This window comes from Carcharodon carcharias, chromosome 13, assembly GCF_017639515.1.
Source record: "Carcharodon carcharias isolate sCarCar2 chromosome 13, sCarCar2.pri, whole genome shotgun sequence".
Taxonomy (NCBI): Eukaryota; Metazoa; Chordata; class Chondrichthyes; order Lamniformes; family Lamnidae; genus Carcharodon; species Carcharodon carcharias.
The window spans coordinates 50,314,100-50,595,827 of NC_054479.1; the positions used below are offsets into that span (position 1 = coordinate 50,314,100).

The window sequence follows — 281,728 nt, forward strand, 5'->3', positions numbered from 1 at the left end:
GTCAAAACTTAATTAACATATTAACGTAAAATACATGGAAGCTTATTAATTGTAGTGATCTAAGAAGAACAGATTCTTCTGAAATATTTTCAATAATTAGGCACGGTAAGGCAGTTGGAAACCTATACTTTGTAGATAGTTTGACCAGAGTTAATGTGATTAACCCTGTCAGCAGCATGAAGTCATATGTTAGTTGTAAAAATGGAGGCTCCTCAACTATCATTCACCTTTCCTGCCGCCTGCAGCTGGCAGCTTCTTAAACCCAAGCAGTGGATTTTATTTCTAGAGGGATCGAATTGAAAAGCAGGGAAGAGCCTCGGTTGGTCCACACTTAAAGGAATGTGTACAGTTCTGGTGGCCATATTATAAAAGGCATATAGAGGAACAGAAGAGGGTGCAGAGAAGATTTACAAGGGTGATAACAGAAACGTGTGAGTATACATGTTGGGAAAGGATCAACAGGCTGGGTCTCTTTTCCCTTGAAAAAATGAAGGCTGAGGGGCTGACCTAAAGTCTTTTAAAAATATTTAAAGATTTGCTAGACTGGATACAGAGACAATGTTTCTTCTTGTGAGGAAAAGCATAACCAGAGGTCATCAATATAAGATAGTCACCAAGAAATCCAGTAGGGAATTTAGAAGAAATATCTTTACCCAGAGAGTGGTGAGGATGTGGAACTCACTACCACAGGGAATGTTGAAATGAATAGTATAGTTGCATTTCAGAGGAAACTAGGCAAGATTATGAGAGAGAAGTGAGTAGATGGTTATGATGGTAGGTTGAGGTGAGAAAAAATGGGAGGAGGCTTGAGTTGAGCATTAACATCAGCATGGACCAGTTGGGCTGAATGGCCTGATTCAGTTCTTTATAATACCAAGTCCTCCTATATGTAAAGCATAGGCCGGGATTTTCCCTGCCTGCCAGCGTCGTGTGTGGTGGTGTGAGCAGACATCATGGCGCGACCAGTTTGCAATCATCTGCTCAGCCCGCCAACAGCAGGCTGCATTTCCGCCATCGGATGTTGGGAACCTCATTGTAATACATCTGCATAACATTATTAGGCCTGCCTGCCAAACGCGCCCCCCCCAATCCTCCCCAACCACCCCCTCCCCCCACCGTCCACACCCCTGTCACTGGATTGTCCATCTACGTTGGCAGGAAAGCACGCCGACGTGTTTCACAACAGCATATAAAAGGCATGCACTTGGCGGGCTGCACTTTGAGGGGAGCTCAGAAGTGAGTGCACAGTAACCTTGTGCAGCGCTCACCAGGGTCGCCTGTTGGACTTCAAGCTTGAGGTACATGAGGGGGATAAGAGCAGCCTTGCGATTGAATACAGTGCACAAGCATTTCGTGGGGTGGGGGGGGAGGTGGTGGTGGTGGTAGGGTGGGTGAGGGGAGCAGCCACGTATTAGGGAAACTTTATATAAAAAGTGACCATTCTTCTGCAACTAAGGGAGTTCCGACACAGCCACATTGATATGATTGGAGTCGGGCCTCTAGCTTATCTGCCTACTCAAGCAATGCAGAGGCATCAAAGTGCTACCAAGTTCTCCAAACTTTTTCACCCAATCCGGGCACAGATTGCAAAGTAATGAGTTTTTTAGTGGACTACAGAATAGTTGTATGACTGTACACATTGTAAATCTCCATGCTAACGCTGGCCATGGAGCAGTCACTGTTGCAGGCTCTCACAGCCCCTTGCGAGTGTCTTCTGGAGGGTGGAGACCTGAAGGGCTCCGGTCTGCTTTCGGGGTCCTGCAGTGTGGCAGTGGCACCCTCCTTGGCCTGTGAGCTGGAGTTGCTAGGGTCACAGGGAGAGGGGATTCGGATGGGCTGGACACTCCCGGAGTCACCTGGGTGGATGGCCCCAGAGTGCGCACCTGCTGATCCTCCTCCCTATGGGTGCCCGAGGGCACCTGGCTGACCCTTGAGGAGAAGGGGTAGCTGGAGTGAGATCGATCTGCCCGGCACCGCTCTCGTGTACACACTGTTGGAGACCAACTATGGCATCAGCGATGGAGTTGAGACCGTGCAGTAATGCAGGAGCGATGTCCTGGACCAAGGTCTCCATGGTGGCTGCCAGCCTACCTGTGTTGACCTCAGTGCGTTGGCATGCCGGTGCTATCACCTCAGACTGAAGGTGGACAGACTCCTCCATCGTGCCTTGCAATATGAGGAGTGCAGCGGACATCCCTTCCTGATTTTCCTGAGTGTGCCTTTGCAGCTCCAGCAACTGAGATATGACCGAATCCAGAGACTTGTCATCTGACTCAGGCTCAGCAAATTTCTGGTTTCCAGCAGTCCTCCAAGTGCCGGACATGAGGGAAGTCTCTGCTGCTGTCTGCTGTGGATCAAACACAGCGACGTGCTCATTAGATTGTGATCCTGAAGCTATTCTCAAGCTAGGAACCACTGAGGTGCATGTCTCTGTGCTGGTGGAAGTTGTGGGTGCGTGCTGTGCCAGGACTTCAAGGAGGGTGCCTTCAGATTCCCCTTCAGATGTTTCTGCGGGACTTGATTGGAGGCCCTAAGTTATGGACTCCGTCAGCTGTTTCCCAGATGTGCCAGTGGAAGGCAAGAGGAGATAATTAGTGATGGCAGTAGCCTGTGAAACAGGGCACATCACTCCCTGCCGGATCCTCACTTGGTAGAGCAGCATTGACCTCACCGTCAGCACAGGACCGATCCAGATCCTCGCCAGCCAGCTGTCAAAGTCCATGAGAATCTTGATTTCAGGCATTCCTCCACCAGTCTGTGACCTCTCCCTGTTGTTATTTGCCAGCTTGTCCTGCATGGATAGAGATGGAGAAAGTGTAAGCAGGATGCCTGCCAAGCCAGATGATAAGTATACCGGGCCTGTGCGGGTGGTGAGTGGTCCCATGGACAGGATGAGGAAAATGAAGGTGTGTGTGAGAGAGTGAATGGTGCTGTCCCTTGAACCGGCAGTGAGTGAGATCCCTGTGAATGTGTGATTGGTTTGTGAGTGTGTGAGTTGAGAGTGATGAGAAGAGTGACTTACCCTGGTGGAATGGAGATCATTCATCCTCTTGCGGCACTGGGTGGCTGTCCTCTTTTAAAGGGTGCTGGTATTGACCACCGCTGCCACCACCTTTCAAGCCTGGTTGGTCACGCTGCTGCCCATCCTGCGGCCACAGCGGGGTTAGAGGACATTGCAGCAGGCCTCCATGGCATCAAAAATGCATTCCAGTGATGCCTCGCTAAACCAGAGGCTGCAGTCTTTTTGCCTTTTGTGGACATCTTCCCTGCACCAGTCATGGGCTGGAAGCACTGAGAGGTGTGTGCGCGTCTGGACTTTAAACATGGCGCCTGGCGTGATGAAGCTGCGAGATGATGGCGTGGCAGATGGATGAGAGCCCGTCTGCCATGGAAACAGGGTGCTTCCCGGGAATGCATAAATAATGTGGCGGGTTTGGGACGATATGGCGTGAAAACCCGCCATTGTGGCCGGTGGGTAAAATGTTGTTTTACCCGCCCTCTACCGCATTTAGTGCAAATCCGGGATGAATTTGCCCATAGACTCACTGAGTCAGCACTTTTTGACTTGCTTTTCTCTCCCAGTCTTTCCAATTTTCTTGTTGCAATGCACTACGGGACTTGGAACTTCACCTAAGGTTTTTCAATAACAACTGGCATTTATATAGCGCCTTTAACAGAGTGAAACGTTCCAGGGTGCTTCACAGGAGCATTATCAAACAAAATCTGACACTGAATCACACAAGGAGGCCAAAAACTTCATCAAAAAGATAGGTTTTAAGGGGTGCCTTGAGGAGAGAGAGAAAGAAAGAGACGCAGCGAGGTTTAAGAGAGGATATTCCAGAATTTAGAGTTGAACTATTTGATGGCACGACCACCAATGGAAGGAAATTTTCAGTGAAAGAAAACTTACAAAATTCCAACTATCGTGCAATTAATCATTAGAAACCAATAGTTTTCCCATCACAGCATCTGTCTGTTTCTTAAATGCCTCAATGTCCTTATCTGAAACCCTCAGATAGGGTTTAACAAGAATAAAGTAATTTTTGATCAGCTTCATCTCAATAAATCCAAATGCTTGAAAGATTTGAAAATACAAGGTCACAGAAAAATGGTTTTAAAAAGAACAAAGTGATCTCCTCTCCACCAGTTTTGCATAATCACACAGAATTAGAGCAGAAATTTCACGCAGTACAAGATAGCAGCACTTTCTATCAGTCCCATCGCAAGACTGGTTGTTTAGATCTTTTGAATTAAGGTTGAATATTGTGCGATATTTTCCCGTTTTCTAATGTTATGCTCACGCTGACTATTAATCAACATAAGAAAATAAAGCCCTTTGTAATCAAAATGAAGGATTACGTTCAGAACAACAGAATGCTTTTTCTGGGTATCTAAACACCTCAGGCATATCCTGGATTTGGTGCAGAATAAAGCTCACAATGTATATGTTTCAGATGAAATGTTAAACCAAGGTCCCATCTGACATCCAAGTTGAAGATTATAAATCCCAAAGCACTACTTCAAAGAAAAGCAGGACAGTCGCCCCCCCAGTGTCTTGATCAATATTTAATCATCAATCAATATCACTGAAAAAGATCATCCCGTCATTATCTTACTACTGTCTGTGGGATCTTGCTGTGTGCAAAATGGCTGCTGCCTTTCCTACATCGTGACAATGACTGCACTTCAAAAGTACTGTAAAGCACTTTGAAGCATCCTGAGGTTGTGAACGGTGCAAGTCTTTCATTTTTCCAAATCTTTCTGAATGATTACGATGCCTGTGGCAAGGTTTAAACAGATTCAGAGGCTGATGTCCTAATAGGTGCAGCCTGGAACTTACCCTCGAATCCCTGGATGTCAGGCCAATGGATTTTCAAGTTAATTTCTCTTCATGAAAAGAAACATGTGCCTTAATCTCAAACTCAAAAGAGCAGCCTTGTGACAATACTGGGAGTTTCTTACACTAGTCATCCTCTTTGAACAAGATTGCCAATTTAATTCCAATTAGTCTCAATTAATCTTTAAACAGGGAAATCTGATTAAGCTACAAAATGAACCATAAACTGGAATACTTCTAAACTGACAAATTTAAACAGTTTTAACCACAGGATAGGGAGAGTAGGAATTAACTAGTGGAGTGCCTCAGGGATCAGCGCCCGGGCTTTAACTATTTATGATCTATATCAGTGACTTGGATGAAGGGACCGAATGTATGGTAGCTAAAATTTGCCAATGACACCAAGATAGGTAGGAAAGTAAGTTGTCAAGAGAAGGTAGTGTCTACAAAGGGATATGAATAGGCTAACTGAGGGGGCAAAAATTTGGCAGTTGGAGTATAATGTGGGAAAATGTGAACTTGTTCATTTCGGCAAGAAGAATAGAAAAGCAGAATATTATTTAAATGCTGAGAGATTGTAGAACTCAGTGGTACAGAAGGATCTGGGTGTCCTGTTCCATGAATCATAAAAAAGTTAGGAAGCAGATACAGCAAGTGATTAGGAAGGCAAATGGAATGTTGTTTATTGCAAGGAGAATGGAATATAAAAGTAGGGAGTTTTTACTGCAGCTTACGTGGGTTGGTGAGACCACAAATGGAGTACTATGTTCAGTTTTGGTCTCCCTATTTGAAAAAGGATATAATTGCATTAATTTTAGTGAAAGTTCACATGACTCATTCCTGGAATGAAGAGCGGAGCAGGTTGGGCATGTATCCATGGAGTTTAGAAGCACGAGAGGTGATCTTATTGAAACATATAAGATCCTGAGGAGACTTCATAGGGTGGATACCAGGAGGATGTTTCATCTTGTGGGGGAGAATAGAGCTGGGGGACACAGTTTAAGAATAAGGGATCTCCCTTTTAAGATGGATATGAGGAGAAATCTTTCTCTCAGAGGGTCATTAGTCTGTGGAGTTATCTTCCTCAGAAAACATAATATTGCAGAATTGTTACAGCGCAGGAAAGGCCATTCAGCCCATTGTGACTGCACTGGCTCTCTGAATGAGCAGCTCACCGAATGCCATCCCCCCGCTTTCTCCCCATAACCCTGCACATTCTTCCTTTTCAGATAACAGTCTAATTCCCTTCTGAACACTTCAGTTGAACCTGCCTCCAGCACAATCTCAGGCAGTGCATTCCAGACTCTAGCCACTCACAGTGTGAATAAAGTTTTTCCTCATATCACTTCTGCTTCTTTACTAATTACTTTAGATCTGTGCCCTCTCATCTTCGATCCTTTCATGAGTGGGAACAGTTTCACCCTAGCCACTCTGTCTAGACCCCTCGTGATTTTGAATACCTATCAAATCTCCTCCCAGCCTTCTTTTCTCTCAGGAAAACAGTCCTAACTTCTCCAATCTATCTTCATACTGAAGTTCCTCATCCTTGGAATCATTCTCATGAATCTTTTCTGCACCCTCTCTAATGTCTTCGCATCCTTCCTAAAGTGTAGCACCCAGAACTGAGTGTAATAGTCTAGCTGAGGCTGAACTAGTGACTGATACAACTAAGTGGAGGCTGAGTCACTGAATTTATTTAAGACTGAGTTAGATAGATTTTTGATAGACAAGGGAGTCAAAAGCTATGGGGAGGGGAGGGGGGTGCGGGGGATCAGATAGGAAATTGGAGTTGAGACCACCATCAGGTCAGCCATGATCTTATTGAATGGTGGAGCAGAACTCAAAGGGCCGAATAGCCTATTCTTGCTGTCACGTTCTACATTCCTACGAATAAACAAACATGTCTGAACATTGATCCACTTTTGAGCTGCAACACTATTGCAACTGGGGGCTTATATGAAGCAATTTAACTGCTGAAATTTCTCTTCTTTTCTTTAAAGCTGCTGACCAATACTGGTCCATGATTCCACAGACAACAGCAACAATCCCATACCTCATATTCAAGTGTGAGTCTAGACAATGAGTATAGGCAGCCTGCTCAATTGTGGGGGAGAAGGCATCACACTTTATTGATATCCACTCCCCACTCAATGTCCACAATTCACACACATGCCAGTGAGACTTGCTGGGCTGGGTTCATGAGGAAGGAATCAGGCTGATTTTTAACCCTCCTTAGCTTGGTGATACCCAGGCCAGATGTGGAGCTCTATTACCTCTCTGTTTGGGGTCAGCATGTGCAGCAGACTCCAAGGATTCAATATAGAACCTTCCTACTGACTCAGCATTACTGGTAACGGCCTTGCTAAATTTAACCATTGGGATGTGATGACTTAAGACTCTCTCTGCTTACTTCTAGTATCTGAAATATTCCACATCACTGAAGCTTTTCACGTCAGTTTATTAAAATAAACCAATTCTGCCACTGTTTCACCTTGTCTTATTTTAGCCTCTTTCCATTCAGAGTATTATTTCCACTTTGATCCCTCCAGGATTCTCAGCATCGATTTTATTTCTTTTGTTCCTCACTCGCTTTGGTTTCCCTCAATTGAAATTGTCCTCAACCTATGCACTTAGAACAGTCTTTCAGATTATGCTTGTAATCTGAATGTTGGGTTTTATTGTCTCAGCATCTTTTTACTAGGTCTCAGTTTTGTTTATATAGATTCACAGTGTGTTTAAAAGGGGGGTGCTTATACAGGGTCCCTGTGTTTAAATGGGGCCATTGGATTTATATGGGATCCTGGGCCGGAATTTAATTGATTCTGGTGGAGCGATTGTGATGGCTGAGGCGGGGGAAGGGCGTGAAGTACACACTTATTCCTGGTGTTGGGAAAACTGTCCCTAATTAAGTTGGGCCCAGGATCAGGCCTAACATGGCAATTGTCAATTAGGCTCATTAATGAGCCACTTGACATGATCTCTGAGCCCACCAGAATTTAGTGGTAGATCAGGGATTTATTGGGACTCGCACAGCTCTTCCATATCTTCCAAAGGCCACCCAGCAAACCCACTCAGTGCCTGATTGAGGGACATGGCATCAGATCAAGAAGGGGAGAGGCCACTGAAAGCCACCTCTCATCAGCGATCCCCATCCCATCCCACTCACCTGTGTCCGGGGATCCAGCAGGGTCCCCTGGCAGGAAAGTAGAGTTGAGACCACAATCGGATCAGCCATGATCCTATGCAGGCTCAAGGGGCTGAATAGCCTACTTCTGCTCCTAATTCATATGTTCGTTTGTATGCTCGTACGTACCTCCTAGAATGGTCAATCCTACTTTTGCATTGTCCCGTTTAGTTCTCAAATACGAACATTGAATGTTGAGATGTTTGGTTTGGCTGGTTCAGCAATTTTTCAGATGCGAAAAGCAGGATCTTAATTTGTCATTGCAAAACCACCCAAAAAGCACAGAGATTTAAATATTTATCTAATTGGGAATGAAGGTTTAGCTATTGTTTGGTAGTATGGACCAGCTTAAAGTTGTAGGTTACTAATTTATTATAATGTACTGGGTTTATCTTAACACAGGCACAGATAAGTTTATGAAGATGAGTGAGTTTATTAAATACATTAGTTGCTTGCTATATTTTCACTAAATAATCAACCATTAAGAACCCTGCCACAGGTTAACATAACCTTTTGATTCTACCACATAATTGTAAATAAAACTTGAGAATTTTAGGAATTTAAAACTACACAGAAGAAAAATATTGTTAAATGACAGATCAATTAATCCTCCCAAATGTTTACTGCAGCATGCCAGATTTCATCAAATCTTTGCTAACTTGTTAGTTATTTGGAAATAAACTTCAGTCTAATATAAAGTCAGTTGTTCAGGCTTAATGATACTGGAGATTTTGGTTCTTGTCCTGGGGAATCACTAAATAATGCCAATATTCTGGTGGTTTTTGGGTTGACGGTACTGCAGCGGTTCTAGAAGGCAGCTCACCACCACCTTCTCAAGGGCAATTAGGGATAGGCAATAAATTCTGGCCTAGCCAGCGATGCTTGCATCTTGTAAATGAATAAAAAACACGTTTTTATTCTATTGAGATGATGGGGCCATTTTTACGCATTTATACCAAAATCATATACCTACTCTCTTTAAATGGATTCATGGTGTTACATGAAGAACTGAGGGTGTCTTTCTTCCAGGTGAATTGTTTGAAAGATGATATCATTTACACTCAGCCTGTACAAAAGTGATGAATCAACTTTCTCAGAATCATAGAGAATAGAAGGAAGCCAGTGAGCCCATCATGTCTGTGCCAGCTCTTTGTTTAATTGTATAACTAATTCCAGGGCAGAAAACATAGTTGTTCGTGGATCCTCGAGACTTTTACAACATGGGACGGAGGCCCATGAGAATCCCTAATGTAGGAAACAAAGCAGCAGATTTGTTGAACAGCAAGTTCCCAAAAACAGCGATAATAACCAGATTACGTTTTATGACTTTGGTTGTGGGGATAAATGTTGGCCAGGACACCAGGGAGAGCTCCCTTGCTCTTTGCAAAGTAGGTGCAGATCCAGTGCTATAGATTGCCAACGTTTTTCCAATCATATTCATCCAATTCCTGTGAGCCCAATTAGGAAATATACCCTCTTATATCTTAGTCACCATTGAACACGTGGTCTGGAAATGTCTCTTGACTCATTGCATTGTAGTGGGCTCTGTATTAACTAATCTTCAGGCAGTTTAAGACAATCAAAGTCAGATGATAGAATTGAGCCACATTAAGTTAGACCTTGGTTCAGATAAATGTAGAAGACTGTCTCTCAATTCAGTGTGTCCTAGGACTGCCCAGCCAACTGTGTTCATCTCTGTTAACCGTTCACCATAGCCACGTACTTTCATTGTTCAAGCCTTGCAGGCAAAGTTCCTGTGTAGATCATGTTGAACTAACCATATACTTTATGCAACATAAATTTGCTGTTCATTCTTTAACATATAAATTAAATGGTCTGAGCAACTGTTAAAAATATTTGTTTTATTATTTCATTCAACGGTTAGCACATTTTCAATTATTGCTGCAGTAGCAGATTCTGGTAAGACATTAATATAATGTGCTTTCTGCAGCTAGCGAATACACAATGAGTGAATAGTGAAAAGTTCAATTGATAAAAAATGATACCAAAGAGGAGGAGAAAATGCGATTATATGATCCTCTATGCTGGACTGAATCAGCAGCAAACACCCGATCACATTTTATGAGGAGTAGGTCAATTTATATTTGCATTGTTGAAAGCAAAGATCAGACAGAATATCATTACGCTGTGTACAGCAAGAAAGTGCCTTAGTCATTGCAAGGAAGGTAGCCTCTGTGCACTGGATGTAGTGAACTCCTGGGTGTTTTTTTTTTAAATAAGTTTTTAAATCTAGTGGATAGAGGAAATCTTCTCCCTCCCTCTGGTTCCTTTTGCTCGGATATAATTTGTACTACAATGGCTGTCAGGGCTGCAGTATACGAGAGTAGCAGAGCAAAGTTCCTAGTTACATCAACTTACATAGTAGGGTTTGTTCTGTCTCCGGGTCTTTTCAATCTTTACAGTGAAAGTAATCAAGACATCAGGAAGCAGCTGACACTTGCAAAACCAACATTCACAAAAATGCCAGACTCTTTAGGAATAAGAACATCTCTATGGAAGCAAAATGAGATTTCTAATGTAGCATCTGGTCAATGTATATGGGTGCAAAAGTTGGAATATAAGCAAGAAAATGGAGGATAAATTAAAGGCAAGAGAAGTGTGGCTTCTGAGATGTATGATGAGGGTGAATTGAACAACACACAAGTGAGGAATTTTTGAGGAAAGCAGGCACACAAGAACACTTCTGTAGATGATCACCAGAAACAATTACAATTTTTTTGGTACGTTCTTAGGAGGAAGAAACTAGTACATTTGATAGTGGCCAATAAAATTGAGGGTAGTAGAGCAAGAGGGAGACAAAGGAAAAAATACACAGTTTATGAGGAACAGGTATAAGATTTGAGAGCAACACCAAGACCTTGGCTGCTATTAAGGACCAGAAAGCTGGTGAGCCATGATCACCGACGTTGTAAAACAGGGCACCTGAAGAAGAACAAGGCAAGGAAAATGGATTGCTGAGGACCATTATTATTATTATTGAGTATCTTCTGTGCTGGATTTAAGGCCTTTGATAATTTCAAATGATAAATCATTCATTGTCTTTCTGGTTTTAAATGTGATTGGTGCTTTGGACTTTTCTTCCGATGTTGTAACATATTAAGTCAGCTTGCTTCATATTCTGACAAATTTATATTCATTTTGCATAAACCTTTCCACATTTGAGGTATTAAAATTATATCACAGATTAACAGCATTGGATTGGCATTCCAGTTCCTGTTTATCAACACTCGTTGCATTAGGCAATTTCAGCATTACCAACCGATTGTTCCCAAAGACGCTCTTAACCTTTGTATCCTTTTAGCAGTTGATTGGCTATGACCAGTCTCTGGATTTCACTGGTTCCTTCGTAGATCTCAGTTATGCGGGCATCACGATAGTGTCTCTCTGCTGCCATGTCCGTTACATAACCCATACCTCCTAGAATCTGCATGGCCTAAACATACAAAGAGACAGAGGTCAGGCTCAAGTAACCAACTGGCAACACAGTATATAGGAACTGGTTAGCCTTGTGAAAAAATATAACATGCATTTTGTAGAGTTATATATAGTTTTGTTACAGGGTTCTCTCAGGAGAATAAAATGGCAGATTGAGGCTGTTGGTAAAGTTAGGCACACACTGGGAACCACATGCTTTAGAGGAGAATGTCTGGCTGACTATAATCATCACATAGATTACGCAAATGAGATCAGCAAAGGCAGCTTGGGGGATGAGTTCATCCAGTATATTTGGGACAATTTCTTAGAGCAGTACGTTTTAGAGCCAACCAGGAAGCAGGTGATTCTGCCGATGTGTAAAATGATGCGTGATGATATCGGGCGTGAGTCATTCTGATTTTCAGTTCGGCAGGCGTGCAGCCGATGCTGAACTGTCATAGGCCTATTAAGGCCATTTAAATATCAATTAAAATAATTAACAGAGCTGCTTGTCCAACCTTAAGGTTGGCGGGCAGGTGAAGAGCTCAGACGGCCTTTGCATTTATCGTGAAACTTCATCCATGGGCGGGATGAGGTTTCATGAAAGTTTTTAAACTTTAATAAAAATTTTTAATAAAAATCATATGCATGTCGCAGCTCGTGTGACACTGTCACATGACAGGACGTCTTAAAAATTTTTTTTTCTTTATTAAAATTTTTCAAAATCAAACTAATCTCCGAGGCAGCTCCATGCCTCAGGGAGATTTTTGTGCTCTTTCGCACACATTCTGAAAGATGAAAGAGCACAGGCCCTGACTCAGCTTCCTTCCCCCACCTGCACAGGGAGTGCTCAGTGCTTCCGGGTGCGCATCACGGTGGGCTGGTCTTAATTGGCGTGCAGCCGATTGCGGGCGGTGATCAGCTGCGCGCCCACTCCTGCTCAGCCACCCTAATGAGGAGAAAATTCTCCCCCTGGAAATGTGCAATGGGACAGGAAAAATGAACAATCTCAATGTACAGGAGCCTCTAGCGACAGCGGCCATAACATGATAGCGTGATAGAATTTCACGTTCAGATTGAAGGTGATAAGTCTGGGTCAAAAACTAGTGTTTTAATTTAAATATAGGTAATCATAAGGATATGAAGGCAGAGTTGGCTAGACTGAACTGGTAAACTAGATTAAGTGGTAGAATTGTAGAGGTGCAGTGGCAGACATTTAAAGAGATATTTAATAACTCTCAGCAAAGATTTATCCCAGTGAGAAAGAAAGGCCCTTTGAGAAGGATGTGTCATCCGTGGCTATAAAAGGAAGTTAAGGATAAAATCAAATTGAAAGAAACAGTGTACAATTCTGCCAAGGTTATTGGTAGATCAGAAGATTGGACAGATTTTAAGAAGAAAGAGTAAAAAAAAGTAATAAGGAGGGAGAAATTAAGTATGGGAGAAAGCTAGCTAGAAATATAAAAACAGATAGTAAGAGTTTCTACAAGTATTTAAAAATAAGAGTAACAAAAATCAGTGTTGGTCTTCTAGAGAATGCATCTGGGGAATTAATAATGGAAAACAAGGAAATGGCAGAAGTGTTGAACAGGTATTTTGTGTGTGTCTTCACTGTAAAAGACTTTTGAAACTTCCCAAATATACTTGAAAATCATGAGCTGTAAGGCAGGGAGGAACTTAAAGCAATCACCATTGCCTGGGAAAATATGCTGACCTAAAGGTTGATAAGTCCCCAGGACCAGGTGATCTGAATCCTAGGGTCTTGAAAGAAGTGGCTGCAGAGATAGTAGAGGTATTGGTTATAATCTTCCAAAGTTCCTTAGAAGACAGAAAGAAAGAAACTATAGGCCAGTGAGCCTAATGTCTGCCATTGGGAAATTGCTTGAATCCATTCTTGTGGAGGTTATAGCAAGATGCTTAGAAAATCATAATGGAATCAGCCAGAGTCGATATGGTTTTGTGAAAGGGCAATCGTGTTTAACTAACTTATTAACTTTCTTTGAGGAAGTAACAAGTAACGTGGATAAAGGGGAATAAAGATGTGGTTTGCTTGGATTTCCAAAAGGCATTTGATAAGATGCCACATCACAGGTTGCTACACAAAATAAGAGCTCATGGTCTAGGGGGTAACATATTAGGATGAATAAAAGATTATTTAGTTAACAGGAAGCAGAGAGTAGCTCATTCTTTAGTTGGTAAGGTGTAACTAGTGGAGTGCTACAGGGGTCAATGCTGCAGCCTCAATTATTTACAATCTATAATCAATGACTTGAATGAGGGAACCGAATGTATGGTAGCTAACTTTGCCAATAACACCAAGATAGGTAGGAAAGTATGTTGTCAAGAGAAGGTAAAGAATCTACAAAGGGATGCAGATAGGTTAAGTGAATGGGCAAATAACTGGCAGATCGACTATAGCATGGAAGTATAACTTTGGCAGGAAGAACAGAAAAGCAGTACACTGTTTAAATGGAGAGAGATTGCAGAACTCGGTGTACAAAGGGACACAGAAAGGGATACGGATGCATATACAGAGGGCGGATTTTTCCCAGATTTGCACTCAGTGCAGTAGTGGGCAGGTAAAATGATGTTCTACTCGCTGGCCATGATGGCAGTTTTCATGTCGTATTGTCCCAAACCTGCTTCGTTATTTATGCATTCCCAGGAAACATGGCATTTCCATAGCGGGCGGGCTCTCGTTCGCCCTCCGCCATTACCCCACCATTGCATCACACTGACCGCCATGTTTAAAAGGCAGTGGCCAGCACACCACTCATCGCTACCAGCTCACCACTGCTGCCCAGGAGACATGGCCAGCAAAGGAAAAAATACTGCAGCCCCTGGTTTAATGACAGGTCCCTCGTGCGACTGCTGGATGCTGTGGAGGTCCGCCGGGATGTGCTGAACACCGGCTCTGGCCGCAGGATGGACAGCAATGTGACCAATCCGGCTTGGGAAGCGGTGGCAGCAGTGGTCAGCGTCAACGCCCTTCAGAAGAAGACAGCCACCCAGGCCACAAGAGGACGAATGATCTCCTCCTTTCCACCAGGGTAAGTCACTCTTTTCATCACTCTCAACTTACATACTCACAAACCCAGCACACATGTGCAGGGCCCTCACTCGCTGCCAGTTCAAGGGACATCACCATTCACTCTCTCACGCTCACTGACATTGTTCTCAGCCCGAACAAGGGATCACTCACTACCCGCACAGGCCAGGCACATCTGTCATCTGGCCCAGCAGGCATCCTGCTTACACTATCGCCATTTCTATTCATGCAGGACAGGCTGGCATACAACAAGAGAGAGGTCTCAAATCGGTGGCGGAAAGCCCGAAATCAAGGTCTTCTCAGACTTTGAAAACAGAGCCATCCAGCTGGCTAGCGAGGACCTGGACCAGTCCTGTGCTGATGGTGAGGTTGGCATAGCTCTACCAAGTGAGGATCCAGCAGTACAACATCCATCAGACAACCATGCATGAGTGATGTGTCCTGATTCACAGGCCACTGCCATGCACTAATTATCTCCCCTTGCTTTCACAGATACATCTTCCAAACAGCCGACAGAGTCCAGGGCCTCCAATCAAGCCCCAAAGAAACCAATGAAGGGGAATCTGAAGGCACCCTCCTCGAAATTCCGTCACAACGCTCACCTACACCCTCCGCCAGCGCAGAGAGACACACCTTGGTGGGATTTAGCTCTAGGATAGACACGGGATCATACTGGTAAGCACCATGCATCCACAGCAAGCGGAAGCAGGGACTTCCCAGATCCCTGTCATTCGGAGCACTGCTGAAGGCCAGGAACCTGTTGAGTCCGAGTCAGATGACGAGCCTCTGGGTTCGGTCATGTCACAGTTGCTGGAGCTGCAAAGACAAGCTCGGGAACATCTGGAAGGGATGTTCGCTGTACTCCTCAGATTGCAAGACACGGTTGAGGAGTTCATCTGTCTTCAGGCTGAGGTGAAAGTGCATGCATTACAACTCACCAAGGTCAACACTGGCAGGATGGCGGCCGCCATGGAGACCTTGGTCCAGGACATCGCTCCTGCACTGCTGCACTTGAGGTTTCCAACAGTGTGTAAGCTAGAGGGTTGCTGGGCAGCTCGATCTCATTCAGCTACCCCTTCCGCTCATGGAGTCAGCCATGGCCCTTGGGCACCCATGGGGCATGTGCACACCCCAGGGCCATCCACCCAGATGATTCAGGGACTGTCTGACCCATCTGAATCGACTCTTCCTGCGACCTCTGCAGCTTCAGCTTCACAGGCCGAGGAGGGTGCCACTGCCACAGAGCAGGACCCTGAAAGCAGGCCGGGGCCCCCCAAGTCTGGCCCTCCAGAAGACGCCCACCCAAGTCATCACAGACAGGGTGACGCAGTCAGCAGGCTGCCTCCAACGCTGCTGTGGATGTCCAGGGAGCACCAAGATGTAGCGGCAGGGTTAGGACAGTTAAGGAAAAGTAGTTGCACAGACTGGGCATGGGTGTTGGTCACCTGTACATACTGTTCATTATTTTCAATAAACTCCCAAGAATGTCTCCCTGCCTGTGGCTCCTTGTTCTGATGAGCAGTGTTCTTGTGATTCGGATGTGAAACCTTTCTGCACAAGATAAAAGGCAGGTGTCTCAGTCCAGGGCCTCTTCCCTGTGTTACATGCAGCCTTCAGATCACAGTGATGGTCCAGCCTCACACTCTCTGGAAGCATCACTGATGCCTGCACCTCGGTAGTGCTGGTCATTGCTGCCAGATGTAGTAAGCAGGTGTCACATAGTTCTCACATTCTCTGTACACTCTCGGGACATTTAAGGTGGGGCTGGCCCCCATCGCACCATCGTCTGTGACCAATGATGCTGTGCACCAGCTACTGAAGGGCTCAGGTGGCTAAGGTGCACACAGCATCGGATGCATCTAAAGTTTCATGGCAGCATCTCTCTGAGTTGGCCCTGATCATGGAGCGCAAGCAAGCTGTCCTCGGCCAGACAGGAGTCAGACATTCACAGAGGCTATGTGAAGATTCATGGAGTGTCTTCACTGCATGTTGTCATCATGCTCCTGTGATCGAGCGACTATTAGGTCCTCCACTGCGTCTCTATGACAGGAGCATTCTCACAGAGGCTTTTGGCATTGCCATAAGCCAGACTGGAATCAAACATTCACAACTGCGACGTGAGGATCTATGGGATACCTCACTGCATGTCGTCATCATCCTCCACAAATCTGGCAGCTTCTTCCCCGTCTAGCCAGTGTGATAGCCTCATCTCCGACATTGCCACCACCGAGGACTCCCTCACCCTCATTCCCATTGCCACCCTCCTCATCCGAGGAGACCTCCAGCTCCTCCTCAGCCAGCTCCTCTCCCCGTTGCAGCACCAGGTTGTAAAGGGCGCAGCAGACGATGACGATGCATGACACCCTCTGTGGACTATATTCCAGGGCACTGCCAAAACGGCAGTGGAACCACATCTTCAGCATCTCGATGGTTTGCTCCACCAAGTTGTGAGCTGCAGCATAAGCTTCATTATAGTGTTACTCTGCTGCAGTCTGAGGCCACCGCAAGGGTGTCATCAGCCACGGCCCCTTGACCCTGAGGAGCCAGCTCTACAGCCTCTTCTGTGGACCCTGGAAGACTGTAGGGATCTGCGAGCGACTAAGGATCGTGCACACTCCATGGAAACTGTGCGCACACCTGCAGGATGTGTTTCTGGTGGTTGCATACCAGCTGCACATGCAATGAATGGAAGCCCTTGTGGTTGATGTAGTCCACCATGTGTAGCGATGGAGACCTGAGCACCACATGGGTGCAGTCAATCGCACTCTGCACCTGTGGGAATCCCGAGATCAGGGCGAATCCAATGGCCCTTGCATCCTGGCTGTCCCGGTCCCGGGTGAAATGCACAAAGGTGTGTGCCATGGAGAAGATGGCATCAATAACCTCATGGATGTATTTGTGAGTGGCGAACTGTGAGATCCCACAGAGGTCACCTGTGGAGCCCTGAAAGGAACCACTGGCATAGAAATTGAGCACTGCAGTCACTTTCACAACCACTGGCAGTGGATGACCTCCATGTCCCCTTGGCGCCAAGTATTGCAGTAAGTGGCAGATGTGAGCCACTAGGTCCTAGACATGCGCAGTCTTCGGCAACACTGGTTCCTGGTCATCTGCAGGATTGACAGGCGGAGTCTATAGACCCTGGATGTTGCTGATCGCTGACCAGCCATGGCTTGCTGTCACTCCTGAGCAGTGTGTGCGGGAGCCCCAGCAGCCCCTTCTTCCTGAGGTTGCTGCTCCTGTCTTTGCATGGCTAGGTGCCTCAGTCACTCTCTCCTCCGTCTTCTATAGTCTCTGTAGGTCTTCAGGCATACAGCTAGATCACCAGGATCCATGATCCTGACATGGTCTTCCTGCAGCATGAAAGAGAGAGAGAGAGAGAGAGAGAGAAACGTAGTTAGCATGGGTGTACTTAGCATCCTTTCCTGGCCCTGAGTGACTCCCCTTAACGCTTCCTGGAAAGTGCTGGCCACCCTTCGGATAGCCAGAGATGAGTGTGCTGTTTGGCTGCCCTGTCAACCTGTCACATGGGGGACACTGGTCCAAACTGGGATGCTGAGATTGCAAGGGGCTGTGAATGCCTCCATCAGTGCTGCTACATGGCCAGCGTTGGCAAGGAGATAGTACAACTTGTGCAGTCCAACTGCTGTGCGGTCTAGTAAAGTGATCACAAGTCTGTGCTGGGGTGATGAGGGATGAGGTCTGGAGGGCTTGGTGGCACACTGGTGCCTTTGCATTGCTTGCGTGGATAGGCAGGGTAGAAGTCCGATCATATCACTGTGGCTGCGCCTGAACTGTCTCAGTTGCAGAGCATTGGTTAGTTTATACAGGTAATTCGACTGCATGGCCACTTCCCTCGCCTACCCAGCCCCCCACCTTGATTGCTTGTGCGCGGGATCCAACATCAGGGCAGCAGTTGCCCCTGGACACCCCCCACCCCGAGTACGGTCATCTCCGGGGCCAGGCAGCAGTTGCCTGGGACACCACACCCCAACCCCAAAAACAGTCACCTCTGAGGCAGGGCGGCGCTTCACGCAGGCCCCCTGGCGCCTCTGAAGCCTGAAAAGCAACAGGCGACCCTGGCAAGCTGTGGAAAATGTGGATGTTCACTCACCTCAGTTCCCCCAAAGTGAAGGCCACCAAGTGCATGTTGCCTGTGTGCTGTTGTGAAGCCAGTTGATGTGCTTTCCCGACGACTTGGACGGACAATCTGGCGTGTGTCCAAGAGCCTTTTAATGAGATGCTGATGTATTACAATGAGCTTCCCGCTGACCGTTAGCGGGAAAGGTGGCCCGCAGTCGGCAGGCTGAGTGAATGATCGCAACCTGCCTTCCTGCCATCGTTAACCAGATCGCGCCATATTGTCTGCATCCGCTAACTATCACGCCCGCTGCCAACGGGCGACTAGGAAGGCAAATGGAATGTTGTCATTTATTGCAAGGGGAATGAGATATTAAAGTAGATAATGTTTTATTGTAATTGTTCAGGGCATTGGTGAGACCACATCTGGAGAACTGTGTACAGGTTTGGTCTCCTTGTTTGAAAAAGCACATAAATAGCAGTTCAGAGAAGGTTCACTCAACTCATTCCTGAGATGAAGGGCTTATATTATGAAGAGAGGTCAAACAGGTTGGGCCTATACCCATTGGAGTTTAGAAGAATGTGAGGTGATCTTATCGAAAATATAATATCCCAAGGGGACTTGATAGGGTGGATACCGGGAAGGTGTTTCCTCTTGTGGGAGAGACTAGAACTAGGGGACACAGTTTAAAAATAAGAGGTCTCCCTTTTAAGATGGAAAGAAATGAGGAGAAACTTTTTTCTGTCAGAGGGTCGTTCGTCTGTGGAATTCTCTTCCCCAGAAAACAGTGGAGGCTGGGTCATTGAATTTATTCAAGGCTGAGTGAAATAGATTTTTGACAGACACAGGAGTCAAGGGTTATGGGAGGGGGGGGGGGGGGGGGGGGGGGGGGGTGGGCAGACAGGAAAGTGGAGTTAAGACCACAATCAGATCAGTCAGATCTTATTGAATGGTGGAGCGGACTTGAAGGGCCGAATGGCCTACTCCTGCTCCCAAGTCCTATGTTCCTATGCAATTTAGTGACATCCTTCAGGTTCAGCTGCATCAGAGAAATTACAAGGGTCCTGCCTCCATAGGGGGTCTCATAGCAATGAGTGTTTGCTTTCAATCAAAGCTCTTTAACAGCCCAATCAACTAGATGTAAATGCTTGATAGCTTCCAAGGTGACCTATTCTACTTGCCATGTGGGCCAGTTTGTTGTTAGTGGGAGGCAGGGAAGGGTGAAGGGAGGTTTGGATTGATTAGGTTAGCAAGAAAGGACCCCAGGCTACATGGTGCTTTCAGAGCTCCAGCAGGAGTCTTTGCATTACTAGTTCCACATGTTGATCATGGAGAGGGCTGCACTTTGCCACTGCAGGTTGGGAGAGAGAATGCATTTTTTTGTGACTTATTAATGGCACAATATCTTGTGCAGCCAGGGACTGTCAGTCCTATAGGGCTGTGTGTGGCCTCCTGTACTACCATCTGGGACAGCTACATGGGAAGCTGGGGAAGGTGAGGTGAGAGTGACTGTCCTTGACATCAAGACTGCATTTGACCGAGTGTGGCATCAAGAAGCTGTAGCAAAACTGGAGTCAATGGGAATCGGGGGGAAACTCTCCACTGGTTGGAGTCATACCTAGCACAAAGAAAGATGGTTGTGGTTGTTGGAGATCAATCATCTCAGTTCCAGGACATTACTGCAGGAGTTCCTTAGGTAGTGTCCTAGGCCCAACCATCTTCAGCTGCTTCATCAATGACCTTCCTTCCTTCCGTCATAAAGTCAGAAGTGGGAATGTTTGCTGATGATTGTACATTCACCGACTGCTTCAGTATCTGAGGAGTCATGTCCAAATGCAGCAAGACCTGAACAATATCCAGGCTTGGGCTGACAAGTAACAAGTATCATTCACGTCACACAAGTGGCAGGCAATAACCATCTCCAACAAGAGAAGAACCTAACCATCGCCCCTTGGCATTCAATGGCATTACTAATGCAGAATCCCCCACTATCAACATCCTGGGGGATTTCCATTGACCAGAAACTGAACGGGACTAGCCATGTAAATACTGTGGCTACAAGAGCAGGTTAGAGGCTAGAAATCCTGTGGCAAGTAACGCACCTCCTGACTCCCCAAAGCCTGTCCACCATCTGCATGGCACAAGTCAGGAGTGTGATGGAATGCTCTCCACTTCCCTGGATGGGTGCAGCTCCAACAACGCTCAGGAAGCCTGACACCATTCAGGACAAAGCAGCCCACTTGATTGGCATCCCATCTACAATTGTTCACTCCCTCCACCACTGATGCACGGTGGCAGCAGTGTGTACCATTACAGGATGCACTGCAGGAACTCGCCAAGGCTCCTTAGACAGCACCTTCCAAACCCACAGCCACTACCATCTAGAAGGATAAGGGCAGCAGACACATGGAAACACCACCACCTGCAATTCCCCCTCCAAGCCAACTACCATCCTGACTTGGAAATATATTGCTGTTCTTTCACTGTGGCTGGGTCAAAATCCTGGAACTCCCTCCCTAACAGCATTGTAGGTGTACCTACACCACATGAACTGCAGCAGTTCAAGAAGGCAGTTCACCTCCACCCTCCTAAGGGCATTTAGGGATGGGCAATAAATGCTGGCCTAGCTAGCGATGCCCATGTCCCATGAATGAATTAAAAAAATACACCCAGAATATGCACATGCAGTGTATCCCCAGAGAGACTGACTCATCTGTTATAACACTTGCTGTGAGCTGGTACTGAAAGTCCATACCTTTCACATCTCCACTACATTTCGCAGATGCTGTCCAGAGTCTTAGCACAGCAATCCCAAGACCTTAACTGCAGCATCATTTCTAGGTTCTCAGGGGAAAGCAAGAAACTGCAAATATGTCTAAACTCCTCCAGTTCCACACACCTGAATGAGGCCTTAGTCACCCCAGTCTCAGGCTATTCGACCTAACAGGTCCAAATTTCACTGGCCTGTCACAAAATAATTCTCATGTCAAAAATATCTCCACTGTTACAAAAGCAGAATGGTGCAGATGCTGGAAATCTGATGAAAGGTCATGATGAAGTGTTAACTCTCCCTGCAGATGTTGCCTGATCTACTGAGTACATGCAGCATTTTCACATTTTTACTGTTACCTATTCCTATAATAGTATTATCTTATATCTATTATCTATATTATATATAGGTATTATCTTACATTTACTCATATTAAAAGGTGCAATTTCTCAGCTATCTATATAACTGGTACAAGAACAGAATAAGCCATCCAACTGAATGCATCTGAATTATTGCAATTAAATGATGAGAATTAGCTTTTACAAAAGAAATTTCGATACGAGATATCAGAAAGCAGGGATACATTCATTCCAAGTATCTATCTAGATAGAGAGCTCATCTTTCATGCATAATAAATTGGCTGTTCTGGCAATTGCATTTCATTTCAATTGTTAAATCTTTCTAAAGGTTTCCTTTTCATCTTTCAGATTTTATTAAGGTGAGCAGCCAGAATTTTCCTCACAATGAATGCTCCTGCTGTCACTTTTATACAATTCAAAATCCAGATTTTTTTATTACTCTGATATAAATAACTTTGCTTCAAACACATAATTTGTTCCAGAGCCAGAGATAGTTTAAATAAATTACAGGCACTAACAGATTCTATCCCCTTACATTAGGTGACTCCAGCTAGCCTGGTGCATCCATGGACTCAACATGATACTTCTAGTTTGCTTTTCTGTGCTTCAAAAAATGGACTGTCTCATGTCTTGGTAAAAAGCACATTTTTCATACTTCTATTCAATAGTATTGGCCCCAAGGTTAATACAAAGATGGCTCCTGAGTGGGGTGGGGGTAGAAATGTGTAGGGAAAATCTGAAAGTCAACTAAGTCAATCAGAATCTGCAACCTCAGCTCAATTGTACCAATTAATTTAGATTTCCAGGTTTCAAGTCTCCAGGGTGTGCAACAGGAAGATTTGGATCTGTGCAATATGATCTTAGTTCTATTTAAAGGGTCAGTCCACAGGTGGAAATTGGAGGTGTTCAGGATGGATGGTTGACAGAGAGCGAGTAAAGTACCCAGAGACAATGATAGTTCACTAGTATTACTATTAGGTAGAGTCAGGAGGAGGAAGAGTTTTCCCCAACAATGGGAGGAAAAAACTTGCTACTTTCACCAAGAAGGTGTGGTTAGAGGTAGCTCAGGGGCTGAGTAGCAGGAGCATTGTACTCAGGTCTTGGATACAATGTAGGGAGCAGTTTAATGACCTAACCAGGTCAGGAAAAGGGAGCACCTTGCCGATTCACCTATGTTCCATGCTTTAAGCACCCCATTCTCTTTCACTCTGTCTTGCTAATAGTTCTCCATCACATCACTCATCCCACTCTCTGAAATTTCAGCAGCATGCAGCCTTCACTTTCTAACCTCCTCATTTATCCATCCACACTCGACAATCACTCCAACCTTTATGCAATATGATGCATGTCTCACAGTAATCAAATGCACTGAATCCTTTGGGTGAATACCTCACTTTCACTCATTCACAAGACCTGTGAACACGGAGTTCTCTCACTCCTTGTAGGAGAGAACACTAAGCATACGGGAGACGGACGGGACTGGAAGTGGCCCAGTGCAAGTAGTCCAGCTTACTAATTCAGAGGAGGATGACCTGGAGATAAGTGACACATGTGAATCCCTCTCAGTCAGAGACAGAGACACACCTTATAGCTGGTGACAGAATTACCAATATCTGGGACACACATTTGCTGATTTCATCGATGACTGATGAAAAGATCAAGTATGTTGTTTATTAAGATTGTCAATATCGCTGTGACTAAATCATATCGCTTTCTTTTGTCCTCCAGACCATCACACTTACATGAAGTGTCGCAGGACATCAATGATTCCTCAGAGGACTTCATTCCTTCTGAGGGTTCACCATCATAGGATGTACAGCCCTGCAGATATTCGCAATATGGTGGGTACACTTCAACTATTAGTTAGGTTTTCATCTGGTGATTCATAACTCACATGTGACACAAGCAGGCACTGGTGGTAGACACTGTTGTAGAGAGTCTGTGTTGAGGGGACACAATCCTCTCCAATCTGTTCAGCTGGATACAGATGCTGAGCCTCAGGGCCTTTCATAGAGGAGAAGCTGGAGGTGCATCAGTAACTTAGCAAGGTACTGATAGGTGTGCCAGTGAGAGGATAGAGGGATCCATCTTAACCACTAGCAGATTTGTGACACAAGGCCTTATGGTAATGTCTGCCATGGAGCTTCAAGCATGGCTCTCAGTTGGATCCACATTGGCCATAACCATTGCTGTACCGGAGATGTCTGCTGCCCTAAACAGCGTGACTGATACCCTGTCCATGGTCTGCAGCAGAGTGGTAGGAATGGCCCTGGTGAGGGATAATGGTGAAAGGGGGCACAGAAATGAGAACTCCACTTCTGACCCATTCTTTCCCCATCAGCCAGTACCAGCATGCTGCCTCATCTCCCGATGGCTGAGTCCTGCTCCTGGACAGATGGAGGTGCAGCAGTCTTTGGCAGGGCCCTCAGTGCTCCTAACATCAGAGTGTAGACTAAAAACATCTCAGCAATTAGTGCATGGATCTGAGCAGCCTGCCTCTACCTCTGCTGAAATCACACAGAATAACACAGAGAAGGAGTAAGAGGCATAAATTAAAGAAATTGTAATTCACCTTAGGTATGCACATGGGTGTTTCACAAAATGTTATGTTATTACATTTTGTTGTTTTTTTATAATGGCACATAAAAATGATCAATTAGCACCACTTTCACATCTTGGCCTTTATTGCATTATTGAGACTGTCAACTCACCCTTTCATGTCTCATGATGAATGTCAATAGGAGTCCATTGGACAGATATAAAATGGATGTATGAGTGGTTGAAAGACCATTTAGTGCAAAGGATGAGCGTGGAGGGCGGTGCTTGTGGTGGAAGCAGATCTCAGGGTTGCTTATGTTTCATACGAGGTGAACCTTTGTGATATTAGGCCATCCCTGACAGCAGTGTAAGCAGCTGGTCTCACAACAGATGCTCCATCTTCCTCCTCTATGTTTTCTGCATCCAAAGTTGAGTGATATGCCCTTTTGTCTACTTCCACCTACAATCCTTTCAGTTGTGCAATGTTATACAAGGTGCAGAACACCACTATCATTCTGGACACCCTGGCTGGTGAGGACAGAATCACATTTCCAGACCTATCTTGGCACTTGAAGCACATGTTTAACATTCCAGTGGCTTGCTCAGTGAAACACCTAGTGGTCACATGGCTCTCATTGTAACACTCTGGCACATTATTGGTTAGGTTCCTCACAGGTGTCATGAGTCAAGTTTGAAGTGGCTCTTGCTTCCTACAAGCCAGCCATTAAATCTTTTCTGAAAGGAAAAGGTCTGGGATGTTGGGCTATTGCAGCATAAAGACATCATGACAGCTCCCAGAGAATCTGACACACACCTTCATGAATCTCTTCTTGTGTTTGGACAACAGCTGCACGTTGATGCATGGATATCCCTTGTGGTGTATAAACACTCCTGGTGCTCAGTTTGTCATGGGCGTGCAGGCAATGGCAGCCTGTGCCTAGGGGAATCCAGTCAGAGAGGCAAAGCTGTGCCCACTCATTCCAGCTTCTGTCATCACAGGAAATTTACATAATTGTTGGCCCTGGCAAATAAGGCATCCGTAATCAGGCGTATGTATTTACAATGCGGCTGACTGGGAGATCCTGCAAATGACTTGAGTTGTGCTCTGGAAGGATTCATAGGCAAAAAAGTTAACAGCAGTGAGCATTTTCACAGCCACTTGTAATGGCTGGTTCAGCAAGGAGCAGCTCTTCTTTAAGGAAGCTACAGGTGTCTATATCACCTGACGTGACAACCTCACCCTGCAGAAGCACAGCTCTTCTGAGGGGTCAAGGAAGCTGAGCCTCTGTCCATAAACCCTGAAACGTGTATAGTATCTCCTGCTACCTCATCACCTCTCCTATGCACCTCCCTCCTTTGTGCACATGTTAATCTAACCACAGCATGTTCTCGCTGCTGTGAGTAGAGATGGTCTTCCTATTCTGATGTGCAGTCAAACACATCCAAGAGACCTTCCACCTTGATCTTGTCAACCTGAAATCCCTTGAAGTTGAAAAAACTGTATGTGCTCCAGCAGTCACTGCTAAACATTTGCAAGAAGAAACCTGTAGTAATAATTGAGCTTTTATTCAGATGGGACACTGACAAATTTAAAAACCCATCTGAACTGCTTCTCAAGCTTGCTTCCATTTCCCTGGTCAGTTTACTGAGCCCCAGGAAATCTGTGCTGCACAAATTAAATTTGGAGCCAAGTTAAAAGTACCTCATTACTGTCTCCTAAGGACTTTATTTGCACCTGTGAGTACCTGCTCGCATCTTATTATTAAATCCCCAAGTTTCTCACCAGCATCCAAACACATCTCTGTTAAACCTGGTCATGGGCACGTTGGAGCGGGTTGCACTCCCATTCTGTAAATCAGAATTTTTAACCCACACCCACCTGTTTTGGGTTAAAAGATCCCCATTGTTTCTAAAGAGTGACTAGGAAAGCACAATAATATTCACAGTTACATCGGCCAGAATTTTTCCCTCGTTCGGTGGGCTCAGCGGGAGCAGGCAGGAAGCCGACAGCCACCCGCGATCGGTTCCGCTTTGCGATTTCAGGCAGGCGAGCCAATTAAGGCCCACCTTGTGTGAATCGTGAGCAGCACCGATGAGCACTACCTGTGCAGGCGGGGGGAGGAGGGAGAGCAAGCCGGGCGCGCAGTTCGCACATGCGCGTGAAAGAGCACTTCAATCTTCCTAAGGAGGGCTGAAGCGTTGTTTAAAAAAATCAGTGAAGACAGTAAAAAGTAAAAAAAAATGTCCCCTCATGTGACTCTGTCACATGAGCTGGGACATATTTTTAATTCAAAAGTAAAGTTTTCAGTTAATGTTTATTTGCTTTAAGAAACCTCATCCCGCTCGTGGATGTGGTTTCCTAAAAAATGTAAAGGCCGCTTGGCCTTTTCGCCTACCCGCCAACTGTAAGGTTGGATAGGCACAGTAAATTTGATTTTAATTAACTTGTTAATGGCCTTAATAGGCCTTTTAATTATCGACGGGCGCGCAGCCGACTCTGGCATATGCCTGCCAAACGAAATATCGCGCAAGTGTCGGGACGCACACCCAATGACATCGCGCGTCATATTACGCTCGGGCGTGTTGGGCGCATGACTGCATGCCGAATGTAAAATTCTGGCCATCATCATTTTTTTATCCCTTAAACCATTAGGTCCTGAAAAATTCATGTCTGTTCAGACCTCTCAGTTGTTCGTTTGCAACTCTCATACTAACACTAATCATTGGGTAAATTTACTCAAATGTCAAAAATGATTTTCTTACTGCAATATTTAAAGTAAGCTGTTAGCATTAAAAAAAGCACAATGTTAAATGCAAAACAGTTAACATTTAGTTGCGTTTATCCATCATTTGATCTGTTCTATTTTCTTACAATATAATTTTACTCTTTTCCTAACTAAAATATTTGCTTAAAACTATTCTAACCTTTTTGCCCTTGTTCAGTCTCAGTGACTGACAAACCTTATGCTGCAACACATCTGTTGGATGCCTGTTCTAAATGGAGACCCATACATTGCAGGTGTTCATAATGTTTGAAAGTGAGGGGCAACAATATGTCTTTTTAGTTCTGAAGAAGAGTTATAAGGACTCGAAACGTTAACTCTGTTTCTCTCTCCACAGATGCTGCCAGACCTGCTGAGTTTTTCCAGCAGTTTCCGTTTATATTTCAGGTTTCCAGCATACACAATATTTTGCTTTTATCTAAGATGTACAGGTTTCATAGAGGAGTCTCAGGACAATTGGTGAACTATTCTAGCATTTCCAGTGGCTTGCCATATCCTGCCCTTGAATAATATAGTTATGGAACCTAATACTATGGTCCACAAGAGCAGCAACACATACTAAATTATCTTCAAATTTAAAAATAAATGTACAATAGGGCTTTTATAAATAGGGCTGTTGTCCGATCTATTTCCCAGCCAAGAGAGTGGCAGATGATAATCTGTTGTCAGTGCTGCTCTATAGCCTGTCATTCAGAGATGTACAATAGCAGCCCACATCCCATTAGCTAAGTACCTTGACTGCAGGTCTGCTCCTGACCAAAATCAGGAAATCAATGCAAAGGGAATATCATCAGGAACCTGTGTCAGAAATCTGATCAGATTCATTGTGTGCGGATTTCCTGTCGCAAATTCGCACACCATGAACACATTAATGCTGGAACACTTTCAACGCAATGCCTAATGCACGTTTCAATCAAAGTTCGCTAATGAACAACTACAGCACTTACTTTATGAGCTATACTTGTTGCAGCCTCAGATGCTGCCAGTTTGGCCATTGCAGCTTCCTGTAAATCAGGAAAAAAAATCAAAATTCAATTACAGTGAACAAAGCTTTTCGTACTATACATATGATATGCATTGACTATGGTTTTTTACAAATTCCAAGAGTATGATGCATGATACTAATCTGAAATGAACTCTGAAGCCTTTTCAGGAATCCCTGTCCTATTTTACATGGCAGAATTACATCAACTGGGTTCTGAACTATGCCGGGTGCTCAGGAATCTGCCCGATTCCTGTTGTGTGGTGGATTTACAGCAATGGTAACAAAGAGCCAACTACACATTTGCCAAGGCTGCTCATGTGCTTTTATTCAAAAGCTTTTAATCATCATTTTCAATTTCTGGCCAGGGTTTGCCCCATGGGCCTGTACAGATAGGCTAGGGTGCTTAGTCTGCTTGTCATACTGTTGCCAGCTCTTTGCATTTGCTGCCAGTGATTCTTGTAGTGGCACCACCTCATTTATTTTACATCAAGTCGGGGCTGCCATCAACAACAATGCTGCAATTAAATAGATGTAAAATGAATTGCAGCCAAATCTGTCTATTTTGCCCATAATGCAAGATGTACTGCAACGGGCATACCTTTGGAATGTTCTGCGCTATAAGCAGATTACAAAAAAAATACAAAATCTCACAAGACTTAAAAAAATGTCAAAGTTTCATTAATGTGAAACAGACTACAATATCCCTTGGAACTGATGCTGGCAATGTACCAGAAAATCAACACACTTCAATAAATTAAAAATTTAAATCCTAAACTGGAATATAATGTGCAGCATTTCAAGATTGTCACCACGGGGGCACATAATAAACCACAGCCGACTGTAATGTTTCCAAGCCCTGATTAACAGCACATACTTTGTACCACTCTAGTCCTATTACTACCTATGTACCATTACAAAGCTTCAGTTTCTCATTCTAATTCAGCAGTGTGCACAGGCACTCTACATTATAGAGAGAGAAAAATAACTTTTCATGCAGATTTTTCTTCAGTTGGAATCTCTGAAGGCTTTGATCTGTCTTTCTTTTTTAGATGCTGACTAACATGTATTTCACACATGCCAACTATCAGCATTTCATGGTGAAAGTCAGCATACGGAGAGCCCAGCCAGCATGCAAGCATCTCTGACACAGCAATACACACCAGGCTAACCTCTGCCCTGCCTTCTGCAACTTAGTTTGGTGGTTAATAGGACACACAGACTCTACCTCTTATCTTTTTAAAATTTCCATTGCTAATGGCTTGGATTTCCATTTCTGTTGGTGGGATTTTTTTGTGAGAATGGGATCATCTTGTCGACTGCAGAGAGGGGCAGTAAGCACAGGAATGGTGTCGAAAGAAGCAGGACCAGTTTCCATTAGTACCAGATTCAGGTAAGAGTGAGTGGGGTTGGGGTGAGGCAGGAAGTGAGAGCTAAGAGACAGGGAGGGAGGCAGGAAATGAAAGCTAAAAGAAGGGGAAGGGAGAAAAAGTATCACAGATGGGGAAAATTACATGGAATGAGCTTAGGGAAGGCAGTAGGCATGGCAAGAATACAGGAAAGAACAGAACAGGAAAGGGGCCAAATGCATGGCAAGAGAATGCGTGTGGAGGAAGTGATTGGGGGCTGCGATGATGGAAAGTGGAAGGCAACAAAAGAGAAAGAGTAAATAAATACCAATGAAGCGGGAGGTAAATTCATGACAATATAGGGAAAAGGAGAAGAAATTATCTCATTTTTAATTTAAAAGTTAAAAATATTTCAGGGGGAGAACACCTCCCTGGAAATGACTACCAAACTTTTGCCAATAAAATTTTTGTTTTCTTTTAAGACTGTCATGTATGCCTTTTTTCTCTACATTACAAATGAAGGAGTACTCTGGAAATATACCATATAAGTTGCAAAAGCAGCATAACAACTTTACTTCCACATTAAGGCAGTTGTTAGTTTTTTGGGGACATTTTCTAGGATGATGGTTCCAGTTCTTATTTCTGATTTCCAGCAATCACACTTCCCAGGCTGACATTTCGCTTACAGATGCACAGAGAGGTGCCATCTCTTGGATGAGATGTTAAAATGAGGCCCCAACTGCCCTCTTGGGCCTCATGATATTATTAGAGAAAAAGAACGGGAGTTTTCCTGGTGTCTTGGCTAATATTTATCCATCAATCAATGTCAGATTATCTGGTCATTTACTTCATTGCCTTTCATGGGACCATGCTGTGCCCAAACCGGCTGTGGCCTTTCCCTATATTAAAACAGTGACTGCAATACCAGAGTACTAAATTAGCTATGAAACACTGTGGGACATCCTGAGGTCCTGAAAACTTCTTCAGAAAATGCGAATTCTTTCTTTTTCTCTACAAGAGATTGTCTTTTTTGTTGGATTTGTAGAGACCTATTACATTGGATAACTTATTTTTCTCCATTTGTAATACCATCCCAAAACACAACAATTAATGATGAAAATGACGTGGATCTAATCTACAGCTAATCCTCATCCGGATTTTGGCAGCATTTTTCTAATCCATGCTGAAAAGGTTATTGTAATTGGGGATTATATTTACCTACAATTTCTTTATCCATGAACGCAAGTCACACAGGGAAACAAGGTACTTTATATTCCATTAAAGACAATCAAGCCTTTGAATAGACAAGGTACACTTGCAGTGACTACTGAAAATGCTCTGAATACACCCTCAGGCAAAAATTACATCTGACAGCGCAGTGAAATACTGGTTCAGTTTGGCAAATTTCGCACAAACCTCTCAATTCTAATGCATGAAATCCAAATAATGGTGTTTTCTGATCTGATAAACAATACGAACCTGACAATCAGCCTCCCAGCCTCTCAAAGTTACAAATTTCGATGTTTCACCAATTAAATTCATTCTGGAGAGATAAGGCTTAGTTTGACCTTGAATCCTAATCACAGCTTTAAAAGGAATTGACTTACTAAGAGTGAGTTATTTTCCTTGATCACATATAATCCAAATACCAATCAGGGAAGCTGAACTGCTCTGCTGCCAAGAGATGCTATGGATAAGAAGTTGTTGCCCTCCTAACCCAAATGCAATATTTTGGGACGTAGGATCTAACGTTTAAGGAACAGCATGCTTTCTGGCTTGATGTTTTCATTTTTCTAATTCCAGGAAAATTTTGCATTATATTTTATAAAGATCATTTAGAAATAACAAGGGAAAAATGGACTCTTCAGTAAACCTCTGCCTATTTTCCTGCACCATCCCTCCAATCACAAAGGTAAAGGCTTATACTATTACATGCTAGCTATATCCCATAGTTATCATTGTAATTTATCCGTAGTCAGTGTCAGTGATGGCTCAGATGGCAGCACTCTTGCTGCTGAGTCAGAAGGATGTAGGTTTGAGTCCCACTCTATAGGCCTGAGCACAAAATCTAGGCCAACAGTCCAGTGCAGAACTGAGGGAAAGCTGCACTGTCAGAAGTGCCATCTTTAGAATGAGATGCTAAACTGGGGCCCATTTATTATTTCAGATGGTATAAAAGAAGCCATGACACTTTGAAGAAGAGCAGGGTATTCTCCTCAATGTCAATATTTAACATTCAACCAAACACACCTAAAACAGATTACCTAGTCATTATTAAATTGCTGTTTGTAGAGCCTTGCCATGTGCAAGTTGGTTGTTGCACTTCAAAAGAACTTCTGTTGGATGTAAAATGATTTAGATGTCCTGAGATTGGGAAAAATGCTATTTAAATGCAAATCTTTCTCTTCGTAATCATTCAAATTGAACCATAGTTTGGAGGTGTTAAGCCAACTTCTGGAGGCAGTCTTACACAGGCCGAAGTATAACTTCCAACTCAATTTTTAGATTTTTAAAGCTAGTGGAGTGATTCTTTACTAACAGTACAATAACATTTTCTCTGGCAGGCTGGGGACTTGGCCTCTGTAAATGCATGCTCACTGTTCCAGCATCCAGTGCAGACATGGTGCCACAATATAAATTTTGGTCGCTTGGCCATGTATTGCTCTCAGGAGATGTTGCTTGCAAACTGGTATGTATGGTGTAAACAACACCTTTAGTTTCGTGGCAGACCAAGAGAATCCAGCAGTTGTTAGGCAGAAAGAGCTAACTAATTAGTCTCACTCCCTTGCTCTTTCCCATAAGCCTTGCATTTTTCTTCTTTTTCAGGTATGCATCCAAATCCTTTTTTGAATCTGATTCCACAACCTTTTGCAGAGGTGTAAGAGTTATCCCTAATTACTGCAATCTACAGACTTGAATTTACACAGAAAAAGGCACCATCATCTTGATATTGGCAGGATGGAACAGAGAACAGAGCATTTACGTAACTGTCTTTGAATACTGAAAAAAACCAAGGTTTTTAGAATAGCTCCCATCCATTTTCAAGGGCCATATGCAAGTGAGGTATACTGGATGATTCATGACAATGGGTATAACCAACTGCTTAGTTTTGTTACAAACCCATATAATGACCTTACTGATTAGAAGTATAACCTTTCTACAGTGTTAATTCTAGTTCTGTAATGTGTTAATGTAGCAAAACTAAGTCACTTTAGTATGCAAATTCAACATTCAAACAGCTACATAGCAGTGCCTTCAAATGAGGAATTTTAAATGGTTGTGTTCAATGCTTTTGATTTTTCATTGTTGTCTAATTACAGAGGACCCAACAGGATTTCCGATTAGACAATGGACCAATGCTGCCTACTGAAAAGACATATGTTCTTATTAATATTTTAAAAGTTTATTGTGGGATTTACTCCGAATTGCATGGGAAAATAAAATGTTTAAAGAAAGAACTTGCATTTATATAACGCTTCTAAATCTTTTTTTCTCATTATTCATTCATGGGATATGCCAATGGCTGGCAAGGCCAGCATTTATGGCCCATCCCTAATTGTTGGGTTGGAGTTGTGAATTGGGAATGCTTTGTTAAGGCAGACTAAATTGTCTCTGCTTTTAAAGCGAGGCAGCAAGAAAGCAACCACTTGCCTGCTCCTGTGCCTCATTTTCAGTGGTGGCTAAGGAGGGTAATTGACTTAACTAACTCTTAAACCAAGCCCAAGACCGTCTAGTGAATTAATCCAGAGGATGCAGCTGTATGAACGTTGTGGATCTCGGGATTTGTTTTCTTGAAGTTATCCCTGAAATTCAAAGTTGACTTGAAGACTATTTTCATGAATTAAATGTGAAAACGGGACTAAAATATAGTTGTTGCTTCTTGAATCTAACCACAGAATGAGTATTGCATTTAATTTGAGTTTTGTAAATTTTTAAGTGGCACAATAAAATTATGAAGATGACCAATCTGAAAAGGTTGAAAATAAAGAACACATAGGACAGGTATAACTTGGAACTGCATCAGAATCAATTGGAAGCATAACGTTTCTGCAGTATTAAGGCTAGTTTTGTAATGTGTTAATGTAGCAAAACTAAGTCACTTTGGTATGTAAATTCAACATTCAAACAGCTATATAGCAGTGATTTCAGATGAGGGAATTTTAAAAGGTTTTGTTCAATGCTTTTGGTTTTTTGTTGTTGTTGAATTACAGAGGACTGAAGACCCAAATGGACTTCCAATTAGACAAAGGACCAATACTGCATACTGTAAAGATGACATATTCTTAATAATCCTTTAAAACTTTATTGTGGGATTTACACTGAATTGTATGAGAAAATATAATGTTTAGAGAAAGAACTTGCATTTATATAACGCCTTTAAGATTTTTTTCTATTATTCATTCATGGTGTATGAGCAATGGCTGGCAAGGCCAGCATTTATGGCCCATCTCTAATTGCCCTTCAGAAGGTGGCGGTGAGCTGTCATCTTGGATATAACTGAATGGTTTGGTAGGCCATTTCAGAAGGTAAAACCAATGCCATTGTTGTGGGTCTAGAGTCACATATAGGCCAGGCAGGGCGAGATCATTAATGAACCAGATGGGTTTTTACAGCAATCCAGTAATGTCATGGCGGCTATTACGGATACAAGCTTTTTATTCCAGATTTATTGAATTAACTGAATTTACGTTTTCCAGCTATTGTGGTGCAATTAGAACTCATGTCTCTTTACATTAGTCCAGACTTCTGGATCACTAGCCCAGTAACATAACCGCTGTGCTACCATACCCTAAAGCTCTGCACAGCCAGTTAAGAACTTTTGAAGTATCTCCATAAACCTATAACTGCTGTAGAGCATCAGATTCTACCAATAGTCTGTGTACTGCATTTTGGCTTTAATATAATGTACTATTGGGCTCAGATGTGAAGCCAACACAGTTTAATATATGATCATTTGCAATGTTATGCTGCTATTCAGACCATTCCTGGTAAGGATGGGCATAGGCTGCAGTACAAAAGTTACCTAGGCATGACACTATCACAAGGGCCACATGTTTGAAGCTAGAAACAAACTCAGCCATCTAGCTGAGCAATCATTTACATTAAGCTTCTTCAATAGTGTTAAGACTAAAGGCCATGATCTTCATTATCCGGTATAAACCAGCTTTAATTTAAGTTTGCAGTATCTTTGGTCTTGCCTGATTGTTCAATGGCTAACACTAATCAATTTTCTATGCTAATCCCATTCTCATAACTATGCATGACTCCCACTGCAAACTCAGGTGTGACTAGGAATGACAGCACTGGTAGTAGAGGAAAATTACATGCAAGTCAAATTTGAAGGGAAAGGGACAATTAACCGTGAGTGTCACAAGAAGGGGGACAAATATTTACAAAGAATCTGAAGAACATTAAAAAAGCATCTTGAACCATCAGCATCCTTTGCTGAGACTTGAAAAACAAGTGACTAATATTAGATCATCTTCTGGGAAAGGGACTTTGAGGTAGTCTGCAGACAAGAAACAAGACAGTCCAGCACCTGTTTGCTGGCCGTTGAAATCAAGGTTTTACTACAAATGATGCTTGCAAGAGGAGTTTTCTTTGGTGCTATTCCAAAATACCATACCATAAGTCAACCGAGAAAGCACAGGCACATTTCAGGTCACAACTGACAATTTCTCTCCCAGCATACGTGAAATCCTGTGTTTCACTGTAGTCCTTACAGGAGATAGCACAGCTTGGAATCTGCTCCTCTGCTGATCCAGCCTGAGAAGACGTTCCGGTTCTCAACCTCAAGTAATTAGGAACATCTCGTTAGGTGTATCCAAACAGGCAACAGTGGCCGTTGATCACCCTGGCATACTTCCCTTGATGCAGTGTCATGCTCTGCTGATGCAGTTCCCTTTGAGAAGGGAAGGTTCCATCAACAGGGCCTGCCAATGTGAATATTGTACCTCCCTGCATACATTGGGGGGCAGGTGTCAACAGAATATCACAAAGCAAATCTTGGACAGTCTTAAATTAACATGACAGGTCAAAGGATAAAAGGATCCCTAGTGACAAACCCTCATGTCCTCTGTTATGGACAGAAGGGGGCTTAATTTAAACAGTTCTGATTTCTCCTCTCACTACTGGTCCGTGAACAGAAAAGTGTTTTGATTTTGATCTCCCCCCTTTATAAGCAACTCTTCACTTGGCTTTGACAAATGATGTATATTCCTTTGTCTGGATTCTTGAGATTGTTCATGTTTCAACCAGTAAGAAGTTAAAGGAGGTTGCAAGGTCCTTAGTCCTAGCAGACTAGTAGTGCAGATTTCTCCCTTTGGGGACTAAATCCCGTCGCGAGTTGGGGACAGAGGTCAACAGGAAATCCCACCATATCTTGTGGTCGTGGCATAATTAGTTATGCAGTCACAGGTTTCCTGGAGTTTTGTGCGGCAAGACGGGCTGGATGGCGCGCACCCTGGTGTCATATGCGGGTGCCACATTTAAAAGGCTGCCGGACATTCAACTTACTGACAAGGACCATAGCGATGGCAGTAAGGGTCAGGGACCTCCTGCACCTATGTTCAGTGACGCATCCCTGTGCATCCTCCTTGACCAGGTTCTTTACTCAGTTGATGGGAGGAGGAGGCTGAGTAGGGAAATCAACCCTACATGGGCGCAGATCGCTGATGCTGTCAGTGCCCAGACTGTCCAGTGCAAGATAGTCCTCCGATGCCAGAAGAGAACGAATTATCTCATTTGCTCTGCAAGAGCAAGCGATGCTTTAGCTGCTCACAGTAACCACAATGAAACCAATGAATGTCAGGGCACATGGGCCTCAATGGCAATGGCATAAGGTCTTGCCTCATAGACCCACTGCAGTCAGGTGGAGTGACCACTGTGCCTCCTTCATCCTTCCACAAAGAGAGGTCGATGCTATACAGAAGGGAGAAGGGGTGGTTGGGGGAAGGGGGGCGGGGGTGGTGGTGGTGGTGGTGGTGGTGGTGGGGGGTGGGGGGGTGGAGGCTGGTGGTGGTGCCACTAGCCCAGAGCCTTTCTGGACAACATGCAATGCATTAATACGATGCCACACAGTGGGGTTATCTCCAAGAGTGGAAGCTTCATAAATGAACGTGAAATTGGGATGTACAAGGAGCTGTGGGCTGACAAATTCCTGGGTCCTGATGGACTTCATCCTAAGGTTTTGAAAGAAGTGGCTAGTGAAATAGATGGATGTGTTGGTTTTAATTTTCCAAAAATCACCAGATTTGTGGAAGGTTCCACTGGATTGGAAAATAGCAAATGTAACTCCTTTATTCCAAAAGGGAGGGAGACCAAAAGTGGGAAAATACAGGCCAGTTAACTTAAAATCTAGGAGAATGTGAGAAGCTATTATTCAAGATGTTATAGCAGGGCACCCCTTCAAGGTAATCAGGCAGAGTCAACGTGGTTTTGTGAAAGGGAATTCATGTTTAACCAATTTATTGGAGTTCTTTGAAGAAGTCACATGTGCTGTGGGTAAAGGGGAACCGGTGGATGCACTGTACTTAAGATTTCCCGAAGGCATTTGACAAGATGCCACATCAAAGGTGATCGCAGAAAGTTAAAGCTCATGGTGTAGGAGGTAACACATTGGAAAGAAGATTGCCTAGCTAACAGGAAACAGAGAGTAGCCATAAATGCATCTTTTTCTGGTTGGAGGGATATAACGAGTGGTGTGCCACAGGGATCAGTGCTGGGCCTCAACTTTTTACAATTTATATAAATGACTTGGATGAAGGGACAGTGTATGGTTGTGAATTTTGCTGATAACACAAAGATAGGTAAGGAAGTAAGTTGTGAAGAGGACCTAAAGAGGCTGCAAAATGACATGAATAGGCTACGTGAACGGGCAAAGACCTGGGACATGGAGTATAATGTGGGCAAACATGAAATTGTCCATTTTGGCGGGAAGAATGAAAAAGAAGCATATTATCTAAATGACTGCAGAGCTCTGAGGTTCAGAGGAATCTGGGTGTCCTAGTACATGAATCACAAAAGGCTAGAATGCAGGTACACCAAGTAATTAGGAAAGCTAATAGAATGTTATTGTTTATTGTGAGGGGAATTGTATACAAAAGTGGGGAGATTATGCTTCAGTTGCACAGGCACTGGTGAGACCACATCTGGAGCACTATGTACAGTATTGGTCTCCTTATTTAAGGAAAGGTGTAAATGTGTTAGAAGCAGTTCAGTGAAGGTTTACTAGGCTAATACCAGGAATGGGCAGGCTGTCTTATGAGGAGAGGGTGGACAGTTTAGGCTTGTATCCACTGGAGTTTAGAAGAGTAAGAGGTGACTTGATCAAAACTTTAAGATTCAGAGGGGTCTTGAAAGAGTGGATATAGAGAGGATGTTTCCTCTTGAGGAAGAATCTAGAATTAGGGGTCATGGTTTAATAATAAGTAGTCGTTCATTTAAGACAGAGATGAAGAGAAATGTTTTCTCTCAAAGGGACGTGAGTTTTTGGAACTCTCTTCCCAAAAAGGCAGTGGAAGCAGGGTCTTTGAATATTTTTAAAGCAAAGCTAGATAAATTCCTGATTAACAAGGAAGTGAAAGGTTATCGAGGGTAGCTGGGAGATTACAGTCAGATTAGCCATGATCTAATTGAATGGTGGAGCAAGTTTGTAGGGTCAAGTGGCCTACTCCTGTTCCATGTTCGTATGTTCATATATACTTCCTTTCAACACAATCTTCTCTGTTATCTTTGAGCAGGATAAGTTAAACCACGACCGGCGAGAGCCAGTTGCCCACAACTGGACGTCCTGACAGAGTTCAAGGAGAGGGCAGCTCAGCTGGCAGGTGTGGAGTGGGAGCGGGCATTGGAAATGGATAGATTGGATTTGGGCCTCCTCCCAGTAAGGATTCATGCATGGAATAGAAACCTTAGGCCAAGAGTGCCTCCATGTCGGATGCAGCTCATGCTGTAACTTGTTCTCTCCTCTCTCACTTACAGGTGCCACCAGGAAGAGGCCAAGGCCTGAGCCCTGACAGGCTTCAGCATAAGCCCACGCCCAGAGAGGAGTGAGAAGAGAGCTCAAGAAGGGAGATGTGAAACTGTAGAGGCATCACAACAGACACCTGCACCCTCCACCAGCCCAGAGATACACACCTTGGTGGGTGTGAGCTCTAGTGTAGGAAGGGTCTCACTCTCTGGTGGTCACAGAGATTTGTTGGCAGCAGAGGGGGACAGAGTCAGCTGAGCTCACCGGCACTTGGAAGAGTGCTGGAGAAGAGGCATCTGCGAGGTCCGAGTCTGATGATGGGCCTCTGGAATCGGCCTTCCAAGTGATCCTGGAGAGTCAGAAAGAGGTGAAGGAACATCATGCAGAAATGTCAGACCCTCAACAGGGTGACATGCGAGGCAAAGGAGGCCATCCTTCTGCTGGCTGATGAAGTGGTGCCGACATGCATATGCATCAAAGTCTCCATGGGGAATATGGCAGACTCCATGGAGATCCCAGTCCAGCAGATTCTGCCAGAGATGTGTTCAGACCTGTACTTCACTGTGTTAGCCACGGGGGATTTTCTGCAGTGGCTATGCGAGAGGGGGGATGGAGCCAGGCAGGGCCCTCAGGCACCCAAGGGAGATGGAGCAGCAGCTGGCCACCCCTGGGACATCCACTCAGGAAGCTCAGAGGTTGTCATGCCCTTCCGAATCCCCTTTGCCTGTGAACCCTTCAACCACGTCCTCTGTGACCGCAGAGGGAACAGCTGCTCCACAGCAGGACAGCCAGAGTAAGCTGGGCCCTCCAGGCCTTGGTTCTCCAAAGGGCGCCCGCCAAAGTCATCCAAGACAACAGGGTCAACTGGTCAGCAGGCTGCCTCCAGCTTGTTGTGGATGTCGGGGGAGCACTTAGAAAAAGTCACAAAGAAAGGAAAATCAAGAATGATTAAATTGCAACTGGTTGCACAGGTGACCAATTGAAAATCACAATTAGAGAACTTTTGTAAGTATAACCACTTTCACTTCAATAAGTCTACTGTCTTGTTCCAGCGTTGTCCTTAAAACTTACTAATCACGCACCCATCCCGCACCCTTCATCTGCCTGCGGACACCCAATCCCACGGCATGAGGCATCTGCAGGGAGTCAAGGGTACATGCCAGGGCCCTTACGAGCCATGTGCAAGAACTGTCCCACACACGCTGAGCCTTTATCCTTCAGAGTCTCATATGTCCTAGGGCCCTAGCATTGTCAATGCTACATGCTGAGGTTCCCTTTCAGTTGTCCAGTTAAGATGAACTGCATCTCCACCCACCCACTGACCCAACTCCCATGCAGCATCTTTAGATCGGCACCACTAGGCTCTGCATAGTTTCAACCAGACCAGCAATGCTGGTAGACACATTCATCTTGAGCACCAACACCAATTCCCCTCCCCTAGTCACCCACACCCTATCCCCCATAACCATTGACCGCCCCCCCCAGCATAACTTCCATCCCTACTCCCCACCATCGTTACCCTTCAACCCTCTCCCTTCTCCTTCAACAATGTTCAAATCAATGTCCACGTACCTTTCCTCCCTGAGAATCCCACCCCCGTCGCCATCGACTTGCCAGTCCTCCTCCTGCCCAACCCCCCACCAATAACATGGTTGTGCCCTCACCCTCCCACCTACCAGCTCCCTCTACCCACTGTAACCTTCACTATTCCCTCCTACCACTCCTACACTCAGTTCACCCCCTAGGATTCCACAATAGACTCCACCAAACCCTCCCTGTGAATCTCTTCACACCCCGACAGTCCCTCATACCCCTTCACACCTCCATATGCCCCATGCCCCTTCACACCTCTATACAGCTCATGCCCCTTCACACCTCCACACACCCCATGCCCCTTCACACCTCCATATGCCCCATGCCCCTTCACACCTCCATACACCCCATGACCCTTCACACCTCCATACACCCCATGCCCCTTCACACCTCCATACGCCCCATGACCCTTCACGCCTTCATACGCCCCATGCCCCTTCACGCCTCCATACACCTCATGCCCCTTCACACCCCCATACACCCCATGCCCCTTCACACACCCCATGCCCCTTCACACCTCCATACACCCCATGCCCCTTCACACCTCTATACACCCCATGCCCCTTCACACCTCCATACACCCTATTACCCTTCACACACCCCATGCCCCTTCACACCTCCATACACCCCATGCCCCTTCTCACCTCCATATACCCCATACCCCATCACAGCTCCATACCATCCATGCCCCTTCACACCTCCATATACCCTATGCCCCTTCACACCTCCTTACAACCCATGCCCCTTCACACCTCCATGCACCCCATGCCTCTTTGCACCTCAACACCCCATGCCTCTTCACACCTCAAGCCCCTTCACACCTCAACACCACCCCCATGCCCCTTGACACCTTGACACCTCCCTCATGCCCCTTCACACACATTGGCAACTCCCATGTCTCTTCACATCTCAACACCCTCCATAGCCTTTGTTGCTTCAACACCCTCATGCCCCTTCAGACTTGCACATAAACTCCCAGCCCTTCCGGAACCCACCATGGCCCTTCCCACCCTCCCACTCCGTTCCAACTGCCGTTTTTCAAGACCCCTCCCATACCTTTTCCCCAGCACCCCAGCCAACCAAGCCGCGCCTCTAGGCTTGAAGCCCCGCATCACCTCTTCATTCCTATCCTATGTTTCTTTCAATCCCTGATCACCCCTCAACAGACCCTTGGCGCCCAACAGTTTCTCCTGCTGCATTTCACCTGCAGCCAGATGATACAATCCCATGGCAAGATCCCTGGAAGAAGGTCCCAACCCTGGGTGAAGTGGGTGCACCAGCAACAACCATTTCCTGGATGCTGCTTCAAACAGAAGATCCACGTGGTTGAAGCTCCGCCCGACCAGTGCTGCACATGGTGTTCCAGGGTCCGGTTGCTGGAGGCCTCCATCTTCTCCTCAGATCTCCATGAGCTGCCGAAGGCCTACTTAAGGTAAGTCCCAACTTTTACACACCACATTGGTCCAGATGTGTTCTGGACTGGCGCGATTTCCCGCTGGCGTGGCGATTCTGGTCGGGACTTCATCTGCATTCCATTAGCAGGATATAAATTAGTTTCAACCTCTGATGGGAATCACCACCCGCCATGGTGGGCAGAAGCAGAAGATCCTGCCATCATTTCACGCCAGCGTGAAACCGATTTTTGGACCTCCTGCCAAATTCTACCCCTCTCCCCCACCATTAAACCCGCCGATGGGGGGCCTGGCTTAGGGAATGTAGATGGCCTTTGTATAATTCCCTTTGAACTTGCTTTCTGCAACTCATAGGTCATTAGCATCTCTTCAGGGATAACGAGGTGTCAGCTTCTCTGAAATTGCCAAAAATTTCCTTTTGTTTGAAAGTCACAGCCAGATATGGCTTCAGTCATTTTAAAGTTTTTATCCAGTTTTTAAAATTTTATAAATTAGCCTTAGGTTCGATATATATCTTTTATAAAAATATATAGTGTGAGGTCTTAACTCCTTTACACCTCATTTCAAAGTAAATGAAAATTGTATGGTTTCCATATTGGGCGCCTGATCCATCTGAGCATAACATCAATTACATGGATGGATTGAAGAAGCATGGACTGCTTTCCCTAGAGAAGAGAAGATTGGGAAGAGATTTAATGGAGGTGCTCAAAATCATGAGGGGTCTGGATAGAGTAGGTGGACAGAAACTGTTCCTATTGGCTGAAGGGTTAAGAATCAGAGGGCACAGTTTAAGTGTTAAAGTAATTGGCAAAAGTGATTATGATTTGGAATGCAGTGTGTGTGGTGCAGGCAGATTCAATCATAGCTCTCAAAAGGGAATTGAACAGTTACCTGAAGTGAAAAAAATTTGCAGAGCTATTGGGAAAAAGCTAGGGAGTAGGACTAGCTGAGCAACTAAGCTGGCTCAGACATGACAAGCCAAATGGCCTCCTTCTGTTCTGTAACCATACTAGGATTCTATGAAATTCTATCCTATTGAGTCACTATTCCACAAAACTCCATACTAGCACAGGAAATATAAATTATTTTTCACTGTTCATATAGACATGGCTCAATTCGAAAATAGCTATAACTTTTAAAAAAATCCAAAATCCAGGATACTAAAGCCCAGAAATATGTTGACACCTCACTCGGGGTTTTGCAGGAATAAAATAGGGGCCTAAGTTTCCAATATGGAAGGCTGCATGTACGTGTACATTCCGCGTTGCCCATCATATGGCTAAAGGTTGAGCTAACAGTGCCCAGGATTGTCAATTCCATTGGATGTTTCACCTATGCAAATAGCGGGCTTAACATCTGTTTCAGGAACCCTTCCCAAAATTGGGCTGCCTGAGTGCCCGGAATTGGGCCAGCTGCATTCAGGATAGCCATGTTTACATGTGGCTTCCATGGTGCTGGGATTATTCTGTCAGTTGACTTTGCTATCTAATCTCAATCCCATAAAATTCTGGTCCAGGCTTGAAAAGGTTCCCAAGTGAGTATGCAGCAAAGAAATGTTGAGAAGTAACGGTTTATTTTTATGTCTATCTCCAATGCTACTGATCCCATATGTTCCACTATTTACTGAACGGGAACAGAATTTACCTTTAAACTTGATGAATACAGTTCTGATAGGTCTGCATAAAACCCTCTTGGAATTTTAGGACCTCCAAATATTCTGTCTGAGGAAGCTCATGCAGCAACTGTGAAAGTTCCTGCTGTTTGAATGTTTCAGCAATTCTATACAAAAAGCCTTCAGATGGATGCCTTGCTATTATCTACAGTACATGCTGGTATGCACTGAAAAGCTCTTTACACAAAGAGGCCTCTGTAAAATTCAATGGCATACTCATGGAAATACCAGAGACTATAGATATTACAATGAATTACAGTGGTGGCTCTGTTGAGTCAGAAGTATCTTGCAGAAGGAACTCCTATGAGTCAGAACAAGATGCAACGGTTGTGATAGGTTCTAAACAGAAAACAGGTAGGAGGTGGGCAATTAAAGGGACAATGTCTCTTTAACTGAAACAAGAGCAGGTGTTATTGAGTGATTTGTCGTGCAGCTGCCTCCTGAGCACACAGCTGGGTCTGACAGAGGAACAATTATACAGGAGTAACATGCATACAGCTGTGTGTTGAAACTGGGCACACAGCCAGAGCAGATGGTTGTTCAAAGTTACATTTTAAAAAAAAGCCGTGAACTGAATACAGTTACTTAGATCATTTTACATTTGCATGATGACTGACTTAATGAGTTACGGATCACTGTGTTTGCTCTGCAGCGTGCAAAATGTTTTGCCAGTGGCACAAGAAGAATTGTTGCCCCATGGTATCCAATTCTTTAATGGGCCCAGGAAGACTCTCCCACCCAACAGCTTGTACATCAAATTTTGACTATCCAAGTTTCAGTGCAGCCCAAATCTGAATTAATCCAAGTATTCAGCCTTCCCCTTAAACTTATTTTAGAATGTAGTAAAAGACCTTACTTTTCCACTGTAATGCACTGATAAACTATGATATTGGAGTTTACATTAGATATTCTCACTCTGAGCCTATTCACACAAAGCTGACAAATATCGGTATCTTTATTACTAGATTAAATCTGCTGAACAGAAAATTGGTGTTCTAACCATCAAAATGCAGTTAATATTTTGCTGATAGGTCTCAAATTTAGAAATTCCTCAACACCTATTGTATACACAAAGCCAAAGAAACTCCGTCTTCCTCCTGGCAATTTTTAGTTTATTCAGCTGATTTTGGAACTTGGGCTGAAAGTCTATTTGCATTGCTTTCCTCCCACTCAATGTAACCTCCTCCAGTCTGACAACGCCCTGAAATCTCTGCCCTCCCCCAATTATAGTCTTTTATGCATCCTAATTATTATTGCTCTACCATTGCCGGCCATGCCTTTAGATGCTCTGACATTACCTCCCTAAACATCTCTCTCTTTCCTTTAAGCTGCTCATTAAACCTAACTCTGTAACTCTCACTGTTCTGATATTGCTTTAAATCTTGTTTCATGATGCTCCTATTAAGCACCTTGAGATTTCACTATGTTAAAGATACTATTTAAACACAAGTAGTTATTGTTTTTGCTGTAAGATGGTGGCATAGTGATATTGTCAGGGTCATGACCCACAGTAATGCACTTGGGGCCCGGGTTAAAATCCCGTTAACAGCAGATGGTGAAATGTGAATTCAGTAAAAATATCTGGAATTAAAATTCTAATGATGACCATGAAATCATAATTGATTGTTGTTAAAAATCCATCTGGTTCACTAATGCCCTTTAGGGAAGGAAATCTGCCATCCTTACCTGGTCTGGCCTACAGCAATGTGGTTGACTCTTAAATACCTTCTGAAATGGCCTAGCAAGTCACTCAGTTATATCAAACTGTTAAAAGGTCTAAAAGGAATGAAATGGGACAGATCACCTGGCATCAACCTAGGCACCAGAAATGACAACAGCAAACTCAGCCCTGTCGACGCTGCAAAGTCCTCCTTACTAACATTACTAACTCGTGCCAAAATTGGGAGAGCTGCCTCACAGACTAGTCAAGCAATAGCCTGACATAGTCATACTCACGGAATCATACCTTACAGATAATGTCCCAGATACCACCATCACTATCCCTGGGTATGTCCTGTCTCACCGGCAGGAAAGGCCCAGCAGTGATATACAGATGGGAGGGAGTTGTCCTGGGAGTCCACAACATTGACTCCAGACCCCAGGGCATGAGATCAAACATGGGCAAGAAAACGTACTGTAATATCACATACTGCAATACCCCCACCCCCTGGTGAACCCCTCAGCTGGTGAACACCACTTCCATGTTGAACACCACTTGAAGGAATCACTGAGGGTGGCAAGGGCACAGAATGTTCTCTGGGTTGGGGGCTTCAATGTCCATCACCAAGAATGGCTCGGTAGCACCACTACTGACCCAGCAGGCCGAGTCCTAAAGGACATAGCTGCTGGATGCGTTTTTTTTATTCATTCATGGGCTGTGGGTATCGCTGCTAGGAACAGCATTTATTGCCCATCCCTAATTGCCCTTGAGAAGATGATAGTGAGCCATCATCTTGAACCGCTGATGACCATGTGGTGTAGGTTCAGGGCAGTTAAGAGTCAATCACATTGCTGTGGGTCTGGAGTCACATGTAGGCTAAACCAGGGAGGAGCAGCAGATTTCCTTCCCTAAAGAACATTAGTGAACCCGATGGGTTTTTACAACAGTTGACAATGGTTTCGTGATCATCATTAGACTCAAACCCAGGTCCCCAGATCATTACCCTGTGTCTTTGGATTACTAGACCAGTGACAATACCACTACACCACTGCCTCCCCTCTGTCTGCAGCAGATGGTGAGAGTTCCAACAAGAGGGAAAAACATACTTGACCTCATCCTCACCAATCTACCTATTGGAGATGCATCCGTCCAAGGCAGTATCAGCAGGAGTGACTATCGCACAGTCGTGAAGACAAAGTTCTGTCTCCACATTGAGGATACCCTCCATCATGGTGCGTGGCACTACCACTGTACTAAGTGGGATAGATTTTGAACAGATCTAACAACTCAAAACTGCACAATCATGAGGTGCTGTGCATAAGCAGCAGCAGAATTGTACTCAACCACAATCTGCAACCTCATGGCCCAGCATATTCTCCCAGTCTACCATTATCACCAAGCCAGGGGATCAACCCTGGTTCAATGAAGAGTGCAGGAGGGCATGCCAGGAGCAGCACCAGGAAAACCTAAAAATGAGGTGTCAACCTGGTGAAGCTACAACACAGGACTACTGGTGTGCCAAACAGCATAAGCAGCAAGTGATAAACAGAGCCAAGCGATTCCATAACCAATGGATCAAATTGAAGCTCTGTAGTCCTGCCACATCCAGTCGTGAATGGTGGTGGACAATTAAATACCTATTGGAGGAGGAGGCTCCACAAATATCTTCGTCCTCAATGATGGGGGAGCCCAGCACATCAATGCAAAAGATACAGCTGAAACATTTGCAACAATCTTCAGCCAGAAGTGTCTAGTGGATGATCCATCTCAACCTCCTCTGGAGGTCCCCAGCATCACAGATGCCAGTCTTCAGCCAATTCGATTCACTCCACGTGATATCGAGAAATGGCTGAAGGCACTAGATACTGCAAAGGTTATGGGCCCTGATAATATTCTGGCAACAGTACTGAAGACTCGTGCTCCAGAACTTGCCACGCCCCTAGCCAAGCTGTTCCAGTGCAGCCAAGTGGTTATGGTACTGGGTTTGTAACCCTAAGATCAAGAGTTCAAATCTCACAATGGGAAACTATGAAACAATGTAACTTCAGCTTGGCCTAAATAGCCAAATGGTTATGGTACTGGGTTTGTAACGCCAAGATCAAGAGTTCAAATCTCACAATGGCAAACTATGAAACAATGTAACTTCATCTGAATAGGAACAGATGGAAACGTGTTTGTACTCGAAAGAGTTACAACACTGGCATCTACCCAGCAATGTGGTATGTCCGCACACAAAAAGCAGGAAAAATCCAACCCAGCTAATTAGTGCCCCATCAGTCTACTCTTGATCATCAGTGAAGTGTTAGAAGGGGTCATCAACAGTGCTATCAAGCGGCACTTACTTGGCAATAACCCGCTCACTGATGCTCATTTTGAGTTTCACTAGGATCACTCAGCTCCTGACCTCATTACAGCCTTGGCTCAAGCATGGAAGAAAGAGCTGAACTCCCGAGGTGAGGTGAGAGTGACTGCCCTTGACATCAAGGCAGCATTTGACCAAGTGTGGCTTCAAGGAGCCCTAGCAAAACTGGAGTTGATGAGAATCAGGGGGAAAACTCTCCACTGGTTGGAGCCATACCTAGCACAAAGGAAGATGGTTGTGGTTTTTGGAGGTCAATCATCTCAGTTCCAGGACATCACTGCAGGAGTTCCTCAGGGTAGTGTCCTAGGCCCAACCATCTTCAGCTGCTTCATCAATGACCTTCCTTCCATCATAAGGTCAGAAGTGGGGATATTTATTGATGATTGCGCAATGTTCAACACCATTCATGATTCCTCAGAAACTGAAACAGTCCATGTCCAAATGCAGCAAGACCTGGACAATATCCAGGATTGGACTGAAAAGTGGCAAGTAACATGCTTGCCACACAAGTGTCAGGCAATGACATGTCCAACAAGACAGAATCTAACCATCGTCCCTGGACATTCAATGGCATTACAATTGCTGAATCCCCCACTGTCAATATCCTGGGGGTTGCCATAACCAGACACTGAACTGGATTAGCCATATAAATACAACAGTAGGTCAGAGGCTAGGAATCCTTCAGCGAGGAATTCACCTCCTGACTCCCCAAAGCCTGTCCACCATCTACAAGGAACAAATCAGGAGTGTGACGGAATACTCCCCACTTGCCTGGATGAGTGCAGCTCCCAAAACACTCAAGAAGCTTGACACCCTGCAGGACAAAGTAGCCTGCTTGATTGGCACCCCATCCACAAACATTCACTCCCTCCACCACCGAAGCACAGTGGCAGCACAAGATGCACTGCAGGAACTCACCAAGCCTCCTTAGACAGCACCTTCTAAATCCTCGACCGCTACCATCTAGATGGACAAGGAGAGCAGACACATGGGAACACCACCACCTGGAAGTTCCCCTCCAAGCCACTCACCATCCTGACTTGGAAATAAATCACCATTCCTTCATTGTCACTGGGTCAAAATCCTGAACTCCTTCCCTAACAACATTTTGGGTGTACCTACATCACATGGACTGCAGTGGTTCAAGGCAGCAGCTCACCACTACCTTCTCAAGGGCAATTAGGGATGGGCAATAAATGCTGGCCTAGCCAGTGACGCACTTCCTATGAAGGTATAAAAAAACAAGTAAAAATGATCTTGAAAATGCCTGCATTTGTTTAACTGAGATAACATGATATTGGCACCAAGTGCAATAGTTTATTTGGGATTGCATATATGGACAATGGTTGCAATATATGGGAAAGGGGACATAGGGCAGGTTTTACGTTCGTTGGGCAGATGCACACTCGATGTGATATGGCATAAAATAGTGCACGATGACATTGGGTGAGCATCCCAATGTCATCGCGCACTCGCGCGATATTTCAGTCAGCGGGCACACGCAAGAGTCAGCTGAGCCCATTAAACAATTAATTAAGTAGTGTTTTTCACCGCCCGTCCAACCTTACGGTTAGCAGATGGGTGAATCGGCGAAGCGGCCTTTGGATTTTTTAGGAAACCTCATCCATGGGCGGGATGAGGTTTCCAACAGTAATTAAAAAAAAAATAAACATTTTTAAACATAATTTTTAATACGTCCCTGTTCATGTGACTGAGTCATATGTGGGTCATGCTTCCACAATTTTTAAAATCTTTATTTCTCATTGTAAAATTCTTCAGCTCCCTGAGGCAGCTCTGTGCCCTCAGGGAGCTGTCAGCGCACGCTCCCCTGTGCATGCGCAGACTTCCACGATTGCTCTCCTCCTGCCCCCACCCAAGCAGTGCTGAGCCTTTCAGTGCTCCTTTCACACTTGCTGGTTGTTAATTGGCCAGCCAGTGTGAAATTGTGGTTGGGGCCCGATTGCGGGCAGTGGTCCATTTCGCGGCAGGTCCTGGGCCCACCTGCCACACCTGGCTGACGAAGGGGAAATCCTACCCATAAGCTTTCTGTTCCCCACATTCTTCACCTTGTCAAATTCAGAAAAAGCCCTAATTGGTCCTTGAGTGGAATATTTCACATATTGTCAAACCATACTTATCTCTCTAATATTGTGGTGCCCAAATTACAACTAAACACATACACTTCACCAATGCATCCAATTATTTGTCTTGAAATTACGACCTTTATACTGGAAAGACTAACCTATTTTCAAATGGAAATTTCTTATCTGAAGCATGTCAGCAGAAAGCAAAATAAACTGTCTCTGCCAGCAATATGTGAACAGTAATGGAATTTGCAAAAACAGCTTTCTTTCAATCTTGTGTTGCCACGTAACAACTTTCAAATAGATGGTTCATTTCCCTCTAGCGCTGATCGTTCTGTTATTATTTGTGAGCAGAGTAGATCCATAGCAATTCTATTCATGAAAAACACTATAACCATTCAGATTTTCCATTTTGTCACACTGCTATAAAAAAACTTTTTCTATGTACTATATAATTGCAGCTGTGATTCTGTAGATTGCAGCATTGCAGCTTTGAAGGTTGTTATGTCAGAAATTATAAATTACATTTTTGTTTCAAGATAGTCTCCCAGTTCTCAAAATGACAGTAATAACACTATTTTTGCAAAAGAGAATAAATGATGCTCCAGGCATTATTTATTAACTGTGACTGAGAACTTTGAGCTAAGAAAATACATCATGCCATACTACATTTGATTGATAGTCTTGTTTCATATTACAACTGCCCTCAACTCTCTCCTCTCCTCTCTTGCTGGAACAGACATCCTTCCAGTACCACAAGTAACCACATTTCATGTATAAACGACAGCTTGGTATTCCATTGCACTGGGGACCATGGTAAAGCACTACTTCTATCTTTATCCGAAGTCAAAATACATAAGTAACTTAAAACAGAGATCAGGAGCAGGACTCCAGTTTATTTAATCATAGAATCATAGAATGGTTAAAACACAGAAGGAAGCCATTCAGCCCATCATGTCACTGATTGGTTCACTGTGAGAAAAACTTAGCTAGTCCCACTTCTTCCCTGTAGCCCTGCAAATCTTTCAGATAATTAATCAATTTCCTTTTGAAAACTAGGATTGGACCTGCCTTCACCACACTCTCAGGCAGTGCATTCCTGATTCTATCCACTCACTGCATAAAAAAGATTTTCCTCATGTCAACTCCAGTTCTTTTGCCAATCACTTGAAATCAGTGAGCGACTCTACCACCAACATGAACAGGTTCTCCCTATCTACTCTGTCCAGACTCCTCACGTGGCCACTTGTACTGCCTAACCCGTAGAGTAAGTTCTGGAGGCTATTTGACAGGAGGGGAGTATCAGAGGAGATGTCTAATCCTGTGCTCACCCGCCAACCATATTGATGCACTTTCTAGCAAAGATTCTCCCACATAATGATTGAAACAACAACACTGGATGATGTTTTCTTCCTCTTTAATAGAATGAAAGAAAGACTTGTATTTTGTACAAGACTTTTCACAACTTCAGGATTTCTCAAACCACTTACAGCCAATATTTCTGAAATGTAGTCACAGTTTCACTGCAAGAAATGCAGCAGCTTATTTGCACACAAACTGCAATGATATGCTGTTTTATGTGTTGGTTGATGGAAAAAAGTGGCCAGGACAGCAGGAGGATTCCACTGCTCTTCTTCAAATAGTGCAAGGGATCTTTCATGCCCGCCCGAAAGGGTAGACAGGACCTTGATTTAACATCTCATTTGAAAACAGCCCCTCCAACAATGCAGCATTCCCTCGATATTGCACTGGGTGTGTCAGACTAGATTATGTGTTCAGTTCTCTAGAAGATATATGTACTGCTGCCCCAACTGAAACCAGACCAGGGATATAAGTTGAACTTTCCTGCACTGTACAACTCAATACCATATCAGTGCTGAATGTTCAATCATAGAATGTTACAGCACATATGAAGCCCATTCAGCCCTGCAATCTTGTGCAGGCTCTTTTATAGAGTTGAGTGATTTTGCCTATACCTCAGCTGTTTTCCAAAACCCTGCAAATTAGTTCTCTTTTAATACATATATAATTGTCTTTTGAAAGTTTCTACGGAATCTGATAACACCACCCCTTCTGGTAATGCATTCCAGATCAAAACAACTATGCGAAAAAATTTTATCATTTTCCCTCTGGTCCTTTTACCTATCATTTTAAATCTATTGAGTCAGGGGACAAGTGACAGAATGGATTGCTGGCTGGCTATAAGGCAGAAAAGACAGAGTGGGAGTCATGGAGTTATTCAAAGTGGGAGAAGATGGGAAGTGCTGTTCCACAGGGACCAGTGCTGGGACCACTGTTGTTCATAATTTATATTAATGATTTGGACTTTGGAATCAAAAACAGTTTCTAAATTTGTGGATGACACCAAATTGGCAGAGTATTGTGTGTGAGGGTGGGGTGGGGGGAATAGTCAATATCGAGGAGGACTACAACAAATTACAGGAGGACATTAATAAACTGTCAGAATGGGCAAATAAATGTGAGTTAGTACATATTGGTAGGAAGAATAAGGAGGTAACTTATTACTTAGAAGGTACAAGGTTAGGTGGGACAGAACAACAAAGGGATCTTGAAGTACAAATGCACCAACTATTAAAAATTCCACCACAGGTTTGCTAGGCCTTAAGAGGGATAGGAGTGAAAAGTAGGGAAGTTATGTTACATTGTTTTGAACCTTGGTTAGACCGCACTTAGAATAACGCAAGCAGTTTTGGTCACCATATTATAAAAAAGACAAAGGGGCACTAGGGACAGTGAGGAGAAAACTTATAAGGATGCTACCAGGAATGCATGAGTTTACATATCAGGAAAAATCTGAAAAATTACATATCAGGCAAACAGAGTGCAGCTGAGCTAACTGAGTGAAAACTTGGAGTTTGGTGAGAGGGGGAGTTTGGTGAAGGGGGGAAGGAAGCGTTTGTTTCCTTTTCCTATCTTTCTCACTCCATAGGAATTGGCTCTTGCCCTACTATAGGGAAGGGAGTTAGCTGTTTGGTGAGTATCTGGTAAGTGGGTAAGTTCTATTCTATCCCTCAGGTTTAAAATGGTACACAAATTGGTGGTAAAGTTAATAAAATTTCTAGCAAGTGATTACATAAGTAATTAATATAATTAAGTAATTATTTAAAACACATTAAGGACGGCAGGACAAGTGATGTGTCAAGGCTGCAGCATGTGGGATCTCCTGGATAACACTGCGATCTAGGCAAAAACATCTGTCGTAAGTGTTTGCGGCTTGAGGAACTTCAGCTTAGAGTCATCGAGCTGGAAGCTGAGCTGCAGACTCTGCGACACATCAGCGAAGGGGAAAGTTACCTGGATGCTTTATACCAGGAGGCAGTCACACCACTTCAGACAGGGTCTTCTGATTTGGTCAATGGTCAGGGACAGGAGAGTGTGACTGCGAGTGAGGCAGATAAGAGGACACAGAGGGCAAGAGTGCAGGAGTGTGAGCCTCTGCAATTGCCCAATAGGTTTGAGGTTCTCTCAGGTTGTTTGACTGAGAGAGGGGACTGCAGGGTGGATGAGCAAACTGACCAAGGTAATGTGGTACAGGAAGCCATGTGGGGCGGCCTAAAAGTAACGTAGTGGTAGTAAGGGACAGTATAGTGAGGGGGATTGTCACTGTTCTCTGCAGCAAAGAGCAAAAGTCCAGGTGGTTGTGTTGCCTGCCTGATACCAGGGTTCGGGACATCTGCTCAGGCCTGGAGAGGAATTTCCAGTGCGAGGGGTAGGATCCAGTGGCCTTGGTCCATGTAGGTACCAACAACATAGGAAGGATGAGGAAGGAGGCTCTGCATTGTCAGTTTGAGGAACTAGGCACCAAATTAAGAAGCAGAACATCAAAGGTAATAATTTCTGGATTATTACCTGAGCCACGTACAAGTTGGCATTGGACAAATAAGATTAGAGACATAAATGCATGGCTCAAAGGCTGGTATGGGAGAAGTGGTTTCTGGTTTGTGAGGCACTGGTTACAGTATTGGGGAAAGTGGGATCTGTACCTTTGGGATGGTCTACACCTGAACCATGCTGGGGCTGGTGTCTTCACGAGCCGCATAACTAGGAAAGTAGGGAGGGTTTTGAACAGAATAGTGAGGGAAAGGGATCAAATTTGAGGAGACGTGGTAAACCAAAGAGTAGAAACAAGGCAGGAGAGACAGGTATTAATATGGGAAATGATAAACAGACTGTGACAGGAAGGGACAAAGAGTACAGATCTAAGAGTAAATCAGCAGATAAGGCTAGAAGTTACAAAATAATAGAAGGACAAAACTAAAAGCTCTGTATCTAAATGCATGCAGCATTCAAAACAAAACAGATGAACTGATAGCGCAAATAAAAATAAATAAGTATGATCTGATGGCCATTACAGAGACATGGTTACGGAATGACATAGATTGGGACCTGTATATTGAAGGAAAGAACATTTAGGAAGGACAGGTTGTCAGGAAAAGGTGGAGGGTAGATCTGTTAATCAATGATGGTATTAGCACATTAGAGAGAGATGACCTAAGTTCAAGAAACCAGTGCCAGGAATTTCCCCTCGGTGATTTGGGGGCAAGACCCGTTCGCCAAGGGGAAAATAATGCGGGATGAAGTCGGGAGGAATCCCTGACGTCATCCTGGGCCATTTAAATTTTTAGGAAGGTGGGCAGACAGCGAAATCAGCTGTCCGCCTGCCAACCTGTCAATGGCCAATTGAGGCCATTGACAGACTAGTTAAAGTACTTGAAGACCTGCCCGTCCAAGCTGAAGGTTGGCGGGCAGGCCAGGAGCCCCAGCGGGCTTTTGATTATTCATGAAACTTCATCCACTAGTGGGATGAAGTTTCATGTCCGTTTTGAACAAAAATAATAAAGTTTATGTGTTTTTTTTTAACATGTCCCATCTCATGTGACAAGAGGGGGACATGTTAATAATTTTTTATTGTTCTTATTTTTAACGTTTTTTCCAATGTCACTATTCTCCCTGAGACAGGACTTTGCCTCAAGAAGAAGTGCGCTCTTTCATGCGCATGCACAAAAGAGCGCTCTTTGACAACTGGGGAATCCCTCCGCCCCAGAACAGGAAGTACATAGTGCTTCCCGTTGGGAATGCCACTGGCGGGCCTTAATTGGCCCGCCCACTCAAAATGGCGGTGGGCCCCGTTTCAGTGGTGGGGGCTGTCTGCCCACCGCCAAGCCAATGGGGCCTGCCCGCCATCCGAGGGCAAAATTCCGCCCCAGGATGTAGAAGCAGTTTGGGTTGAGATGAGAAATGATAAGGGCAAGAAGTCACTTGTGGGAGTGCTGTATAGGCCCCCTAATTGTAACTGCATAGTTGGACAGGGTATAAAAGAAGAGATAATGGGAGCTTGTCAGAAAGGTACAGCAATAATCATGGGGGATTTTAATCTATTTATAAACTGGAAAAATCAGATGGGCAAAGGTAGTGTAGATGAGGAATTCATAGAATGCTTTTGGGGTAGTTTCTTAGAACAGCATGTTCTGGAGCCAACCAGAGAGCCGGCTATAGCAGACCTGGTATTGAGCAATGAGATAGGATTAATTGATAATCTCATAGTCAAGACACCCCTAGGTAGCAGCGATCATAATATGATTGAATTTTGCATTCATTTTCAGGGAGAAACAAGTGCGTCCAAGATTTGTATTTTAAACCTTATTAGGGGCAATTATGAGGGCATGAAAGTAGAGCTAGCTAAAGTGAATTGGCAAATGAGTTTAAGGGATAGGTCAATAGAGGTTCATTGGCAGACATTTAAAGCGATTTTTCAGAATACACAGAACATATGCATTCCAATGAGAAAGAAAAATTCCAAGGGGAGGGCCCACCATTTGTGGTTAACCAAAAAAGTTTAAGACAGTATCAAACTTAAAGAAAAATCATATAATTGCACAAAGATGAGTGGCAAGTCAGAAGTTTGGAAAGAATATAAAGAACAGCAAAGAATGACAAAAAGATTAATAAGGAGGGAAAAATTAGAGTACCAGAGAAATAGCTAGTAATATAAAGGATAGTTAGAGTTTCCATAGATATTTAAATAATATCTATGGTCCTATAGAAAGTGTGACTGAGGAATTTATAATGAAAAGTAGGGAGATGGCGTATTTTGCTTCGGTCTTCACTATAGAGGACACAAGTAACTTCCAGAAATAGCTGTAAATCAGGAAATGGAAGGGAGGAATTCAGGAAAATTACAATCACCAGGGAAGTGGTATTGAGCAAATTGTTGGGTTTGTGGGCTGACAAATTCCTGGGTCCTGGTGGACTTCACTCTAAGGTCTTGAAAGAAGCGGCTAGTGAGATAGTTGATGCATTGGTTTTAACTTTCCAAAATTCCCTAGATTCAGGGAAGGTTCCACTAGATTGGAAAATAGCAAATGTAACTCCTTTATTCAAAAAGAGAGGGAGACAGAAAGCAGGAAACTATAGGCCAGTTAGACTAACATATGACATAGGGAAAATGTTACAAGCTTTTATTAAATATGTTATAGCAGGGCACTTCAAAAAATTCAAGGCAATCAGGCAGAATCAACATGGTTTTGTGAAAGGGAAATCATGTTTAACCAATTTATTGGAGTTCTTGGAAGAAGTCACATATGCTGTGGGTAAAGGGGAACCGGTGGATGCACTGTACTTAAGATTTCCCGAAGGCATTTGACAAGATGCCACATCAAAGGTGATCACGGAAAATTAAAGCTCATGGTGTAGGAGGTAACATATTGGCATGGATCGAAGATTGCCTAGCTAACAGGAAGCAGAGAGTAGGCAGGTTGGCAGGTTTTGACAAGTGGTGTGTCACAGGAATCAGTGCTGGGCCTCAACTTTGTACAATTTATATAATTGACTTGGATAAAGGGACCAAAGGAATGATCGCTAAATTTGCTGACGACACAAAGGTAGGTTGGAAAGTAAATTGTGAAGAAATGTAAGGAGGCTACAAAGGGACATAGATATGTTAAGTATGTGGGCAAAGATCTGGCAAATGGGGTATAATGTGGGCAAATGTGAAATTATTCATTTTGGCAGAAAGAATAAAAAGGAAGCTTATTATCTAATTGGTGAGAGATTGCAGAGCTCTGAGATTCAGAGGAATCTGGGTGTCCTCATGCAAGAATCAAAAAAGGCTAGCTTGCAGGTACAGTATGTAAGTAGGAAAACTAATAGAATGTTATCACTTATTATGAGAGGTATTGATTACAAAAGTAAGGAAGTTATGCTTCAGTTGTACAGGGCACTGGTGAGACCACATCTGGAGTGCTGTGTACAGTACTGGACTCCTTATTTAAGGAAAGATGTAAATGTATTAGCAGTTTGGAGAAGGTTTACTAGACTAATAGCAGGAACAGGCAGGTTGTCTTATGAGGGAAGGTTGGACAGGTTAGGCTTGTATCTCCATTGGAATTTAGAAGAGTAAGAGGCGACTTGATTGAAACCTTTAAATCCTGAGGGATCTTGACAGGGTGGATATGGACAGGATTTTTCCTCTTGTGGGAGAATCTAGAACTAGGGGTCACTGTTTAAAAATAAGGGGTCACTCATTTAAAACAGAGATGAGGAGAAATTTTTTCTCTCAGAGGAGAGTGTCCTTGGAACTCTCTTCATCAAAAGGTGGTGGAAGCAGAGTCTTTGAATATTTTTAAGGCAGAGCTAGATAGATTCTTCATTAACAAGGGGTGGGGGGGGTGGTGAAAGGTTATCGGGGTAGGCAGGAACGTGAGGTTAAGGTTACATTCAGATCAGCCATGATCTTACTGAATGGCACAGCAGACTCAAGGGGCTGAGTGGCCTACTCCTGTTCATAATTCGTATATAAATATGTAGAAATGGATTAACAGGCTGGGTCTTTAGCCTCTTGAAAAAAGGTGACTGATGGGTGATCAATGAAAGGTTTTGATAGAGTTTACCCTTATGGGGAAGAGCAAAACTAGAGGCCATCAATATAAGACAATCATCAAGAAATCCAACAGGGAACTCAGAGGAAACTTTTTTCACCAAAAATTTATACCACAAGGAGTGGCTGAAGCGAAAAGTGAAAATGGGGATTCTGGACAAGCATATGAGGGTGAAGGCAATAGAGGGTTACAATGATAGATTTAGATGAGGAAAGACGAGCGGAGGCTTGGATGAAGCATAATATTGGCATGGACAGATAGGGCCAAATGGCCTGTTTCTGTGCCATATGTCCTGTGTAATACTATGTAAATCTATGATCTCTGATTACCTAACCACCTACTGAGGAAGCAGTTTCTCCTACTTGCTCTATCCAACATCTCATAATTTTGAATATTTCTATTAGCTTTCCCCTTATCCTTTACTGCTCTAAGGAGAATAATCTCAGCTTCTCCAGTCTTCCTAATTAGCTGACACCCTCAGCTCTGGTATAATTGCACACAATACTTCAACTAGTGATTGTAAAGATTTGCACGCTTTCTTTGTTTTTGCATTCAAAGCCTCTATTTACAAAGCAAATTTATCTCATACGATTTCTTAAATGTCTTATTGACTTGCCCTGCCACCTTCAAAAATGTATGAATATTTACTCCAGGACCCTCTGCTCTGGCAACCCCTCAAATAGTATAATTCACATTATACTGCATCTTCATTTTATTTCTCCCAAACCGCGAAAACCTCCCACACTAAATTGCATCTGCCACTAAATTGCATCTGCCATGTGTTTGTCCATTTAACTAGTCTGTCCATGTCCTCCTGAAGTGTACTACTAAACTACTCGCTTCTTACTACGTTGCCAAGTTTTGTAACATCTATGAACTTCTAAATTATACTCGCTATATCCAAGTCCAGGTCATTTATATATAACAAGAAAAGGAAAGCCCCTTATACTGATTGTTGAGGGTTTCCACAACATACTTCTCTCTCACAAGAACATCCGTTAACACTACTCTATGGCTCTCATCCCTTAGCCTATTACTTACCAAGGTTACCACTGTCCCTTTAATACTGTGTGCTTCTATTTTCCGAATAAATCTGTTATCAGGTATTTATGAAATCCCTTTCAAAGTACATATATACAACATCTAATGCACTACCTTCACCAACCTTCTACATTACTTCATCAAAGAACTCAATCAGGTTGGTCAGACATGATTTGCCTTTAACAAGTCCATGCTTCTCCAGGAAAGAATTAATTTAGGCTTTGACAATAGTCTCTAGTACTTATCTCACCACTGACATTAGACTGATTGGCCTACAGCTACCAGGTTTGTTCCTCTCCCTTTTTTTCAACAGGGCTATAACATGTGCAATCCTCCAGTCCGTCCCCAGCCATTTCTCCCATATCCAAGGTGGACTGAAAGATTCTGGTCAAAGATTCTGTTATATTCTGTTCCCTCAACAATCTAGGATGCCATCCATCTGGACCAGGTGACTTGTTAACTTTGAATGATACCAACCAATTACCTCCTTTCTATCTATTTCCATCCTATTCAAAATCTCTAAGCCAACATTAACTACATCCTTTTCGTTTATGAAGAGGGATACAAAGCAGTCAATCAGTACCTCAGTTATACCCTCTGCCTTCACATGAAGATTTTTTGGTTCACCGTTCCTTCAGCCATTGGGAGAAACTGGAGAACCACATTTTACTTTCTCAGGATTGCTCAACAGTTATTTGAGTAAAATTTATAATCAGTAATTGTTATGTTAATGTAACCCAAAATCAACAAAGCCTAAGAAATGAACCTCACCCAACAGCTTTGATAATATAATTATTAATTTTAATATTATCAAACAATATTATAAGCGAATTAAATATACACTTTTATCTTTTGTTCATTATAGTAGCTTCTTTTGCTATGGCCTAATATTTTACCTCAGAGAACAGGTATATATGCACTGGATCCTGCAAGACCTTTGATACATAATCATATGAATTAAATGGTATCCATCCCCTTGCTTCACTGTCAGAATCAATTTAATGCTTATGAAGTTTCCTAAGGGACAACTGACTTGGGGTCAGGTCTGCAACAGTAGATCCAAGGAAATTAGCTATCAAAGGTATTTAACAATCTTTCTGTCCTAACATTTTACAAGTGTACAGTAGTGCAAATGGATGTACCTAAGAGAGAAACCAATTTCAAACATCAAAGCTGTATCTTGATATATATGAAAGACTCTGTACTCTTGTATTACCTTTGTGTATGATTTTCCATTATCCTTCAGCATGGCTGCTCTCCAGGTTAACAAGCGAGCGCTCTCCAGTGCTAGGCCCATATCAGCCAGTTTGAACTATAAACAAACAAAATTCATATCACTAGCACCAATTCTGTCACCAATTATTCTTTTGTTTAAACCAAAAGGTGTACATTGCAGTTTGGCTTGGTAACTTTAGCAGTAGAATGCTGGATTCCCACATTGGGAAAGGGCTCAAGGTTAGAATTCCAGTGGCAAACACCATTCAGATTAATTACAAGCTACAGCATGGTCAACAAATGTAATGGCTCAAAGATAGTTGGGGAAATTCTGAATGTAGTATTATAGTTGTATGATGTAGCATAGAAGAGGCCGTTTAGACCATTGTACATATTTCAACTCTTTGGTAGAGTATTCCAATTAGTCCTACTCACTGCTCTTTCCCCATAGCCTGTAATGTTTTTCCCCTTCAAGTGAAAGTTATTACTGAATCTGCTTCTACCAGCCCTTCAAGGCAGTGCATTCCAAATCACAACAACTCACTGTGTAAAAAAAAGTTTCCTCACATCACCTCTTGTTCTTTTGCCAATCACCTTAAGTCTGTGTCCTCTGTTACCAATCCTTCTGCCTTTGGAAACAGTTTCTTCTTAATGACTCCGTCAGAACCATTCATTACTTTGAACACCTCTATCAAATCACTTTGTAACCTTCTCTGCTCTAAGGAGAACAACCCCAGCTTCTCCAGTCTCTCCATACAATTGAAGTCTCATCCTGCAAGTGAACCTTTCCTGAATTCTCTCTAAGGCCCAGGTATCTTCCCAAAAATGTCGTGCCCAGAATTGAATATAGTACTTCAGCTGAGGCCTAACTAGAGGTTTAGCATAACCCCATTCCTTTTGTACTCATTGCCTATATTATTAAAGACATGAAGCCCAGATGCTTTTTTTAGCAGCCTTCTCAACTTGTCCTTCCACCTTCAAAGATTTGTATATGTACACCCCAGAGTTTTCTCTTCCTGCACCCCCTTTAAAATTGTAACATTGGGTACCATCTACAAGATGCACTGCAGGAATTCACCAAGGCTCCTTAGACAGCATCTTCCAAACCCATGACCACTGCAATCTAGAAGGAAAAGGGCAGCAGACAGATGGGAACACCATCACCTGGAAGTTCTCCTCCAAGTCACTCACTGTCCTTCACTGTTGCTGGGTCAAAATCCTGGAACTCCCTTCCTAACAGCACTGTGGGTGTACCTACACCACATGGACTGCAGAGGTTCAAGGAGGCAGCTCACCACCACCTTCTCAAGGGCAACTAGGGATGGGCAATAAATACTGGCCTAGCCAGTAACACCCACATCCCGTGAATGAATGAAAAAAAATGGTTTATATTGCCTCTCCTCATTCTTCCTACCAAAATGTATCACTTCACACTTCTTTGGGTTAAATTTAATTTGCCATTGATCTACCCATTTCACCAGTCTATGTCCTCCGGAAGTCTGTTACTACACTTTTCTTACAATTTTTCTGAGTTTGCTGTCATCTGCAAACTTTGAAATTGTAGAGCAAATTGGTAGTGCCTAGACAACAGTTCAATTTAAACCACTGCCATTATTCTGAAGGAGGAGACAGCTAATACAAAGAGTAACAGAAATGTAAAACTACTAAGGTCTGTACAATACTCCGTTTAGAGATTTGGAAATGAAATCTACGTATAAACCACTTGCAGGAAACAGTATCCAGAGACCCCAGTTTGAGAATTTTCCAAACAACTCACTGTGAGACTGTCATGTCTCCAATTCTCCAAATTGGTACTTTTTGTTTTACAGAACCTTGTGGCAATTTTGCTTCATGCGCGTGCAATCTAAGTCAATGTGATGGCAATATCTCACAGTAAACTGCTTTTTTGAACCAGAAATTATCCAAACCTTCAAAGATTAATTTCTAAGGACAGTCAATCCCTACATGTCCCTGTTATATCGTGGCCATGTTACGAGTGGTCCATTTTAAGTTCTGGGTATATGTAAACAACTTGTGGTTGCATATCTGCAGCGGTTCGCTCAATTTCTGCAGAATTCCTGGCGATATTGAGCAAACACTTTTTAAGCCGTTTCTCCAGGAATATCTGTGGAATCTCCCACTGATGGTATGGTTGTCAATTGGGACAGCCTTCATGGGAATAACTGGCACCTAGTTTTACCTGTATAGCCTGGAGTTTGGAGATCGGTGAGCCAAATGCCATCCTTTTCTCAGCATAGTCCACTGCACAGTCCAGGGCTGCCTGGGCAATTCCGAGAGCCTGGGAGGCAATACCAATCCGACCTGAATCCAGGGTTTGCTGAAAGAAAAGTCATGAAAACGTGTGTTTATCAACATGGTAAGTAATATTGTCAAACTGAGGTAACATTTCTGCACCAAGAACAAGAGTCGTCAGGCAAATTCCTAGTATAGTTAAAAAATATTATTGTGAAATAACTAAAGGTAAACAAGTTTTGCACACACTCAGCTGCTTTGAAGTTATGCTCATGGCATCTGAGCAAGTATGATTGGCCACTTACCCAGTTCTATTCTGCAGCTGAAATGAGACAGATTCACCTGCAAGGGAATTGGGGTTATACAATTAGGAGACTGATGTTGAAAGTGGCTCAGTAATATAGAAATGGGTCAGTGTGCACGAGCTACAAGCATATCAACTAGAGCTAACTTTGGAAGGGAACATTCAGGCATGGCAAGCTTAATAGAAATACACATCGCAGACAATATACACAAACTGGATATTTTAGAAAGTACTTTTGCTCTTTCTTATCCTTTTCTCTGCCAGATATTCCCTCTTCCACAACCAGAAAGGCTAGAACATGACTCTGTAGACACTGATCTTCTTCAGATAATGCATGCAGGCAGCCATTATTGAAGGGTGAGCACTAGCAGGTTGTTTGGGGCACAACATCTAATGTGCCAAATAGTCCAGTGGGATCACTTTTGAATCAGCACCTTCAGTCGCAGAGATACGCTCAACAGTTCATGAAGAGTTTAGAATTTGAAACTAAGAACTTAAAAATAGTCTTAGTTTATGTTCATCAGATCAAGCCATATAAGATTTTTTATTCATTCATGGGCGCCACTGGCTAGGCAAGCATTTATTGTCTTTCCCTAACTGCCCTTGAGAAGTGATGATGGTGTGCCACCTTTCTGAGCTATCTTCTTGAACCCCTACAGTCCGTGTGGTTTAGGTGCATCCACAGTGCTGTTAGGAAGGGCGTTTCAGAATGTTAACTGAGTGACAATGAAAGAGTGGTGACATAGTTCCAAGTCAGGATGGTGTGTGACTTGGAGAGAATGGTGTTCCCATGTGTCTGCTGCCCCTGTTCTTCTAATCTAGGTGGTGGAGGTCATGGGTTTGGAAGGTGTATTGAAGAAACCTTGGTGAGTTGCTGCAGTATATCTTGTAGATGGTACACTGCAGCCACAGTGCACCAATAGTAAAAGCAGTGAATATTTAAGGATGCCAATCAAGCAGGCTGCTTTGCCTTGGATGGTGGTGAGCTTCTTGAGTGATGTTGGAGCTGCACTAATCCAGGCAAATGGAGAGTATTCCATCATGCTCCTGACTTGTGCCTTGTCGGTGCCAGCAAATGCTTTGGGAGTCAGGAAGCAAGTTACTCCTTAAAATTCCCAGCCTCTGAACTGTTCTTTTAGAGACAGTGGCCTGAATTTTCCTGTCGGCGATTTGGGGGTGGGGACCACTTGCCAGTTGAGGCCATTGACAGAGTAATTAAGATAATTAAAGACCTGCCCACCCAACCTTAAGGCTGGCAGGCAGGCCAGGAGCCCCAGTGGGCTTCTGAAAATACATGAAACCTCATCCACCGGCGGGATGAGGTTTCATGTCTGTTTTTAAAAACTTTAATAGAATTTATGTGATACTTATTAACATGTCCCATCTCGTGTGACTTGTCACATGAGTGGGAAATGTTAATAATTTTTTAATTTTTCTACTTTTAAAGTTTTCTGGACTGTCAGTAATCTCCCTGAGACAGCACTTTGTCTCAGGGACCAGTGTGCTCTTTCGCGAAAGAGCGCACTTTGACAGCTAGGGATTCCCTCCCCCATCCCCCTCACAGGAAGTGCATAGCGCTTTCTGTCGGGCAGGCCGCTGGGCGGGCCTTAACTGGCCCACCCACTCAAAATGGCAGCGGGCCGCATTTCAGTAGAGGGGGCTGGCTATTCGCCCGCCGCTGAGCTGGTGGGGCCTGCATGCCCACCAAGGGCAAAACTCTGCCTAGTGTTTGTGTGGCTAGTCCAGTTAAGTTTCTGGTCAATGGTGACCTACAGAATGTTAATGATGGTAAATTCAGTGATCGTAATGCCATTAAAAATCAAGGAGAGTTGTTGGAGATGGTCATTCCTGGCACTTGTGCGGCATGAATGTTATTTGACATTCATCAGCCCAAGCTTGAATATTGTCCAGAAGTTGTGCCATGCAGGCATGGACTGCTTCAGCATCTGAGAAATTGTGAATGGAATTGAGCCTTGTGCAATCATCAGCAAACATCCCCACATCTGATTTTATTGAGAGGTCACTAATGAAACAGCAGAAGGTGGTTGGACATGGAACACTGCAGCGATGTCCTAGATTGAGATGATTGGTCTCCAACAACCAAAGCCATCTTCTTTCATGCTAGGTGTGACTCCAGCCAGTGGAGACTTTTCCCCTTGATTCTCATTGACTTCAATTTCTAGGACTCCATGATGTTACACTTGGTCAAACGCTGCCTTGATGTTGGGGGCAGTCATTCTCACCTCACCTCTGGAATTCAGCTCTTCTGTTCAGAATTTGACGTAAGTATATTGAGGTCTGGAGCTGAGTGGTCCTGGTGAAACCCAAACTAAGCATCAGCGAGCAGGTTATTGCTGAGGAAATACCACTTGATAGAACAGTTGACGACATCTTCCACCACTTTGCTCATGCTTGAGAGTGGGCAGATGGGGCAGTAATTGGTCAGATTGATTTCTCCTCTTTTTTGTAAACAAGATGTACCTGGACAATTTTCCATTTTGTCAGGTAAACACCAGTGTTGTTGCTGTACTGGAACAGCTTGGCTAGAAGTGCTGTGAGTCCTGGAGCACAAGTTTTCAGCACTGCAGTAGTGATGTTGTCAGGGCCCAGTGCACACAGCCTTTTCTTGTTATCACACAAGAGTGAATCATTTTGGCTGAAGGCTGGCATCTGTGATGGTAGAGACCTCAGCAGGAGGCCAAGATGGATCATCCACTCGGCACATCTGGCTGAAGACGACTACAAATGCTCCAGCTATGTCTCTTACACTCACATGTGGGGTTCCCCCATCATTGAGGACAAAGACGATTATGGACCCTCTTCCCCCGGTTAGTTATTTAATTGTCCATCTGTGGCAGGACTGTAGAGCTTAGATCTGATCCATTGGTTGTGGGATTCTTTTTTTAAATTCATTCCTGGGGCATGGGGCATCGCTGGCTGGGCCAGCATTTATTCCCCATTCCTAGTTGCCCTTGAGAAGGTGGAGGTGAGCTTTCTTGAACCACTGCAGTCCATGTGGTGTAGGTACACCCACACTGCTGTTCAGAAGGGAGTTCCAGGGTTTTGACCCAGTGACAGGGAGGGGATTGCTTAACTCTCTCTATCGCATGCTGCTTTTGCTGTTCAGCATGCATGTAACCCTGTCTTGTAGCTTCACTAAGTCAGCACCTCATTTTTAGGTACATCTGGCACTGCTCTTGGTGTGATTTCTTACACTCTCTCATTGAACTAGGGTTGATCCCCTGGCTTGATGGTAATGGTAGGGTAAAGGATATGCCAGGCCATGAGGTTACAGATTGGGGTTGAATACAATTCTGTTGCTGCTGATGGCCCACAATGAATCATGGATGACTAATTTTAAGTTGTTAGATCTGTTCTGAATACATCCTGTTTAGCACTGCAGTAGCGCCACACCGCATGATAGAGAGTGTCTTCAGTGTGAAGACAGGACTTAGTCTCCTCAAGGACTGTGCAGTGGTCACACCTACTAATGCAGTCAATGATAGATGCACCTTCAACAAGTAAGTCAGTGAGGATGAGGTCAAGTAGATTTTTTCATGTGTTGGTTCCCTTACTACCTGTTTCAAGCCCAGTCTGTCATTCAGGATTCAGCCAGCTCGGTCAGCAGCAGAACTACGAGCCACTCTAGGCTTTGGACATTTAAATTCCCCACCCAGAGTGCAATCTGTGTCCTTGCTACTCTTAATACTTCTTCCAAATTATATTCAACATGGAGGAGCACCGATTCATCAGCTGAGGGGGAGCTGTAGGTGGTAATCAGCTTCCTTGTCCGTGCTGCCAAAAACTTCATGGAGTCCGGAGTTAATGTTGAGGACTCATGGGTGCATTCTCTTTCAACTGGTAAACCAATGTGTTGCCACCTCTGGTGGATTTGTCCTGCCGGTGAGACAAAACAATACCCAGGGATGGTGATGGAGGTGTTTGGGACGTTGGTTGAAAGGTATGACTATGTCAGGCTGTTTCTTGACTTATCTGTGGGATAGCTCTCACAACATTGGCAGAAGTTCCCAGATATTAGTGAGGGGAAATCTGCAGGGTTGACTGGGCTCAGTGTTCCTCTATCAGTACATAGGTCAATGCTGAATAGTTGCTCTGTTTTTATTCTTATTATAACTTCTTATAGCAATTTTCATACAACAATGTGGTTTGGGCTGTTTCAAAGGGAAGCTAAGAGTCAACCACATTGCTGTGGGTATGGAGTCATGTATAGACCAGTCTGTGTAAGGGTGTTAAGGACATAAGTGAACCAGACAGGTTTTTACAACAATCCGTTAGTCTCTTGGTCACCATTACTGATATCAGTTTTTTAAAAAATTTCAGATTTATTTAATTAATTGAATTTAAATTGTCTAGCTGTCATGTTGGGATCATTTCTCTGGATCCTTAGTCCAGGCCTCTCTAGATTACTAGTCCAGTAACATAATCACTATCCGAACATGCCCTCAAAGATGTTGAAAGTGTCTGTCAATCTTCAAAGCATCAAAGATATAGAAAGTAGAAGACCCCAAAAGCAATAATTTCAAACTTTTTTTTTCTTGGCCAAATTCACAAGCATGTTCCAATTTGCAAACCTTCCTCCCTAAACGTAATTAAACTTCAGTTGACCTTAGACTGTTTTTACTTATAGAAATTAGGCTTTGTAGCCATAGGCCAGCTCCACCTTAGTAACAAAAAAACACATAGGTCAATAACACCTAAGTTAAATAAGATAATGGTCCTGTTGTTACACTAATCCAATTTAATATGAGCATTACAACATGAGATCCTTTAGTGTTCTATAAATCTACTTTGAGCCTCACCTTTGGAAATGCTTTAATGGAGCAATGTGATGCAGGTTTTTTTAAAAACAAAATAGGAAAGGGAAAATAGGGAATAGAGATTCGTCCAATACTAAAAGCTACATTATTCACCCACTATATGGGATGTATTTTTTCCAGATGTATCTGGCAAGAATTCAGAACTGGTTGGCAGGAAAACCTGAAAGCAGCCTGAAACTCAACTCCAGTAAAAATGACAGATAATTCTTGTAATGTATACTGCCCTATCTAGCACTTTCTGGGTACACTTGACTCTGCAATTTTTCTATTTTTATTAATATATTTTAGTAATAGTCATATTGAAATAAACACAGTTTGGGAGAAGACATTAAGTGGAATACAATACCAAATATTGCACTTGCATTAGTTTTTAAGCACCTTAGTCCTCAATAGCATGCATCATGCAATATTCTATTAAATTGCTTTACAGAAGGTTATCTTAGAAATAAAAATGTAAACAGTTTTAATCATATAACTGTAAACACTGACTCTTTCACTTTCAATTTGTAAGGTTATGGAGATGTTTGGAGTTCAACCACAGTACAGTCCCACTGAAAATTCTCTGCATCGTGTAAGATAGGAGGATTTGTGTCTGTACACAGACATAAAAATTTCCAAACATACCAATTAAGCTGTACCGCTTCACATAAAACTGGTAATCTTTAAAACATACAAGCTATTATTTGCTTATATTGCTTAGATAGTTATCCTTTTAAACAATGCTATTAATACCATGTTTCACTTTGCTTTAAAGTGCTGGTTCTCCTGTGTTTATACTGCATTTATGCTCTTATATCAAAACACATATGAGCAGATACAGGAATGTAAGCTGTGAGGAGGATATAAAGAAACTTCAAAGATGTATAGACAAATTAATTGAGTGGGCAACAAGATGGCAGATGGAGTACAATGTGGTTATTCACTTTCGTAGTAAGAATAGAAAGTAGAATATTTTTAACTCCTAAGTGTTGATATTCAGAGAGACGGGTGTGTTTTTAAATTCATTTATGGGATGTGGGCATCGCTGGCTAGGCCAGCATTTATTGCCCATCTGTAATTGCCCTTGAGAAGATGATAGTGAGCTAACTTCTTGAACCGCTGAAGTCCCTGTGGTGTAGGTAAACCCACAGTACTGTTAGGGAAGGGTTACAGGATTTTGACCCAGGGACAGTGAAAGAACAGCGATATATTTCCAAGTCAGGATGGTGAGTGGCTTGGAGGGGAACTTCCAGGTGGTGGTGTTCCCATCTAACTGCTGCTCTTGTCTTTCTAGATGGTAGCAGTCATGGGTTTGGAAGGTGCTGCCTAAAGAGCCTTGGTGAATTTCTGCTGTGCATCTTGTAGATGGTACACACTGCTGTCGTTGTTCATCGCTGGTGGAGTGAATGTTTGTGGAAGGGGTGTCAATCAAACGAGCTGCTTTGTCCTAAATGGTATAGAGTTTCCTGAGCTTTGTTGGAGCTGCACTCATCCAGGCATGTGATGGACAGTATTCCATCACACTCCTGACTTGTGCCTTGTAGATGGTGGACTAGTTTTGTGGAGTCAGGAGGTGAGCTACTCTCCACAGAATTCCCATCCTCTGACCTGCTCTTGTAGTCACAATATTTATATGGCTGGTCAGTTCAATTTCTGGTCAACGGTAACCCCCATATTTAAGGATATGCTTGCATTGAAGGCGATACAGCAACGTTCACTAGATTGGTTCCTGGGATGAGAGGATTGCCAGCTAAACAAAATAAGTGACAGCCATTCACTGACTCATTCCTCAGGGCAATGCCTTGACCAAGCAGGGTAAAGCTGCCTGGTTTAAATTCCAAACAATGGTTGGCAGTTAACAGCTGTTAGTTGCCATCATTAGTGCATTCTCCATGGCAATGCCTCTACCAATCAGAGTCCATATGCCAACCAATCTGCACTCTCTTCACATAGTGTAAATTGTTGTTTTACCCTTATATTGGTATTCTTGTGAAGTGTCCTGATGAGTGCAAGACAAAAAACTTCAATGTGTCTCTTTGTTGGGCAATACTCAACTTCTGTATTACCAAATGACTAATTGTAGATTTGCTAACTTTCCTGATGACACTAAGATAAGTAGGGGAGTAAGTTGTAAAGAGAACATAAGGAGTCTGCAAAGAGGCATAGATAGGTTGAATGGGCATAAATTTGACAGATGGAGCATAATGTGGGAAAATGTGAACTTGTCCACTATGGCAGGAAGAATAGAAAAACAGCATATTATTTAAGTGGAAAAAGATTTAGAACTCTGAGGTACAGAGGGGTCTAGGTGTCATGGTACATGAATCACAAAAAGCTAGCATGCAGGTACAGCAAGTAATTAGAAAGGCAAATGGAATGTTGCACTTTATGGCAAGAGGGATGGAGTATGAAATTAGAGAAGTCTTGCTACAACTGCACAGCACATTAGTGAGACCACACCTAGAGTACTGTGTATAGTTTTGGTCTCCTTACTTAAGGAGGGTAATACTTGTATTGGAAGCAGTTTGGAGGAAGTTCACAATGCTGAATCCTGGGATGAAGGGACTGTCTAATGAGGAAAGGTTGAGCAGGTTGGACCAATAAGCACTGGAGTTTAGAAGATTGAGAGAGGATCTTATTGAAACATTTAAGATTCTGAAGGACCTCGACAGGATAGATGCTGGGATCATGGGGAAATCTAGAACCAGGGGGCACAGTTTAAAAATAAGGGTTCTCCTGTTTAAGATGGAAATGAGGAGGAATTTCTTCTCTCACAGGGCCATTAGTCTTTGGAATTCTCCTCCACAGAGAGTAGCGAAGGCTGGGTTTTGAATATACTCAAGGCTGAGCCAGACAAATTTTTGATCTACAAGGGAATCAAGGGTTATGAGGGGCAAGCAGGAAAAAGGGGTTAAGGTCACAATCAGATCAACCATGATCTTATTGAATGGCGGAGTAGGCTCAAGGGGCTGAATGGCCTACACTGCTCCTTTTTTTACGTACTTATGATCCTTCAATGTAGTAGAACATTCCAAAATGTTTCACAGGAATGCTATCAAACAAAACCTGAGGTTGATAAGATGGCAGGTGGCAAAATGTTTGGTCAAAGAGGTAGGTTTTAAATGATAAATGCAGCCTTTCCAAAATGAGAAAAAAAAGACAGACTAATATAAATCTCAGGTTCTGGAAACCAAAAGTAGGATGATCTTTAATAAATAGGTACAAGAACTTTTGTATAATTTCAGTAAGCTGGAAGAAGGTCAGCAGTATTAAAAGGCAATTAAACAGAAGGAGTTTGGCTTGAATTGGAGTTTGGCACTTAAGTACAGTTGGCTCAGATTACTTTAAATTATTTGAGTGAGAGTCCTTTGAGTCAACCTAAGAGGGTTGTAAGGAAGAAAGTACTACATGGACCAATCAGGAATTCAGCCTCATAGACAAAGGAAAGAGTAAGAGTAAAAGGAGGCTTTTTGAATTGGAAAGATGTGGTGAGTAGTTTTATTTTTAAGTTAATCTTGAGGCATGAGCAACACTGGTAAGGCAGTAGTTATTTATTTATTTTATTCATTCAAGGATGTGGGCATTTCTGGCTAGGCCAGCATTTATTGCCCATCCCTAATTGCCCTTGTTCAGAGGGCATTTTTAAGAGTCAACCGCATTGCTGTGGATCTGGAGGTAGACCAGGTAAGGATGGCAGATTTTCTTCCCTAAAGGGCATTAGTGAACCGGTGGGTTTTCACAACAATCATGGTCACCATTAGACTTTTAATTCGAGGTTTTTATTGAATTCAAATTCCACCATCTGCCATGGTGGGATTCAAACCCGGATCCCCAGAGCATTATCCCAGGTCTCTGGAATATTAGTCCAGTGACAATATCACTACACCATTGCCTCACCTATGCTATTGCCCATCCATGTTGCCCTGTGGGCATTAAGGAGCAACTAAATAGTGTGGGACTGGAGTCTCATCAGGGTTGGCAGCTTCCCTTTCCTGAAGGATTGATTCCTGGGATGAGAGGGTTGACCTATGAGAAAAGATTGAGTAGAATGAGAAACAGACTGAGTACACTCTTTGGGTTTAGAAAAACAAGAGGTCATCTCATTGAAACACAAGATTCTGAGAGGACAAGGGAAGCAAATCAGCGGCGACATTAGTGGAGTAAAGAAAGTGCAGGGTGGAGCTTAAGAAAGCAATTAGGAGAGCGAAGAGGGGATATGAGAAAGCTCTGGCTGGTAAAAGTAGAGAAAATCTCAAGATATTTTGTAAGTATATCAATGGAAAGAGGATAACCAGGGAAAGAGTAGGGCTCATTAGGGACCAAGGGGGCAATCTAAGGGTGGAGCCAGAGGACATTGGTAGAGTGTTGAATGAAACGAATACTTCACATCCGTCTTCACCCAAGAGAATGATGAAGGTATCGAACTCAGGGAGAGAGACTGCGAGGTTCTTGAGCAAATTGATATAGGGAGTGACAAGGTATTGGAAGTGTTGGCAGACTTAAAAGTGGACAAATCTCCAGGTCCGGATGATTTGTGTTCCAGGCTGCTGAGGGAGGCAAGGGAGGAAATCGCAGGGGCTCTGACCCAAATTTTTAACTCCTCTCTGGCCACAGGGGAGGTGCCAGAGGACTAGAGAACAGCTAATGTGGTTCCGCTATTTAAGAAGGGTTGTAGGGATAAGCCAGGGAACTACAGGCCAGTGAGTCTCACGTCAGTGGTAGGGAAACTATTGGAGAAAGTTCTGAAGGAGAGAATCTATCTCCACTTGGAGAGGCAAGGTTTGATCAAGGATAGTCAACATGGCTTTGTCAGAGGGAGGTCATACCTAACAAATTTGAATTTTTTGAGGAGGTGACCAGGTGTGTAGATGAGGGTAGTGCAGTTGATGTAGTTTATATGGATTTCAGCAAAGCCTTCGACAAGGTCCCACATGGGAAACTTATAAAGAAGGCAAATGCACATGGATACAGGGTAATTTGATAAGGTGGATTCAAAATTGGCTTAGTTGTAGGAGACAGAGGGTGATGACAGAAGGCTGCTTTAGTGACTGGAAGCCAGTGTCCAGTGGCGTACCACAGGGATCTGTGCTGGGTCCCCTATTATTTGTCATTTATAAAAACGACATAGATGACTATGTGGGGGGTAGGATTAGTAAGTTTGCGGATGACACAAAGATTGGCCAGGTGGTTAACAGTGAGGTTGAGTGTCTTGGGCTACAGGAAGATATAGACAGGATAGTCAAATGGGCAGTTAAGTGGCAGATGGAATTTAACCCTGAAAAGTGTGAGGTAATACACTTTGGAAGGAGTAATTTTACAAGGAAGTATTCAATGGATGGCATGACACTAGGAAGTTCTGAGGAACAAAGGGACCTTGGTGTGTGTGTCCATAGATCATTGAAGGCGGAGGGGCATGTTAGTGGGGTGGTGAAAAAGGCATATGGGACATCTACCTTTATCAATCGAGGCACAGATTACAAAAGTAGGGAGATCATGGAGTTGTATAGAACCATGATGAGGCCACAGCTGGAGTATTGTGTGCAGTTCTGGTCGCCAAATTATAGGAAAGATGTGATTGCACTGGAGGGAGTGCAGGGGAGATTCACCAGAATGTTGCTTGGGATGAAACACTTAAGTTATGAAGAGAGCTTGGATAGGCTTGAGTTGTTTTCATTGGAGCAGAGAAGACTGAGGGGCGACCTGATCGAGGTGTACAAGATTATGAGGGGCATGGACAGGGTGGATAGGGAGCAGCTGTTCCCCTTAGTTGAAGGGTCAGTCACAAGGGGGCATAAGTTCAAGGTGAGGGGCAGGAGGTTTAGGGGGGATGTGAGGAAAAACTTTTTTACCCAGAGGGTGGTGACGGTCTGGAATGCACTGCCTGGGAGGGTGGTGGAGGCGGGTTGCCTCACATCCTTTAAAAAGTACCTGGATGAGCACTTGGCATGTCATAACATTCAAGGCTATGGGCCAAGTGCTGGTAAATGGGATTAGGTAGGTAGGTCAGGTGTTTCTCACGTGTCAGTGCAGACTCAATGGGCCGAAGGGCCTCTTCTGCACTGAGAGATTCTGTGATTCTGTGACTTGGGCTAAGAGGTTGTTTCCCCTGTCCCAGTCCTGCTCCTATTTCTTACATTGTTATGACATTAGTTAACCAATTTCACAACTTGCCACACTGGGATTTGAACTCACAACCTCTGATTTTTAGCCCACTAACATAATTATTAGGCTACCACGCTATTATTTACAATATACATAAATGATCTGGATTTAGCAATTGAAGGATCAATATTGAAATTTGCTAATGATACACAACTGGAAGATATGGAAAGTTGTGAAAGACTAAGTTAGCAAGCTGTGAAATTCGTTAACTAATGTCATAAGAATGTAAGAAGTAGGAGGAGTAGGCCAAAAGGCCCTTCAAGGCTGCTCTGGCATTCAATTAGATCATGGCTGATCTTTGACCTGAATTCCACTTTCTCGCCAAATCTCCATATCCTTAGATTCGATTCCCTGAGAGATCAAAAATCTATCAATTTTAGCCTTTAATAAATTCAATGATTGAGCATCCACAGCTCTCTGGGGTAGAGAATTCCCAAAATCCACAACCTAACGGGAGAAGAAATTTCTCCTCATCTTGGACCTATGCCCCCTAATTCTAGACTCTCCAGCCCTTTTAGAATGAGATTACGTATCATTCTTCTAAACTTCAGAGAGTATAAACCTATCTGCATAGGGCGACCCTCTCATCCTAGGAATCAACCTTCTGTCCTTCTAATGGTAAATGTAGCAAAATGGCAACTGAAAGATTTTAGAAATAACAATAAGGAAAGAGGAACAAAGGGACCTTGGTTTGTAATGTATAACAGGTCGATTATATAGGATGCTTTGGAACATGGCCATATTCCACAATCAACACTGTTCAAAAGTCAAACATGCACATAAGAAATGCATACCTGTCATTTAAAAAATTCCCTCAAGCAGAGGAGTACACTGAGGAATATTCTGCATTGCAGTTACCCAAAACCAAATAAATAAATCATGCAAATTTGACTCTGTAAATAGGAGAGAAATGTGGAATTTTAACATCCAGTTCATCAGTCAGTCTGCAGTGTGGAAGATGTATGTAACAAACTCCTCCGCCTCTGAGGAAACAGAAACTATGGGCAGGATTTTACACGTCGGAAGTGGGGGCGGGGCCCGCTCGCCAACGCATAAATGATGCATGGTGACATTGGGGGGAGCTCCTGACATCACCGCGCCTCATTTAAATTTTCAGGAAGGCGGGGGCGCAGCGAAATCAGCTGCACGCCTGCCGATCTGTCAACGGCCAATTGAGGCCATTGACAGAGTCAATTATGTAATTAAAGGACCTGCCCGTCTAACCTTAAGGTTGGCAGGCAGGCCAGGAGCCCCGGTGTGAACTAGAAAAAGCAGGACGAGGTTTCATGTAGTTTAAAGAATTTTAATAAAGTTTTTGTGACAATTATGGACATGTCCCAACTCATCTGAAGGGACATGAGGGGACATGTTAGGGGGCGCCGATTGGAAGTGCGCCTGTTCATGCCTACCCATCAACTTCCCCCCCAACGGCGGGGGGGGAAATTCTGCCCTATGGGGGGGACTTTCCTGCCCTGCCCACTGCTGGGATCATCCAGTCCCCCCAAAAGTCAAAGGATTTTTGGCTGGGCCGCTGAATCTCCCGCAGCAGCTCCCACCACAATGGGGCTGGAAAATCCCCACCTATATCTTCCTGAGTGTATCATGCATAGGCATAAAGGTTATAAATATCCACCTAAATTTGTCGAGCATAATGGTCTTTCCTATTCCTGAACCTCATCATCTTTATTGAAAAAGAAACAAGATGTTGATAATGTAATAAACTAATTTCATAATTTTTTCAACATGTAGCTTCAGAAGCAGCAACAAGGGTCAGGGGTACGGTGAATCTGAGAAAGCAGCATTATCGTGAGGCCATATCTTTGGTATTAGCCAAGCAATTTCTTCCTGGACAAAGACATTTGTGACTTTTTGTACATCAGTGGAGTTACTTTGTAAATGTAAGTTACTTTGAAAGGGTTACTTAGGTACATTGACCCTATCTGTGCTATGGCTCACTCTACCCACAACTTTTAATGCAATTCCACCAATCTTCAAACAAATCTATATAACAGCTAGCCTAATGTCGAGGGGTGCACTGGAAGTAGTAACCCTGGTGCCACAAAACACAATAGCTCTCACCACAAAATCATGAATTATATTTCATGAATCCACCTAATTGATCAGCTTCTCATTGAGATAAATGCTTCCTTTCAAAGATATAAAGTACTCTGTCACCAAAAAATAAGTTCAACCTAACCCAATGTCCAATCTATCCCGAAGTTCAGCAAATCACAACTCTCATCCCAAGCCAACTCATAACTTAAAATCACACTTAACTCAAGACCTAAATTTAACTCCAACCTAGGAAAATTTTATTTCAGAGCAGATTTATTGCAGTTTACAAGGGTAGCAGGAAAAGCAACAAGCAAGAGGGTTTTACAGCAAGGTCAATGGTACAATCGCAAATTGGATATAAGTGGAGGGTTAATTAAAGGAGTAAACATACCCTACACTAGGAACAGGAGACATGTTATTCATTTCTTTCCCTCTGTTATGGCATATATAAGGTTAAATGTCAGATTTACCCAGAAAACATAACCTATCTTGTTTTGATAAACAAAAATCCCAGAACTAACACTGTGGCCTAGAAATTTGGGTGCATCCAGCTTTGGTTGTGCCACAGGGTCAAGAGAACAAGCCCTGCGCTCGAATGGTGCATCCCATTTTTATATTGGGCTTCAGGCCTCATTACCAACGAGCTGGCAAGTTGTAGACTATAACAGGTAAATGGGATAGAAGATGGGGCCATTACAATAGTAGCAGCGCCCGTAAGGTTAAGGTGGTGGTGTGGGTGGGGGGTTGGGGGGGGTGCATGGTGGCCACTGGGAAAGGGGTAATCCGAAAGAAAGGCGACTGGTTAAGAGAGAGATTTGCATCAAGAAGGAAGCTATAGCCAGTGGGGCAATGCAGCACCTCTTCCATTACTTGAGGATTGACACTAGCCTCAATTTCTGGCTGTATTTCAGTTCCACACTCCTAACATTTGTCTATTAACTGCAGAGGGGAGCTGGCAGGCTGGCAAACCTCCTTATAAACTGCACCTGGTCCACACAGTGCACAGTCAAGGAGATTGCTTTGCCCAGCTGCCTCCCTCTCTCCCATGGCTATGTCCATGTTCGGGTAACCCTGGTGATGAAACATGCAGTATCCACCAGTACACTTGAGGCCTTCCATGGCTGATGGGTTCCAGACGGACTGGAGTTTATCATCAGCACTCAGAATTACATCTTAATTTAACTTTCCTTTACATGTTTGACAATTTAGTCTATTGTTTGTCCTCCTTTAGGAAAGGGACATTTATTAACTCTTATTTCCTGTCAGCCACTTTGGAGGCTTAGTAAGCCTGTTAGCATCTGAAAAATAGGAATTGAACAGCATAACTTCTAGTCCATTATGTCCATAATTGAAACCAGAAGGATGGAGCAAGTCATTTAATTAAAACGCGATTGGGTTTTGTTTGGGTTATGTTTGATAGTCAGTTATTTTCTAGTTTAACAAGTGCACGTTCAAGATATTGAAATGAATGCCCAGATTTTCCTGTTGGTATTATTTTAACACCAACATTAAAATATTCTTGATTAGAAAGTATAAGTCTATATCTGAGCTTAAGGTTCAGAGGAGCTTAAGTTCAATCCTGTTGATATAGAATCTTACTGCAGTTGATTTAATATTTATTTTCTTTAATTATTATTTTATTTATTTTCTATATTTTAAATGCTTGTAATTATTGTACCTATATATCTAGCCTTGGCTTCCTCGTTTTTCTCATCTGAAAAAACAATGTTAGATTCCACATGTACACTGATGAAGTCCAGCTTCACCTCACCACCGCTTCACTTGACTCTTCCACTGAATTTGATTTGTCATGCTGCTTGTCCGACATCCAGAAGATGAACAAAATTGAAGTCACTTTGGGCTAGATTTTTGCTTCTGAGGGGATAGTTCAAGTCAGGAAATTTCCCGACTCAGCAAAGCGCCTTCATTAAAATTGCCCCATTATGTGCAATTCTTGCTCTGAGGCGGTGGGGGCAGGATCAAGTCAGGCCCACTGATGCAAGGAGGAGATCAGAGGTAGCCATGGGGAAAGATGAGTGCCAAGGCAGGCTGCTTAGAAGGCTTGACTCATCCTCTAGGGCTTTGTCCTAGTTGTTTAAAAAGCTGTTACGCCCTCCAGCTCTCATCCTTCACACCCTCTGCCCCACTCCCCATTCCCCCTCTATTCCACCTCATACCCCCATGCCACCCCATATGCCATGCCACCTCACATAGGCTTGCCACCTTCACAGCCACTCACCCAGGATCCACCTCAAGAGCCAAAAAGCTTCTAACAATTTCATAGGGCTCGCACTCATACACACGATACAGGGAAAATATCCTAATTCATGAAATCCATTCAAACATTTTAAATCCCCCAAGTGGCCAATCTGTTTTATGAAGAAACTCCTACAAAGTAACCACATCAAAGACAACTAATCCTTTAATAGCCTCTTAAAATGGTCAATCATAATATGAGTCCAGCCCCGTGTTAATTGCTTCTGGAGCTTTTGAAACTCAGCCAAGCGTTCACAACAGTCTCAGCTGTAATAATAGCCCTTGGGAAATGTTGATAAAGAAGTCTATTGCAACAAATAGCTAATGTTTTCTTTCTAAACCACACTGGATGGCCTGCCAATCAAAGCAGACTAGGAACCTTTTTAATACTTTAACTGACAGCTGCAGCATGTTTTTTTTAATCATTAAAGGCCTGGGATTTAAATAGCTTCACATCATGACACTTAAAACAGGTCTTTCAAGAGCATTTACGTCTCCTCCATAAAGTTGTGACCTCCCCACACTAAGGGTTAAAACCCTTGGAACAATGAAAATGGGATCTGTTTGAACACAGCACTAATTTCAAATGACCTTGTTGAGTTCAGAATTCCCTCATGTGAGATTCATATCCCACCCCTTCCCCTTGCTGGCAACAATGGGGTCTGCCAGAAATGATGACGCCGCTTCTGCATCCAGGTTCCATCTCCATTTTAAAGGCCTCCAGATATGCCTGACTCTGCAAAAATCTGGCTCGTTGTCTTTGATCCTCATCACAAATTCCATTCCCCAGCAACTGACCTCACTGCTCTCTGTGGCTACTGCCTGAGGGTCAGCAAGATTATTTGTGACCTTGGCATTCTGTTAGACCCTGAGATGAGCCGTAGATGCTCGCCATTGTAAAATGGCTTATTTCCACCATCTGCTGCTGAGACCCTCATCCATGATTTTGTTAAGTCCAGACTCGGCTATTCCAATGTTCTCTTGGTTGGCCTCCCATCTTCCATGAACTTGAGCTCAACTGCTGCCTGTATCCTAACTCTCATTCATCATCACTCTTTTACTCATTGACCTACATTGTGTCCTTCCAGTCCAGCAATGCCCTGAATTCAAAATTACTGTCTGTGTTCAAATCTCTCTGTTGTATCACCCCTCCCTATCTTTGCAATCTCTTCCGGTTCTGCAACCCTCTGAGACCTCTGCACCCCTCCAAATCCGGCTTCTTACATGGGTTCAATTTCCTTCATTCCATTGTGCCTTCAGCAGCCTAGATTCTAAGCTCTGGCATTCCCTTCCCTTTCCACTTCACTGCCTTCTGCTTTAAGATCCTCCTTAAAACCTAGCTCTTCGACAAAGCATGGCCAAGTTTCCCTTGTGGATTTGGTCCGCTTGACACATATCACCTGCACATCAAAGCACTTGGAAGATGCTTCCCCTCACTGGGGAGTCTAGAACTAGGGATCACAAGTCTTAGACTAAGGGGTCAACCATTAAGGACTGAGATAAGGAGAAACTTCTTCACTCAAAGAGTTGTGAATCTTTAGAATTCTCTACCCTAGAGAGCTGTGGATACTTAGCTGTTGAGGATATTTAAGACAGAGATAGATAGATTTTTGTTTAATAAGGGCATTAAGGGATATATGGTGGTGCAGGAAGGTGAAGCTGAGGTAGAAGATCACCCATGTTCATGCTGAATGGTGGAGCAGGCTCGAAGGGTCAGATGTATTTCTGTTCCTATTCCTTACATTCTTACTCTATTATCTTGCAAAGTTGAAAAAAATCCACATGAGAACATTTGATATAATCAGCAAACTGAAGTGTAGTAATAATGGATTTCTATTTAATCCCTATGCTCACCAAATATTACCTAGACATTGGACAGATATAAGCAAGCATAATATGGGCCTTAGGGAATGAGAGCTTGCATAAGAGAGACACAAACTCAGTACATTATAAAAAAAATAGTTTTACCCAGCACCTTTAGAGAAACATCTCAATGTGTTTCACAAAGGCATTGGTCCAGATTTTGATTTCAGAATAACGCTTAGGCTAATTTCATTCACTGTTATAATGGAGTTAATCAGTCAGCAACTTACAGCCTACGCACATGCGTAGTTAAATGCAGGAATCCAGAAGATACAGTCCGAATTACCCTGCTCCTCCACGGGCTCTGCTATAATAGAACCTCAGTGATAAACTTGATCTTGAAAGCAATGTAAAGAAAATTAAGTTGCAATATTTACCCACCAGTTACTCACTAAACAGAGCAGAAAAGTAAGGGCTGGTGTATTCAGGTGTAAGTGAATTTTTAATACTGTGATCAGTCATGGTTACTAACAAACAACTTCTCTGGCCCTAAAAATTTAATCTTGTGTGTGGAATTTCATTCCTTTAGAATTTAATTAGCACTGAAGACATTTATTTTATCTTTTCTGTCTCTTAACTTTTGTTCTTATTCAAAATTTTTCTTTCCCACATTTTATTTCACTTTCTGTACATGATTTAAACCTAATTCACAATTCCTGGTTCATACTTTCCAGAAGAACAGGTTTTCTGAATGTCTTGCACTATTTAACCACAGGACACCTTTAAGTGGGGTTTTGCCTCACAGGCTACCTTGACAAGCTGGAGGCCGTCAAGGAGGAAGCCTGATTCACAGGGCAAAACCTACAGGAGTAGGCAGGTGTGTTAGGGCAGTGAGAGAAATTGTTTGGAGTGTAAAGGTTGAGTCCAGATCTCGCATGGGATTCACCTAGAGGGAACTGCAGATCTCTCAAGGATTCAAAGTAGGTCCAGATCACCCGTGCCAGGTTCTGATGCTTGGATGGACAGCAGAAAAATTGTGGTGGTGGGTATTACTAGATAACTTGTTGGGCTTGAAGGTGGCTACAAAAGGAACAACTATTAAAAAGATGTCCACATAGCCTTATTATAATATTTAAATATCCAATTCACTTCCCCATAAGCAGGTTAAGTCATCCTGCCCCTTACCCCACCTCTGTTAAAACTGGAATTGACTGGGTTCGGTTCTTGTTCCAGATTTTTTGCATTTTAGTCTCTGACACAAATCCAACCCACTCATTTTTGGGAGTTTGGATTCAGCCCTGCATGTCTCAGTGAATATTTTCAATCTGATTGGTTGAAGGGCCACACTGTTCTTTCCCCAGCTCACAGATGCCAGAGGGTGCTGCTGAATCTGACACCTGATGACAGCAGGTCTCCACACCAAAGCCTACAAAATCTCTGTGGGCAGTTGTCATCACAGTGATTGCAAAATCTGAGTCAATGTCAAATACAATAAATGTTACAACTTTCTGGACTATCCTAGTCCATTTTATTCCCTGTATGTGGGAAAAAAGTTACAGTGAATATAAAAATCTCAGCCAATAAACGTTTTGCACAATTATACTTAATGAAGCATACAGTGGGCTCACACATTGCAAAATAAAATATAAATCTTTTACATTAACTTTAGAAATCCTCCGTAGGAAAAAAACATGCGGGATCATAAAAATTCCTGAACACTGAATGGGTAATAACGGTGCAGGAAATTCAGTTTACTGTACTAAAGGTTACTATGGCATAATAGTACAAAAATGCAGAACGAGGGTAGACGCTGAAGCACTTTCTGAATAGATCTCTTTGATAAAACTGAATTAAAAATATAGTTTTTTTAAGCTCCTTGCTGGCAAAATCTATTTTTCGGCCTGTGGTCACATATATCATTGAACAGCACGAACAGGATATCAAAGTAAACTAGCACGACTTTGAACCTCAAACAATGAGCCCACTTTATGAGGGCTCAAAGCAGCTGATACATATCATTCATCATAAACACCTTCAAGATACAAATTCTGCTTTGTGTTTGCTTTCTTATTTTCCATCTCTGCCTTTCAAGATCAGGAATAATACTGCCTGGGAACAGAACACCTTCCATTTCAAGCGTCCATTGTTAGCGTCGAGATTCCCTGCATTAAGTGTAGCACAGCTAGACGCAGGGTAAAGCTCACTCACTTTTAAAATGTCCCAAGATGCTTCACAAGAGTATTATTTGACTAAAATCGACACCAAGCCACAGAGGAGACTTAAGGGCAGGTGAAAAGGGGAGATTTTGAGGAAAGAGAGGTGGAGAGGTTTAGGGAGGGAATTCCAGAACTTAGGAGATAATCCGCTGAAGGCACAGTCATTGATGATGCAGTGCTTCAAATTGGGATGCACCAGAGACCATAATTAGAGGAGCACAAAGATCTTAAAGGTTTGAAGGGATTGAAAAGGTTAGAGACATACAGCAATGCAAGGGCATGGAAGGATTTGAAAACAAGGATAATCATTTTAAAACTGAGGTGATGCTGAAACGGAAGCCAATGTGGGCAAGTGAGCACGTGAGTAACAGGTGAATGGGGCATGGTGCAAACAAGGATATGGGCAGCAGCGTTTTGGGCAAGCTCATATTTATTTCAGGTGGAAGATGGAAGCCAGTGATGAGCACATTAGAATTGTCAAGGCAGGAGGTAACAAATGCACAGATGAGAGTTTCAGAAGCAGATGAGCTGAGGCAGGAGTGGAGTTAGATGATGTTATGGAGATGGAAATAGTCAGTCTTGGTGATGAAGCAGATGTGTGTTCACAGGGTCATCTCTGTGTCAAATATAATAACAGGCTTGTGAATTATCTGATTTAGCCTCAGACAGTGGTCAAGGGGAGTTGGTAGATAGGGAACTGAGCTTATTGTGGGACCAAAGCCCATTGGCTGGATTTTACAGGCAGCTTCATGAACCCGAAGTCAGAATCTTTTCTGGGTCCCAGTCCCACTCAAGGGCATTGCGTAACACCAGTTGAGATTTTTGTGGTAGGCTTGCCCGAGCAATCACCATCCAGATGGTGGCGTGCATTTAGTAAGCTCTGCTTAAAGGGTGCCCATCATGCAGCAATGTGGTTGAAGTCAGCCTCTCTCATTACAGAGTGTTCAATAGCAGAGAGCATTAACAGGGCAGGCAATTTTGCAAGGGCAGCCTCATGATTCAGAAAGTCTCCCTGGAGGTTCTGATGGAGGTGGTGAGAGCCACCTTCTTGTTTCCTGATAGAGGCAGGAGGGGACCTGCCAGCCGGACTAAACAGGTTGAGCGAGAAGTCAGCAGCTGCGGTGTGGTGAGCGGCTCATGGGTCCAGTACAGGAAGCACTTCAACAACCTTCTGAGGTCTGCATGGCAAGGTGAGTAATGTGCAATGGCCAACAGGTAGCCATGAAGTAAATAAATGCCGAGCCCCTCTCTGAGGAGAAGGGATGCAAGCAGGCATCATCCAGGAACATTTGACATGTGTGCTCATGTCAACTCCTCACCTAAGGAAAGAGCTCCCTGCAATGTAGCTTTTGGAGGATGTACATTTAAACTGTGGATAGTAAATTGCCATGATCATTACATGGGAATGTGCCTTATGATGCTGTGAGAGAAAGGATCAGTCTCTTAACACTCTTGTTTTTCATCTTGCAAGAAAAGCAGAGGGAGGTTGAAAGCTTCTTGTCCTGTCCATGTAACTGCCTTAAGAGCAGCTTCCTCACTTGGGTAGGTACAAAAACAGAATTACCTGGAAAAACCCAGCAGGTCTGGCAGCATCGGCGGAGAAGCCGATGCTGCCAGACCTGCTGAGTTTTTCCAGGTAATTCTGTTTTTGTTTTGGATTTCCAGCATCCGCAGTTTTTTGTTTTTATCTTCATTTGGGTATTTGTTTCTAGTAGCTCAGAGTTGATGGTCAGTCAGATGTCTGATGAAGCAACTACTGAGCGATGGGAGGTAGAGTAACTGATATATTCTCTTTTTTGCAGGGCCAATGCTGGATGAGTAGCACCAGGTGATTTTGGAGGCCTCACTGATCTAAGAGGATGAATTGCACTCTTAGGATTCACTGTCACAGATGTCAAGTGCACCCTGTACCAGCACAGTGGGAAGTTGGCGTGGTCAAAACGGGGAGCACAAGGTGAGCCTCACTCCACATCTGAGCTGGAGCAGATGGTGGAGGTGTCAGCAGCCATGGGCAGAGCCAACAGAGGACAGCCTCAGTGATACTCAGCTGGCTGGAGATGCTGAGCCTCAGGGGTCACATAAGGAACATAAGACTTAGAAGCAGCGATAGGCCAGTCAGTCCTTTGAGCCTACTCTGCCATTCAATAAATTCATGGTTGATTTGGTTGTGGTCTCAACTCCACTTTCCTGTCTGTCTCTCATAACCCTTAACTCCCTTGCCTATCAAAAATCTATCTAACTCAGCCTTGAATAAATTCAATGACCCAGCTTTCCACAGACAAATGACGTTCTGAGAGAAAATATTTCTCTTCAGAGAAATGTCTTAAAAAGTAAATCTCTTATTCTTAAACTTTGTCCCATAGTTCTAGTCTCCCCAACACGAGGAAACATCCTCCCAGTATCAAACTTATCAAGTCTCTTCAAGATCTTATTTGTTTCAAAGATCATCTCTCATTTTTCTAAATTCCAATGGGTCCAGGCCCAATCTGTTCAACCTTTCTTCACACAAAGCAGGTGCATGTGCAACAGCAAAGGGAAATCTGTGGCCATCTGTCATCATTTATTGCGAGGGGACTTGAACATAAAAGTAGGGAGGTTATGCTTCAGCGGGACAGGGCACTGCTGAGATCACATCTGGAATACTGTCTACAGTACTGGTCTCCTTATTTAAGGATGTAAATGTGTTAACAGTTCAGAGAAGATTTACTAGACTAATACAAGGAATGTAAAGGTTGTCTTATCAGGAAAGGTTGGATGGCTTGTATCCACTGGAATTTAGAATTTGCCCGATGGTGTCAGTCTTTCCTACATTTAATTGGAGGAAATTTCTCATCCAGTACTGGATGTTGGACAAAGCAGTGTGGCAGATCAGAGGCCGGGGAGGGGTCAAAAGAGGTGGTATGAAGTACAGCTTGTTGTCATCAGCATGCACACAGAACCTGAATTTTGTTTGAGGATGAGGTTTCCACTTCACTTATTTCCATTTCAGCAGCATTCAAACAAGGGGTTAGTCAGCCACTCTGTCAATCACTTGCAGCTTTACTGGGCGGCACTTTCTACTTCTGAAGCTAAGTACGGTGGCGGGTTGGGTCTGCTGCGCATTTCCTTCTGGTTGGAATGGCAGGAAATCGTGCCTGATTCTGCGCTCGGAACCTCATTAATTATGCACAGGCAAATTCTTTCTGAATCACACGGTGGGTTGGGAACTGATTCATCCGCCCTGCCATTACCTAATGGGTGGATGGTTCAGGCACCATATTAAACGCCAGCTGAGCTCACACATTTCACTCTCTCCAGCCCAGCTGTCTCCAGGAGACCCACGGAGATGGCTTCACGCAGAGGACCGATGCTGCACCCCACTTCTGCCACAATGCCCTCCAGGCGTGATAAGAGGAGTACAGCAGCAAAGGGATGGCTCGAAGAAGCACCCCAGGCTCACCTCTCTGGCCTGGGAGGCCATAGCAGAGCAGGTCAGTGTGACTGGCACCCGCGCCCGGAACATCATTCAGTGCAGGAAGAGGATGAATGATGTAATCTGCTCTGCTAGGGTAAGTCAACACTTAACTCCCTCCAATGTCAAATTCTCATCATGGCATCTTGTGCTCAAAGGGCTACTCTCTTCAGGGATCTCGCACGTTAGAGGGGGTCACATATCACCACTGATTGTCTCACGGATACTTTCACATTACCACCATCCTATCTCTCATGCTGCGTGCACTCCATCCTCAGCCCCTTCTGGGGAGGGCTTACCACACACAGGGGGAATGCGTATTTCCAAACCATTGCTCCAACTCTTCTCATCACATTCCTTTCTTTTGTCTTCATCCAGTCCAAGCTGGACCACAACAGAAGGGAAACATCTCAGACCAGAGGAGGGACGGCAACATCACACCCCTGATCCAGCCAGTCACCTCCATAGTCTGGGTCTATCCTCCTGATCCTCATGTTGTTGATTGGGCTCCCTTAGATCCTGGACCCCAGGTGGGGCCTCCGCTCAAAGTTGTGCTCAACAACACCTGTCCCTTCTTCTCCTCATTCTATTAGAACCATCAAGAAGGCAGCATTGAGCCAAGGCTCCATTATTGTTTTGACCATCTCTCTGTGAAATGATAGATTCAAGACATTAATGAATAATAGGTAAAAACAGTGGAGCTCCCAATCTTGAACCAAAAGATACTGTGATGGCCTTGAGTGCCTTCTACCCAACTAGTCTTGTCACTTGTACAGCCTTGTATCTGAAGCACAATCAGGCACATTGAGGTGAATAATATGCCATCCCTGAGACTACACATTTCAATCCCACAGAGGCTAGAGAAGGATTGAAGAACAGGCGCTACCTGACTTAACTCATTGCTCCAATATCAGATGTGGCACTGAATAATAAGAACTTGCTCATGATTAACGACTGGATGCCCTTTGGCCTGTTATGCATGCCAATTGTGGAAATCACATGAAAGCCTTTTATTGGTGGGATGTCATATATGCAGCAGCTGAACCCCCTTAATGGCTGCCTGTATTTCCAAATTTCACATTCCTGTTGTTACTGTGGAAATGGAGCAACTGTGTGAAACCAGTGACTCCTGCATTTCCCTGTTACTATGGGTTCCAATGGCAATCTTCTCAAAGAAGTCTTCCTACTTTTTCTCAGCTCTGACTTAATTTCAATCTTTATGGCTGCAACAAGATAGAAAGAGCCCCTTAAGAAAAGATCCTTAGTCCAGCAGTGCACTCCTCCCATAGTGTCTCTGCCCCCTCAAATGCAGACTTGTTTCTAGTTTTGATTTCAAACTGCACCATTACTACATGTGTGCAAGATGGTGGTTCTTCACTATTATTTTGAGACTAACTTCAACACTTCCCGTCACTATTTGGGTCCACCAATTTACCTGGAACCTTACAATGTGAAGGTAAAGCTACCTCCCGTTATTCTCCAGCCTCCCCCAGTAATATTGGATCCCATTGCAGTTGTTGTCAAGATTCCAATCCTTCCCACTGAACCCATGGCTATTGATGTGCCCATACCCAATAAGGACCTTTTCCCTCCCCATCTGGAGGCTGTGTACACAATCATCTTTAGAGGAGACCTCCCCCAAGAAAGCTTCCAATAACACTCCCCTACCATTACGTATTTCCCAACTACAGGCCGCAGATGCCTCCTTCGACCATAACCATTCCATCTGCAGACTAGTATAGAATCAGACTCAAGGCAATGGACACCAAATGTGAAAAAGTCCTGCACACCATGCTGTGCATTATCCTATATGAGCACACAGCTCTTGCCCCTCCCCGGAGCAGGTATACAATGTGTGTACCATGCATAGCCCTGTAGCATGGCCCGGTGCATCCCAGGACTGTCCGTACTCCCTTATTTCTGACTGTCTCTACTCCCTTACTCATGACTGTGAGCCCTGGGACTGTCCCTATTCTCACTCCTGATTGAGCCCCTATGCTCTCACTCCCAGTTGTTGGTCCCAGACCTAGGACTGACTTTCAATGAGTTCCCCATTGGCATCATGACTGATCGCCACACTGTCTCCCTTCCCATCCCGCAACCTCACCATGAGTCCCTGTGCGACTCATTCCTCTTGCACCACACTAGCACACAAGCCCCCGCCACTTCCTATTTCGGAGTCTGCATGCATCCCCTCCCATTTATACATGTGGTATCCAATACATCTCCTTGGGTGTCAGGCAGGCTCCAGCTTCCTACCCCTCGGTCTCCGCTCTGCCTGCCATCATTCTCTCTACCTCCTACCCACTTGCAACTCCTTTCTGCCCCTTTGCCTCTGTGTGTGTCAAACCCCCTACCCTCTTGCAACTCCTTCCTGCCCCTTTGCCCCAGTGTGTCCATCAACTCCCCCACTCCCTTGCAGTCCCTTTGTCTTGTGTGTCCATCAAACCTCCCCCACCCCTTTGCAACTTCTTCCTGCCCCTTTGCCCCCGATGTGTTCATCAACCCGCCTACACCCTTGCAACTCCTTCCTGCCCCTTTTTCCCCTGTATGTCCATCAAACCCCCTCCGCCCCCTTGCAACTCCTTCCTGCCCATTTGCTCCCAGTGTGTCCATCATCCTTAATCCACAACCCCCATTGCAATGCTGGTCTCTGTTTGAGTGTAGAGCCCTGCCCAAGTGCCGCTGTACAGTGGTACCCTCCAGGACTACAGGGCCACCCACTGGGAACAGACCAACCCAACACCCCCAGCTGTGTGGAATTCCATTGGCATTGCAACGAGGCTGGCGCAGCACTGTGGCAAGTAGGGTATGAATGTTGCACTCACCTCGAAGTCGCGAGCGAAATGAGGTCTGATTGCTGTGTACCACCCTTTTTCAAACGTGTATCAGACTGGTGTGAAATCCCACTGGCATGACACAAGATTGGAAAGCGCCACATAATTGTGGCAAGAAGCATATTTAATGATGCGATGGCAATGAATGCAATTGGCATTCATGTCACTAGTCAGTGGGATACACAGCCCGCCATCAAAGAGTTGTTGGGAGAATTGCAAACTGTTTTCAGACTGGTGGGAATCCGATTTTTGGCCTCTCTCCAGATTTTCCACTCCCGCCGGCCACAAAACCTGCCGCGGGCATGATGGTAAAATTCCTCCCACTAAGTAGATCTTCACTTTGTGCTATTGTGTCAAATGAGTTATAGCAAACCAGCAGCCTATTTTATATCTCTCAATTTTTATTTCCATTGACCTCAAATCAAGAGAGATGCCACACAGGATGTTCCCTCGCTAACATACTTTACATGATCACATAAAGGCATGTTTCCACTACAAATGTGATGGTGGGAAGTGCTATGCAGTGCCACAAATGCAGAAAATTAGCGAAAGTCAGTTTCTGGTAATGCTTTAAGCCTAGAGATCTTCTACAAACTGAAACACACAACTTTTGGAGACATTTTATGCCTCAAGCACTTAATAGCATAGAAGTTTGAAGTATAGACTGAAAAAATCATTTTGGAGAAGAAATGGATTTCCACATTCCATTTCCCCTGTGCTACAAAGAGGAGGACAAGGGTATGGAAAAGGAAAGTGATTCAGCACTGAAGGTGATAACACCTTACTCATCAATGCCTGTTCCAATGCCAGCCTCAGAGGTCCTGATGTTTCAATGTAACAATGCATGAAAAGGTTGAGCTTCCCTCCAGCTATGCAAGTCACTGGTGCAGACTTGGAGCCCACTTAAATAAAGTACGTTTTTATTAACGGTTGCTAAAGTCACCATAGTGATGAATTTTTTTAGCAATGGATAATTCCGGGCCACCTCACTAACATCTGTTAATCCACTGTGCATTACTGTATTAAGGTGACATATGCTTTGTTTAAGTGGGCATATCAATTATTCCCTCTCCCTATGGAGCCTGACAAATGAACAGAATGATGAATGGTTTTTTTACAGAATGGTAAAATTCATCCAGGAAAGTGCAACAGGTTTTTGTCTGCATTCCTTGAAATTTTACCTACATGCAATCTTCAGCTCCCATTACACAAAGCTTTCTTGCACAGTCAAATCTGCACCTAGAACTGTGAATAATCATGCAAATAAACTGATCCACAAAAGATGAGTGCTGTTGGCACATCATCATTTAACAAGAATTACACCAGTTAGAACTGGTGTAGAATATGCTTGTTGAATGTTGTAATCTCAAACTCACTAGAAACATGCTTGAGATTGTTCAAACTTAGTTCATGTACAATCCAGAAAACAACATACATATTCAACCCATCAGTCTGAAATGGATTTGAAGTACCGTTCATTTCCAGTGTTTTCTTCCTCTCAGCCATGATCTGTGAAAGGGACAGGCTTGAATGGCTTATTCTTGTTCTAGCCTCAAAGCTGAAAGTATCAGCTTCCTTCTATTTCTTCTCAAAATTTCAAAAAGAAAAGTTACTCGACTCTTGTAAAGGCCCAAGTGTTACAAGTAGGGAAAGTCTGGTGATATCTTAAATAATACCAGAACAATCGGTATATGTAGCAGTAACAATTGCATTCTAGCATACACCGAAGGCAGGTTCAAAAGCGGCTACGCTGAGTTGATTTAATCCCCATGTTTGCAGGTAGCAAAACTAATCTAAATCATACTGAAATTGATGGACAATGCATGTGGTTTGCAAGTTCCCTCAAACAAACTTTCCCTTCTTTTTTATTCAATTTCTTTCATTTTTTGCAAAGTATCTATCTCCAACATCGAAGGGTACTCAGCTCAGCTTCAGAGTTGATCAGTAATTCAAACATTTCCACATGCACTGCAAGAATAGCATTTTTTTCTATTATAATTTTAAAATCTAAAATTATTTGGTTTCTGATTTGGTTAAAGTTGCAATTATGGTCATTTATAAATTCCTGAGATCAAAATTCACTTGGAAATTCTTTCCTTCTGGCTAATCAGCCATTCGTAACTCTATCAGGAAAAAAATTGAGCCGCTTTTCATATTAAAAAAACCCAAAATATCTTATTGATCCCCCCCTCAAGCAAAGTATAGTTTAGCAGAGTACTGCCACAACAGCTGAAAAGATCATGCACGTTTTGAATGTTCTGACAGCCTTTCAGAAGTAAATAACCAATTTTTAATTACCAACTAGAAAAACAAGCTAGAGGACACAGCACAGGGTATTTTGGAAAAAGCATGTCCTAAGGGAACACAGATTAATTATAGAGGCTTTAAAACCAAATCAGTCTTAATGAACGAGGCCTCCTGTTAATCATAAGTACAAATCACAAATTTGTACAAGACAGGTTACTTGATTAACAGCTATTGGGTTGTCAATCTCCCCTTGTTAATAAGTCACATTTCTTGACACCTTAGCAGCTTTACTTGGTTAAAAGTTATCCTTTGGAATATAGGAATATTACTGTGTTCTACATATCTTTCTAAGGAAGGATACACTTATCTTAGACTGAGTGCAATTAGGGTTCATTAGACTGATTCCTGGAACAAGAGGGTTATTCTGAGGAGAGACTGAGTAGACTAGGCCTATTTTCTCTCGCTGTAAGAAGAATGAGGTCATCTCATTGAAATATAAAATTCATCAGGGGCTTGACAGGACAGATGCTGGGAGGATGTTCCCATTGGCTGGGGAGTCTAGAACTAGGGAGCCACAGCCTCAAAATAAGGCATTGGCCTTTAAGGCCAATGAGGGGAAGTTCCTTCATGCAAAATGTTGAGAGTCTTTGGAATCTTTGGAGAGCTGTGAATGCTCGGTCACTGAGTATATTTACGAGAGAGATTAATAGATTTTTGGATACTACGGGAATCAAAGGATATGGGGATTGTGCGGGAAGATGTATCTGAGGTAGAAGATCAGCCATGGTCTTACTGATCGGCAGAGTGAGTTTAAAGGGCCAAACAGCCTACTCCTGTTCCTATTTCATATGTTCTAATGGAAATGTAATTTATCTTTTTCTTTGTGCTAACGAGGTGGTAAACAATATTGGACATGAGGATCAACTCTTGCCAAACTGATTCTAACTTTTGTGCCAACATTCCTTGCTTAACCAACATGACATTTCAGCCTGCCATTCATTTCGCCGACGTTTGAGGGACGTCACTAGTGCAGAATGGCAGCATATAAACCCTCCAAAATGAAATCAGTGTGTTAGGTGTTTTGTGATGTTTCATTGTGAGAGTAACATATAAATGCAACTGTCATGCTGATTCAATAAAGGTCACATCCATTAAACAGTCAGCTTACGCACATGCTGCCAAGGTAACCATTGCCAGCTTTTTTATTGTCTTCTTTCGGAAATTATTTTTTTCCATTCAAATTATCTATTTGTACCATATACCTTTCCTGGGAATTTAGCCAACTTCTAGAAAGCACATGATACTGCCATTCTGATTTTTTTTCCTGCCTTCACTCAGGAGAATTGGCTGGTGCTCCTGCTTTATTAATAGGGTTTCAAAATCTCAGGCCAAGTGAGGGTGTCAAATTGGTTCTGCTCATGTTTCTATTAAGCCCCATGGTTTTCACTGGAAGGAAGCTCTCTCCTTTCCTGGAGTGCATCTATTATGATTCTTCTGAATCTCCCTAGTTATTTAGTTTATGCTATATATCAGAGAAAAATACTGGAAAATGGGAAGGATGCACGTCTTCATTTTGTACAGAAATAAATTAATTGTCCATAAACAGAAAAAATGACATATCTTCTCTCCTCCAAACCATCTTTGCAAGTACTTACAGCTGATCCCACCACTCTAAGAGTTCAGAGAAATCTCCCAAGATTTACAAATATTAATTTAAAAATATCAAGGCAAATAAATGTGTATAGATTGAACTTAAAACTATACTCCTCCCTTTTCTGCGACTTTAGGAATACTGGCAGCATGGAAAATAAGCTCACAGCAAGCTTCGATCACAAGCCTTGAAGAATAGGTCACATAGTATTCATTTATTAGCTTGATATTTCCTCAAGTACAGAAGATCAAGGGTTGATCTAATTGAGGTGATAACATAATTAAAGGAGTTGATAAGGTGGAGAAAGAAACTATTTCCTCTGGTGGCAGAGTCCAGAACAAGTGGACATAACCTTAAAATTAGAGCTAGGCTGTTCAAGAATGATGTCAGTAAGCGCTTCTTTACACAAAGTATAATGGATATTAGGAACTCTCTCCCACAAAAAATGTTGAGGCTTTTTGTTGCACAAGGGCATTAGGGGTTACGGAGCCAAGTTGGTTAGATGGAGTTAGGATACAGACCATGATAAAGTTTAATGTGGAACAGATTCAAAAGACTGAGTGGCCTACTATGTTCCATGTTCCTAAAAGCTTGGTCGAAAACATTGGTTTTTAGGAGGTCTTAAGAAGAGAGGTACTTGGATAGCATTAGATCCAAAGGGAGTCATATAAAGTTGCTAGAAGAAATAGCAAGCCTGAGGTTTGGGAGCAGTTAGAATTCAGCAAAGGAGGACCAAGTGATTGACTAAGAGGGCAAAAATAGTGTATGAGAGTAGACTTGCAAGGAACATAAAAGCAGACTGCAAAAGCTTCTATAAGTTATGCAAAAAAAAAGATTAGTGAAGACAGACGTAGGTCCTTTACAGTCTGAAACAGGAGAATTTATAATAGAGCCAGGAAATGGCAGGGCAATTAAACAACAGCTTTAGTTCTGTCTTCACATAGGAAGACACACATAACTTCCCAGAATTGCAAGGGAACCAAGGACCTAGTGAGGAGGAGGAATCGAAGGAAATGAGTAGTACTAAAAACAAAGGTGGAGAAATTAATGGGACTGAAAGCTAATAAATCCCCAAAGCCTGATAATCTACATCCCAGGGTACTAAAGGAGGTGGTCATGAAAATAGTGGATGAATTGGTTGTATAGATTCAGGAATAGCCCTGGCAGAGAGAATCAAACCATCGCCCCTTGATATTTAGTGGCATTACCATCACTGAATCACAGAATCACAGTGCAGAAGAGGCCCTTTGGCCCATCAAGTCTGCACTGACACCTGAGAAACACCCGACCTACATACCTAAGCCCAATTACCAGCACTTGGCCCATAGTCTTGAATGTTATGACATGCCAAGTGCTCATCCAGGTACTTTTTAAAGGATGTGAGGCAACCTGCCTCCAGCTCCCTCCCAGGCAGTACATTCCAGACCATCACCACCCTCTGGGTAAAAAAGTTTTACCTCACCTTTTCCCCTAAACCTCCTGCCTCTCATCTTGAAATTATGCCCCCTCGTGTCTGACCCTTCAACTAAGGGGAACAGCTGCTCCCTATCCACCCTGTCCATGCTCCTCATAATCTTGTACACCTCGATCAGGTCGCCCCTCAGTCTTCTGTGCTCCAACGAAAACAACCCAAGTCTATCCAACCTCGCTTCATAACTTAAATGTTTCATCCCAGGCAACATCCTGGTGAATCTCCTCTGCACCCCCTCCAGTGCAATCACATCCTTCCTATAATGTGGCGACCAGAACTGCACACACTGCTCCAGCTGTGACCTCACCATGGTTCTATACAACTCCAACATGATCTCCCTACTTTTGTAATCTATGTCTCGATTGATAAAGGCAACTGTCCCACTTTTGCACCACCCCACTAACATGCCCCTCTGCCTTCAGAGATCTATGGACACACATGCCAAGGTCCCTTTGTTCCTCAGAACTTCCTAGTGTCATGCCATCCATTGAATACTTCCTTGTCAAATTACTCCTTCCAAAGTGTATCACCTCACATTTTTCAGGGTTAAATTCCATCTGCCACTTATTTGCCCATTTGACCATCCTATCTATATCTTCCTGTAGCCCAAGACACTCAGCCTCACTGTTAACCGCCCGGCCAATCTTTGTGTCATCCGCAAACTTACTAATCCTACCCCCCACATAGTCATTTATATAAATGACAAATAATAGGGGACCCAGCACAGATCCCTGTGGTACGCCACTGGACACTGGCTTCCAGTCACTAAGGCATCCTTCTGTCTTCACCCTCTGTCTCCTACAACTAAGCCAATTTTGAATCCACCTTATCAAATTACCCTGTATCCCACGTGCATTTGCCTTCTTTATAAGTCTCCCATGTGGGACCTTGTCAAAGGCTTTGCTGAAATCCATATAAACTACATCAACTGCACTACCTTCATCTACACACCTGGTCACCTCCTCAAAAAATTCAATCAAATTTGTTAGGTATGACCTCCCTCTGACAAAGCCATGCTGACTATCCATAATCAAACCTTGCCTCTCCAAGTGGAGATAGATACTCTCCTTCAGAACTTTCTCCAATAGTTTCCCTACCACTGACGTGAGACTCACTGGCCTATAGTTCCCTGGCTTATCTCTACAACCCTTCTTAAAGGAAATATCTCCCACTGTCAATATCCTGGGGGTTACTATTGACCAGAAATTTAACTGGACCAGCCATATAAATACTGTGGCCACAATAGCAGGTCAGAGGCTAAGAATCGTGCAATGAGTAACTCACCTGACTCCCCAAAGCCTCTCCACTATCTACAAGGCACAAGTCAGGGGTGTGATGGAATGCTTCCCACTTGCCTGGATGAGTGCAGCTCCCATAACACTCAAGAAGCTTGACATGGTCCATGACAAAGCAGCCCACTTCAATGGCACTACATCCACAACCGTTCACTTCCTCAACCACCAGCACACAGTAGCAGCACCTATAAGATGCACTGCAGGAATTCACCCAAGGCTCCTTCAACAGCACCTTCTAAACTCGTGACCACTACCATTTAGAAGGGCGAGGACAGCAGTTAGATGGGAACCCCACTGCCTGGAAGTTCCTGTCCAAGTCACTCACCATCCTGACTTGGAAATAGATTGCCGTTCCTTCACTTGGTTGCTGGGTCAAAATCCTGGAACTCTCTGCTTAACAGCACTATGGGTGTACTTACACCACACGGACTGCAGCAGTTCAAGAAGGCAGCTCACCACCACCTTCTCAAGGGCAACTAGGGATGGGCAATAAATGCTGGCTCAGCTAGTGAAGCCCACACCCCATGAATGAATAGTAAAAAAAAGATTGGAGGGTGGCAAATTGTAACCCAACTATTTAAAAAAGGAGGGAGGGAGAAAACAGGGACTTACAGACCAGTTAACCTAACATCAGCAGTAGGGAAAATGCTAGGGTCTATTGTAGAGTATGTGACAACAGAACACTTAGAAAATGTCAACAAGATTAGACAAAGTCAGCATGGATTTATGAAAAGGAAATCATGTTTGACAAATCTACTGGAGTTTTTTTGAGGATGTAACTAGCAGAATAGATAAGGGAGAGCCAGTGGATGTAGTGTACTTGGATTTTCAGAAAGCTTTTGATGAAGTCCCACATAAGAGGTTAGTGTGTAAAATTAAAGCATGTGGGATTGGGGTAATATATTGGCATGGATTGGGAATTGGTTAACAGACAGGAAACAGAGAGTAGGAATAAATACATCTTTTTCGGAGTGGTAAGCAGTGACTGGTGGAGTACCTCAGCGATCAGTGCTTGGGCCCCAGCTGTTCACAATATATGTCAATGATTTTGATGAGGGAACAAAATGTAATATTTCCAAGTTTGCTGACAACACAAAACTAAGTGGGAATGTGAGTGTTGAGGAGGATGTTAAGAGGCTTCAAGGCAATTTAGACAAGTTGAATGAGTGGACAAATGCTTGGCAGGTGCAGTATAACATGGATAAGTGTAAAGTTATACACTTCAGTAAGAAAACAGAAAGGCAGGGTATTATTTAAATGGTGATAGATTGGGAAATGTTGATGTACAAAGGGACCTGCGTGTCCTTGTATACCAGTCACTGAAAGCAAGCATGAAGGTGCAGCAAGCAGCTAGGAATGCAAATGGTATGTTGGCCTTCATTGCAGGAGGGTTTGAGTACGGGAGCAAGGGTGTCTTACTGCAAATGAGACCTGGGTGAGACTACTGTGTGCAGTTTTGGTCTCCTTACCAGGAAAGGACACACTTGCTATAGAAGGAGTGTACGAAGGTTCACCCGGCTAACCTGAGATGGCAGGACTGTCATATGAGGAGAGATTGAGTTGACTAGGCCCGTATTCACTGGAATTCAGAAGAATGAGGGATTTCATTGAAATATTAAAAATTCTGACAGGGCTGGACAGACTGGACGCAGGGATGATGTTTCCTCTGGCTGCAGCGTCTAGAACAAGAGGTCACAGTCTCAGGATATACGGTAGAGCATCTAGGGCTGAAATGAGGAGAAATTTCTTCATTCAGAGGGTGGTGAAACTGTGGAATTCCATACCACAGAAGGCTGTGGAGGCCAAGTCACTGAATATATTTAAGAAAGAAAGAGATAGATTTCTGGACTCTAAAGGCATCAGGAGATATGGGGAGAGAGCAGAGTATGGCATCAAGGTAGAGGACCAGCCATGATCAGCATTGATTGGCTCCAAGGGCCGAATGACCTACTCCTTTTTTCTATGTTTCTATGATAGATTGGAGGATTGTAGAGCTACAAGGGGTTACAGAAATAGGGAGGAGTGAGACCATGGAGTGGTTTGAATACAAGGGTGAGAATTTTAAAACTGAGGTATCAATGAATTGGGAGTCAATGTCGGTAATAAGCAAATACAGAGGTAAAGGTTGAGTGAAACTTGGTGCAGGATAGGATATGGGCAGCTGAGTGTTGGATGAGCTGAAGGTTATGGAGGGTAGAAGATGTCAGGTTGGCCAAGAGGGCAATGGGATAGAGAAGTCTGAACATAACAAATGGCATTATATTACGTTTGTCCAATAAGTTTGCTTAAGAGTTAAGTGAGGTCTGAAGTTTTGATGTGCTGCTTTTCAAAAATGAGTGAAAGACTTTGTGGAGGCACAGGTTAGGCACAGGAGCTAAAAGGCTTTATCTTCATTATAAGTGACACAATATCAAAATATATTTAGGGATGACGGCTAGTGAAGCAGTTCTGAAGCATGATAGTATTCTGAATTACAGAAGCTGAAGATTCCAGATATGATGGGCAGATAAGACCTAAAAACATATCACTTCTTTGTGCTTGTGAAGGAAGAGCAATTGGGGAAATGACCCACATGGCCACATAGATGCCATACACGTGGAGAAATTCAGTACAGGGCTCTTCTGAGATGCACTGCCATGCCAGTGTATATTTAGTACTAAGTATGCTTCAGACCACAGCAACTGATAATATAAAGTGCTGGTACCTGAAGCACGACAGCACCCTGGTTACCAAAAATTATATCATTGGCTCCAAGACATCGATCTTACAAGCTAGCAAGCAAAATATTTTTCTGAATTGGGTACAGGCCAATGACAGCCATTAAATGGAATCTCCTTGGAGCTGAACTACGCCCCAACATCAGTTTAGTATCAACATGTGTTTTCTTCTGTCACCCTCTCTCATTTTGTTATCTCGAGTAGATGTTTCTGAAGAAAAATTAATATCAGGCATTGTATGGATATTAATGCACAGATTAGACATGAGAGTGTTCAGGACTCATCCCTTGGCACATATTTTCTGGGCCTTTCTGTGTCTAAGGTATCCATCAGGTTAAATATCTGCTGACCTTAACATTGCCTCTGGCTGCACAAAGTTACAACATCTGACATTCAAAAATACAAAAGCTGGTAGAACTTGCTGCCCGACCAATTGCTAATTCCAATTTATGCTCATCGCTCATGAGTGTACTCAAACATATGCCTGCAACTCTGCTTGCCGGCCTCTGACTGCCAGTGGAATTTTGCCAATGTCATTTGAAACTGAAAGGCAGTACGGCAAGCCGTTTAAGCCCTTTCTAAGCTTCAACTTTTGTATCCAAGTGTGAGTCAGCTACAGTTAGACTGCAGCCAGCACTAGTCAGATGGGATCCCCTTTCCCAAGCATTCTTACCACTAATACCAAATTGCCAATTTCTGTGAACTTAATAGCATTAGTTGGATATTAGTCGCTGGATTGTGGACCAATGATAAATTGAGGCATTAGTGAATTATACCTGCACCCTGATTGAAAACAGATTTTGAAAACAGTGCATCCAAGCCCAGAAAGAACCTTTATTAAGGCAAAGGAAGGCAATTAAAAAAATAAATTGGAGTAAGAGAAGTGATGCAGTACAGTAACTCTGAATGATGAGCATTATTTAATATGCTGGCCATATCTTAAGCCTGGATCGGTACTGCTCTCCACACGTCAATGATTTAAGGGCCTCTCTTATAAATGCACATTATGTGAAAAGCAGACTGGCTATCAATATTGAACTATGTACTTTGTGTCAGACTATTAATAATTGCAAATGATATCTACTCACTTCAGTAAAGAATATATTACAAATGTAGCTGGAATACAGTACAGAGGTTTGAGTGAAGCTTGGTAAAATCTCAAATGAGATTGGCTGAAGTCCAATAGCTTAGTTGTTTTACTGCTTCAAGTCTACAAGTCTTTGCTTCTAAACAGCATTGTAATCCTGTACAGACAGTGATTATTGAAACTATGATACAGTTTTGAATTATTGCTTAAATTTCTAATGAGTAATTTTTCTCTCAATATCAGAAACTAATGTTATAAGCCATAATCCTTATCCTGTTGTAGATTGTGTTTAACATTCCCAAAAATATCTGGAAAACTAACCAGAAATAACATTGATGGCATAAACTACTTGTACAGAGAAATTCTTGATATAAGTTTATTTAAATGTTAATACTATTAAATATTAAATGCTAAACTAACAAGTAAAAATGCAAAGTTTGACATCTGAAATAAAAACAGAAATGCACAGATCAACGAACACCTGAAAGAAGAAGATAAATTTTGAATGGACAGTGGAAGAGTCAGAATCACAGAATTGTTACTGCACTGGAGGAGACCATTTGGCCCATTGTGTCCATCCTCTCTGTAGGAGCAATTTACCTTGTGCCACTCCCCCGCCTTTCCCCTGTATCCCTGTAAATCCTTTTTAGATAACAATCCAGCTCCTTCTAGAATGCCTCGATTGACCCTGCCTCCACCACATTCCCAGCAGTGCATTCCAGATCCCAACCATGCTCTGCGTAAAAAAGTTTCTCATGTTACCATTGTTTCTTTTGCCAATTAAATCTGTGCCCTCTTGCTCCCGATCCTTCCACCAATGGAAACATTTTTTTCCCTATCGACTCTGTCCAGGCCCCTCATGATTTTAAATAAGTCTATCAAATCTCCTCTCAACCTTTTCTTCTCCAGTGAAAACAGTTCCAATTTCTCCAATCTATCTGACTGAAGTTCCTCACCCCTAGAGCCATTATCATGGATCTTTCTGCGCTCTTTCTAATGCCTTCACATCTTTCCTAAAGTGTGGCACCCAGAACTAGACACAATACTCCAGTTGAGACCGAACCAGTGTCCGATACATATTCATCATAATTTACTTGCTCCTGTACTCCATGCCACTATTAATAAAGCCTAAGATGCTGCACACTCTATTAACTGCTCTCTCAATCTGTCCTGCCACCTTTAATGATTTATGTACATATACACCCAGGTTCCCCTGCACCTGCACCAACTTTAGGAGCAGAATTGCCCCAGAATTGTACTTAAGTGCAGTAACAGGTGTGAAAAACGAGGTTTTACCCACCAGTCGCAATGGCGGATTTCTTGTGCAATATTATGCAGTCACAGGAAACACGCTGGCAGGTGGCCCCCGATTTGCCCGCCATGCCGTTATCTCGCTGCTTCCTCGCTCCAGGCACCATATGTAAACTTCAGTCATGCACACATTTTCAATGCTTGCAGCCCAGGACTGCTCCAGTAAGGATATGGCCCCAAAAGCCAAGAAGAGCAGCCCCCTGATTCAGTGATGCATCCCTGGAACATCTTTTGGCTGCTGTGATGTCCTCTACCCCAGCTCTGACTGCAGGAGGCTGATCAGTCTCACCACTCCAGCTTGGGAGGTGGTGGCAGAAGCGGTCAGTGCCAACACTGCACACAAGGGGTCTGCCATCCAGCATAGAAAAAGGATGAAGAGGGTGCATCTGGCCCACAGCAGGATACTCAAAACAGGACAGGGCCCCCCCGGTGTCTCAGCCCTCCAGAGGACGCATGTCGCGGTTATCAGACAGGGTTTAACAGTCAGCAGGCTGCCTCCATCTCCACTGTGAATGTCGGGGGCCAACAAGACATAGCAGCAGAGTTAGGAAGGTTAAGATGATGTAACTCTTTCGAGTACAAACCCGTTTCCATCTGTTTCAGATGAAGTTACATTGTGTCATAGTTTTGCCATTGTGAGATTTGAACTCTTGATCTTGGGGTTACAAACCCAGTACCATAACCACTTGGCTATTTAGGCCAAATGTTAAGATGATGTAGCTGCACTGCGTGGGCACAGGTGCTAATCACTTGGACATAATGTTCACTATTGTAAATAAACTCGCAAGAATTTCTCCTTGTCTATGGCTCCTTGTTATGATGAGCATGCTCATGTCATTCAGATGTGAAACTTTGGTTCCTGCACAAGATAAAGGCAAGTGTCTCAGTGCAGTGTGTAGCCTTCAGAGCAAAGTGATGTTCCTTCTTCACACTCACTGGACAAATCAGTGATGCCTGCATCTTGATGGTCCTCGTCATTCCTGCCAGAATGTCATGGGCAGGTGTCACAGAGTTCCATCATTTTCCATGTGCTCTCAGCACCTTTAAGGTGGGCTGGTCCCCCATCTCTTCAGCTCTGGAAGGAGCCAGTGGCGTAAAATTGAGTGCTGCGGTCACTTTCACGGCCACTGGCAGTGGATGCCCTCCATGTCCCACGGTGCCAAATCCTGCAGCATGTGGCATATGTGACCGACCAGTTCCCTAGATATGCGCAGTCTTCAACAGCACTGGATCGTTATGGATCTTCAGCTTCATGTGCAGGAGACCTTGCCACATCTTCATCTTGAGAGTGGTGCTCCTCCCAAGGGCGAGCCAGGCGTCTCCGTAGTAATCTTCTCCTTCTTCTCTGTTCCCTGTAAGCCATGATGCACACCGCGAGATCACAAGAGTCCATGATCCTGATATTCTTCTCTTGCAGAATCAAAAAGAAAGACGCCTTCACACATGCAGGAGAGTGCTGGCCACCACTTGGATGGCCAGTGTGTAATGCGGTCATTGGCTGTCCTAAAGCACACCATCCCACTCCACGATTGATTGGCAGGAGGCTCAGCCACTCGACTGCATGCTGTGCTCTCAACTGAGGCGCAGGCATTCTCCTAAACCGCATTATAAGGCTGCACTGTTAATTTGAACCATGAGGGATACTGGTCCAAACTTGAATAAAGACATTGTAAGGGGATGTGAGCGCCTCCACAAGTGACTGCACCGTGGCCACCTTTCATAAAGGGATTCTACAACTTGCCCAGTCATCCAATTGTTCTGCAGCCACCTAAAATGCACATTCGCTTGTAGTCTGTGCCCGAGGGGTGAAAAGTTCTGTAGCATTTGGTGGGACTTCCATGCTTTTGCAATGCTTGGCCTTTTTTTTTAATTCATACTCAGGATGTGGGCGTCACTGGCTAGGCCAGCATTTGTAACCATCCCTAATTGCTCTTGAGAAGGTGGTGCTAAGCAGCCTTCTTGAACCACAGCAGTCCATGTGGAGTAGGTACAGCCACAGTGCTGTTAGGGAGTGAGTCTCAGGATTTTGATCAATTGATAGTGAAGGAATGGTGATAGGATGGCCTGTGACTTGGACGTGAACTTGCAGGTGGAGGTGTTCCCATGCATCTGCTGACCTTTTCTTTCCAGGTGGCAGAGGTCATGGGTTTGGAAGGTGCTGGTTTGAAAGATTCTTTTGCCTCTAAGTGTAAATATAACTAGGGATTACCCTTGCTGAATTTTTTATACTTCCCAGTCCTCTTGTGGTTCTTTTTTACACTTGCATAGTCCGAGAACATTAACACATCACCAGATTCTGTTGTAGAACTATCAGGGTGAGAGATGCATGATCACAAGCTTGTATATGCTCTAACTGAGCTAATCCTTAAATTTTGCTTTCACAGCAATAAGGACTAGTGGCAGATCAAATCAAAATGAAAGAGTGAGTGATTGAGTTGGCCAGTCAGCCATTCTCAATGTGGTTCAAGGGCAGAAAACAAACTGGATATAAAGCAAAGGGAATAGAAATTCATGAGGTAGGAAAATTTACATTTCAAGTGTTTTTATGAAGGGTTCATCATTATAAAATGAATACTGAAATATTAAGGGAGAGCACCTGAAGAGTAGGTATATGTAGAATTGCTATGAGGGAATGAAGGGAAAGCAGGCAAGGTAGTGACTCGAAGTATATATGGCAATGGGAAGCAAGGAAAGAAATCATAGTATTATTCCAATTAAGGGTTATTCCAATATAAGCAAGCATCATGCCAGAAAAAATAGATAAAAGCAAATTTTGAAAAACCATTTAAAAGATAAATATATGCACATAAAGAATTTTATTATACCAGAGCTGAGAAGAGGGAATAAAAGAACTAGCAGTACCTAATACATATTTCACATTTCAACTCTGGTACTGATTACCCAGATTGCGCATTTATCCTCACCCAACGACATTTGGCTTTTACCTTTTCAGCTAGCTAGCCAGGCATTAAGCCTGTGAAAATGAACAACCCTAATTTAAGTTTTGGGAGCTCAAAGTAACCGCGAGCTTTGACTCCTGGATTATGCAGCGGATACTTTCAGCCCATAGCTTCCGACCTCTGGGCACTGTACCCGGGAGGTACCCCAAAGATGCGCTGCCAGTCCCCAACCAGGGAAGTCCCCAGATAAGGACTGCATGGCAATTTCCTGGGTAGTTCGAACTTCTGTTGGGCAATTACCCTGCACTGGGAACCATGCGATACTCAGACTTAAATTGCATTCTTTGGATGGTTCAGACTGGCATATAGGAAAGTTCACCCAGGAAAAGTTAGAAGAATTAAAACCACTTCTAACTCCTGGGTAACTAAAGTACTGAATCCCCCGGATCCCCCCGATTACACCCACCACCACCTCCATTTGAAACCCTTACCCCGCAACCCCCCTATCACTATCCCCCTGACCACCTGACTACCCCCACCCCTCCAACTACCCTCCCAACCTCCCAAATATCCTCCTGACATCCCCTACCTATCCTCCAGACACCCTGACTACCACCCCCAAGCCCCCCGACTACGCCCCAATACTCCAACTACCCTCCAGACTTCCTGATTACCCTCTAGAGCCCCTGACTACTCTCCAGACCCCCACCCCCAACTAATGGCTCCACCCCCCGACTACACCTCCACCCCGACACTCCGTTCCTGATCACACACTCCCCCCCACTGACCGCCTGACCCTCCCCACTGACTCCCCCCACTGACCACCAGAACCTCACCACCTTCACCTCTCACCACTCTACCCACTTACCCTAGAATCTTACTTTCTTCCTGGCTTCTCCAAGTGGTTAGACTTTTAAACCTACCTACTTTACAGAGGCTGGAGCTGTAAAAGCGGTGTGGCTTCCTTTCCCTTGACTCTCCCGCACTCGATTGAGAGGATTCCTGGCCAGCCGCACTGCACTATTCTCACTGAGCCGGAGTTGGAAGGTCGAGTGAGAAAAGTGCAGTTGAATATCAATGTAAGTAGATAGGAACCCAGTGGCAATCTGATGTGACTGCCGCTCCACAGAAGTTCTGGCCCGTAGTGCTACCAACTTAATGGAATACTACAATTTTATAACATTACGTAAATGTTATCAAATAGGAAATGTATATCTCTGTAAACAGAAATAATCTCTGGGTTACATACAATTATTTTATACATACAAAACAGCAACACAATGTGATATTACTATTGCACCGAGCACCCTCTGTAATTTCCTGTCAATGTTTCAAAATAAGAGAAATGTGAATTTGCTTGAAAACGTATTTATATACCTTAAATAAGAGCTGGGATCTGTCTTCGTGTATGCCTAGCACAAGAAAAGATTTTTTTTTAAGACCTGTACTTTATGTCTTTTTAAATTAAAAGGCGTTTGAGAAAGACAAATTTCTGTCTTAAAGGTCCTTGAAAAGAATATGTTAACAGGTCGGGAGATGGTACATTACATCTAGATTTTGACAACAGAGGAAGAAGAATGTCCTAGAGCCTGCATTCTTTGAACAATGCATGACTCGGACTGTGGTGATGCCTAGAATCAGAGAAGAGAAAACACGTGACAAATGATGATAATGCCAGATCAGAAATTCTAAATGCTAACCCAAAACTCAGTAATCAGCTAAAATGCTGTGAAAAATCAGACGCAAAAAACAATTTTAAAATGAATTAAATTAGTTCCAGCAGCTAACTTACAAAACCAAGGATGGTGTAAAACGAGCACCTATGATGTAACAACTCAGTAATAAAAACAATTCACCATGACTAACACTAGTACTTAGATCAATATATTGAAACTTCAAAAGAGCGAATAAATAGAGTGGAGGCATGCTGTACTAAATGCTTAATTTTTCTAATACCATACTGAATATCCTTGATATCTGTTTCCAGAGATTACTGATCCATTTATTCTGTAGCTACTTGCAGAATTGAGCCAGGAAGTACGTTGTTTGTATTCCATGGCTCCATATCAAATGTTTGTGGTAAGGAGAATGCTCTGTGAATGCATGCTTAACACTGTAGTGGCAAAACCCAAGCAGTGCAAGAATGCCTCCACCAGGAAGGTCTTCACACTACTAGGCTGCGGAGTCAGTTTGGTAAACAATTAATAATGGGAGCAAAAGTATGAGTATATAGAAAGCCTTTAGAAAGCAAATGAAATTTTAGAAATCAAGCTTTCAGAAACACAAAATATCTTTATGAAATCACAACCTATAAAACTACCAGAACAAGCTCAGCCTGAAGCTATTCTCTCTTAGATCTTTTCTCGTTTGGTGGGTAAATGAAGGTATTCTCACGCAAGATCTATTGAAAATGCAGCAAATAACTGCAAAATTGTAGAGTTTTTAAAATTGTTTCATCTCTTTGATTGGCAATCCTGGAAGTTCCAATGCAGAGAACATCTTTTTATAAATAACAATCAAACTTCAGCCTTTTTCTTGTAATTCTCTCCCCTACACTGCTCTCCAGAAGACTCTGACACTTTAGTGGGGTATGGTGGCACAAGCACTTCTTGCCCTCCAGTTCCTCCTCCAAATGCACATTATTCCTGTGAGTGCTTTGTTTGCAAGTATCAAACAACAGGAACATCACTGCAGAGTCTAATCCTGTCCACAACTGCTAGGCCCTCACACACACTTCCAATAGGAAAGCAAGTAGTAATTGTCAAGGTCCTAATTGTCCTAATATTAGTTTCAATATCCACCCACCAGTGAAACACAGGAACAGAAGCAGGCCATTCATTCCCTCTAGCCTGTTCCGTCATTTAATTAGACCATGACTGATCTCTACCTCAACTCAATCCACCCATCTTGGCTCCACAACCCTTAATACCACTGCCTAACAAAAATTTATAAATTGAAGTTTTGGAATTTTCAATAAACTGAGTAACAATAGCTTTTTAGAGGAGAGTTCCAGATCTCAAATATCCTTGGTGTAAAGAAGTGCTTTCTGATGACATCCCTGTGTAGCCTGGCTCTAATTTTAAGGTTATGCCCTTTTTTCTGGGTTCTCCCACCAGAACAAATAGTTGCTCTCCATCTACTTTATCAAATCTTTAACAATCTTAAACATCTTAACTGGATCAAGCCTTAAATTTCTATATTTAGAGAACATAGGCCTAGTCTATATCCTCATTATTTAACCTTTTTAACCCAGAACCATTCTGGTGATTCTGTACTGTAGCCCTCAAGGCCAATATATCCTACATGACGTGTCAATCCCTGAACCGAATGCAGTACTCTAAATTTGGTTTCACCACAGCTTTGTATAACTGTAACATACCAACCACTTTGTATTCTAGTTCCTTTGAGCTATAATCCAACTTTATGTTAGCTTTTTAAAATATTTTTGTACCTGTCCATTTACCTTCAGGAGAGAGGCAAAGAGAAGCAGACCTGCAGGGAGTACAGTGAACACCTGCCAGGGAGTGCAATGAGGCAAGTTGTTCATTCAGAGAGCCGGTGCTGACAGGATAGGCTAAATGGCCTCCTTCCGCACCGTAATAATTTTGTGATTCTGTCCACTAGCTCCTAGTGGCGTCTGTACTTGGACTCCTAAATTTCTCGCCCCTTCAAAGTTCCTAGTTGTTCTCCATTTAGAAAATACTCTGGTCTAGATTTCTTAGGTGCAAAGTAGACAATGTCAAACTTGTCCACACTAACTCATCTACCTCAGTTTTGCTCATTCACTTGTTCACTCAATCAATGTACCTTTTCAGTTTTCTGCTCCAATCTACACTATTTAATGTGCCACCCAATTCGGTACCGACAGAAAACATGGATATAATTCCTTCATTGAAGCAATTTATAAGTTAGTGAAAAACTGAGGCCCTGGTACCGATCCCTGTGGGGCATTATTGTCATCATGGCATGAAAACCTCACCATTGCCTTGCCCAACATCTGGAGGCACCAATTTCAAAAAACTAAAGCGAGCAATTGCAAAAGATGGAGAGAGAGATGCACCAGTAAATTTTAAAATTTACCATTTTTAGCAGACCTAACAGGACATGCAGACGTAGTACAATTGGAGTACATACCCATTAATCCTACTCTCTATCTTTTACCTGCTAACCAATACCCATGTCAGTAGCAGCCCTCCAACTGCATACACAATTTTTTTGTAACCGTTTCTTTAACTGAACCTTCTCAAATGCCTTCTGGAAGTCCATATAAATCACATTCATAGAAACTCCCCTATCAACTATGTTAGTGGCTTTCTCAAAAAATTCAACTTGCTTCATTAGACAGAACCTACACTTTATAAATCTATGCTGGCTCTTTCTGATCAGTTCACTGTTTTTTCTTTATTCTTTCATGAGATGTAGGCGTCGCTGGCAAGGCCAGAATCTGTTGCCCATCCCTAATTGCCCTTATGGAGCGCAGTTAAAAGTCAACCGCACTGCGTGGATCTGGAGTCACATGTAGGCCAGACAAGGTAAGGACGGCAGATTTCCTTCCCTAAAGGACATCAGTGAATCAGGTGGGTTTTTACAACAACTGATGATAGCTGTCATGGTCATCAATACTGAGGCTTCATATTCCAGATTTTTTTTAATCAATTGAATTTAAATTACACCAGCTGCCAGGACAATGGCCTAGGCCTCTGGATTACTAGTCCAGCAATAATACTATTATGCCACCATCTCCCTGCAAGTGCTGGGATATAAGAGAAAAGGGTACGTATGTTTTGCTGGCTTTAGAATAATAAATGTAAATAGATTAATTTAGTTTAATATTAATTCCCTTCATAATTTTCCTTAGAGTGCAAAGTGGAAAAACACGTGCATTATAATGAATGGCACCAATCGAATGTTCTTTTTACTAATAGGAGCTCCATAATAGAAAGTAGCATTGCTGAGCACATTGAAGATTTTCAAGGCAAGCTTATTTTCTGGCATGGCCTGATCTGACAGTCTCCACAACATCCACAACAGTGGTCACCTAAAAAAGCTCCTTCTGCTGCTGACACTATGGCTTGAGTTTTCATCTGAGGCAGGTAGCAGGAGTCAGGAAAATTCCCTGCTCACCACACTCACCTAGGGAGAAAGTGCCCGCAAGGGTGGGATTTTATTGCCGAGGTTGGATACAGGCTGGATTTGGGCCAGCTGGCCTGGGAAAAAATTTGGAGGCAGCCACAGGGGTTGCCGGGTCCCGAGGCGGGCTGTTTAAAAGGCCTACCTCAGTGCTGAGAGACTTTGTCCCAGTTAAAAAAAAAACACAAAAGCCCTCCAGCTCTCACCCCTCACACCCTCTCAGCCTCCACACTGGCACCATTCCTCATCCATGCCACCCCATGTCCCTCATGCTCCCTATGCCAAGCTTTGCCCTTTCATCCACCCTCATGACCCCTCACACCTCCAATACCAAGCTATGATACTTACATGTTCATTGACCCAATGTACACTGTGGAGAGCCAAATAACCCCATAATGACAGTAGGATGTGTAAACAAAGAGCTTTAAAGAAAAGTAATTCATTTATAATTTATTATGTTAGAAAGTGTCATTTCACTTAGAAGGCAATAAGTGTCAATCACCCAGACCCTTTAAAGTATCAATAACAAAAACCACAAGCCCTTGAAAGCACTTAACCTTGTGTAAATAAACATTATGAAATTGACAGCAGAGATCAGAGAGCTTGAACTGTCAATCAAACAATGTGTTTTCTGGGGCCCAGTTGTTTCAACAAGAGTAATGGCTGTCTGGGCTCTCAGCCAAGACTAATTGAAACTTGATAATGATACTTTAAAGGGTCTCAGTGATTGACACTTTTATTGCCTTCCAGACGAAATGAATTCAGGGGAGGTGGTGATGGAGTGGTATTGTCACTGGGCCATGAATCAGAGACCAAGAGTCTTGCTCTGTGAACCGGGTTCAAATCCCACTGTGGCAGGTGGTGAATTTTGAATTCAGTAAAAATCTAGAATTAAAAGCCTAATGATGGTCATGAAATGATTGTGGTAAAAATCCATCTGGTTCACTAATGCCCTTTAGAGAAGGAAGTCTGCTGTCCTGGCCTACATGTGACTCCAGACCCACAGCAATGTGCTTGACTCTTAAATGCCTGGAGCCTACACCACATGGATTGCAGCAGTTCAAGAAGGCGGCTCACCACTACCTTCTCAAGGGCAATTAGGGATGGGCAATAAATGCTGGCCTAGCCAGCGATGCCCACATCCCAAAACAAATACATTTAAAAAAACTTTTTTTTAAAACATAGTAGGAAGTTATGAATGAATTACTGTTTTTACAGCTTTTTTTATACATCCTACTGTCACTATAGGTTCCTTGGTTCTATACAGTGTATAATGGGTTAATGGACATGGAAGTGCCATAGCTTGGAATTGGGAGCATGAGGGGCCATGGTGGGCAGGTGGCGGGGGCTGGGGGGGGGGGGGGTCTTGGCATGGCAATGGGGTGCATGAGGAGTACCTTTTGAACTCACCTTTTGAAAGGTCTCCTCATGCTGAGTAGGATCCATGTCTCTTCTGAGGGACCGTAAACCACAACTCTGAAAAAACCCTGCCCGACTCCATGGAATTTGCAAATTTGACCTGCCTATCTGCACAGTACAGCAGGTCAGGTCGGGAGTGCCGGATGTGGGCTTTTGACCATGCACACCCTCCAAAGACACTCCCAAAAAATCAGATAGCCCTGGAATGGGGTCAGGAATCCTGTAATTGAGGCTTGCCCGCCATTTTTAAAGGACTCCTGAGTCATACCTACTGTGAACATTTCACATAACTGATTTAATTTACAAGATAAATAACCAATTTCCTCTATCCAGTAGTGTCATTGCAGCACCAGTCATACAATTAATTATCACTGAGAAAACAGCATTTTTATATGTTTGGGACTTTTATGTAACTTGTGGTACTCACCAGCACCTTCCCAAGGCATATTACACTTTTTACGATCTACTTTTTAATTATTTTGCAGGGTGCGTGTGTTGCTGGCTAGGCCAGCATTTATTGTCCATCCCTAATTGCCCTTGAGAAGGTGGTGGTGAGCAGCCTTCTTGAACTGTTGCAGTCCATGTGATGTAGATACAACTACAGTGCTGTTCTGAAAGGAGTTCCAGGCAACAGTGAAAAAACAGTGATGTAGTTCCAAGTCAGGATGGTGTGTGGCTTGGAGGGGAACTTGCAGGTGGTGGCATTCCCATGCATCTGCTGCCCTTGTTCTTCTAAGTGATAGAGGCCATGGGTTTGGAAGTTGTTGTCGAAGGAGCCTTGGTGGTTTGCCGCAGTGTGTCTTGCACATGGTACGCACTGCTGCCACTGTGCATCGGCGGTGGAGGGAGTGAATGCTTAATGTGGTGGATGAGGTCCAATCAAACTGGCTGCTTTGTCCTGGATGGTGTCAAGCTTCTTGACTGTTGTTGGAGCTGCAAGCATCCAGGCAAGTGGACAATATCCCATCACACTCCTGTTTTGCGCCTTGTAGATGGTGGACAGGTTTTGGGGAGTCAAGAGATGAGTTACTTTCCATAGAATTCCCAGCCTCTAACCTGCTCTTGTAGCTACAGTATTTATGTGGCTGATCTAGTTCAACTTCTAATCAATGGTAACCCCCAGGATGTTGATAGTGGGGGATTCAGCAATGATAATGCCATTGAACTTCAAGAAGTGACGTTAAGATTTTCTCTTGTTGGTGATTGCCTAGCACTTGTGTAGCGTGAATGTTACTTACAGCCCAAGTGTGAATGTTGTCCTGGCCTTGCTGCATATGATCATGAATTGCTTCAGTATCTGAGGAGACGCAATTGCAGCTGAATATTGAATCAGCAAACATCCCCACTTCCGACATTATGATGGAGGGAAAATCATTGGTGAAGCAGCTGTAGATGGCTGAGCCTAGGACACTATCCTGAGGAACTCCTGCAGTAGTATCACGGGACTGAAATGATTAACTTCCAAAAACCACAGTCATCTTCCTTTGTTCTAGGTATGACTCAAATCAGTGGGGCATTTTCCCCCTCATTCCCATTGACTCCAGTTTTGCTGGAGCTCCTTGATGCTACACTTGGTTAAATGTTGCCTTGATGTCGAGAGCAGGCACTCTCTTCTCCCCTCGAGTCCAGCTCTTTTGTCCTTGCTTGGTGCAAGGCTGGAATGAGGTCAGGAACTGAGTGGCCCTGGTGGAACCCAAACTGAGCACCAGCAAGCAGGTTATTGCTGAGTAAGTGCCTCTTAGTAGCACTGTTGTAGACATCTTTCATCACTTTGCTGATGATCAAGGGTAGACTCTTGGAGCAGCAATGGCTGGGTTGGTTTTGTGCTGCTTTTAGTGGCTAGGACATACCTGGGCAATCTTCTACATTGCTGGCTAGATGCCAATGCTTTAGCTGTACTGGAACAGCTTGGCTCGGGGCGCAGCTAGTTCTGGAGCATAAGTCTTCAGCACTATTGCAGGAAAATGTCAGGGCGCATAACCTTTGCAATATCCAGTGCCTTCGGCTGTTTCTTGATACCACGTGAAGTGAATCGAACTGGTTGAAGACTAGCATCTGTGATGCTGGAGACCTCAGGAGACAACCGTGAAGGATCATTCACTCAGAATTTTTGGCTGAAGATAGTTGCAAATGCTTCAGCCTTGCATTTTGCACGCATGTGCTGGGCTCCCCCATCGTCATTGAGGATGGGGATATATGTCAAGTTTCCTCTTCCAGCTAGTTGTTCAATTGACCACCAACATTCATAACTGACAGGTCCATAGAGCTTAGATCTGATCTGTTGGCTGTGGGAACCCTTAGCTCTGACTATCGCATGCTGCATACGCTGTTTGGCATGCAAGTAGTCCTGTGCTGTAGCTTCACCAGGCTGACATCTCATTTTTAGGTATGCCTAGTTCTGCTCCTGATGTGCTCTCCTGCACTCTTCACTGAACCAGGGTTGATCCCCCGGCTTGATGGTAATGATAGAGCAGGGGATTATGCTGGACCATGAGGTTACAGGTTATGGTCAAATACCATTCTGTGGCTGTTGATGCCCACAGCACCTCATGGATGCCCAGCTTTGAGTTGCTAGATCGGTTCAAAATCTACCCAATTCAGCCTGGTGGTAGTGCCGCACAATACATTGGAGGGTGTCATCAGTGTGAAGATGGGATCTGGTCTCCATAAGGACTGCACAGGTGGTCACGCCTACCAAGACTGTCATGGACGGAGGCAACTGCGACAGGTAGATTAGTGAGGACGAGGTCAAGTAGCTTTTCCCCTCTTGTTGGCTCCTTCACCACCTCATACAGGCCCAATCTGGCAGATGTATCCTTTAGGACTCGGCCAGCTTTGTTAGTAGTAGTGCTACCAAGCCGCTCTTGGTGATGGACATTTAAGTTCTCCATCCAGAGTATATTCTTTGCCCTTGCCACTCTCAGTGCTTTTTCCAAGTGGATGAGTACTGATTCATCAGCTGAGGGGTGCAGTAGGTGATAATTATCAGAAGTTTTCCATGCCCATGTTTAGCCTGATGCCATGAGACTTCAAGGGGTTCACAGTCAATGTTCAGAGCCCCCAAGACAACTCCCTCCTGACTGTACATCACTGCGCCACCGCCTCTGGTGGGTCTGGCCTGCTGGTTGGACAGGATATACTCAGGGATGGTGATGGTGGTACCTGGGACATTGTCCGAAAGGTATGATTCTGTGAGTATGACAATGTCAGGCTGTTACATGACTAGTCTGTGAAACAGCTTTCCCAATTTTGGCACAAGCCCTCAAATGCTAGAAAGAAGGACTTTGCAGGGTCAACAACTGCTAGGTCGAGGCCAGGTGGTCTGCCTGGTTTCATTGCTTATTGACTTTTCTGTAGTAGTTTTGATACAACTGAGAGGCTTGCTAGGCCAGTTCAGGCAGCATTTAATTGTCAACCACATTGCCGTGGGTCCGGAGTCACATGAGGCCAGACTAGGTAAGGACGGCAGATTTCCTTCCCTAAAGAGGAAGATTTTTCCCTAAAGGGCATCAGTGCACCAGACTGGTTTTTACAACAGTCAACAATGGTTTCATGGTTACCATTACTGAGACTAGCTTTTAATTCTAGATTTATAAATGGAATTCAAATTCCACCAGCTGTCCCCAGAGCATTAGCCTGGGTCTCTGGATTTCTAGTCCAGTGACTTTACCACTATGCCTCCACCTCCCCTTGCGACAAAAGTCACAGCATTAATCACAGATGTAGTTTGCTAAGGAAAGATTAGAAGCTGTCAGACTAGCAACATAGTATACTCTGTGTGTACATACATTCTATATGTGTCAGCTGTAGTTCAACTGGTAGCACTCTCACTACCGAGTTAGAAGGTTCTGGGTTAAAGTCCCACTCCAGGACATAACCCAACAATCAAGATTGATTTTCCAGTAGAGTACTAAGGAAGTGCTGTCTTTCAGATGATACCCAGTCTGCCCTCTCAGGTGAATGTGTAAGAATACATGACCTATTTTGAAGTAGAGCAGGGGAATTATTCCCAGTATCCTGGTCAATATTTATCCCTCAAACAACATCACAAAACAGATTATCTGGTCATTATCACATTGCTATTTGTGGGAGCAGTGTACAAATTGCCTGCTGTTTTTCCAACATTACAACAGTGACTACACTTCAAAAATACTTCCTTGGCTGAAAAGTGCTTCGAAATGTCCAGTGGTCATGAAAAGCGTTATACAAATGCAAGTTTTTCTTTCTTACTCCAGCATAGATTACAAACACTGGTGTTCAAATAGTGCAAGTACATACCATGGCTATTTTGAATCCAAAGCCTGGTTCTCCCAAGATGTTGTCCTTTGGAAGTCTGCAATCTTCAAAAATAAGATTTGTAGTAGATGATGCTCTTATTCCCAATTTGTCTTCTTTTTTCCCTAAAGATAGTCCTTGTGTAGGCATTGGAACCAAGAATGCACTTATCCCCTGTAAACACAACATAAACAAAACATATTAGACACACTAGAACAGAAAAATGGACTGTATTTTAAACATTTTCAATATTTTATAAACCTTTCATAAACATTTTTAATAAACTTTGTAACCTTTATAAAACATTGGTTCAGCCTCAACTGGAGCATTTTGAAGGACATGAATGCATTAGAAAGGGTGCAGAAAATATTTACAAGAATGGCTCCAGGGACGAGGAACTTCAGTTACATAGATAGACTGGAGAAGCTGGGTCTGTTTTCCTTAGAGGGGGAAGATTATGGGGGGATTGATAGAAGCATTCAAAATTATGAGGGTTCTGGACAGAGTAGATAGAGAAAAACTGTTTCCATTGGCAGAAAAGTCGAGAACTAAGGGACAGCATTTTAACGTGATTGGCAAATAAGCAATAGTGATATGAAGGAAAACTTTCATATGCAGCGAGTGATTAGGATCTGGAATGCACTGCCTGAGAGTGTGGTGAAGGCAGATTCAATGAAGTCCTTCAAAAGAGAATTGGATAATTATCTGAAAAGGAAAAAAAATGGCAGGACTAGGGGAAAAGGGCAGGGGAGTGGGACTAAGCAAATTTCTCTTACAGAGAGCCCCCACGGACATGACAGGCCAATTGTTCTCCCATCTGTAACCACTCTATGATTATATTACGATCTTCTTATTCTCCCACCCACCCTGCCCTCCATTAATGCCAATTTTTTTAAATTGAGGTAGGACACTTTAGAGCTCCAGATACAATGAAATGCTTTCAATCTAATTATTTGCTTGTTGCAGTTGGAGATTTGCTCAATTTGTGGAAAGGCCATTCCCTGCAAGTATCAGCCACTCCATAGCTTTCCCAGTAGGAAACCAATACTCTGGAACCACAGTTAACAAGAAGCATGACCAGAGACAGAGAGAGATCTACAATGTCCCATAGACGTGATAATGTGCCAAAGGTGGAACAAAAACACAGACGTATTAACAAAAAGTGAAGTGAAAAAGGAACAAGGCATTTTTAAAGTAGCAAACACAATCTCAAACTAACACCAGGTGTTAGTGATGAAAATAGGACTGTATGGAGAAGGAAGGAAAAGCTTCAAAGAGAAAGATAAGTTTAGAATAAAGATTAGCACTTAGGTGAAAGACAGAGTTTAATTAAACACCAATTTTATTCTAAGTAGTACCAAATCAGGGGCAAAGTTATTTTGAACCAAGAAAAATCTCAATGTGTATTCTTAGCTGAGAGCCCAAAAATCCATAGCCTGTGAAAACACCTGAACCCCAGGGAAAATATTGCTTGATTGACAGCTCTAACTCTCTGGTCTAGGCTGTCAATTTCACAACGTTTATTTACGTGACATTTTGATCAATTTGGAATAACAAAATCTAGTTTCAGTAATGGTAATAATCAATTGTTGTAAAAACCCATTCTGCTCAATGTCCCTTAAGATAAAGTGGTTTCAAGCGCTTGCAATTTCGGTTATTGATATTTTAAAGACTCCAAATGATTGACATTTCTATTGGGCTGTAGTAAAAAGAGGTTTTTTGTAAGTGGAAAGTTATCAATGAATGACTGTTTTTTAAAGCTTTTATTTACACATCCTACTAGTACTATAACATCCATTCTAAACAAGGTATAGTCGGTGAATGGATATGAAAGTGCCATACCTTGGCATGGGGGCTATAGGGACATAGCCTGGCATGGGGAGTGGGGGAGTGTATGGTGGGTGAGGGGGTGGGAGGGGTAAGGGCTGGAGGGCCTTTCTGCTTTTATTATAACTGGGATGAAATCCCACAGCACCGAGGCAGGCCTTTTAAACAGGCTACGTGCATACAAAGCAGTCCCGTGGCTGCCTCCGAACTTTTTCCTGGGTCAGATGGCCTGACTGCAGCCAATAACCGTACGCCACAATGAAAATCCTGTCCTCGTGGACACTTCCTCCCGAAGCGGGCGTGCCAAGTCAGGAATTTTCCCAACTCCTGCTACCCACCTCAAGGATGAAAATTTAGACCAATGTGTACATAGCATCGTAGGAGTTATAATGTCGAAGGAGGCCATTCAGCAAATACACCTATACTGAAGCTAACCGTTCAACTGGAGCTATTTATTCTAACCCATTACCCTGCCCTTTTCATACGCTTCACTTTTACACACTTACTAAATTCCATTTTAAATAATGTTATAGCATCTACCTCAAAAGCAACCCATTCATATATGTCCCGAGAGCCCACTCTGCCACTCAATTAGATCTTGACAGATTGATATCTCAACTCTATCTACTTTTGATCCAAATTCCTTGATAGCCTTACCTATTGACCTAAGTCTTAAAAATTTCAATTGACCCAACATCCCTAGCCTTTTCATACAAAATTAGAATTAGGAGACAGCCATATCGGGAGAGATGGTAGTGTAGTCGTAATGTCACTGGACAAGTAATCCAGAGATCCAGGCTACAGTCCTGGGAATAGGGGTTAAAATCCCACCATGGCAGCTGGTGGAAGTTAATAAATTTAGCAAATTCAATTAATAAATATTGAATGACAAAATCTAGTTTCAGTAATGATAATAATCAATTGTTGTAAAAACCCATTCTGCTCAATGTCCCTTAAGGAAGGAAATCTGCCATCCTTACCTGGTCTGGCCTACACGTGACTCCAGATCCACATCAATGTGGTTTACTCTTAACTGCCCGCTAAAATAGCCTAGCAAGCCGCCCTATTCAAGGGCAATTAGGGTTGTGAAACAAATGTTGGCATTGCCAACAATGCCCACATCCCATGAAAGAATTTTAAAAAACCACCATGTCTGTGCTAGCTCTTTGAAAGTTATTTAATTAGTCCCACTCCCCTTACCACAGAACCCTGTAAATATTTCCCCTTCAAGTATTTATCCTATTTTTGTCTGAAATTTACCATTTGATCTGTTTCCACTATCCCTTCAAGGAGTGCATTTCAGACTGTAGCAACACGCTGCATGAATTTTTTTTCCTCATGTTGCCTCTGGCTCTTTCACCAATTACCTTAAATCTGATTTCTCTGGTTACTGACTCTTCTGCCATTGAAAACAGCTTCTCCTTATTTCTTCTGTTACGATCCTTCATTGATGTTGAATACCTCTATCAAATCTACTCTTAACCTTAAGATAAAAACAAAAAACTGCAGATGCTGGAAATCCAAAACAAAAATACAATTACCTGGAAAAACTCAGCAGGTCTGGCAGCATCGGCGGAGAAGAAAAGAGTTGACGTTTCGAGTCCTCATGACCCTTCAACAGAACTGAGTGAATCTAAGGAGAGGGGTGAAATATAAGCTGGTTTAAGGTGGGGGGAGAAGAGGGTGGGGATTGGGTGGGGGGAGAGAAGTTGGGGGGGGTGGTGTGGTTGTAGGGACAAGCAAGCAGTGATAGAGCAGATAATTAAAAGATGTCACAGATAAAAGAACAAAAGAACACAGAGATGTTGAAGGTGGTGATATTATCTAAACGAATGAGCTAATTAAGAATGGATGGTAGGGCACTCAAGGTACAGCTCTGGTGGGGGTGGGGTGAAAAGGCTAGCAGGGCATAAAAGATTTAAAGATAATGGAAATAGGTGGGAAAAGAAAAATCTATATAAATTATTGGAAAAAACAAAAGGAAGGGGGGAAGAAACAGAAAGGGGGTGGGGATGGAGGAAGGAGTTCAAGATCTAAAGTTGTTGAATTCAATATTCAGTCCGGAAGGCTGTAAAGTGCCTAGTTGGAAGGTGAGGTGCTGTTCCTCCAGTTTGCGTTGGGCTTCACTGGAACATTGCAGCAAGCCAGGGACAGACATGTGGGCAAGAGAGCAGGGTGGAGTGTTAAAATGGCAAGCGATAGGGAGGTTTGGGTCATTCTTGCGGACAGACCGCAGGTGTTCTGCAAAGCGGCCGCCCAGTTTACGTTTGGTCTCTCCAATGTAGAGGAAACCGCATTGGGAGCAACGAATGCAGTAGACTAAGTTGGGGAAAATGCAAGTGAAATGCTGCTTCACTTGAAAGGAGTGTTTGGGCCCTTGGATGGTGAGGAGAGAGGAAGTGAAGGGGCAGGTGTTGCATCTTTTGCGTGGGCATGGGGAGGTGACATAGGTGGGGGTTGAGGATTACAGGGTGATGGAGAAGTGGACCAGGGTGTCACAGAGGGAACGATCCCTACGGAATGCCACCAGGGGGGGTGAAGGGAAGATGTGTTTGGTGGTGGCATCATGCTGAAGTTGGCGGAAATGGCGGAGGATGATCCTTTGAATGCGGAGGCTGGTGGGGTGATAAGTGAGGACAAGGGGGACCCTATCATGTTTCTGGGAGGGAGGAGAAGGCGTGAGGGCGGATGCGCGGGAGATGGGCCGGACACGGTTGAGGGCCCTGTCAACGACCGTGGGTGGAAAACCTTGGTTAAGGAAGAAGGAGGACATGTCAGAGGAACTGTTTTTGAAGGTAGCATCATCGGAACAGATGCGACGGAGGCGAAGGAACTGAGAGAATGGGATGGAATCCTTACAGGAAGCGGGGTGTGAGGTGCTGTAGTCGAGGTAGCTGTGGGAGTTGGTGGGTTTGTAATGGATATTGGTGGACAGTCTATCACCAGAGATTGAGACAGAGAGGTCAAGGAAGGGAAGGGAAGTGTCAGAGATGGACCATGTGAAAATGATGGAGGAGTGGAGATTGGAAGCAAAATTAATACATTTTTCCAAGTCCCAACAAGAGCATGAAGCAGCACGGAAGTAATCATTGATGTACTGGAGAAAGAGTTGTGGAATGGGGCTGGAGTAGGACTGGAACCAGGAATGTTCCACATACCCCATAAAGAGACAGGCACTATTCCTTGTTCCAGTCCTACTCCGGCCCCCTTCCACAACTCTTTCTCCGGTACATTGATGATTACTTCGGTGCCGCTTCATGCTCTCGTCGGGACTTGGAAAAATTTATTAATTTTGCTTCCAATCTCCACTCCTCCATCATTTTCACATGGTCCATCTCTGACACTTCCCTTCCCTTCCCTTCCTTGACCTCTCTGTCTCAATCTCTGGTGATAGGCTGTCCACCAATATCCATTACAAGCCTACCGACTCCCACAGCTACCTCGGCTACAGTTCCTCACACCCCGCTTCCTGTAAGGACTCCATCCCATTCTCTCAGTTCCTTCGCCTCCGTCGCATCTGTTCTGATGATGCTACCTTCAAAAACAGTTCCTCTGACATGTCCTCCTTCTTCCTTAACCAAGGTTTTCCACCCACGGTCGTTGACAGGGCCCTCAACCGTGACCAGCCCATCTCCCGCGCATCCGCCCTCACGCCTTCTCCTCCCTCCCAGAAACATGATAGGGTCCCCCTTGTCCTCACTTATCACCCCACCAGCCTCCGCATTCAAAGGATCATCCTCCGCCATTTCCGCCAACTCCAGCATGATGCCACCACCAAACACATCTTCCCTTCACCCCCCTTGGCGGCATTCCATAGGGATCATTCCCTCCGTGACACCCTGGTCCACTCCTCCATCACCCCCTACTCTTCAACCCCCACCTATGTCACCTCCCCATGCCCACGCAAAAGATGCAACACCTGCCCCTTCACTTCCTCTCTCCTCACTGTCCAAGGGCCCAAACACTCCTTTCAAGTGAAGCAGCATTTCATTTGCATTTCCCCCAACTTAGTCTACTGCATTCGTTGCTCCTTATGCGGTCTCCTCTACATTGGAGAGACCAAACGTAAACTGGGCAACCGCTTTGTAGAACACCTGCGGTCTGTCCGCAAGAATGACCCAAACCTCCCTATCGCTTGCCATTTTAACACTCCACCCTGCTCTCTTGCCCACATGTCTGTCCCTGGCTTGCTGCATTGTTCCAGTGAAGCCCAACGTAAACTGGAGGAACAGCACCTCATCTTCTGACTAGGCACTTTACAGCCTTCCGGACTGAATATTGAATTCAACAACTTTAGATCTTGAACTCCTTCCTCCATCTCCACCCCCTTTCTGTTTCTTCCCCATTCCTTTTGTTTTTTCCAATAATTTATATAGATTTTTCTTTTCCCACCTATTTCCATTATCTTTAAATCTTTTATGCCCTGCTAGCCTTTTCACCCCACCCCCACTAGAGCTGTACCTTGAGTGCCCTACCATCCATTCTTAATTAGCACATTCGTTTAGATAATATCACCACCTTCAACACCTCTGTGTTCTTTTGTTCTTTTGTCTGTGACATCTTTTAATTATCTGCTCTATCACTGCTTGCTTGTCCCTACAACCACACCACCCCCCCCAACTTCTCTCCCCCCACCCAATCCCCACCCTCTTCTCCCCCCACCTTAAACCAGCTTATATTTCACCCCTCTCCTTAGATTCACTCAGTTCTGTTGAAGGGTTATGAGGACTCGAAACGTCAACTCTTTTCTTCTCCGCCGATGCTGCCAGACCTGCTGAGTTTTTCCAGATAATTCTGCTTTTGTTTCTACTCTTAACCTTGTCTAGCGAACATCCCAGTTTCTCTAATCTCTCCAAATAACTGAGGTCCCACATCCTTGCTACAACTCTAGGAAATCTCCCCTGCATTCTTCTTAAAGTGTTATGTCCGGAATTAAACAAAATGATTTTGCTGAGGTTTAGCAAGTATTTTATAAAGGTTTGTACCTCCTTTGCTTCTGTACTCTGTTCCCCTATTTGTAAAACTATGAATCTCATATGCCTTTTTCAGAGCCTTCTCAAATTGTTCTGCCATTTTCAAAGATTTGTGTACATACACACCCAGGTCTCTGTTCCTGCACTTCCTTAAATTTATACCCATTTACTTTATGTTGCCTGTCCTCATTCTTCCTGTTAAAATGAATCATTTCACACAATCCACAGCATTAAATTTCATCTGCCATGTGTCTGCCCATTTCAGTCTATCACAAATCTTCCGTGTGTCTGCCCAAATCTATCACTACCCTCTTCACTGTTTACTACATTTCTGAGTTTGGGGTTATCTGCAAACTTTGAAATTAAGCTCTGTATACCCAAGTCAGAGGGAGGTCTTGTGGCACAGTGGTAGTATCCTTACCTCTGGGCCAGAAGCTCCAGGTTCAAGTCCCACTTCAGGACTTGATAGCCACAGAAGGTGCGTTCATAGTGTATGTTCAAACAGATTGATTACCAGTCTGTAAATCCTTCCAATATGTCTGATGGCAGACAGTAAGAGCAGGAGTGTTTGCTGGTCAGTCATACTGCAGAAGGTAAGCCACTGCAGTACTTTGCCTAGCATAATCATGGATCAATCCAATGGAAGTCCACAGTCACCAATGCCCTCTTAGGGCATGGTTCTTGAAAGAGGAGGGTAAGTCCAGGTTAGTAATATATATCATAACAGCAGTGTTTCTAATACTGACCCCTAGGAATGCCACGATATACTTCCTTCCTGTCCAAAAAACTGCTCACCACTAATTTCTGCTGTCTCTCCCTTATCCAATTTTATATCCATGCAGCCACTGTCCCTTTAATCCCATGAACTTCAATTTTGCCAGCAACTACATTATGTGGTACTTTATCAAATGCCTTTTGAAAATCCAATGACAGACTAAGACCTCATTATAACCCTCTCCATTACTTCATCTAAGAAATTTAGTGGGGACGAGAGGGGAAGTTTAGTTCCAGATTTCCAATAACTTTTATGTGAAAATGTGCTTCTTTTTTCACTCCTAGGCAGACCAGCTTTAATTTTAAATTATGCCCTCTTGTTCTGGATTACTTGACCTGAGGAAATAGATTCTATGCACCCACCTTATCAAATCTCTATCATTTTAAACAGCTCGATTAAATTACCACTCAAGGGAATACAAGCCTAAATCATGCAACATGTCATTATACTTTCATGTTTTAAGTACTGGTATCACTTTGGTGAATCTGTGCTGTACCCTTTCAAAAGACCAATATATCTTTCCTGAGGTGTAATGCACAAAATTGAACGCATACTGCAGATGAGCTTGACAACTAAAACATAACTTTCTTCCCTTTGTACTGCAGCTCACTTGACCCAGGAGCAGTAAGAAAAAAACTATAATCACTTTAAAATGTTTGGGAATCTGTAATTATTTTTAACAAATGTTTGAAAATAACTTTTGAGAGTTTTTATCAACTGTAGAGGGAACAATTATAAATTTTGGATACTAAGAAATACTGGTCCATGTGACTTGGCGACCCTTGATCTGCAAGCAGTAGTAACATAAAGGAAGTTAAAATATGGAAGCCATGTGTACAGACACAAAGAGGAAGCAAATGAGCTGGATGCTCCTTAAAACCTACTTTTGTAACCCTCACCAGCACTAATATCTCATATTGTTTGGTGTCAAATTTTGTTTGATACCTTCTGTAGCTTGGGATACTAGAATTTAAAGGCATTACAAAAATGCAAATTGTTGATGATGATGTTGTTATTTTGTGTGCAGTATGTTTAACAATATGATAGACTAATGCTGCTGGTGCCAAATGGTGCATGGGTTCATGGAAAAGGCATTAAAGGCCAAGTGACTGAGCCAGTGCATTTAGCAGCAGAAGAACATAAAAAACAAAGGAGAAAAGACCATTTGGTTAATCAAGCTCATTTTTTTTTTAAAAATTGTGCAATGCACTTCATCAGAGACTTTATCCCACCCATTTAACTGCTTGAGCAAGCATTTGTTGGCTTAACACAAATAAATCAGCTTATCCTTTAGGAGTAGCTGCGACCAAAAGGAGAGAGCAGTGATTCAGGAACCACCTTGCAGAGTTTTGCCACACAAATGAGAACGGCCACAACGATTATCCTTAATTCCAATATGGGAACAAGGAGGGAGGACAACATTAATATCAGGTTATGAGGATATCTACATTCTTAAGCAACTCCATCAAGTGGTTAAATTGCAGGAAAAGGGAACCACATAGGCGAGTCTGTCAGTGTACAGCACTGGCAGAAACTGTCTTTTGTGCTGAAATTGCAGCTGACAGTGAGGCACAGTGCTGACGGAATTTGTTGATAGCAAGAGACAAATTTCCACTTGTACATTTGGATTAGCATCTGGCTGCAGAAACAACGCTTTTCATCATCATCTCAAATACAGGGTATTCATGCAAGAGCAAAATGTTAAAGCACAGCTATTCTAATCTTGTAACAGCCACAGTTGGAATAACATTACAGCTGACGGTCTACAGACAGTTTTGCCAGCGATCCAGCAAGCATTAATGAAATCTAAAGCCCTTAATAAACACTCCGATTCGTTCTTCTCGAGAACAAAATGCTATTGATGTGGTGGCCTAACCCATTGAATGCTTGTTAAAAAAAACCCGGGTCCAGGTGTCTGCTTCTCAAAGTGAAGGATAAACTATAGTGGCGAGCAAAGGTCCCATTGTCTTCAGATACAGACCTGTCAAATGTGTACTTAAGGCACTCAGTGAGCAAAGTACATCCCGTATTAATGAACCTCTAATGGCCCTTTTACATAACTGAACCACTTCCATTGGATCTCTGTCAGTTTCTGTTGCGATCAAATTGTCTTACTCTGAAGAGGGTTCTGTTGCATAAATGCTACAAGTACAATCAAGTCCAATGCCACTAAAGATGACAATTCGAGTATACTAACTTAGTACTCATTGTCTGATCATCACCCTCCCCATCTCCGTAGCCTCCACCAGCCCAGAAATCCTCTGTGATCTTTGCCATCTCCAACTTACATCATTCCAAAATGTGTTAAGCTGCCTCTCTACCTCTCTCTCCTCTAAGATGCTCCTTGAATCCCATCTCTTTGATTCAGCTTTTGGTCATCTGTCCTAATATCTTCCTTATGCAGTTCAGTGTCAAGTTTTTCATTATCCTCCCGTGAAGCACATTGGGGCATTTTACAATGTTAAAGGTGCTACATAAATGCAAGCTGTTGTTGTTGAATAAGACCATGGCACACTTAAAGCTTCTGTCCCTATAACCAACCTGTTGGGTTGTCTCCAATTTTTAACATCCACCTTTGGAGAAATTGCTCCACCAGGAAGGAAATGAAGCATGAAGGAAAATCTGAGGGTGGATCTCACGCACATATAGAACTGGCACCCAAATAGAACCTTAAGTACCTCAAGTTATGAGAGAGCTAAGCATAATCCTGTCCTTCCTAAAATGCTTACATTTGTACTTTCTTGGGAGGCTCATAAGATAGCTATCAGGAGCTGTTGCAGTTATTTTCTTTATTCATTCATGGATCGTTAACAAGGGCAGCATTTGTTGTTTATCCCTAGCTGCTCTTTAGTAGTGAGCTGCCTCTTGAACTGCTAAAAGTTGTGTGGTGAAGGTCCATCAACAGTGCTGTTAGGTAGGAAAATCCTGAATTTTGACCAAGCAACAATGAAAGAACAGTAATAGATGTCCAAGTGATGATGGTATTCCTGTACACCTGCTGCCCTTGTACTTTCAGATGATAGTGGTCATGGGTTTGGAAGGTGCTGACAGAGAAACCTTGGCAAGTTTTTGCAGTGCTCATTGTGGATGGTATACTGCAGCATGATACGCAGGTGGTTGATGAAGTAAATGTTTAAAGTGGTGGATGAAGTGCCTATTGTTTTTTCCTGGATGTTGTCATGCTTCTTTAGTGCTGTTGGAACTACATTCAATCAGGCAAGAGGAGAGTATTCCATCACAATGCTGATTTGTGTCTTGCAAGTGATGAAAAGGCTTAGGGGAGTCAGGAGGGGAGTTACCCGCTGCAGTTACTCTATGACCTGCCCTTGAAGTCATAATTGGTTATCTGGCTGGTCCTGTTAAGTTTCTGATCAATGATGCAAAAGGAATGTTGATTTGGGGGCATTTGATAATGGTAATGCTATTAAATGTCAAGCAGAGGTGGTTTAGACTCTCTCTTGTTGGGGATGGTTTTTGTCTGGCACTTGTGTGGCATGTATCCATGTTACTTGCCACTAATCAGCCCAATTAAGTCTTAATGTTGTCAAGGTCTTACAGAAGTGGGCATGGACTGCTTCATTATCTGAGGAATTGCGAATGGAGCTCAATACTATGCAATCATCAACGAGCATTTCCAATTCCAACCTTATGATGGAGGGAAGGTCACTGACGAAGAAGAAGATGAAGATGATTGGGCCAAGGGCATTGTCTCATTGAAGTCCTGCAGTGATGTCCTGGCATCCAGCAATCACAAACATCTTCCTTTGTGCTAGTTATGACTCCAACCAATGGAAAATTTTCCCCAAGTCCCAATGACTTCAGTTTTACTAGAGCTCCTTGATGCTACACTCAGTCAAATGCTGTCTTGATGGACAGTCACTGTCAGGTACTTAGCCGCTTTATCCAAAAGGACAAGAGAAAAAGGAGCAGGAGTAAGCCTCATAGCCCCTTGAACCAGTTTCACCCTTCAATACAATCATGGTTGAACTTTTACATCAACTCGACTTTCTTGCCTTATCTCCATATCTCTTTCCATCGATTTGCTTATTGCCCAAAAATCTATTGATCTCAGTCTTGAATATACTCAATAACTGAGCACCGACAACCCTCTGGGATACAGAATTCCAAAGATACACAACCACTTGAGCAAAAAAATGTCTCCTTATCTGGAATAACTAAAACATGGCTACACATAGAAGAAAACTAGTAACTATATTTTGCACGTTATAACATAATCACAAGAATAAGGAAGGGAGGAGGATAGGGATGGCTGTAATAATTAGAAATAACATAATGGCAGTAGAAAGCAAGGACATAGCTAACAGAAGTTAGAAACAGAATTAATATGTATTGAAATAAAAGATAAAAATGGATCAATCACACTAATTGGAGTATACTACAGACCACCTAACAGTGGCAAGGTCATGGAGGAAGAAATCTATAAATAAAAAGCGAAATGAGTAAAACACATAGGATAGTAATCATGGACAATTTTAAATACCCCAAAATAAACTGGCAAGAAAAAGCAGCACAGTGAAAGGTAATGGGAATTGAATTTGTACAATGTGTACAGGACTCCTTTCATGCCCATAATGTCAATAGCCTAATATGATAGGGAGCAGTGCTGGATCGAGTGACGGGAAATGAACCAGAACAGGTTAGAAAAGTAAGCTTAGGGAACATCTAGGCAATGGTAAAAACAGAATTACCTGGAAAAACTCAGCAGGTCTGGCAGCATCGGCGGAGAAGAAAAGAGTTGACGTTTCGAGTCCTCATGACCCTTCGACAGAACTTGAGTTCGAGTCCAAGAAAGAGTTGAAATATAAGCTGGTTTAAGGTGTGTGTGTGGGGGCGGGGAGAGAGAGAGAGAGAGAGAGAGAGAGAAGTGGAGTGGGGGTGTGGTTGTAGGGACAAACAAGCAGTGATAGAAGCAGATCATCAGAAGATGTCAACAACAATAGAACAAAAGAACACATAGGTGTTAAAGTTAAAGTTGGTGATATTATCTAAACGAATGTGCTATTTAAGAATGGATGGTAGGGCACTCAAGGTATAGCTCTAGTGGGGGTGGGGAGAGCATAAAAGATTTTTTAAAAATTTTTTTTAAAAATAATGGAAATAGGTGGGAAAAGGAAAATCTATATAATTTATTGGGAAAAAAAGGAAGGGGGAAACAGAAAGGGGGTGGGGATGGGGGAGGGAGCTCACGACCTAAAGTTGTTGAATTCAATATTCAGTCCGGAAGGCTGTAAAGTGCCTAGTCGGAAGATGAGGTGTTGTTCCTCCAGTTTGCATTGGGCTTCACTGGAACAATGCAGCAAGCCAAGGACAGACATGTGGGCAAGAGAGCAGGGTGGAGTGTTAAAATGGCAAGCGACAGGGAGGTTTGGGTCATTCTTGCGGACAAACCGCAGGTGTTCTGCAAAGCGGTCGCCCAGTTTACGTTTGGTCTCTCCAATGTAGAGGAGACCACATTGGGAGCAACGAATGCAGTAGACTAAGTTGGGGGAAATGCAAGTGAAATGCTGCTTCACTTGAAAGGAGTGTTTGGGTCCTTGGACGGTGAGGAGAGAGGAAGTGAAGGGGCAGGTGTTGCATCTTTTGCGTGGGCATGGGGTGGTGCCATAGGAGGGGGTTGAGGAGTAGGGGGTGAAGGAGGAGTGGACCAGGGTGTCACGGAGGGAGTGATCCCTACGGAATGCCGATAGGGGGGGGTGAAGGGAAGATGTGTTTGGTGGTGGCATCATGCTGGAGTTGGCGGAAATGGCGGAGGATGATCCTTTGAATGCGGAGGCTGGTGGGGTGATAAGTGAGGACAAGGGGGACCCTATCATGTTTCTGGGAGGGAGGAGAAGGCGTGAGGGCGGATGCGCGGGAGATGGGCCGGACACGGTTGAGGGCCCTGTCAACGACCGTGGGTGGAAAACCTTGGTTAAGGAAGAAGGAGGACATGTCAGAGGAACTGTTTTTGAAGGTAGCATCATCGGAACAGATGCGACGGAGGCGAAGGAACTGAGAGAATGGGATGGAATCCTTACAGGAAGCGGGGTGTGAGGAACTGTAGTCGAGGTAGCTGTGGGAGTTGGTGGGTTTGTAATGGATATTGGTGGACAGTCTATCACCAGAGATTGAGACAGAGAGGTCAAGGAAGGGAAGGGAAGTGTCAGAGATGGACCACTTGAAAATGATGGAGGGGTGGAGATTGGAAGCAAAATTAATAAATTTTTCCAAGTCCCGACGAGAGCATGAAGCGGCACCAAAGTAATCATCGATGTACCGGAGAAAGAGTTGTGGAAGGGGGCTGGAGTAGGACTGGAACAAGGAATGTTCCACATACCCCATAAAGAGACAGGCAGAGCTGGGGCCCATGCGGGTACCCATAGCCACACCTTTTATTTGGAGGAAGTGAGAGGAGTTGAAGGAGAAATTGTTCAGCGTGAGAACAAGTTCAGCCAGACGGAGGAGAGTAGTGGTGGATGGGGATTGTTCGGGCCTCTGTTCGAGGAAGAAGCTAATTGCCCTCAGACCATCCTGGTGGGGGATGGAGGTGTAGAGGGATTGGACGTCCATGGTGAAGAGGAAGCGGTTGGGGCCAGGGAACTGGAAATTGTTGATGTGACGTACGGTGTCAGAGGAATCACGGATGTAGGTGGGAAGGGACTGGACAAGGGGAGAGAGAAGGGAGTCAAGATAACGAGAAATGAGTTCTGTGGGGCAGGAGCAAGTTGAGACGATCGGTCTACCGGGGCAGTTCTGTTTGTGGATTTTGGGTAGGAGATAGAAGCGGGCCGTCCGAGGTTGGGCGACTATCAGGTTGGAAGCTGTGGGAGGGAGATCCCCAGAGGAGATGAGGTCAGTGACAGTCCTGGAAACAATGGCTTGATGTTCAGTGGTGGGGTCATGGTCCAGGGAGAGGTAGGAGGAAGTGTCTGCGACTTGATGCTCAGCCTCCGCGAGGTAGAGGTCAGTGCGCCAGACAACAACAGCACCACTCTTGTCAGCGGGTTTGATGACAATGTCAGGGTTGGACCTGAGAGAATGGAGTGCAGTAAGTTCAGAGAGAGACAGGTTAGAATGGGTGAGAGGAGCAGAGAAATTGAGACGACTAATGTCGCGCCGACAGTTCTCAATGAAAAGATCAAGAGAAGGTAAGAATCCAGAGGGAGGGGTCCAGGAGGAGGGAGAATATTGGAGATGGGTAAAAGGATCCGTTGAACTGGGAGAGGACTCCTGCCCAAAGAAGTGAGCCCGGAGACGAAGACGGCGGAAGAAGAGTTCAGCATCATGCCGAGCCCGAAATTCATTGAGGTGAGGGCGTAAGGGTATGAAACTAAGTCCTTTGCTGAGAACTGAATGTTCAGCATCAGAGAGGGGTAGGTCAGGGGGTATAGTGAATACACGGCTGGGGTTGGGATTGGAAGATGGGATGGGGACGGAGGGACAGGCAGGGGTGGAGGGTCCTAGATGGGTGTTGGTTTCGATGAGTTGTTGGAGCTTGCGTTCCTTAGCACTTGAGAGAAAGAGAAAAAGTTTCTTGTTGAGGCGTCGGATGAGCCGAAGGATAAAATGAAACTGGGGGCACGCGCAGCTTTGAAAAAGGGTACGGCGGTGCTGCTGGAGGGAGAGGTCGAGTGTGTTCATATGGCGGCGCATGGCACTGAGTGTGGATTTCAGAATGTGACGGGAACAGCAGTCCGAGAAACGTTTTATGTCCCGGAGATACCTGTAATCCTGGGTGGGTTCGAAACATGAGGGGTGGAATTTCAGTTGAAATCCACATGGGGTAAGTCGGAGCTGGAGACAGTCACTGAGAAAGGAGATATGGCTGTGAAAGCGGGTTTTAGTAAACACTTCCTCCAACCTCTCCCTGGACCATGACCCCACCACTGAACATCAAGCCATTGTTTCCAGGACTGTCACTGACCTCATCTCCTCTGGGGATCTTCCTCCCACAGCTTCCAACCTGATAGTCGCCCAACCTCGGACGGCCCGCTTCTATCTCCTACCCAAAATCCACAAACAGAACTGCCCCGGTAGACCGATCGTCTCAGCTTGCTCCTGCCCCACAGAACTCATTTCTCGTTATCTTGACTCCCTTCTCTCTCCCCTTGTCCAGTCCCTTCCCACCTACATCCGTGATTCCTCTGACACCTTACGTCACATCAACAATTTCCAGTTCCCTGGCCCCAACCACTTCCTCTTCACCATGGACGTCCAATCCCTCTACACCTCCATCCCCCACCAGGATGGTCTGAGGGCCCTTAGCTTCTTCCTCGAACAGAGGCCCGAACAATCCCCATCCTCTACTACTCTCCTCCGTCTGGCTGAACTTGTTCTCACGCTGAACAATTTCTCCTTCAACTCCTCTCACTTCCTCCAAATGAAAGGTGTGGCTATGGGTACCCGCATGGGCCCCAGCTATGCTTGTCTCTTTATGGGGTATGTGGAACATTCCTTGTTCCAGTCCTACTCCAGCCCCCTTCCACAACTCTTTCTCCGGTACATCGATGATTACTTCGGTGCCGCTTCATGCTCTCGTTGGGACTTGGAAAAATTTATTAATTTTACTTCCAATCTCCACTCCTCCATCATTTTCACGTGGTCCATCTCTGACACTTCCCTTCCCTTCCTTGACCTCTCTGTCTCAATCTCTGGTGATAGACTGTCCACCAATATCCATTACAAACCTACCAACTCCCACAGCTACCTCGACTACAGCTCCTCACACCCCGCTTCCTGTAAGGACTCCATCCCATTCTCTCAGTTCCTTCGCCTCCGTCGCATCTGTTCCGATGATGCTACCTTCAAAAACAGTTCCTCTGACATGTCCTCCTTCTTCCTTAACCGAGGTTTTCCACCCACTGTCGTTGACAGGGCCCTCAACCGCGTCCGGCCCATCTCCCGCGCATCCGCCCTCACGCCTTCTCCTCCCTCCCAGAAACATGATAGGGTCCCCCTTGTCCTCACTTATCACCCCACCAGCCTCCGCATTCAAAGGATCATCCTCCGCCAACTCCAGCATGATGCCACCACCAAACACATCTTCCCTTCACCCCCCCTATCGGCATTCCGTAGGGATCGCTCCCTCCGGGACAACCTGGTCCACTCCTCCATCACCCCCTACTCCTCAACCCCCTCCTATGGTACCACCCCATGCCCACGCAAAAGATGCAACACCTGCCCCTTCACTTCCTCTCTCCTCACTGTCCAAGGACACAAACACTCCTTTCAAGTGAAGCAGCATTTCACTTGCATTTCCCCCAACTTAGTCTACTGCATTCGTTGCTCCCAATGTGGTCTCCTCTACATTGGAGAGACCAAACGTAAACTGGGCGACCGCTTTGCAGAACACCTGTGGTCTGTCCGCAAGAATGACCCAAACCTCCCTGTCGCTTGCCATTTTAACACTCCACCCTGCTCTCTTGCCCACATGTCTGTCCTTGGCTTGCTGCATTGTTCCAGTGAAGCCCAACGCAAACTGGAGGAACAACACCTCATCTTCCGACTAGGCACTTTACAGCCTTCCGGACTGAATATTGAATTCAACAACTTTAGGTCATGAGCTCCCTCCCCCATCCCCACCCCCTTTCTGTTTCCCCCTTCCTTTTTTTTCCAATAAATTATATAGATTTTCCTTTTCCCACCTATTTCCAGTATTTTTAAAAAAAATTTTTTTTATATATCTTTTATGCTCTCCCCATCCCCACTAGAGCTATACCTTGAGTGCCCTACCATCCATTCTTAATTAGCACATTCGTTTAGATAATATCACCAACTTTAACTTTAACACCTATGTGTTCTTTTGTTCTATTGTTGTTGACATCTTTTGATGATCTGCTTCTATCACTGTTTGTTTGTCCCTACAACCACACCCCCACTCCACTTCTCTCTCTCTCTCTCTCTCCGCCCCCCACACACACACCTTAAACCAGCTTATATTTCAACTTTCTCTTGGACTCGAACTCAAGTTCTGTCGAAGGGTCATGAGGACTCGAAACGTCAACTCTTTTCCTCTCCGCCGATGCTGCCAGACCTGCTGAGTTTTTCCAGGTAATTCTGTTTTTGTTTTTGTTTTGAATTTCCAGCATCCGCAGTTTTTTTGTTTTTATCTAGGCAAGGGTGATCACAATATATTAAGGTTTAAGAGAAAGATTGAGAGGGACATCAGTAAGGCAAAGACCAGGATAATAAATTTGAAAAAAGTTGATTTTAAGGGAATGAGAATGGAACTAGGGAAGGTAAGGGGGAAAGATTTACTGAGAAATAAAAACCCAAACAAACAGTGGGCAACTTTTAAAACGGTGATCAACAAAGGAGAAATAAATGCCACTAAAACCAGGAACAAACTAGCCAGTAATGACGCACCAGGGAGGAATAAGAATAAGTAAATAAGAGGTAAAATTGGATCTTAGGTAATAAGGCACACAGTAAGTACATAGACAGCAAAGAGGAGAATGATAAAAGGGAATACAAAAATATTAGAAAGGAAGTCAAGATAACAGTTAGGAAGGCAAAGAGAAACTACAAAATTAATTAATAAAGGAACATAAAAATAAATAGTGTAGTATTCTACAGACAAATAAGTAACAATAGATAAATTAGGATAGGGATAGTGCCTCTAAGGGAAAATACATCAAACTCTCAAATTCAAAATGGCAGAAATATTAAATAATACCTTGCCTTGGAATTACCAGGGAGACTAACATCATATCACATGAGAAGAAGAAATCAAAAAGATGTAAAGGTATCAAAAATAGGGAAGGGGTGAGATAATTGTTAAACTAGCCAAATTTAGAGATGATAAAAGCCCTAGTCCAGTTGGATTGTATCCAAGCATATTTCTTACATTACAACAATGACGACACTTCAGAAGGACTTAATTAGCTGTTAAGTGCTTTGAGACTTCTGGTGGTCATGAAAGACCCAGATAAATGCAAGTCTTACTTTCTTATTGAAAGAAGTTAGGGAAGAGGTAACAGAGCACTATTACATATATATATAAAAAATCATTACCAAAGTGAATATTGCCAGAGAACTGGTGGACCGCTAATGTATTTCCCACATCTAAAAAGCGAGATAGAACAGGTCCAGGGAACTATAAAGCAGTCCAGGGAACCATAAACCAATCAGCTTAATCTTTGGGGCAGGAACAACAATGGAATCCTAATCAAGGATACAATGGTGGTGGTGGTAGGGTGGTGGGCCAGGGTGGGGTGTGGGCTAGAGTTGGAAGAAGAGGAAGTTCAGGAAAGCAATAGTCACAGGATATTCAAATAGTTACAGGTAGATATTTAAATGGTTGCAGATGTGATTCCAAGGTGGCATATTGCTTCCCTGGTGCCAGCATCAAATTTGTCACTCAGCGCCTGCAGAACATTCTAAACGGGGGTGGGGAAGTAGGAGGAAGGTGAGCACCCATATGTTATGGCTCATATTGGTACCAATTACAGAGGTAGAAAGAGGTATGAGGTCCTGCATGCAGATTTCAGGTGGCAAGGAAAAAAGTTAAAAAGCAGGATCTCAAAGGAAGTTAACTTCCAGGTTACTCCCGATACTACGGGCTTGTGAGTACAGGAATAGGAGGACAGAGAAGCTGAATGCCTGGCTAGACAGAGGGTGCAGGAAGGCAAGCTATAAACTCCTGCCACATTGGGATGGGTTTTGATGGAAGTGGAACCTGAGCAGACCTGACAGGTTGCACCTCAACAGGACCAGGACCAATACCTTGCCTGGGAGGCTTGCTTGTGCTGTTAGAGAGGATTTAAACTAGCTTGGCAGCAGGGTGAAATCTGAGTGTGGACTCAGAAAAGATAAAAGCAAATCTGGCAACAAAGGACTTATTCAGTGATTAGTGGTGCATATTTCAATGCAAGGATTCTAGTCAATAAAGCAGATGAGCTGAGGGCACAGATAGACATCTAGAAGCAGAAAAATTGGAAATGGAATTCAATCTGGAGATGTGCAAGGCAATGCATTTGGAGAGGACAAAGCGTTATTGTTTTTGTTTACATTTTCCCTCTCTAGCCCAAGTTGCTTGGACCAACCGTAACACCCCAGCTGACATTGGCTGACTGAACGCAGACCAAGATTAAACCTGGGACTTTCTTGCTTTGTATGACTCAGAGTAACAGCACACAGTGCATTAACCCACAAGTTTCCTTTAGAGGAAGCTCCTAAACCGAGGGCAAAACTTCAAAGCCCTGCATCACCATCGGAACCCTGCAAGCAGCAGACAGGTCATCTGAAAATCTTGGATGCATTGTCTGCAATTTTTGTCCTATTAATGTCGGTGTAAGAGCAGGGATGACCTGAGCACAAAGGAGGGCACAAGGAAGGCAATTTTAACTTAAACAAAAGCATAAAACTTGAGATAGTGCCTTGACCATCCCAACCACCATCCCACATCACACCTCCGCCCAGTTAATCATCTCTCCCAATTAATTTCAACAGAAACATAAATCAGGAGAGGTGATTAACAGGTGCCCAAGCCGATATCGCCTATTTTACATTATCGCCCATGTGACAAGAAATGGGGAAGGGCAACTAGGGATGGGCAATAAATGCTGGCTCAGCTAGCGAAGCCCACATCCTGTGAATGAATTTTAAAAAAGGACATGCACTGATGGTATGAATCCGCTGAGTTGACATGTTGAGAAGAGGTGGGCCACCTATGGAGGAATGCCAGGTAGATAACGCTGCACCAAAGATGTTTTATGTCCCTACCTTGGTACTCACACACTCACATCTGCAGTCAGAATTGAAATTGTCTCAGGTTGGCTACAGCGCTATCAAACAGGTGGTCCACTACTTAGTTTCTCTGTCATTTGGCTTACACCGACATAACTGCACTTAGGAGTTCCATCCCCTTAATATTTGGCTGCCACTTCTTAATCCCCTGTCTCTTCAACCATGGCAATGTCAGTTGATGTAGCTGGGTAGTGATGCCTTTTGAAACTCTCCAAAGATTTTCTGAATTTAGGTACATCTGTTGTGATGCCCACCTGTAACTGGCACCATTAAAATCTGTTTACATGCAACTTCTTTCCACTGCCACTCATGTCCCCTAGATCTATTCAAGTCTGCATTTGGGCCTGTGAATTTTTATGCAAATTAGCATATACCAGAAAATGGAGTGCTATTAACACTTCCCCATTCAAACAGGATTTGTACCAGTTCTTACTCATTTAAAACTGGTTTACACGAATAATACCTAAATTTGCCTCATTGCGCTTATTAGTTTCAACAGATGTGCACTGAGTCAATTAGAATCAATAGGAAGGAATGCTCAGAAATGTTTCAAAGCAAGATTCATCTTTTTGCAAACTTAATGAATCTTTCTGCGGTGTCCTTCAGTTTAAATTACTAGATACATCAGTAGTGTGGAGGATGGTACTTCTGGCAATGATAAGAAGTTTATCAATGTTCTCATGACAAAATTCAGCTAACTCATAATTGTCAGCAGCAGTCTCTATACTGTTTAAGCAACATTGTCCATTTAAGCAACGCCACAGAAACATAACACTGTGCCAAGTTGCATTTTATTTTACAGATTTGAAATTTCCAGCACTTTTTTGAGCCACAGTTTTGAAACCTGAAACCACTACCAGGTTAAGTATTGAACTCAGACAAGTAAACATCTGAGACGTTGTGTTACATAATGTTGCAATAGAGTCAGGTTTTATACTAAAAGTAATTCTGAGATCTCATTTCTCTGGTGGTTAGAAACCACATTACATAGCTAGGAATGGATATGATTGTAATCAGAGAAGTAACCATCTGATTGGCTATGCGCAGTGTGGAACCATGCAGAATAGTGTTCTGCTTCTTAGTCACATAACCTCCAACATTCCTTTCCACAATCTTAAAACCTCTGTTCATATTATTTTCTCAAGAGCACATGAATGTAACCATTAATTATAGAGTCAAGATATATGACAATATCATATATTGTTTGATATATATATCAAACAATTTATGATATTTGGAATGAACTCAGTAATGCACTTGTTAAAGAAGCACAAAACATAACTTCCTGTGAACATTTTAACATATCTGCTACTAATATTGCACAGCCTCAATTCTGTATTCTGCACCAGTCAAAGTCACTACAGCCTTCAATTTCTTTACAACTGGATCTACCCAGGCAGCATCTTGTGATTTGTGCCAAATTAGTTGTAGGACAGTTCACCACTATATTAAAAAGCTTATTGTTGCCCATTTTGGAAGGCCATACAATTCATATTTTTCCCAGTCAAACCAAATAAACAAGGGCCTGGATCTTCTGGTCGGCAAACAGGGGCAGGCCCTGGTCGCCGATGCATAAAATGGCGCGCGGTGACATCGGGTGTGCATCCTGACATCACTCCAATCTTCAGTTCAGCGGGCGCGCACCGGAATCGGCTGTGCACCCACCGAACTGTCAAAGGCCTCTCGAGGCCATTTAAAAACCAATTGAAATTATTAACAGGGCTACCCATCCAACTTTAAGGTTGGCAGGCAGGCGAAGAGCCCAGGCGGCCTTCGAATTTCTCATGAAACCTCATCTGCAGGTGGGATGAGGTTTCATGAAGGCTTTATAAATTAAATAAAAATTTTTATTGAAGTACATAAACATGTCCCAGCTCATGTGACACTGTCACATGAGGGGACATGTCTGAGTACTTTTCAAAATTTTTTTTTCCATTTTTCATAATGAAATTAATCTCCCTGAGGCAATGCTGTGCCTCAGGGAGATTTCTGGGCTCTTTTGCGCGCACGCCCCAAATCTCCTTCCTCCCCCTGCCCGCACAGGGAGTGCTGAGCGCTTCCGGGTGCGCATCACGCTGGGCGAGCCTTAATTGGCCTGCCCACATAAAATGGCTGCACGCCTGCCCACCCCCGCCCAGCCTGCACAATGGGGAAAAAATTCTCAAGGAGACAGAACTATCACATCCTGTGGGCTGCCAGTGTTCCCAGAGTTTCAAGGAGGAAATTGACAGAACACATATAGCACTCAAAGTCCCACCTGAAAACCACCTCAATTTCATGAACAAGAATAACTTTCGTTTGATTAATATGCAGTTCATGTAGAAAGCCAGTCGCCTTATCCTGCATGTGAATGCCTGATATACAAGAACTGTCACAATGCTTTCAAATAACTATCCACATGAAGAAAAACTAAAACTTCATTATTTTAATGATCTCAATCAAATCTCCTCAGAGTCTCCTCAGTCCGCAAGCATGACCCAGACCTTCCTGTCACTTGCCATTTCAACACACCATCTTGCTCTTATGTCCAAATGTCCATCCTTGGCCTGCTGCAATGTTCCAACAAAGCCCAATGCAAACTGGAGGAACAACACCTCATCTTCCGATTAGGCACTTTACAGCCTTCCGGACTTAACAATGAGTTCAACAACTTCAGGCCATGAACTCTCTCCTCCAGCTTTGCCACTTTTTTAATCCAATTTTTATTTTTTTTTAATGTATTTTTATCTATTCATTTTTTCTATTATTTATCTTTTTTCCCCCAACCACCCCCCATAAGAGCCAACTGTCACTGTTTCTATGTTTTCTATGTTGTGCCTCTACAGAATGCTGACCCTTGTTCTGCTATTAACACATTCTGCTATCGTACCTTTATGCCACTATCATCACCTTCTTTAGTCTTTAACACTACCATTAACACTCCCTTTTTCTGGTGTCCATGACATCTTTGTCAGTCTCTCCTGATCTCCCACCTAACAGTATAAAATCCATCACTTTTCTACTTCTCTATTGCTCTGAAGAAGAGTCATGTGGACTCGAAATGTTAACTCTGTTTCTCTCTTCACGGATGCTGCCAGACATGCTGAATTTTTTTCAGCATTTTCTGTTTTTATTTTAGATTTCCAGCATCTCCTTAGAGCCTGTCTTTTTATAGAGTAAAAATCTAAAGATACTGTAGCAATTGAGCACCTTTAAATCAGGCACCAAAGGAGCGGTACTCCTTTAAAGTTTTAGGACCTCTATATTATCCACCTTGTAAGGGGACTAAACCGGACACACTGTTTTTTCTTGTGATGTGAACATCATCAGCAGGGCCAGCATTTATGGTCCATCTTTAATTGCCCTTGAGAAGTTGGTGGTGAGTCATTGTGATAAGGTCTTAAGCAAGTATAGCATTGTACTTTTGATTTTCTATTTAACTGTTCTGCCAATATATCCTAATACACTATTTACTTTTGATGTAGCCTTGCAGCATTGGTTGGAAACATTCTGTAGATTCCTGTGCTATGACACCTATGTCTTTCTTCCACTTAGGACTAGAGTGGAAGCACATAATCCTCTATCGCAAGGGACTGCCTAAGAAGAGAACGGTATTCTTGCAATGTTTCCGTCTGTAAATAAATGTAAGGCTGAGTAAAGATTGGCTCCAATACTACCCGTCACAAAGCAGCTTTTTGGATTTGAAAAACTTACGTCCAACAATTTAGTCAACTTTTTCAAAAAAGCTTAACCAGATTGTTGAGGATAACCCTATTCCCCAGAAGTCATGCTGAGGCTCTGTCATGCTTGCTTCTCTATCAAGGTAATCATACAGTGCATTGTTAATGATCTGCTCTAGCAAACTGCCAATCAAGAAGTTCAAGCTGATGGGCCTATAATTTCATGGCACTGAATTATTGTCCTTTTTGAATATTAGCACAGAATGGGCATCTCTCCAATCCATGGAAACATTTCTGGACCCAAGGAGGCTGTTTAATATGTAAGCAAGAGGCCCATAGAGCTCAACCCCCATTTCTTTGAGCACCATTGGGTAAATGTTATCAGAGCTGGCAGCCCAATCTGCTTTGAGATCTCATGCTCTGGCCAGGGCAATATCTGCACTGCTTGGGCACTCTGAACTTTATAAACATTATGATGCATTATTAATAAGGTAATCTTCTGTAATGAACATTAACACAAAGTACTTTTTTAAAACCTCTGCAGTATCCCAAAAGTCCACTTAAACTTTTTGTGAGGAATCATTCAAAGCACCTCTACTGTTCATAATTGCACATTGTGCAAAAAAAATCAAGGTAGGTTATGCCAACTGGACTCCCTGCGTCCTCCAACTTGCTAAGACACAAATAGGTTGCCACTGCACTTCAAGGAGCAGAGCAAGAGGAGTACAACGTACTTCCCTGGCTATAAAGTGCTTTGGCTCCTAAAAGACATTATATAAATGACGGTATTTCTTTCTTCAAGGAAATTCCTAGCATTTGCTGTCACTGCCACAGCTCTCCAGTATACTCTGCCATCACTGTCAGGCTGCACTTTATCAACTTTCATTGTCATCAGCTGAGATTGTTACTTATCCTTGTTCTTCTAAGAATTATTTTCTTTTAAACATATTTTTGAGCAAGTCTGGTTTGTGCCTGCACGTAACCTGTTAGCCAATTTCGCTTTGTTTCACCATGTGCCTTTCTTTAAACTCTAGGGACATACATGACTTGCTTTTGCAATCAGATAGCTTTAAGGTATTCCAATTTTCTTTTGTGTTGCTCTGTCACTACCGAGAAGGCAGCCCAATCGAGCCAACTCAAGTTCCCTGCCATCATTACAAATTTCTTGAAATCTGGAATTAGCATTAAATTTTCAGCAACACAAATTCACCAAGGCTCCTTAGACAGCACCTTCCAAATCCACGACCACTACCATCTAGGAGGACAAGGGCAGCAGGTACATGGGAACACCACCACCTGGAAGTTTCCCTCCAAGTCACTCACCATCCAGACTTGGAAATATATCGCCGTTCCTTCTCTGTCGCTGGGTCAAAATCCTGGAACTCCCTCCCTAACAGCAGTGTGGATGTGCCTACACCACATGGACTGTAGCAGTTCAAGAAGGCAGCTCACCACCACCTTCTCAAAGGCAACTAGGGATGGGCAATAAATGCTAGCCCAGCCAGCGAAGCCCACATCCTGTGAATGAATGAAAAAACAACTTTGGTTTGGCTGATCAAGTTTCGTTGAATACTGTCATGGTCACTGTTGTTCGACCACACTGAAATCTGAAACTGCATCAGAATTCATCTTCTTTAGGTGCCCTGTTTTACAATGTCAACGATCATGGCTCTCCGACTTTCCAGTCCTCATTAACAGCCAACATCTTGGATGTTGCTCTCAAATCTTGTGCCTGTTTTATTTCTTAAGTTGTCGGTGTATTTCCTCCTTTGTCTCCCTCTTGCCCTGCTGCCCTCAATCAATCATACCAGGTGTTCTAGTTTATCAAAGAATTGTAGTTGTCTCTTGGCGATCATTTGCAAAAGTTCTTCCCGTGTGCCAGCTTTCCTCAAAAATTCCTTATTAGTTGCGTGTGTCGATCAACTCACCCTCGTCATACATCTCTGTTAGTTTTGTCTTGCTTATATTCCTACTTCTGCATCCATATATATTGACCAGATGTGGCATTTTACTAATCTCATTCTGCTTTCCAAGGAGATATTCTTATTTCTAAAGTGGTCTGACATTTTTATAGAGGTTTGTTTTGCAAGTGTTATGTGCTTCCTGATGTCTTGGTTACTTTTCCCATGAGATGTTATTAGGCTACCTGGATAAGAGAATGATTCTACTTGTTATATTTTTTTGATTCCATTGTTATTTTGCACCTAGGTGTAATCCTTTTCTTTGCTATCATGCAGCTAGTTTTGCTGCAGCTTAATAATAATGCATATGTGCTACTGTTTGTTACAATTATGTCTCAGAGTCTTTGTAGATTTTCCTCTGTATCTGCCATAATTACTGTCATCTGCATATCTCAGATGACTACTAAAAATTAAATCAAGTAAGCTATTATCCTTAGTTACCTCACGAACGTACTGTGAAAGAAAACAGCCATTTATTACAACTATATTGAGAACCAAGGGGCACTGATTTAAGATGAATGGCAGAAGAGCCAAAGGCAACAAGAAAAACTTTTTCCACAGCAATTGGTTAGGATCTGGAATGCACTGCCGGAGGCAATGGTGGAAGCAGATTCAATTGTGGCTTTCAAAAGGGAATTGGATAATTAACTGAAGAGAAAAAAAATGTGCATGGTTACAGGCAAAAGGCAGGGAAGCGGTACCAGCTGAGTAGCAGTTATAGAGAGCTGACATGGGTATGATGGGCCAAATGGCCTCCTTCTGTGCTGTACCCATTCTATAATTCTATTCCATTGATTACCTGGAAAATTAAAAACCCTAATACACTGACATTACTTGATTCGTGTACTTGCTTAGCTGTGTACTCAGTGACACATGCCTTTGAAGAAATAGCGACTCAAGTTCGAGAAGGTGCAAGAAGCTGACATTACTTATGATAAGACTGGTGCTGATGCAAAATCCTATCCCCCCCGAGGTCTCCACTCTTCCAGTAGCTGTTGTGCTTCCTGTTTCTGTTAAAATGATGTCCCCTTTAGAGAGCAACACAATGCTGCAGTATATTGTCCTCCCTTCCATCAGCAGAGGAAAGTGCAAGAGGAGGAACTGTTTCTACCTGTTAGAGAGGAAGTGTGACATCAAAGGAAAACAGTAGGTGATTGGTGGCTATCTCTTCTGTGTCTCTTTTGATTGGCCAAGTGGTTTAAATCAGGAGACATTATTACAGCTGAAAAGTATAGTTAAGAAATTCACTTATAAAATATATATGACATCCAATTAATTAAATAGAGATGGCTGGGAAAGCAATGCGTTGCAGCTGTAGTGTGTGAGAGCTGGTGGACGCCAGTGCGATCCACGGTGACCACATCCACAGCAAGTGTTGGCTGCTCCAAGATCTTCGGCTCAGGGTTTATGACACATGTGACACATCTGGGAGGGGGAGAGTTACCTGGACACTGTGTTTCAGGAGACAGTCACACCCCTTAGATTAATTTGGACCATGGTCAGGGACAGGAGGGTGTGACTGTGAGCGAGGCAGGTATGGAGATCCAGAAGTTGGCTTTGGAGGAGCCTCAGCCAGTGCTCTTGTCCAATAGTTATGACGTTCTTGCTCCCGATGTGGACGAGGGCACAGGCTGTAGGGACGATGAGCGAATTGACCACAGCACCGTGGTACAGAGCGCCATTCAAGTGGGAGGAGAAAGGAGAAATGTAGTAGTAATAGGGGTAGCATAGTTAGGGGAATAGATACTGTTCTCTGCAGCAAAGACAGAGAGTCCTGAAGGCTGCGTTGCCTATCTGGCGATGAGGTTAAGGACATCTCTTCTGGACTGGAGAGGAACTTGGGAGTGGGAGGGGAAGGACTCAGTTGTCGTGGTCCACGTAGGTACCAGCGACATAGGTAGGGGTAGGAAAGAGGTTCTGCTGAGGGACTACAAGCAGCTCGGGGCTAAATTAAAAAGCTGAGCCACAAAGGTAATAATCTCTGGATTTCTACCTGAGCCACATGCAAATTGGTGTAGGTTAAATAAGATTAGAGAGATAAATGCATGGCTCAAAGATTGGTTCCAATTCATTGGACACTGAAAGGACATTTGAACCATGCTAGGACCAGTGTCCTGGCGAATCGCATAACTAAGGTTGTAGATAGGATTTAAACTAATTAGTGGGATGGAGGTTTCAATTGAAGGGAAGTTTAAAAAATCAAAAAGAAATGAGAGAGCAGACGTGGAGGGTAGTGAAGAGGTGAACGATAATCAAAGTGTGACAGGAAGGGGCAGAAAATATGAGCAGCAGAGTGCAGCAGAAATCAGAGCCAGAATGAGCAATAATGGTTAAAAGTCAAAGCTTAAGGCACTTTATCTGAATCCACACAGCATTTATAACAAGGTCGATAGGTTGGTGGCACAAATAGTTATAAATGAATGTGACTCGATGGCTATTACAGAGACGTGGTTGCAGGGTGACCAGGACTGGGAACTCAATTTTCAAGGGTATTCAACGTTATGTAGAAGTAGGCAAAAAGGGAAAGGAGGTGGGATAGCTTTGTTAATAAAGGAAGGTATCAGTGCAGTGGTGAGTAGTAACGTAGGTGCAATAGATTGTGATGTGGAATCAGTTTGGGTGGAAATAAGGAATAGCAAGGGGAAGAGGTCACAGGTGGGAGTTGTCTATAGGCCTCTGAAGAGTTGCCTCACTCTATGACAAAGTATAAATTGGGAAAAAATGGAGGGGTGTAAAAAGGGCACTATAATTGTCATGGGTGATTTTAATCCACATGTTGACTGGACAAATCAGATTGGCAGGGGTAACATGGAAGACGAATTTGTAGAGGGCATCAGGGATTATTTTTTAGAGCAATACATTACAGAATCTACCTGGGAACAGGCTATATTAGATCGCATTATATGCAATGAGGTGGGATTAATAAGAGATATCATAGTTAAGGATCCTCTAGGGGGTAGCGATCACAACATAGTAGAATTTCAAATTCAGTTTGAGGGCGAGCAACTCGGGTCTCAAACCAGTGTCCTCAACTTAAATAAGAGCAATTACAAAGATATGAAGAAAGAGTTGTCTGAAGCGGGCTGAGAAAATAGACTAAGGAGAAGGTCATTGGATGAGCAGTGGCAGACACTTAAGCAGATAACTCATAACGTCAGCAAAATTTATCCTGGTCAAAAAGAAGGACTTGATGAGAAGGATGAACCACCCGTGACTAACGAAGGTGGTCAAGGAGAGTACCCAATCAAAAACAAAGGCAGCAAAAACTAGTGGTAGGCCAGAGGGTTGGGAATTTTTTTTAGGAGCCAGTAGTGGATGACTAAAAAGCTAATAAAAGGGAGAAAATTGATTATGAAAGTAAATTGGCAAGAAATATAAAAACAAACAGCATGAACTTCTACATATATAAAAAGCGTGGCTAAAGTGAGCATGGGACATCCCTGAAGAAACAATAATGGGGAACAGGGAAATGGCAGATAATTTAAACCGATATTTTGTATCGGTCTTCACAGTGGAGGACACTGTAAGCATCCCAAAGATATCAGATAAGTAAGGAGCGAATGGGAGGAAAGATCTTGTAACTGTCTCTATCACGAGGGACAAAGTATTTGAGAAACTAAAGGGACTAAATGCAGACAAGTCACCAGGACCCGATGGCCTGCATCCAAGAGTTTTAAAGGAAGCGGCTGCAGAGATAGTGGAAGCATTGGTCGAAATATTCCAGAACTCACTGGATTCTGGGAAGGTCTCAGCTGATTGGAAAACCGCTAATGTGACGCCCCTGTTCAAGAAGGGAGGGAAACAAAAAGCAGGAAACTATAGGCCAGTTAGGCTAACGTCTGTCATTGGGAAAATGCTAGAGTCCATTATTAAGGAAGAAATGGCAGGACATTTAGAAAAGCTCAACGCAATCAAACAGAGTCAACAAGGTTTTGTGAAAGGGAAATCACATTTGACAAATTTGCTAGAGTTCTTTGAGGATATATAAAGCAGAGTTGATAAAGGGGAACTGGTAGATGTAGTGTGTTTGGATTTCCAGAAGGCATTCGATAAGGTGCCACATAAAAGGTCATTGCACAAGAGCTCATGGTATTGGGCGTAATGTATTAGCATGGATTGAGGATTGGTTAACACACAAAAGATAGAGAGTTGGGATTAATGGGTCTCTTTCAGGTTGGAAAGATGTAACTAGTGGAATGTCATAAGGATCAGTCCTAAGGCCTCAGTTATTTACTATCTATATTAATGACTTGGAGGAGGGGGCAGAGTGCAATGTATCCAAATTTGCTGATGATACAAAAATAGGTGGGAGGGCATGTTGTGATGAGGGCATAAGGAATCTGCAAGGGGATATAGACAGGTTGAGTGAATGGGCAAAAACTTGGCAGATGGAGTTTAATGTAGGAAATTATGAGGTCATGCACTTTGGTAGGAAGAATCAAAATGGAGAGACTGACTCCAAAAAAGTGCAGCATAGAGGGATCTGGGTGATCTTGTGCATGAAACACAAAAAGTTAGCATGCAGTTATAGCAAGTAATTAAGAAGGCAAATGGAATTTTAGCCTGTATTGCTCAAGGGGTTGGAGTTTAAAAATAGGGAAGTCTTGTTACAACCGTACAGGGTGTTGGTGAGGCCGCACCTGGAGTACTGTGCACAGTTTTGGTCCCTGTATTTAAGAAAGGCATTGGAGGCAGTTCAAAAGAGATTCACCTGGCTGATTCCTGGGATGAAGGGGTTGACTTAACAAGAACGGCTAAACAGGTTAGGCCTTTATTGATTAGAGTTTAGAAGAATGAGGGGTGATCTGATTGAAACTTACAAGATTCTGAAGGGGCTTGACAGGGTAGATGTTGAGAAGATGTCGAGGGACACTCATTTAAAACTGAGATGCGAAGGGATTTCTTCTCTCAGAGGATAGTGAATGTCTGGAATTCTCAGCCCTGGAGAGTTGTGGAACCTGGATCACTGAAAGTATTTAAAGAAGAGAGAGATTTTTGGAATATCGGGGAGTTAAGGGTTATGTGGGGCTGGCATGAAAGAGGGGTTGAGGCCTGGAGCAGGTCAGCCCTGATCTTTTTGAATGGCGGGGCAGGCTTGAAGGGCCGAATGGACTACTCCTGTCCTATTTGTTATGTTCTTATGAAACCCAGTCAGGAGCAGTATTACACATTCTAACCTGCCCTATATGGGCACTGAGGGCCCCAAGGTAAAGCAGCAAAGTGACAGTGTCAAGTGGTAGATGGAAGCCGCACACTGTTATGGACTCAGCAACAAGGAGGGAATTCAGCCCAATATATCTGAGAACTTAGACATTCTTTTAAATTTGTCAATGCTTTCACAACATCATCGGCTTGTATTTACATAGTACCTTGAATGCAGTAGCCCAAGGTGCTTCGCAGCAGCATTATCAAACAAAAAAGGAAACACTTTACAGAAATGTTGTGGATTTTTAAAGATGTCGCAATTTGAATGCTCCTCTTATAGGTGGTAACTAAAGGTAATTCTCGCTGCTAAACCTGTTGATTGTCATTCTAATAGGCTAAAATTAAACTACATGTTGCAACTGATGAAGTCACATAAAAACAGAGGCTAACTGCTTTCCTGGCCCCACGACAGTCTAGACTTCACACAATAAGAAATTAAACAATTAATAAACAAAGCTTTTTACAAATAAGCAATCACCACCTTAAAAAAATAGGCTGTCCACATTAGTAGAGCTTAAAATGACAATACAGCTTGGATCATTAGAAAGAGATTGGTGCTGCTTAGCTATTAGGAAGGATTGCCCGAATTTTTTATGCGGATGGCTAAGGAAAAAACAGCAGTCTTAGGGCGCCATCTGCTGGTATTGTTGCTATAAGCCTTATAAGATTCAGTCACAAGTAATAAAATTGAATTCGTCAGCAATCAAATGATTTGAGAACACTTAGCTAATAGTGTCCAAACAGAATTAAAATCAATATAGGTTTGAAAGAGTGATGGGTGTGACACAAACTAAGGTTTCAAATTTAGATAAGATGGACTTTGAAGGGACACATAGCAGAAATTGACCACAGTAGGATGGGCATAGTTTAACAGGTGAAAATACAGATAAAGAAGTGAAGAGGGCACTCAGTAGAGTGCATACCTCCGTTACGCTGTGTTAACTCAATGATATTACAATTACGCAGCTCTTCCTTAAGGCTTTTCCCTATCCCGTTAATGCTCTGTAACTACAAGGCTGAAAAAAAGAAATCTTTTTATTAAGAGCATCCATCTGACCTCCCTGAGGAGGCTTCAGGCCAACCCACTTCCAACAACCCACTTCCAACAACCTGCTCTGAGAACTCTGCTCTCGTTTTGGCAGCTGTGCCAAGTTCCACTATAGCAGCTGAAGCAATCCACACATTCTAAAACAATCAATAACATTCCAAATAAAACAACCCATAACATTCTAAAAAAAAAGTCAATCACCGTATCTCCCAACGTTAATGGATCCTTTAAAAAAATTCCAAGATCTTGATTCAGATTATTGCCAAAAACGAATCCATTCTTCTTGGGGTATACCCTATCTGTCTACCAAGTTTAATGAAATCTGTTCATTAATTTTTAAAATATATTGTTGACAGACAAACAAAAGTAACAAACAGGGGCAAAAACATTACCTTCACCCACCTTCGGAGCTATTGAAGGAAGTATTTGGCAGAATGCAAGACATGCGCGTACCCCTCAAGGGCAAGGGCTCCACTTATTAAGCTGAGTAACCTTGGTTAACAAAAGAAATGAGAGATCGCATAAAACTAAAATAAAGACATACAAATGCAGAACAGTGGAGATCCCACGGATGGGAAACATAAAAAGATTGCAATGTATTGCAAAGAAAGTACAAGAGCTAGAAAAAGGGAATATAATGAAAAGTTTGTGAAGGAGATCAAGGAAAATGCTAAATGTTTTCCAAGTGTATTAAGAGAAACAGGGTGGTTAAGAGTAATCTGGGACTCAAAGATGGATGCAAATGATATGTAATTGGAACTCAGAAAATGGCTATATTACTAAATGCGTACTTTATATTAGACTTCACAGTAGAAGTTGAGAATTAAGTACAAAGAAAGTATGAGAAAATCTGAAAATAAATCAAAGGGTGGGGAACAACTAGATTGAATAGAAGTACAAAATGCGAATAGAGAAAGTAACAAGACTAAAGATAAATATCCAGGATCTGATAGTTTCTGCCCCACAGTATTAAAAGAGGTGGGTGAGAAATTTGTAGATGCTTTAGTCATGATCTTCCAAAACACACACAATTCAGGAATTATCCCCTTGAATTAAAAAAAACTACCAATGGCACTCCATTATCTCAGAAGGGAGGGAGATATATTTGGAAATTATAGGTCTATTAGTCTAAAAACTGTTAAAGGAAAATTACTAGAATCTGTTATTAGGGAGAGAATGACCGAGTACTTGACGAAATATGAACTGATCAGAGAGAGCCAGCATGGATTTGTAAAGGGGGAGTCAAGTCTAATGAACACAGGTAATCTTTCGGGGACATAAGGGGGTGTCTATGGTTGTTACTTGCATGGACTTCCAGAAGGCATTCATTAAAGTTCCACATAAGAGGCTGTTAACAAAAATAAGACCATGTGGAATTACATGCAACACATTTGACAAGGGCAGGGAGTTGGTTAGGTGGTGGGAGACAGGGTAGTAGTAACCTCTAATGTGATTTTAACACAGTGAGGGTGAAAACAGGAGGAAAAATATATAGGAAAAATTGTTAGTTTAAGATTCTTGTCACTGTAACAGTGTTACAACACAGCTAATTGTGTCTCAAAGTCCTGCTGATCATCTATCACTGCCAGTTACTTACTTACTTCCTGCAACACTTCTGTTTTCCCCAATAATTCCCCAAACACAATTTGATCTTTTCTACAGGCTTGGCTTGCTGCCAATCTTGCTAATCTACATTTTTTTTGTTTCAACTTTCAATATCAGTCAGAGCTCCCATTGACACTGACCTCCATTATCAACACTGTCAATATGACAAACATCCCACTTCCTGGCAACACAAGCCAATAGAAAAATCTTCAAAGGGCAGTAATACAGTTTAAACATGTAAGGCACAAGCAAAAAATAAGATGAGAATTAATAGTGGATTATAGAACGATGATGGTTAGTTATCTAAGAAACATAATTACAAAAATTCTTACTCGCCAATACGTCACTGAAGGCTAACACGCAGTTGCAGCAGGCAAGAAGGCTAATGAAATGTTGGCCTTCAACGCAAGAGTATTTGACTGCAGGAGTAGCAAGTCTTGCTTCAATTGTGTAGAACCTTGGTTAGACCGCACCTGGAGTACTGTGTACAGTTTTGGTCCTCTTACCTTAGGGAGGATATTACTGCCATAGAGGGAGTGCAACGAAGGTTCACCAGGCTTGTTCCCAGGATGGCAAGACTATCCTATGAAGAGAGATTGGGACAACTGGGCCTGTATTCGCTATAGTGTTGATGAATGAGAGGTGATCTCAATAAAGCCTATAAAATACTTACAGCGAAAGACAGGGTAGATGCAGGTAAGAAGTTTCCTTTGACTAGGGAGTCCAGAACCAGGGAACATAATTTCAAAATAAGGGGGAAGCTGCTTAGGACTGAGATGAGGAGAAATTTCTTTACTTAGAAGGTTGTGAGTCTTTGGAATTCTCTACCCCAGAGGGCTGTGAAAGCTCTGTCATTGAGTATGTTTAAAGTAGAGATTGACAGATTTATAAATAACAATGGTGTAAAGGGATATGGGGATAATGTGGGAAAAAGGCAGTGAAGTGGATGATCAGCCATGATCATATTGAATGGCAGACCAAGCTCGATGGGCTGAATGGCCTACTCCTGCTATGTTCCTACTCAGCATAAAATGTGGGCAAGGTTCCCAGATCCTCATCAGCTTTGAAAAACATTCCTGTGAGTTTCCTGAATACTGGCATCAAATCAATACACGTTAAATGATTTACAGAGAGTTCAATTGTTTCCATTCTTCTTGTTTGTACATTCACATGCGTTCACAGGAGGAAAACATACAGGGACAAAAAGATACAGAAAATAGAAGGAAAGGTGTGTGGTATTCAGGAAAAATCTGGCATTAGTATGTGAGCAATGATACAGCTTTAACTCTTAACTCTTCAGCTTTAAGGCTGAGTCAAGAACTTTGAAAGTGTTTACACCATTTCATAGGTGTTAATATTGGGAGCTAACCCAAAGGGTAGTTTTCTGCGTGGAATGTACCACCAGAAAGCTATTGTTAATCTTCAGACTCCAACTACCACCTGATGAATGATTCAGCCCATTGCTCACCACTTAGCTCAGCTAACAGTCCTGACGCCTGTTTTTCAAAATGAAGGTGTTAGCTGATCTTTTGCTTGGTTGGTTTGTGATTGAATGTTTGAATTGGGTTTAGAAATTTTCATTAGAATTTTAAAAATTGATATAAATAATTATGGTGATATCACACACCTTCGAACAATACATACATACCATCATAAAAACTTTACCCACATGTAGCAATACACACAGGTACATACATTTACATTAGCCATACATACACCTGCTCATACGCTACCCATTGATACCATCTCATATACACTGGCCACACATACACCTGCTGAGTGAACCACCTACAGAATGTACTGTAGTAACTTATCAAAATTCTGGGGCAGGACCTTCTAGATGTGTGATCTCTACCACCTAGAAGATCAAGAATAGCATTTCCATGCACCATCCTGTCTCAGACAAATATCATTGTTCTTTCAAAGGTGCTGGGTCAAAGCTCTGGAAGTCCTTTCCTAACAACACAGTGGGAGTATCTTTACCACATGGACTGCAATGTTTCAAGGCGAAGACCCACCACTACCTTGTCCAGGGCAATTAGGGATAGGCAATAAATGCTGGCCAAGCTAGAGCTGCCTATATCCCAAGATTGCATTTAAAAAAATATAAACATTATCCGTTCGTACAACTGCATGTCCACCACTCTCACATAACACCACATATACCTTACCCACACATGCCACATGTAAACTATCCATATACACTATCCATACATAGAACTACTCATATACTTGCCACACATACAACTGCATGTACACTATCTGCTCATACATCACCGACACATAAGTCATTGGATCAAAACAGCATCGAAAACTTGTTTTTCCGCTTTCTCAAAATTTAGCATTTGGCTTTAAAAGATTTATTTTCTTACAACACAACTACTAACATAAAATATTTTTGTATTTCAAGATAGCAAAAAACTAAATAGCAAAGGACCCGTAACATTTTCATAAAAAGCTCCCAAAAATATTGGGAAGTTTTCACTGAAATCAATTTCTGCTGACCTTGGTGAACTGCTTAAATCCAAAAAGTCACTTCCTTGTGCTGCAGGCTCTCTTCATGTCATGCTTTAAAAGAACATTTACCACAACAATGTGGTTCTTCTTAGTGATTTGCCACAAGTTGCCCTCCTGGAGATTTGCAATTCACCAAAATGTTCTCAATGCTTAAAGATTCACTAGGTTGCCCTTATTTGTTAAGAGGTTTCCCCTAGCACTCCCTTCTTTAAGTAGTGATATCCCACAAGATGTGGGATGCAATAGTGCTACAATCTCATCACGGAACCCTGTATTATTCTTTGGGGAATCTAAAGCAGCAGACTGACTCTGGACAATCTGGATCCTGCCTCTTAGGGCCGACTGACCCATGTTCAACTGCTGTTCACATGGAACCTTTCTCCACTTAGGTCTTCAAAGTTCTCGTTTGAATATTTGCTACTACCACCAAGATTTACACCTGCAGTGGTTCCAACTGGGCCCACACCCTGGGCCCCCATGTTCACCACAGCGGCCCTCCTGGTTAGTGGTACCGGAGCAGTTTACATTGGTTCTTCACCAGGTGAACGCTCAATGCTTCAGCACAGAATACTGCGTTTTCCTCTTAATGCTGTCATTCATGTGGAGACTCCAGGTAATCTCAAGAATCATGATGATTCTGTTATCTGGAGCAGGTTTGTGTGCCATGCCATTCCCTTTCATGTGTTAATATAATTCCCTGCCACAGCCATAAAACCATAACCACTCGTGTACTTTGCTTCTTACTCATTAGCTAAAGGTCACTACTCAGTTTATCACCTTCTTCCTGTCTATTTAAAAAAAATTTACTAATTTTCTTTTGACAATTTGCTACTTCTCAATTCTGAAACTTGAGAGATTAAGGGAATATTTTTATTTTCACAATTCTCATTTGTCAGCATAATGTGAGACTCCTATACCTTGTTTGCTATGTACACATATTTTCACTCAGAAGCTTTCCAAAGTGCACTACTTTTCCACAGTAATTTATCAAAATGTTCTCCTGGCCAACCAGTTTCCCACAGGTGATCCATCCACAGGTTCAGCTACAGAAGCTTTGCTATAACATTTACTTCCTCTCAATAGCAAAGTTTAATCATCATCTTTATACTTTTGTGCCAACTACACTGCAATGACGTTACCTCCTGACAATCTCGCTTAAAGTTATGTTAAATCTATTCCTGAATCTTTTGTTCACCTGATTCCATACCTGGGGGGCAGGTTAATTCTGTTGATAGATGGCCAGAGTGTGGATCAGATTACCGCCAACAGATTGGGGTTTGATCCGTGTTCCGGCTGAGGTAGACTCAGAGCCTGCCTCCTCGTTCTACCTATAGCAAAAAAAAAATCACAGCACCTAGCCATGGTTTGGTGAATAATTGTCGGAAGGCCTGCCTTCAGGCAGAGAACTTGAGAGAAGAGATCTATATGTAAGCTCTTTAGAGACATTTGTAAAACCCAGTAGTAGACTTATCTTTTGGATTGTAATAACTGCGTTAAATAGCACTACCATTAGAATTACTGCCACTTCCAAACAGCCTCAGCACTGCAGAATCTGCTAGTACACATCACCTCCAGTCACCTTGTGCTTGAGTGATTTGTCTGTGGTGGCAAAGACAACTGCAGCAGAAGCATCCCAGCCATTTGTGATCCAAGCCTTTGTACCATTTAAAATCCAGTGATCACCATCTAGTCTGGCAGTGGTGGAGGCTGCACTGGCATCACTTCCGTTCCCTGAAAAGTACAGAGGTACAGTACTGAAAGAATGTGTCAACCTCAAGATAACTTTCAAATACATAAAACAATGTGTAAGCATTACTATGCATGAACAGGTGTCCAGACCCGAATCAGTCCTGGTGTCACTGAATCTCCATTTCTTTATTAGCCTTTTTCCCTAATTTTTTTGAACTTAAGTGTTCACTCACACTGTGGTCCTTGGTCTCTCTTTAATAATCCTCAATTAAAAAAAAATAACATTCCATTTATTTTTGGGCAAGATACTAGCTTAGCTTCTAGGTATCATCTTCTTTTAAAAATGTAGATCTTATTTTAAAGATCTCTATCAAATTTCCTCCAAATCTATGCTTTTACTAGAGTAAAAAACACAGCTGTCTAAGCCTACTGTGGAGGCTGCGTTTCCTGGCAACACCATGCATGCTCAGGGCATGCACAGTATGAACGTGTTGCTCTGTGACATCATTTGGAGCACCCAGAGTAAGCAGCGGCCAGGAACAAAGCTGAGATCATCACAGCTGGGCGGTGGCGTCCTTTTAACGGGTACTAGGAAAGAAATGTGGAACTGTATTAATTTGTACTCATCCATTGTGGGTTATTTAAATTATAACATACATAATGGAAAGACACAGTTTTAAGGCAAGACACTGCACTCTCCCTGTCATGGATACCAGCTTGCAGAGATGAAACACAGCTGCTTGTAGTCAGAATTCATATGGCTAGTTTGCTCGAAGAAAGTGTATTTTTGCAAGGAATAATTGCGGAGTTGCCTGTGGAACAAGAAGTGATAGTAAATCGCTGGGATTCACTGAGAAAACTGTACATTGTCTCCCATCCATAAAGCCTGGAGAAAGCATATGGCGGCATGCACTTGATCACAATAGGCATTACATAAACAAGCATTGACAGGGGATTCTCCGAGTGTTTGCCCAGTGATAGGAGGGAGGGATGAGGGTGAGGAGGAGCAGATGAGAACCCCCACAAATACTGCTCAACACTCTCTATGGACATCCCATGGCTACTTACACACTCCGCAGCAAACGTCGAATTTTGAAACTCGCACATGCGCAATCCTTCTGATGTCACCCTTAACTGTGTATGCGCAGAGGTCTGCACATGCATAGGCTTATACTGGCAGTCTTGGTGCTGCAGAATGCGTCAATAGATTTCCATGCTTGCGCAGTTCAGTGCGCATGCGTAGACCACCATCTTGCATTGGCAGGAGACACAATGTATTGTGGTGACTCATTAAACTGTCACACTCCTCTGAACCTTTTACATGGCCTCTATATTACTCCACCATGCAAGGGGACTAAAACCAGACACACTATTGTAGATGAGGGCTGCCCAAGATCTGGAAAATGGTCCACATTTCCAGGATCTCACCATTGACCTTAATTGGCTGAGGGAGGCATTGTGCTGTGGGACTTTCTTGGAAGAGGACCTTAGTTTTCTGAATGTTTAATAAAAGGCCCATTTTCTCATATGCTTCGGAGAAGGTGTCAACAATGAACTGGAGCTCAGTTTCTGTGTGAGTGCACGTACAAGCGTCATCTGTATACTGAAGCTCAATGACTGAGATTGGGGCAATTTTGGTATTGGATTGAAGACGGCACAGGTTAAACAGTTTCCTGTCTGTTCTGTAGGTTACCTCCACACTTGTGGGACATCTTCTGGAGGTGCGGTGCAATATTACAGTGAAGAAATTGGAGAAGAGAGCTGGTGCAGCCTTGTTTGACCCCAGTTTTCACTGAGATAGTGTCTGTGGTGGTTCTGTTGGTGAGGCCCATGGTTTGCATGCCATCGTGGAGAAGGTGGGGGATGGTGACAAATTTATAATGGCAGCCAAATTTCAGGAGGATACTGTGTAAACCTTCACAGCTGACAAATGTAGAATGGCTGGTGCTATTCGTGGCATTTTTCTTGAATTTGCCGTGCAGTGAAGAGCATGTCTGTGGTGAAATTTGCCGGACATGGGCTTATTCCACCATTGCATCTAGATCTGTTTGTTATCTAATTTTGTCATCCGAGGTCTTAACACCTACTCAATCCTTTGTATCATCTATGAACTTGAGGGCAATTTTTTGCCAATGTCTTCATGCAAGTTATTGTCAAATATGGTGAAGAGCAATGGCTTTAGCAACGATCATTGCAGGACTCCACCAGTAACTGATATCCAAACAGAATCACCAACCATTAATAACAACTTTCTATGAGAATGTATTCATTTCTAATCCAACCAAAATTGTCCACTAATCGATGACTACATGGCTCCACTTTATTAAGCAACCTATTGTATGTTGCCTTGTCAAAACATTTTGAAAATTAAGGCTTACAATGATAACCTGGTTACCTAACCTAGTAACTTCCTCAAAAAAATCAGATTGGTGAGATGTGACTTTATTTTCGAGAAACCCTGTTGAAAGTTTCTATTAACCTCTTCTCTGCAAAGTTGACATACAGTGCATCTCTCAGGACCTCTTCTGCCATCTTACCTATAACTGAAGTCAAACTAATAGGTCCATCATTTTCCAGTTCTGCCTTCGGGCAATGCTTGGCAGGCCGGATAGAGAGGCTTGGCAGGCTAGATTGCCAGTTGGACAAGCCTGATATATAGTCTCCATGCATCAATGCTCAGGCTTAGATTGTGTCCTACCTGGTTCACTCAGACCAAAGCAGCCAATTTTATTTCCATCTGTGAACGGGGTTATCCACTTGTGCTTCTGTTCTTCTGAACCGAATTTCAAAATTGGACCCAAATACAATGACTGGAAAAGAAAGAGAAAATTTGATTATTTATTGTATTTTTAACAAATAAATTAACAGCATGAGAAAGTCTGAACACAGGATTATACAAGGAGGCAAAATATCAATCAATCAGGATCCAAGTGACACATGCTAACTTATTTACTAATTTTATAATAACTTAGGAACTAGAAAAATAAACCCAAAATTGAGCCTCCATACTTTCCTTGGATATGGTTCCTTTGATGACATGGGGTTTGATACCTTACCTAAGTGTCAGCAGGGCTATTCAAATTCAGGAGACATCACAGCCTCACCAGATGTCCGCATATGTACTTCCAGCAGAGATCACAAAGTATTTAAAAGCTATAGCCCTAACTTATTTTCCCCTCTTCCAAACACAGCAGTGCTCAGGGCAATTGCAGTACCTTTCCTGTCATGCTACGTTGCAATGTGGCTCCTGGTCTCCCAGCTTAAATCAGCTAACAAAGGGAAGGATGAATGTACAGGGCCATAGGGAGAAGGCAGGGGGAGCGGCATTGGGTAAATTGCTGCTACAGAGAGTCAGCACAGACACGATAGGCCGAGTGACCTCCTTCTGTGCCATAATGATTCTGTGATTCAATGCAGTCTGCGTTTTGAAATTAGGCCTCCTGACTCTATTGCTCTGTTACTTACTGGCGTAAACAGCTATGCACTCAGGGGAAGCCTAAATGAAAATCCTTTTAAACAGCTTCAGAAATATATCAAAGACTGATATCAACACTTCTATAAAACATTCATAGTGTGCAAGTATATCATTTAGCAGGAATGCTTTTATCAAAATACAAAATGTCTTGTTGATCACAATACCAGTCCATAAGTTCTCATTAATAGAGTGACCTATTGCTACCTCCTCTGATGATTCTGTGGCTTATTGCCCATTTAGTATAGTTTTGAACTATGTAGATCAGGAAGATTTTAAGGCATGACATTGAGAATTATAGTGCCACTATCACAGGTTTCCATGTGTGTGATGTGCCACTGGCCACTTGCTGCATGGTGTTACAGAATAAGGATGGCGTATATCCAGTGTGCACCCAAAAACTTTGAATGGACGGTATAATTTGTCAGTCAGCCAAACAACAAGCATGAGACAAGATGGGCCCTGCCATGGGGCTATTTGAAGAACGATTCAACAAGCTGCAGCTGTGGTATTTTGACCTGATTTTGCTAAGGCAAAATTTATGGAAACACAGTTTTGCGTTGCTGGAGCAATTTGTAGCTATTTGTTACACATAGTAAGGGAGAAATGACCAGTATCTTACAGGGGCAATTGCTGCAGTAGCTCTTGGTGCAACCACACCAAGAATGCCCACTATCCTGGCAGCAAACATAATTTATTTATCCTGCGCTAATCCACATGTCTACCTATCCCGAAGATGCACAGGGTGATGGCTGCTTGATAACAAGAGCTACCTCTTCAACATGTGGCTGATGACCCCCTTCCACCATCCAACTGCGTGAAGTCAGGGGACCATGACCCGAAATACTGAGAAGCAAACCATCGGTCACCTAAAGCAATGGTTCTGCTGCCTAGATCACTCGATGGGGGTGGGGGTGTGGATCAGGAGGGTGTCCACGTTTGTGGCGGTGTGCCGCATCCTCCATATCTTAAGCAATACCTCTTGGACTCCAGAGGTCTCTTCAGCAGGGAAGAAGAGGCACAGAGGCGGCCATATCGGTCACATGTGACTGGATGCAGCAAAAGGGACCATATTATATGGCTTTGCTTCAGTGAAAGGAGGCTTCCTTTTTAATTTTGGACCAATCATTCCCCACCCATACATTCATATCAGACTCCCATCCCCCTGGTCAACATCAATCAACAAAGTCCAATAACAAGAAACTTTCACTCAACAACCTTATCTAGCAAGACATCAATAATATGAGAAAAACAGAAATCACTCTTGTGCACCCCCTTAGTGCCTGTCTTTCCAGGACCCTGCCTGCCCTAGTGCTCCTACACAGTATTACAGTATTGCCCCAGTGGCTGCAGCCTGGCTGGCGAAAAGTAGCCGACTTACAATGGGAAAGAGTGCTGAAGGTCTTGTCAGACATTCTTGAACAGCACTGGGCCTTGAGGGCCCGGCTTCAGGCCACACCGCCTCAGTATGGACAACAGCACCCTGTATTAGCTGGTTGACAGGCAACAGCAGGGCACTGGTGGAGTGGCACTGTAAGGAACATAAATGCTGCCATCCGGACAGAGGATAGCAGGTTCACACACCCACTGCCACCCATGGGATGAGATCTCAGCAATCCACTAATCTGCTAGTGTTCAGACTGCTGTGAGAGCCTGCATGCCATGTTCAGCACTGAAATCCTCACCCATGATGGCAGCAGCCTGTGCCTGCATGCCAGCTGTAATCCTGCATGCCAACAGCCATGGGTGCATGACCTCAAGTTGTTATTGTTGCCTGAGTTTCCACTGCAGCAGTGAGATATCAGGAGGCCTCTACCTTTGCTGCATTGGAAACTGAGACATGGGCCAATCTGGCAATGCTGTCACGAAGTTTCTCAGCACTTCTGCGATGAAACAGATGAGCTCCAAGCTCTGAATGATGCCCACCACCACGTTGGAGCTCGTCTCCTCCATGCTGTTTGCCAGTGAGGCTGTCTGGCAGGCCTGCCAATGAATCAGGTATCTTGGTGTGCCTTGTCATCTGTGTTTTCCTGTATTCCATCCCAACATCTGAGTCCCTTGCAACAGAGCTCATACGCAAGCTCACCCTTCAGAGATTTCATACATGAGCTGTGTCCTACAGCTCACTTGTGCCTGATAACTCACCACATGCTGATCATGACCATAGACTCACCTCTCAAGTTCACACAATGCCAGTAACAAGCTGGTTGTTGCAAATGTAAGGTCAAGTGACGGTACCTTCTATTCATTCTTCTGGGGTTGTACTTCCCCTTCCTTACGGTCCTTTATAAGCTGAGTAGTCATCAGTTCCAAACTCTGAAAGCACAAAGTCAGAAAAGGAGGGTCTGGGCAAGGATGAGGTGGAAAGTATAGTTGCATTATCTGCTGTTTCCATTTCATGGCACCTTTCAGTATGAGGGTGAAGAGTGAGTGGAGAAAGTGCATAAGGCAGCAACTTACCATCATACTCAATGACCTTGGCAGCACTGGGTGCCACTGACTCTTGTGGCATCTGCCCCAATGGTTCTTTGGAGCACTTCTTGAGGGTGCTGAGAGTATGCAGACGTTCTGGTCCTTTGGATCTCTGTCCTATTGTGGACCACCTTACCCTGCAAGAAGGCCAAATGTCAGTGACTATGTTCACTGTACTTGGGTGATGTGCCTACCAAAGCTGAATATCTGTGGGTTTGCAAAGGTGTGGACAAGTTTGCTGGTATGACTGGAATGTGTGTGTGGGTGAGGTGTAGCATAAGAATGTTAGGCATGAGTCTTGGGTTCTAGGTTGTGCTGCTGGGTGAGTAATGGGGGTGTATTGATCAGTGTGAGAGGTAGCTAGTGTGGTGCATCCGAAATGTGATGTGCAGATGCATTTGCTCACATTGACCATGTGAGTGAGGGCATTAAACTTTTTTCTGCACTGCTGCCATGTCCTTGGAGCGAAACTCTAGGCATTATCCATCCCTGACACCCACCCCCATTCTTTTCTGAGGGTCTGGATGCGGGGAGTGGGGAGGGCAGGAAAACTGGAAAAATGTCATTGGAAAGCTATCCCAACGTGTTCCTGCTTCCTGTCATCTTTTCCAGGAGCAGGTGGGTGAAGAAGTTGGGAACCCCAGCAACTCAGGCCAGAAGGCAATTGAAGTCATTAAGGAGACAATTAAGAGAAATTTTCCCAGGGGAATCCCTCTTTCTTAAAAGGGGAGCAGTTCCCCAATCACTTCCCAACCTAGCAGTTAGGAGGTGAAAGCAAAGTGGGAGAGACTTTCTCAGTGAAACTGGTAAGCTGTGAAGGTTTTGATCAGTTGCACTGAAGAGCTGCAGAAAAGGTCAAGCTGAGAGGCTGCCTTGCACTGCAGTTCTTCTGTCAGAGAATGCCATCATTGCTTGACAGGTGAGTGCCAACTGCCTGACCAGTACTTCACCCACATTCAGTTCCATTTCCCTGCTGCCAGCATTCAGAGCCACATGGGAACAGCTTATGCAGTTATACCACCCCAAACTGCTGAGGGTATACAACAACATGCTCCAGCTGCAGCAACACCAACAGCATCAGCTGCCTTCTATGTAGCCATATCTTACTCCGCAGCATAGTATGGATGGCTACTGAGATATAGGTGCAGGAAGGTGAGATCCCAACACAAAGCCTGAGGACCAAATAACCAGACATGTATGAGCACCAGTACCTCATGAGGCTCGGGCTCTCATGGTAGGTTGCTACTGTCATCTGTATCCTCATGGTGCAAGACTTCTTTCCCAGTGGACCCATTGCCAGTGGCTGATAAAGGCCTGTCACTGAAGGCGCACCCCGATCCCCTGCCTTCCACAATCTGTATCTCCGATGTTCCAAGTTGAATGCTGAAAGCAGAGAAAGCAGGGAGGTGGGACTGGTAGGGATAACTTTTGTTCAGAAGAGTTAAGGACAACTCCTGTGTATGGTGGCTCTGAGATATGCTGAAAGAGGTCAATAGGCTGAGGGTGAGTGTGACTTTTGGCAACTCAGATGGGCATGAGATGTGCCTGCAGAAAGATGATTATGTGGAGCTTCAAGGGGCATTGCCTGAGGTCACGCAGGAAAATTTGGTGCAAGCCTGAGTATGGGGCTTGGCACCTGGCAATGTTATGTCACTCAGCTGTTATGCCCTCCTGAGGTCCGGGATTCTCTTGGTGTGCTGTCTCCAGGTTGGAGGGACCACACAATTCCTTAGCCACTTCCATCCATGCCTGTTTGGTTGGAAAGGCTGCCCTCATTCTTCTTCCTTTGAGAGCTTACGTCACTGCAGTCCCTCAGCTGGGCCTCCAGTTAAGTAGGAGACTCAGGGGCGGCCTTCCTAGCTCTCCTCACCATTCCTGAGGGTGCTACAGCCTGAAAAATACAAGTGCTGGTGAGATCCTCTGGAATGTGCTGTGGTCCCCTTAATTAGGAATCCTTCCTCTGACAAAATGCCATCATCCCACCCACTCTTTCTAACTGGTCGGGAAGTCTAGAGGTGGACTCTTAATTGGTTTGCACTGGTAAGGAGCAACAGGGACGGGCCACTACTCCACCAATCATATTTGTGACCTGAAAATGATCCTGGTGTCTGAGAAAAAACTAATGCAGTAAGATTCTGTTCATGGTGTCTCTCCTGGCCTTCATTAGTCTCCCCAGTGACTCCAGGGTGGTGTCATTGAAGTGGGGACCCTTTTCTTTGCATGGTACGACAGTTCCCTTGATCCTGAGTTTTTCAAAATGATTAGCCACCAGCCTTCAGTGCATTAGTGCAGTTTCTCCTTATAGGGACTGCACCTTTGAAAAGGGAAGGCTGCCTGGAGCACATAGTTTGCTCACAATACTAGTCAGCCCCCTGTAATGAACGGATGCGACCAGGAGCACTACAAAGAGGAATGCAGCATAGGATCCGCTCTGGGCCACGCTACTATCATGGAAATGAGATTGGTGCTCCAATTACACATGCTGTCCACCTCACTTGGACTGGTGTGGGCAGGTTGCGAATTGTGATCCCGCATTCAAATACCCAGGTATGCCAATTCCTAGCCCCTAAAGTTCATTCACCTATCTGTGCTGAGTTAGAGTTCCAGGTTATGAAGCAGGAAAAGAGCAAGAGAACAAAGAAAGAAAAGAAGCCATGATTTTTAAAAATTCATCTGGAGACATGGGCATCTTTAGCAAGGCCAGCATTTATTGTCCATCGCTAGTTGCCATTCTGATAGGGAGCTACCTTCACAAACCACTTGCAGTGAGGTGAAGGTTCTCAGTGCTGTTGGGTGGGAATTCCAGAATTTTGATGCAACAATGGTGAAGGAGTGACAATATATGTCTAAGTCAGGGTAATGTGTGACTTGAAGGGGAGCTTGGAGGTAACGTTCCCAAGCAATTATTGCCCTTATCCTTCTAGGTGGTAGAAGCCATGGTATGGGGAGGTACTGCTAATGAAGCCTTTGCAACTCTTCTGAGTACAAACCCGTTTCCATCTGTTTCAGATGAAGTTACATTGTTTCATAGTTTGTCATTGTGAGATTTGAACTCTTGATCTTGGGGTTACAAACCCAGTACCATAGCCGCTTGGCTATTTAGGCCAAGCACATGAAGCCTTTGCAAGTTGCTGCTGTATACACAGCAGCCACTCCTGATTACGAGATTTGGCTCTGGTGTGATGCTCTGCAAATGAACAGTTTTCTGAAAGGCATCACCGACGTTCACACATGAGAATTTGAGCAAGTTACTATCAGCTGATGCTGTTCATTTTAACTATACCCTGACAACAGTCAACATATTTAAGAGAAAACTAGAGCTAGAGCTGAGGAACCTTTGATTGTCTCACAACAACTGTATGTGTGTGTATATACGATCAAACAATATGACCCTGGGCCATAATATTTACTTGTGCAAAATCCTCATTAAAATATCTTCATACACAAAAGGGTAAAAGTACCAATAATTTCTTCCAAAATACAAAAGGCATTTTAAACATCAAATGTATCAATACTAGTAAATCAAGGATTGTGTAACTGAACATCTCAACAACTGCTAAATTGTCTAATGTAGTTCTGGATGGGATGGAGGAATTCACATCACACTTAGTCTGGTAAATCAACCACTAAATCTAAAAAAAATTTAGAATTATTAATAAAATCCTGAAAAAAATTGAAGAATTAATTCACTTAAGAATATTCAGCCAGTGGAAATGGGAAACATTTATTCCGCATTGTTGACTTACATTATTTACACTCATGATGACACCAGATGAAGCACAGCCCCGGCTTATTTCCTCTAAGGCAATGGCATATGCCAAATAATCCAATCCTGCTCCACCAAATTTTTCAGGCACATCCATTGCCATGAGCCCGAGCTCTCCCATTTTCTTTACCTAACAAAACATAATTAAGGTTGCAATATCACAACACACTCAAAACTTGAATACAACTCATAATAGTGGTAACCAACAAAATTGACTTTATCACTTCTCTGATTAGAAATGGCATTTATATGGCACTTTTCATGACTTCAGGGCATTGCTACAGGAGTTCCTCAGGTCCTAGGCCCAACCACCTTCAGCTGCTTCATTAATGACTTTCCTTCTAATACAAGGTCAGAAGTGAGGGTGTGGGCTGATGATTGCGCAATGTTCAGCACCATTTGTAACTCCTCAAATACTGAAGCAGTCTGTGTCCATATGTAGCAAGATCTGGATGACATTCAAGCTTAGGCTGATAAGTGGCAAGTAACATTCCTGCTACACAAGTGCTGGCCAATGGCCATTCCCAACAAGAGAGAATCTAAACATCTCCCCTTTTTTGAAGTGCAGGTACATTGCAATGCGGGAGACCACAGAATTAGAAAAAGTAATCACATATGCCCCTTTCACAGGCGTACAGGCTGCCCAGTCACAACTCTACACCACTCCTCTAATATCCAGGGGGAAAGTTCTGCATAGACTCTTCCAGGATCCCTAAAAATATTCAAATAAAACTCTCCCACACTACTGCTCTTCAATCATGATCCGTTGTCCACAACACTGCCTTCTTACTTCCAAGTAGCAGTACTTGGAAAAGGCTTAAAGGAAACCTGATGGGTGGCAGGACTTTTTTTTCATTAAAAATAGTATGCCAGCTTTGGCAATTTTAAATGGAAACAATTCTATATAGTACTTTGAAAAACAAAATATGAAGATAATTGGGCAGTTCTTTAATTAAGCGATATTTCAGAAAGCATCAGCACTACCTGACAGACCCAGTTTTTAAACACATTAGTAAAAAGGAGCAGTTAACTGCTGGTTCCTACAAAATCCAGCTGTAGAAAGCTGTCAGGCTGGCTGCCCTCTGCCAAATACAACTCCATGATTCATGTGGCAACCCTTTTATTCATATTAGTACTCATGTAATGAACCAGTGGGTCTCCTGGAGCATTGCTCATGATGAGGCAGAGGATAGGCTGATTATAAAGATTGAAGCATTACACCAAGTAATGCCTGATAAATTGTATAGGAACACTGATCTCATGTTACATGGCTGATTAAAAAAATAAAATAAAATGTACATGGAACAGTTTTCCTGGACATCAACTGAAAGCCCAAAACATCTTGTAGTGTGAAGGCAATTTGATTTATTTGCAAATCATGGATCAGTGGTTTTTGCGGTGCATTAGATGCCCTAACACTCCTATATGTGCTTCACCTGACAATTGGTAACGCCTTGAGACATCCACTAATTCTATCTAATCTTCTCAGATGAAGAGGAAAGGATTACTCTGACACTAAACGAGGAGAATGGCAAAGTGTAATGAGGATTATGAAAGACTGCAAGAAAACACAAGCAGGCCAGCAGATATTGCTCAATATAGAAAAATATGAAGAAATACATTTTGGAATTAAGGTTATATGAAGGTCAAATCCAACCTGACCACTACCACCCTATCAGTTTACTCATTAGCAAAATGATGGAAGGGGTTGTCGACAGTGCTATCAAGCAGTGCTCACAAATAACCTAATTGCTGAAGCTCAGTTTAGGTTCCGCCAGGGCCACTTGGCTTCTGACCTCATTACAGCCTTGGCCCAAACATGGACAAAAGAGCTGAACTCCAGAGGTGAGGCGAGAGTGACTGACCTTGACATTAAGGCAGCATTTGACCGAGTGTGGCATCAAGGATCCCTAGCAAAATTGAAGTCAATGGGAATCAGGCAGAAAACTCTCCACCCATTGGAATCAGACCTAGCACAAAGGAAGATGGTTGTGGGAGGTCAATCATCTCAGTCCCAGGACATTACTGCAGGAGTTCATCCAGGTAGTGTCCTAGGCCCAACCATCTTCAGCTGCTTCATCAGTGACCTTCCTTCCATCATAAGTGAGGATGTTCGCTGATGATTGCACAATGCTCAGCAGCATTCGCAACTCCTCAGATACTGAAGCAATCCACGCCAAAATCCAGCAAGACCTGGACAACGTTCAGGGTTGGGCTGATAAGTGCCAAATAACATTTGCGCCACACAATGCTGGGCAATCACTATTTCTAACAAGAGAGAATCTAATCGTCCCTGCTTGACACCTTACCATTGACCAGAAACCGAGAAGGAACAGCCATATAAATACAACGGTTACAAGGGCAGGTCAGAGGCAGGGAATTCTGCAATGAGTAACTCACCTCCTGACTCCCCAAAGCCTGTGCACCAGTTATAAGGCACAAGTCAGGATTACTCCCCGCTTGCCTGGAAGAGTGCAGATCCAAAAACACTCAAGAAAATTGACACTATCCAATAAAGCAGCCTGCTTGATTAGTACTCCATCCACTCTTCCACCACCCACACACAGTGACAGTAGTGTGTACCATCTACAAGATGCACTGCAACAACTCACCAAAGCTCCTTCGACAGCAACTTCCAAACTCACAACCTCTATGACCTAGACAGACAATAGCAGCAGATGCTTGGGAACACCACCACCTGCAAGTTCCCCTCCAAGATACATACCATTCTGGCTTGGAACTATACTGCTGTTCCTCCACTGTCGTTGGGTCGAAGTCCTGGAACTCCCTTCCAAACAGCAAGTTCTAACACATGGTCTGCATGGTTCAAGAAGGTGGCGCATCACAACCTTCTCAAGTACAATTAGGGATGGGCAATAAATGCTAGCCTAGCCAGCAATGCTCACATCCGGTGAATGAATAAATTTAAAAAAAAGTAAATAATAAATCAAATTATTTAAAGTGGAATAAAGAGCAAATGACCTTAGAATCCAGATGCACAGGTCATTAAACGGTGATGGTGCACCCAGATAAGGCCATAAAAAATAAACAAAGAGAATATTTGGGATTGTATCTGGATGTATAGAATGCAAAACTGAGGAGGAATGCTGAAATAAAACCAAATGCTGCAGATGCTGGAAATCTGAAATAAAAACAGAAAATACTGGAAAAACTCAGCAGGTCTGGTAGCATCTGTGGAGGGAGAAACAGAGTTAACGAGCTAAAGAGTAGAAATATGATAGCTTTTATACACAAGGTCCAAAACATCTTTGTCAATCTCTCCTTAGCCGTCATTTATCTCTGACCTTCTAATCTCATTCCACTTGTTCCACCCCTTCTTAATCAGTATAAAATCCATCATATTTCTACTTCTCTTTAGCTCTGAAGAAGAGTCATATGAACTCGAAACGTTAACTCTGTTTCTCTCTCCACAGATGCTGCCAGACCTGCTGAGGTAATGTTGAACATATGCAAGGTCTTAGTGGGACAGTAGTTGGGAGTATTGTGTACACTTTTGGGTACTTCATTATAGGAATGATATAAAAACAATGGAAAAGATCTCGACACATTCAATAGTATGTTAACTGTGCTGTTTGGTTATGATTTCAAAGAGACTCAAGAATTTAGAATTATTTTTGTACGAGCTGAAAAGGTTAAAGGTTGATCCAATAATGTCTTAAAGACTATGAAGGGTTATGATAAGGTAAGTGAAGAAGGATTGTTTTCACTGTTCCCTGAGGTAGGATTTAAAAGGACAGAAATTTAAGATAATCACAAAGGGAATATTATAAAAAAATCTTTTATAGAATATGGTTAGAAGATAATCTGTCACAAATGTGTTGAAGGAAAGTTTGCAAATTATTTGCTCGGTAAACAGTGATATTAATGAGTATGGCAATCACATCTTTACTACATTTTAATACAGATACAATTTTCTACAATGGCACTGGAACAACCAGTACTTTCCAGCATCGTTGATTGGACACGCTACTAGGATTCCTTGTGTCCCCACTAGGTGAGACATTACAGCAACATGATCACTGTATACAAATTTCACACAAAATAAGTCACTGAGCTAGTCATGACACTCGAGTTCAGTTCCTCTGAATCACAGATGAACAAACAATCCAGGCTGTAACACCTACGTAAAAGGTTCAGGTGAAAACAGGATAGGATTGATTGTGATGATCCCAATGACTGACAAGCTAGCTGATACTCTGTCAGGACTGAGTCATGAAGAGTGGGGATTTGGCTGAAGTATTAGAGAACCAGTAGAGCCATGGAGTGATACTGGCAATAAATGCTACTTCTCAGTTGTGGAAGGCACATGATGTGAGGACACCTTGGAGGTGGGGAAGTGAGGGGAGATAAAGAAATTTAAAAATACGTCAGTGATATGGGCATTATGTTGGTCTTTGGTGATCCTGAGCTATAGAGGGAATTATCAGCCAGGATTTCCTCTCTGCTCTCGACTGAGAAGTACTGGATGTTTGTATGTAGAGGTTCAGTGAAAGTGTGATCAGACTTGACTGTGATACCTTCCCTGTTATATCTGGGTTGACTAAGAATGGTTGATCATTTAAGAGTATGTAGCACACCAAATTAGTGGGCTATAGAGATACTGGACACATCGAGACACCCTGACTCAATGCTTACTGCTCCCAGACTTTAGAAACAACATGGAATAATTGGTGGGATCAGGAAGAGAAGTTGACCCTAGTGCACAACTGACAAGTTGATCAGCTGTCTGTTCTGCATCTCTCTCAATTTACTTTAGTATTGAAGTCAGCGGAAATGAAAATCGAAAGATGGAAATGTGAGCAGCTGATCCAATATTGCCCACTTTATAAGATTGCCCAGTCAAAATTACCCCCTTTTCTTCAAGTGGAAAACTAGTATCAGTATGTAAATGTTTTTCCTCAACCTCTTCCACTTAACATTCTATGACCCTATTCACCCTCTTTAGAATGATCAACTATTCCAATGCATTCCTGACGGGTCTCCCACATTGTACCCTCTGTAAACTTGAGGTCAGCCAAAACTCAGCTGCCAGTAGGTTGACTCATATCAAGTCCTGTTCATCTATCACTCCGGTGTTTGCTTACCTACATTGGCTCTTGGTCAAGTAATGTTTCGATGTTAAAATTTTCACCCTTATTTTCAAATCCCTCCATGGCCTCCCCCACTCTACCCCATCTCTCTAAACTTCTCAAACCCTACAATTCTCCAAGATAGCTGTGCTCCTCTAATTCTGGTCTCTGAGCATCCCCAACTTTAATCACTGCATTATAGGTGGCTGGGCCTTCAGCTGCCTAGGCCCTAACCTCTGGAATACTCTCCCTACATGTCCTTGCCTCTCTGCCTTGTTTTCCTTGCTTAAAACCTATTTGCTCAAGCTTTTGGTCATCTGGCCCATTACCTCCTCATGTGGCTTGGTTTATACATTTTCTTCTTTAATACTTCTGTAAAGCACCTTGGAACATTTCATTACGTTAAAGACACAATATAAATATAAGGTGTCATTGTTGATCTTTTTATCCTATTCACGTAGACATTCCTTAAGCTTCCTATCCTTTCTTGGACTGTTCTATTTTTGAGCACATGCAATTAAAGGAATGGATTATCTTAAATTGGATTTCCCCTGTTGCAGTCTCCTTCCCACAATCACAGTTATAAATCCAAAAAGCCAATAATAAACTGCACATGCACCATTTCAAAGCTCTAGAGATAGCAATTGGGAGAGAAGCCAAATTGGTCGCTTGCTCTACACACAAAAGGAAAGTCAGCCACCCATTATCAAGGTCAACAGTGGAATCTGGCTAATTGTTCTGACATTCTTAACAGATTACCTGCCTCAGTTTTGAAATCTGAAATTGTGTGAGGGAAATTAAGGGCATTTACTGTGTGTGCTGCATGCATTTGACTACAGAATGCATTTCACTGCGCTGCAAAGCTAATTCATCATTTTAGGTGCTTTAAGGTGATTTGATAGCATGAAAATACGTTATATAAATGCAAGTATTTCTTATTTTTTTGGCATGCTTTGTTATCAGCAAGAACTGTTATATTTGGCAACGCTTGCCTTCATAATGTCTACTATTCAGCAGAGAACAAAGATTTATTTAGCATATATTTAGTGAAAGTCCCACTGCTATTAGAAAATGGTAAACAGCATTTCTCTTGTATTAAATAAAATGAAAGAAAATCACTGCAGTATAAGAAACAACAACTGGTTATTGCTCAATTTCAATCCAGACAAAAATACTTTGTTTCAGAAGGATTTAAGGGTCTGGGATCAATGGTGAAATGTGTTTATAGACTTCTAAGCCACCTAAAAAGTATAAATAATCAACAAAATATTTTTAAATACTCATATGGTGACAGATAAAAGTGTCCACTCCACTTATGAGAAAAAATTTCACAAAGCTTCTCACAAAGCCCTCATCGTAAGCCTTTGTTTCCTCAAGACTCAACCATTTCACCCAGCCTTGCAACCTCCTGAGACTTGAGCTCATCCAAAACTCTTCTGGCTGTACACTAACTCTTGCCAAGTCCCATTTACCCATCACTTCTATGTTCACTGGCCTACACTAGCTTCCAGTTCAGCAATGCCTTGATTTTGAAATTCTTACCCTTGTTTTCAAATGCCTTTTGCCTCAGCCCTCGCTGTCATCTCCACCAGCCCTACAAATCTCCAAGGTCCCCACGCTCTTCCAATTCTGACACCTTGCATATCCCGATTTTCTTTATTATTGACAGGCCTGCCTTTAGCTGCCTAAGCCCTACGCTCTGGAACTTCCTCCTTAAACCTTTCCCCACCTCTTTATTTCTCTCTCCTCCTTAAAACTTACCTCTTCTACCAAGTTTTTGATCTCCTGTCCTAATATCTCCCTATGTGGCTCAGTGTCAAATTTTGATGGAAGGCTTTTCCTGTGAAATGCCTTGAAATATTTTACTATGTTAAAGGCTCTACGTAAATGAAACTGATGTCGTGGTTTTAAGAGATTAGGAAAAGAAATGCTGTAATAGGTACAAAAAGCTCAGAGGCATTGTTAGGAAATAGAGACAGTTTAAGTAAATTATATCGGTATTTGGGACGTGCTAGTATGACTCAAACTGCTGGTTGGAGTCATACCTAGCACAAAGGAAGATGGTTGTGGTTGTTGGAGGTCAGTCATCTCAGCTCCAGGGCATCACTGCGGGAGTTCCTCAGGGTAGTGTCCTCGGCCCAACCATCTTCAGCTGCTTCATCAATGACCTTCCTTCCATCATAAGGTCAGAAGTGGGGATGTTCGCTGATGATTGCACAAAGTTCAGCACGATTCGCAACTCCTCAGATACTTAAGCAGTCCATGTCCAAAAGTAGCAAGAACTGGACAGTATCCAGGCTTGGGCTGACAAGTGGCAAATAACATTCGCGCCACACAAGTGTCAAGCATCTCCAACAAGAGAGAATCCAACCATTGCCCCTTGATGTTCAATGGAATTACCATCACTGAATCCCCCACTATCAACATCCTGGGTGTTACCATTGACCAGAAACTGAACTGAACTAGCCATATAAATACTGTGGCTACAAGAGCAGGTCAGAGGCTAGGAATCATGTGACGAGTAACACACCTCCTGACTCCCCAAAGCCTGTCCACCATCTACAAGGCACAAGTCAGGAGTGTGATGGAATACTCCCTACTTGCCTGGATGATTGCAGCTCCTACAACACTCAAGAAGCTGGACACTGTCCAGGACAAAGCAGCCTGCTTGATTGGCACCACATCCACAAACATTCATTCCCTCCACCACTGACACACAGTGGCAGCAGTGTGTACCATCTACAAGATGCATTGCAGGAATTCATCAAGGCCCCTTAGACAGCACCTTCCAAACTCACGACTGTTACCACCTAGAAGGACAAGGGCAGCAGATAGATGGGAACGTCACCACCTGGAAGTTCCCCTCCAAATCACTCACTATCCTGACTTGGAAATATATCGCCATTCCCACTGTTGCTGGGTCAAAATCCTGGAACTCCCTTCCTAACAGCACTGTGGGTGTATCTACACCGCATGGACTGCAGCGGTTCAAGAAGGCAGCTCAGCACCGCCTTCTCAAGAGCGACAAGGGATGGGCAATAAATGCTGGCCCAGCCAGCGAAGCCCACATCCCGTGAATGAATAAAAAAAAGGACGAAGTTTTAGCTTTAAAGTTTAAGTTTGATTTGTATTTCTGTAGCTGTGTGTTTAAAAAGTCAAATTGAGTTTTAGTTTCACTTTAAAAAGGTGCCTGCATTTCTAATGAGGTTTGTTATGACTGTTGCAGCTAAGGTAAACAAACAAAGGTGGAAGAATTGGGCTGTGGCCTAGCACCAGGGGTCCAGAGAGACATGTCCCTCCCACAGACACACACAGAAAAACTAAAGAAACAGAAGTTTTAAGTTTCAGTTTGAAGCCAAAACCCCAGAGAGACTGAAGGGGAGTAGAAGAGGGGAAAGTCCAAGCAGCCCTTCTAGGCAAAGGATGGACAGGAACCTGGAAAAGGTCCTGTTAAGCCAAGTTAAGAGTGAGAGGCAGAAAAAGGCCCCAAGCTTCAGGTTTAAAGCTTCAATCTGCAGAAACCAGATTTAAAGCAAGAACAACGTGCAAGAGGCAAGAAGGTCCAAAGAAAGAACTGAAGGTCTGTAACTCTTTGCTATGGGCATGTGAAGCAGTGGTACTATTAGCGGCAGAGTCGGTGAGAGAGTGTGCCTGGAAGACAGCTTGAATGCATGTGGTTACCCAGGAAAGAAGAACATCATAAGGAGATATTGAAACCCTGGAGGTGAACCCTTGTGGAAGGTGCCTAAGAGAAAGCGCCAGTTTGGGAGAAGATTCCAAGGCAAGGTCTTTGAAAGGTGGAGATTGGAAACCCTTGTGTGAAAGACAGAGTTCAGTGAGACTGGTTGGCTCACAGTGTGACAAGCATCTGGGGCTGGACGGGGGCGGGGGTTGAGGAGAGATCCACTGCATCTGGTTGAGGTGGCATCTGTCACTTGGTTTCAGAGTGTGATGTGTCTGACCACAGGGTAATCTTTTGTACATGGGCTGTGTACTTACAGTGGACATTAAAGTGTAAGATAGCTTTTGTAATTTGTGCTATCCTTACAAATCTGTATATACCTGTAAAGGTATAGTTATGGGTGAAGGAGTATCATAATATAGTTCCTCTTTACTTGTTAAATAAATGTTTTATTCTTTTGTTAAGAGTTCATCAACTGACTCCTGTGACTCTGTTCAATAGCTAATCTCTACGTATCTAAACAAACAAATAAAAATTATGATCTATCAACCTGGGTTCCACTCTGGGATCAGGCTTGTCCAAGGGTAATCTCAGTTGGAGATCATAACAGGCATATCGCCCCAAATGCATCCAGTAACCAACATATCTATTCCAAGGTTGTATTGTGCTTTTATTCTGACCAAAATTATAATTACACAAGTGACTGACAACATAAAGCAGCTTATTTGGTGGTTGTGAGTTACCTCTGACACTTAGCTGTGTTTAGGAAGAGGGTGCATGGAGTTAGTTGTAATTTGCTACCTCTTTTACATTTGCTGCGCTCTCAATTATTTCCATGCAGTTCTTTATTTAATTTGTTTAGCTGTCAGATGCTATTTTACACAACTTATGCAATCGGAGTAGTAGAGTAGCCCCAGAACTGAACATCTCATTTATATTAGCTGTCCGGCAGCCCAACCAAGTTTTGATTTCTGTGCACAATTTACATTACAAGGTCTTCAAACGTCCTTCAAGCAAAACTTTGACTGGTTCTTTTTGTGCAAAAGGTCGCATTTCAAAACAAAACTAATCTTTCTCATGCAAGTGTGTTTCAGATGGATTCCCTATGCCTCCCCATCTCTCTCTTTCCCTATAATTTACCACATTTTCCATTAATTCTATACCACACTGTTAATTCTCCCTGCAATTCAGTTGGTCTTTAAGTTCAGACTGTCCAACCCATCCTTGTCGACTTGGTTAATTTGGACAAAAATGTTTAAAATGAAAGAATAGAATGTCACTTAATGTTTGTGAAAAACAGAAAATGCTGGAAATGCATAGCAGATTAAGCAGCATCTGCTGGACAAAGACAGATTTATAATTAAGGTGTAGAAACTCTTGAGCGCTGATCATGGGTCACACCAAAATGTTCAACGTTTTTATTTCAGATTTCCATCTTTCACACTTTTCCATTCACCTCAATGTTGGCTAACGTTTTGCTTCTTTTGGTCTTGTTCATCCCAGTGGAAGAATAGCATTGACAACATTAATGCTCTGTGGATTTGTTGGGGAAGAAAGAAGCATAAAAGATTTGAACTAGCATTGGGCTCTATGCAATCTCTGAAGTGAGATAGAGCTTCTGGATGATGGAAATGTATTGATCAATGATCATTATGGGAAAAGAGTAGAATAGCAATCAGTGATTAGTGACTCTGTGGGCTTTGCAATTTGTCTGAGGTAAAGAGGAACTGCAGGTAGAGTGGCTTAGCTAATAAGGTAACCAATTCCAACTGGGGGTAAAGAACAAAGAGCAAAAGACATGCAACATCTAACTGACATTCATCTATAGAATAAACTCAAGTTTTTAAATGGCTTTTAAAAATATCAGCCAAGCTTCCCTGAGAGTCAGTGAATGAATGTGACATGTAGTGTGATAGTGGACTATACCGTCCTGAAATTCCAAGTTGACTTCCTAGCCTGCCCCGAGTTAGCAATAGGGTTACAACAAGCCTCCGGCTAGAAGTTTGAGAGAAAAATAAAATGAGTATGGACAATTGAATGAAATCAACAACCACTGCAGGAAGTGAATGCAAGTCTGAAAAGATACTGTGAACCTGCTGAAAATAAATTCAAATTGAAGTTACTTAAAGACAACAGCTTATTGTCTGCTCATGTTAATCTTCCATCTATATCATGGAGGTCTTGTGACATAGTGGGTAGTGTCCCTGCCTCTGAGCCAAAAGCTCTGGGTTCAAGTCCCATTCCAGGACTTGATGGCCAAGGAAGGTGCGATCATAATTCAGCCAAACAGGTTGAGTATCAACTTGTAAATCCTTCCAACATATGCCAATGGCAGGTGGTAATAGCAGGAGCGATTCTTGGTCAGCCATGTGATGGAAAGAAACTGGTGCCTCTTCCACTGCTATCCATAGCTCCAAGTACAACATGCATGTAAAGGTTATGCTAACAGTAGAGGAATCAATCTGGTTGGGGTGAATTCGGGACCTGTCTCCTTGCCCTGCCATAGTGGAAGTTCTGGTGCTGTGGATCAGACCTGCCTTCGGAAAGGGAACAGGAAGGTGATGAATCTGTATCTTATTAATAATTTCGGCCTTGAATCCCTGTCACTTCGCAAACTAGCTTGCAGGACACGCACTGGTTAACCTAGGCAGCAGCTAATATTCATGCTGCCTGATCATTTCAATCCCACAGACATACAGCAGTGTTAACCTATGCTACTCATTGTCTTCAGGCCTCTGGGGCGTGGATATTGAGTGTTTCTGATGCCACTGAAAGGCAGCCAGCACCTCTTAATGAGATACACTTTGACTGCATATTGAAGGGAGCATTCAATAACAGTAAAGTGGCTTCAACAAGTGCTGAGATAACACTGTGGTTCTCTGGTGCTGCTTTGGAGGATCCTCTTTCCACTCTCTCCCCACAACCCACCCCAAGAAGCAAGGAGTTCTTCAGATATTTAGGAAAGATATATGGGATCTGCAAAGAATGGAGGTGGTTTGGGAATGAGGACAGGGAAGAAACTGCTTAAGAGAGCGAGAAAAGGAGAGAGGGAGACAAAGAGAAAAGTTGAGGAATAGAGTGAGAGATCATTTGTTATTATTTTCATTGTAAATAGGTTACAAGTGGAATATTGCATTGGGAGGTGAATCCTGCATTACAGAGCCATTACACAGCACATCAGTTGCTTTTATTATATGCAGCAGGACTTTTTTGTTTAGTGTAAGGACAATGGCCTTCATGTGCTACTTTTACATTTGGCATTGATTTTCATATACTTGCTGCGTTCTGGTGTGTAATACAAAGATCCAGAGTCAGCTTCCTAATTTACTCTGCAGGAGCAAGGAGAATTCACTAGGCCAACATTTTGCTGCTGTCAGCCCCTCCAGACCCTACAATACAGACAACATTGAGGAGAAACTGCATGACTGCAAACAACTTTGATTTCCGCTGAATAATGGAGTAATTCAAACCAATGATTTTCCAAACAGTCCCTCCCTACATGATAGCAGCTTTGTGTTACGTAATCAAACTGTACTGTTTTAGGAAGGCTGCCACTAGAGGCTTCATTAAAAGCTGTACCTGCTCAGCAGGAAATTTGTGCTCCCTGTCCAGCTGCGCAGCAACTGGAGTGAGTTCCTTTTCTGCAAAACCTCTGCACGTGTCCCGCAACAACTGATGAGTTTCTGGAAGCTCGACCATCTGATAGACTGTGTACAGTTGGCGTAAACATCCTGACTTCACAGCTGCAGGGGGGCAAAATAAAGAATAACTGATCAGGAACAGCGGCTGCTGCTTGGTATACTTTCACTTGGGAAAATCATGGATATTCTGAAAATGCTTGATCAATTCCAAGAACATTCTCCTACATGTGAACATACCAATTAGGAGCAGAAGTGTTGGGGAGGTGATGGCATTGTGGTATTGTCACTGGACTAGTAATCCAGAGACTCAGGGTAATGCTCTGGGGACCAGGTTCAAATCCCACCACAGCAGATGTTGGAATTTGAATTAAAATTTGGAATTTTTTTTAAAAAGACTAACGTTGACCGTGAAATACCCTGAAAAATAGCCTAAGAAAGCCACGACGAAGTTCATAAGGAATGAAACCGGAGGGACCACTCAACATTAACTTAGCACCGGAAACGGCATCGACAATCTCAGCCTCGTCAGCCCTGCAAAGTCCTCCTTACTAACAGCTGGGGGGGGGGGGGGTTATGTCAAAATTGGGAGAGCTGTCTCACAGACTAGTTAAGCAACAGCCTGTCATAGTCATACTCACAGAATCATACCTTACAGATTATGTCCCAGGCACCACCATCACCATATCCCTAGGTATGTCCTGTCCCACCAGCACAGTGGTAGTCATTTGGGAGGTAACTGCCCTGAGAATCCTCATCAACAACTCTGGACCTCATGAAGTCTTATAGCAATTTTGATCTATAGCTCAAACATGTGCAAGGAAATCTCCTGCTGATTACAACATATAAGCTGAGGTGGGGGGCGTTGCAGTAAGTCAGTACTCCGCCATTTGGAGGAAGCACTGAGGGTGGCAAGGGTGCAGTTATGTACTCTGGGAGGGGACTTCAATGTCTATCGCGAAGGGAGGTTCAGTAGTACCATTAATGACCAAGCTGGCCGAGTCCTAAAGGTCATAGCTACTAGACTGAGCCTGTGGCAGGTGGTAAGGGAACCAACAAGAAGGAAAAACATACTTGACTTCATCCTCACCTATCTGCCTGCCGCAGATGCATCTGTCCATGACAAAATCGGTAGGAATGACCACCGCACAGTCGTTGAAGAGACGAAGTCCCGCATTCATATTGAAGATACCCTCCATCGTGTTGTGTGGTACTACCACTGTGCTAAATGGGACAGATTTCAAACAGATCTAGCAACTCAAGACAGGGTTCTACGGGCCATCACCATCAGCAGAATTATACTCAGCCACAATCTGTAACCTCATGGCCCAGCACAGCCCCCATTCTACCATACCACCAAGCCAGGGGATCAACCCTGGTTCAATGAACAGTGCAGGAGAGCATGCCAGGAGCAACACCAGGCATACTTAAAAATGAGGTGAAGCGACAACTCAGGACTACTTGCGTGCCAAACAGCATAAGTAGCATGTAATAGGCTAAGCTAAGCGATCCCACAGCCAATGGATCAAGTCTAAGATCTGCAGTCCTGCCACATCCAGTTGTGAATGGTGGTGGACAATTAACTCACAGAAGGAGGAGGCTCCACAAATATCCCCATCCTCAATGATGGAGGAGCCCAGCACATCAGTGCAAAAGATAAGACTGAAGGATTTGCAACAATCTTTACTCTGAAGTGCTGAGTGGATGATCCATCTTCAGCCAATTCATTTCACTCCACGTGATATCAAGAAACGGCTGAAGGTACTGGATACTGCAAAGACAATGTGCCCTTACAATGTCCAGCAATAGTACTGAAAACTTGTGCTCCAGAACTTGCTGTGCACCTAGCCAAGTTGTTCCAGTACAGCTACGACACTGGCATCTACCCAGCAACATGGAAAATTGCCCAAGTATGTCCTGTCCACAAAAAGCAGGATAAATCCAATCCCGCCAATTAGCGCCTCATCAGTCTACTCTCGATCATCAGTAAAGTGATGGAAGGGATCATCAACAGTGCTATCAAGTGGCACTTGCTTCAAAATAGCCTGCTCACTGACACTCTACTTGGGTTCTGCCAGGGCCACTCAGCTCCTGACCTCATTACGGCCTTGGTTCAAACATGGGCAAAAGAGCTGAACCCCAGAGATGAGGAAAGAGCAACTGCCATTGACATCAAGGCAGCATTTGGCTAAGTGTGGCATCAAGGAGCCCTAGCAAACATGGTGTCAATGGGAATAGGGGAAAACCCTCCACTGGTTGGAGTCAAACGTAGCACAAAGGAAGATGGTTGTGGTTGTTGGAGGTCAGTCATCTCAGTTCCAGGACAGCACAGGAGGAGTTCCTCACAGTAGTGTCCTCAGCACAAGCATCAGCAGCTGCTTCATCAATGACCATCCTTCCATCATAAGGCCAGAGGTGGGGATGTCCGCTGATAATTGCACAATGTTTAGCACCATTTGCCACTCCTCAGATACTGAAGCAGTCTATGTCCAAATGCAGCAAGATCTGGACAATATCCAGGCTTGGAATGACAAGTGGCAAATAACATTTGCGCCACACAAGTGCCACGCAATGGCCATCTTCAACAAGGGAGAATCTAACCATCACCTCTTGACATTCAATGGCATTACCATCACAGAATCCCCCACTATCAACATCCTGGGGGTTACTCTTGACTAGAAACTGAACTGGGCTAGCCATATGAATACTACGACTACGAGGGATCCAGCAGCGAATAATTCACCTCCTGATTCCCCAAAGCCTGTCCAAATCTACAAGGCACAAGTCACGAGTGTGATGGAATACCCTCCACTTGCCTGGATGAGTGCAGCTCCACCAACACTCAAGAAGCTTGACACCTTCCAGGGCAAAGCAGCCCAACTGATTAGCACCCAATCTACAAACATTTGCTCCCTCCACCACCGATGCACAGTAGCAGCAGTGTGTACCATCTACATAATGCACTGCAGGAATTCACCAAGGCTCCTTACACAACATCTTCCAAACCCACGATCGCTATCATCTAGAAGGACTGGGGCAGATGTGTGGGAAATATATCACCGTTCCTTCACTATCACTAGGTCAAAATCCTAGAACTCCCTCCCTAACAGCACTGTGGGTGTACCTACACCAGATAGACTGCAGCGATTCAAGAAGGCAGCTCACCACCACCTTCTCAAGGGCAATTAGAGATGGACAATAAATGCTGGCCTGGATGCCCACATCTCATGAATGAATTAAAAAGGAGTAGGCTGTTTGGCCCCTCGAGCTTTTGCTGCCATTCAATGAGATCATGGCTGATCTGATTGTAACCTCAACTCCACATTCCTGCCTACTCCCAATAATCTTTGGCTACCTTGCTTATCAAGAATGCATCTACCTCTGCCTTAAAAATATTCAATGGCCCTGCCTCCACCATTCTCTGGGAAGAGAGCTCCAAAGACTCATGACACTTGTAGGATTGCAATTCCCTCCAACTGGGAAATTTATGGAGTATAGAGCTCAAACCCACGGACATGTTTTGACCTAATGGTTTTTTTACCACAATATGGAAAACCAAGCTGCAGCCAACAGCACAGGGCTGTGCAGCAAGGGATTAATTCATATGGACTTGAAACGTTAACTCTGTCTTTCTCTCCACAAATGCTGTCAGACCTGCTGAGTTTTTCCAGCAATTTTTGTTTGTTTCAGATTTCCAGCATCCGCAGTATATTGCTTTTAATTTAGTAAAAGACAGTGGCTCATCAAAGGGTTTGGATATTGACTAATTGCTATCATGGAACAAAGGTACCAGGAAAACGCCATTACCTGCCATTGACTAATGCAATTAAGAAACTGATCACCTGATATAATGGCACAAGGGACAGGCCATTGACATTCAAACCTTCAACCTTCATTGGCCTTGGAGCCAGGTGTTGTACTGCTTCAAAACAATAGAATTATTTAAACAATGGGAGAGCTGGTCATATTCATTTGGGATATATTTTTCATGAAAGGCTGTTGTTTCTACCAGCATGAGCTGATCATATTTGTCTGGACTATGTGTAGAATAAACTAAGAGTCTAGCTACTGGACATTGAAATGAGCTGGCCAGGCCAGCAGCAGAAATGGTATAATTGGGGAAAGAAATCGTAGGACGCCATTGTTTTCTGCAGGCATTCAAGCAATTTGGCAGAGTCTGGTCAAGTCCACCGAGGGACCCACAATACCATTAGAAGGTGAACTTAGGGGTGATTGTAAGTATTAAGTTAGGATATAAAGATTTAAGTATTAAGTTAGGAACAAGGTGGGGTTTTAAGCTCCGATAGGACAGGGTTCCAGGTAACTAATTGTAACTGTATTTCGTGATTGCTGAATGCAGCCCTTCTCTAAGGGCTGTGAGTAATTTAATAAAGCAATTGTGAATTATCAGAAGAAACTTGTCTCGCTGGCTCATTCTGTTCAAGCCATACACTTGTGAATCTGGTGTCACGAACTTGAGTGTCGGGACTCTGAGGGATCCGTAAAAGACCCATTTATTCCTGCTCTCTGCTCCTGTTAACTAAACTAACCAATCTTCTATCCATGTTAACATGTAATTGCCTACACAAAGAGCTCTTATTTTGTGTGGGACATTATCAAATGCCTTTTGGCGACAGCTACAGGTTCCCTTTTATCCACCTTGCTTGCTTGCTTCAAAGAACTCGATTAAATCAAACACACTTTCTCATTCAAACCATGTTGACTCTGCCTGATCCAATTATGATTTTCTAAGTGCCCTAATATAATCTCCTTAATAATGGATTCTAGCAACTAGCCTATGACAGATGTTAGGCTAACTTTCTTTTGTCTGCCTTTCTTGAATAAAAGTATCACGTCTGATATTTTCCAATCTGCTGGGACCCTTCCAGAATCTAAGGAATTTTAGGAGATTATAGGCAATGCCTCTACTTTCTCTGCAGTCACTTATTTTAAGACCCTATGGTGTAGGCCATCAAGTCCTGTCAGCCTTTAGGTCTAAAAGTTCTCCCAGTATGTTTCTCCTGGTGATGGTAATTGTTTTAAGTTTGTCCCTTCCTTTCACCTCTTGATTTTCAAGTATCTTTGGGAAGTTTCCTCCATCCCAGCCTGTTCAGCATTTCCTGACAAGAATATCCTCAGTTCTGGTCTAATCCATGATAGTCTTTTCTCCAATGCCTCTACCATAATGCGGAGACCGTGACTATGCACATATTCTAAATACAGATTTACCATAACTTCTTTGCTTTTCAATTCTGTCCATCCAAAATTGAACCCCAGTGCTTGGTTTGCTTTTGTTACAGCCTTATTAACCTGTGCCACTATTTTTACTTATTTGGATATCTGTAACCCCAGAAACCTTTGCTCCTCCCTCCTATTTCGACCCTTACTATCCAACAGTATGTGTTTCCTTATTCTTCCTACCAAAATACAGTCACACCTATCTAAACTGAAATTCATTTGTCAAATATTATGTCCACGTTGTCAGTTTATTAATGTCTCCTTACATTTTCAGCACTTCTTCCTTATACCAAAGATCTTGGATATTAGGGATCAACTTTGTGGCTCTTTGCTGAACTGCTTCCAGTACACAAAAGTCTCAATTGTACCAGAATTGGATAAATGACTCGGTGAAGTAAGCAAGCACAAAGACAGCAGCTCATCACTGAGTGCTGTTAGTCACAGAGTATAAACTTGAGAATTTGGTGAGTGAGGGAGGAAGTGCAGAGGAGGGAAACAGATAAGTGATTGGTTGGTGAGTCTTTTAAGAATGAATCTTTCAAAAATCGTGTAGTTTATTAGTAATTTTAAAGTTTCATTAGTAGTAGTAAAGTTTACTAGCAGTGTAAATCTCAGATTCGTGGCTCTTGCAGCTTGTGGGGACGAAAGCAGGGACTGCAGGATGGATGAGCAAACTGACCGTAGCACCTTGGCACAGGAATTCAAGTGTGGGGAGTTAATAGGAATTTAGTGGTAGTAGGGGACAGTATTGTCAGGAGGATTGACACAGCTCTCTGCAGCAGAGAGCTTAAGTCCAGACAGATTTATTAGTTCTAAATTAAGAAAATAATTAATTAATTAAAACACTATAAAGATGGCAGGGCAAGTGATGTGTTGCAACTGCAGAACGTGGGTGTGCTAGACACCAGCATGATACAGGGCAAACACATCTGCAATAAGTGTTAGTGCCTTGAGGAGATTCGGCCCAGTCACTGAGCTGGAGGCCAAGCTGCAGACACCACAATGCCTCATGGATGGGGTAGGTTACCTGGACACTTTGTTCTAGGAGGCGGTCACACCTCTTAGGTTCGGTTCTTCTGATTTGGTCACTGTCAGGGACAGGGGGATGGGACTGTGAGTGAGGCAGGTAAGGGGATCAAGAAGGCAGAAGTGGAGGAGTCTCAGCCCTTGCAATTATCCAATAGGTTCGTGGTTCTTGCAGCTTGTGGGGACGCAAGCAGGGACTGCAGGATGAATGAGCAAGCTGACCATAGCACCTTGGTATAGGAAGCAATTCAAGCATAGGGAGTTAATAGGAATTTAGTGGGAGTAGGGGACAGTATTGTCAGGAGGATTGACACAGTTCTTTGCAGCCGAGAGCGTGAGCCCAGACAGCTGTGCTGCCAGCCTGGTGCCAGGGCTCTGGGCAACTACTCAGGGCTGGAGATGAACTTGTAGTGGGAGGTGGAGGATCCAATCATTGAGGTCTATGTTGGCATCAATGACATAAATAGTACTAGGAAAGAGGTTCTGCTTAGTGTGGGGGGACTAAGACCTTACACTGTAAATTAAAAAAATATATAGATATGCTCAAAGCTGTTTCTAAATTTTTAAAAACTGAACAAGGACCTTTAAAATGGCTGAAACTGTGTCTGTGACCCCAGAACAAAAGAAGCTACTTTGCAGCTTCAGAAATCTCACACCTCATTATCTTTGAGGAGCTACAAGCAATCACCTGGGGACTGCGCTGCCCAACTTCAAAGGGAGCTACATGAAGGCCATTTTTATTCGATAACCCAGGCTGGCCAGCGGAGACAGAACATCTACAAAGATAACGGCCTCCCAAACATTCCTTTTAACCCACGATGGCTAAGAAATTATCAGCCTGGAACACAAAGCCAATTTCCAAATACTGGATAAACATCCTATGTCAAAGATAGTGGAGAGGTGACATGAGCCTCTGGCTTGTGGAACAAGTAATATTGCCTTGCTAAACTGAAAAGCTGAGTTTGTTATTTACCATCTAACTAGCAGCCTCACAGAAAAGGAGTGTTGCCCAGGTTGAACACCTGGACCCATCAACACCGCTTCCGCTGGAAATTCTGGTACCATCACCTACAAGACTAATTCATCTGTGCATGCCTATCTTATCAAGTGAAGTCAACACCAACGGAAAAGTGAATTATACAGTAATGGTTTTCAACCCACTGGCCTCCATGAAGAAATGCCACATTGGACTTTGATTCTGGACTCTGGAGCTTACGTGAAACGATATTTCTTTTCTGTGTTCTCTACATGAAATCTTTATTTTCACCATCCCTCCCTTCACTGTCTGAGTGTGGATGAAACGTTGTGACCCTCCTTTCGCATTTTAAGTGTGTGCAAATAAACTAACCCTTTGACTTAATCCTATCTCAAGTTTGCTGTGGGTTATTAATTGAAAATTGGATCTCACAAAAACTGAGGGGTTGGGAAATACGCCACCCCTAAATTAAAAAGCAGAACCTCAAAGGTAATAATCTCTGGATTATTACTTGAGCCAAGAGCAAGCAAATTGGCATAGAGTAAATAAAATTAGAGAGATGAATGTTTGGCTCAAAAAGCCAACATGACTTTGTGAAAGGATAATTATGTTTAACTAATTTATTAGTGTTTTTTGAGGAAGTAACATGCAAGGTGGATAAAGGGAAACTTGTAGATGGGGTATACTTTCCAAAAGGCATTTGATAAGCTGCCACATCAAAGGTTACCACACAAGATAAGATTGCATGGTGTAGGGGGTAACATGGATAAAGATTGGTTAGCTAACAGGAAGCAGAGTAAGGAAAATGGGTATTTTTTGGGATGGCAAGCTCTAACTAGTAGAGTGTCAAAGGGATCAATGCTGGGGTCTCAACTATTTACAATCTACATCAATTATTTAGATGAAAGGACTGAATGTATGGTCACTAAATTTGCTGATGACCAAAATGGGTAAGAAAGTAAGTTGTCAAGAGGAGGTAGAGAGTCTGCAAAGGGATATAGGCAGGTTAAGTGAGTGAGCGACCCCTTATTTTTAAACAGCGACCCTTGGTTCTAGATTCTCGCACAAGAGGAAACATCCTCTCCACATCTACCCTGTCAAATCCCCTCAGGATCCTACATATTTCAATCAAATCACCTCTTAATCTTCTAAACCCTAGTGGATACAAGCCTGGCCTGTCCAACCTTTCCTCAGAAGACAACCCGCCCTTTACAGGTATTAATCTGGTAAACCGTCTCTGAACTGCTTCCAACGCATTTATATCCTTCCTCAATTAAGGTGACCAATACTATACACAGTACTCTAATGTGGTCTCACTAGTGCGCTGTATAGCTGAAGCATAACCACCCTACTTTTGTATTCAATTCCCCTCGTAATAAATGATAATATTCTATTAGCTTGCCTAATTACTTGCTGTACCTGCATACTAGCCTTTTGCGATTCATGCACTAGAACACCCAGATCCCCCTGTACCTCAGAGCTCTGTAATCTCTCACTATTTAGATAATATGCTTCTCTTTTATTCTTCCTGCCAAATTGGACAATTTCACATTTTCCTACATGATACTCCATTTGCCAGATCTTTGCCCACTCACTTAACCTATTTGTATCTTTTTGTAGCCTTCTTATGCCCTCTTCACAACTTACTTTTCGACGTTTGTGTCATCAGCAAATTTGTCACCATCCCATCCATTCCTTCATCCAAGTCATTTATATAAATTATAAACAGTTGATGTCCCAGCACTGATCCCTGTGGCACACCACTCATTACATCCTGCCAACCTGAAAGACTCATTTATGCCTACTCTGTTTCCTGTTAGCTAGTCAATCATTTATCCATGCTAATATGTTACCCCCCTATACCATGGGCTTTAATTTTCTGCAATAACCTTGAATGCTGCACTTGCAAATGCCTTCTGGAAATCTAAGTACAGTACATCCACCGGTTCCCCTTTATCCACAGCACGTGTTACTTCCTCAAAGAGCTCCAATAAGTTGGTTAAACATGGTTACCCTTTCACAAAACCATGTTGACTCTGCCTGATTAGTTTGAACTTATCCAAGTGCCTTCTATAGCTTCTTTAATAATAGTTTCTAACATGTTCCCTATGACAGATGTTAAGCTAACCGGTCTGTGTTTTCCCCCTTTCTTTCTCCTTCCCTTTTTGAATAATAGTTACATTTGCTATCTTCCAATCTAATGAGACTCTCCCTGAATTTAGAGAATTTCAGAAAATTAAAACCAATGCATCAACCATCTCACTAGCCACTTCTTTTAAGACCCTAGAATGAAGTCCACAAGGACCCAGGCACTTGTCAGCTCACAGCTCCAACAATTTACTCAGTGATTGTAATTTTCCTGAGTTCCTTCCTCCCTTCTATTTCCTGATTTTTAGCTGCTTCTGGGATGTTACTTATATCATCTATAGTAAATACTGATGCAAAATACCTGTTCAATTCATCTGCCATTTCCTTGCTTTCCATTATCAATTCTCCAGACTCACTTTCTATAGGACCAAAGCTCACTTTGTTAACTTGTTTCTTTAAAATATTTATGGAAACTCTTACTGTTTTATATTTCTGGCTAGCTTTCTCTCATACTCTAATTTTTCCCTCCTTATTAGTCTTTTAGTCATTCTTTGCTGTTCCTTATATCCTATCCAATCTTCTAGCCTTCTACCTATCTTTGCACAATTATATGCTTTTTCTTTTAAGTTTGGTACTAACTTTAACCTTTCTAGTTAACTGCGGATGGTGTATCCACCCCTTGGACTTTTTCTTACTTGTTGGAATGTATCTATTCTGTGTATTCTGGAATATCCCCTTAAATGTTTGCCACTGCAATTCTATTAACCTACCCCTTAATCTAATGTGCCATTTTACTTTAGCTAGCTCTGCTTTCATGCCCTCATAATTGCCTACTACTCTCTCCCTCAAACTGAATGTAAAATTCAATCATATTATGGTCACTGCTACCTTGGGGCACCTTCACAATGAGATCGTTAATTAATCCCATCTCACTGCACAATACCAGGTTTAGTATAGCCTGCTCTCTGGTTAGCTCCAGTATGTTCTAAGAAACTATCCCTGAAACATTCTATGAACTCATCTAGGCCACCTTTGCCCATCTGCTTTTTTCAATCTATATGTAGATTAAAATCTTCCGATTACCACCATGCCTTTCTGACAAGTCCCCATTATTTCTTCCTTTATGCTCTATCCTCTATCCTGTGGTTACTATTAGGGGGCCTGATAAAATTCCACAAGTGGCTTCTTGCCTTTTCCATTTCTCATCTCTACCCAAACTGTTTCCACATCCTGGTTTCCTAACTGAGGTCATCTCTCTCTATTGTGCTAGTACCATCATTAACTAACAGAGCACCCCTCCACCTTTTCCTCACTTCCTGTCCTTCCTAAATGTCCTATACCCTTCAATATTTAGGTCCTAACCCATGTCCTCCTGCAGCCATGTCTTTGTAATGGTTATCAAATTATACTTTTTTATTTCCATGTGCGCTCTCAGTTCATCTGTTTTAATTCGAATGCTTTGTGCAGTCAGATAGAGCCTTTAGTTTTATCCTTTTATTCTTTTTATAACCTCTATTCTCATCTGTTGAGTTCCTGTTAGATTTTCACTCTCTATCCCTTCCTGTCACAGTCTGATTTCCGTTTCCCGTAATAATACCTTTCTCTTTTGCCTTGGTTTTACTCTTTGATTTATCATATCTTCCCAAATTTGTACCCTTGCTCTCACTACTTCTTATGAAACCCTCTCTACTTCCCTAGTTATGTGGCTTGCAAGAACACCAGTCCCAGCACAGTGCAGGTCCCACTTTCCCCAGTATTGATGCCAGTGCCTCAGAACCCACGCCACTGAGCCACGCATTCATCTCCCTAATCTTTTTTGTCCTATGCCAATTTGCATGTGGCTCAGGTGATAATGACCTTTAAGGTTCTGCTTCTTAATTTGGTGCCAAGCTCCTCATACTGACTATGCAGAACATTCTTTTGTCCTGCCAGCGTCACTGGTACCAACATGGACAATGACAACTGGATCCTCACCCTCCCACTGCAAGTTCCTCCACAGCCCTGAGCAGATGTCCTGAACCCTGGCACCGGGCAGGCAACACAGCCGCCTGGACTCTAGCCTATTCTGCAGAGAACGGTGTCAATCCCTCTGACTATACTGTCCCTTACTACCACTTCCTTGTAGCTCCCCCCGCTTGAATGGCTTCCAGTACCAAGGTGCCGTGGCCAATTCACTCATCCACCCTGCAGCCTCCCACTCTCATCCAAACAAGCTGGAAAAGACTCAAACCTGTTGGATAATTGCAAGGGCCAAAGGTCCTGCACTCCTGCCCTCTGGGTTCCCTTACCCGCTTCACTTGCAGTAACACCCTCCTGTCCCTGACCACTGAGCATATCAGAGAGCTCTGTCCTAAGGGATTGACCACCTCCTGGAATAAAGTGTCCAGGTAACTTTCCCGCTCCCTGATATGCTGCAGTGTCTGCAGCTTGGCCTATGGCTCAATGACTCAGAACCAAAGTTCCTGCAGCCACAAACACTTAGTGTTTGCGCTCTGGATCACACCGGTATCCAGAAGCTCGTACATCCTACAATCGCAGCACATCACCTGCCCTGCCATCTCCAATTTGTATTAATTAATAATTGCTAATTAAATATAATTAATAAAGCCTACACCTCCCAATAGGTTTTGGCACTTCCAGTAAACTTTACAATACTGATAAAATTAATAATGCCAGTTACTGGTTTACCTGCTCCTTCTGCTGCACCAAAGTGGAAATCAAATACTAGAGGCTGAAAGAGTAGAAGAAAAAAAAAGCATCACCTCCCCACCCTTCCCAAATTCCTCACTCAACACACTTTACTTCTTGGAGTAAACCTTACCTTAAGCACCTCTTTCCCCCTATGTACCGAATTTCAAAATATACTCACTCGGTTTCTGTCTCCCCTCTCTGACTGTGCTTCTCTTAAATGTCCTGTTACTACCTCCTTTACAATGGATCAATTTCAATTAGATCTCCTCTCATTCTTCTAAAGCTCCAGAGAGTATGGCCCAATTTACACAGCCTCCCATTAAAGGACATACCCTCTCATCCCAGGAGCCAATCTGGTGAACCTTTAATGTATCACTTCCAATGCAGGTATATCTTTCCTGAGATAGTGGAGACCAAATTGCACACAGTACTTCAGATGTGGTCACACCAAAGCCCTATATACAATTGCAGCAAGACCACCTTAATCTTGTACTCCAAACCCATTCCAAAAAAGCCAATATGCTATTTGCCCTCCTAATTGCTTGCTAACTTTCTGTATTCATTATACATGTACATCGAAGTCTCTCTGAACATCAACATTTAAAAGTTTCATGGTTCTTACTACCAAAGCGAATAACCTCTCACTTTCCCCCATTATACTTCATCTGTTACCTGGTTGACCAATCACTTAATCTTTGCAGCTTCTACTTGTACTCCTTACAGCTTATATTTTCACCTAGCTTTGTATCCAGTTAATTTGGATACATTACTCAGTCACTTTGACTAAGTCAATAATAGATTGTAAATAGTTGAGGCATCAACATTGACCCTTGCAGCACTTCATAAGTTGCAGCCTTAACTCCACAAATCCTCATCTTGCTTACTAACCTTTTGTGTGGCACCTTACCAAATGCCTTTTGGAATCCAAGTATATGACATCTACTGGTTCCCCTTTACATATTCTACTAGTTACACAAAAAAGCTCTGATAAATGTGTCATTTAAATTTTATCTATCATTTTCTGTTAACATACATGTTGTACCCAACTCAATTTGCAACTTTTGGGCTGCTTCCTACAATTCCACTGTCTCCTCTAATTTGGTATCAGCAAACTTAACCACATTATATACTGCTTGAGAATTCAGGTCATTTATGTCCCAACAATGAGCCTTGGAACACATCGCTCGGTACATTTTTCCACTATGAAGTAACGAGAACACGTTGTTTTCTATCCTTCCACCATTTCTTATACATTCCCCAGGATTTACCCGAACCCCCAAGGATCTGTTTATAAACAGCATTTTGTGTAGAGCTCCCACAGTGCACTTGGGTTGTCGACTTGCTTAAATAAGTCAAGGAGCAGAACCCCCCCTTTTTTTGCTAAGCTCGTTACACTGTTTATCCGTTTCAGTCTGAATAGATGTCATCATTCAAACTTGAGCTTTAGCCATTTCGTTTGTTTGTCTACATAAGTGATCACATTTCAGAAGCAGATCACTGACCATGAAGCTCTTCGCTATGTCCTGAGGGTGTGAAAGTAGCTAGGAAAATGTACTTGTTAGTGAAAATTAGACCTCGTTTCCATTACTTAGTGAAAGCCCCATGAAAGTATTTGTTCATAGAGGCCTCCAGTTTAGATTATTTACAATGTTTTTGGCGGGACGGGGAATCTAAACATTATCATTAATCGAGCCTTTTAAATCCGAGAGATCAGCAACAATTTAAACGCCAGGGCTCCAGCCCTGGGATCAGTCAGTCAGTAGGTGAAAGGGCAACACTCGATTCACTGGGTGCCAGCGGCAGCCGATCAGGCTCGAACTGCCCCCGTCCCCAGGCGGCTAGACCGTGGGGTTGGCCCCAGGACCAGGCCCCGCTCCCACCTCCGTCCAGAGGTTTAATTCTTGTTTGAACTCACTCATTGCTTTGGTGATTCTCCGCAGCAGCGAACCCATCCCGGCCTGCGCCCTGTGAATCCCGCACTAAGCTCCCTCCCCCGAGCGCTCCTGCCGCACCACTGCGTTCCGCTCCGCATTTCAGTCCTGAGAAACTGTGGGTTGGTGTGCGGCATCTGCCAGCTTCCATTCTAATAACTAAAACTTATAATGTCGGAAACATTTGCTACGCATTAATTTGTAAAATAAAGATTTAGTTTTAGGTGCGTGATGCATAACTTCCTCCAGGGTAACGTGGAAAGTGTCTATAACAATATATTTATATAAAACCTTAACATGTACCAAGACGCTTCACAGGGGCAATATAAAACAAAATGTGTCACGGAGCCACATAAGGAGATACGGGTCAGATGACCAAAAGCGTGGTCAAAGAGTTAGGTTTTAAGGGGCCTCTTAAAGGAAGAAAAGGTAGGAGAGGCGTAGGGAGGGAATTCCAGAGCTGAGGCTGAGCAGCTGAAGACCAATTGGGCATGCTTGAGGTCAGAAGTGAAAGAGCACATATCTCGCAGGGTTGTGGGGCTGGAAGACATTACAGAGATTAGGAGGGGGTGCAAATAGGAGTATTCTAATATTATATCTCCTCCAATGGACCTGCAAGAATGTTAAATTCAGCTTTAATGCATTTCTGAGAAATAGGAATGTAAATTATTTTATGTTTTAGTAAACCAATTACAAAATCATTTGGGGACATTACTTGCAACATTAGGTGTGAGGAAGAGACACGGAAGGGATGGCAGAAACAAAATGGGAGCCAAACACTAAGGTGTGAGGTAAAGTCACAGGGGAAAAGAAACAAGAGCAACAACTACTTACCACAAAATTTTAATGCTTACATAAAAAATACAATCTAACACCACAGCAACAGAATACAAAACCTACCATAGCAAGTTCTGCTGTAGAAGTCTCATTATAGTACACGTTTCTAAAAATTATTGAGTTTTTCTTGTTTGAGGCCTTCCTAAAAAAATTATAGCTCAGACATGTCTGGAAACATTGATTCAAATCAACACTTCAAAGTACCCAGGAGATGTTGGATTCAAGGCAATCTCCAGTTACTGTTTTGGTTCCTCTAATTTAGCCAAAGTAGGGACAGAATGAAGAGAGAATATCTTGAATAATCTCCATGCCAAATTATTTCATGATCTACATGTTGTTGAGTCTAGATGACATTCTAGGAAAACAGTGGACAACATCGTCATTGTTTTTTGTGCTCAGTTTTTTACTGAGCCAGTTACTGACATTGAATGAGAATGATCCACATGTTACCTTTGCTCCCATGCCACTTAAAAGCTCTGGGACTTGTACTTTGTTTTTAAATAGCATAGGAGCAGAGGTATAAGCGAGTCAGTATCATCCAATGTACAATATTCTATTTGTAAAATCAGTTGCGGAATGCTAGAAATAAATTTGCTCACTATTCAAATCTTCTGCACTATCATGCATTACCAGGAATTGGAGATAACATGCAAGAAAAGGGACTGGACATACTTCCAAAGATCTATAATGGTGCTTGAGCAGAAACAGGGCAAAATGAATAGTTAAATTTCCTCCATGTTGGAAATGTTTTGAATTGCCTTAGTGCCAATCTTCCCTTCATGGGGATAGATTGCCAGATAGTCAAGAGTTCTGCAACCCAGGCTGAATGTTGTGCAATGTTACATCATGGTTTCAGCACTGAAGTGCAACCTGATTGTGGTTTGAGAGAGACACTGAGATTGGGTTTTATTTTGTCTGTTGACACATAGGATAGCCATCATGTGCGTTGTCCAGAAACACATCAACTTATTATGCTTTATAGCTTAAAATATTTTTGTGATGAACTGGTCCTGGTGATTCACAAGCCAAGAGGATTTCCATTCTCCACCTGTTCAGCCTATTTGTTTTGAAGAGGAACAACCTACAAGGGAAGGAACATTTCCTTTGCCACTGTTAATTAGGATGTGAACTGCAAAAGAACCTCACTAACGACATGGTGTTCAGGTGGCTGATACTTAAAATCTAATGCAGGCTTGTTCCATTAGAAGATTGGCTGTCTGGCAGAAGGCTGAGAGTGGGGATAAGGGGGTCCTTCTCAGGATGGCAGCCGGTGACTAGTGAGTTCCACAGGGATCAGTGTTGGGACCACAACTTTTCACTTTATACGTTAATGATCTAGATGAAGGAACCGAGGGCATCCTGGCCAAGTTTGCAGATGATACAATGATAGGTGGAGGGACAGGTATTATTGAGGAGGCAGGAAGGCTGCAGGAGCATTTGGACAGGTTAGGAGAATGGGCAAAGAAGTGGCAGATGGAATACAACGCAGGGAAGTGTGAGGTCATGCACTTTGGTAGGAAGAATAGAGGCATAGACTATTTTCTAAATGCAGAGGGAATTCAGAAATCTGAAGTGCAAAGGGACTTGGGAGTCCTAGTCCAGGATTCTCTTAAGGTTAACTTGCAGATTGAGTCGGTAGTTAGGAAGGCAAATGCAATGTTGGCATTTATTTCGAGAGGACTAGAAAATAAAAGCAGGGATGTGCTGCTGAGGCTTTATAAGGCTCTGGTCGGACCACATTTAGAATATTGTGAGCAATTTTGGGCCCCGTATCTCAGGAAGGATGTGCTGGCCCTGGAGAGGGTCCAGAGGAAGTTCACAAGAACGATCCCAGGAATGAAAGGCTTAACGTTTGAGGAACGTTTGAGGACTCTGAGTCTATACTCGATGGAGTTTAGAAGGATGAGCGGGAATCTGATTGAAACTTACAGAATACTGCAAGGCCTGGATAGAGTGGATGTGGGGAGGATGTTTCCATTAGTAGGAGAGACTAGGACCTGAGGGCACAGCCTCAGAATAAAGGGAAGACCTTTTGGAACAGAGATGAGGAGAAACTTCTTTAGCCAGAGAGTGGTGAATCTATGAAATTCACTGCCACAGAAGGCTGTGGAGGCCAGGTCATTGAGTGTATTTAAGACTGAGATAGATAGGTTCTTGATTGGAATGGGGATCAAAGGTTATGGGGAGAAGGCGGGAGAATGGGGTTGAGAAACTTATCAGCCATGATTGAATGGCAGAGCAGACTCGATGGGCCGACTGGCCTAATTTCTGCTCCTATGTCTTATGGTCTATGCTCACTCACTGAGCTAATGAATACAAACAGAAGAATTACTCCAAAAAAGTTGTAGGCAAGAACAACAAAATGATGTTCAAACAATTGGAACGCTTCAAAGGTTTCTATTACCATATACTTAATAAATATAGAATTGAAAATCAAAAATCTTTATTACTATTCTTTTGTGACAAAATAACATTTTATACAAACAAGCCACCTGTCACTTTAAACATGAAAAATTGAAGATGGGGTGCTACAAAATACAGTTCAATATCCTAATGCAATTACAAAGCATCAAGTCACAATTGTGAATTTATGCATCTTACATTTCCTGTGAAAATATTAAACAAATTATCAAGTTTAAAAATATAAGATTTACTCAGCAACATTTATTACCCTTCATAAAATATCCCTAAAAGCATTTCTCATCTATTAAATTTGGTACTAATATAAAATGTACTAAGGGTTGAGGAAGCAGTGAAACACTTTTAAAAAAAAAACTGTGCAAGATACAACTGAAACACTGAATATATCATGAATGAGATTTGGATGCAAATATGAGAACTGGTGCACCATCACCGTGCCAATTTCCAAACTGCTTTATTTTGTGTGCATTAGCAAGCACTTCAAGGACGTGAGCCTTATTCAAATGTACATTTTCACTTTAATACAGTATTGTTGGAAACCTAACCAGAATATTTTTTTAATGAACTATACATACATAGTTTGAAAGCCTCACATTTCAGGGCAGAGGATTCTTGTGAACGAGAGGTAAATTGCCTACATCAATCAGTACTCCATTCTCAGAATGTGGTAACAGTTAATTATGAAAAAGTTAATTCCTCCCATTTGGTGTAATAGACCTCATCCAAATTCAACTAGGGCATGCCAAGGAATAGGAAATTCATAGGGACAAGATTGGTATCCAGAGAAACAGCAGCACATCATGTACGTTGCATTTCACCCTGACTCAATTAGAGGCCAATGGCCATACAGTCTGAATGTATAGCTTACAGATACTTTAACAACTATTCTCACACTTTTTGCTGTAGTCAAGTAATCCAAATGACTGTCATCAATTGTTGGCTCCAAGAACAGAAATTACAATAGGCAACCTGACAGAATTTCACTTCTCTTTATTTCACCATAACCACAGACCCATGGTAAAAGGGAGAGAAGTGGTAAATACAACATATGGAGGACAACTCATTCTCCTAAGGGTCAGTCATCCAAAGTCAGTGCACCAGGCACATTGCCTATATGACTGCTGAATGTTTAACCAGTTTCATCTTTTCATGCCAATGTCAATGGAAGGCTGCATTTGACTGTCCTTAATTCCACAATAGATACTTGTCAAAGAAAAGCACAATGCAACCTAAAAGAACTATGTGAAAAGCAAAAGCTTAGATGCTAATGGATTTGATGGAATTTCTTAGCACTGGGAAAACAGGCAAAACTGGGTTTTATGTTCTTGCTTCCTCCTCCCAACTAACCTATCCTCTTAAGAGCTTCTTCCCAGAATAGGCAAGCTTCTCAATTTTCTTTGCTAATAGAGATTTTCAAGAATTTCAGGCTGTGAGCTAGAAACATATACAAGCTTTCAGTATTAACTAGTAGGAGTTAGTTCACGAAGGAGTTAGGAGACATCTTGATCTTTCTAAGAAACTCAAGGGCCGAAGTAGATTGCAAGCATCCCCATCTCACTGTCATCCTTTCCTTATAATAAATTAATTACACAGCTTGCCTGTGGCAAAGAAAACCGTAAGCTGTTTTTTTGAGGTCTTGAGAAAATCATTTTACCTATAATACCATGCAAAGAACAGTACAAAATTGGTGTCTAGTACTCAATTATTACATTCATTTGCAATGTTCAGTTGAAGACAAAAAGTTACAACCCAGGGCAGCTTGCAGTATGGATATAAGACTATCTTGGGGTAGAGAGAAAAAAATCAGCTAAGCAAACTGAAGGGAATTGTGATATGCTAACTCAATTACACATGTGACAACCATCACTCTGACTGTTATTTAATTCATCATCCTTACACTTTCAAGATAATTTTTCATGTGTGGCCTACATCATGGCTCTGAACGGATTCTTGTATTGGGATCACTGGCTGTAACTTTCATGATCCCTTTCAAATCAGATTTTTTTTACCCTTTCTGGAAGAGCTGATGACGCAAATGCCATTAAGCTATAGGCAATAAGTATGCACAGAAAGGTACCCCTTTTATTGTATCAGTAACTGAGGAGATTTCCTACATATTGTTCAAATTTCTATCCCAATCTTAGCATATACTGTTGGGCATATGTTTACTATAAAAAACAATACACAACCACAGGCCTCAAATATACTATAAAATACAATCAATGTTAACAGTTATAAGAGGTAAAAAGCTGGCCTAGAGAGGAATGTTTTTATAATTCACGGTGAAGTACTAAGTATCAAATGGCACCAACCCAATTCTCTTTTCGGCAGATTTTACCAATTTTCAAGCTGAATGGCATATCTTACATTTCATAAAGGACGAGGATAAAAGTAATTACTGATCAAAATTTGCAGTGGCAAGGTGATGGAACTGTATGTGGGTTTCTCTCACTCTCTAGTTTAGCGGCATAAGTTCAGCACCACTTCTCATCAACTCTACACTTGGAGGGTAAATTGGGTGTGAAGGCTCTAACAGACTCCAAAATGAAGTGGAGCAAGACTCGCTCCTCTAGGAAGTTTATCAGACACACTTTCAAATGAATTAATACAAACCCAAAAGTACCAGATGAAAGGCAGACATTGTCAACAGCATTTCCACTGCAAGTTTGGCGATTAGCACTTAGGTATACGGAATTGCACTGGTTTCAATTTTGCACAAACACATCAAAATCTAAACAAATATAGCAGCAGCTGAATGAAAGGAGATAAAGCAGAAGAGAGATAAGGAGGAAAGCAGATGCTACATATTTTGGGTCTTATTAGACAAAGCAATCTATCATACAAGCCTGAGAATTGCTTATGGATTCACCAATCTGACCTATAGAATTGTCAGGCAACAGCTCCAAAATAATTTCAAAACCCACAGTTTTCATTGCCAAAGGTGGTTTAGAAATCAGAAGTATGTTAAAATGTAAAAAGGTGCAGAACTACAAAAGAATATCAGTTTACAGAGCAATAAAGTTCTTGTTAATTTACATCAAATATATTTTCTCCAACTTTTGTCCTCTTTGTTATGCCAATCAAGAAATGTGGTCAGATCTAAATTAGCTCCTAGTTTCCACCACATGTAAAAATACTTGCTCCTTCCTGCAACTGTTATATTGAGCTAGGAGGCCAGACCTGAGCAAACCTGCATATGAATCAATGTATTTTGGATGTATTCAAACAGTTTCAAGAATATCTGAGGAGTCATGAAACCCAAATTGAACCAGGCTGGTGAAAACCACAATGGATATTCTACCCATCTCTTAAAAGTGAAAAGCTTTCTTTCACCAGCCCATCCACCAAAAAAAAAAGACTACACCAGATATCTTTGTTTACACCAAAACCCTTTACCTCATTTTAGTAGCAAATTCAATCATCCACATTCAAGCTTTTGCCTTATGGTTTCCTTTACAAAAGTTATTGCTAGGTTGCCTGAGTTTTGGGAGGAGGGGGACAAGAAAAAAGATGGAGAAAGTTGAGGGTTGGAATGGGGCAAGAACAGTTTTGAAGAGTACTATAGACTTAGAGTGAAGCCCAGAGTCCTAAAAGATCCAAGTAAAGTCCCAATCCTAATTTAATAGATCAAGACGTACTTATATTTTGTTTGAAGGGGATGATGCCCATCAGAACTCCTGATCTGTTTTTCTGGTAAGAGAGCATACTAATGATATCACCATGCTATTAGCAGGGAAATATCAAACAGTCTGAAACTAAGAGAAACTACATAATACATCTTGGACTAATGACTTTTCCTAACAATTTACCTAGTGCCAACAATCAATCCCACAGAGAAAGATTTTCAAATCAGTATAGCAAATATCATTAGCTTTGAAAATGTTTAAAAATTAGCAAATGATTTACATTGAATAATCAAGTTACAGATGAAATGTAACAATGACCTGGTGGCAAGATTTCCCAATTTAAAATCAAAAATCTCTTTCAGAGTCTAAATGAAGTGAAGACAATGGGAGCAGTACCACAATGTTAACATGCTTAAAGATTTTTCTTTAAAAAAATCAACCAAGTGCCAAATAGCCTCCATAAAAGGTTCATCAAATACTCTATGCACCCACCCTTGACCACATATTACCCAAATTTACAAAAAAAACATGTTCACAGGCCAAATGCAAGCTACTCTACATCTGGACTAATGCTGGCATTCCTTCAACACAGCAGGCATTCAAATTACTCCAAAGCAGTTTCTTACTGGTCTATTATTATAAAATGGAGACATCAGTCTCTGCTATGTTCAGAATATCAGTGCAAAGAAACTACATGGATCTAAATGCCTGGGACAGACATCTCTGATATTTGTGCTCTGAACTTTGAAATCAGAATCACAGGTGGAAGTGCCAAAAAATCTGCCATTGGTTCTAAGAATCCATAGGTTTAGAACTCATGGCTGAATTTCACTACAAGGCAGAAAAGATTGAGCGGTAATCAAAGATCATACTATAGAAATTGCACTATCAAAGTAAAAATGGGGTGGAGATTTAGATGGGAATACCAAAAATGGTGTGTAAATCTATACCAGGTGTGTTACGGTAGCTTTTATATTTCTTACAATTTAAAGCTGCTGGTGCCTGAGAAATTTGGCATTATTTCAGTTTCAACTTGCAATATTAGGAAGGCGATTATATTTTTTCTTAATCATTTACATACATTCAATTTATGTCAATGTAACAATATGGTATTCAGTCACATTCAAGCTATAGTTCAAAATAAAATTTTATTAGATTCTGATCATTTTTTTGGCAGACTACCTCTTAGATCCAACTTTTCTGGCTTATAAGCTACGGTGCATCATCTCATAGGATTAAACAAGATAATTTTCCAAGTTATAAAGGAAATAAATGTAGTTAATAAATACTTTTGCCATTCAGTTTCTGATGCAGAACTTTGAAGGCAGTCCTTGGATTGAGATGTCTACTTTCAAATATCACAACTTGGAAATCCTATACATTTTGCCAAAGATTAGTAACAGATGGAGAATACAGAGAAATTAAATGAACCCAAGAACCTTTGAAGGTTTCACAATAATTTCTACAACATGGAGTTTCCCAAACCACAAAAAACTAGACTGTTCTCAAACTAGTGGCCATAACCTTTAAATGATGCGCTCATTTCGTCAGCCACACCTACCAATTCATGCCATGGAAAAAGACTCATGGATCAAAAAAGGATCATATCTAAAAACTTTAGATTGACATACAATGGAAGATGTAAAAGTCAACACACCATGTTTCTTGAGGAACTTATTTTCCATTAAAAAAAATAATTTTGCAAAAATCTTTGCATCTAATCCTTTCTGACTTAATAAACTAGTGATAAATATGTAACATTCAATGCACATTTTCAAGTTCAGACTTGGATACTGCTCCATTGAAGATTTGAAGTACTGCACTGTGGTCACCAGGTAAATGGATATTTTATGTGCACTGTAATAGAAAGGTTAACCAGGTGCCCTGTAATCATTTTTGTTTAAATGGGGAATGATTTGGTCTTCTAATCAATTACTCTAGTGTCTTCCACCAAGACCCAAACATAGTGCAAGGCCATGTTCACAGCAGTGGCATGACTATTTTACTATAAATACAAATAGATCCCTTTATTATGAGGAATCTTTCATCACAACTAGGCATTCATTTCAGGTATAGGTGATCATTGCATATTGTACATGGGTAGAATTTCCAACTCAAACACTCAATCACCTCAGTCATTAGTAAGCATAACTAATTTTCTCACTTGTGCAGAATGCATAGAAATGATAAAAGATAATTCACAGCCAAAAGCCACCCTCTTCATCAATGCAGGCTTAGGCTGAATGGGCTGTGTCGCTGCTGAGATATATATGCTTCGAAGTGTTCCACTACTGTCCTCCATTATATGCGTAATCTGCCTTGTTGTGCATGATCAGCTTGCTGTCCACAAAGTAAAAACTGTCAGATCGTGTATCATAAGGATTGTCCACCATCTCTTGAACTGCAGAGAGAGAATGTACAAATTAGCATTCTAATAAAAGTTCATTGAAAATATTAAAGCTTCAAACTAAAATAATATTTTGAACCTAAAAATTTAGGAGAGGGAATAATCATTTAGAACCATGGAAAACTAGAACACAAAAATATGCCCTTGTAACCCTTTATATCTGTACTTCTCTTTGAAACAGAAATCCAAAAGTAATCCCATTGCCTTACTCTCCCCATCGTCACAGTTAAAGAAAAGCCTTCTACTCATTCATTGTCCATGTTAAATTTCCTTCACTAGATCTACTCAACCAATGAAAGGTCCATTCTGCTCAGCTCTTACATTAGTCTAGCAAAGTGCTAACATACCAGTAGAACTATTGGAGCCTTTATTTTTACTATTGAGATCACAGTTCATTTTCAATTTGCATTCAAGTTTTTTCAGGAAATGCTCCGAATGATCCTAGTAGCATTAGAAATGTCTGGAAAGTAAATTTTGCAGGTGGCAGATATTGTAATACCCATGATGAGAATTCAGTTCTTCAAGTTATTTCATAAGCCCAATCTACAAATGACTATTAGGCAATCAGACTTGTTCCTTACACAGACCATGTACAATCTTTCACCATCAAGTAATTTTTAACAGGCTACCAATCTCAGGCAAAAATTCCAACACAAATTTTGTGCACCAGCTCAAGGAGTCTGCACCATGGAGCAGCCACTTTGACCAAATGATCTCTGCTGTATATAATTCCAATAGATAGCACAACATTCCTCATTCACTCAACTTGTGTATATGTCAGAATTGTACCAAAACCAGTGGAGAAACTTGAAGTCATGCTCTGAAGAAACAGATGTTGAAGTAAGCTTGGAAAGTAGCACTGCTAATGACCATCCAAAGTTCTTAGCTAAAGTCAATGTTTCATGAAAGAATTCCAGTTATTCCGGGCAGTTGCCTTACAAATAGAAAAAAGAAATAATACTAACTATAATCCTTGCTCAGTGAAATTACAGGTTTTGGGATTTTTGATGATTTAACCTAGGAGGAAGCTCTTAAGTTAAACTTAACTCAGCTGAAGTTAAATTCGAAGCATTCAGCTTTTGAGAATGCAGATTCAAATTCAACAACATCTCATACTTATGCATATATATTTGAATCAAAAAATAATGAATTATTCCTAAAAGCATCTATCATTTGACATTTTCCTACATATCACATCAGTTTGAGACCATTTAATTTGTTAATACATCTCGGAAAGGAAACTGGATGCAATACTTTGGGGTGGCCTCATTCGTACAAACCTAATAAGTGATGTTGCTTAGGAAGCTCACACCTTTGAGGAGGGAGGAAGAAAGGTAGGTATGATTTGTATTTTGGCCAATTCCTAAGTATGGAAAACTGGTCAAGTTTTTTTTTGAGAGCAGATAATGAAATGAGAACTCTAATGGTTCCGGGATGAAAAACTTCAGTTATGAAGATAGATTGGGGAAGTTGAGACTGTTCTCCTTGGAGGGGAGAAGGCTAAGAGGAGATTTGATAGAGGTGTTCAAAATCATGAGGGGGTCGGACAGGGTAGAAAGGGAGAAACTGTTCTTGCTTGTAAAATGATAGAACGAGGGGGCTCAGATTTAACGTGATTTGCAAAAGAAGCAAATATGATGTGAGAAAAACTTTTTCACACAGTGAGTGGTTCAGATCTGGAATGTACTGCCTGGAAGTATGGTGGAGGGAGGTTCAATTGAGGCATTCAAGAGGGCATTAAATGATTATTTAAATAAAAATAATGCGCAGGGTTATGAGGAAAAGGCAGGAGAATGACACTGAGTCGTAATGCACATTTGGAGAGCTGGTGCAGACACAATGGGCCAAATGGTCTCCTCCTCTGCCATAATAATTCTGTGATTTTGATTAGTGCTGATCAGATTCAGAGATATTATTGATCAGAAAAGTTTACTTAATTGTAAAGTGTTTTTTAATATTCTGTTATGTTGAACTATACAAAATAGATGAAAATTACTTCTTTTACATATTTGTTGAAAAAGTCAGCCATTGATTAATTATAGAATGGTTACAGCATAGGAGGCCATTCAGCCCATCATTTCTGTGCCAGCTCTCTGCAAGAACAACTCACCTAGCCCCAGTACCCTGCCTTTTCCCCAAAGCCCTGCTTTGTCTTAATTGTATTACAGACCATCTGTTGGAAAAGAGACAAAATGAACAGGGGACATGTGAGATTACAGTATCCAGTTCACATAATGAGTTTGTATATTTAGAATTTGCAGATAACACTACCATATGATGAGATATTGGACAGAAAAGGTAAACTTCTGCTCCTAAGGGACACTGGGACCTCTTATGAGAGAGGCCACTGACCCAAGAGACTATGAAAATCCAAAATTTCTGGGAAAATCAAAATAGCTTATACTGACTTGGGAGGCAGGAATTTTGATTGAACTAAGTGTGGCTAAGATGCTAACCACACAATGTTGAGAAATAGTTTTGCCTTCTGGTGGGCTAGGTACATCTTCCTTCTGTACATTCGTAATACATGTGGCGCACAGCATGACTGTGAAACCCAGGTAGTGGGCAGTTTGTGAATGCAGCTTATAAGAACATAAAAACTAGGATCAGGAGTAGGCAATTCAGCCCCTTGAGCCTGCCCCGCCATTCAATACGATCATGGCTGATCTCATTTCAGCCTCAACTCCAATTTCCCACCTCTCCCCATAACCTTTCAACCCATTACTAATTAAAAATCTCCTCAAATTTATTCAGCATCCTGGCATCCACTGCAATCTGGGGTAGTGAATTCCACAGATTCACGACTCTTTGAGAAAAGTAATTCCTCCTCATCTGATTTAAATCTACCACCCCTTAGCCTAAAACTATGGCCTCTCGTTCTAGAATGCCCCACAAGGGGAAACATTTGCTCCATGTCTACTTTGTCTATCCCCTTTAGCATCTTATATACCTCAATTAGATCTCCTCTCATCCTTCTAAACTCTAGCGAGTAAAGCCTAAACTGCTCAATCTCTCCTCATAAGACAAGCCCCGCATCTCTGGAATCAATCTAGTGAACTTCCTCTGAACTGCCTCCAGTGCAATTACATCCTTCCTCAAGTAAGGAGACCAAAACTGTGCACAGTACTCCAGGTGCAGTCTCACCAGTGCCTTGTACAGTTGCAACAATACTTCCCTATTTTTATACTCTATTTCTTTAGCAATAAATGCCAAAATTCCATTTACCTCCCTTATTACCTGCTGTACCCACATAGTGGCTTTCAGTGATTCATGCACAAGGACACCCAGATCCCTCCTCACTGAAGCATTCTGAAGTTTCTCTCCATTTAAATAATAAGTTGCCTTTTTATTCTTCCGACCAACATGGATAACCTCACACTTACCCACATTGAACACCATCTGCCAAATTTTGGCCCATTCACCTAAACTTTTCATATCCATTTGTAAATTTCTTATTTCTTCATTGCAACTTACTTTCCCACCTATTTTGGTGTAATCTGCAAAATTAGCTCCAGTACCTTCTATCCCTGAATCCAAGTCATTAATATAGATTGTAAATAGTTGGGGCCCAAGGACCAGACTCTGTGGCACCCCACTAGTTACAGCATGCCATCCAGAAAAAGACCCATTTATCCCGTCTCTCTGCTTTCTGTTGGTTAGCCAATCCTCTATCCAAGCTAATATATTACCCTTAATTCCATGAGATCTTATCTTGTGTATTAATCTTTTGTGCAGCACCTTATCAAAGGCTTTCTGGAAGTCCAGATATGCTACATCTACAGGATCCCCATTATCCACTTTGCTTGTCACATCTTCAAAGAACTCTAGCAAATTAGTCAAACACAATTTACTCTTCATAAAACCATGCTGACTCTGATGGATTGCATTTTGACTTTCCAAATGCCCCATTACTACTTATGGATGATTACAGAAGTTAACCACTACCAAAACCCATAAAACCTTGGCTGACTACTGACACACAGCGACATTTGTGACTGGTATGACTCTTCAACCATCCCAACTTCTTTTGAAAACATGCATAGTAGAAATATCAGTGTCCTTAAGTGTTACTTAAACAGTAAATGTATTATTTTATCTTAGTTTTTCCTAAGGTTCTTTCTATCAAATGTAAAGACCAGCCTACATCCTCAAGATAATAATACTTGAGTAATCTCAGGTTACGCAAATAATCAATGATACTTAGGCATAAAAATGTCATTTTGAAAGAAAAGCCAAATTTGAGCTTGATTATAATGATTGCCATTTTTCTTAATTGCTTGAATATCAATTGATTGCTTTTTTTTGAGAGGCACAGTATCAAGATTAATTAACAAATTGTAAACGTAAATAGTCCCTGCCCTGTTAATTTACTTCAGCCGAAACATAATAAAGCCTTATTTATTAAGTTGCCTCCTCCAGAATGGGTGGTGGTTGGGGGTGGCAAATGGGGAAATAGGCAAGAGGAGACGAGGAGAGAAGACAACTCTTTTTTAAATTTTCCCTCTTTATGGGTCCAGAATTAGAAAACAATTGTAGGTAACTATGATTTGCATTTATTCAACATCAAATCCGATTAAAGTCCCTGCCCAACTACAGTGAAAATCAAACAAACCAAAAAGTTCGCTACCCTGATGGAGCATCAAGTTTTTCCATTGAATAATTAGCGTACATAAACAGGAAATTCCCAGCTATGATCCCTGGACTAGATGGAATGTTCCACGGGAGAGTTAATTTCTTAGAAGGAGATGGTGGCACAGTGGTAATGTCACAGGACTGGTAATCCAGAGGACTAGACTCATACTCCAGGGACATGGGTTCGAATCCCACCATGGTAGCTGGTGGGATTTAAATGCAATTAATTAATATGGAATTTAAAGCATTCCAAAAATACTAAATAATCAAGGGGCAAAAGGCAGGAGGAAATAAATACATTAACTATCACTAGAGGATAGGTACTAAAGGCCGAAGCATCCCCTAACCCTGGTGGGTTGCATCCTAGGTTATTGAAGGAAGTAGCTACACAGATAGTGGATGCACTGGTAGTAATCTTCCAGGAATCCTTAAATTTTGGAAAGATCCAAAGGATTGGAAAACTGCCAACACCCTTATTCAAAAAGGGAGGGAGAGGAAAAACAGGTAACAGGAAAATGTTAGAGTCTATTATAAAGAATGTAATAGCAGAGCATTTAGAAATGCATAATATTATCAAGCAGAGTCAGCATGGCTTCATGAAGGGGAAATCATGTGAGGGCAAATTTATTAGTGTATTTTGAGGAGGCAACAAGCAGAACAGATAAAGGGAAACCAGTAGATGTAATATATCTGGATTTCTAAAAGGCATTCGATAAGGTACCGCACATAAGGTTACTTAATAAGATAAGAGCCCAGGGTGTTGGGGGTAGTATATTGGCATGGATAGAGGATTGGCTAACTAATTAAAGGCAGAGAGTTGGGATACGGGGGACACTTTCAGGAAGGCACCTGTAACTAGTGAAGTAACGCAGGGATTAGTGCTGGGGCCACAGTTATTTACAATATATATCAATGACTTGGATGAGGGAAGTGAATGTACTATCACCAAGTTTACAGATGACACAAAAATAGATGGGAAGGCAAGTGGTGAGGATCACACAGAGTCTACAGAGGGATACAGACAGGTTACGTGAGTGGGAAAAACTTGGCAGATGGAATATAATATGGGAAAATGTGAGGTTATGCATTTGGCAGGAAGAAGAGGAGCTGAATATTATTTAAATGGAGAAAGACGCAGCACAGAGGGATTTCGGAGTCCTCGTGCATGAATCCCAAAAAGCTAACATACAAGTTCAGCACATAATAGGGAAGGCAAATGGAATGTTGACCTTTATTTCAAAGGGAATGGAGTATAAAAATAGTGAATTTTTCTGCAACTATACAAGGCACTACTTAGACCACACCTAGAATACTGTGAACAGTTTTGATCCCCTTATCTAATGGGATTAGAGACTGTCCAGAGAAGGTTTACTAGGTTGATCCCAGGTATGGAGGGTTTTTCTTTTGAGGAGAGGTTGAGTAGGTTGGACCTATACTCATTAGAGTTTAGAAGAATGAGAGGCAACATGATTGAAACATGTAAGATTCTTAGGGAACTTGATAAGGTAGATGCTGAGAGGTTGTTTCCCATTGTCGGGGAGTCTAGAACCAGGGGGCATAATCTCAGAGTAAGGGGGTGCCCACTTAAGACAGAGATGAGGAGGAATTTCTTCTCTCAGAGAGCAGTGAATCTGTGGAATTCTTTAACGTAGAGGGCTGTATAGGCTGGGTCATTAAATATATTCAGGGCTGAGATAGATTTTTAATCAGTAAGGGAATCAAGGGGAATGGGGGAAAGGCAGGAAAGTGGACTTGAGGATTATCAGATCAGCCATGATCTCATTGAATGGCAGAGCAGACTCGATGGGCCTTCTTCTGCTCCTACATCTTATGGACTAATCTCATCGATTGTTGTAAAATCTTATCAGATCTCCTAATCACTAATGTCCTTTAGGGAAGGAAGTCTGCTGTCCTTACCTGGTCTGGCCTATGTGGTTGACTCTTAACTGCCCTCTGAAATGGCCTGGCAAGCCAGTTAGGGTAATTAAGGATGGGCAACAAATACTGGCCTTGCCAATGACACCCACATCTCATGAAAGAATGAGCAAAAAAAATCTTAGGGATTAGGGATGGGAAAGTAACAAGTGTTGCTTTGCTTATTAATACTTAACTGGAGGTGCATAAGTGTACATCAAGTGAGCACAGGATTAAGCTGAGATTCACTACAGGTTCAAGTATCCTTTCAGTATTCATCATACAAATACACAAATTAGGATCAGGGGTAGGACATTCAGTCCCACAAGCCTGTTCCACCATTCAGTAAGATCAAGCCTGATCTGATTGTGGCCTCAACTCCACATTCCGCTTATCCCCTATTGACTCTCTTGTTAGTCAAGAATTGATTAACTTCTGTCTTAAAAACATTCAATGATCTTGCTTCTACCACTGTCTAGGGAAGAGAGTTCCAAAAACTCACGAACTTCTAAGAGAAAAAAAAATCTTATCTCCATCTTAAGTGGGAGAAACTATTTTTAAACTGTGTCCCCAGTTCTCATCACCCCCACAAGGGGAAACATCCTTCCAGCATCCACTCTGTCAAATCTCCTCAGGATCTTATATCTTTCAATCAGTTCACCCCTCATTCTTCTGAACTCCAGTGGATACAGGCCCAGCCAATCCAACCTTTCCTCCTAAGATAAACCCTTTACCCAAGAATCAGTCAAGTGAACCTTCTCAAACTGCTTCTCACATTTTCTCAGACAAGGAGACCAAAAATGTACACAGTACTCCAGATCTCGTCCCATCAATGCCCTGTACAACTGTAGCCAAACAACCCTACTTCTATATTCCATTCCCCTTGCAATAAATACCAACATTCCTTTTGCCTTCCTAATCATTTGCTTAACCTGCATACTAAGTTTGTGATTCATATACCAGGACACCAGATCCCTCTGCACCTCAGAGCTCCACAAACTTTCTCCATTTAAACAAAATGCTGCTTTGCTATTCTTCCTACCAAAGCAGACCAGCTCACATTTTCCTACATTATACTCCATCTGCCAAATTTTTGCCCACTGACTTAATCTATGTCTTTTTGCAGACTCCTTATGGCCTACTCACAACTTACTTTCCTACCTATCTTTGTGTCATCAGCAAATTTAGCAACCATACATTTGGTCCCTTCATCCAAGTCATTGATATAAGTTTTAAGTAGGTGAGGTCCCAGCACTGATCCCTGTGGCACTCCACTCGTCACATTTTGCCAATCTAAAAATGACCCACCTATGCCTACTGTTTACTGTCAGCCAACCAATCCTCTATCCATGTTAATATGTTACCCCACTACACCATGAGCTCTTATTTTGCGTAGTACCCTTTGATGTAGCACCTTGTCAAATGCCTTCTGGAAATCCATAGGTTCCCTATCTACGTTGCTCGTTACTTCCCCAAACATGGACCAAACTGATGGACCAATGTTCACTTTACTTACACTTTTCCATTCTAAAATACCTATCTATTTTCATAGTTCTAGCTAGCTTTCTCTAATTTCTCTCTCCTAATCTTTTAGTCATTCTTCGCTGTTCTTTATCTTCTGTCCAATCTTCTGAACTGCCACTCATCTTTGCAGAATTATAAGCTTTTTCTTTCAATTTGATACTACCTTTAACTTCCTTAGTTAGCCGTGGATGGTGGCTCCTTCCTTTAAAATCTTTCTTTCTCACTAGAAAGTATCTTTTCTAAATATTCTGAAATATCTGCTGAAATGTCTGCCATAGCATTTCTATTGACTTATCCCTTAACCTAATGTCCCAGTTTACTTTACCCAGTTTTGTCTTCATGCCCTCATTTAAGTTTAAAACGCCAGTCTTACAACTATTCCTCTCTCCCTCAATCTGAATGTGAAATTCAATCTTAATATGATCAGAATCTAGGGGTGTCTTCCCTATGAAGCCATTAATTAATCCTGTCTCATTGCACATTACCAGATTTAGTATAGCCTGCATTCTTGTTGGTGCTAGAACATGCTGCTCTAAGAAACTGATCAAAAAACACTATGAACTCATCATCCAGGCTACCTTTGCCTGGGATTAAGGCCCAGACTTGAAAAAAATGACCACCTAGGCAAAATATTGGCTGGCAATCATAGCATGTGGAACAGTATACCAGCAAGGAGTCAACACCTTCAGGACAGAAGAGAGAATTACTGAGGAAAAAACTAAGGCCACAAATTTATATTCAGGTACATCATATTTTTAAAAAAAAATTCATTCACGGGATGCAAGCTTCGCTGGCTGGGCCAGCATTTACTGCCCATCCCTATTGCCCTTGAGAAGGTGGTGGTGAACTACACAGAATAGCTGAAGCACTGAATATTTGAGCACGCCAGTTTTTAAAGGGGACTCATAGTACAAAGAGTTTTACCAGCTGCAAGAGTTTAGCAATGCAGCACTATCTTTAGAGAATTGACAACAGCCTTTTCTTCAATCAAACAGAAAATGTGCACAGTGCTGAGCTTGCCCATTTTCAAAAGGATTGGTGAGAGTTGAAATTCAGGCAATTTGATGTTTTGTTAAAATCTAGTAAAATTACAATTTACTGATGGTCACAACATAGATATCCTTGCTTCTAAAAAATGGGATAAATACTTGTGTTATAAAATGGTATTATTTTGTTAAACATAATGGCCTATTTAAATAGCATCTAGAAATTCATGAAGTAAACCTGCTTAAACTGCAACACCCCCAAAGTAGAGCCTTATAAAAGCTAGAAATACATACTGACGTCTTCAGAAAGTTGAGGGAATTCATATATGTGCTCGCATGTGTTTCTGCTGTTCGGAATACAGAATCCAAAGTCAAAATCAAAGCTTTTCAACAGCCGCTCCCTGAAGTAATGTCTTTCAATCATCCTGAAGCTACTTACAGGCTTGTCTCCAACTGTAAATTCTACCCTGTGAATAAAGAAAAGGGCAAAAATGACAAAAGAAAAAGAAAGCAGGGTGTGATAGAAAGCCAAAATAAAACAGCAATTGCACTTTTAAACCAAATTATACAATTATATTGCTCTTGTCTCACAGATGAGAATTTCCATACATTTGTCCTTGTATTGTAAACATTGCTAGAACTAATCAGACTGGCTGTTAATTCATTTTCAAAACTGTGTTCCGCAGTTATTAAAATATGCAAAAGCATTCTCCATATTTGCGTTAATTTCTCTTAATTCAAAAAGTATCAAAATTTGAATATTACAATGAAAAAGAACCGATCATTTTGAAATCAAAAGTTTTAAGCAGGGGTCAGCAACCTTAATAACAAGAAGTGTCTTTTAAAAAAAGGTTAAAAACACTCCAAAAGCGCTATGCTGCTACTCAAAGGCCAATTACAATGAAAGAGAAGGCAGCCGCATTTCAGCAACATTTTAACATTTCTCACAAAGCTAATTGAATGATACTTTAATTTTAATACAAGTTGAAAAAAGAAACAAGCCATCAAATTACCTTCTAAATGGCTTTGATCAATCAAGGTCGGGTGCTGCATGAGTCCTTAATGAACTGCATGTGCTACAGTTGCAGAGCCCTGTTTTCTTTAAGAATTCAGGACTGTTTAGTATATGGTGTAGAAATCTGGTACACAAAACACCTCCTTACAGGTATTTTAACTATTGGATGAAATGTACACAAGTGCAGTTTTTTTGCTAATCTCAGGTCACAGATCTGACTCTCATTGGTGGGTCTCATACTTTTATGAACCATTAACATTTTATTAAGTAGCTCAGATTACTTAGTGACAATTGTTACAGAAGGTGTTTTCCAGAAATGTAAGCTATCTACATATGCAGTCATTGCGAGCCCCTCAATGTTTGGTTAATAAACCCATTGTTGGCAATTATTGACTATGCTCCTTGAGGTGAGGAGCAGAGCAGATTAAGTACATGAAAGGAAGGGGAGATTAGCAGGATCTCTAATTAAGTTGTATCTGAAGTGACATGTCGAGAGTTGGGGCATTGGAACAGAATTGATCCTCTATGGAGGTTCAGCGTATTAGCTCTTGATGCCTGATTTGGCCAGTAACCCAAATAATCACGATAGCCTACAGGTTAACATATCTAGTTTTGTGCCTTAGCCATATACTTGATATACACTGCTGAACCTGTGATATACAATGTATATCCTCCAATGTGTTGTTCAGGATCCATCATCAGGTTTAGTTGGACTACATTAAACAACAGATCTCCCTATTCTTTGCCAAAAAAAATTCAGGAATCACAGTGAAGAGCCAGAACAACACCAGGAGCCACAGGTGAGTGCTTGCTCAACCTAATCAGGTGTAAAATCGCTTGAGAAGATATCGGCCAAGAGTCTCGAGGTCATTGCGCACTCGTGCAATATTTCGCTTGGTGGGCACATGCAAAAGTCAGAAGTGCATCCGCTGACAATTACAAGGGCAATTAAGCCCAGCAACAGCACAATGGTCTCCGATTTTGTGTGGCCAATCCAACTTTACGGTTGGCAGACAGGCAAATTGGCCAGGCAGCCTTTGTATTTTTCATCAAACCTCAGCCAAGGGCGGGATGAAATTTCTGTTATGAAATAAAATAAAAATAAATATCTGTGGACAGCATTTTTATCAGCTATACTTTCAGGTAATTGATTGCGATGCATGGGCATTTTTTGCAGCTCTTTAAACATTTATTTGAGCATTTTAAGGTTTGCAGCTCCCTGCCTTCATGGAGCTTTCTCGCAGTGCTCACCCATGCTCGCTGAAACATCATCACCCACCCTCTTCCCTCTCCTACCCTGGCAGTGCTGAGTTTTTCAGCACACCTTTCATGCTGGCTGGTTGTTAATTAGCCAGCCAATGTGAAATCGCAGTCAGGGGGCCCATTTCCCGACCGCTCCCTGGTCCGCCGATTGCATGCGCCCACCAGAAGTAAAATTCAGGCCCAGAACTTCTTTACCCACAACGAACCATTCCTTGAAATCCCTCTTCCTTTCCTTGCCCCAAGTGAAAGAGCTCATGGATTACTTTGTCGTTCAAGATTAAGGGCATCAGTTCAGCTGCCTCTGATATTTTCCCTTCCCTTTGTTCACTTAAGCCAAACCATGAGACTCACCCTAGATCTGAATATGCATCTCACTTAGCTTCTCTTAGCTGCCACAATGACCAAGAGATCACCTCCTGCTGCCTTGACTTCATTCCCATAAAACTGCTTCCCACTCATCTTTCCTTCCTTGCTTGGCATTGCAAATAATTCCTCCTCCTCTTTTTTCAACACCAGCAACGACCTCCTCAAAATATACACCCTTAACTCCTCTGTCCATGTAAACTATAATCCCATCTCCAATCTCTGGATGGTGTCTAAAGCCCCTGAAGGCAATTATCACCTCCCAAATCTGTGGGATGATTCACAACATGGGGTCAGCCTCCAAATGTACACCAATAAAATTGAACATTCATCACTCTTCCAAAATTATGCTCAGGCCAAACCAAACTGCTTGCAGCCTCCATGCTCTGGTGAGCTTCTGATCCTGTATCCTCTCCACTGCAAAGGCTGCCTACTTCCATAGCATATGTTGGCGGGCCAGGAGGTGAGTGGGCAGGGGAAGAAGCATGCGGGGAAGAGGCGAGCAGGGGAAAAGGTGGAGGAGGATGAGGGTGGGAGAGAGCACAACTCGGAAACAGGGTGGGGGAGGATGGGTGTGGGGAACAGAATGGGATAGTGTACATGCCAGGGAGAGGGTGAAGGAGGTTGCAAGCCTGAGAAAGGGTGAACGAGGCTCATCTCAGCTTGTCTGCAGCTGAAACCGTCACGTATTCTTTTTTCACCTCCAGATTCAACTAATCAGTCTCCCATTCTCCACTCATTTAAAATTCTGCTGCCGGTATCTCCAAGTAATACTCATTCGATATTTCCACTGATTGACACTGAAGTACTGGTGGACCAGGAGCCAAACTTTAAAATTTGCATCATTATTTTTAAAACTCTTCCATGGTTTTGCATCTTCCCATTTCTTTAACCTCATTCAGCCCTATAACCTATTCTTCTGAACTCTCCTACCTATGAACTCTTGTGCTTGGCTCTTCTCTTTGCCCCACCAATGGCAGGTGTGGATGCAGCCACCTAAGCTCCATGCTCTCAAATTCTCTCGATAAACTTCTCCCACCTTATTATCCTTTTTCAAAATCCTCCATAATTCCTATCGCTTATAAATTGTCAAAAAACCTTGGAAGGTATTTCCATCATGAATGAAAGGCATTTAGAACATGAAGGGAGGAGTTGGAATACGAAGATATACTATGCAGCCAAAAGCATTTGCTTTTTTAAAACAATGTTTCAGATGAAATTGTTCAAATGTTTAATAGTGCAAGTCAGGAAAACTAAACTTACATCAACAGAGCAAATAACATCAATTTCTAATCAGCACAAGATACTACACATGACTAGTTTATTATTCCATAAACCTGTCAGCCCCAGGTATAAAGTATTAGAAAGGGGTTCATTAACAATATTTTTCCACAGGTAAAGAAGGACCATTGTTGTACAGAACAAGAATATTTGATTGGATTAAAAAAAAATTTTTAATAGTCTTGGCAGGCTTACAAATTTTCTTAAAAGAGTCAAGAAAAGGCCTTACAATGGGGTTGATAAATACGTCCTACATAAAATTTTAAAAAGCTAGACAAATTAATTGTCCTTTATCGCCGGGGGTGGGGAGAGAGAGACCAGAGTGCGTGTGAGGACGTGAGGGAGAGCCAAGAGGGTGTGTGAGGGCACGAGGAGGAGCTGAGAGGACATGCGAGGGCACGAGGGGTAGCCGAGGGCGCAGTAGGATGTGACAGGCAGGCAAGAAGGCGCGGAGGATACAAGAGGGTATGACGGCACAGGAGGGTGCGAATGGGGGAAGAGGATGTCGGAGGACACTAGCATGGGCGACAAGTGGAGGTGAATGCGGTGGATGCCCGGGGAGGGGTTGACAACACCCACAGAGAGATGGAGGAACAGAGTGATTGCAAAGACCCACTTACCATTTTAAATAAATTATTTTTCAAATATTATTTATATTTATGCATGCTCAGATAAGTAACTGTTATTCACATTGTTAAGCAAATGGTTTTACCCTAAACTACAAAACAGCTTTTCCATTTACTGTTATGTCTGCTGGAAAGCGAGAACAGCTTTATTTTGCAGGTTTACACATAGTATTCAATACATTCAAACATGTATATTGTTATTTGAAAACAAAACTTCGATGCTCTACGTCTTTCAGAAATGTACAAACTGATGCAAGAGAATGGTTTCCAGGGTTAATCAGTAAACTATCGTACACACAGTAAACCAGATTCACAACCGTCCGGCAGTACAATTCGATAGCGAAGAACTGCACTTTTCTAATTGTGAATTGATTTACATACGTAAAGGACAAAATTCTTTGAGCTTCACTCCATTGCTGGAACTGAAGCAGAATGAGGCTTCCAGTCATGAGCATGGCCTCATATTGACCCTCTCCCAAATTCCTTAGCGCTCCGTTTGGGAGACAGTAATTTAGCTGTGGATTGCACTTTTCCTGCATATCCTAATAGCAATCCAATAGCTTCTTTCAAACACATGAGGAGAGAAAGGGATAGGCACAAATATCTGATTCCATAATTCTGTTTTTTCAAGATACAACTTTTAGTTTTAGCATTATGATTCCAGTTGATGTTATTACTGGACAAGTCAGAGTCTGGCTTGATAGACCATAATTTTTTTAATTTATTTTTTTTAAATCATGGAGGATACTTACTGAAACAGATTCACAGGAATCTGTTGTTAATTTTTTTTAACAAAAAGATAAAACATTTATCAAACAAGAGACATTAACTATATTACACTCGACAACAAAAGGGTTGTAAAGATTTCAATAGACACCAAGGAAATAGTAATTCAAACTCACGCTATCCCTTTTATCCCAGCAATACCCTTACATACACAACACGCCAGTGAAGAGAAACCATTATTTCCACACCAAGGCTGGAGCTGGTTCAGTTGCAAAGGGGTTTCTTTTTCAGTAGACTTATGAGAATTCACTCGAAGTCCTTCCACAATTGTTATCTCCCTTGACAGATCCAGAAAACTCACTCTAAACTCACTATTAGTTTCACTTTAGAGCAATACATGTGAGTTCCTTAAACTAATTTCGTCAGCAGTCTGGCATCATTTCCAGCTACAGAGAGTCTTCAACCTTTTTTGTCTTCATTCAGTGATATACACTGTTTTTCTTGTCTCTCTCTCAGCCGGTCTCTCTAACAGCACAGTTTTTCTACCTCTTCACTTCCCTAAACTACTAACCCATCTCTTCACTGTAAGAGTTGTAAAACTTCATTAAGAATGCATGTAGGCAAATAGGCCCCCAGACTTGCTGGCTCCATCTTTCAAACACTCTAAACTGAAACCAAATCCAGGTTTCACCTTTCTTAACAGACAAATAAATAAAGTATAAATTAAATTTAAAGCTATATTTTATTCCTAACACCCACAAATACTAATATAGCTTACTTAAAACCATCTCTAGTTCCTAACATTAGGAATATAACTCTTTGGTTGGAATTTACAGTGTTAAATGTAAGGTAAATAGAAAAGCATGATTAAGAACCAAGGAAACAACCCTAAAATTGAATGAAAATCAAACAAGCCTGGGTTAATTACATGTAAACAGTAACCTCTGTTTATTCTGCAGAACAGGGTCGGCAGTGAAGAGAATTTGAACAATGAGTGACCCATCTCTGGGCTTGTACTGGAGCCAGAAGGTCTAGTATTGACACAATAAAATATTTAAAGTGTCTGTGTAGTTCCCAGATGAGAAGAAGCTAGAGGCAGTTGGGAAACAAGGAATGGTGATCAATTCTGGGAAAGAGGGTTGTAAACTCCATGAGAGATTATTCATACGAGTTACAGAATCAAGGAGTTGTGGTGAAGGTAAAAATAATTTGTTTCCATTTCTGTTTAGGAACATCGCAAAGTATGCCACGTTGTCATGGATGTGAGCTGTGAGCGTTAGAAGGTTCCTTTTGTATAATGTAACTGTGTGCGCGTGCATTTGAAACATAGAAGCAAGCAGCCAGCAGTCAGTTAGCTTGGAAGAGACAGGGAGAAAGCATCTGCCAGGAGCTGGGAATCAGCTGTGGGACCAGCAACTTTACAGAAGCTGTGGGAGTATTGGGGGCCATTAGGATCCAGGGGTGCTTCTGATGTTTAAATCTCTAAGCAAGAAGGCAGTGAAACCCGTGCTTGAACTGAAGAGCCCACAGTCATGAGGTTTTTGATGAAAAATTGGAGAAACACTTAGCCAAAGCTAAAGGAAGAAACCCCGTGAAGTTTCATACCTCAGAGAATAGCTGAAATATGGAGGAGAAATCAAGTGACTTATGGAGGGCTGTGGCATAACTCAGGGTTGGTACCTGGAATAATAAATGAACCTTCAAGATTTTGCAAGATAAGGGACGCTTGGGCTTGGAGGAGGGTGGGGAAAGGAATGCAGTTGGTAGTGCTTATTTTCTTTCATTTTGATATATGCAATGAAGTATGTTTTTGTTTAAAAACTTGCAGTTTTTGGCATAATTTCTTTCAGTAAATCACTGGGCATTCAGATTTCTCTATAAACGTTAACAGTTTTTAATGGGATCATAAAATCATACAAAAAAGATAGGAGACCCAGTGGAATTGTGGCCCATCCCTTTTCTAGCCCACCTGCCTTAAATCCATCCCCATATGATTTATTTTTAATATGTGATCTGATTTGTGTTCTTGTTCTGCCCTGGAATTTTAGGTCCAATATATTTATGGTATATATTGTCCTATTGTAACTGAACTTAAAAATAACAATCACTTTTTTTAAACAATCAAGAACCAGCACAAAAAGAGGATCCGCAGATTCAGCAGAAAGGCAATAATGAAGACTCCATAGTTCTGACTTGGCAGCTTGTTACCAGTCCTGATTTTATCCCCAGCATTGTAAAATGACTAGGAGATTTAAATGCTAATGATACTGGTTCACCTCATGATGCTACACACGGTGATTAAAACAATTGTGGTTGTGGGGGTGGCTGGGCGGCGGGGGGGTGGCAGGGGAGAGAATTGAAACAGAGCATATTCAACCCAAAAAAAAACATGGGGTTGGGGGTGAGAGGTCTACAGGTTTCCAGGGGAAACATATGTGACAAAATTGCAGACAGCATTAATTGTCCATCTAAATGCACTCAAGCAGCCCGCTTGATTGGCATCCCATCAACAAACATTCACTCCCTCCACCACCGACGTACAGTGGCAACAGTGTGTACCATCTACCAGATGCACTGCGGGAACTCACCAAGCCTCCTTAGACAGCACTTTCCAAACCTACAGCCACCACCATCTAGAAGAACAAGGGCAGCAGACACACGGGAACATCACTGCCTGGAAGATCCCCCCCCCAAGGCACTCACCATCCTGACTTGGAACTATATCACTGTTCCTTCACTGTTACTGGGTCAAAATCCTGGAACACACTCCCTATCAGCATATGGGTGTACCTACATCACATGGATTGCAGCAGTTCAACAAGGTAGCTTGCCACCACCTTCTCAAGGCAATTAGGGATGGGCAATAAATGCTAGCCTAACCAGCAATCCCGTGAATTAATAAAAAAACCCATTGTTAAGCTGGCTGTCAGGAGAGATGAATCAATATGGAACATAATCTCAGGTGTGGCTGGGTTCTTTCTAGTCACCGATAGTATCAAGGTGCAAGCTGTTTCAACAACATACTGAAAGCCTCAAAAGATATTCGTGATTCAATTTTAAGGTTGCTGGAAATAATAAAATGCACAACTCACGTTGCACCAACTGTTCTCAGTCTCAAGAAGGCAGGAGTGAACTGATAACGAACAAAACGCCCAGAACTGGAATCCATCTCTCCATTTTCATCATCATTGTCTTCTTCTAGCTCTGAAAGGGAAATGTAAATTCAGTACCTTTGATTGTTCAAGGTATCCTTCAGTACCAACCCAAGTAGCCACGATTCATAGATGAGCATTCACAGTTGAGCAGTGGATAAAATATTTAATAGCGGGGAAGCGGTGAGAAATGGGTAAACAGGGGAAAGGGGGAGTGGGGGAAGAGCTGGCAAGCAAGAGACCACTGGAAGTTTACATGTGCCACTTCAGCAGGGGTCGCTGGTTAGCTAATCAGAAGCATCTCACAACGCCACCCCCAAAAAACCGACCCAGCTGAGATCAGCTCATTCAGTGCAAATTGTATTAAATTTGGCACGCTTCTGATATGTGAGAGTAGTTAGAGGTACTGAAGGAGCCAAATAAAATATATTTTACGTACTATGGTAAACGCCAATTTAATAGAAGATTTTAGTGTACCAGTTTGCTCAAGAGTTTCCAAATAGTCTAATACAATTACTCTCTTAACAAGCCTTAGTAACTAAAAAAGGCCTCAGACATCAAATTAAATTTGATGCACTAACTGAGCCAGTTTATTTCCAAATATATATTAAAATTTATATATAGATGTATATAAAGAAATGTATATAATCTTTCAGGTAAATAATTGAAAAAGCTCAGTAGTTATACAGAGGCACACAACTGAGGCTTAGATTACAAAGCAGAAGTCATGTAATTTGCAAACCTACAGCTGTGTGCCTCAATTTGCCCTGGATATTTTGAACCAATTATAATTTTATAGTTTCCACAAAATATCTGAACATTCAACTGTAGAAAGCAGCGCCTGTTCGGTTTTTGTGAATATTATGTATCTTGATACAAAAGTTTGGATCTTAAAGTGGAAAATAAGTTCACTTGTCATAGACTACAACTGAAAATAACTGTTTCATTATAGTATTTAAACTTCAGAACACATCAGCCACATGTAATCATATAGTTTAGTGCAAGGCTTCCCAAACTGTGGGTCATGGCCCCAGTGGGGTGGCGAGATGAAATTTTGGGGTCGCAAACTCCGAGGCAGCAATAGCTGCAAGGCCCTTTTAAATCCTCATGGCTTGTTTAATGGTGGGCACGGCCTAACTGACCAATACTTGAGGCCTGATCCCTGTTCCAAAAAAGCCAGTGAAAAGGTAGATGCTATTTCTATAAAAACCCTGCAGTTCAAAAAGCTCCTGCTCTCTCAGTTCTCCCCTACATCCCACACCCACCAAATCCACCCTGCTCTCTCAGCTCTCCCCACTTTCTTCAGCTCTATCTGCCCATCTGGCTCACACTGGGGTCACAGCAATTTTCAAGCTTCAAAATGGAGTCATAGTGGGGAAAACATTTGGGAAGCACTGGGCTTGTGGGGCCAAGAAAGCACTGGAAAATAAATAAAAACTTTTCAAACTTAAAAAATAGTTAGAATTGAATACACTAAAAAGTAAAAGAGCAAAAGGGTAGAGAGAGAGAGAGAGAGAGAGCAAGCATTGCTTTTAAAATAGGTTTAACATAAAAATAAAATATAGTAAAACAATTAGTCCTAACAATCAGGTAGCTCCATTATGGTATTAGTGTATATTTCATGGCTAAGTTGCTAAGTGAACATTTTAGAAGTTTCATAGAAGTCCACAATTCACTGGATGCAGGTGCGCATTAAAGCTTAAAAGATGGAGAGATACTAAAATAGTAATTAAAGCCACTGACGAAAGCCAGCTGTGTTAAACCATATTTAATGTGGGTTATGTTCATGAAAGCCATCCAAAACCTTTCAACCTGATGGAGTGCAGGAGCTTTCTCCCAAGTGGCAACATACCGGAGGTTGGTGGCTTGGCAATCTCAAACAAAACAGTCCCAGTTTCCATGTCTCGAATTTTAAATCGGGTAAAGTCGATGTTGTAAATATTGTCTTCGGGCTTGCATAAGTAGGCTGAAAGAAAGTAAATTTTAATGTCATTTTTGAAAGCTGTATCGATATAATGAAAGCATCAAAAATATGTGAAACCACATGGCACAAATGGAACATCACACATCAATTTTTAAAAATTATTTAATGACTCAGTTGAAGCAACTTCGATTATGGATGGCAAATTCAGGATATTCGCTATGCACTAAGAAAGCAGAGTCAAGCTGCAGGAAGTGTATTATAAGGGCATAGTTTAGAAAGCTTTTGTACAAATTATGACGACTATTTTTGTAATGACTATTTTTTGCAAGTTTGTAGGCCAGTAGGTAATAAAGCACAAAAAAAGAAGCATCCATTGAATTCAGGGTGGTTAAAGATAAAAGATTAGCAGAATGCTAATGGTAAACTAATCTGACCCATCTCCACTTCATCTTCCTACTACTGACCCTATGGACTCAGCCAGCCAAGCAACTCTCACTGTACCTCTCCCTCCTGTTTGTCTGGTCACTTGTGAATAAGGCCCTTGCCATCCATGAACTTATGGTGCATGACTGTAACAACATCAGGGCCACGGCAGACACCTGGGTGAGGGGTGATGACACCTTCCATGTTAAACAAAGCCAACCCAGCCAGCTATACCTTCCTTCACTTTCCCACCAAGACCATTGCGATGGCAGAGTGGCTCATCACCAAATCTCACCTTGGTCTGCCCTCCTGCCCCTCTGGCACTTTCTCGTCCTTTGGTCATCTCACCTTGTTTCATCCCTCCTGCCTCTCATTTAAAATCTTTGTTCTCTACTACCCACAATAGCAGCGTAAATATTTTCTCACTGAGATCTCTTTCACTGCTTCCTCCCTCAGTCTCTGTACTGAGCAACTTCTCTTCCTCCACTTCAACCTCCATCTCAATTCATCACGCTCTCTCCGAGTTCACTGCCCACATCCTCCCTTAATCTCTCCCCCATGTAAATTCCCCACACTATATTCATGCCACCCCCTTGGCCTTGCCATCTCACAGGCATGGCCTCATTACCATCATATCCACCACAGATAAGCTACCTCTGATCACTTCATTTTATCACTCTCCACCCACCTTCCCCTTCCATTCCCAACCCTAAATCCTTGTGTGTCCAGGAAAGAAGCATTCCTCACCAATTCACTTTCAACTGTGCCTTCAAAATCCCAATTGCAGGCCTTTGACCATCTCTTCATCACAATACTTCTGCAGCTACTGATTTGCTCATCTGAGCCCTTGCCTCCATTTTTAATGTCATAGTACCCAACAAATCCATGACACTCTCTCTCTCTCTCACCCTGGTTGTTCCCCCACCCAGTACAGCCCTCATCTCCACTCCTTCAAGTCCAGGTGTGCAGACTTGAATGGATATTCAACTAGCCTAGCCATTCATCACCAGATCTGGATAGACATCATAGAGCATTATCAGGTCCTTCTCGCATCTGCTAATACTGCTCGCTATTCCAGGGTCATCCTGGGAGGCAAAGATAATGCCTGGGTTATTTTATTCACTGCAAATCATCTTCTTATCCACCCTATCCTCCAACAAGTGCAAGTTCAAACTTTGTCACTAAGATTGAAACCATCCTACAGGGAAAGAGTGGGGGAGTGGAACTAGCTGAGTGACTTCTGCAGACAGCCAGCACGGACACAGCAGGCCAAATGGCCTCCTCCTGTGCTGTAACCATTCTATGGCTCTCTCAGCTGCCTCTGCCATGTGCCTTCCTTCTTGTAGTCCATCAGGCCAAACCTTCTGCAAAGCTCTCCCCAGCCTCAATTCATCTGCTGCTGAAAATCCTCACCCATTTATTTGTTAGCTCTCAACTTGGCCATTCCAGTGCACTTCTGGCTGGGCTCCCACATTCTACTCTCCCTGAACTTGAGGTCCTCCAAAACTCTGCTGCCCATGTCTTAACTTGCACCAAGTTCCATTTACCCATCGCTCCTGTGTTTGCTGACCTACAGTGGTTCCTAGTTACCAACAACCCTACTTTAAAATTCTCATCCATATTTGCAAATCTCTCCATTGCCTTAACCCTCTGTCTCTGCGATCTCTTCTAGCCCCATAACCCTCTGATATATCTGCACTCATCTAATTCTGGCCTCTTGAACATCCCTTATTTTAACTGCTCCACTATTGGCGGCCATACTTTCTGTTCTCTAGGTCCTAAACACTGAAATTTCTTCCCTAAACCTCTCCACCTCTCTCTTCTCCTTTAAGACACTCCATAAAACCTACCTCCTTGACTAAACATTTGGCCATTTGCCCTAACATCACCTGATGTGGCTCAATGTCAAATTTTGTTTTATAATGCTCCTGTGAAGTGCCTTAGGATGTTTTCTCATGTTAAAAGATGTTATATAAACACAAGTTGCTATTGTGGGTAATATGTTTTTGTTGGTACAACATAACCAGCTTTATTTGCATGTCACACTTAAACAAGTTTTACACTTACATAAGTGATGCCAAATAATTCATGATCGATTAACTTGTAAAATAACTTTGCAAACGTCTAACCCAACATAAACAGTACATACACATATAAAACAGAGTTCTCTCTGTAGTGCTTGCTTATCTTTGCTGCAGCATTTGGGCACCTAAGTGGACTTATGGTTCTTTTATTTTCCAAATCATTTATCCCGCTGGTCTGCAAACTCAAAAAAGAGTTCAGCAAAAATTGCCTTCATTAGAGTCTAATATTTTACCAGAAGGAATTCCAATATACAGCAAAGAAAATTTTAATATAAAAGGGAGAACTAGAAACTGAGCTAGGCTCTTAATCATACCCTGTGAACAGAACTGAAGAGAAAGGTAAATATTAGTAAACAGACGAAACATGTGAAGTATATAGAGTACGTTAGAAATCAAAGTAAAAAGAAAACCTCTATTTTTGCTTCCTTTGACTTTCAGAATACAAAAGTGTCATCTGGGTGTTCACACAAGAAAGATACCAGAAAATTAGTCAGAGGGACATGGATTGCAGCCAATAATCTGATTAGTAAGATGAAGATCCAAGAACTAAAGATTCTTTCCATTTGCTTCTCTTTCCTCCTCATGCCTGCCTTACCCACCCCATCCACATGCCCCAAACCATACATACCGTCATTTCTACCGATATTTTTCCCACCTTTGTTCAATTTAGGATTGTTCTGCTGGAAGAACTCTTGCAACCCCAGCAACTATTACACAGACCTTGCAATATGCTAATGAACTCTAAACTGCAAATATGTTTTTGACAAAACTCAAGTTAAGAGAAACAATGCCACATGAGAAACAAAGTTCAGCTGTAAAAGTTTGCAATTTTTCCTAAACTTCTTGAAAATATGACAGGTACAGATAGCCTTTCTGGAATACTCATTTTTAAAAATCACCAAAAGACCAACTGGAAGATTTCTCTCCAACTTGCTGAAAGTGGCTGGTAAGTCACCATAAATTTATTTATAGACACACAGGAGAAATATTTCCATCTCACCCTGCAAAACTAAATCCAAATTTGACTGCTACTGCTTGGAGATATCTCCCTAACTGCTGTTTGTAGGCCTACCAACACTTTCACATTTGGTGGGATACCCCAGCACAAGTAAGCAATATATGCATGTTCATTTCTCTCATCCACAGCAAGAGAAAGGACACAATGCTACGGAGGCATGACTACTCCTAAATTCAACACAAATGAATGGTCTCCATTAACATGGAAGAAGCCCTTTCACTCATGCTTTACCTCCATTTTCTTATTCTCCCATGAGAAAAACCATAAGTCCCAAAGTCTGGGGAAAGAAGAACTCCCATTTACAATGCACTTTAGATGTAAACAAAACAGCCCAAGGTGATTTAAACAAAGACCGGGTGAGCGTGGACTTCATTTAAAACAGAGAGTGGGTGAGTGTGTGGACTTCGTTTAAAACAAAGAGTGGGGAGGCTTCATTTAAAAAGAGCATGGAGAGCAGCTGATTGGTGAGTATTTCTAGTCTCTAGATTAAAATTAAGGTCTATAGCTAGTGTTTAGATCTCTAGTCTTTATTTTCACTTTCATAAAAATAGCTTGTTAAGTATAAGATCGATACTGGTTTAAATAATTAATTTCAATAAAGTGTAAAGAGCAGGGCTACTAGGGTAAATAATTAATAAATTAAACAACATAAGATAGCGATGGCAGGATGGGTGATGTGTTGCTGTTGCAGCACATGGGGCTGCTGGACACCAAGGTGATCCGGAGCAAACACATTTGTAGTAAGGAACTTTGGATCTAAGTTGAAGGAGCTGGAGTCTAAGCTGCAGACGTTGCATCACGTCAGGGAGGGGGAAAGTCACCTGGAGGCAGTCACACCCCACAGGTTAGATAATTCGAATCTGGTCTGTGATCAGGGACAGGAAAGTGTCACTGCAGGTGAGGCACGTATGGGGACCTAGGGGATAGCGTTCAAGGAGCCTCACCCTGCAACTTTCCAACAGTTGAGGTTTTTGCAAGCAGCGTGGATGAGAGCGGGGACTGCAGGGAGGATGAGCGAACTGACCACAGCATCATGGTACAGGGAGCCATTCAAGTGGGGGGAGGAAATAGGAATGTAGTAGTGGTAGGGGACAGTATAATTAGGGGGATAGATGCTGTTCTCTGCAGCCGTGAGAGAGAGTTCCGGAGGCTGTTGCCTGCCCGGTGCCAGAGTTAAGGACATCTCCTCAGGGCTGGAGAAGAACTTGGAGTGGCGGGGGGGTGAATCCAGCTGTCATTATCCACGTCGCACCAATGGCGTTGATAGGACTAGAAAGGAGGCTCTGCTGAAAGAATCTGAAGTTAGGAGCTAAATTAAAAAGCAGAACTTCCAAGGTCATAATCTCGGGATTACGACCTGAACCACAGGCAAACTGGTATAGGGTAAATAAAGTCAAGGAGTTAAGTGGGTGGTTCAAAGATTGGTGTGGGAGCAATGGGTTTCAGTTCATGGGGTACTGGCATCGGTACTGGGGTAGAAGGGATCTGTTCCGGTGGGATGGGCTTCACTTGAACTACGCTGGGACCAGTGTCCTGGCGAATAGAATAACTAGGGCTGTAGAGCGGGCTTTAAACTAAATAAAGAAGGGGGAGGGGGGGGTCTGGAGAAGGGATAAGTAGGCTTACAAAGCATAAGGATATGGTGGCATTACAGGACAGCGTCTTAGGTAATGATACCCAGAGTGTGACAGGAAGGGGCAGAGTGTACAAACATTTAAAAAAAGCAGCAAATAGGGCCAAAGGGGGAAAAAATGGTAAAAAGGCAAAATTAATAGGCTCTTTACTTAAATACACATAGTATTCAGAACAAAATAAATGAATTAGTGGCACAAATAGAGGTTAGTGGGTATGATCTTATAGCCATTAGAGACATGGTTACAAGGAGTTCACAGCTGGGAACGAAATATTCAGAGATATGTGACTTTTCGAAATGATACGCAGGAAGGAAAGGGTGGTGGGTAGCTTTGCTAGTACAAGAAGGAATAAGTGTGATAGCAAGAAATGATCTTGGAATGGAAGATGTGGAATCTATATGGATGGAGGTAAGAAATAACAAGGGGAAGATGACCCTGCTGGGAGTAGACTATAGGCCCCCTACAGTAGCTCTGCTGTAGGGCTGAGAACAAATCAGGAGATAATGAGGGCATGTAAAAAAGGCAGTATATTAATCATGGGTGACTTTAATCATCATGTAGATTGGGAAAATCAAATTGGCAGAGGTAGCCATGAGCAAGAATTCATTGAATGTATTCGAGACTGTTTCCAAGAACAATATGTTGTGGATCCAAACAGGGATCAGGCTACTTTGGATCTGGTAATGTGTGATGAGGCAGGTTTAATAAATTATCTCAAAAGTAAAAGATCCCCTAGGAAACAGTGACCATAACATAATGGAATTTAGCATTCAGTTTGAGTGAGAGAAACTTAGTTTGGAACTAACTGTGCTAAACTTAAATAAGGGTAATTACAAAGGAATGAGGGCTGAATTGGCTGGAGTGGACTGGGAAATGAGTTTAGCAGAAAAGACGGTTGATGAACAATGGCAGACGTTGAAAATAGTTCATGACTCTTAACAAAGATATATCCCAATGAGGAAGGACTGTAGGAAAGGGATAAACCAACCATGGTTAACCAAGGTAGTTAAGGATAGTATCAAAGTTAAAGAAAAAACATACAATGTGGCAAAGATTAGTGGTAAGCCATAGGATTGGGAAAGTTTTAAAAACCAACAGAAGGTGACCAAAAAAATAATAGCGGGAGAAAATAAACTCAGGGTAAAATAGCAAGTTATACAAAAATGGACAGTAAGAGCTTCTTTAAATATATAAAAAGGAAGAGAGAGGCCAAAGTCATTATTGGCCCCTTAGAGAATGAGGCTGGGGAAATAATAATGGGGAACCAGGAAATGCAGGGGAGCTAAATAAATACTTTGCATCAGTCTTCATGGTAGAAGACACTAATAACATACCAAAAATACTATATCATGAGGCAAAAGGGGTGGGGGGGAGGGGGGGAGGAAATAAATAAAACAACCATCATTAGAGAAAAAATACTAGGGAAACTTAAGGGACTAAAGGCCAATAAGTCACCTGGACCTGATGGGTTGCATCCTTGGATATTGAAGGAAACAGCTGCAGAGATACTGGATGCACTGGTAGTAATCTTCCATGAATCCTTATGTTCTGGAGAAGTCCCAGAGGGTTGGAAAACTGCCAAAGTAACACCCTTATTCAAAGAGGGAGGGAGACAAAAAACAGGTAACTATAGGCCAGTTAGCTTAACATCTGTCATTGGGAAAATGTTAGAGTCTATTATAAAGGATGTAATAGGAGAGCAATTAGAAATACATAATATAATCAAGCAGAGTCAGCTTGGCTTCATGAAGGGGAAGTCATGCCTGACAACTTTATTAGAATCCTTTGAGGAGGTAACAAAAAAGATAAATAAAGGGGTACCAGTAGATGTAATATATTTGGATTTCCAAAAGATGTTCGATATGGTACCACACAAGGCTACTTAATAAGATAAGAGCCCAGGGTGTTGGGGGTTGTATATTAGCATGGATAGAGGACTGGCTAACTAATAGCAGACAGAGAGTTGGGATACGGGGGGGGGGCATTTTCAGGATTTCAACCTGTAACTAGTAGAGTGCCACAGGGGTCAGTGCTGGGGCCATAATTAGTTACAATATATATTAATGACTTGGATAAGGGAAGTGATGTACTATCACCAAGTTTGCGGATGACACAAAAATAGGTGGGAAGGCAAGTGGTGAGGATGACAGAAAGAGTCTACAGAGGGATAAAGACAGGTTAAGCAGGCGGGCAAAAACTTGGCAGATGGAATATAATGTGGGAAAATGTGAGGTTATGCACTTTAGCAGGAAGAACAGGGGAGCTGAATATTACTTAAATGGAGAAAGACTGAAGAAAGCTGCAGCACAGAGGGATTTGGGGGTGCTCGTGCATGAATCACAAAAAGCTGGCATACAACTTCAGCAGGTAATAGGTAAGGCAAATGGAATGTTGGCCTTTATTTCAAAGGGAATGGAGTATAAAAATAGTTAAAATTATACAAGGCACTAGTTAGATCACAACTAGAATACTGTGAAATGTCTTGCTCCCCTTATCTAAGGAAAGATATACTGGCATTGTAGGCAGTCCAGAGAAGATTCACTAGGTTGATCCCAGGGATGGAGGGATTTTCTTTTGAGGAGAGGTTGAATCGGTTGGGCCTGTACTCATTGTTGTTTAGAAGAATGAGAGGTAACCTTATTGAAACATAAGATTCTTAGAAGGCTTGGCAGAGTAGGTGCTGGGAAGTTGTTTCCCCTTGTGAGAGAGTCCAGGACCAGAGGGCATAATCTCAGAGTAAGGGGGCACCCATTTAAAACAGAGATGAGGAAGATTTCTTCTCTCAGAGGGTAGTGAATCTATGGAAGTTTTTACCGCAGAGAGCTGTAGAGGCTGGGTTAAGTATATTCAAGGCTGAGACAGATCTTTAATCACTAAGAGAATCAAGGGGTTTGGGGAAAAGGCAGGAAAGTGGAGTTAAGGATTATCAAATCAGCCATGATCTCACGAAATGGCAGAGCAGACTTGATGGGCCAAATAGCCTACTTCTGCTCCTAAGTCTTATGTTCTCATGATTTAAAGGTGGAGTGGTGCACTCTGAACAGAAAGCAGCTAAGTAGTTAGGGCATGTGACCAGAAACACAGATAACAAGGTCTTGATGTTTTGGAGGAGAAAAGTGGTAGCAAGAGAGTTTGGAGAGAATTAACAGTGTAGCAGCATGTTGGCTAAAGGCCTCATAAGTGGTAGAGTGCTGGAAAAAGTACACGAGATCAGAATCAGGTCAGCAGAGAGCACATGTCGGAAGGAAGGTTGGAGATTAAAAGATAGGATAGAGAAAAGTCATGGTGAGATTGAGGACAAGACCTTTAAAATCGGTTCAGTGAAGGCTGACAAAACAGTGATGTGTGCAACTTTTTATCTCAATGGGTTGGTGGTTGTATAGGATGTATACCCTGAGGGAGGCTAGAAGGAAGATACTGTGAAGCTCAAGTTTTGAATTAATAATGGCATGATCGGAACATCAGGGTGGTGGGAAAAGGTTAGAAGCATTGGGAGGTAATATCAGGAGGTGGGGATCTCAGAGGTTTATGTAAACAGTACCCTTGATGAGGATAGACAAGGCAGAGGGAAGAAAAAAGAAACAGTAATGGCATTTTTACATTACACTAACAAATACAGAATTGTTTCAGTTGTGATAACAAAGCAAGTGAGTGTTTTTTTTACACTATGAAGTTGAATAAGGCAAGAGCTCCACCAGCTACCCACTTCTTGCCTCCTGCTCCTAACACTTTTCTTCCTATCATTACCAAGAAATGTCAGTTTTAACACCAAGCTCTTACCTTCCTTTGCTGAATATCAGCTGAATGTCCCATTGTCAGCAGGCCATGAAGAAGCCCAAAAACACAATAGTGCTGCAAAAACCACAGATGAAGTAGCCACCAAAGGCCTTTCGGTCATAAAATGAATACCTGTGCTAGTCTTCCAGTTAAGAAAATTGAACGCCTTGTTCAATAGTAGGGAATAACATTTTGTCATTTTCACCAACTGTGTTTTTTCTTAGGTGAAACAATACAATATAGGATAAAGGTAGCTGCAGTAATGATTTATTTTGCTCCTCTTCCTCAGTTCTCTAAGATTTGTCAAAGCTTTCCTTGATCAAGAAACAATTCTAAAGCAAGACAGTACACTTGAGATATACTCTAAAGCAGCCAAATCTGAGCTGCCTTGTAATTTGACACCCCACAGCAGACAGGAGTGTTCCACTCTTCCATCCTACCAAATGCCATAGCCTGACCATGTTGAAGCACCATCCTACTCAGGTCCATTTAGGTAATTTTGTACCCCTAAATATTGTTACAACCCCCATGGAGACAGATAACCTTTAAAGAGATATAAATTTTCCAGCGACCAATGTAGAGTCTCACAAGATTTCAGAGTTTTAAGGCTTTTACTGTAACAAGTGAACTAAATGAACAGTGACTAAACATTAACAAAAACAGAATTACCTGGAAAAACTCAGCAGGTCTGGCAGCATCGGCGGAGAAGAAAAGAGTTGACGTTTCGAGTCCTCATGACCCTTCGACAGAACTTGAACATTACTTAGTAGGCAACTAATATGTTAAACTACAGAAAAGATATTCCTCACTAACTTAACACAACACAAAACTTCACACCATGTTTATACATTAAACCACACACTCAGCAGAAATGTAATCTTGTATATAAATTTCCAAGCTCCCTGCCACCCCCCCACCCCCCCAACTCCACCAAGGCTTAACAGGATCTCTCCTCCCTGCTTCACCAAACAAAGGCCCTTCACTCAATCTTCTAAGTGTTCTAAGCATTATTAAACGGGCTTCCAGTAGCAAGGCACAGTTTGGCAACGCCTTGGTCTTTAACTCTTCATTACATTGCTTCTTCAAACAGAGCATCTGGCCTCACTAGCATTCTGCTAGGTGGTTAGCGTGAAAACAGTCCTTTTTCTCTGCTGAGCATAGTACCATCTATTGCAGGTCTTCTTCCCAAAATTCTCTCTGACTGACTGACTCAGAGTCTGGGCACAGCAAGACCAGCTGTCTCCTTTGTGTCCAGATGTTACAACTTGCACCCAAGTTTTGACATGGATCCTTGTCCCCGTGGCAACCAGGTTGGATGGGCTCATCTCCAGACAGATTTTGTGGGAGGGCAGAGTACCATCTCCAAATGACTATTTTGCCTTGAATTAAGTGGGACAGTTTAAAACATAACCACCTTATAAAGTCCAGCTTTTGTAACAATATATGCCACAAATTAATCAAAGTTTATTCCATAAAAAGTCACACTCATTTCTTATGCAATTTGATATGGAAAAATACTTATCATTGGTTTCTAAAAGTGTAGGATACACAAGTGTTTCACTGAATCACCTTCTGCCTGGGTGTAATGAGTCATGCCGAACATAACAGGAACACAGAGCTACTCAAGAACAAAACCATAAACCTTGCTTTAAACTTAAGTTAAATATTTTATTTAGCTTGCCATCCAGGCACATATACTTTAGAAAACACAAGAGTTTGATTTTTTTTCTTTATTAAGTTTCCATTTAGTTTTTAAAAAATCTTTCATTGCATTAGTGAGAAAGGTAAAATTGGTAAAAATGTTTCGAATCTTTGTTCACTGGGAAAAATGCTTCCTTTCATCAATCTAGTAATTTTTCTGCATTTAAAGGAGTGTTTCAATATCTTCCTTTTGCACTCAATGTGGAAAACAATAACCAAAGCTTAATCTCATTTAAAATTCTAAAGGACTCCCGATTTCTCATTTCTCCATGGAATAGACTTGCACTCTACATTTTACAGATTGGTTACTGGTTCTGTACATTCATCCACATATATAAAGAGATATAAAGAGACCATCAAGTACAAAACCAGTTCGTCCATCTGTGTTGCACACTGCTCAAGTTTGAGCATGTTGAAATAAAGCAAACGTTAAGGAGTAGCTGTAACAGTAGATTTCAAAAAGATGTAGTGCCAGTAGCAATGAGTACAATCTGTCAATATTGAAATACAACACTACATTGCTAATGAGAATTAGCATGTTCAATATTACGTATTACATCAGAACAGCAGACAACAAAAACATTCCTGATCTTTTCAGTTGGACATGTCAACTGCATTGACAGCTCAGCAGTGTATGCACTCTCAAGTGGGGAGCTGAAAGTCAAGTCTTATGACAGATATTTTAAGACGAACAAAGCAAAATACTGCAGGTGCTGGAAATCTGAAATAAAAACAGAAAATGATGCAAAGACTCAGCATGTCAGATAGCATTTATGGAGACAGGAACAAGGGTTAACATTTCTGACTGATTGCCTTTTAGGAATTGGACATACAAACATATGAATATGGAGTAGGGGTAGGCCATTCGGCCCCTTGAGCCCACTCTGCCAATTGATAAGATCATGGCTGATCTGAGATTGTGGCCTCTACTTTCCCATCTGCCCCTATACCCTTCGACTACATTGTCAATCAAAAAATCTATCTAACTCAGTCTGCAGAATTCTCTTCCCTAGGCAGCAGTGGAGGCATTGAATATTTTTAAGACTAACAAACCTCTGACAGGAAGTTTTTGTTTATCTCAGTCTAAAATGGGAGACCCTTTATTTTTAAACTGTCTCCCCTTGTTCTAGTCTCTCCTACAAGGGAGAAACACCCTTTCAGCATCCACCTTGTCAAGTCCCCTCAGGATCTTATACCTTTCAATAAGATTACCTCTCAATCTTCTAAACCCCGATGGGTATAGGCCCAACCTGCTCAACCTTTCTTCAATGGATAATCCCTTCATCCCAAGAAGCAGCCAGGTGAGCCTGTTCTGAATTAACTCTAATGCAATTATATCCTTTCTTAAATAAGGAGACTAAAACTGTACACAGTATTCCAGATGTGGTCTCACCAACGACTTATTCAACTGTAGGTAAATTTCCCTATTTTTATATTCTATTCCCCTTGCAATCCTAATCACTTGCCATATCTGCATACTAACTTTTCTGTGATTCATGGACAAGGACACTCAGATCCCTTTGTAGTGCAGTGTTCTTCAATTTCTTTACATTTAAATAATTTACTGCTTTTCTATTCTTCCTGCCCAAGTGCACAAGTTCATATTTTCCCATTATACCCTATCTGTCAATTTTTTGCACAGTTAACCTATCTACATCCCTAACATCCTCTTCACAACTTACTCTCCTGCCTAAAACAAATTTAGCAACCAAACATTTGGCCTCTTCATCCAAGTCATTGCCATAGATTGTAAATGGTTGAAGTCCCAGCACTGATCCCTGTCGCACTCCACTGGTTTCATCTTGCCAACTGTAAAGTATCTATTTATCCCAACTCTCTGATTCCTGTTAGTTAACCAATCCTCTATCCACGCTAAAATGTTACCCTCTGCACCATGAGCTCTTATTTTGCTTAGTAACTTTTAGTGTGGCAATTTGCCAAATACCTTCTGGAAATCCAAGTACACCACATCTACAGGTTCCCCTTATCTACGTTACATGTTACTTCCTCAACTTTCATAAGTTTGTCACACACAATTTCCCTTTCACAAAAACAAAACTCTGCTTCTGCATTAAGATTTTCTAAGTGCCCTGCTATAGCCTCCTTAATACATCCTAACATTTTTCCTGATATATTAGATTACCTGGCCTGTAATTTCCTGCTTTCTGTCTCCCTACTTTCTTGAATACAGAAGCTACATTCACTATTTTCCAATCAGATAGGCCCTTTAAGAATCTAGGGAGTTTTGTAAAAGTAAAACTAATGCATCTACTATCTCAGCAGCCTCTTCTTTTAAGACCCTGGGAAGAAGTCTATTGGGACCTGGGGACTTGTCAGCCTTTATTTCGAAAAAAAATTCTCAGGACCCTTTCCCTTATGATTGTAATTGCTTTAAGTTCCTCCCTCCCTTTCACCTCGATTTACAATTATTTCTGGGATGTTATTTGCGTCTTCATCAGTGAAGACAGACACAAAGTTTCTGTTCAATGCGTCCATCATTTCCTTATTTTAGAATCTATTAAGGTGGTTATAGTAGGGCACTTAGAAAACCTTAATGCAATCAGATAGAGTCAACACGGACCAGAATTTTACATCCCTGATGACGTCAGGCATCATGGTGGGTGAGAGCAGACAATACAGCGGCAAGGCTAAAGATGGGTTTCATGACATTGTGAAACCAGCTTGCGATCAATCGCTCCATCCAAGAATGACAGGCTGTGTTTCCTCACACCAGATGTCAGGAATGTCATTTTAATACAACTGCATATAATTATAATCCCTGCCTGCCAGAATCATAACCCCACGTTGGATCATCCGGGCAATCACACCGATGTGTTTCCTAACTGTACATAAGCAACGTACACCTGGCAAGCTGCACTTTGCTCAGGACTTCAAGGTTTGTTTGCCTACCTTGCTTCCAGCAGCACTCTTGACCATCAGCACCAGGCTTTGGAGGCAGCACCACATCACTTTTAGGGGGCCTCAATGGCAGGTCTTTACCTGCCAAACCATCCGTAAGGCTGGGGTGGCTTTTCAACAGCTGCAGGGCTACAGTTTATTTGGGGAAGGGGGAGAAGAGCCCCCAGGCAAGGGAAAAGGCTGCAGGGTGAGGGCTGTACTGGGGAAGCAGGGAGCGTATCCTAGGGTGTGTGTGGGGCAAATGTTGGTCTGCGCAAGTAGCCTCAAAATGGTGTGGGCTGAGGATGCAGTCTCCAGAGATGAGGCCAGATGGAGATGTGAGGGTGTACGTGAGAGAGTGGTGACGTCCCTTGAGCTGGCAGTGAGTGAGATGTCAGTGAATGTGAGATGCCTTGAGTGAGAGTGTTTCTGCACTGGATGGCATAACTCTTCTGTGCAGCACTGGCACCGACCACCACTGCTACCGCCTCCCAAGCCAGAGTAGTGAGATCAATGGACCTTCTGCAGTCATAGTAGGGGTGGAGGACATCACGGCGGGCCTCCAAAAGGCATTGCAACAACAGGTCACAGAACTCTTCCTAGCTTTCAAGGCCATGTCTTTACTGGATCAGTCCTGGCTGAAAGCATTGAAAATTGTGTGCATGGCTGCAGTTTAGATATGGCACCCATAGTGAGGAAACAGTGTATTAACAGCATGATGGGCAATTCAGAGGCCACCCGCCAGCGAGACGGCATGTTTCCTGTGGCTACATAATTAATAAGATGGGATTGGGATGATACTGTGTGAAAAGCCGCCATTGCGGCTGGTGGGTAAAATGTCCTTTCTCCCACCCACTACTGCACTGAGTACAAATCTGGGACGATTCTGCCCATGGCTTTGTGAAAGGGAAATCATGCTTGACTAATTTATTACAGATCTTTGAGGAAGTAACATGCAAAGTGGATAAATGGGAATCTGTAGATGTGGTGTACTTAGATTTCCAGAAGTGACTTCTTATTTTTGCTATTTCTTATCTCTACCCAAACTGATTCAACATCTTGATCTTTAAGCTCACGTTTCACAAATGTCCTAACGTCTTTAATTAACAGAGTTACCTCACCACATTTTCCTAGATTCCTGTCCTCCTGAAATGGCATGTACTCTTCAATATTCAGGTCCCAGCCTGTGTCATCTTGTAGCCATGTCTATGTAAAGGCGATCAGATTATACATATTTATTTCTATTTGAGCTGACAATTCCTCCTTTTTTTGTGAATGCTATGCACATTGAGACAGAGCTTTTAGTTCTATCTTTTTACTATTTTTACAACCTCTGGCCTTATCTGGTGCACACTTAAGTTTGAACACTTTGTTTCTTCCTGCCGCTCTCTGACTTTCATTACCCTTATTGGTACATTGCTGTCTTGTTGTCCTCTCCTTTTAATTTCTCACATCATGCCTCACCCCCACTTTAGTTTAAAACCCTATCGCCCTAGCTATACGCCGTGCCAGAACACTGGTTCCAGCATGGTTCAGGTAAAGACTGTTCCGAAGTTAGAGCCCCAACTTTCCTCAGTGTTGGTGCCAGTGTCCCATGAATTTCTCCCACACCAATCTTTGAGTCATGCATTTAAGCCCTCTGTTCCTACTTACCCTATGCCAATTTGCTCATGGCTCAGGTAATAATGCAGAGATTATTACCTTTGGAGGTTCTGTTTTTTTAATTTAGCCCCTAGCTGCTCATACTCCCTAAACAAAATCTCTTTCCTAATCCTATCCATGTCATGGGACCACTGGATCCTCGCCCTCCCACTGCAAGTTCCTTTCCAGACCAGAGCAGATGTCCCAAACTGATACAACAGACAGGCATCACAGCTTTCTGGACTCGATCTCAGCTACAGAGAACTGTGTCTAGACCCCTGACTATGGCGGTCCCCTGCTACCACTACACTCTTACTTACTCACCCACTTGAATGGCTTCCTGTACCACGGTGCCATGGTCAGTTCGCTCTTCCACCCTGCAAGCTATACAAACTGGAGAAAGCGATATAATAGGTTTTAAGCAAGTACAGAGGTATAGAAGGAAAGGAAAAAAGCAGAATGGAAGGCCTGTTATAGGGTTGAAAGTAGGAGTGATTAAATTTCAAAAGTGGATGATAGTGCGAAGTGAAAGGTCCAGTAAAGGAATAAAAAAAACAAAAAATTGGTCTAGAGTAGCTGAAAATGACCAAAGCAGAATCATTACCAGCAACTGGTGTCCAAAAAAAAAAAATGGGTGTAGTGCCTATGATCTGAAGTTGCTGAATTCAGTTGAGTCTAGAAAGCTGTAAAGTGCCTTATTAAAAGGGGAGATGATGTTCATTGAGCTTCTGTTGAGCAAGCTGAGCTTGGAGGTCAGAGTGGGAGAGCAATGGAGAATTAAATCAAGCGGCAGGGCGTGGCAGATCACACTTTCAGAATGAGTGTTTTTCGGAATATCTCCAATTCCAATCTTCATTTGACCTTCCCAATGTAGAGGAAACTGCATCATGAACAACAATATAAGCAAATTGCTTTTTCACCAGGAAGGAATAATTTGGATCCTGAGCGGTGGGGAGGGAGGAGGAAAACAAGCAGATGTTGCTATTCCCTTGCACTTGTGCAAGAAAGTGCATTAGAAACATGGAGGGGCTGCTGCAGATAATTGAAAAGTGGACCCAATTGTTGCAGAGGGAACAGTCCTTTCAAAATGCTGGAAAGGAAGGTGAAGGGAAAATATGCTTGGTGGTGTCATCCCACTGGAGATGGAGGAAATGATGGAGGATGACCCATTGAATGGTCATGTGGAAGTTGATGACAAGGATAACTCTTACTGTGATTCTGGTGAAATGGGGAGGGGTAAAAGCAAAAGTCCGTGAAATGAGATGCACATGGCTCGGGTACTGTCAACCAAGGCAGAGGGGAATCTTGGTTAAAGCAAAAGACATACTTAATAAAAGCATTACTTAGATTTATCCCTCATGTCTTACTTTTGCAAATACAAAGATGAGCCATTAAAGTAAAACAAAACAGTTGACAACTGTCTAACCAATTTTCCCACCTTGAGGTAGTTAATAGAACACTCATCACAAAGTCTGTCAGCAACATCCCTTTCATAATTTCTTCCTTTCAAAAAGTTCAAAAGATACACACAGCACTAGAGCACTTCATCCAAATTGCCATATCTGGAAACAAACTTACTAAGTGCTGGAGGTGTGAAAAAAGAATGAGGCGGCAATGTTATCAAGCACTATTCAATCCTCCCCTAATAAACAGGTACAGTAAAGTCCTCACTTAAAGTTGTGGTTACATTCCTGAAAATTACGACTTTAAGTAAAACATTGGTTCCCACAGGAGTCAATGTTGCAGCTATAGTTAGGCACTGTAGGACCTTCCTTATCAGAAAAAATATTAAACCATCAAACTCTCTCAGTTGAAATATTTTACATTGCTAAATTCCTACACTGGTAAATAAAATAACTTTTAAAATAAGTTTCAAAATATAAAAGAAAATTTTCTACAGTACCTCCTGCTCGCCACGGATCCTGTTTCCCGAACCTCCCGCTCACTGCAGATCCGCCCAGTCCCCAGCCCTCCAAGTTGTGGGCACTCCCCCTTGCCCGACCTCCAACTTGTGCCCTCCCTCTCCCCACTTCCCTTTCCTGGACCTGCCTTCCCATTTGAAGATCCGGATCGGATCCAAAGCTGGAGCTCCGATGTTGTGGAAGCCCGAGTCTTGATAGTGCAGAATTGATGAGTTGGGGATGCGACAATCCACATTTTTCTTTTTTAAATGCTCCTGCCTGTGAGAGCTCGGGGGAAGAGCAGCGAGGCAGGAGCAGCACTTATGCACCACCGGGACTCGCACTTCCACAACATCGGAGCTCTGGCTTTGGATCAGATCTGGATCTTCAAACGGGAAGGACAGCAAAGCGGCGAGAGGTGAGCCAGGGAGTGAGAAGTTCAACCGAGGGAGTGAGTGGGAAGCCTTAACGCGGGGAGGGGTGGGGAGAGACCGCAACTAGGGGGTGGGGGAGGAGGCTCAACCTGGAGTTCAGGGTTGGGTTGGGGGGAGGGGAAATGGGTGAGGCTACAACTGACACCAGGAACGGAGGAGAGGCCGCTCCAAAATTGTGCCATTCAGATCTCGCGGGAAATCACACCGAAATGAATCTTCAATGAGATTACAGGTCCCATTAACTTACCGATGTTAATGCAAAACAACATTAAATGGGAAAACATTAAACGAGGACTTACTGTAGGCACACTCCACAAGCTCACTGGACAGCGATCAAGTATACAGTTGATTCCTTCTCTCTAGCCTTGGAGTACTCAGGACTACTGACACAGTAAACCACAAATCCTATAGTGTGGCAAGAGAAGAACTCCCATTTACATGACACCTTTCAGACAAGTGAAACATCCAGAGATGATCTAAAGTTGGAGTGGTAGACACTGAGCAGAAAGAAACTGAGAAGTTCAAGTATTTGGCAAGGTCTTGTAAAAACAAAATGGGACTGTGTAAATGTGTTAGTAAACAGGATTTAAATGGTCCACTCCCCACAACACTGCTGTGTCATTACTAAAACACTCTCCCTAACAGCACTGTGGGTGTACCTACAGTAAATGGGTTGTAGCACTTCAAGAAGACAACCCCCCACCACCTCAAGAACAATTCAGGCTAGGCAACAAATGCTGACCTAGCCAGCGACATCCACATCCTGTGAAAGAATATTGTTTTTAAAAAGTGATACAGTATTTTTTTTTAGGTGGAAGTCAATTGATCTGTCTAGTATAAACTTCCAAATCTCCCATCAGGTTCCTTATTGTGATTCTAGACCAACAGTCCCAAATCATATTTGCTAACATGAATTCATCAATTTTTTTTAAACCTCCTTTGGTTTTCTGTTCCACCACCTCTGCTGGTAACCAATTCACTAACTATATCACATTTTACCAGAAAGCATGTCATTTAAATTGGTTATTTTAATTTGGCAAACATTTGGGGACTTTCTTGATCTCTACCTTTCAGTACCACAACAGCAAGTGCACTCCAACACTGCAAAACTAAACAGTTGTAAATTAAATCAGGGTGCAAATTCAAGAAAAAAAAATCATTTAGTTTTATTTCTTGATGGTGCACTGGAAAGAAGCCTGTGGGAAACACTTTTGTTCACAATACCTCAGGAACAGTCAAAAGGGATACATTAAAAAGACCAAGATTCAACACTCCAACTTTAAGCCAAAATCACACCGGATTGACAAGTCTGCCAAGTTTTCTGGTGAATTTTCAATAAAAACTGGAAAAGATCTTCATAAGTGGGATTAGAATAGATTGAAAACTACATGCATAAAACTACTGGATCATTAATAGCACTCTAGAGCAGTACTTTAAAAACAACAGCTTTACGATTGGCAACATACATTTTCTACTTTGCCCAACAGTTCTAGATTTGTAAATGGTTCAATCATTGTAACTTTGAAAAGGGCAAAAACAACTGACTGTTGTTGACTGGATGTGCTCATGTCATACAGTGACAACTAAAATGTGCTCAATGTGGTGAACAAGGAATTCTGGTAAGCAAGTCCTAGTCATGGTGCAGTATGACCTAACTATTTCTGTATGAAGTACAATATCCGCAATCCAGTTATACAAGATAATTATCCTCCAAGGTTAGAGTAATTTAACAGAAAAAATTGCGTGAAAAAGGCACACATGCATACAAAATTGTTTACATATAAACACATTCCACAGGACAAGCAAAAGGATTCCACTGCTTTATTTCATTTATCTAAATTCATACTGTTCTAAGGAGCAAAGGGAAAGGGCCAAAAGGTCTGCAATATTCTACAAACCCCAATATACCATAAACATAACCTACAATACTGTAGCAAGCAGTGATATACTGTAATGCTTGTAGAATTGCTGTAGGCAAGGCAAAGTATGAAAGTTTGATCTTGGCCACTGCATTACAAGAGATTACAAAAAATTCTAATTTCCACTGAGATAAAAGCATTAAAAAGTTCAGCATTATTGCAATCAATCAAGTCACTAAAGTCAAATGATTTTGCTTTTTTTTGTTTTCTTTTAACGGGATGTGGGCATTGCTGGCTACACCAGCACTTATTTTTATTGCCTATGCCCAACTGCCCTAGGGAAGATGGTGATGACCTACCACTAGTGCAGCACTCCATGTGGCGGGTACCCCCACAGTGCTCTTAGGGTATTCCAGGATTTTGACCCAGCAACAGTGAAAGAACAGTGACATAGATCCAAGTCAGGATGGTGTGTGACTTGGTGGGGAACTTGCATAGATAACTATGTGGGGGGTAGGATTAGTAAGTTTGCGGATGACACAAAGATTGGCCAGGTGGTTAACAGTTAGCTTGAGTGTCTTGGGCTACAGAAATATTTAGACGGGATAGAAAAGTGTAAGCTGATACACTTTGGAAGGAGTAATTTGACAAGGAAGTATTCAATGAACGGCATGACACTAGGAAGTTCTGAGGAACAAAGGGACCTTGGCGTGTGTGTCCATAGATCTCTGAAGGCGGAGGGGGCATGTTAGTGGGGTGGTGCAAAAGGCATTACCTTTATCAATCGAGGCATAATTACAAATGTAGGGAGGTCATGTTGGAGTTGTATAGAACCTTGGTGAGGCCACAGCTGGAGTAGTGTGCGCAGTTCTGGTCGCCACATCATAGGAAGGATGTGATTGCACTGGAGGGGGTGCAGAGAAGATTCACCAGGATGTTGTCTGGGATGAAACATTTAAGTTATGAAGAGGGATTGGATGGACTTGGGTTATTTTCATTGGAGCAGAGAAGACTGAGGGGCGACCTGATCGAGATTATGAGGGGCATGGACAGGGTGAATAGGGAGCAGCTGTTCCCCTTAGTTGAAGGGTCAGTCACAAGGGGGCATAAGTTCAAGGTGAGGGGCAGGAGGTTTAGGGGGGTTGTGAGGAAAAACATTTTTACCCAGACGGTGGTGACAGTCTAGAAAGCATTCCCTGGGAGGGTGGTGGAGGAGGGTTGCCTCACATCCTTTAGGAAGTACATGGATGAGCACTTGGCACGTCATAACATTCAAGGCTATGGGCCAAGTGCTGGTAAATGGGATTAGGTAGGTAAGTCAAGTGTTTCTCACGTGTCGGTGCAGACTCAAAGGGCCTCTTCTGCATTGTGAGATTCTGTGGTGGTGCTCCCATGCATCTGCTGCCCTTGTCCTTCTAGGTGATAGAGGCTGTGAGTTTGGAAGGTGCTGTCAAAGGAGCCTTGGTAAGTTGTTGCAATGCATGGTGTACACTGCCTGCACTGTGCATCAATAGTAGAGGGAGTGGATATTGAAGGTGGTGGATAGGCTGCCAATCAAGCAGGGTCTTTTGCCCTGGATGCTGTTGAGCTTCTTGAGTGTATTTGGAGCTGCAGTTATCCAGATAGGTGGAGAGTATTCTATCACACTTCTGATTTGTACCTTGTACGCCTTGTAGATGGTAGACAGGTTCTGGGGAGTCAGAAGGTGAGTTACTCACCACAGAATTCCCAACCTCTGATCTGCTTGTAGTCACAGTATTTGTATGGTTTGTCCAGTTATGTTTCTGGTCAATGGTAATGATGTTGATGGTGGGGGATTCAGTGATGATAATGCAATCGAATGTCATGGGGAGATAGTTGGATTGTCCCCTGCTGGAGATGGTCATTGCCTGGCACTTGTGTGGCACAAATGTTACTTGCCACTTATTAACCCAAGCCTGAATGTTGTCCAAATCTTACTGCATACGAGCACGAACTGCTTCAGTATCTGAGGAGTCACAAATGTGGGCGAACATTGTTTAACAGGAGAAGGCTTGGTTCCTGCCAACTTATCTTGCATCTGTAATATTACATCCCTAGTCCTCATTCAATGCATTTTTAACTCAATCAATTTTAAAGGAGCTGAAAACTTAAATATTGATATAAAAGAAGCATATTAAAAGTAGACATCACCAAAATCCTACCCCTCAGCCTACAACAGAAGAAAGGTCTTTCACCCCTTGCTGCAACCTTCTAAATATTATCCCATTGTATAAGTCAACCCGGTGTTATAAATTTCCATGGTGGAGCAGCTTAACTGTTCCAAGAGCAAATTTAAAGTTCAGTTATGACAAAGTTGGTGAAAGATCAGGACAACACATAATATCAGTAATATGACAATTTTTGATCATTTTCTTATATCATCCTCTAGCCACGATCTTCTTTCCCCTCCCCCCCATTTCTTTCAGTGTCAGCCCCTGGGAAAAACTTTCCCTCAAGTCACTTACCACAGCACTTTCAAATTCACAATTATCTACTCTTTGGCCTTCAATTCATCATATTTCTGCAGCCACTGATTTGCTAAATCACACCATCTCCATCACCTTCATTGCCTTTGTCCCCATTAGAATTACAGTATTACCCTCACTTACCTTAACCATTTTTCATGGCATGCCCCTCACCTCTACTCCATTTGGTCCAAGGGATACAGCTTTGCATGTGAAAACACGCTTGTGATGACCTCCATCTCTGTAGCCTGCTCCAGGCCTACAAGCATTCAAGAGCTTTTTGCTCCTTCAAGTCTGACCTCTTGTGCATCCCTCATTTTATCACTCCATCACTAGTGGCCATGCTTTCAGTTTAGCTCTAAAGCTGTGGAATCCCCCCACCCCCCCACCCCCCACCAAACCTCTTCACCTCTCTCTCTCCTCTTTTAAGATGCTCCTTATGTTCTACCTCCCAGATCAAAGTAATTTGTCCTAATGCCTCCTTTTATAGATTTATGTTAAACCTTATTGGTATGGCTCTTGTTAACCAACTTGGGATGCTTGACTATGTTATATGCGATATATAAATGTAGGTTGCTGCTATTCGACAAAGTTAAATCTGAAAACTTTTCATAGCGCCTCACCTTTCGAAAAAATACAAATGCTTTAAGGACACCATCTAATTGTACACTATTCATTAACTTCTCAAATCATAAAGCATTTTGCCCAGAGGATGTAGCTAACCTTTTAGAATTTTTCAATTTACATGAAAGAGTGGAGCCAGTGCCAAAGCCAACACTGCACAATGAGGCAGTACAGAATTGTGTACTCCTGTTCGTTAATAAAATGACATCTTTGTAGGTTAGCTAATCTCATGTGGTAAGGAGGGAAGAGACAGAAAAGCAAATCTCCATTGCTGTATTTGGGCTCTGCAGTCAACTGCTGATGAAAGATTCAGGTGTACATCACAGAATCTATGCAAGGGCTCCAAAGGATAGTTTTTTGGAAAAGTATTCAGTGCAACGCTGTGTGCATGTAACTGATCACCTCCTCTATTCCGGCACTGCTCTATAATTTAAAGTTATATGAAAGACAGAAGAGGATTTCTGTCAGCAAACCCACTGAACATTTTACATCATTACAAGTCGATCTTGAGATGAAATCTACCAAGGGACCAATTTAGAAAGTGGATTTCACACGACTACTCTGAACTCCCAACTGCTAAGATGAACAGGTTTTTTAAGCAAAGGCTTTGAAAGTATAAAATAAAGACAGGAAATGCTGGAAAAACTCAGCAGGTCTGATAGCATCTGTGGAGAGAGAGAAACAAAGTTTACATTTCAAGTCTGTATGACTCTTCTTACCAGTGAAGGGCATTTGCCCAGGGGAAGTCTGCACTTTCAAGCAATTGCCCTGCAAATCTAAACCCCCCCCCCCCCTCCCCCACCCGACACCATCCAATGCTCTGGAGCTCGGAAGTTACGGCAAATTATAAAACAAAATGTAACACCAAGATACATTAGGAAATATTAGGGCAGATGGCCAAAAGCTTGATCAAATAATTTTCGTTTTAAGGAGTATCTTAAGAGAGGTGGAGAGGTTTAAGAAGGAATTTCCAAGTCTTAGAGTCAATGTGGCTGAAAGGCAAGGCCACCATCGGTGGAACGGTTAAAATCGGCAATGCTCAAGAGGCCTGACTTCGGGGACAAAAGATATAACAACGGGCTGTAGGGTTAGAGGATATTACGGAGGTCAGTGGGGTCAGGCCATTGATGGATCTGAACTCAAGAATGAGAATTTTAAAATCAAGGCGTTGTTTAACCAGGAATTAGTGTAGATCAGCAAGCACAGGGTTGATGGGTGAATGGTATTTGGTGTCAGTAAGGACTTGGGTAGCAGTGTTTTAGATGACCTCATGCTTTTGGAGAGTAGAATATAAGAGGCTGGCCAAGAATGCGCTAAAATAGTCAAATCTAGAGCTAACAAAAGCATTGATATGGATTTCAGCAGAAGAGCTGAGGCAGGGACAGATACAGGTGATGTTATAGAGGTGGAAACAGGCAGTCTTAGTGGACATGCGAATGTGGCTTAAAGCTCATCTCAAGGTAAAATATGGCAGGCATAGCAAACAATCTGGTTCAGGCTCGACAGTTGCCAGGGAGAATGATAGAATCTGTAGCGAGGGTGGGTGGGGTGTGGGTTCCGGTCTTAGAGGAATTTTGGTCTGCTGGAGGTTAAAATCAACAAGGAAGCCACTAGTTGCAGAGGCTGAAGGAGGAAAGCAGTGAAGATGGCTCCTTGAGAATATTGGGATGGTGCTTGGGCAAGCAGGAGTTCAAATGAGAGGTGAGAAGGGTGGAACAAGGTAAGATGCTCAAGTAAGGAGACAAGCCAAAGTCAGATTTGGTTCCAAAAACACACCACCATCACAGCAGTCTGGATGACTGCTTGCAGTAGAGAAAAGAAGCTGGGGGGCTATTTGGAATAGAATTATTTTTTATTCATTCATGGGATGTGGGTATTGCTGGCTAGGCCAGCAGTTGTTGCCCATTCCTAAATACCCTTGAGAAGGTGGTGGTGAGCTGACTTCTTAAACTGCTGCAGTCCATGTTGGGTAGATACACCCACAGTGCTGTTAGGGAAAGTTTTCCAGGATTTTGACTCAGTGACAGTGAAGGAATGGTGATATATTTCTAAGTCAGAATGGTGAGTGGCTTGAAGGGGAACTTCCAGGTGGTGGTGTTCCCATGAATCTGCTGCCCTTGTCCTTCAAGATGGTAACGGTTGTGGGTTTGGAAGGTGCTGCCTAAGAAGCCTTGTTGAGTTCCTGCAGTGCATCTTGTAAATCCTGCCAGTGGTGAAAGGATTGAATGTTTGTGGATGGGGTGTCAATCAATCAGGTTGCTTTGTTCTAGATGGTGTCAAGCTTCTTGTGTTGCTGGAGCTGCACTCATCCAGGCAAGTGGGGAGTATTCCATCACACTCCTGACTTGTGCCTTGTAGATGGTGAACAGGCTTTGGGGAGTCAGGAGGCGAGTTACTCACCGCTGGATTTCCAGCATCTGACCTGCCCATGTAGCCACATTTTGTATTTATATGGCCGGTCCAGTTTAGGGGAGAGCAGGACTCAAAAGTGCTTTACGTGGTCCAGTCATATCTGGTATTGAATGACACAACCATCATATTTTTTCAAGTCTGCATCCCATGGACTTTAAGGGGCAGAGATCGTATCCTTCTATTTATAGCATTAAGCTTTGTTCACTTATGAAATGCACACATTTTCTCAATATCCACTTTATCACAAAACACTTTAATCTAGTTAATTACAGTTTTTTAAAAAAATCACCAATCTAACAGGTCACAGCTCATTAACTTACACAACCATATCCTTCCAGATTGTACATTCTGAAAACTATTTTGTTGCACCATGCTTAGTTTTTCCTTCATCTTTTGGCATATTCCGGTATCTTTACCTGGAGGCCTATCCAGTGGCAGAGGTGGTCAGTGCCAATGCTGCACACAAAAGGTCAGCCATCCCGTGCAAAAAATGGATGAATGATCTCATCCGTGCCGCCAGGGTAAGGCAACCATCTCATCATTTTAAACTCATACACTCAAGCCCATTACACATTCTCTGGCATCTCACTCACTGCCAGCTCAAGGGACATCACCACTCACTCAAACCTTCACATCACCATCTGGCCTTATCTGCTCTGGAGACTGCCTCCTCAGCCCTCACTCTCTTAGGCCATTTGCCCAGAACAAAATGTGCCCCACACACACCCTGGAACACCCTGCTTACCCAATTCAGCCCTCGCCCTGCAGCCTCTTCACTTGCCTGAGGCCACTTCTCCCCCTTCCCCAAGCAAGCCCTAACCCTGCATCCTTTGATAAGCCAGCACTGCTTATGGCTGGTCTGGTAGGTAGAAATCTGCCCCAGAGCCCATCTAAAAGTGATGTGGTGTTGCCTACAAAGCCTGGTGCTAATGACCACGAGTATTGCCCAAAGAAAGGTAAGCAAACAAACCTCGAAGTCCTGAGCAAAGTGCAGCTTGCCAAGTGCACGTCACTTATGTACAGTTGTGAAACACGTCAGCATGCGAGATAATCCAGCATAGGGGGATGATTCCAGCAAGCAGGGCATATAATGAGATGCTAAAGTATTGAAATTAGATTTCTGATATTGGACAGTGGGAAAGGTAGCCCACCATTGATAGATGGTTCAGATGGTCGCAAACTGGTTTCACGACAGCATAAAACCAATTTTTGGCCTTCTTGCCATATTGTCCAACCCGCCCGCCATGACACCAATGCCAATGGGGGATGGAAAATTCCAGCCACTGTCTTTTTATACACAAACAAGTTTTGAAAGGGCAACATCTATCACTGCGCTGCAGGATGCTAGCTCAAGTGGACAAAGGGTGAAAAATTCACATTTCCAACTTTACTGAAATCCTAATTAACATAAATGATTGAGTTACTAAATAAATTAACTTAGTACAATGCAAAGTTATTCAAGTGTACCACGATTAACATCTATTGTGGTGTCAATGTAGACCAGTGAGCTCATGGTCTCACTCGCCATGTGGCGAGATTGAAGTCAGCTGTTTGGAGTCAGTCTAGACACTGCTCCAAAGTTAAATCCAGCACTTTTTTGAGAACCAAAGCTTACCAGAGACTGAGGATTTAAGAAATCTGGGTTAATTGTTATGCTGTACACATACAAATTGTATTACAGCTACAGACTGTACCAAAAATTACATTATGTATTCAGACTGTGGAATCCAGAACCAAGTTTGCACACATTCTGTAGCCAGAATTTCAATAAAGCAGAACCTATAAAGCAGAACCTTGCATTACTTCCCCTAATTTTATTTTTTCACAATTTAACAGTATCCTATAAATTGAGGAACAACTGTGGGCAGAGCAACATAAAACATTCACATCCCTTCCTATAGCCAGGTCTAAAGGTTAAATTGCAGAAAATGGAAGCATGTCACCTGGTTGAAGAGGAAGAACCAAACGTTATAAAAATATACCAGGTGGAGGGTAATTTGCATCGTTAAGCATCAATTTAGCTTGTGGACTGATATCATTTTGTTCCTGTACATTTTCTGCATACAGCTACATATTCTCACTTTAAATATAGCAAGCTTTAACTTCTTCGCCACCACACCCCCCCAACAATAATGTAAATACAAAAATACCAAATTGAATAAATGTGTACAAGTTTGATAGACCAAGGTTTCTTACAAATTTAATACTTTCAGGTGGATTCCATAAAGGCATTCACCAACAAGGTACATTCTAAACCAGACCAAAAACCTGAAACCTGAACTTCAGAATTAAAAATGTCCACCCTCACTGGGAAATTGTCAGCAATTCTCTCAACCAATTGCTGGTGTAATAAAAATACACACATTTTTTGAATTGGAACAGACTATTAGGCTCAAACAGCACACCCTGTTTTCAGATTAATATCATCTCCATCATAACACTCAATCCTCTCTTTTCAGAAACCTTCAATTTTCTCGCAAATCCAATTATAAAGTCTACTTTATCAACTTATATACTACACACAAGTAGAGTCATTTCTTTGGAAAAGAACCAAAACATGGCAAGTCAAGCTTTCCCTCAAAGCACCGCTCCCACCCTTTTATCCCAGCACAGTTATTACATCCTTGGAATTTTGGTGCTAAGGACAAACGAATGCCCAAAATACATAAAATGTACCCTTCAATCACTGGCAGGGAATTGAGTGTTTTAACACAAGCTTTGATGTTCAAATTCGTCATGCAAGGTACAAAACATCATACTATCACCTTGGCAACACTTAAAATTGCAAATAGCTTGAACAACAAGATGGCAGGATCAGAAACTAACAAGTAGCTGTTGAACAGAAACCATTAGTCCATTAATATAACAGAAACTATAAAATTGGCTGTTTTACATGCCAGTATCTCTAAATTTTTGTAAGCTTTGTGCTAACTGAGGCATAAGTGCTAAGAAATGGAGCACATCCCTGTTTTAAAAAGCAATTTTCAGCATCTGGTACTTCCAGTCAGACACGTACAGGAATATGATACAGAGCAAAACCTAACCCCAACTCTTTCACAACATTGTGCCTCAACTCAACCTCAGAGTTACCTTATTTTACTTTTGTGACATATTTCTATATCATACAGCAACCACCCAATCTGTATTTTCCACCTGCAAGTTTTATTTAGCGCCAAATTTTGGGCAGTTCTGCATTGCGAGTCTTTTCCCACTTGTAGACAGAAGAGGGACACCAGATTAACTTCCAGTTTGAAACATCTTAGTTTTCACGACAGGCTCTGCACTTTAAGGGAAACATCAACTTAGAAGTGATTTGACCAAGGTTTATAAGATGATTAAGGTAATAGATTCTATTTGTGTAGATACGATCTACATTTGTTTCAACTGAATGGATTAGCAAGGATGGGGATCAAAATTTCAAGTTTTGCAAGGTCAGGGCTTGGTTAGGCGTCAGGAGTGTTTCTTTCTGGGAAAATAATGAACTTGTGGAATAGAATGCCAACGTGTGCGATGAACATCGGTTCGCTGAATTCCTTCAAGCAAGAGCTAGGCCTGTTGCTAGTTGACATGGAGATCACCTCGTACAAGAGATAGGCAGTGTATGACATTAATCAGGGCCAAAGCGCTATCCTGGGCTAGTTTTGATCACCTAAGGGGGCCAGAGAGGAATTTTCAAGATTACTCTTCCTCTATTTTGCCTTGGTTTTTGATCTGGATTCTCACCACTCCCAGGAGATCACACGGCTTTCAGTTGAGGTAGGATGATGGGGTAGCTATAGTGATTCACAAGGCATCACACTTGTATGTGACAGGCTGAATGGACAATTCAGTGAGTTGTTTCCTGTCAATCACTTATCATATGAACTGAATCAGTGCACCCAAATTCAGTGCACCCTTAAAATCAGTAAACATACATAAACTGGATTCAAACCTAAGTCTCATTTGTGAGAGACTAGCGAATGACACTATCCAATCTCTGAGATTATTTGTGGAAAATCCTATATAAAACATCCTGGGTGTTTGAATATATGAAACCACTGCCTGATGAAGTACTAAGCCATACAGGCACTAAGGTTCCAGACTTGATTCCCAATCTATGCTGCATTAGCTGTCTGAAGCAAGACATGAGAGGGAGTACAATATTGCCATAAAGACTAGGGGACAGCAACATTACAGTTGGCCTCAGTATTAAGCAGGGGTAAAAATTATCCAGAGCCCCTGCTCTTGATCATTATCCTGCAACTTGAAGTGCAGACGTGGACGTTGGAAAGGGGAGCAGGCTTTGTTATGACTCTTTCGACAACTAACTGGACAACTATTATGTGTAGTCTACGCTTACAGTTTTAAAAAAGTAGCCATTTGAACAAGGCACTGGAAAGCTGAAGAAAAACGTTTAAAAAAACATTTCCTGGTTCATTGACAAATTTCCTGGTCCAGGGGACCAGTTGTCCTTTTGGGAATTACTGACCTGTTACTGAAACTGCCAACAAGATGAAGTTGTCTGCTCGAAACTAAACCAATTAATTCTATCAACAGAAGGAACACAGTTGGAACTCAGTGCATGAATCTTAGTTTTGGCTCTGGTAGCTGCACAGGCCAAGTAATTTCCCACACTCAACCAAATAATTTAAATTCTGGAAGTGAGCAATGATCAGAGTGGGCATCTTGTTTCACTGTAAAAGAACATCTCTTGTTATGTGACGACTGGGCCTAGCCACATAACTCAGTAAAGACTGTACAAATGTCTGGTGTCTATAAACAAGCAACTCTACACCACCAAAAATATGTTAGATAACAAGGTTAATTTGCAAAAGTATAAAGATCTTAATCATTTAGAATGAATGATAAATAGATACTTCAGTCATTTCAGTTGTAAATGTAATACGAATAGAAGTAGCAGATCAGGCACAACATCTGTAGTTTTTAAATTAAAGTACTCAATTTAGACAAACCTTTCCAGGTATACTTCAAGGCACACCAGTTATTTGTTGCATCCAAAGATCTTCCCTTTCAGTGGAGAGGAGGGGGAGATGGCAAAGTTAGAATTCTTCAATAATTATCTTTCACAACTTCATTTCTTAATACCATGCCACATATTACTATGAAACCATTTAAGATTTATTCAACAGATTTACCATTAAAACAAGCAACAAACAGCTCAGCAGATAATTGCTGTTTCTGCCCAAAATGACAAAGAAAGAAGATGTACTTCTAGAAACTACTTGCAAGCAATCACACCCCACCTCATTCGGCTATGATGGGGCTGAACCTGTTTACAGGTTACATAACTCAGTTTTCATGGCAGCACATGGTCAAACAAGATGTATCAGACATTACTCCCCTGACGTCAAGATAGAAGACAAGGAAGGTAAAACCAACTGAAGCGGGTGGAAATTAGATCCCTATCTTAAGTACACTTGAAACGTTATTTTTTAAATAGATGGTATGTCATTGAGAATACATGACATACAAAACACAGCTTAATTCTCTAAGAATTACTTCTTTCCCATACAGCTGCAGTGCAGCAATTCTCACAATCCAGAATTCATAAAATTAAGGTAAGCCCGTGCGTTCTAATCTCTTCTTTAATTGAACAGCAAACCACAATGAGGTTAATCTCAAAAACGTCAACTAATATTTCAAATGATCAATCTTTGGTGTATAATTCAGTAAAGCCTTTCTGTACCGGTATATCAATCAGTTCTCAAGTTCCAACAGATACAAAAATAAGCCCTCCCCCCGCCCCCATTAAAATAGTGGACAGAGGAATGTCATACTAATATTAAGCATTCATCATCTAACTTCACAATATTTCATATTTGTTAGCAATATTTATTTAAAATAGTTTAAAGAAATGAAAAGAAGGAAGAAGGTCAAGTGATCTAAAAACATTTTTCTCCAGGATTTAGGTTCAATCCAACCCAAATCAATGCATCACTTGCCCCATTCCATACCAACTGGAAGATTCTACAGTGAAACAGGTTTGAGAAAGTCACCGCCCATAATACAAAACTTTCATCAATCCAACATTAACTGACAATCACTCTTGTTCTGAAGAGTCAAAAAGATGATGAATGTGAAAAATAGAAAAATTCATGCTGCTGCACTAGAGGCCTGCAACAAAGGTTGTTGAAGCACTATAAAATTGTTATCTATTCTGCATCAAGTGGTGTTACATTCAATTCAAGGCTAATTAATGCTGACATAAACGTAAAATTAAACACCAAGATAAAAGCAAAATGCTGTGGATGCTGAATATCTGAAATAAAAACAGAAAATGCTGGAAAAGCTCAGCAGATCTGGCAGCATCTGTGGAGAGAGAAAGAGAACTAACGTTTTGAGTCTATTTGACACTTTTTCAGAGCTAAAGAGAAGTAAAAACGTGATGGAATTTATACTAAGTGGGGGGCTGCGGGGTGGCAGCAGAGCAGGTGAAGCAAGATCTCTCTCCACAGATGCTGCCAGACCTGCTGAGATTTTCCAGCATTTTCTGTTTTTATTTTATAATTAATGCAGACAGTGGGTAATTAAAATGTAAAATGTTTTACATTCCTCAATACAAACACCTTTAGCAATGGCAAAAAGCTTGAAAAAAATCCAAGCTATTTTAAATTAAAAGGCCATGAATAAACTTTGTTACAATTTTACCCACTACCATGTTAGTTTGTGACAATGTTAACTCACTTTGGGTCAAAATCCTGGAACTCACTCCCTAAAATAGCACAGTGGGTGTACCTCCACCACATGTACTGTAGTGGTTCAAGAAGACAGCTCAACACCACCACCTTCTCGAGGGCAATTTGGGATGGCCAATAAATGCTGGCTTAGCCAGCTGATGCCCACAACCTCAAAATAAATTTTAAAAACTCAATAACTTGTACATCTCCTACAACGTTGTTCGTGAGCTGAATAATTGGATTTTATGACACAGTGTATAATAAGTTAACAGGACCAGAGGGCGAGGTGAACAATTTTCAGAAAGAAAGTAAAACCCAATTGACAATTGAGCTGTGCTGGTGAAATATTAATTGCTTCAAAACCTGTATAGCTATGAGACAAGCTTTCTATCAACTTATCATTTAATTATCATTGGTCATTTCACACAAAATGCTTCACAGCCAATTAATTACTTTTAAAGTGTAAATCAGATTTTGAGTATAAAATAATTCTGCTATGTTGACTTAATTGAGTGTCAGCTTGGCTCAGTGACAGCTTAGTCATAGGGAGCTTAAGGCTGATTACCAAACATAGTGCGAAGCAGTGGGGTAAAAAAAGAGATGGCATAAAGGAAAAGACTGCAGGTCCAATGAGACCTTGCTTTGCAAAACTGACTGCGTGTGTAACAACATAACTGATCAGAAACCAACTAGTGAACTCTATAAAAGCAAACAGCACTCAGAGCTATCTAAGAGCTCATTTATAGTCATTTTTCTGATGTGCATAATTTACTAGATTTACTAAATTCAATTTCAAAGCCTAGATTAAGTCATTATTGCTAACCTTTTTGTCCAATATTACAGCACTACATGGCCATACTTCAGTGTTCAAATCAGGGTAAATCCTGGCCTTTGTTTTCTGGGCTATTATAAATACCATCAGACATCATAGGTGAACTCAGTCGCAAATTTAATTTGCATGTTAACTACCATCTAGAAACAGCTTGAAAGCTATAAATCATAACTGACAGATATTCTCCTGCTCACTTTTCCTGATTTTAAAAGTGCCCTACAGAATAAACAGGATGCTTTCCCAAAATGGAGAGTGAAATTGAATTCTTTCCAATGTATGGATATAGCAAATGCAACAGGATAACTGAAAACATCCATAAAACAGAAAGTAATCATTTTCAGTAATCTAAAGCAGCATAACTTAAATTAAATTCAACAACTTTAAGATTACAATTCAAAAGCGTGTCTTCTTCATCAATTCCATTGTCTAAAAAAAACATGCCCGTTCTGTACAGGTTCACAAAACACTTGTAATCCTGGACTACAGGGAATTACTAAATATGTCCGAAATTTGCTTTGTCATTAGAAATTCCCCATTTCGTGGATAAAATAACCGTATTAGAGAAAAAAGATCCCTTATAAAAATCAAATGTCATTATTGCTAACTGCAAACAGAATGCCTAAAGATAAACGATCAGTTTCAATTTCAAGTTCTAAAGGCTTTAATGAGAAAATAGAAAGCCTCTATAAATTAGTGAGCCAATCTATAAGATGTTCTCAATTTCATAAGCATACAAGAGTTTCTGCTCATGAGCAAATTCTCTTTCAACTCACTTAAAATCTTGTATTCATAGCAATACATTAAACATTTCTGCATTAGCTTAACTTAAAAGCCTACTTTTTAATCATCATCCCTTGAATATTTTATTGCACTATGCTGTTCTGTATTGTCTATTTCATACCCTTTGTAGATACAGTCAAAATAATGTTCAACCACTCCAATTCAGCATTAAAAGAACAAATTTTATCTGTCATTCAACATCAGTAGAAAGGTGTCAAATATGTCTTTTCTAAATGCGGTGCTCAAGATGAACATCCGCTATTTGATTTACTTTTAACATTGCTCTATCCATATCTGCTTCTACCAATTTCATCATTTTTCATACTAAAACACACTAGCTACAGTCCCATATATGAGTTATATCATAATGATTTTCAATCACCCTGCAATTCCATTTGTATGTTTAGTGGTAGTTAAGTTTGCAAAATATCACCAAGTATATAAATATTAAGGAAGATTTTATTACAGCCATTTTTTCTGTTGTTTCACTGCTAGCAATTAGTTTCTTACAAGTCTTTGTGCTAATTGCTGCACATTTATTTGTTTCTTGCTCAAAACACCATTCGTGGCACCAATGGGTTTCCCAATGGGAATCACTCCCCTACCTGAGGTAATTCAAGGGAGGACCAACGAAATCCAGGCAGGTCAGGACTAGAAATGTTGTGTCCACCCACCTGTATCTGTGTATCAACATCCAAAAGCTGACTATACCTTGCCTTGATAGATAATTAGAGCATGCAAAGGCTGGGAAAGCAGAAGCAACAGCACCAATGAGATATCTGAATGCCAGCTAACCATAATTTTAGATTACCAGAACCCGAAGAAGTATGTCACTTTTTCAGTGGTACAGCACAAAATAAAGCATACCATGGTGATTGACAGCCAGCATACAATTGGCCAAACCAATCAGAATACTATATCAGTAATAACTTTTTACACGGTTCCGTCAGCATGATTGTGATCGTTGCTGCAACCACCTGCGGTCACCATGCAGCATAGTGTTACTGGATATGCCAGAGGATATATCCAATGATGATAACATACAGTTACGGCTTGAAACTTAGCTCCACCTCCTTGCAGGCATTTTGCAAATGAAGCTCTTCAGTATCCATCAGATAAGGAGTCAACTGGCTGCAGACTCACTTGTACCAAGGGTTTGTACCAAGGGTTTCTACAGTTTTCGTTTTGCTTGTCACTTCTTAGTTATCTCTTACATAGATCTTAGCAACGACTGTTAAATATGTTGAGATGACTTCTGAGTCACTCCAAAGATTGTAAAAAATTGTTGTTGGATCCTTGTTCTGGCACTTCCTTTTAACTGTCCTCTTCCCATTAAGTTTCATTTGCACAATTTTCTTGCTTCCACTAAAAGTGTCCTCCATGTTCCCATAACTGTGGAACATTAAATGCAAACAACACACTTCTATTTGTGTCTTGTCTAAAACTTACCGCTAGCCATTCAAGCCTAAACCTCTGTATTTCAAATATATAAAATATAGGTTGAATTGCTGGATGAAGTTCTTATTAAATTAGTTATAAAAATCCTCATGCTTCCTAAACTGTACTAATTTGGAAGGGTGAGAATTATACTCCTATCAAATCAGTGTAGCATCTATCACATTTGGGAGCTGAAAGCTTTTAAATATATTTCCAATGCAAACAATCAAAAGATAGGATGGAATTTTAAAAAGAATGAAACCCAAGGCCAAATCAAGTACTGATGTTCAACTCAATAATCAAAATCTGAAAAAAAGTCTCCAGCTCGACAGTTAACAAAACAAAATCTCTGCTTGCGTCCAAAATGGCTCCAGCATATAACTGTCTGCAAACAGAATTTTTCTTATTAGTCTGACTGCAATGCAACTAAGTACATGGTCTGCTGCAGAATTCATTCCCCAATTCTATGACCATATTGCTAAATTTACTGGTCTTGATCCAGTAGACCAGTGTTAATTTCACCATGATTACAGTATCTGTAATTATAATACATGTGCTGCGGTACATTTGAAAGCTTGCTGCTTTACGTAGCATTCCAGTTCCCTGTGACATTTAATAAATGCTCGTTAATCAATACTACAGTACCATTCAGTATCACACATTCATACTGAAGTAGTGACGCATTGTGGGTGCCACTTTAATTAGCCACCAAATGTTAAGCTAAATTTGCTGGACACTCAAAGAAAATCAGGATTAATCAAGGGAAGCCTGCGTGGATTTTGTAAAGGTAACTAAACTTTATTTTTTGAAATCATGAGCAGCCCGTCAGAAGTTTTATGTAACCATCGGGTTTATATGTAATGGACACAAACAACTGAAAGGCTCTTAGATATGAAGTGTGATACTATCCATAAATTCCAACTTTTGTAAAAGCTGGCTACATGAATATCTCATTGTGTTCTATGAGTAAATGAGAAAAAAATGTCATATCTCTGACTCTCAGTATTTCTGCACAAAGGCTCATATCATTATTAGACTTACTGATTATGTTGCTATTAAGCAATTGCAAATAAGTGTTCTTTCTTCTCATCACCAAAATCCCAGCCAGTCAGTACAAACTCACCATCAGCTATCACAGGATTAACAGGGAAAGTAATCTGCTGATAGCACCTCAGTACAACATAGTAAGAAAGACTAATAAGAATGAAAGCAGCTAATCAAATTATCAAGCAACTCATTTAGACTATTCAGCACTGGGACAGCAAACCCAGCAATAACAGCAAAAGAACAGTGCACTCCAAAACTTGGTGTATGCTTTTCTTTTATCTGAATTCTCTTTCCCTCTCTCTAGCTTTATTGCATTGATCCATTACATCATCCAAGTCGACTTTCTTCACATGAGCTGGGCAGCAGTTGACAGGAGCTTGTTACCTCATAAACGGCATCATGGCCAAAACTGACTTTAACCTCATTCAAATGCAAGCATTTACTTTCCAGCATTAACAACTGCACAGCCATCAGCAGCAGTTTTTCTTTCCTCACTAGCCCAGGAGGATACTCCAGTTCCAGCTGCAATCAGCTAACAATAAGCAGACCAGCAATTGAACAGTGGGACCTTCCTAAATACCATTCTGCATCATACTAAGAAGTGCATTTAACCATTGAGGTTATGCATAAAAAGGCTGCACGGTGCATTAAGTAATTCAGCGCTGACTCAATGGTTAAACAGTGACATGATCAGAGAACTACATTTGTACCTCACTCTCAAAGTTTGTGGAGAAAATACATATTTGAATGCACAAATGAGGTAAAAAAGACAATGCTGATCCATCTTTAACTGCCATTGCCTGAGTTTGTTTTAAAAATAGCTAGAAAAGGGCATAAGGATTGTTGGTTCTTTCCAAATATGCATATATAAATATCACTACAACAGGTAAATACATTTTTAAAAATTGGCAGGCTTTGCACTCACTGCATTTACACAATTGGCAACATGTGCGGTTACTATTGTGAAATCATTTTTCCAAGGTTATCTCACTACTGATGCAAATTTCAACAGCAACGCATATTTCTCGGTTTTGGACTGAATTTTTGGCACTGAACCAAATGAGCAATATAATTAGTATAATATGAAGATTATGTAAAGATTTTAAAAAATTGTACCAGCTAAATAATCAAGAACTTCACACCCTCTTCCGGGAGGAATCAACCAAAGGGCAGCTGTCGATGCAACATGAGGTCCACACTCATTTTTGCTGTTTGCTTTTCTACTTGCTCAAATGTTCATTTATCACATCACCTATAAACAATGGGACTTTTGGCAATGCCCATGACCTTTAATATGTTAAGTAATGGTACAAAGATGATGCCAGAGGACTGGAGAATTGCAGATGTTACACCGTTATTCATAAAAGGGCATAAGAAATATTCCAAAATCTAGTCAATTTAACCTCACTAGTGGGAAAGCTTTTAGAAATATTAATCTAGGGCAAAATTAACAGCTACTTGGACAAGTATGGATTAATCAAGGAAAGCCAGCATGAATTTTGTAAAGGTAAATTGTGTTTAACCAAATTGATTTGAGCTTTTTTTTAAATGAGGTAACAGGTTGATGATGCATACATGAATTTCCAAAAGTTGTTTGATAAAGTGCCACATAACAGGCCTGCCAGCAAAGTAGACATTCATTGAACAAAATGGACAATGGTAGCAATGATACAAAGTTAGCTGTGTGACAGGGAACAGTAGCATTGAACTATTTTTTTTAAAAGGCTGGAGGAAGGTATGAAGTGGGGTCCCCCAGGGTTGGTTGCTTTTCTTGATATGTGTTCATGATCTAGACTTGGGTGTACAGGGCCCAATTTCAAAATTTGAAGATGACACAAAACTTGGAAGTATCATAAACTGTGAGGAGGACACTGACAGACTTCAAGAGGACACTGACAGGCTGGTGGAATGGGTGGAAATGTGGCAGATGAAATTTTATGCAAAGTACGAAGTGATACATTTTGGCAGAAGAGGAGGAGAGGCAATATAAAGGATACAATTCTATTCTGCTATGGTGGAATTTGAACACGAGTTCCCAGAGTCTGGGTCTCTAGAATGCTAGTCCAGTGACAATACCACGGTGCCACCGTTTCCTCAATGTTAGATTAAAGAAGCTTAGAGTAATGCAAAAAAAACAGTAATAAGTCTGAGACTGAGAGTGTTTTAGAAATCAGCAAAGGACAATAAAAAGGAAAAAAATAGCCAGTAGTATAAAAACAGAATGTAAGAGCTTTTATGAGTATATAAAAAGGAGTGTAACTAAAGTTAACTTTGGTGTATTAGAATCAGAGGCAGGAGAGATTCTCAAGGGGAATGAGGAAACAGCAGAGGCACTGAACAAATATTCTGTCCGTCTTCACAGTAGAAGACACAGGTTTCATACCAGAAATAGATGGTACCCTTGGGACCAAAGTGAGGAAATTAGGGAAATTAATATCAACAGAGAAAAAGTATTGGAGAAACTTAAGGGACTAAAATGTGACAAATCCCCAGGACCTGATGGCCTACACTCTAGGGTTCTAAAGGAGATAGCTGCAGATAATGAATGCGCTGGCTGTGAGTGTCCAAAATTCATTGGATTTGGGGATAGTCCCATCAGATTGGAAATTGGCAAATGTTACTCCGCTTTTCAAGAAAGGGACAGGGATAGAAGGAACTACAAGTCAGTTAACCTAACATCAACTGTTGGGAAAATGCTGGAATCTATTATTAAGGAAGTGTTAACAATGCACTTAGAAAAGCATAGCATGATTAGAACAAGTCACCATGGTTTTACTGAAAGCAAATCCAGTTTAGCAAATTTATTGGAGTTTGAGCGTGTAACTAGCAAGTGGAGCCAGTAGATGAAGTATGCTGATATTTCCAAAGGCTTTCAATAAGGTGCCACACAGAAGGTTAATAGGCAAGATAAGTGTGCATGGAGTTGGGAGGTATATATTAGCATAGATAGAGGATTGGTTAACAGGTAGGAAGCAGAGTGTGGGCATAAATGGGGCTTTTTCCAAGTTGGTAGGTAGTGAATAGTAGAGTGCCATGAGGCTCAGTGCTGTGTCCTCAGCTATGTACAATCTATATTAATGACTTAGATGGAGAGACGGAGAGTAACGTGTCTAGGTTTGCTGATGATACAAGGCTCGGTGGAAAGTTATGCTGGGGGGGACACACAGAGGTTGCAATGAGATGTAGACAGGTTAAGTGAGCAGGCAACTGGATGGCAGATTAATTATATTGTAGGGAAGTGTGAAGTTATTCACTCTGGTCGAAAGAATAGAAGAGCTGAATATTTTTTGAATGATGAGAAACTTGTGAGCGTTGATGTTCAAAGAGACTCGAATGTGCTCACACATGGAAAGCAAAGTTAACATACAGATACAGCAAGCAATTAGGAAGGCAAATGGCATGTTGGCCTTTATTGCAAAGGGATCAGAGTACACTAATAAAGAAGTCTTGCTAGAGTTGTACATGGTTTTGGTGAGACCACGTCTGAAGTACTGTGTGCTGTTTTGGTCTCCACATTTAAGAAAAGATATACTTGCATTGGAGGTGGTACACTGGAAGTTCACAAATTGGACCCTGGCATGAGGGGGTTGTCCTATGATGAGAGGATGAGTGAATTAGGTCTATTTTCTCTAGAGCTTAGAAGAATGAGAGGCGATCTCATTGAAATATACAAGATTCTGAAGGAGCTTGATAGAGTAGACGGTGAGAGATTGCTTCCGCTGGTTGGGGAATCTAAAATGTGGGGGCACAATCACAGGATAAGGGGCAAATCACTTAAGACTAAGATGCGGGGAAATTACTTCACTGAAAGGGTTGTGAAGCTTTGAAATTTCTGCCCCAGAGGGTTGTGGATGCTCCATCATTGAATACATTTAAGGCTGGGATAGACAGATTTTTGATGTCTTAGGGAATAGGCAGGGAAGTGGAGTTGAAGCCAAGATCAGCCATGATTGTATTGAATTGTGGAGCAGGCTCAAAGGGCCATATGGTCTACTCCCTGCTCCTATTTCTTGTGTTCTTGGAGAAGCTGGGACTGTTCTCCTTAGAACAGGTTGAGAGGAGATTTGATAGAGGTGTTCAGAATAAGAACATAAGAAATAATGACAGGTCTAGAAAGAGTAGATGGAGAGAAACTGTTCCCATTGGGCAGAAGGTTTAGGAACCAGAGGACACTGATTAAGGTGAACGGCAAAAGAACCTACGCGACACGAGGAAAAACATTTTAAGCAGCGAGCGGTTAGGATCTGGAATGCACTGTCTGACAGTTGTGGAAACAATGTCAAGTGTGCTTTCAAAAGGAAACTGAATAAGCACCTGAAAAAAAATTGCAAGATATGGGGAAAGGGCAAGGATGTGGAACCAGCTCGTTTCCCTTGCAGAGAGCCAGCACAGACAAAAATGGGCAGAATGGCCACCTCCTGTGCTGTGATTCATTGGTACGATCTATGATTCGGTTGGTACCTGTCCAAATTTAAGTTCTGATAGTGAGAGGGGTGGTGAGGGAGACCATACAACAATTGCAACAACCCTTTTGGTCTTTAAGTTAGCAAATTACTTCCCAACACTGGCATTATACAGGTTTCATTATACTTAGAGCAAGTTAATTGTCACAATGCAGTATTGCAAATATGAAAATTAGTTCAAGGCACATTGAAGGTGACTTTGAAGAGTTGATGTTGGCTAATATGAACTTACTGTAATATTATTAATTTCTACACACTAAAATGCAGATTAGATCTAAAACGATCCTATCGCTCAGCTATCAAACATTTTAGAGTTCAGCTTCTACCACACCAACCTAAGCATCAATAATGTTTATTATATGCATGACTGGCTTTCCAGTTAAATGCATCCCCAGTTTGTAGAGAAGCCTAATTTCGAGATTTAACTAAAAACATGGAAAGGGACGGGAGCGGGAATTGGTTCAATCACAGCAGGATATATCTCCCGGGACCTTTTACATCACTAACTACCTCGCCGTCACGGGGAATCATTAATTCATAACTATATAGATTAAGTAGGGCACTTTCTTCAATGGATCTGAATAAGCTAACTAGAACAAATAATTAGCAACATATCAACACTATCTTAAATTTATTAAACAGATGGGAAAAAAGTGACTGCAACTAGATGAGAACCCACTCTCCCTTTTCCCTCCCAATTCTGAAGGGAATACCAAGTCTGACTAGAAGGTTAAACATAACCAGGCCAGTGCACCGGCGGGGACGGGGACAGCTGCTTACAGTCGGTAGCGGTCTGCAGGCACAGCACGTTGAGCGGGTTGATGCAGTCTTTCTGCAGCAGCTCGGCCTCGGTGATGGGGGTCAGGCCCTCGGGCTCCGGGTTCCTCCTACTCTTCATTCTGTTAAGCACGCTGCCGCCCTCCTTCTTCAGCTCGGTCCCGTCCGCCCTGTTGTCCGAGTCACTCATTCTCAGGGACGATCCAAACACGGCGGCCAGCGAGGGGGAGGGGACGGGGTAGGGGGAGGGAGGTGGAGTGCGAACAAACTTTAAAAACCGCTTAAACGAGCCGAAGCCTTGCGCGTTCTCTTTGCCCCTGCCGCCCGGTCGGTTCCTCCTTTGCTGACCAGCAGCCGCCCTGCCAAACTCCGGTTACCGCGGCTGATTTCAAAATGGCGGCCGGTCGGTAGGACTCGGTATCTATGGAGAGGAGGCGCTGGGGGTCACCGCCAGCCAATCAGGCGCCGCCCCGGGTTCAGCTCCAGGCAACACAAGGAGCTGCAGGTTGTCCATTGCATCTCGTTAACAACCCGCTGCCGAACTGCCAAGTGATTGAGATAACTCCTAATTGGAATCCATTCCAGTCATGATCTGATTCGACTGGATGCAGGATTTAAAAGAATGAATCCCTCCCATCAATTTTAGAGAACCCTGGAGTACCACAGTTTCTGCTTGAGCCCCAGTGTTTGCATTTAAACACCGCACTTCCTGTAATATGTAAGGAATTTCTGTTCGTGTCTGGAGCTACAAAGACGAGTTATTTATGTCCGTGGCCAAGCCTCTCTCAAGTTTCCTTTCTCTGATGAAAGGTCACGGGACCTGAAACTTTAACTGTTTTTCGCTCTCCCTCCACAGATGCTGTCTGATTTGCTGAGCGTTTTCAGAATGTTCTGTTTTTATTTCTTTCCCACTTGCTGTCCTTCTGAGGCAATCAATTTTGCCAAATTAGGTGGATCTGGCCGCATAATATGCATAAACTATTGCTCCATTCTGTGGCTTATTTGATGGCACGCTTAGCTCTTGAGTCTGAAAATTGCGGGTTCAAGTCTTGCTCCAGCACTTGAGCCCACAAATCAAGTCTGAAGGAACCAGTGTTACTGAAGGAGTGCTGTAATGTCAGCGATGCTGTCTTTTTGGCCGAGATGCTCAACCGAGGCCCCATCTGCCCTCTGGTGGACGTAAAAGATTCCACCGCACTTTCAAAGAAGGACAGAATTATTTTTCGCCTGGTGATTTGGCCAATATTTACCTCTAAATCGACATCACAAAAAAAATCCGGCCTTGGTCAAGTTTTTTTTCGTTTAGGTCCTTTACTTCCATCAAACTTTCCCTCCTGACTCCCAGCTTGGAAGTTACACACCTGTTTTAAGACCAGAGACAACCCAGCAGGGAAGCACAGAGACCGGAGATTTGAAATCAGCAGCGATGGCCATAGGAACATTAGAATTGCTAGATGAGAAAAGGCCAAGGTCCAACTAGTTTATCTTCTACCATCCTGGTAGTCACATGATACTATAGATGTAACTCTTTCGAGTACAAACCCGTTTCCGATGAAGTTACTTGTTTCCCATTGTGAGATTTGAACTCTTGATCTTGGGGTTACAAACCCAGTACCATAACCACTTGGCCATTTAGGCCAAGCCAAATACTATAGTTGTAAAAAACAAAAAAACTGCGGATGCTGGAAATCCAAAACAGAATTACCTGGAAAATTACCTGCTGAGTTTTTCCAGGTAATTCTGTTTTTGTTTTACTATAGTTGTAGTTGGCAATTAAACATAGCAATCGATCTCTATCATTCATGTACAACACACCCCAGAAATAACATGAGGCAAAACCCGATTGTGTATAGTGTGGGGAACCATTGGTCAAAAATCACCTTTTTCCTACCTTGCATGCTACACCTGTGACACGTCACGTTGCATAATGTGTCCCAAAATGTTATTTTCTGAAAGGAATCTATAGAAAGAATGACTTACATTTATACAGTGCTGTTGACAACCTCAGGATGTCACAAAGTGCCTTGCTACAAATAATGTACTTTTAGAATGTAGTCACTGTTGTAGGAAACACAACAGCCAATTTATATTTATATGCAGCAAGCCCTCACAAACAACAAAGAGATAAAGACTAAATAAATCTGTTTTTTGTGATATTAGTTGATCGATAGATATTGGCCAGAACGCCAAGAGAATGCCCCTGCTCTTCTTTGAGAGAGTGCCTTGGGACAATTTACATCCACCTGATAGTGCAGATGGTGTCTTGGTTTAATGACTCATCTGAAATCTCTCATTTGCATATTAATTAATCAATGTTGACCTTTGTCTTATGTGTGGATTACAGTTTTTCTCAGGTGGAATTTTGGAGAATCATGTTGTCTATCCTTACGTCCCATTTCAAGCTACTTTCTAGTCAAGGGCATGCAGAACTCAGTATGCGTTTGTCTACTGTTGTCCAACTGTTGATTTTACAACATTACAAAATTAAGGATAATTTTTTAAAGTTGGGCTTGCACTATTTGAAGTTAAACTACCTTTTGGAAGTGACCTCATACATGATGCTTCTGCCAAATGTCAAACTGAGAGTTTCAGCTGCAGTTGTGCTGATTCTTGCATCACTGCACTCTGGATCCCACTACCTCAGGACATTCTGCTCCATGTGCCCAAAGATCTGTGTGTCAAGAGTCAGCCTGTTCAGTCACATGAAGACCCTTGTCAGAAAATCGCGAACCTGAGTAGACATCATCGTCACATTGAGGGACAGTTGAAGATGATGACTTGCATCACTGCAAGTAAAACCCTCTTTGCAAGAAAGCATAGTATGCAATGTATAACTGCACTATTAAAGCAATAATTATAGTACAAAAGATGGTGACTGACTTTAATGTTTCTGTGTATTAACTATATCCTGTGGAGTATGAGGGAGGAGTAGCACCTCTTACAGGTGGGCACGCCACACTCTTTGGAATACTTTCACCCAGCTCTCATCCATAGCTCTATGTAGTTTTTAGCATGTGACAGAGGGCACACTCCAGTAAACTGTTTTGATGGATGGGCTAAACCTGGTGAGAGTCAGGTATCTTAATCTTTGCCTCTTCAGGTTTGCCTATCCTGGCATCTGAAGACTGATTCTGGCAGGCTAAGCAAATGAGACCAAACCAAGGCCCAACAGTCTTGAAGGCGGGTCTGCACTGTCTTGTTGAATGCATAGAGCTCGACAAGGTCAGAGGCTAGGAATCCTGTGGTGAGTAACTCACCTCCTGACTCCCCAATGCCTGTCCACCCTCTACAAGGCACAAGTCAGGAGTGTGATGGAATACTCTCCACTTGCCTGGATGAGTGCAGCTCTAACAACACTCAAGAAGCACGACACCATCCAGGACAAAGCAACCTTAACTGGAACATCAATGGCAGGAGTTTCTGGGAGTAATTTGAGAGACACAGCAAAAATTCATCCCTAGAAAGAAGAAGCATACTAAAGGGAGGACGAGGCAACCATGGCTGACAAGGGACGTCAGTGACAGCATAAAAGCTAAAGAGAAAGCATACATTGCAGTGAAGAGTAGTGGGAAACCAAGGGATTGGGAAGCCTACAAAGACCAACAGAGGACAACTAAAAAAGAAATAAGGAGGGAGAAGATTAAATATGAGGGTAAACTAGCCAGTAATATAAAAGAAGATTGCAAGAGTTTTTATAGATATATAAAGGGTAAGAGAGAGGCAAAAATGGATATTGGGCTGCTGGAAAATGACGCTGGAGAAGTAGTAGTGGGGAACAAAGAAATGGCGGAGGAACTGAATAGGTACTTTGCATCAGTCTTCACAGTGGAAGACATGGGTAACATCCCCAAAGTTCAAGCAAGTTGGGGGGCAGAGGTGAGTATGGTGGCCATTACCAAGGAGAAGGTGCTAGGAAAACTGAAAGGTCTGAAGGTGGATAAATCACCTGGACCAGATGGATTACACCCCAGAGTTCCGAAGGAGATGGCTGAAGAGAAAGTGGAGGTGTTAGTGGTGATCTTTCAGGAATCACTGGAGTCAGGGAGGGTACCAGAGGACTTGAAAATCGCTAATGTAACCCCCCCTGTTTAAGAAGGGAGTGAGGCAAAAGACGGGAAATTACAGACTGATTAGCCTGACCTCGGTTGTTGGTAAGATTTTAGAGTCCATTATTAAGGATGAGATTTCAGAATACTTGGAAGTGCATGGTAAAATAGGGCAAAGTCAGCGTGGTTTCATCAAGGGGAGGTCATGCCTGACAAATCTGTTAGAATTCTTTGAGAAGGTAACGAGTAGGTTAGACAAAGGAGAGCCAATGGATGTTATCTACTCGGACTTCCAGAAGGCCTTTGACAAGGTGCCGCACAGGAGGCTGCTCAGTAAGATAAGAGCCCATGGTGTTAGAGACAAGGTACTAGCATGGATAGATGATTGGCTGTCTGGCAGGAGGCAGAGAGTGGGGATTTGGGGGTCCTTCTCAGGATGGCAGCCAGTGACTAGTGGAGTTCTGCAGGGGTCACTGTTGGGACCACAACTTTTCACTTTATACATTAATGATCTAGATGAAAGAACTGAGGGCATCCTGGCTAAGTTTGCAGATGATACAATGATAGGTGGAGAGACAGGTAGTATTGAGGAGGCGGGGAGGCTGCAGAAGCATTTGGACCAAGATAGATAGGTCCTTGATTGGTAAGGGGATCAAAGGTTACGGGGAGAAGGCGGGAGAATGGGGTTGAGAAACTTATCAACCATGATTGAATGGCAGAGCAGACTTGATGGGCCGAATGGCCTAATTTCTGCTCCTATGTCTTATGGTCTTATTGTCATTGGCACCCTATCCACAAACATTAATTTCCTCCACCACCGACACACAGTAGCAGCAGCATCTACAAGATGCATGCAGAAACTTGCCAAGCCTGCTTAGACAGCACCTTCCAAACGCACGACCACTACCACCTGGGAGAACAAGGGCAGCAGACACAATGGAAACACCACCTGGAAGTTCCCCTCCAAGCCACTTAACATCCAAACTTGGATATATCATTGTTCCTTCACTGTGGCTGGGTCAAAACCCTGTAACTCCTCCCTACCAGCACTGTGGGTGTAACTACACCACACGGACTGCACTGGTTCAAGAAGGCAGCTCACCATCACTTTCTCAAGGGCAATTAAGGATGGGCAATAAATACCGGCCTAGCCAGCGATGCCCACATCTTGTGAATGAATAAAAATAAAGACACAGAAGAGGTCCTGGTCACCCACTGCACCCAGATCTATCTCTAGCCATCTAGACTTTCTTGCTACTGGACCAAGATGGGTCAGGATGAGAGAGAGAGGCTGATATGAGGCAGCTGTCCCTCTGATCCAATTCATGTGCAAGTCATGTTCATCACCTTTTTCTTCCCTGTCATCTATTATCTCTCTGTCACAAGTCCTGTGGCGATGCAACAGCGATGTACCAGCAGGTGTGGATTCAATAGGAGCTGTAGTGGTGAACCTGCACACAGGCAGCTCAGGCCATAGAGTTGTTTTTCACTGGAATGAAGCAGAGTGGAACTTGGCAGCCAACTGAACACTTCTTTTCAGTACCACACTGCTCAGTTCCCTAGTATGAGGAAGGAGCTAGGAAAGGCAACCTAAGTATTGTCTGCTTCGCCCCGACCCCCACCGCCCCCACCCACCACCACCACCACCCCACCCGCCCCCCCCCCCCCCCCCCCCCCCACCCCCCCCAACCAGCAGACCACAGCTGTAAGGATCCTTCAATGTGTTCATAAGCCAATCTGAAAAAAGATAGTAAAGATGACACCGATCACCACTGGCACATGGAACATGTGCACCCTTGTGGATAACACCACAGCCAACAGACCTGAGAGGACAACTGCTTTTGTCAGTAGAGAGCTGGCTAGGTATAATGTTCAGGTTGACACCCTCAATGAAAATTATCTATCTGAGGAGGGTTGGCTCAAGGAAATTATTGCAGATTGCACCCATTTTGGGAGTGCCCATGGAAAAGAAGATTGCCACAAAGCTGGCATAGGGTTTGCTGTTATGCACCATCTCATTAGCAAGTTGACTTGCATTCTCATGGGTGTTAATGATTCTCTGGTGCTTAAACTCCCCCTGCATGGCAGCAGGTAAACAACTGTCATCATAGAGTGCACGCCTACTATGAGCAACCCTGATGAAGTCAAGGATAAATTCTATGATGAACTCCAATTTTTGACTGCTACTGTGCCAAAGTCAGATAAGCTAATCGTTCTTGGTGACTTCAGCACAAGAGTTAATGCAGATCACCAGGCATGGAAACGGGTCATTGTAAAAAATGGAGTCGATCGTTATAACATCTATGGTTTTCTCTGGCTTAAGATGTGTGCAGAGCATGAGCTCTTAAACATCAACACAGTTTTCTGCCTCCCTAAGCGCAATAATATGTCCTAGGTGCACCTCTGTTCTATGCAATGGCATCTAATCGACTAAGTCATCACCAGACAGAGGAACAGGCAGGATGTGAGTATAACGATTGCCATGTGCAGTGCTGACTGCTGAACTGACCACTGTTTATCATTTCAAAGCTAAACATCAAGATCTATCCCCTTAGATGCTCACAAAACATGAAGGTCCAGTTCATCTCAATGTCTCAAACAGGCAGTCATGAAAGAATCTCTCTCAGACAAACTCAAAAGTCGCCTGTGCATAGTGAAAATGGACACACTGCATTGAGGAAAACTGGGCAACCTTCAGGGATATAGTGTGTTCCACTGTTCTAGAGGCCCTTGGCTCTAACCCTTGTAACTATCAAGATTTAAACAGAAACAGAAATACCTGGAAAAACTCAGCAGGTCTGGTAGCATCGGCGGAGAAGAGCACAGTTGACGTTTCGAGTCCTCATGATCCTTCAACAGAACTAAGTAAAAGTAGGAAAGGAATTAAATATAAGCTGGGGTGGGGGGGTGCGGTTGTTGGGACAAGAAGCCAGTAATAAGTGGAGATAACCAAAAGATGTCACAGACGAAAGGACAAAGAGGTGTTGAAGGTGGTGATATTATCTACAGGAATGTGCTAATTAAGAGTAGAAAGCAGGACAAACAAGGTACACATAGACCTAGTGGGGGTGGGGTGGGGGAAGGAATACTAAGAAGGCTAAAAGGTAGAGATAAACAATGGGTGGAAATACATTTAAAATAATGGAAATAGGTGGGAAAAGAAAAATCTATATAAACTATCGGAAAAAACAAAAAGGAGGGGGAAGAAATGGAAAGGGGGTGGGGATGGAGGAGAGAGTTCATGATTTAAAATTGTTGAACTCAGTATTCAGTCCGAAAGGTTGTAAAGTGCCTAGTCAGAAGATGAGATGCTGTTCCTCCAGTTTGCATTGAGCTTCACTGGAACAATGCAGCAAGCCAAGGACAGACATGTGGGCATGAGAGCAGGGTGGAGTGTTGAAATGGCAAGCGACAGGGAGGTCTGGGTAATGCTTGTGGACAGACCGAAGGTGCTCTGCAAAGCGGTCACCCAGTTTGCGTTTGGTCTCTCCAATGTAGAGGAAACCACATTGGGAGCAACAAATGCAGTAGACTAAGTTGGGGGAAGTGCAAGTGAAATGCTGCTTCACTTGAAAGGAATGTTTGGGCCCTTGGACGGTGAGGAGAGAGAGGAAGTGAAGGGGCAGGTGTTGCATCTTCTGCAGTTGCATGGGAAGGTGCCGTGGGAGGGGGTTGAGGAGTAGGGGTTGATGGAGGAGTGGACCAGGGTGTCACAGAGGGAATGATCCCTACGGAATGCTGCCGGGGGGGATGAAGGGAAGATGTGTTTGGTGGTGGCATCATGCTGGAGTTGGCGGAAATGGCAGAGGATGATCCTTTGAATGCAGAGACTGGTGGGGTGATAAGTGAGGACAAGGGGGACCCTATCATATTTCTGGGAAGGAGGAGAAGGCATGAGCGTGAATGCGCGGGAGATGGGCTGGACACGGTTGAGGGCCCTGTCAATCACCATGGGTGGAAAACCTCAGTTAAGGAAGAAGGAGGAAATGTCAGAGGAACTGTTTTTGAAAGTGGCATCATCAGAACAGATGCGACGGAGGCAAAGGAACTGAGAGATTGAGATGGAGTCCTTACAGGAAGCAGGGTGTGAGGAGCTGTCGTCGAGGTAGCTGTGGGAGTTGGTAGGCTTGTAATGGATATTGGTGGACAGTCTATCATCAGAAATTGAGACAGAGAGGTCAAGGAAGGGAAGGGAAGTGTCAGAGATGGACCATGTGAAAATGATGGAGGAGTGGAGATTGGAAGCAAAATTAATAAATTTTTCCAGGTCCTGACGAGAGCATGAAGCAACATTGAAGTAATCATCGATGTACCGGAGAAAGAGTTGTGGGAGGGGCCTGGAGTAGGACGGGAACAAGGAATGTTCTACCTACCCCATAAATAGACAGGCATAGCTGGGGCCCATGCGAGTACCCATAGCCACACCTTTTATTTGGAGGAAGTGAGAGGAGTTAAAGGAGAAATTGTTCAGTGTGATAACCAGTTCAGCCAGACGGAGGAGAGTAGTGGTGGATGGGGATTGTTCGGGCCTCTGTTCGAGGAAGACGCGGAGACCCACCAGACCATCCCCATGGGGGTTGGAGGTGTAGAGGCATTGGACGTCCATGGTGAAGAGGAGGCGGTTGGGGCCAGGGAACTGGAAATTGTTGATGTGACGTAAGGTGTCAGAGGAATCACGGATGTAGGTGGGAAGGAACTGGACAAGGGGAGAGAAACAGAAATACCTGGAAAAACTCAGCAGGTCTGGCAGCATCGGCGGAGAAGAGCACAGTTGACGTTTTGACCCTTCAACAGAACTAAGTAAAAATAGGAAAGGGGTGAAATATAATCTGGATTATTTTGGTGGGGGGGTGGCATTGTTGGGACAAGAATCCAGTGATAGGTGGAGATAACCAAAAGATGTCACAGACAAAAGGAAAAAGAGGTGTTGAAGGTGGTGATATTATCTAAAGGAATGTACTAATTAAGAGTAGAAAGCTGGACAAACAAGGTAGACCTAGTGGGGGTGGGGTGGGGGGAAGGAATACTAAAAAGGCTAAAAGGTAGAGATAAACAATGGGTGGAAATACATTTAAAAAAAAACATTTTCAAGAGAAACATTTAAAACTATCAAGATTTGTTTGATGAAAACAATGAGGTAATTCAAAAATTACTGGAGGAGAAATATTGCTTCTACAGGGTTTACCTCAATGACAAGCTACCACTACCGAAGCATGATGTCTACCAAAACATCGACAAGACTGTCCAACACAAACTCAGAGAGATGCAAGACATTTGGCTGAATCAGAAAGCAGACGAACTTCAGTCATATTCAGACCATAAAAACTTTAAGAGATTCTACGATGCTCTGAAATCTGCCTACAAGTCGCAGCCCCTTGGTTCATCACCAATCCTCAGTGCTGATAGGTTAACACTACTCACAGAAAAAGCCCAAATTCTAGGAAGATGAGCAGAGCACTTTAACCCCATCCTCAATAGGCCTTCATCCATCAATGAAGATGCAATCAACAAGCTGCCACAGGTTGCCATCAACTACTATCTTGATGACCCTTCCAGACTGTTATAAACAACAAATGCAAAAAAAAACACTTATCTAGCAGAAAAGCTCCAGAAGCTGATTGACCTCAGCTCAATTCTACAAAACTGTATGTCAATGCCTGGTCAAGCTCACTGAATGCTTTCAGCCTTTGTGGAAACAAGGAACCATCCTGCAAAAATACAAAGATGCCTCCAATGTCCACCTCTTCAAGCAGAAAGGAACTTGTCAACCTTGCAATAACATAGAGGAATCTCACTTCTCTCCATCACTGGCAAAATTTGCACCAGAATCCTTCTGAACCGCCTAGTGCAACATCTCGACCAAGATCTGCTGCCAGAGAATCAGTGCAGTTTCAGAAAAACTCACAGAACCACTGATATGGCGTCTACAGTTAAACAGCTCCAGGAGAAATGCCAAGAACAGAATATGGACCTCCACACCACATTTATTGATCTGACCAGGGCTTTTGACACAGTCAACCATGAGGGCCTTCGGAAGATAACAGAAATTCGGCTGCACTAAGAAATTTATCACAATGGTTAGACAGCTCCACGAAAGCATACTCACACGTGTCCTGAATGGTGGTCTGGATGATGAATCTTCTGACCCATTCCTAGATAAATGGCTGCATACTAGTGCGAACCCTCTTCAGCATGTTTTTCTCTACAATGCTCTCCGATGCTTTCCATGATATTGATCCTGGCATCGAAATCAGATAATGAATAGGCAGGAAGCTGCTCAATCTGAGACTACTCCAAACAAAGACCAAGGTCTCCAAAGACATACTTTGATTTTTCCTATTTGCCAATGACTGTGCACTAACTGTTGGTTTAGAGCTGGACAGGTAGCATGGACTTGTTCTCCAACACATGTGACAACTTCATCCTTACAATCAGCATGAAGAAAACTGAAGTAATGTACCAGCCTGCTCCTGGTAAGCCCTATCTCAAGCCCAAGGATTCAGTCCATGACCAGAGCCTGTCAGCAGTGGATAAGTTCACTTATCTAAGCAGCATGCTCTCTCGTGCTGTCTATGTTGATGACGAGACACATGTAAGAATTGCCAAAGCAAGTGTAGCCTTCAGCAGACTTAGAACAACAGTCTGGGAATGAAGAGGAGTAAGTTTATAGAGCAATAGTCCTGCCCACTCTGCTCTACACATGTGAGACCTGGATAGTGTACCAGCGTCATGCCAAGAAGCTCAACCATTCACTTAGGCTGCCTTCGGAAGCTCCTGAATGTCAGATGGCAGAACAAAATACCAGATCCCAAGGTGCTCACCCAAGCTAGCATGCCAAGCATCCACACCATATTGAGACAGTCAAACTGAGTTGGGCTGGTCATGTATTCAGAATATCTGACACTTGCTTACCAAAGCGAATCTTCTGCAGAGAGTTTGAAGCTGGGGTGAACTCTCCTGGCGGTCAAAGAAAATGCTGCAAGGATACTCTGAAGATTTCACTTAGGAGTTTTGATATCAACTGCAAGTCCTGGATCGCTGCACCTGGCTTAACCAAATAAAAAACAATGCAGCCTCCTTGGAAAGCAAGCGCATATCAGAAGCAGAGAGAAAACACAAGTAGGGGAAATCCTAAGCCAGAAACGTATCCAAAACTCACTCATCTTTGGTACCCTGTACTATTTGCAGCAGAACCTTCTGGGAACAGATCAGCCTTAACTGTCACCTGCATGCCCACTGGAGCTCTACCAAACACTGCACTTGATGAATATGGTCATCTTTGCTTTGAAAGATGAACAGAACATATCCTGTATATTTCTGTTGATCTACTTAAAGGAGTATTTTTTGCTAGAAAACAAGAACTACAATGGCTGTTCACCATTTTTCTCACAATGGCATTTAGTGCAAGTAACAGTGAAGTTTGTGACAAAATAAAATGTAAGTTACATTTGAATCTTATGCAGCGTTTTCTGAAGAAAAATCGTTTTCACAAAAATAGAATTCTTTAATATTTTGAGCATGAATTATTGCTAACTCAATTAGAGGAAACTGGCTGAGAAGATTATTGAGCCCAAAAATGCAGGAGCTAAATTGATATAAATAAATAGGGCAGATCTGTGTCGGGGCTCGGTGTTTTACAGACAATAAACTATTGAGTGTCACTGCCTTTGAATCTTGTAAACTATGTCAGCATCAACATAAGTGACTTATTTTCTGTAAATAACCTGTTCTCACCTTGTGTCCTATTTATACAGTGCATGCAGCATTCTGGTAGTATTCCTGAAGGTATTTCATAAATCTTGAGCCAATTTATCATTGTTTCAGATGCACATAACATTCTGGATGTGGAGTAAGTAATTACGAATTGAGCATAATTGACGCAAAACTTCCCTTATCATCATTGGTTAGAAATGGCTTGACAATTTCAGGTTTCCCAAGCCTTGTTCTCCTCTGTCAAAACCAAAATCTCTTGGAAGACATGGTTCCTAGGTTCCTATTTTCCAGGAGGAATGGCCCAGTCAAATCTTGCCTCTTCCATTTTCACCTCCAATACTGAATGTAACAAGTTCATGGATTTCTAAATTGAATCTATCACTGCAGCAGCGTTCACTGCAGCAGCGTCCACTGCTTTCTCTCTCTCTCTCTCTTTCTCTGTCCCAGTCTCCCAACCCTGAACTCTCATCACTTTGCAGTTTTTACCCCAATGTCCTCTTCAAATTTATCTCCTCTGTGGAGCTCATCTCCGCTTTCCTGATCCCCACTTTACCCAATTTCACACCAGTCAACTGCAGCGTCAGGCCCCAGCTATTGTCATGTTAATAGTTCTCTTTCCTCCAGCATTATCCCTCTTCCTTTCAAATCACTGTCAACAATTCCTGCTCAAAAAAATCACTTCGGCCACATGTCCTCCGTACCACCCAATTTCCCACTTTCCTTGAAAGGATCCTTAAGCATGTCATCATCTCCTAGCTCTATGTCAAATATTTGAGTTCCTTCAACACAGCTTCAGGCCAACTTCAAAGCACAAAGACTGCCCTGGCCAAATCACAATGACAGTGTCTGTGACTTGTCTTCCATGATCTTTTTGTAATATTTAACATATTTGAGAATGCTGCCCTTCACCATATCTCCTCCATTTTCATGCATCAAGCAACTACCCTTGCATGGTGCCACAACACCTATTCAGATTCACCCAATGCATCTTTTTCAACAGCTTTGCTTCCCTTCCTGGCATTGTCAGCTCCAGAGTCTGTTCAAGGAAATATTCTTGGTCCTTTCTTTTCACTCAACAACACATTAACCCAAGTGGTATTGTCCGCAACATGGGGGACACTTGTGACAACCAACTCTACCCTTTCAACACCAACAATTTGCATTTATATAGCACCCTTTAACATTGTAAAATGTCCCAAATGCTTCACAGAAACAAATTGGCATTTTTCCCCATAGCCACATCTATGCTGTTAGACTACCTCTGCTACAACAAGTAATAATTGAGTCACAACATCATTCTTGGTCCTTCTACAAAGTCCGCCCCCTTGCCACTGACTCTTACATGCCTCATTCAAGCTAAACAACACCAGGCGAACCTTGGAAACTTGCTCAACCAAAAACTGAGTTTCAAAACTGAGTTTCATTACCAAGACTGACTACACCCATCTTCACAAATTGTCTGCCTCTATCCCATATTAGCCCTACCTCTGCTGAAAGTCTTATTCATTTTGTATTTTAAATGTGCTACATAATCAACATAAGCTATAGTGATAGTGACCTGCATGTTTTTGTATTGTTTTGAGTATGGGTCCTGGAGGACAAAGTTAATAGGTTTGTGAAAAGTTAGTTCTCTGCAACAGTGGGGTATCACAATAATAAGGAGATTGGAATCCTTTGATTTGATTGTTACAGAGGAAGCATGTTGGAGAGTAGTGTAGTACCATCTATGAGAAGCTATTATCTGTTTATCAAAATCATAATGTCTGTCATTACTTTTGTGATGTAGCTGACGTTCTCAACATCTCTTTTGACATAATTTATGTTCTCCTTTTATTTCTTCTCACAAGATAAGTCACTAATAAATCTAACAAGCAATTCAGGAGAAACATCTTTATTCAGAGAGTGGTGAGAATATGGAATTCACTACCACATGGAGTGGTTGAGGCCATTAGCATGGATGTATTTAAGAGAAAGCTAAATAATTACATGAGGAAGAAAGAAATAGAAAGATACTTTGATAGGCTGGGATGAAGTAGATTGGGAAGAGCCTTGTGTGGAACATGAACTTAGACCTGTTGGGCTGAAAGGCCTGTTTCTATGCTGAAAATTTCTATGTAATTCTATGAATGTGCTGATCCTTACTGGAACATGAGGCCAAAACATATCCAAAACTACTGGCATTTAGCCTCATGTCCATGCTGGTATGGTTTCCTGACCCCATCAGATTTCATGGGGTCTGGTTATTTGCATAGTTTAACAAATCTCGGGGAATTTCCCCATGTGCATTCACCTGAGACATTACACCCAATCCTGATCCTAAGGCAAAAACAGAATTACCTGGAAAAACTCAGCAGGTCTGGCAGCATCGGCGGAGAAGAACTACTGTTCTGTCGAAGGGTCATGAGGACTCGAAACGTCAACTCTTTTCTTCTCCGCCGATGCTGCCAGACCTGCTGAGTTTTTCCAGGTAATTCTGTTTTTGTTTTGGATTTCCAGCATCCGCAGTTTTTTTGTTTTTTGTTTTTATCCCTGATCCTAAGGCGGTGTGAATGGGGTTTTATAGCATCAAAAGAACAGAACAAGTTTGTCTTGGCAGTGCTGGCATTCTGAAAGAATGAGAACAAATAGAAAGCTACTTGCCTGTGGCCCCTGCGAATGCACGGCTCCTCTTATTTGATGTCCTGTGGGCAAGGTTCACAAGCGCTGTGCAAGGTTGTGTGAAATCACTTCTGAGTTCCCCTCAAAGTTCAGGTCGCCTGCTGCATGCAGGCGTGAAGCGTGCCATTCTGAAGTCATGCTGACGTAGGGGTAAGTTTGATGTGGGGGGATGATTCCAGCGAGCAGGGCTTATAATTAGATGCAAATGTATAAAATGGACATTCCCAATGTGCGGCGGTGGGAAACGTGGCCCGCCATTGACGGCAGGAGCAGATGATCATAAACTAGTTTCATGATGGCATAAAACCAATTTTTGGCCTTCTCACCATATTGTCCCCCACCCTGCCTGCCATGACACCTGACGCCAACGGAGCTGGAAAATTCCGGCTTAAGACTTAAGAAGGTCACTTTCTCAGACAGTGTTGAGCAGTTTCAAACAAGTACAAAAATTGCTGGAAAAACTCAGCAAATCTGACAGCATCTGTGGAGAGGAAGACAGAGTTAATGTTTCAAGTCCGTATGACTCTTCATCAAAACTAAAGAGAAATAGAAATGTGGTGAAATATATGCTGTTTAAGGGGGGCTGGGACAGGTGGAGCTGGATAGAGGGCTAGTGATAGGTGGAGGCAAAGGAGGGATTGCCAAAGATGTCATAAACAAAAGGTCAAAGGGGTGTTGACGGTGGTGATATTAGCTAAAGGATGTGCTAATGGTGACATTAAGGGTAGAAAGCAGGATGAGCAAGTGACAGATGTGGGGGTGGGGTGGGGGGAAGCGATCGAAATAGGCTGAAAGATGGAGATAAAACAAAGCATGGAAATAAATTTTAAAAATAATAATAGAAATAGGTTGGAAAAGAAAAATATATATAAAAAATACATAATAATTATGAGAAAAAAGGGGATCAAAAAGGGGGTGAGGATGGAGGAGAGAGTTCATGATCTGAAGTTGTTGAACTCAATGTTAAGTCCAGAAGGCTGTAAAGTGCCTAATCGGAAGATGAGGTGCTGTTCCTTCAGTTTGCGTTGAGCTTCACTGGAACGTTGCAGCAGGCCAAGGATGGACATGTGGGCATGAAAGCAGGGTGGAGTGTTGAAATGGCAAGCTACAGGAAAGTCTGGGTCAAGCTTGCAGACAGACGAAAGGTGTTCCACAAAGCGGTCACCCAGTCTGCGTTTGGTCTCTCTAATGTAGAGGAGACTGCATTGGGAGCAGCGAATGCAGTAGACTAAATTGAGAGAAGTGCAAGTGAAGTGCTGCTTCACTTGAAAGCAGTGTTTGAGCCCTTGGACAGTGAGGAGGGGGGAAGTAAAGGGGCAGGTGTTGCACCTTCTGCGGTTGCATGGGAAGGTGCCGTGGGAGGGGGTTGAGGTGTAGGGGGTGATGGAGGAGTGGACCAGGGTCCCGGAGGGAATGGTCCCTACGGAATGCCGGCAGGGCGGGTCAAGGGAAGATGTGTTTGGTGGTGGCATCATGCTGGAGTTGGTGGAAATGGTGGATGATGATGCTTTGAATGCAGAGGCTGGTGGAGTGATAAGTGAGGACAAGGGGGACATTATCATGGTTCTGGGAGGGAGAGGAAGGTGTGAGGGTGGATGCACAGGACGTGGGCCGGACACGGTTGAGGGCCCTGTCAACCACCTTGGGTGGAAAACCTCAGTTAAGGAAGAAGGAAGACATGTCAGAAGGACTGTTTTGGAAAGTGGCATCATCGGAACAGAGCAGTTTCAATTGGTTACAGTTTAAGCTCCTCCCTTCACAACTTCACCAGTGGAATAACAAGGCAAGTTCAACTCAAATTGGTGGCTAACATTAACCATTAATTTAGAAAAGGTTGTGTCATTGGGTGTTCATCATCCAGGCAGCTTGAATAAATACCTCATAACCACCCAAGCTATTTCAACTATCTATATTGGTCCCATGGCATTATCCACAACAGTGATGTGATCACTCCTGTACCACAGCTGAGCCTTTAAAGACAAGAAGCGCTTTGCTGAGAAGCTCTTACTCAACCTGTCAAATAAACATTCCAATCCAAGGATGGTTCTGTCAAAATTGTATTTCAGGGGATTTAAAAACACATAATTTAGCAAAAGACTAATTAAAGCTATAAATATCATGATGTTCCAGTCGTTGAACATGTAATCTGTGGAACATCCTAGAGTCACAGATTAACTCTCTAACTGTGATATGTTATTTAAAGAGATTAAAAATTCCCAGTTTTCTCTTCAAGGGGCTGACTCATGCTACTGTAGTTTCACAGATACCTGCTGCCCTCCAGTAGTTTGTGTAAGTAATCATTCCTCATAAGTGAACCCAGTGAGTTTAAAGGGGAGCAGGCAGTTCGATTATGGGCATGTCATAGCCAATCCTGTCCCATTCTAACACACAGTGCACTGAACTCCCAGTTCCTTCACCTTCACAGCTTGGTGTGTGGTGCTTTGGCCCCTAAAATAAACACAGCTTCTGTCCTCCTTTTCAGCTCTTGTATGCTTCCTTCATCACATCAGGAAACCTTGCCTATTGTGCCATTTGGAGTAATCCTTTTTGTAGTCACTTCTTCCACAGGCAGTCAACAGTTTCTAATGAGAGTGCATCTCCCTTTAGGAGGGGCAGACTGGCTTTAAACTGTGCAGGCTAGTTGTAACATGTGCTCGTAATACACACTGCTGGACCCAGTGTTGAGTGTGCAAGCAGCCAGCTGCGCATTCAGCACTGGGCTGCAAGCTGAAATGAAGAGATAACATGAAGTTTGCATTTTGTCTGTCGCAATGGGGTTGACATGTGATAATCTCGAAATGCTAACCCTGCACATGAAAATGGGAGCAATCCCATTTTCCCCCCAGTAAGTTTACAGAGATTTTGTATACGTGTTTAGCAAATTTGTGAACATGGTTCTAAAGTGGCATTCTTAGTAGCCTTAGGATTTCACTAAGATAAGAAATTACTGTTGGTGGTATTAAACAAAGGCTTAACATGTTTGTATGCCATTCCTTTATCAAGTATTTTGACAGGTGTTAAAATGAACAGGTTATTGTCTCTGCTAAAATAGCAGAGGAAAGCCATGCGAATTGTTGTGTCATTCGTCCATTACTATGATTAGCGGTAATTTCTGAACTACAGTGACCAATGAACTTTTTATCCCATTGTTTGGAGAAACATAGGGGTTAGATTGGGTACCCATTTTTCAGGCAATACTCGGTCTCCTTAGGGCCCAAAATAACTGGCGGGAAGCATGCATACACCTCTGACAAAAAGGGTGCTGCCTGCCCTGTTATATAAAGGCAATAAAGGGGCATCTTTTACCTTGCCTGAAACAAGCATTTTTCCCTTTGTATATACAAACAAGGAGTTTAACGCCTGCTTCAGTTCCCTGCTGTAATATTGGTTTGCCCCTAATTGTTTTACAATTAATCCTAAAAATTGATTATTGGCACCTCCAACAATGCAGTACTCTTTGAGTACTGCACTGAAATATTACAGCCAGCTAGAAAATGCAGCATCAGGCTTGGCAATGTTGCCCACCAAGAAGAAAAAAATGTTTGCATTTATATAATGTCTTTCACAATCTCAGGATACCTCAAAGCATCTCAAAGTTAATGAGGTGTCATTGCTTAATGTGTGAAATGTCACAACCAATTTTCACACAGTAAGTAAGGCCCCGCAGACTCCTTTGTGATAATGGCCAGACAATCTGTTTTAATGATGTTGGTTGAGGCATAAATATTTTCCAGGACACCAAGGAGAATTCACTTGCTCTTCAAATATTACAATCAGGTTTTTTATGTCTACCTGAGGGCAGGTGGGCCTCGGTTTAACATATCATCTGGAAGATGGCACCCCACCTGTACTGTGGCGGAGTGTCGGCCTAGATAATGTACTCAAGTCCCAGGAAAGGGACTAGATCCCACACCTTCTGACCCACCCCAGAGGCAAAGTGCCACCATTGAGCCTAACCTTATTACTTGTAATTTCCTGAGAAAGAACAAATGGCTACCCTTTTATGAAACCAAATGTAAACTAAGAAATAGAAAATGTGAAGTTTCTGATTTTATGTACAAAAGGCTGCACTCTCGATTGTGTTGCAAAGGCGGGAGCACGTCGGCAAAGTGAGAATAAGATTAACACCCTCATCATTTCACTCTCAGTTTATAATATTAACTGCAACACTTCAAAATGTTACCGCCTATCAATGCACTCCAGACTGCCTGCTTATCTCATATAGAAACTAAGTGTAGCTTTATAAATTGTTCCATAGCTCTCTGAATTCTTGTTTTGCATAGAAAAATACAGATACAGGAAGGAGAATAAGGAAGTGTGATTATCTGGAGGGAAATGAGGGTTTGAGAAATTTGATAATGTATTATTCATCATTCATTGAGATTGTAGCGATTAAAACTCTTGAGCTTTCCTGGCTGCATAATACAACATTTGAACCTCCTTCAAGGAAACCCAAGCTAGCAATTTAAATGCACAAGAACCAGTGTAAGGGATGTACAAATCCAATATTTTCCACTTTTTTCAACAAAATCAGATTAGGCTCTCACAAAGCAGAGAAGCACAGTAAAGGAATGCTTCATATTCTGCTTCTAAATAAATGCCTCAAACAGAAACATTTCTATTTCACTCACAACCCACAATTATTAGCTTTCCAAGTGAACCAGTTGGACCTAAGGGCAATTTTGTGTTTTACTATTTAAGCTATGTCCTCCTTTCTGTGTCACTCGACTTCCTGTTGACATGCTTTATCACACTTTTTGTGCCAATTTTTTCTATTACAAATCTTTATGCCGACAATTACAATGGAAAACATTTATGTAAATATGTCACTCTGATCATACACTTTGGCTACTGGGTTCCCACAATTTTTTCAAAATGCTTGCTGAACCTTTTCCTACCAAAAAGTGTTTTTTCTCAATAGCTGAGATGTGTAATGTCCAAAATAAAGGTATAATCAAAGTAAATAAAATAATTTACAATCACATGTTTAAATGATTTAAGTGAATAATGATTTGTGTCTTTCATGCCCTCATTAATATTTTACTTAAAGATCTCAGCTCTCCTGTGCTCGAAGTTGATAGTTTATTCCCAAACTTCTTAAATTAGGATGGCACAGTCTGACCATGTATCGTATTCCCAATTTCCTAGGATGCATCTGTATCATGTAAAGTTCAGTCAGCTATTATGAAGGGTATTTTTTTCTAGAACTTCTTTCAGCTTCAGCTCAAAAGTAAAAAAAAATGAAAAAAAGTTAGAGGACAGATTTCAAAAGGTTTACTGAAGTAAATTCAGAATGAGTTTTCTTTTATAAATATAGAACGAATGTGTGTAGCAAAGTATTGTGATTATATATTTGTAGCATTTGCTTTGTGTTTAATAAACATTAAAAAGTGAAAGAGAGTGAAGGAGCAATGAGGACAGGAAGAGAAACTGGAATAAGAGGACTAGAGAGAGACAGACACTGGAGCCAGGGAGATGGGGATTGACTGGAGTCAGAGAGAGGAGACAGTGATACAGATGGACAGAAAGTGATAGGTAAGAGAGAGAGAGAAGGAGATAAACTGGAGACAAAATGAGTGGTAGAGAGGGAGAGACAAGTCAGGGAGAGGGGAAGGTAGACTGTAGTCAGAGTGAAAGTTAGAGTTGTAAATGCGAGTAAGTGAGAAGAAAATTATAACCTCGAGTCAGAGAGAGAAAGGGAGAGAGATAAAGAAAGAGACACTCTGGTTAAAGCAGACAGAGAGGTTAGTGAGAGACACTGTGCTCAGACAGAGAAAGGTTTATATGTGAAAGAGAAAGTCTGGGCTTAAAGAGGAGGGGTACAGAGAGACCCGAGTCATGGAGACAGAGAGAGAGGATAAGGGAGTTGTGTGGGGTGAAAAAAGATACCTGCCTTGATGTAATTTTACTTCAGTTTTCTGAAACAAAAAAGAAAAATTGGGCAGGGAGATGGTTAAAATTACCCATGGAATGAATCTACTTAAGGACCTGTTCTCTTCCTGCAGCTTCAAATTTTAACCTCTTCAGGGAAGGCAGGAAGGACAACCACTGGACACCAGCAGGGTCTTTTCAAGCTGTCAATCAGCATATCTCTGACTCTACCGTTACCATCAAGGCATGGGACCAATGATGAGGGTAAGAGAACATGCTATAAACAGTACCAGGCCTAGATGAAAATGAGTTGCCAACCTGCTGGAAGTATAACACATGAATACATGCATGCAAAACTGTAAAGCAGCATGTATTAGACAGAGCCAAGAAATCCCACAATCAATGGACCAGATCGAAGTTCTGCAGACTTGTCACATCCAGTCGTAAATGGTGGTGGACTTTAAACAACTAACAGGAAGAGGCTCCATGGATATCCCCTATTCCAATTCTCAATGATAGCGGAGCCCAGCATGAGAGTGCAAAAGACAAGGCTGACCCATTTCGAATCTTCAGTTAGATTTGTCAAATGGATGATCCATGTCAACCTATTCCTGAGCTCCCCAACATCACAGAATTCAGTCTTCAGCCAATTTGATTTACTCCACATGATATCAAGTAAAGGCTATGGGCCCTAATAACACCCAGACTGCAGTGCTGAAAATTTGTGCTCCAGAACTAGCCATGACCCTAGCCAAGTTGTTCCTACCCATCAACAATGCTATCATCTTCTCGGGGAAGTGAAAAATGCCCCACATATTGTCTGTCCACAGAAAGCGGAACAAATACAAACTGGCCAATTACTAACACATTAGTCTACTCTCAATCATCAGCAGAGTGATAGAAGGGATCATTGACAGTACTACCAGGCAGCATTAATTCATGAATAACCTGCTCATTGACGCTCAGTTTGGATTCCGCCTGGCTCTAAGCATTGGCCCAAATCATAGGCGAAAGAGCTAAATTCCAGGGAGGCAGGAAATCTAGGCAGCGTTTGACTAAGAATGGCAACAAGGAGCTCTAGTAAGATTGAAGTCAATGAGAATCAGAGATAAAACTTTCCACTGGTTGGAATCATACCCATGTAAGGCATTTCAATATTTTGTCTAATTCTGTGATGCTTTGTTTCCCTTTGTTTCTTTTTAATATGTATTATCTTTATACTTGTGTCAAAATGTAACTAGTTTTGAGATGGACCAACATCCTGAGAACCGGCTGGTAGGAAAATGAAGTGTGGATGATGGGACGAAGGGAGATTTTTGACGGAAGACATCAACTCTGAGGCTTATGTGGAACTTTTCAAAAAATGACTGGACGAGGACATACATACACATAGAAATAGATGTGTCAGGACATGCCACTGGGGCGCTGGCTAACCACCAGACACCCTGATTACGGAAACTGACCTAGAGAATGGCCTCTCAGGTGTGTGTGAATGGCTTTCTTCCTGCCTTACCAAGATACAGAAATCATTTCCATTCCTGGCTGGTACCTGGTGAAAGCCCCTCCTGAGAGCAGGAAATGACCACGTAGCGGTTGTCTTTGCATGGCCAGGGTGAGATTGATAATCCAATCAGATGACTCCAGTTTAGGATATTACCTTATATGCTGAGAGACAAGGGTTGGAAGGATATATAAAGCCACAGCTCCCAAGGACATTGGGGCTGCAACCAGGAAGTGTGTTTGGCCAGTCACTGGATTTGTGTGGAGGAATTCATTCAGCGGACTGACCACCCTGGGATGCGCTCCTGTACGCGGGTCTTACTAAGCAACTGGTGTTGTAAGTATATACTATTGCTTAGTGGGTTATTAAAGACTTTCCACATGAAGTGGAAATCGTATCCATGGTGTGTTTTGTGTTGTTGATATCAAAATTTGAGGTGAGGACCTTAAAGAGTAGTGGGACCCCCTGGTTAAGAGTCTTGCACACAGGACAAAAGACGATGGTAAAAGCAAAATACTGTGGATGCTGGAAATCTGAAACAAAAACAGAAAATGCTGGAAAAACTCAGCAGGTCCAACAGCATCTGTGGAGAGAAAAACAGAGTTAACATTTCTGTATGACCCTTCTTCAGAGCTCTGACCTGCTAGACCTGCTGAGTTTTTCCAGCATTTTCTTTTTTTGTTGCAAAAGATGACGGTTGTGGCTATTGGAGGCCAATCTTTCTGTTCTAGCACATTAGTGCTTGAGTTCTTCAGGGCAGTGTCCTAAGCCCAACCATCTTTAGCAATGGCCTTCCCTCTATCATAAGAACAAGGGTGGAATATTTGTAATTCCCCAGTCCTCTGGCACAAACCCATATATCTCAGGAGGATTGGAGCTTTTTCCAATGCTTTTCATAAACACTTTAAATATAATTATGTTTGTATCTATCTATACATACTCACCGCTGGTGGCAGGGTATAATCACAATGTGGCAAGTTTTATTTCGGTAATTTAAAAAAAAAACTTTCATAGGATGTGGGCATTGCTGGCAAATCCAGGATTTATCTACCATTCCTAATTGCTCTTGTTATGGCACAGCTGATAGTAAATGCTGAGTTGTTCAAATCCCAAAGGGAAACTTGAAACAACTGCTACAACTTGTTTTGCAATTTGTATAAATTTCGAGATGTGTGCCATGAATTCAGTAGTAATAAGATCACCAAGTCTTATAGGTTTTTACAAAACTAGATTAAACATTCATTAACAAGAAAAAAGATTTTTAAGCACACACATATTTCTACAAATTACTACAATAATAACTTCTAAATCCCTTAATTAATTTAACTCTCAGTTATATTTTCTTTAGGCAACAGTAAGACACATAGATTTTAATAGACCAAGTAAAGAAACATGATACCCTGAACCAGTCGAAGTCAAAATGAGTTTTCTTAACTTCAGTTCTTTGAAAACAGAAGCTTGAGGCATAGATGCTGAAGGCTTTTCACACTTGTTAGATCTTAAAAATGCCTACCCTTACACACAGCCTTCACTCCTTTACACATATTTTCCCCTTTGAATGCAAATACCCATTGTTTCACTATGTCTTTGGACTTTACCTTTACAGGCTTTACAGGTGATTGGACAGAATATAAAGAACGGCAAAGAATGACTAAAAGGTTAATCAGGAGAAAGAAATTAGAGTATAAGAGAAAGATAGCTAGGAATGTAAAAATTGATAGTAAGAGCTTATACAGGCATTTAAAAAGCAAAAGAGTAAGTTAAGTGAGTGTTGGTCCTCTAGAGAGTGTCAGTGGGGAGTTAATATTGAATAATAAGGAAATGGCGAAAGAGATGAACAAATATTTTGTTTCTGTATTCACTACATAGGATACAAAAAACATTCCAGTAATAGCTGCAAATCAGGAGGTGAACTTGGTGAAATCAGGAGAAAGGAATTTGGTGAAATTTAAATCACTAGGGAAATGGTACGAGCAAATTGATGCAGCTGCAGGCTGGCAAGTTGCACTACATCCTAGGGTCTTAAAAAAAGTGGCTAATGAGGTAGTCGATGCGCTGGTTTTAATTTTCCAAAATTCGCTAGATTCTGGAAAGGTTCCATCAGATTGGAAAGTAACAAATATAACCCCACTATTCAAGAAGGGAAGGAGACAGGAAACTATAGGCCAGTTAGCTTGACATCTGTCGTGGGGAAGTTATTAAAATCGATCATTCAGCAGGTTATAGTTGGGCGCTTAGAAAAGCTCAAAGCAATTGGGAAGAGTCACCATGGTTTTGTGAAAGGAAAATCATGTTTAACCAATTTATTGGAGTTTTTTGAAGGAGTAATGTGCAGTGGATAAAGGGGAGCCTGTAGATGTTTGGTACTTGGATTTCTAGAAGACATTTGATAAGGTGCCACATCAAAGATTATTATGGAAAATAAAAGTGCATGATGTAGGGGGTAAGATATTAGCATGGATAGAAGATTTTCTGTGTGGCAGAAAACAGAGAGCATGCATAAATGGGTCTTTTTGGGATTGGCAGGATGTGACGAGTGGAGTCCCACAGGGGTCTGTATTGGGGTGTCAATTTTTTACAATTCACAGCAATGACTTAGATGAGGGGAGTGAAGACATGGCAGCTAAATTTGCAGATGACACAAAGATAGATAGGAAAGTATGTTATGAAGAGGACATGAGGAGGTTGCAGATGGATATAGTAGGTTGAATGTGTGGGCAAAGATCTGTTAAATGGAGTTTAATGTGGCAAAATGTGAAGTTCACTTTGGCAGGAAGAACAACAAAAGAGTATTATTCAAATGGAGAACAGCTGCATAATTCTGAGGTGCAGAGGGATCTAGGTACTCTAGCACATGAGTCACAAAAAGTTAGTATGCAGGTACAGCAAGGAATTAAGAAGACTAATGAAATGCTGTTCTTTATTACGAGAGGGATTGAACATAAAAGTAAGGATGTTATGCTTCAGTTATACAGGGCATTGGTGAGACCGCACCTTGAATACTGTGTTCAGTTTTGGCCTCCTTATTTAAGGAAGGATCTAAATGCATTGGAGCGATTCAAAGGAGGTTTATTAGATTGATACCTGGAATGAGTGGGTTGTCTTATGAGGAAAGGTTGGACGAACTGGGCTTGTTTCCATTGGAGTTTAGGAGTGTGAGTGATGATTTGGTGGAAGAATACAAGATCCTGAACGGCCTTGACAAGTTGGACGTCTCAAGGATGTTTCTCTTGTGGGTGAGTCCAGAACTAGGGGGCACTGTTTTAAAATTAGGGGATGCCCTTTCAGTACAGAGATTAGGAGAATTTTTTTTCTCCCAGAGGGTTGGG

At 42.5% G+C, this 281,728-nt stretch overlaps 2 protein-coding genes and 1 long non-coding RNA gene across 7 annotated transcripts; 1 reads left to right on the forward strand and 2 right to left on the reverse strand.

Moving 5' to 3' along the window:
- Positions 1-9,868: 9,868 nt before the first annotated feature.
- Positions 9,869-187,180, reverse strand: acads (acyl-CoA dehydrogenase short chain). Of its 3 annotated transcripts, XM_041202812.1 has the most exons (11): positions 186,993-187,180; positions 174,149-174,282; positions 173,000-173,163; positions 160,629-160,778; positions 153,637-153,748; positions 150,829-150,980; positions 112,936-113,106; positions 61,476-61,613; positions 59,277-59,372; positions 27,984-28,040; positions 9,869-11,475 (listed from the first exon to the last, which is right to left on the reverse strand). In XM_041202812.1, exons 1-11 carry the CDS (start codon positions 187,157-187,159, stop codon positions 11,323-11,325), a joined length of 1,494 nt encoding a protein of 497 aa, XP_041058746.1. In that variant the 5' UTR covers positions 187,160-187,180; the 3' UTR covers positions 9,869-11,322. The 3 variants fall into 3 exon arrangements, with proteins under 3 accessions (XP_041058746.1, XP_041058747.1, XP_041058748.1); XM_041202813.1 differs by lacking the exon at positions 160,629-160,778; XM_041202814.1 differs by lacking the exon at positions 174,149-174,282 and having other exon boundaries at positions 186,993-187,101.
- On the forward strand, positions 12,421-32,722 carry LOC121285890. Its single transcript, XR_005944831.1, has 3 exons — positions 12,421-12,538; positions 23,444-23,556; positions 32,688-32,722. It is a non-coding gene; the product is annotated as an uncharacterized LOC121285890 (long non-coding RNA).
- A 3,091-nt stretch (positions 187,181-190,271) lies between the features above and the next one.
- On the reverse strand, positions 190,272-257,362 carry unc119.1 (unc-119 homolog 1). Of its 3 annotated transcripts, XR_005944836.1 has the most exons (6): positions 256,614-257,358; positions 215,634-215,747; positions 213,722-213,833; positions 205,650-205,822; positions 198,410-198,472; positions 190,272-196,293 (listed from the first exon to the last, which is right to left on the reverse strand). XR_005944836.1 is itself a non-coding variant. In XM_041202875.1 (5 exons), exons 1-5 carry the CDS (start codon positions 256,798-256,800, stop codon positions 196,225-196,227), a joined length of 651 nt encoding a protein of 216 aa, XP_041058809.1. In that variant the 5' UTR covers positions 256,801-257,362; the 3' UTR covers positions 190,272-196,224. The 3 variants fall into 3 exon arrangements, 2 of the variants coding, with proteins under 2 accessions (XP_041058809.1, XP_041058808.1); XM_041202875.1 differs by lacking the exon at positions 198,410-198,472 and having other exon boundaries at positions 205,654-205,822; positions 256,614-257,362; XM_041202874.1 differs by lacking the exon at positions 198,410-198,472 and having other exon boundaries at positions 256,614-257,353.
- Between the last annotated feature and the right edge of the window lie 24,366 nt (positions 257,363-281,728).

Coding starts and splice junctions, on each gene's coding strand:
- acads (XM_041202812.1), bottom strand. CDS start 187,159: ATGGAAGCTGGCAGATGCCGCACACCAACCCACAGTTTCTCAGGACTG. Junction 160,779..172,999: donor ACAAATTTCCTGCTGAGCAG/GTACAGCTTTTA, acceptor ATGTTTTGTTAG/GTAAAGAAAATGGGAGAGCT. Junction 28,041..59,276: donor ATGGAAAATCATACACAAAG/GTAATACAAGAG, acceptor CCTGATTTACAG/GAAGCTGCAATGGCCAAACT.
- unc119.1 (XM_041202874.1), bottom strand. CDS start 256,800: ATGAGTGACTCGGACAACAGGGCGGACGGGACCGAGCTGAAGAAGGAG. Junction 213,834..215,633: donor TGCCAAGCCACCAACCTCCG/GTATGTTGCCAC, acceptor TTTCCCTTTCAG/AGCTAGAAGAAGACAATGAT. Junction 205,823..213,721: donor CTGAGAACAGTTGGTGCAAC/GTGAGTTGTGCA, acceptor CTTTATTCACAG/GGTAGAATTTACAGTTGGAG.